The sequence below is a fragment of the Quercus robur genome, chromosome 1 (genome assembly GCF_932294415.1).
Source record: "Quercus robur chromosome 1, dhQueRobu3.1, whole genome shotgun sequence".
NCBI classification, from domain to species: Eukaryota; Viridiplantae; Streptophyta; class Magnoliopsida; order Fagales; family Fagaceae; genus Quercus; species Quercus robur.
This window is the reverse complement of record NC_065534.1, coordinates 4,844,509-5,088,500: the sequence shown is the minus strand read 5'-3', so window position 1 is coordinate 5,088,500 and position 243,992 is coordinate 4,844,509. Positions and strand designations below refer to the sequence as shown.

General features: G+C 33.2%; 17 protein-coding genes, 1 long non-coding RNA gene and 2 pseudogenes across 22 annotated transcripts in view; 6 read left to right on the top strand and 14 right to left on the bottom strand.

Moving 5' to 3' along the window:
* The first annotated feature begins 1,660 nt into the window (after positions 1 to 1,660).
* On the top strand, positions 1,661 to 5,862 carry LOC126717282 (uncharacterized). 2 transcript variants are annotated; one of them, XM_050418805.1, is made up of 5 exons: positions 1,661 to 2,573; positions 3,600 to 3,896; positions 4,414 to 4,590; positions 4,877 to 5,095; positions 5,320 to 5,862. In XM_050418805.1, exons 1-5 carry the CDS (start codon positions 2,082 to 2,084, stop codon positions 5,731 to 5,733), a joined length of 1,599 nt encoding a protein of 532 aa, XP_050274762.1. In that variant the 5' UTR covers positions 1,661 to 2,081; the 3' UTR covers positions 5,734 to 5,862. The 2 variants fall into 2 exon arrangements, with proteins under 2 accessions (XP_050274762.1, XP_050274769.1); XM_050418812.1 differs by having other exon boundaries at positions 1,662 to 2,573; positions 4,423 to 4,590.
* A 2,776-nt stretch (positions 5,863 to 8,638) lies between these two features.
* On the top strand, positions 8,639 to 13,090 carry LOC126717272 (pentatricopeptide repeat-containing protein At5g11310, mitochondrial). Its single transcript, XM_050418798.1, has 3 exons — positions 8,639 to 8,789; positions 10,067 to 10,705; positions 11,815 to 13,090. Exons 2-3 carry the CDS (start codon positions 10,069 to 10,071, stop codon positions 13,041 to 13,043), a joined length of 1,866 nt encoding a protein of 621 aa, XP_050274755.1. The 5' UTR covers positions 8,639 to 8,789; positions 10,067 to 10,068; the 3' UTR covers positions 13,044 to 13,090.
* A 3,135-nt stretch (positions 13,091 to 16,225) lies between these two features.
* Positions 16,226 to 19,166, top strand: LOC126717263 (uncharacterized). Its single transcript, XM_050418785.1, has 3 exons — positions 16,226 to 16,366; positions 18,619 to 18,728; positions 18,816 to 19,166. The coding sequence occupies exons 2-3, from the start codon at positions 18,626 to 18,628 to the stop codon at positions 18,959 to 18,961; spliced, it is 249 nt and encodes an 82-aa protein (XP_050274742.1). The 5' UTR covers positions 16,226 to 16,366; positions 18,619 to 18,625; the 3' UTR covers positions 18,962 to 19,166.
* A 2,321-nt stretch (positions 19,167 to 21,487) lies between these two features.
* LOC126724266 (uncharacterized) lies at positions 21,488 to 23,547 on the bottom strand. Its single transcript, XM_050429036.1, has 3 exons — positions 23,034 to 23,547; positions 22,272 to 22,555; positions 21,488 to 22,135 (listed from the first exon to the last, which is right to left on the bottom strand). Exons 1-3 carry the CDS (start codon positions 23,545 to 23,547, stop codon positions 21,488 to 21,490), a joined length of 1,446 nt encoding a protein of 481 aa, XP_050284993.1.
* A 15,899-nt stretch (positions 23,548 to 39,446) lies between these two features.
* LOC126723801 (NAC transcription factor 25-like) lies at positions 39,447 to 42,021 on the bottom strand. The gene is made up of 3 exons (XM_050428020.1): positions 41,613 to 42,021; positions 40,370 to 40,650; positions 39,447 to 40,235 (listed from the first exon to the last, which is right to left on the bottom strand). The coding sequence occupies exons 1-3, from the start codon at positions 42,019 to 42,021 to the stop codon at positions 39,447 to 39,449; spliced, it is 1,479 nt and encodes a 492-aa protein (XP_050283977.1).
* A 4,209-nt stretch (positions 42,022 to 46,230) lies between these two features.
* Positions 46,231 to 52,089, bottom strand: LOC126717246 (uncharacterized). The gene is made up of 5 exons (XM_050418766.1): positions 51,700 to 52,089; positions 49,574 to 49,857; positions 49,091 to 49,451; positions 47,856 to 48,136; positions 46,231 to 47,698 (listed from the first exon to the last, which is right to left on the bottom strand). Exons 1-5 carry the CDS (start codon positions 52,085 to 52,087, stop codon positions 47,024 to 47,026), a joined length of 1,989 nt encoding a protein of 662 aa, XP_050274723.1. The 5' UTR covers positions 52,088 to 52,089; the 3' UTR covers positions 46,231 to 47,023.
* Positions 52,090 to 52,403: 314 nt separating this feature from the next.
* Positions 52,404 to 53,012, bottom strand: LOC126717253 (GTP-binding protein At2g22870-like; annotated as a pseudogene).
* A 4,500-nt stretch (positions 53,013 to 57,512) lies between these two features.
* Positions 57,513 to 133,354, bottom strand: LOC126717221 (phenylacetaldehyde reductase-like). Of its 3 annotated transcripts, none has more exons than XM_050418698.1 (7): positions 133,113 to 133,354; positions 131,420 to 131,589; positions 129,824 to 130,015; positions 128,063 to 128,225; positions 127,471 to 127,657; positions 126,171 to 126,207; positions 57,513 to 57,977 (listed from the first exon to the last, which is right to left on the bottom strand). In XM_050418698.1, exons 1-7 carry the CDS (start codon positions 133,231 to 133,233, stop codon positions 57,870 to 57,872), a joined length of 978 nt encoding a protein of 325 aa, XP_050274655.1. In that variant the 5' UTR covers positions 133,234 to 133,354; the 3' UTR covers positions 57,513 to 57,869. The 3 variants fall into 3 exon arrangements, with proteins under 3 accessions (XP_050274655.1, XP_050274646.1, XP_050274664.1); XM_050418689.1 differs by lacking the exon at positions 57,513 to 57,977 and adding an exon at positions 98,928 to 99,392 and having other exon boundaries at positions 133,113 to 133,353; XM_050418707.1 differs by lacking the exons at positions 57,513 to 57,977; positions 126,171 to 126,207; positions 127,471 to 127,657; ... (2 more) ...; positions 131,420 to 131,589; positions 133,113 to 133,354 and adding exons at positions 98,928 to 99,429; positions 100,705 to 100,891; positions 101,853 to 102,015; ... (1 more) ...; positions 105,149 to 105,318; positions 107,971 to 108,168.
* LOC126717235 (phenylacetaldehyde reductase-like) lies at positions 59,477 to 66,594 on the bottom strand. Its single transcript, XM_050418722.1, has 5 exons — positions 66,391 to 66,594; positions 63,792 to 63,961; positions 62,170 to 62,361; positions 60,477 to 60,639; positions 59,477 to 60,193 (listed from the first exon to the last, which is right to left on the bottom strand). The coding sequence occupies exons 1-5, from the start codon at positions 66,509 to 66,511 to the stop codon at positions 60,183 to 60,185; spliced, it is 657 nt and encodes a 218-aa protein (XP_050274679.1). The 5' UTR covers positions 66,512 to 66,594; the 3' UTR covers positions 59,477 to 60,182.
* On the bottom strand, positions 74,595 to 94,638 carry LOC126717243 (uncharacterized). The gene is made up of 3 exons (XR_007652478.1): positions 94,449 to 94,638; positions 92,604 to 93,183; positions 74,595 to 74,886 (listed from the first exon to the last, which is right to left on the bottom strand). It is a non-coding gene; the product is annotated as an uncharacterized LOC126717243 (long non-coding RNA).
* Positions 87,421 to 88,278, bottom strand: LOC126717240 (uncharacterized). Its single transcript, XM_050418751.1, has 3 exons — positions 88,127 to 88,278; positions 87,974 to 88,045; positions 87,421 to 87,883 (listed from the first exon to the last, which is right to left on the bottom strand). The coding sequence occupies exons 1-3, from the start codon at positions 88,211 to 88,213 to the stop codon at positions 87,641 to 87,643; spliced, it is 402 nt and encodes a 133-aa protein (XP_050274708.1). The 5' UTR covers positions 88,214 to 88,278; the 3' UTR covers positions 87,421 to 87,640.
* On the top strand, positions 88,290 to 89,167 carry LOC126717239 (uncharacterized). Its single transcript, XM_050418736.1, has 3 exons — positions 88,290 to 88,461; positions 88,543 to 88,614; positions 88,705 to 89,167. The coding sequence occupies exons 1-3, from the start codon at positions 88,375 to 88,377 to the stop codon at positions 88,945 to 88,947; spliced, it is 402 nt and encodes a 133-aa protein (XP_050274693.1). The 5' UTR covers positions 88,290 to 88,374; the 3' UTR covers positions 88,948 to 89,167.
* A 24,280-nt stretch (positions 133,355 to 157,634) lies between the features above and the next one.
* Positions 157,635 to 159,712, top strand: LOC126717217 (phospholipase A1-Igamma3, chloroplastic). The gene is made up of 2 exons (XM_050418679.1): positions 157,635 to 158,250; positions 158,374 to 159,712. Exons 1-2 carry the CDS (start codon positions 157,901 to 157,903, stop codon positions 159,572 to 159,574), a joined length of 1,551 nt encoding a protein of 516 aa, XP_050274636.1. The 5' UTR covers positions 157,635 to 157,900; the 3' UTR covers positions 159,575 to 159,712.
* A 29,354-nt stretch (positions 159,713 to 189,066) lies between these two features.
* LOC126717212 (protein RETICULATA-RELATED 4, chloroplastic) lies at positions 189,067 to 196,856 on the top strand. Its single transcript, XM_050418663.1, has 8 exons — positions 189,067 to 189,831; positions 191,613 to 191,681; positions 193,142 to 193,273; positions 193,394 to 193,447; positions 193,559 to 193,603; positions 195,034 to 195,173; positions 196,221 to 196,346; positions 196,439 to 196,856. The coding sequence occupies exons 1-8, from the start codon at positions 189,262 to 189,264 to the stop codon at positions 196,473 to 196,475; spliced, it is 1,173 nt and encodes a 390-aa protein (XP_050274620.1). The 5' UTR covers positions 189,067 to 189,261; the 3' UTR covers positions 196,476 to 196,856.
* A 3,120-nt stretch (positions 196,857 to 199,976) lies between these two features.
* On the bottom strand, positions 199,977 to 203,929 carry LOC126717200 (uncharacterized). The gene is made up of 3 exons (XM_050418640.1): positions 203,063 to 203,929; positions 200,828 to 201,367; positions 199,977 to 200,400 (listed from the first exon to the last, which is right to left on the bottom strand). The coding sequence occupies exons 1-3, from the start codon at positions 203,885 to 203,887 to the stop codon at positions 200,302 to 200,304; spliced, it is 1,464 nt and encodes a 487-aa protein (XP_050274597.1). The 5' UTR covers positions 203,888 to 203,929; the 3' UTR covers positions 199,977 to 200,301.
* Positions 203,930 to 208,570: 4,641 nt separating this feature from the next.
* On the bottom strand, positions 208,571 to 211,929 carry LOC126717189 (uncharacterized). Its single transcript, XM_050418629.1, has 3 exons — positions 210,967 to 211,929; positions 209,295 to 209,834; positions 208,571 to 208,808 (listed from the first exon to the last, which is right to left on the bottom strand). Exons 1-3 carry the CDS (start codon positions 211,789 to 211,791, stop codon positions 208,710 to 208,712), a joined length of 1,464 nt encoding a protein of 487 aa, XP_050274586.1. The 5' UTR covers positions 211,792 to 211,929; the 3' UTR covers positions 208,571 to 208,709.
* A 3,754-nt stretch (positions 211,930 to 215,683) lies between these two features.
* LOC126717205 (uncharacterized) lies at positions 215,684 to 218,287 on the bottom strand. The gene is made up of 3 exons (XM_050418655.1): positions 217,306 to 218,287; positions 216,605 to 217,144; positions 215,684 to 216,041 (listed from the first exon to the last, which is right to left on the bottom strand). Exons 1-3 carry the CDS (start codon positions 218,125 to 218,127, stop codon positions 215,943 to 215,945), a joined length of 1,461 nt encoding a protein of 486 aa, XP_050274612.1. The 5' UTR covers positions 218,128 to 218,287; the 3' UTR covers positions 215,684 to 215,942.
* A 4,509-nt stretch (positions 218,288 to 222,796) lies between these two features.
* On the bottom strand, positions 222,797 to 225,868 carry LOC126723173 (uncharacterized; annotated as a pseudogene).
* Positions 225,869 to 229,936: 4,068 nt separating this feature from the next.
* Positions 229,937 to 233,166, bottom strand: LOC126722399 (uncharacterized). The gene is made up of 3 exons (XM_050425814.1): positions 232,336 to 233,166; positions 230,440 to 230,976; positions 229,937 to 230,035 (listed from the first exon to the last, which is right to left on the bottom strand). Exons 1-3 carry the CDS (start codon positions 233,164 to 233,166, stop codon positions 229,937 to 229,939), a joined length of 1,467 nt encoding a protein of 488 aa, XP_050281771.1.
* A 2,000-nt stretch (positions 233,167 to 235,166) lies between these two features.
* LOC126717186 (NAD(H) kinase 1) overlaps positions 235,167 to 243,992 on the bottom strand; it is an 11,169-nt gene continuing 2,343 nt past the window's right edge. Inside the window, exons 3-13 of one of the 2 annotated variants that reach the window (XR_007652454.1) lie at positions 243,617 to 243,764; positions 243,385 to 243,504; positions 242,797 to 242,963; positions 241,856 to 241,969; positions 241,579 to 241,673; positions 239,962 to 240,068; positions 239,176 to 239,249; positions 238,371 to 238,449; positions 237,893 to 238,200; positions 236,022 to 236,108; positions 235,685 to 235,833 (exon numbers count right to left, since the gene is read on the bottom strand). Coding sequence is in view for 1 of the 2 variants with exons in the window: in XM_050418611.1 (XP_050274568.1) it covers positions 235,525 to 235,833; positions 237,893 to 238,200; positions 238,371 to 238,449; positions 239,176 to 239,249; positions 239,962 to 240,068; positions 241,579 to 241,673; positions 241,856 to 241,969; positions 242,797 to 242,963; positions 243,385 to 243,504; positions 243,617 to 243,764 (1,521 nt within the window). In the remaining variant the exon portion in view is untranslated. Of the gene's footprint in view, positions 235,834 to 236,021; positions 236,109 to 237,892; positions 238,201 to 238,370; positions 238,450 to 239,175; positions 239,250 to 239,961; positions 240,069 to 241,578; positions 241,674 to 241,855; positions 241,970 to 242,796; positions 242,964 to 243,384; positions 243,505 to 243,616; positions 243,765 to 243,992 lie in introns of both variants that reach the window. The other variant, XM_050418611.1, reaches the window with a different exon arrangement.

Sequence of the window (243,992 nt, the reverse complement as noted above, 5' to 3'; positions counted from 1 at the left end):
CTGCATTGAAGGTGTACATACACACAATATTTAAGTAATTTGCCTTTCGCTCCTTATCTCTTGTTAGTCAAATATTTCATCTCCTTCTTTCCCTCAAATCTTATTTCTCTTGGCTCCAACATCAAGCTTCAATTTGATTGTAGGTAGGGTTTGACTAAAGTTTTGAATTTCATGTTTCAGCTTCAAACTCTAACTTGATTGAAGCTTTGATTCAATCGCGTGTGGGTTTTGGTCAACTATAATTTGATTGAAGCTTCAATTCGATAGCATGTGGGTTTGGGTCAATCACATATCATTTCTCTTTTGGATATATGATCTTTGATGTGGTTGGGTTTTTGGTTACATGGCTAGATATGCTTCTCTTATGACTTTGGTAGTCAGCATTCGCATACTACCCCGACCGAAACCACAATTGATGTAATTGCAATTTTGATCCTTGGTGCCATCATGGTTCAAGTTTTAAGAGCACCGAAGAGGTCGGTGTGGTCGAAAAACCTCCCTAAAGCTAGACCAACGACTTGAACCTAATAGTGCACTTCCCAACAATGACTCCAATAAATTGAAACAAGCTTGAATTAAAAAAGTGGTACTAAGGTTATATCATATGGGTAAAGGTTGAGTGCATTGCTCAAGTGCACTGTCCATATCACATAGCATAATGATTTGATGATAGCCAAACTAGTGGTAAATGAAATGGAATTAATAAGAGTACTAGCATCAAATGTTCTAAATACTAAATGTTTAGTATTTAGCACACCAAACACCAAAATTTAACCTTCATGAGATGTGCTAAATTAAAAAAAAAATAAAAAAATATAGTACACAACTATAATCTATGGGCTAAATTTTTTTAATAATTTATCTCTCCTCTATACTAGCTCTCTCTCTCTCTCTAGTTTTACTTTTTTGTTTTTTAATAGATGATGGATGTTATTTTAATGTGTGATGTGTTAAAATAAAATATTTGATATAGGATATATTGTAAATACTATATTAAAATAGATAGAGTAAATTTTTGATATGTTGAATAGAATTTTTTAGAACCATTAATGCTAATACTCTAACTTTGATTATAAATATTTTATAGGGTTATGTTAACGGGTATTGTTAAAACAATTATTAATAATCTAAACAAGAAATGCTAACGGATACCCTTAAAGCAATGATTAACAATCCATTTAAAGAAAGTTTTTATAGGAAAATTAAAAAAAAAAAAAGCAATTAATATTTTGACAATTTTTTTCATTTCCTATAAAAGTAGTGTCAAAATTTTTTTTAAATAGATTATTAACTATTATCCTAATGGTACTCATTGCCTAAAAAAAAAGGTACTTATTAGTATGACCCTAAACTAAATTAGAAAATTTTTAATAATACTTTTATGGAAAATTAAAAGGCTTGATTTATCATTTCCTTATAAAATATTTTTAAAAATAAGTTCTAAACCAAAATTCTTAGAGTATTTATTAACTTTTTCCTTATAAATATATATATATATATATATATATATATATATTTAATACCATAAAACAAAACGATCCAAACAGAACTGTGGATTTAAAGATGAAGAATAAGGGCAAAATGGTCATGAGGGGAGAACAGACATTAACTGCAACTACTTACTGGTACAAATCTTTTTCATTTTCCCATAAACAAACAAGGTCCAAGGTTAGTAGTAAATTAGTAAGCGAAAAGAAGAACACGCAGCTTTCATTTGAAATCCCTGTTCTTTCACTTCACGAGGTTGCACGCCTATTCTCTTTACTCCTCCACCTCCTCTCTCTCTCTCTCTCTCTCTCTCTCTCTCTCTCTCTCTGTGAGCTTCTCCAACGTTATAAAAAGACTTATTATTATGAACCTTTCTCTTTCAAACCCAAAAAAGATCAAAGTTTGAAACTTTGGAGTGCTATACTATAAGCCTAGCTATAACCCCTTTAAGTCCAAACTCTCACTTTCATTACTGTTTCACTCTCTCATCAAACTAACCTACTATACATTGCAAAAACACAAAGCTTAATAAGTTTTTCTCTTTTTTCAAACCAACCCAAAAGCTAAACAAAATTTGGTGGCGTATAGAGAGAATGTCAACAACAACTACAGCATTAAGGAGAGCGAAATGGCAGTACCCACCACCGGCGCCAACGCCAAGAATCCTCCACTTGCCACGCCGACCTCGGCGGAGACAGCACCGCAACTCCAAGACCGTGGCTTCAAAACCCACCTGTGTGGAAGCCAGGCGTGACCGTATTCAAGGCAAGCTAGAGACACTGTTTGATCAAGAGCGTGCCTTTTCAAGAACTGGGATTCCAGTAGTTTTTTTGGACTATAATGGTGGTAATGTTAGTGGCGGTGAGAGTGAGAGGAGGAGAGCGAGAGTCGAGGAGTGCAGTAGCGAGAGTAGTGGCCGTTGTAGTGGTATGATGGAGGAGGAGAAGTGGAGGTTCCAAGCGGAGATGTTAAGGGCTGAGTGCAATTTGCTGAGAATGGAGAGAGACATTGCTGTCAAGAAGTTGGAGAGGAACAGGGTGAAGATGGAGAAGACTCTGAGATCCTCTGTTCAGACTCTTCTTTCTGTTAGTCTCTCTCTCTCTCTCTAGCTGTTTTGTTTTTGTTTTTGTTTTTTTCAGAATACTTAATTATATGGATTTTGTTTGGTTACTGGGAAAATGTAGGAAAAGCATAAGAAAATGTAAGGACAATAAAAATTTTAAATTATCATGTTTGAACCTTAGAGCAATCACGTTTCGAGTAAGACGGCCTACTAATCACCTTTTCTAGTGTTAGCAGAAGTAGGAGTCTTGTGCTTATTATCACTTTTCAGTAAAGAACTAGGTGCTTTGGATATATTTACATTTATTTATTTATTTTTGTTCAGTCAGTGTCACGGGTGGAATTAGGATAGTGTTTTACAACTCTTGAGCCTGAAAAAAAATCCTTGTTTGAGTTAATGTCACTGTTGTTTTGCCAAGAAATTTTTGAAAATGAAAGAAACAGTATTGGCTTTTTGAAAGGAGCATAATTTTAGAAGGCATTGGATTTGAAGTATTTTTATTTCCCTTTATTTTTCTTTTCTCTCAGCAACCAAACAAAGTGCAAACAGTTCTCTCGATCTGAGTAATATTGTTGATGGGAACTTGGGATATGACTAGGTTTTGAAAATTTTGGCTTAACCTTTTTTGGTTGAAAAGAATATTTTACTTGGTTCCTGCTTTTGTAACTGTTGGTATCAGTTTCTTGCTTGTCCTATTACAATAAGCAGATGGGTCATTTTGTCACCATTTGCATTTTCTTGATAAAATATATTTAGGGAAAGACAGTGCAGTTTGAATATTGAATCATCAGCTATCTAGTAATAGTCTGGTCATTTTGATTCTTTATTTATTTATTATTATTATTATTATTTTAAATTGTTCCACTTTGCCTAATTTAGCAAATAAGCTCAAGGCCTGGTCTCTTCTTTTGTTTTTCCTATAATGTTCTGCAATTAAACATAGATTATAGTAATTTGGCATCTTTTAATTGCTTAAATTGCATGCCAAATTTGATTAACATGAATTTAAACTGGTATCTTGGTTTGGTGATTTGTTTCTGCCTTGTAGGGAAGAAAGAAGATTTGTGAAGGAGAGGATGTGAGTGTGGTATTGGAGAAAGAGATCCTTGACTTGGCAGAGAAACTAGAGAAGTTACAAAGGAGCTTAGGACTAAAGGATTTTGAAGTTAGGAACTGTAGTAATTTTGATAAACAAGCAACTCTTCTTCAGAGACGGCTAGAGAAGTTTGGAGTAACATCGGATGAGATATGTGTGAAGGAGATACAGGAGATGGCAGAAGCAAGCTTGTCAATTAAAACAAGTTGTAGAGTTGATGATAGCTTTGTTTCAAGTGGCAAATGCAATGTAAGAATGATCTGCCTTTCACTAATTGGTGTCATCAATCCATATTTTGATACCCAATGATGCTATTCAATTATTATAACTCTTATCTTTGACTTCTCAAAAAAGAAGCTGCTCATAGTTTTGAATAAAATTTATAATGTTGTTGTGCTTTCTGAAAGTGAAAGTTATCCTTAATTGAGCACTATAATTTTTATTAGACAAATTTCAGTGGAGTTTTTTGTGTTCTCGAGGCCATCATGTGATGGAATATTTAAGGTCAATTCACTGAGTTATTCTCTTTTTGTACATTTTTTAAGCAACCAATAACCATGCATAGCATTTTCATTTTCAATTCGCATAATCCTCCTTCTGTTTAATATAATTAAGCAAAAGCATATAAAACAGAACTTTAAGCTCAATTAAGGGAAAGTGTGATTCTCAAACCCAAGTCTACTTTATTCTCATCATCATTATTATTTTTCTGAACTATTTTGAACATTGAATCCCATTTATTAATTGGTAATATTAATTTTCCAAGACTGTGCAGGTGGATATTCTAAGAAGGAAAATGGAGGGGTTGTCAAAGGGGATTTTGTTAAACAGAATGGAAGAGGAGTATAGATCAATGCTCTCTTCGGCAAACAGTTCCGCATCCTCTTCCAAGCGTATTGAAATTCATAATTCATCTTCTTCCTCAATAAGACAACCTGATCAGGCACATCCTTCTTCTACAATTACTACTTTCCTAGGCATTGCAGCCTCAACTAATGCAACATGATATGATCACTCTCTTTCCAAAATTTTATGTAAATACCTGATAAATAAGCATTAATGAAGCCAATTAGGTTCTTTAAAACTAAAGGGAATTATTTTGTACAATAGGTGGTTTTCTTTTAATTGCATCAGACCTGTGAATGCTCCATGCATATCTTTAATTTATTTTTCATGACAAACAAATAGGAAAGGAATTCCTGCTTAAAGTTGGAAATATTCTTCTACAGGATACAATGTCCCATGAAGACAACAAGTGCTCAGGACGTTGTAAGGCTATAGTGCGAAGAATTGTAGAGCAAGTTCGAGTTGAGACAGAGCAATGGTCTCAGATGCAAGGGATGCTAGGGCAAGTGAGGGTGGAGATGGAAGAATTGCAGGCTTCTCGAGACTTTTGGGAGGATCGAGCCCTCAACTCTGATCATCAAATTCAATCCCTACACTCTGTTGTAAGATTTCGTACAACAAACTTGAGCCAATTTGTCTTATGTTTTGTTTCATTTTCTATCCCAATATTCTTTATGCAAAAGGATCTTTTCTTTGCTTATGCCGTTCTGCTGTCCAATAATGTATTTCATTGGGAAAAATAACTTAAGATATCACTGCAGATAGCAAGTCATTCCTTATCACCAGATTAAAATAGTTTTTAAGATATCATGTTTCTTATCACCAGGTCCAAGAATGGAGACAGAAGGCTCAATCATCTGAAAGCAAAGCAAATGAGCTACAAGCACAAATGTCTGTGCTCCATGGAGAACTTGAAAGGATGAGGAAGGAACAAAACACAGTAGTTACAAGGACCAAAAGTTCACCAGGAATTACCCAGGATGCACAAAATGAGATGGAGAAAAGAGTACTAGTTTGTCGCTTGAAGGAAAATCATTTAGCCGATGATAATGCCGGTAAGGAGGTCTCAAGGGATAGAAGAAGAAAAGTACACACATCAAGTGGTGGATTCATGGCTCCAAAACGATTACCTTTTCGTGATATTGGCAACTCATCATTGTTGATGAGGCAAAATAGCAAAGCCATTTTCCCTCTGCATTCCCCCCTTGCTTCCAGTACAGAGAACTTTTTGAGAGAGTGATTCTCAGTAACTAGGATTCAGCTAGGAGCTTCTCTTCTTGTCTAACTATATTAACAGTCGCAATTTACATTAAAATAGTTAGCTTATAAGATTTTACTAGTAAACCCGAGATGATATCGTTTGCAGGTAGTTTCTTCTTTGTTTGAATTTTTTTTTTTTTTTTTTTGCTTGTTGCCTTCTGATGATACCTACTGGCAATAGTAACCTTTCAATGAGCCAAGACCAGCAAGCAAAGCTATTTTAACAAAATCCGTTAAATGTGTTTCACAAATGCTTAAAATTTTGAAAATTTTCTATCTCAAAACTGCATACGAATGCAATTAGTGAAGACAGCTGAAAGAAGAAAAACTATTACTAGTTTGGGTTCATATTCAAGATGTCAACTTTAAGCGAAAATGTACATGTATCCTTCCAAGTAGAGGTGTAATAAATTGTTGCAACAGAAGCATTTATTTACATCAGGCTATTACATGTAAACGATGCATGTGACCATCTTCACAATCTGCAAAAGTTGAACAAAGGACTATCGATTCATTGGCTAAATCTATGTTCTTCTATACTGAAACAAGTGATGATGATAATAACTTGGTACCCGTTAACTGGACCCTTAAGGAAATTTGGGAATTTGGCCTCCATCCGTTGATCCTTTGATGCCACTTTAACAATTTAGTCCCTCAAACTATTAACTATTTTAAATTTATTCCTCAACTTCCATAATCAAGTCAATTTCATCATTAGATTTAATCTTCATTTAAATTTTAATAAAATTGACGGATGTTGCAAATGAATCCTGTGTTATGTGAAAAGTGTGAAAATTTTAAAATTAAATCAATTAAACTATTTTCAGCAAAAAAATTAAAAAAATAAAAAAATCAATTCAACTATTTTTTTATTTTTATAAATTGAATGGAGAGAAAACCCAAGGATGATATTGACTTAATTTTAAAAGTTGGGAGACTAAACTGACAAAATTAATAGTGAAGGACCAAATTAAACTGTTATCCAATAATTTGGGGACTAAATTAGCAATTTAACCTAAATTTTTTTAGTGTACCTAACATTACTAGAAAAAAAAAAAAAAACCACTGCAACATTTAAAATCTACCTTCTTTCACAATCAGGTTGCATGATATGGTTGATACATGATAAAAGTGATACTAGTGACGAGCCAGTTCAAGACAAACTCTTCGGGAAATATTCAAATGATGGAGAGTACAAGGTCAAATCTGCATATGAGATTTTGGTAAAGGACTGCTCTACTACACAGAGGCAAACTCAGCCACAAGAAGGGGTGTGGAAATTGATTTGGGGTGTTAAAGTACCTCTGAAAATTAATACCTTTGTGTGGAAACTCATGCATGACAGATTGCCCACCCTTCTTAGCCTAAATAATAGAGGAATCACAACCTAAAGCTTGTGTCCTTTCTGCAATGCAGAGGATGAGTCTACCACACATCTATTTCTGTTATGCCCTTTCACAAGAGCTTGCTGGCATGGTTCAGCTTTAGCCCTTCACTCATCTGATTTCAACAACACAACAATCCAACAATGGCTGGCTTCTCTTCTCAATAGATATATAAAAATAAAAATAAAAAAAAAGAGAGAGAAGCAAACTCTATGGAATACTTGCAGGCTATTTTTACAACTTTGTGGACAATATGGAACCATGGTGGTCCATGAAGGAATAAATCCTAATCCTATGGATGTGATTCTAGCAGCACAATCTCTGTTACAAAGAATCCTTCAATGATCAGTCAACCTATAACAACAGTCCTGTCAGTCCAGGAAGACCAAAGGCAGAACAGCAACCAGCAGCAGGTCAATGGCAGTTAATCATAAAGATGGCAGGAGCAAGATGCAAAAAGCCAAAAAGATGTTTTTTTGCCTATGATGCAGTTAATATGCAGGAAGTCAGTATTTTCTTTGGAGTAGCTGGTAGTGCAGCCACAGGTTAACATGTGGGGCAATGTTTGAAGCTATGGTGGAAGCTGACATCAGAGCAAGAAACCATGGGTTCCAACAAGTTTTGTTTTTAGGTGATAGCAGAAGACTAGTCCAAGCCTTTAGGAAGAAAAAAGCACCAGATTGGCTAGATAATACTAGATTGGCTGATCTAAATTTTCTAACTCAAACAGGACTTATCTGCAATATGTTTTTAGTGCCCCATCTCATTGTTAAACTTGTATGGTCTGTAGCTAAAATGGCAACTTGAGTGCCTATAAACCTTTGCTGGTACAACCCAACCTTTTTTGTAGCTTTTGGTTCTATCTCCCTTTGTATGGTATTAAAAAAAAAAAAAAAAAAAGTAACAATCATAAGTTCATAACTTATCATCTCAATAACTACTAAAAAAAAAAATTGTGTACTGAGAATTAATATTACTAGCTAATTACAAATGCCACCCCAACCAATAGGGGTATTTGTAGTGCATACCCAAAATTCAAAATTTTTTAATCAGCATTCTAATTTAATGTTAATTTGTATTAATATTCACCCAACATCTATATTACTATAGAAATTAACAGTTCGTCAAGCAAACATCCACCCTAAACTATAAGAAAGAACAAAAGAAAGTGCACCATAAATATAAACAATTTAAATATTATGGGTTATGGATGGCAAAAAATTCTGTCTTAAGTTGGTTCTCTCTCTCTCTCTCTTAATTTTTTAATTTTTTTTAATCTTAATTTTTTTTTTTTTATACAAGATGATAGGGATGGGGACGGACGGGGTCACGATTATTGGATTATAAAATATTTTTAAAAACCTTTTATTGAAAAAAAAAAAAAAAAAAAAAAAAACCTGATGTTAATAGTGTTTTTTATATATATATTTTTAATGAAAATAGTATTAAAACTTAAAAAAAAAAAAAAAAAAAAAAAAAAAAAAAAAAAAAAAAAAAAAATCCATTAACAAGAGTGTTAGGTGGACCCTTATTTTTATACATATCCCAGTCTTCATTTCTGGCTTCGAACACTCCCCCACTTTATAATTTCCACCTTTGCCTGCATCTCCGATCACACCCAGCCGTGATATCACAGGAAATTCCATCCCGGGTAAGTTAATTTCCATAGATGTTTGTTTTTCCGGGCATTCCGCGTGGATTGGTGTTGCGTGAGTTTGTTGCTGGTGTATAAGATATAGGGGGGAAATCTTGTTTTTAAATTATGCCTTGAGCCTGTTTGTGAAAATGCCTGTGTGAAGCAGTTCAGCAAAAAAGCTTATGATATGCTTGTGTATGCGTGTATAACACAGACACTAAGTAAGTTTCATAGTTAGATATACAATACCATGGTATATGGATATAAGCTTTATAAGGATAGCTAAGTAGCTAGCTTTAGAGGCTGCCAAATGGGCTGTGCCTTTACTCTTCTCTCAACTGAGGAACATCTTATTCTGGAAGCAAGACTCACATTTAGCATCTATAAACAATCAATCATTCACCAATAATAAGGTAGTTTAGCGTTTGAGAGAGAAAGAAATGCAACAAGCAGTAAAAGCTATAACCTTTGATTTCCCTATTAGACTGTCAATATTGACCCTTTAAGTATTGGGATTGGCTCAACTTTGTTTGCAATTACACACACACAGATAATACTGACCTGGGCTCTTTGGCAATTTTTTGACTACTAGGACAAGATAGCTCTCAACTTATAACTAGGCACACCATGGGATTATGTTCAAGACTTTTGAGCCCTAAATTTTTGTTTCCATTTAACAGCAGACCAAGAAAATGCTGCTCTCAGCCGATCTCATGGCCTTTTTTAGTTTGATAAGCATTATATAAAATCAGTCATTTGTATAGGACTCGGTTGCAAAAGACCATTAAAAAAAAGGCTAAATGAGTTCATTTGATTGTAATCGCAAATGAATTAACCTTAGTTTTTATTGTCAATGTCTTAACTCAGAATCAACCATATCTGTTTCTAGAACCTTTGCAAACTATTTCATTTGAGGTTCTCTCTCTCTCTCTCTCTCTCTCTCTCTTGTGGGTGGGTTGGGCCACCATGGGGGCAGGGGGGAGTGTGTTTCTTAGGTCTGGAGTTTTAGCACCTCTTTTTCCCTTTTTAGAATCCTTTCCCCCCTTTTTTTTTGGGGGTGGGGGGGGGGGGGGGGGGTGGGGGTGGCATTTTTTATTTAACATTCAAAATGGCCCAAATTGATTTATAACATGGTTTTATGTGATTGAGATGTTTAATCTATGGCTAGCTAATGAATTAAGAGCTAGTTGTGTATGTAAATGAATTTGGGGCTCATCAATGGCAGCCCCTAATTAAACTAACATTGGGATATCGGTTCTTCTAATAATTACTTTTGCTTATAAAATTGACAGGTATGCCTCCAAAACTGAAAACATCATCTCTTCACTCACAGTTGACAGTGGCTCTCTCACTAATGCCCTCACACAGATCTCGTCATTTTCTCTCTCCGTATTCTATTTTATTCAAGCCAAACGTTACCACCTACCTTCAAACCATTATTCACCGTTTCTTTTCTGACCAATCATGGCTCTCTGTTCCTGGAAACCCCCTCATCAAGTGGCCCTCACAGTCCCACCACCCACACTGCCCTCCATCCTGCCCAATCCCCAATCCTATTTCTATCCATAACCCTGACCCCAAATTTTCACAAAATGACTTCTCCACCATTTCTAACCTCTTTACTGACCCCAATGTCTCTCCTGGTCCAGCCTTTGAGGCTGCCTTGGACCAGACCGAGGTTGAACCAGACCCAATTCTGTTACAGGCATTGTTTGACCGTTTTGATTCGTCTCCCAAGTTACTGTACACACTCTTTTTTTGGGCTGAGAAGCAGCCTGGGTTTCAATCTTCTGCAACTCTCTTCAACTCAATGATCAATATGCTTGCAAAATCCAAGAAGTTTGATTCCGCATGGTCACTGGTTCTTGATCGGGCTGCTTTGGTTTCAGGTGACACATTTGCTATCATCATCAGACGATATGCTCGTGCAGGTATATATATCTACTTTACTGCAAATGTTAAAAGATCGAACTTGCTATTGATTTGGCCTGGTTGATTTATTTGAATTGGTCATGTAATTTTCGCTAAGCACTGCATTTTATAGAATTAACCCTTTTGTACTGTATCTGGTCAATTGTGGATATGTAAATATTCATGTTCTTTAACCTATTTTTGTTATGATGGTACATATGCTTGATCTATTTATGAAATGTTATGTAACCTTGTATAGGTATGCCTCAATCTAAGAAGCATGGATACTCCAAACCCTCTTGAACATGCCGAGGACACTCTTGCATGCACGTCCCTAGTGTGTTGGGGGAAAAAAAAAAATTCCTATGATTTTTAAAAATCTTTTTAAATATTCTGATAGTTGTTATTGTTTTAAGCTTAAAATAAAGAAAAAAATTATGCCTAAAAATAAATAAAATATACCCAAACATATGTATTAACTAACTAATTAATTATCTCATCCTCATTGTGCCGTGTCCTAATTTTTCAAGAATTGCATTGATGCTGTGTCTTGTGTTGTGTTGTGCCCACATTTATGCTTTTTTTAGGTCTCAATTTTCTATTTGCACATGACTTCACAAGTAATATAAATAAGGACACCAAATTGCATGCACATTCCTAGTGAGTTGGGAAAAAAAAAAAAAATTTCCTATGATTTTTAAAAATCTTTTTAAATATTCTGATAGTTGTTATTTTTTTAAGCTTAAAATAAAGATAAAAATTATGCCTAAAAATAAATAAAATATACCCAAACATATGTATTAACTAACTAATTAATTATCTTATCCTCATTGTGCCATGTCCTAATTTTTCAAGAATTGCATTGATGCTGTGTCTTGTGCTGTGTTGTGCCCACATTTATGCTTTTTTTAGGTCTCAATTTGCTATTTGCACATGACTTCACAAGTAATATAAATAAGGACACCAAATTTTGCATTAAATTTGAGTTGAGATTTTTGAATTTTTGTGTTATTTTAGTGGGGAGATTGATTCTGCATTTAAGAAAGGCTTTTATTGGTGACATTTGGTATATGAATTGAAATTGTAGCTGTTAGATTTGTGATCCTAATGTTATGGTAAACTTTTGTAGGTATGACCCAACCTGCAATACGGACATTTGAATTTGCATGTAATTTAGATCCAATTCGTGAATCACATTCAGAGATGAGCTTGTTTGAGATTTTGTTGGATTCCCTTTGTAAGGAAGGACATGTAAAGGCAGCTTCAGAATATTTAGATCAGAAAAGGAAGTTGGAACCAAGTTGGGTTCCATCAGTAAGGGTTTATAATATATTGTTGAACGGATGGTTTCGATCGAAGAAGCTTAAACATGCAGAGAAGCTTTGGGAGGAGATGAAAATGGATGATGTGAAACCAAGTGTTGTGACATATGGTACTCTTGTAGAAGGGTACTGTCGGATGCGATATGCTGAAAGGGCAATTAAATTGGTGCATGAGATGAGGAAAGAAGGAATTGAGCCAAATGCAATTGTGTATAATCCAATAATTGATGCATTAGGGGAAGCTCAAAGGTTTAAGGAGGCAATGCGGATGTTGGAGCGGTTTTTGGTTCTAGAATCAGGCCCCACTATCTCGACATACAATTCTCTGGTAAAGGGTTTTTGCAAGGCAGGAGATCTTGCAGGGGCTAGTAAGATCCTTAAGATGATGATAGGTAGGGGCTTTGTCCCGACTCCTACAACCTATAACTATTTCTTTAAGTACTTTTCTAAACATGCGAAGATTGAGGAAGGGATGAACCTTTATACCAAGATGATTGAAGCTGGGTACACACCAGACCGACTTACTTACCATCTTTTGATGAAAATGTTATGTGAGGAGGAGAGACTGGACTTGGCAGTTCAGGTTAGCAAGGAAATGAGAGCTAGGGGATGTGATATGGACTTGGCTACAAGTACTATGTTGGTTCATTTGCTTTGTAAAATGCGTAGTTTTGAAGAGGCTTTTACAGAATTTGAGGACATGATTCGGAGAGGCATAGTTCCTCAGTATCTTACCTTTCAGAGAATGAATGATGCATTAAAGAAAGAAGGAATGATTGAAATGGCACAGAAACTACGGGGCATGATGTCTTCTGTCCCTCATTCAATGAAGTTGCCGAATACATATAGCAGAGATGGAGATGCATCACGTGCAAGGAGAACATCTATAATGCGAAAAGCTGAGGCAATGTCTGATTTGTTAAAGACTTGTAAAGATCCAAGGGAACTTGTCAATTGTCGTAATTCATCTGAAAATGTTGTATCAAGTGCAAACCTGTTGATAGAGGATATTAAGAAAAAGGCCGACAAGACATGAATCTACTACTACTTAAAAATAAAAGCTAGCCTGAGTTAACTCGTGAATACACATGCAGTGAGATGAGTTTATATTTTTAATTGTTATAACTAGTTGGAGATCTTTTGTGGATAAATGAGATAGTGAAATTGGGATGCCCAAAAAGAGAAGAGGAAGGTCTCCCAACATGCTTTTTTGTCACCAAAAAAAGAAAAAAGAAAAAACCTATTCTGTGGCATTTGGAGCTTGAATTTCAAGAATACAAATTTCTTTCAAAATAAAAATAATAATAATAATACAAGAAGAAATTTATTTCCCGTTTCTATAAGTTGTCCAAACTTAAGATTTATGTTTCTTCAAATGGACCAAACCCACTACTTTATGTGACCCCTCTTTTTTGTAACTTGGGTAGCACTTGGTTCTCAAGGCCATTGGGGATAACTCCTAGTTCTATGTCTAAACTTTGGGTCCTTAAGGATGGACTTACCATAGCTCAACAACTTGGATATTCATCCACTGTTGTGCAGCTAGATGTTGAACTAACAATACATTTGCTCAAAAGCATTTCTATTAACAATTCTATGATGGAACCTTCTTCTCACTGATTGTAAGAGTCTCCGGAGGCTCTGAGGACTTATCTCAATTCAGCTATTAAGCATATCTTTCGTGAAACTAATCAATATATGGACTCTTTAGCTAAATTCGGTGCTACACAATTTGCTAACTATATTGTATTTGATAACTCATCGTCTTTGGTGGAATCTCTATTGGCTTTTAATTCAATAGAGCTTTTTTATTTTGTTTTTTTAAAACAATAGAGCTAGTATTTTGTAATAGAATGATTTAACATATCTCTTTTGGTACCCCAAATAAAAAAAAAAACTATTGTTGAATTTAAAATGTTGATTTAACCTCAAATTCCGATAACAATTATCACTTCCGAATACACAATTAAAGAGAATTGTGGTGGGCCTTTTTTGGTTAAAGTGGACTGGGCTGCCTCTTGCGGTATTGGGCCCAAGTGCTCTGGGTATGGGAGTTGAGGCCGGTCCAATTGCAACTTAACTTGGTCCGGCTTGTGCACAAACTATACCTCGTCTGTTGAGAACACGCTTATAGCGGACAAAACTGTTTCAAGTGAGTTGCGGCAGGCAAATATGATAATAATAATAATATCAAAGACTTTGAGATCTTTATTAAGGTGAACAAATAAACCTTACTTAAGAAAAAATATAATCACAGTTTTAACAACAATTATTTTATAAGAAAAGTAAAGGGGAACAAGTGGGTAGCATGTGAGTTGATTGAGAAAGTAAATAAATTAGATCAAGTCTAACCTGCAGGACCAAACCAGAGTGGGAAGAACACCTCTTCTCAAAGTGAATAATCTCTCAAGGAGATCCTGCCGTGGAAATTAATCACTTTGAGGGAAGTGGACCTAAATGGTTGGTACACAGGAGCACCTTTCGTTTCCGGCAAAGGGCAAGATTTTGAAGGGAGAGAAGGAATCAACCTATTGGTACATTCTTGCCGTTCTAACCTTCTATCTTTTTCTTTCCTTTTTCTAATATTCCCCTTTTTCTTATCTTTTTTCTTTCTTAATCCTTGTTTCTATTTCCTGACTTTCAAGTTTTCAATACTGTGGTGCTTACTGTTATTTTTGTTCTTGTACACGGCAAGGGCCTCTTTATAATACCTGCTGTGACCGGATTTTACTATTTTAGTCCTTAACCACATTTGTCTAATCTGGGTGTACCTGTCGACCATCACTGGTCCGACTATGAGCCACTCCCCATTGCCAGACAAAAGAAAGCTATTTTGTTTTTTTTTTTTCCTGCTGTGACACCTTTTCCTACTACGATGTGGGTGCCTTCTCTCTCCCTATCTCTTATGGCATGCACCTAATGGTTCCAGCTCAGTTTTGCCCGTTTGGGTGGTATGTCATCCCAACAGAACACTTCCCCCAAAAGAGCCATAGCAGGAACCTCAAAATAGGTTTTCCCCTCTCCCCACCACCAAACCATGCCCTTTTACCTTTGACCCATGACCTCACTGTTTCCTGTATTGGCTGGGTACAGGCTGGTAAGGTCTGGGCCTTACGCGTGCCTCTCTTTCATATATGTCCAAAATCTGCTTGCTGCTTATACGTCTTCCGTGGTTGGTCTGCACAGTCTGTCATCCATTCTTGACCATTTTCTGGTTTCCTTTTCCTTTATGACTTGCCCTATTCGAGGCTGGGCCTTACTTGATGGTGGGCTTTGCTTTTTCCTCAGCCTACCCTTCTTCTTGCTACTATCTCCTGTCATACCACTCTATCATTCCTACTGTGAAGTTGTTTTGTTTCAATCTGGCTGGGTCCCTTTGGGCCTGCCGTTTATTCTTCCCCTAACGGCCCAACAAGCCATTGGTTCTTGTGTTACATTACTAGCGAGCTCCTATGTCCCATTTGTTTTCCCTTGGGTATCCCGGGCCCGTTTGCTTTCCTTGGGCTTCCTCGGTCCTTTTTCTAACTTCGCATTACCATGGGATTTTGCTAAATTCTTTGGGCTTCCCCGGCCCAATTACATTATTTCTCATCCTTGGGGTTAATGGGCTTGCCATTAACTCCTTACTTTCTTTACTTTCATTAATTTGAGCCTACTGTGGCCCATTCTTACTTTTCCACATCATATATTACCCATGATTTGCTTTTTCTCTCTTTCCGAGTTCCTTTAAGATCATTTACCTCTTCAAAACTCATCTGTTTATTTCATGGGCCTGTGATCCATTATTCCTCCCGCTTAGGCTTAATGGGTTTTCTATCCGTTTGCCAACTCCTTTATGTCCGTATTGCTGGCCTTCTCCCTTCCACTTGGGTTTCCGAAATGGCCATCAACAATAACAATTAATTATCACTTTTGAATACACAATTAAGGAGTTATTTGTTAGAGACTTTTTTAAATTTATTAAGAGGTGTTCGAAAAAAAATATATATATATATATATTTGAATGAAAATTGAGGAGTTTATTGTTCAGTTTTAGAATTTAGAAAATTATATTATAAATCGACTAAAATTATTAAGGTTATTATTATTAATATTAATATTATTTTTTGTAATTTATCCAAACGAATACTCTCTTTTTTTTTCTTTTTTCTTTTTTTTTTAGAATTACCCAAAAAGAAAAAACACATTTATTACTTATTAGGAAGGACTGTACCCAACGATTCGCCACGTGGTCGAATCTGATTGGCCAACTTAGTTCAGCATTGACAGCTTATAAAAAGGGTCGTGAATAGCTGAGCAACCCAGACTCAGCCCACAAACGTTGAAGCGCAACAGGTTTCAGATCGAAAACCAGTCACGGTGAGTTCATTTTCATCCTGGGATTTCGATTCTCAAACTCTGTCTTTCATTTTCTCTCTCTGGGTTTTCTTTTTTGGCTCTGTCTAAATATAAGCTGCCTTTTTTTTTTTTTTTTTTTTTTTTGGGGTTTGATTAGACACTGGATTTATTTAATTTTATGGGTTGCCATCAATTTTTTTTTTTGATTGCTTATATGCATTCAAGTGGTTATGGTGTGAGTTGAAATGGGTTTTATTTGAATTTATTGTATTGTGCTTTATTCGGGTAAATAATTATCTGTTTGGTTGCTAAGAAAATGTGAGCAAAGAGAGGAAATTGGGTTTGGGTTTTTACTAGAAAATTTCCAGATGGGTTAGATTCATTTTGTCATATTTTGCTTTCTAGTATTTTATTGGTTATAAATGGAGGGCACTTGTTTTTGTATAATTTGTCTGGAGTTCTGATTAAAAAGCAATAGTATTTTGTTGTCTGTGACAAATATATTGTTTACCACAATAAGTTGAAAGCATTAATCTAATAATCTCTGGTTATTCTTCCTCTGTTCTTGGGGGTTTTGTTGAAATGTTAGTCATGCTATGTTGATTGATGCTATTAGTATTGGAGTATCTAATTTTAGACATGGGGATAGATAAGACATGGTATTCTTGGAGATAGAAGGTGAACTCTTATGAAGCTGGAGAAGGAACCTAGGTAGAGATGAATTTAGTAAAGAGAGAATAAAAATTAGGGGGTGGGAAGTTTGTGAAGACAGGTTAAAATATTTCAATATTGTGAACTTCTGGATCATTGCTTTTTCGAGAAAAGTGCTTATATGTTCTACAGAAACCAATTTAAAAAGATGTATGTGTGAAGCTGGAAATTCAACATGAAACAATGACTTTGTGACATAAACACCTTTACCAACTCCAGGTCAACTGTTTGCTGCAAAATCATATCCTCTGTGATTTCCTTGACTCCTTGTGTATGTTATTAGACGTGCCTCATTTTAAAACCATTTTCTATTTAACTGTACTGCATGTACTTGCTTCTGTCCTTGACATGCTGTGCGTGTATGTGTTTTTTTTTTTTAATTTTTTTTTTTAATTATGAACTTTGCGCCTTTTCCTTTTGTGTAAAAGGGAAAGAAGAAATCTTTTACTTATTAGATTCAAAATGAGCCAAAAATTGATTTATAACGTGGTCTATGTGATTGAGATGTTGAATATGGCTTCATGATTCATAACTTAGCGATTTGTATATGATTGAGCTGAAGGGCTATCAAGTTGGATTAGTTGGCTCTTCATTGAACCAATTTACACTCTTCAAGTTCATATATATAGAACATGTGTTTGAACTATTGATCACATTTTCAAAATTCGAGGGATTTTTCTTTTTTCTTTTTTAAAGCCAAACTAAAAACTTGTGTATAAGCAGCTTTGATCAAAACTAATTTACATGTACAAGCCATTGTGTTAACTTAATTTACATGTACAAGCCATTGTGTTAACTTTCTGGTGTCTTGGTTATTCACATCTCATTTTGCTCTTTCATCTTTTTATAGAACATTCTTGTATGCTAAAGGCACAACAGCTTTTGCCAAAACCTTGAATTATGTTTCTTTTATCTGACTTTCTCATCTAGATATTAGAACCAATGTACTCCAATCTTATGTGGTGATTTCTGGCTGTTCAACATTTTTCTTTCTTTAATTGTATAGTAAAATTATTTCTGGAGCTTGTTTGATCATTACTTTTAGTTTTAGATGTTTTAAGTCCAAGCTACATATATTAAGTATGAGCAAAACTTAGGTACAGTACTTAGGAGTTATTCCTTAGGTTCCCTTTTTAATATTCTGCCATGTGGATTTTTTCTCATGAGATAGAAGTGTATTTTTTAGTTAAGTAGTCACATGGCTGAATCTTAATAGAAGAACCTAAGGAACGACACCTAAGGTACTGTAACCAAGTTTTGTCCATTAAGTATAATTAATATAATACACCTGTTCTCTCTTGAAAATGGGTTATTAACTATCATTTAAAAAAGAGATTGGATGAAGGATAGATGGCACCAATTTGCATTAGCATCTTTCTCCTTTTATGCATTATTTTCTGTGTGTGTTCGACCTTTTTATTATGTTCAGTCATTCTTAAAATTTTAATCTTGTATATCAGCACTCACTTTTATGCTTGACTGAATGGGACTGCTGGGATTCTGTCTTTGGGAATTATCTTCTTTTAGCATTATATGACTTGTTTGATTCTTAACTGGTGCAGTCAAAACATGGCAGCAAACATGGCAGCAAAGATAACAGGAGCTATTGCTGGAGCCTTCGCAATTTCATATGCTTGCGACTACCTTGTGGCTGACAAGAAGATATTTGGAGGTCAGTTTGGGTGATGATAATTTCTTGATAAATTAGTTCACAATCTATCTTCATTCAGTTTGATCAAATCATTAATTTGATAACCAGGTACTACCCCCTCAACTGTTTCAAACAAGAAATGGAATGAAGAAACTGATAAGAAGCTCCAGGCTTGGCCTCGTGTTGCAGGGCCTCCTGTTGTGATGAATCCCATCCGTCGCCAGAATTTCATTGTCAAGGCCCAACCTGAATAGTGAAGCACATCGTTTGTTCATTTTGTTTCCCTTGTTAGGCCTTGCAAAGCCATGCTTATAAATTCTTCTGTATTCCATTAGATTGTGCACTCTTATATCTGATAATTTGGACTGTGTTTCAAATATTTTCTGATCATAATAACCACTGCCAGGGTATTTCTTTGGCAGAATGATCTTCTTGTTAATGTTATTGGGTCTTTGATAATTGATTTTGTAAGCCAAATTGCTTCAAATTTCAGGATGTCTATTACATAGGTTGTGTTTTGACCATCAGAAAGTATTATTTTCCTTTAGGATGTGATTTTGTATTACCTTTTAGCTTCAAATTTCAGGATATACTAACTCCAACTTGAGCACTATTATTTACAAAGCTGGATAGGGAAATTAGGGATTCCATTCTTCTATTGAGTGGAAGCATAGAACTTTATGAATTGAAAGTAATTAATTTCATCCATCCAGAACTTTACCACATTACATGTACCCCATTTTTCCTCTTCAATATGTTATCTTTTAGCCTTGCATGTGCTCTTTGTTTAGGACATTCCTCTATCCAAGCAGTAAAATCATCTAGTCTAATAAGAGCCTCATTAGCTAGTGCACGGCTAGCTTTGTTGCTATTATTTTGTGGGTACCTTAAAACACAAACTTCTCGCTAGCACGTGCTCTTATTCTATTTAGTCTGAGTTTATGAGTGCCTGAATAGAATAACAAGTTGTGTGGAATGAATAAGCTCCCAACTGCATATCATGGAAATATGATACCTACGAGCAAACACTCAAACGGGATGTCCCAATTCCTATTACCTATGCTCTTCTTTTGTTCAAATTATTCATATTTAGTTACACCTGATCCCGCTCTCCCATTCGTTGTTTCGGGCCAAACTTGGAGTTACACCATCCAAGGCAGTAATGAAGTCATTGCATTTTGCATGCGACAGTGATACAGTGTTAAATGGCTTAGAAGTCTCTTAAGGGTGAAGCAGGTATTCAATTTCTTTCACCCTTTGAACCCATAAATGAAAACACCTGTCTGTTTATATAAAATTTTAATGTGTTTGGGGTCAATAAGCATGTTTTCCATACATTATGTGAGAGATATTGCATCATAATTATGGACTTGCGTAGTACAATAAATGTTAGCATGCAAGAATCAATTCTCTCCTCTTTTTCCTCCCCTTTTCCATTCATCCAATTTTCACCCCCAACCAAACACAGTGTACAAGTCTCCAGACCCAACGATTTGTTGAGGTGCTACAGCATATACATGCCAACATCATGTATTGGTACGCATTAATTTTAAGGAATTTTCCATTGGAACACAACCTCAAGAAAAGAAATAGAGTAAATTCCAGAAAGATGAGATAGAAGAGGGAGACTAGGACCCACAAGAACAAGTGATAGAAACCTGTGGTGTGGAGACTTTGCCGATGCTAAAAAGTTTGTGATTAGGAGCTGTATCAATTTGTTTGAACGCATGGCATTATGTTATTGAGTGGAGGGACCATTAGACATTACTGACATGGTTCTCTTGGTGTACAAAATATTTTCTCCAATCCATGATTGTGCATATTTGTAAATCTGAATATTTATTTATTTTAATTTGTAATGTGTATACCTCTGCATCCATAAATGTTCTATTCAATCTTCTAAAGAATTTTCTCATTAGGTATAAATTTCAAGTTAGTCTAATACCTAATAACCTGTTATTGAGTTGGACATATGAATTAATTTTCTCTAACTTTCTCTTTAATCATTGAATGTGCATTTGTAATGAGTTATTTATATAGTTGGAGGTGCCTTGGATCCTCTGAATTTACTAGTAGTGGAATGTAATAGTAGAATGCGTGTAATATACAATTCAATCTTCTGTTGAATATCTCTGTTATAAGTATAAACTTTTAACTAGTCTAATTTTTAAGTAATAAATTTGGTCATTTCAATTTTAGTGAAACTCACTAAACCTTCAATTAACATATGTTTGTGCCCATTAGTGATTTGGCATCAACAAGCTAATACTCTCTCTCTCTCTCTCTCCCCCTAGACACCGACAGAGAAAAGAAGACAGAGACTACTACTAAGGCAAAGAAATACATTTGCATAGTATTGTGTTCCGGGGTAAATAAAACATATATTTCAAAACGCGTCTCTACATCTAAATTTACAGCACCATAATCCATAAATCTAAAACAAAAGAATAATATATATATCTAGAAGAAATAAAAAAAAATTATACAAGCAAAACGAAATTCAACATAGCGTAAATATTAAGTACCATTTCAGCTTCCTAATTTAATTGTACCAACCAGTTTTTTAAAAACATCATTTAGCTAGTAGATCATGCGAAATATTCAAACAAACAAGTAGCTAGAATTAATAAAAAGAAAATGAAACCAAATAAATGTTCAAATAAACCATTCCGAAATTCCTAAGACTCTCACCAACTAATCTCTAAGAATGTTTTAGTTAGCTAGCTAGTATCATACTAAACATTCAAAGAGACACTAATTAAGTTGCTAAATAATCATTTTCATGGATGATGATCATCTGTATTCTTCATACGCTTATTTGGGACACTATCATCCATGTGATAATCGTCGAATAAATCCATTAGGTTTGAAGTCTCTTGATATCCCCTCAGTTCATTTGGAGGAAAGTCTGAAGGCATCAAATCTGAAGGCATCAAATGCATGTATCCGCTCAATTCATTTGTAGAAAAGTTCGACTGCCCAGAAAAAGGCATATTGGGAAAGTGATCAACCATATTTGAAAGCGGCTCATCATATAGAGGGTACAATGGTTCTCCCATCTGAGGAAGAGTTCCATAATTGGTAGCCATTGGTTGAAGCTGAGTAGGGAAGCTAGGAGCTTGAGGAGGATTTCCATGATTGCCAGCCAATGCTTGAATTTCATTAGAGAACCTGCTTGGCATATGAGCACGATGAGGAGGACCATAATTATTGCAACCCATTGGTTGAAACTGATTAGCCAATCTGCTGGTCATATGATCAAGATTAGGTACATTTTGGTGGGACTGGTTTATCATTGCCTCATTTCTAGCTTTTCTATCTCCATCTTGAGAAGATGTGGAATAAATCTCATCTTGAGATTGTTGAGGTTTGCTGGATTTGTTGCTTTCACTTTTCCAATAAATCTTACACAGAACCCATTTATCCAACTGGATGACACAAAATTCAATAGTAGTTAGATCAATAATGGAGATGAAAACAATGATAATTGGAAAAATAAAATACATAAGCTTAAAGAATACATAATTATATAAATGCTAAAACAAAAAGATAAGTTCTGCTCACCCTCATGTCATCTGGATTCCTTTTAGTTAGAGGAGGATGATTAATCCTATACTCATGCATAATCCAATTGGTCTTCTCACCCTTTGGAGGTTTTCCTCTGTAGAAAACAAGTGCTTTCCTAAACCCAATTAGGATTCCTGTCTTGGAATTGATTTTCTTGTCAGCTCCAGTGGCCTTCCAAAATCCATCACCAGCTGCTCGATTTGGACGAATTCCATTTTTATACTTTCGCTCCCTTGGAGTAAAAAAATACCATTCATGTTTTCCATATTGTGGATATTGTTCTGTTAATCGTCCAAAATATGTTATACTTGTTCTTTTAAATATGGTGTCAAAAATTAAAAGCAAGCTAAAAATTGTTCATGTAAAACATTAAAAAAAGAAGAAGAGAATTTCTTATATGAATATAACTTTTTTATAGTACCAAACATAGAGTACCATCTCTTTACAATATCAAAACGCACATCAATTATTGTGATGCAAAAAAAAAAAAGGAGTACAAAAACAATGGGAATTCAAGGAAACAAATCTGTACCAAAAGGTGGATGCATGCAAAAAAGAGAGTAAAAACAAATATCAAAGCCATGAAAATCATGCAAATCATGCACCATTACTAATTAGTTCTGACCAGTAAGACACATGTTAATCAAATATGGCAGTTTAGGATGATAACAATTAGCTAAAGAAACTTAAACATCATGTAATGCAACATTCAATTCAAAACTTCTAAAAAAAAAAAAAAAAAAAAAAAAAAAAAAGAACCTGTAAGCCACTCAGGGCTGTGGTTATATAGTTCAACATCCATAATCTTATTCCAAGGAAGGCGTTCTCCCAAGATCTTCCTCTTTAAGTAAAATATTATGAGCTCGAACTCACTTGGGTCGAACTTATACCCAGGTGGAGGATCAAGATCATCAAAACTGCAGTAATTTAGGTTTGGATTGTCATCAAGTTGAATCAAATCCTGAATGCTACTACTGTTTACAGCAACTTCCTCTTCCTCGTCTTGTAGTTCTTCCTCTTGCTCTTTATCATCGTCAGCATCAACCACCGAGTCACTTGCATTGCTCCTTGGTGATTCTGCTGCATGGTTTATATTGTGTATTACATTGCGCCTTGGTGATTCATGGTTTATATTGTGTATTGCATTGCGCCTTGGTAATTCTGTTGCATGGTTTATATTGTGTATCACTTGGTTTGTTACACCAGAAACCATCGAAAGCGGCTCATTTTGCTCATGATCAAGCTCCCTAACGCTCTCTGGAGAAGAAGACATTGCTACCAAAACGTAACTATGAAACACTCTCTCTTTCTCCTTTTTATATCACTAAAATAGGGTTGAGAGTCTCCTACCTAGAAAAGAACTTTGGAATGATAGTATTTCTGATGATAAAGTGATAATCCCACATTTAATTCAATCTCCGTATTCTTTAGAAAATTTCGGACTTATTTATCTGATAAGTTCAAGTTTAATAAAATTTGGATAATATTTTAAAAATCAATATTTCTCATCTATCTATCTATATATATATATTACTAAAAGCTGAAGAGTAGTGTTTAATGCTGCTGCTTTCACGTTGCGCCACATTAGCTGCCACGTCATTTTAAATATATATATATATATATATATATATATAATTTGTCCAACAATTTTAAAATAGTTTTTGTACTTTTCAGCTCTATAAATGCAGTTCAGTACTTATTTATTTACTTTCACTATCATCCTATAATAAATTTGTATAATTAATTCAACCTACATGTTAATTATTTAGTTCCACTATCAAGCCCAACCCGAAACCTTTTTGTTCAGTTTTAGGGTTTTGTGTGAGCCTTTTCAGCTTAAAGGAAGAAAAAAAAAACAAAAAACAAAAAAAAAAAAAAAAACAAAAACAAACAAACAAACAACGTGGAAGCCTTTCAAGCTTTAGGGGTTTTTTTTTTTCCTTTCCAATTTTCCTATAATTGTTTTAACATTTTTTTTTTTAATATTTACACTTCTACAATCTTTCTCTCTCCCTTATCATTTCATCTCCCCACTACTTCTACAATCTTTCTCCCTCCCTTACCTTTTCATCTCCCCACTAATCTCTACATTAATATCATTCTTCCTCTTTCTCTTCATCTTCCTTTATTTTTGTCTCTTCTTATTCACACCCTTTTATTATAAATTTGTCACTATCTCATCTATTCTATGCATAGTTTTCCCTAAAAAAAAAAATGGTTCTTTCTCTCTCTCTCTCTCTCTAAATTTTTTGGTGGATTTTTATTTTTATTTTTATTTTTCTCCCATCTCTACTTTAGGTTGATAATTTTTTATATTCTTTAAAACTCTATTTTGGGTTAATGCGATTTAGTTTTGTTTTTTTAAATTGTTGTTGTTGTTGTTGTTGTTTTTTTTTTTTTTTTTTTTTAATTATTCTCTTTGATTGTTAATGTTATGCTATTGCATTCTAAAGAATTAAATATAGTATATAAAAATATAATATTATTTTATTACATAGCATGATTTGGATAATTTGGTATTTGTTCTATTACATATCATATTTTTTAAAGTGCTCAATTTAGATGTTAGACTATGAGACTTTACTAATTTTTGTTTATTTTCTAATCCTTTGTGGTGGACAAAGTACTCTTAATAGTTATATTAGAAGTATTCTATAATGTTATTCATTTAAAGAAAAACAAAGGTTAGCCAAACGAAAATAATCAGATAGGTGAGAAATTTTTAACTTTTGCAATTTTATTTTTATTATTATTATTTTATAACAATGCATGTATATAAATTTAATTCTTAGATTTTGCTAATAACTATTTATTTGATAATATGTTTTGGGTGGCCAAAATTATAATTTCTACAAAGAAAATAACCTTAATAGATTATCAAAAACAAAATTTTATCCTAATATTGGTTCAATTAATCATTGTTAAGTTTTTTTTTTTTTAGTTTACGTTTTTTTTGGTGTTTTGGGTTGTTCCTATATTACATTTATGATTGTTCCTATAATAAATAAAAATATAATTACGAAATACATTACTCATTATTAGATTAGTTTAAATTGTAAAAAAAAAAAAATTAATAAAACCACCATAAAAATAATAACCATGTGCAACGAGCGGGTTCGCGGCTAGTATATATAAAAATAGGTAAAGTAGAGAGAAAATCCAATTAAATTTCAAATTGGAATTCAATTAGAGTCTAATTTTGCACCATGTATCTCATCTAATTTAAATTTTAAAATTTTGTGCCAAGTGAGTTAATTTAGTGTAAAAATTGAATTTCAATTGAAGTTTAATTTTACACCATGTGTCCCATCTAATCTAAATTTTTAAATTTTTGTGTCAAATTAGTTAATTTAGTGTAAAAAACAAGGAGTCCATTATAATAAACCATAAAAAAAAATCATATATATTAATAGGTAAAACTTAAAGAAAATTGAATTAAAATTTGAAATTATAATCCAATTTTGCGCTATGAGTCTAAATTTATGTGAAAACTACACCATAAATATTCACTTAAGCTTGTGCCATGTGTCTACTTAAATTTTTTAATTTTTGTGTCAAATGAGTTAATAAGTGCAAAATACTAAGAAGTAAGAATCTAATATTAATGAACTAAAAAAAAAAACACATATACTCAATAAAAATCACCACATGTTTCTCAAAAAATAAATAAAATAAAAATCACCACATAACAAAAATCACCACACATTCTATCTTATTAAAAATTAGAAAAAAAATAATCATAAGTAGTATTAAATTTAGGTAAGAATTTTAATATGTGAATAATTACGTTTACTTTAAAAAAATAATTTGACTAATTATCTATATTTTATGATAAAAATTTTGTTTAATTTTAAATGTATCTATATGTATGCATGAATGCAAGTGTTACATGCTTTAAAAAAATTAATTTGACTAATTATTTATATTTTTATAATAAAAATTTTTATTTAATTTTAAATGCATCTATGCGTTTGCATGCAATTGTATGCTAGTATATATAAAAACAAAGACCTCATGCAAGAGTGTATGAGGTCCTGTTATGTGGCACTCTAAGGGGCTTGCTTTTAAATTTTAAGTAGAGATTAGATTTTCAAGTGATAGTTGAATCTCAAAAACCCCAAAAAAAGAAGAAGAAGTGATAGTTGAGGACAAAGAATGAGGCTTTTTGTGATTGTTGATACAGTCGTTTGTAAACCGATGGATTGCATAGGTGAAAAAAACTAATCTATGGATAAAAGAAAAAAAAAATACAATATATATCTATGAAAAGACTCTAAAAGATTGAACTTTGAAGTCATCAGTTGTATTTGGAGATTTAAATCATTTTTTTATGCTCTAGGGTTTAATGATTAAGTTAAAAGTTTATTTTGAATTTCTATGAGACATGTTGTTTTAAGACTTTTGGACAATATAACTTGGTCATTGGATGATTTATATGAATGATGTGTTTATTTATTTATATATTTTCTAACTTTATGTTATATATATATGATGCGATTTTTTTTATTGTTATAATTTATTAATTTACCTAAATGGAGTATTTTTATTTTTATTTAGTCACTTTTTATAATTATAAAATATATTATTTAATTAATTTTTTTGACATGTATTTTTTAATTAATTAAAAACCAGCCATTCAACTAATGAACCACTGGTTGAACTAAAGAACTAGTGAACAAATTCTTCAGCTAGGTCAATTTTCGGTACAATTTTGATAATTATGGTTTGTATTGAATAACAAGTTGTAGGTATGTCACGTGTTAAATTTTTTTCCTTTTTAAACTTTGAGCTTTTTTTTGATAAAAAATAAATAAATAAATAAAAAACATATGACAAATTGTGATTAATGGAGTATAAAATAGAAGAAAAAAATGGGACAATAATCAGAATTTCCAAACCGTGGCTTGGTTTCCAATTCATGCAATCCAGATTCTAGGATAAATGAAAAGAAATATGAAGATAATGAAACCAAATGAAAGTTCAAATTAACCAATCCGGATTCATAAAAAGTTCTTAATTAGCTAGTATCATACTAAACATTCAAAGAGACCCTAAGTAGCTAGTAATAATCATTTACATGGATTATGATAATCTGAAGACATTTGATGCTTATTTGGGATTTCATCATCCATTTGATAATTGTTGTTGCCCCTAGGATTTGAAGTGTCGTCTTTTTGATGTCCACTCAATGCATTTGGTATAGATTGCAGGTATCCATTCGTATCATTTGAAGGACAGATTAAAATAACATCCGAGTCTTGATCACTCCTTTCATTTGTACAAAAGGCTGAAGTCGAAGACATGTACCCAGTTGATTCAGTTGTAGAAAAGTTTGAATGCCGCATATAGGAACTGAGCTCATCACCTTTCTGTATAGAATTTTCAGATTTGACAAAAATTGCACTTGATTGTGAAGAATGCATTGGAGGATTCCTAGAGTAGAATGGTTCAAAGACCTGAGGAGTTTCATGATTGCCAGCCATTGGTTGAAAATGATTATGGAAGTTACTAGCTCCATGATTGAAAGCCATTGCTTGAGGCTGATTAGAGAACCTACTAGCCATATGAGCAGGTGGAGGAGTTCCATGATTGCTAGTCATTGCTTGAGGCTGTTTAGGGAACCTACTAGCCATATGAGCAGGTGGAGGAGTTCCATGATTGCTAGTCATTGCTCGAGGCTGATTGGGGAACCCACTAGCCATATGAGCAGGTGGAGGAGTTCCATGATTGCTTGTCATTACTCGAGATTGACTAGGGAACATATTAGCCATAGGAGAAAGAGGAGCAATTCCATGATTGATAGCCATTACTTGAGACTGATTTGAGAACCTTCCAGTCATTGCTTGAGATTGATCAGGTAACATACTACCCATATGAGCAGGAGGAGTTCCATAATTGCCAGCCAATATTGCTCGAGACTGATCAAAAGGGAACCTAATAGCCCCCATATGAGCAGGATGAAGAGTTCCATTATTGCTAGCCATTGCTTGAATCTGATTAGCAAGAGCATGAACATGTGCATTTTGGTGGAAGGACTGATTTATATGACGCTTCATTGGTGTTGGATCAACATTTGTCATTGGCTCATCCCTATCATTAGCACGTGAAGATTTGGAGCAAGCCTTTCGAGTATTAGCCTTGCTTGATGATTTGCTCCCATTTTTCTCATAAATTTTACACAAAACCCATTTATCCAACTGGAAGACACAACAATGAAGATTGGATAAAAAATAAAAAGAGAAAAAGAAATCAGAAATTCAAATAACATTCAAATAATATAAAAGCTAAAACAAAATGATAAAATCTACTTACCCTCATGTCATTTTCACTACTTCTAGTTAGAGGAGGATGCTTAATTTTATATTCGTACATGATCCAATTGGTCTTGTCACCACTTGGAGCTTTTCCTCTATAGAAAACAAGTGTCTTCTTATACCCAACTGTAATTCCCTTATTGGATTCAATTTCTTTGTCAGCTCCAGTGGCCTTCCAATATCCATCACCTGCAGCTCTATCTGGACGTTTTCCATTTGGATACTTTCGATACCTTGGAGTAAAAAAGTACAATTCCTCTTGTTCATCATATTTCTTGTACTCTTCTGTTAATCATCCAAAATGTTACATTTATACTGGCTCTTTTATATCTTTTATATATGTTAACTAAAATTAAAAAACATGAAATAAAAAGAGCAATTCTCATATGAATAGAACATTATTTTTGCTTATTTTTCTACCCCAAACAGACGTACCATATATCTATTTAAATCAGGAAAACTGGAAAGAAACCCAGTAAGACATACATATATGTATACTACATAATACGGCATAGCAATGATAATTTCTTTCTGATTAGTAAACTTTACACGTTCTATTCAAAGAAAAAAAAAACGTATATAAACTAGTAACTACCAATGATTCTTTCTTTCAGATTATAGCAATTACCATGCAATATACATCATCAAAAAGAACTAAAGAAAGAATAGGTTCCATTCAAGTCAAAAGAATTAAAGAAAACTTGAAAGAAACATGTTTCAAGAAGATACCTGCAAGCCACTCAGGGCTGTGGTTATAGAGTTCAACATCCACCATCGAATTCCAAGGCAGGGGTATATTCAAGCACTTCTTGACCAAATAAGAAATGATGAGATCAAAGTCACTGGGGCTGAACTTATAGCCAGGTGGGGGATCTACATTATCAAAGTTGTGGTACTGTTTCTCTGGTTCTTCATCAAACTCAAGAAGCAATTTATAGAGTATTCTCGCTAAACCCACCTCATCCACCTCTTCAGATTGTTGGTTAGGTTCTTCCGCTTGCTCTTCTTCATCGTCAAGATCAGGTTCAGGAGGATCAATAACCACACTTGGTGGTGATGAATATGTACTTATTGTGCTGCTTCTTGGTACGTTCAGGGCTTGTAGTAATTGTGTTGCAGGGTTTATATTGGAAATCATGACTTGGTTTGTGATACCAGGAGCCATGAGACTCGGCTTGTTGTTTTGCTGATTATGATTAGCCATCATAATCGGCTTGTTTTGCTGATGATTGTGATTAGACTCCATACTCTACTCTGGCTTTCTCTCTCTCTCCTTTTATACTTTGTAAAGAAGTCCACTCCGTTTCAGACTCTATTTTCAAGAATCTTTGTGAGCGTAGAACACCACCTCCGGAGTTATTGGGTAAACACTAAACTCATTATCCTTAGATATATCTAATATAATTAAATCATATCTTCCGAAATAAGAGGACTACGTAAGTTGATAAGTCCGAATATTTTGCACCATATCATAAAATATCACGTTAGTGAAGTAGAGAGAAAAGAAAAAGGAAAAAAAAGAGACCGACTTCAATTTCTCTAAGCTCACGTGGAACATTGATCTTCCCTTCTATCATACAATAGTGATATCATTTTTATGTAAGTTTTTGTTTTTACATATATGATAGTAAAGATTTTGTGCTACGGAAATCGTTTGAAGGTAAAACAAGTATGTAAAATGATTTCCGGGTCAACAAGTTTAAATTTTGGTCAAACAGAAATGATTTTCCGGAAAATTTATTTTCCATCACTGCCAAACGCGTGAGTTTTACAGAAAATCATTTCCGGAAATGATTTTCAGTCGATTCAAACACAGCCTTAATATTTTAAACTTGACAAGCCATGACCACAACTCAAAGAAATAGAATCCTACACAATTCATCTCATGAAACAGGGAGAAACAGACAACTGCTCGGTACATATTGATTCAGTAATAGACTTGAGGACTTAAATTGTTCAACCTTAAATAAATAATCAAATACATATCCCATTACCATTTCAAACTTTCAATTGCTAAAATTTTTATGTTCAAAATACTTCTTGAGATGAATCAAAAACCAGGATTTACAATTAGCACAAAACTTTAGCAAAGAACAATTACTGTTCATTAAGTTCAAAATCACAATTTCTGCGGCACTTGATGGCCTGTAGAGAGGACCAATCACCAATTTTTTTTTTTTTTTTTTTTTCATGTGGATAAATCGTTATACTTTTATTGATGAGAAACCAAAATTACACAACAGGACGATTCAGACCAAACACATGAACAAGAAGTAAAGAATCCCAAACTAAACAACATAGCTAATTATCCCTGACATACCAAACCAAGCCTACTAATTGAAAAAAAAAATAAATAAATAAAATAAAAACAAATGCCAATGACAAAGGCCATCACATCACTACAGAGTACCCATTCACATTCTCTTTTGCAAACTACCAAACAGTATCTTTCAGCCAATGTAATTAGATATGGTGAAACAGTTAGAAGCAATGCTTCACAAACTGATGGCTGTGTCAATCATTAAAACTATAAAACTTTGGTTAGCTAGTATCATGCTAAACATTCAAAGAGCCACGAAGTTGCTAATAATCATTCACAAGGCCTTTTTGTCATCTGAAAGCTTCCAACGCTTATTTGGGACAATATCAACTTCTCTCATTTCTCTGATAAAGCCTACACAAAACCCATTTATCCAACTGGGAGACACAAAATTCAATAATAGTTAGATTTACAATAAAGACAACAATGACTTTTGAAATATATAAAAAAAAAAAAAAAAAATTAATTAAATAATATAAAAGCTAAAACAAAAGGATAAATCTACTAACCCTCATGTCATTTTCAGTTATAGGATGATCAATTCTATATTCATGCATGATCCAATTTGTCTTGTGACCACTTGGAGGTTCTCCTTCATAGAAAACAAGTTTCCTCTTATGCCCAATTACAATTTCCTTAGATTCGATTGCCTTGTCAGCTCCCATAGCCTTCCAATATCCACTACTAGCTACTCGATTTGGACATTTTCCATTTTGATACTTTTGTTTCCTTGGAGTAAAAAAGTACCACGCTTTTTCTTCACGGTTGCCGTATTGTTCTGTTAAATCATCCAAAATGTTATACTTTTACTTGGTTTTTTTATTATTATATATGTTAACAAAAGTAAAAAAGCGAGCTTAAAAAATTGCTCATGACAACTTGCCTGAAAAATCTTTTCTTATACATGTTTTCCTACACCAAGCATAAAGTACTCTCTTTACAAATATCAAAACACAGATCAATTGTTGTGAATCCATGATGCATCCATGCACAATAGTTTCTACTTGAGTGATTCATCACATTAGTTTGAAGTTTATAAACTGTTGAGTAATTTTGAAAGAGAGTTGCAAAAGAATTAAATAATAAAGAACACGATTTACTTAAAAGACAAGGCTGTAATGTGGAAGAGATTATATTTTAAAAAAAGAGATGGTATACAATGAAAATTAAAGGATGTGCCCTGACAATGATTCTTTCTTTTAGATTAATTACAATTAGCAAAAAAACTTTAAAATTAAACTGACTGATCCATACAGCTCAAAACAATTAAAGAAAAATAAAAAGAAACGCAGTAAAGCATACATGTATGTAACCACATAATATGGCTTCGCAATGATTCTTTCTTTCAGAATAATTACAATTAGAAAAAGAAACATTAACATCATGCAAAATTATCAAACTGACTGATAAATTCAACTAAAAACAATCAAAGAAAATAAAAAAGAAACCCAGTAAACCATACATGCACGTAACCTATAGTGACTACATAATATGGCTTGTCAATGATTATTTCTTTCGAATTATTAAGATTTGGCAAAAGAAACTTAAACATCATGCAAAATTATCAAACTGGCTGATCCATTCAACTCAAAACAATCAAAGAAAATTGAAAAGAAACCCAGCAAAGCATACATTTATGGCATGCCATTTCTCTCATATTGACTGATGCATTGTAAAAAGAATTAAAGAAAACTAAAAAGAAATATGTTTCAAGAAGAACCTGCAATCAACCCAGGGTTGTGGTTATAGAGTTCTTCAGCATCCTCAACACAATCACAAGGCAGGGGATAATTCAAGACCTTGTTGATCAAATAATGCACGATGAGGATGTAGTCACTGGGGCAAAACCTACACCCGGGTATGAGGTCTAATTTGGGGTACTCCATCTGTGGCTCCTCACCTAGCTGATGCAGTTTATCATCGAGGAATGTTTTTAAAACCGACACATCCACCTCTTCTAAACATTGGTTTTCCTCTTCCTCGTCTGGTTCTTCCTCTTCCTCATCTGATTCTTCGCCCTCATCATCATCGAAGTAAAACGTGCCCGATGGCGATGGAGATGAAGAAAAACTTGTATCGCTGATTGATGAGTACAGAGGTGAAGTTGGTGATTCTGATTCATAATTATTAGTGTGATCAGAGTCATGATCAGACTCACTACTATTTTCTAGAAGAATACACATTGCCACAAAATGAAAGTAACTTTGAAAAAAACTCACTCTGTTTAGTTAAAATCTGGAAAGAAAATTTCTAATCTTTACTACACAATAAGAAGATGATTTACTCTGTTCCTTTTTATATACAAAAACAGAGTAATGGAACATAAAAGAGGCGGGAAACTCTCAACCGCTCTTAACTAATTTTATAACCGATGATCCACACGGTTATTTTGGATAAGTATGAAACGGCATCGTTCTGTTGTTGAGCATTAACATGTGTTTTGTGTGTGTGTGTGTCTCTCTAAGATACGACACCGGATGATTGAAGTTTGTGTGACGTCGTTTTGGGTCTTGCACGTCATCGTTTTGATCCCTTTGTTCTTGACCTTTACTGCTATGAACTTCTTTTGGGTTTACCAAGAATCAATACAGGAATGCTGATAATTATATATTATAGAGGTACATGACAAAAGAAAAACCCATTAATTTTTCTATGTGTATTTGCATATTTTGAGCCACTTGACACTAGCATAATTCATGGATTTTGGTAAATTATACTCAAACATAAAATTGTGAAATATAATCAAAATAATAAGTAAAACTAGCTTTATCACATGCACTTTGCACGTTCGATGAGGCTTTTTATTTATTTTGAGTTTAATGTAATTTTTCAATTTGAATTTATCTATTGCTAGTAAGGTTATACATGAATGATTTTTTAAGAAACTAAAATTTAGGATTTAAAATTGAGTAAACTGGGTTTAGTGTGTGCTAGATTTTAGGAAACAAATTGATCAAATATGCGTGAAATATTTTTAAATAGAGAGTTTATTAATTTTTAGTAAAAAAGTTTCTTTGGCAGGTTTTTTTTTTTTTTTTTTTTTTTTTTTTTTTTTTTTTTTTTTTTTTAAGAACAAGGATTATCTAATTAGATTAATTGTATTTTTGACATTTTTGAAATCATAACTATCTTTTTGAATCCTCTTAATATATAGAGAAGAGATAAACATTAAATTTTATTTTAAATAACTTGAAACTTTTCTTGATAAATTTGAAGTAGAAATATAAATTTCTTGAACCTTGGGTAAATTTATGTGTATCTTTATTTTTTTGGATGAATCAACAAGATATCTATTAAAAAAAAAAAAACATCAGAACAAAGCCATATAGCAAAATAGACAGGCCACAAAACTACAGAACAGGATTGACGGAGCCCAAAGTGATCAATTAAACTATACATGCCCTTAACACAACTTTAAGAAACAGAATCCTACACAATTCAACTAATGAAACAGAGAGAAAAAGAGCACTGCTTGGTTAACATCTTGATTCAGTAATGGACTTAAGGATATGAACTGTTCAACCTCAAATGAGTTATCAAATACGGATCTTATTACCATTTTAAACTTTCAATTTCTAAAAATTTGATGTTTAAAATACTTATCGGGTTAATCAAAAACCAGATCTAAAATCAGTACAAAACTTTCGCGAAGAACAAACACTGTCCATTAAGTTCAAAAGAGGACCAATCACCATTATATTTTAAATGAATCAGTATAGTTTCATTGATGACAAACAAGAATTACACAACAGGACAATACAGACCAAACACAGGAACAATAGCTATAGAATCCCAAACTAAACAACAGCGCTATTAGCCCTGACACAGCAAAACAATTCCTGTACTGTACAGCCAAACCTACTAATAGAAACAAAAAAGAAAAAAAAAATGCCAATGACAGAGACCATTACATCACTATAGTCTATAGAGCACCTACAGTAAACTAGAGCATTAGATGAGAGAGTGTTCTGGTCGTCAATTACAGCAAGCCATTGCATTCTACACTCTACTGTGAGGGCCATTCTCCTTCTCTTTTGCAAACTTCCAAATGGTATCTTCAGCCAATGTAAGTAGAAATGTTGAAACAATATAGGCTATGCTTCACAAGGTGATGAATATGTCAATGGGTAATCATCAGAACTATAAAACTTTAGTTAGCTAGCATGTATCATGCTAAATATTCAAAGACCCACTAAGTTGCTAGTAATCATTTACATGGATTATCGTCATCTGAAAGCTTCCGACGCTTATTTGAGAGAATATCATCCACATTCATCCATGGTCCAAGGTCATCGATGTCATAGAGATCAAATTGCAATTCAGGATTTGTATGGTCGCAATCTTCTTCGTGTCCACTCAATTCGTTTGGGGGAAAATTTGAATGCACATATCCACTAGATTCGTTTGTAAAAGAAGGCACAGCAGGAATTGGTTCAATCTGAGGAGGAGTTCCATGATTGCCACCTGCTTGACAGTTATTAGCATATCTACTTGATTCATTTGGAAAATAAGTCATACTATGAGTTGGTTCAACCATCTGAGGAGGATTTCCATAATTGCCAACTACTTGAGAGTAATCAGCATGTCCACTTGATTCACTTGGAAAATAAGGCATGCCAGGAATTGGTTCAACCATCTGAGGAGGATTTCCATAATTTCCAACTGCTTGAGAGTCATTAGCATGTCCACTTAGTTCATTTGGAAGAGAAAGCATACTAGGAGTTGGTTCAACCATCTGAGGAGGACCTCCATAATAGCCAACTGCTTGAGAGTTAGCATGTCCACTTAGTTCATTTGGAAGAGAAAGCATACTAGGAGTTGGTTCAACCATCTGAGGAGGACCTCCATAATAGCCAACTGCTTGAGAGTCATTAGCATGTCCACTAAGTTCATTTGGAAGAGAAAGCATACTAGGAGTTGGTTCAACAATCTGAGGAGGACCTCCATAATAGCCAACTTCTTTAATGGCAGAAAGCATTCTAGGAATTGGTTCAAACATCTGTGGAGGACTTCGATAAGAGCGAACTTTTTGAATGGCATTAGCATATCTACTTGATTTAGGAAAAGAAGGCGTAGCAGGAATTGGTTCAACCATCTGAGTTCTGTTTTTGGCACGATCTGCTTGCAAATATTTTTCAAAAAGTAGAAGATGTTTTGCCACATATATTGGATCAAAGTGAAGCTCAGGAAGCTCAGGAATCACAGGATTAATACGTATTCTACTCAAATTTTCATCACTTTTCTTATAAATCCTAGGAGTTGGTTCAACCATCTGAGGAGGACCTCCATAATAGCCAACTGCTTGAGTGGCATTAGCATCTCTACTTGATTTATTTGGAAAAGGCATAGCAGGAGTTGGTTCAACCATCTGAGTTCTGTCATTGGCACGCTTTGCTTGCAACTTATTAGCATATTCTTCAGTAGGGCGATGCATTCCTTGCACATCGTAAGGTGGAAACTTTGGTCGAACCACAGGATTATTACATATTCTCCTCAAATTTTCATCACTTTTCTTATAAATCCTACATAAAACATACTCATCCCACTGGATGATACAAAATTCAAAGATAGTTAATTACAATAGATGGCAACAAGATGCCTGAAGAAAATCACAAAAGCTTATATAAAGTTTAAATAGCATTTTAATAGTATAAGAGCTAAAACAGAGGATAAGATCTATATACCGTCATCCCATTTTCACTCCTTTTAGCTTGAGGAAGACCTTCAAGTCTATATTCATCCATAACCCAGTTGGTAGGGACACCTTTTGGAGGTTCTCCTTTATAAAAATGTAGTTCCTTCTTAAACCCAACTACAATTCCATTCTCTTTTATTTGCAGCTCACCACCAAAGGCCTTCCAAAATCCATCATTCGTAGATTGGTTTTGACAGATTCCCTTACTCTTCTTTAGATTCTTTCCCTCCACTGAAGTAAAAAAGTACCATTCATTTTCACTTGATTGTGGGTGTTGTCCTGTTAAGAGTTAATCACCCAATGAACAAAAACAGAGTAAAAACAAATATCAAAGCCATGTAAATTATGCACCTTTACTAGGTCTTTTGACATTAAAAGATTGTGTAGCATATTAGTTCTAACTAAAACATACATGAATATATATTACACAATATGGCATATCCCATGATATTTTCTTTCTTTTAGCAAAATAAACTTTCAGCATTGGAAAAGAACAAGTTTCTTCCTTCATCCAACTCAAAACAATTAAAGAAAAGTAAAAAGAAACCATTTGGGTATATAATTTTTCAAGAAAAAACAAAACCTGTAAGCCATTCGGGGCTGTGATCATAAAGTTCAACTTCGACAATCTTGTTCGAAGGAAGTTGCTGATTGAGGACCTTCCTCTTCAAGTACAAAGTGAGAAGCTCAAGATCACTGGGGCAGAACCCAGGTGGGGGATCTTGATTTTCAAAACTGATGCTGCAGTTGTCTTCCTCGCCATCAGGATCAAGATCAATCACAACAGGTGAAGGTGAACTTATAACATTGCTGGTTGGTGCATTCAGGGGTTGTGGCAATTGTGTTGTAGTGCTTATATTGGAAACCACTTGGGCAGTGGTAGCAGGAACCTGGTAACTCGGCTTGCTTTGCTCATCTTTAAACTCCATACTTGGAACTCTCTCAAGAAGAAGAAGAAGAAGACTTTGTCACAAACTTAACTCATGAAACTCTCTGTTTCTTGGAGTGATGGTACTTTGGAAAATATAATTACACATTTGATTCAATCTTTATTTATAATCTTTTGGGGGGAAAAAAAGGACTAACCGACTAACTAATGTGATATAAGAAAGTTTAATAAAATCTTGATAAAAAATAAAAATAAAAAACTGATTAAAAAAATTCAATATTTTTTTCCTAAGTAATATATCTATCATCTATTCTAGATTATGTTACTACAATTTAAAATTGAGTTCGTAATTTTTAACCTAAATGCCACGTATGTGATTAAGTATAGAGTGGAAACTGAAAACACAAAGAAGAAAAAAAAGGAAAAAGAAAAGACAAAGCAATTGATATATTCATTTCTATTTTCTATGATGTTAGTAAATAAATAAACACATGTATATATAGTATATTATTAATTTATAATACTTATTGTGCCATATAAAATTTTCTTTTTTTGAAGGATTGCCGTATAAACATTTCTCGCCTCACATATTTACACCTCCTTATTTTATATATATATATATATATATATATATATATATATATATGTGTGTGTATATATATATATATATGTATATTTAAATCCTTTCTGATTAGAATCCCACTAAATCACATTTTCTTTAATTTTTCTGTAAAAAAACACTTGTACAAGAAAGAGAGAAATATGTTCTAACACATAAGGGAAAAAAAATAAAGCAAATACCACGAGGGAAAAGAAAAGAGAGAGATAAGACAATGGCGGAGCTACACATTTTCACTTGGGGGCTAAACTATGGTAATCATAAATGGGCCAAACTATAAACATAAAAATTTTATAATTTTATTGTCATCAAGAAGGGGGCAACCACTACGCCACACTAGCAGGTGGTTCATAAGTATGTCATTCTTTTTTATTTTGAAATATTATAATACAAAATAAACATATATAGTCATTCTTAGTCCCTAATTTTTCATTCAAAATTGTAATATACAATTACTTAGGTCTATTTACGTGTATTTCATTTTCATTTTTTATGAAGTATTTTTACAATACATTTAAAAAAAATTGAAATGCATACGTTTTCTATACTGTATATACTCCATCACGTATAGTATACTATGTCATGTTGATTTCTTATATCAGGTTGTTGGATACTAAATCAAACCACAATGTAAAATGGGTCATCGATTCAAGATCTGTGAAAGTTTGGTATAAAAGAAAGTAATTAAGTGTATTTGAAAAAAATAAAATAAAGAATTCTTGTTGGACGCAATTTAATTTCAAACTTATAGTTGATTTTGGTTAAATTTGGTTTGATCATATAAGAAGAAACAATGAACAAATCCAAATTCAAGTAAACCTGATAGAAACTTAGGAAGCTTCTGATTAAATAAATGCAAGATTTTTTCAGTATCATTATCTAAAATTTAGGGTTTGGGGTTATATAAAAGATATAAATTTTTAAAATGATGTCCTCTTAATAAAAGGAAAGTAAAATAACTCAACTCACAATAAATCATAATTTGGCAATTAACTCAAATTTCTTGCTAAATCACAATTGGGATTGACCTGTGCAACACAATTTGCAATTTGATTTCCTGTTCTGTAGGTATATTGAATAAGAACTTACACAACTGTAGGTAAAAAATTTATACGTTTCATTTCTAAAACATTTTTTCTAAAGATTTAAAGAGACCCTAAGCTTTGACAAACTAATCTATAAGAACTTCTTTATTAGCTAGTATCATCATACTAAACATTCAAAGCGACCCTACACTGCATGTAAGAATCATTTATAAGGATTATGATCATGATCAGAAAGCTTTTGACACTTATAATCTGGGACATTATTATCTATTTGATAATTGTTGGAAAGTTATGGATCTGATGCTAAGCTGTAATCCCCATGTTTTGAAGTGTCCTTGTTTTCTTGATATCCACTTGATTCAACCGAATGGCTGGTATCATTTGGAGAAAAGGTTGAAGTCAAATGCATGTGTTTACTCCATTCATTTGTGGCAAAGACCGAAGTTGAAGACAAGTATCCACTCGATTCATTTGTCGAAAAGCTCGAATGCCCTAAAGTAGGCATATAGGAAATGGGTTCGCCTTTCTTGATAGAAGTCTCATAATTGCCAACCGTTGCATTCAATTCTGTAGAATGCAATAAAGGTTGCCTAGAGTAAAATGGTTCAACCATTTGAGGAGCAGTTTCATGATTGCTAGCCACACCTTGAAACTGATTATGGAAATTACTAACCGTAAGAGCATGAGGAGTTCCATAGTTGCTAGCCAAAGTTTGAAAAAGATTAGGAAAGCTACTAGTTATATTATCATGAGGAAGAGTTCCATAGTTGCTAGCCTCAGTTTGAAACAGATTAGGAAAGCTACTAGTTATATTATCATGAGGAAGAGTTCCATATTTGCCAGCCATTGCTCGAAACCCATTAGGGAACCTACTCACATGCATATGAGCAAAAGCAGGTACATTTTGGTAGGACTGACTTATAAAATCCAAAACTTCAACTATTTTCATATCAACATTTTTCATTGGCTCATTTCTATCATTAGCATGTGAAGATGTGGGATAAGCCTTTTGAGTATGAGTCTTGCTTGATTTGCTCTCATTTTTCTGATAAATCATACACAAAACCCATTTATCCAACTGCAAGACACAAAATTCAATAATAGTTAGATCTAAAATAAATGATAACAATGATGTTTGAAAAATAAATCTGTCATTGAAATAATATTTTAGTAATATAGAAAGGCTAAAACAAAAGAATAAAATCTACTTACCCTCATGTCAGTTTCACTTGTTTTAGTTACAGGAGCATGATTGATTCTATATTCATTCATTATCCAATCGGTCTTGTCACCCTTTGGAGCTTTTCCTCTATAGAAAACAAGTTTCTTCTTATACCCAACTACAAGTTCCTTGAATTTGATTGCAGTGTCAGTTCCGGTGGCCTTCCAATATCCATCACCTGCGGCTCGATTTGGGTGCTTTCCATTTCGATACTTTCGTTCCCTTGGAGTAAAAAAGTACCATTTGTTTTGTCCATATTGCTTGTACTCTTCTGTTAGTCATTCAAAATGTTACATTTAAAAAATTTCTCATGAAAAACATGCATGAAATAAAATAAAGCAATTTGCATATGAATAGAACTTCCTTATACAAGTTTTTCTATACCAAACAGATAGTACTATTTATTTACAAATATCAAAACACAAATCAAATATTGTGATGTACTGGTGCACCATGGTTTCCAATTGAGCAATTTTATAAACTGTTGAGTAATTTTGAAAGAGAGTTTCAAAATAATTAAGATTGTATTTTACTGTGGGAAGGGATTATATTTAAATAAACAAAATTTTAAAATAGATGTTATAAATGGATCCAAGAGGGGAATCTTAATAATGGGATTAAATAATACTCTGAGGAGACTAAAAATTCTATAGTGGATCATATGTAAATAATGGTGCAAATATGTATTTACAGTACTTGAGGTTTTTCAGTGTAACAAACCTCCCTAAGATTATTTTTTTAATAAGAAAATATAAGAGATTTTGTGTCAACAGTTTACACCTAAAGTAGTACTATAGGTTTTTTTTAAAGTATTATACTCAAAACTTAATGGGGTTTTATCTATCTTTTAGGGGAAAACCAAAGGGGTTTGTCTATTTTTCCAATATTTGTCTATATCCATTATTCACTCTTTCAGATTAATAAAAATTAACAAAAGAAACTTTAAGATCATGCAAAATTATCAAACTGACTGATCTATCCAACTCAAAACATCAAAGAAAACTGAAACTTAAACACCATGGAATATATATATATGTGTGTGTGTGTGAAACTGTTACTACATAATATACCAATGATTCTTTCGTTTTGATTAATAACAATTAACAAAAGAAACTTAAACGCAATGCAATATAAATCATCAAATTGACTGATGCATTGGAGTAGAAAAGAACAAGTTCAAGTTTCAACTCAAAACAATCAAAGAAAAGTTATAAAGTATGTTTGGAGAAGAACCTGCAAGCCACTCGGGGCTGTGGTCATAGAGTTGAACATCCACAATCCGATTCCAAGGCAAGGGATGATTCAAGACCTTCCTGATCAAGTAATGCATGACTAGATCAAAGTCGGTGGGGCTGAACCTAAACCCAGGTGGGGGTTCCACATGTTCAAAGCTGTGGTACTCCTTCTCTGCTCCTCCATCAAAATCATTGAGGAGTCTGTGTAAAGCCAACTCATCCGCCTCTTCTAATTGAAACTTTTTCTCCTCTAGTTTTTCCTCATCTGGATGATCAACCACACTAGGAGATGAATGTGTTGTATGGTTTATATCGGGAACCACTTGGGTTGTTATGTCAGAAACCATCAAAGTCTGCTTTTTTTGCTCATGATTAAACTCCATACTGCTCTCTGGAGAAAAAGACATTGCCACAAACGTAACTTTGAAACACACCCTCTCTTTTATCAACCTTGAAAGGATAGGATTTCTGATAATTCCGAATTTAATCCAATCGATTATCTTTAGAAAAAAATGGTAATAAATAATTGATAAGTCCAAGTTTAATAAAATCAAAACTGATCATCAATGACAATTACAATTTATACAAGGTTCACTGGACCCATCACAAAACGAGTAAATAGCGTAGGAATGGCAACTTCTTGTAGTTCAAACATCTCTAATTCGTGTACATATTTATGATATGTACCAAACATAAAAGATAAAGATGGGATTGTTACACTCTTTTTCAAATGTAAATCTTCTTAAAAGATATCTCTGAGCTCAAGTAAAACACTGAACACAAGTTATCTTTCTATCATGCAATACAGCAATAGTTATATCATATATAAGTTTTTACCTCCTTCGATTTTTCTTAGGAAAATTGTTAGTTTACATTGCATTATCACTGTAAGATTTACATTGCAGACTAAACAAATGTGTATAACATTGTACACTTTTATGCAAATGTGTACAATATTATCACTTTTGCAAATGTATACAATGTTGTACACATTTGTTTAATCTTACATTGATATTACAATGTAAGCCAATAATTGTTCTTTTACATATATAATTGGAATAATTTTGTGATTCAACATTTTATATATGAGGGGGAAAAGGAGAAACATTATTTTATTATTCCTAACGCAGCAAATAAAGAAATAGTAATTTCCAAAAATGAAAATTTAGTCGTATATTTTTTGGATGAATCAATGAGAGATTTATTAAAAAGAAACCATCAAGTCCATATAGCAAAACAGACCAGTCAAAACAGGGGCAAAATACAGAACAGGATAGAAGGAACCCAAAGTGATCAATCAAACTTTACAAGCCCAGACCACAACTCAAAGAAACAGAATCCCACACAATTCAACTCATGAAACAGAGAGAAACAGAGCACTGCTTGGTTAACATCCTGATTCAGTAATAGACTTGACGACTTGGAACTGTCCAACAGGCCAATACAGGCCAAACACAGTAACAACTGGTATAGAATCCTAAACTAAACAACAAAGCTAATTAGCCCTGACACAGCAAAACAACTCCTGTACACCCAAGCCTACTAATTGAAACCAAAAAGAAAAAGAAATGCCAATGACAGAGACCATTACATCACTATAGAGCACCTACTGTAGATTAGATTATTTGATGAGAGAGTCTTCTAGTCATCAATTACAGCAAACCATAGCATTCTACACTCCATTGTGAGGACCATTCACCTTCTCATTTGCAAACTTCCAAATAGAATCTTCAGCCAATGTAATTAGAAATGGTGAAACCATTGGAAGCTATGCTAAACATTAGAACTGTAGAACTTTTGTTAGCTAGTATCATGCTAAACATTCATAGAACCACTAAATTGCTAGTAATCATTCACAAGCCTTCTTGTCATCCCTTTTGTCATCTAAAGGCTTCTGACGCTTATTCTGGACACTATCAACTTCTACTGTTTTCAGGTCAACCTTTGCCTTTTGCTCATTTCCATCATTAGCATGTGAAGATGTAGAACAATCCTTTTGAGTTTGTGTCTCGCTTGATTTCCCCTTATGATAAATCCTACAAAAGTCCATTTATCCATCTGGAAGACACATAATTCAGTAAGGGTTAGCTCTTCAATAGATGACAACAATGATGTTTGAAAAACAAAAACCGAAATTCAAATAATTCTTATAATGTAAAAGTTAAAAAAAAAAAAAAAAAAAAAAAAAAAAAAAAAGAAAAAAGAAAAAAGAGGATAAAATCTACTTACATGAGAATCACTAAACTCTATATTCATGCATGATCCAATTGGTCTTCTTACCCGGTTGACGACCTTCTCTTTCATACTCATAGAAAACAAGTTGCTTCTTATACCCAGCTGCAATTTTTGTCTTGGGTTTCTTGATTTTCTTTTCAAATCCACTGACCTCCCAATATCCATCAAGAGCTTCTCGATTTGTATATTTTCACTTTGTATACTTTCGTTTCATTGGAGTAAAAAAGTACCATTTATTTTGATTTTCTCTGTTATGCTCATGGTTTTCTGTTAAATCATCCAAAATGTTACATTTATACTCGGTTTTATTTTTTAATATCTGTTAACAAAAGTTAAAAGCGAGCTTAAAAAATTGCTCATGAATAATCTCTTTTATACATGTTTTTCTACGCCAAACATACAGTACTATTTCTTTACAAATATCATATCACAAATCAATTATTAATTTGAATATGTGATGCACCCATGATATGCATAATAGTTTCCACTTGAGTGATTCATCACATTAGTTTGAAGTTTATAAACGGTTGAGTAATGTTGAGTAATTTTGAAAGACAGTTGCAAAACTTTTAAAGAACACTATTTACTTAGAAGAAAAGGTTGCATTGTGGGAAAGGATTATATTTAAGAAAAGGTTGCATTGTGGGAAAGGATTATATTTAAGTCAAGAGAATTTTAGAAAAAGAGATGGTATACACAGAAAATTAAAGAAAAAAAAGAAAAACATCATGCAAAATTATTAGACTGACTGGTCCAAACAATCAAAGAAAATTAAAAAGAAACCCAGTATGGCTTGGAAATGATTCTTTCTTTTGGGTTATTACAAAGAAACTTTTACAATGTGCAAAATTATCAAACTGACTGATCCATTGAACTCAAAACAATTTAAGAAAATTGAAAAGAAACCCAATAAAGCATACATAATATGGCAAAAGAAACCGACACCAAGCAATGTATAAAATCAAATTCGAATAAAAAAGAAATATGTTTCAAGAAGAACCTGTAAGTGACTTGGGGCTATGTACAGAGAGTTCAACATCCGTGATCAGATTCGGAGCTGGCAGGTCACGATTCAAGATCTTCTAGATCAAATAATGCACAATGAGATCGTAGTCAGAGGGGTCGAACCTATACCTAGGTGGGTTTCAACCCTTATGTGGTTTCCAATCTAAATCTTTAAGCAACTTGATGAGAGAATTCGACTCATCATCCACCTCTTCCTCGACTGCAGGTTCTTCCTCTTGCTCTTCCTTGTGAGGTTGTTCTTCCTCCTCAGCAATGTCAACATCATTAACCTGAACCTTACTCAATGGTGATGAAGATGAACTTTTGTTGCTGTTTTTGATGTGTTCAGCTGAAGATGAACACATGATACGTGGCTTGTTTTGATGATGATTAGACTCACCACTATCTTCTGAAGAAGAAGAAGATATTGCAATAGATGTAACTTTTGAAACTCTCACTCTATTCTTGAAAAAGAAAGCTTAAGGCAGAGCATTATTGGCGTGAAGAAGAAGGAAACTTACAGAGGCTCTATTTATAAGCTGATGAAGAAAATAACTGTCTTTTGGCGGGGGAAAGCTCCTAACGGCAAATTCTGTTATAATACGTGTACTAATACAGATCTAACACGTGTTTAAAGCCTCAAGAAACCAACAAACCGCTACCATGAGATCCATCAACACATTACTGTGTGATTAGTGCCTGTACAAGCACACTAGGCAACTTAGGCTTAAGGCCAAGGCACTCAATTTTTTATGCTGGAATAATGACATTTGATTTCTAAATTTTAGTTTGTTTAGTATTAATTAATAAAGTTTTTAGATTAATTTATCAAATTGACCACCGCGTATCCTTGTAGTTGGTATGATGGTCACTCCACAAGTAAATACTTGTGGGGTGTGGGGATAAGAACCGGAGTTTAAGTTTCTATGAAAGAGTTTCAGTGTTTCACACATATATACATTTAAATTACTGTAAAGTATAATTCTATCTTAGAAAAAAAAAAATCAAATTGACTTCAGTTTCTCTAAGTATTAAATAAGTCATTTAATTCATATTTAAATACCACAAACCACCATTCCCATTTCTAAGATCAAACACAAGAAACAAGTAAAAGAACTTCTATACATAAAAGACTACAAAGTATAATAAGCTACACCACACTAGTTCCAGTGAAGAAACTTATCATACAATGTATCTCAAGCAAACACAAACGCACCCAATACCATAATAATTCTAACAATATCCGCCTCTATTGCAAACTTCTGGGCTATCTTCAGCCATGTCTTTTTGATAGCAATAGCATTAATTAATCTAAAACAGTATGGTATTAAACAACATAGTATTACATGAAACATTATCACAAGGTTATACCTATGTTACTAACAAGACTGATTTTTATTAAGTTGAAGGCAAATCTGCCTGATACATTTCAAAACAAAGGGACGGAACATCCTCCGTCCAAACAAAAAAACCTGTGACATGTCGTGCATGCCTAGCAAGGTTATGAACTACACTATTTCCTTCTCTACCAACATGCTGAAATTTTACATGATTAAGCCGATTAGCCAAGTCATATGCCTCCTTTATGAGAAAGCTGAATGGAGCAAAGTTTGGCACCTGATCCGTTAGGCCTCTGATGACTATGCTGGAGTCGCCTTCAAAAATAATCCTATCAAGACCAATTTCTGCAGCAAGTTCTACTGCCCGTGTGGCTGCCAGTGCTTCCATCTCCACCACTGAGCTGGCCAACTGAACATTCTAAGCTAAAGCAGCCATTGCAAGACCTTGGCTGTCACGGATTATCACCCGGAGACTTGCTCTGCCAACATCTTCGAAAATTGCCGCATCAAAGTTAGCTTTAAACCAGTCCGGAGGAGGTGGAGACCATCTTGCACGTTGTCTGGCTGTAGTTGCTGCCATAGTATGCCTTGGTTGTACAGTCTGATATTCTAATAATGCCTCATACGCTCGCTGCACTATCAGATTTAGGGGGAATCCCGGTGGAGCTGTTCTGACTTTGTTTCTTCGGTACCAAATTGTCCAAATCTTATACCTATGTTACTTGGTAACCATTAAAACAGTATAGTATCATGCTAAACATTCAAAAGCCACAAAGTTTCAAGTAATCTGAAAAAAATTAAAAAAATTTAAAAAGTTGCCAGTAAACATTCACAAGGATGTATGGTCATCTGAAAGCTTCTGGTGCTTATTTGGGATAGTATCATCCGTTTGCAACAATGGAGGAGGAGGATTGTTGTAGAAATCCAATTGCAATGCAGGATTTGAAGCGTTGTTGTTTCGGTATCCACTCAGTTCAGCTGGAGAAAATGGTGAATTCATCCAATGAGGAGTTCCATTATTACCAACCAATTCACATGCCTCAGGTGGACTAAAGTAAATTGGTTGGTCAATCTTCTGAGGAAGACTTCCATGATTGCCAACCATTACACTTTCAAAAAATGATGTCTCTCTAGGATAAGAAGACTGGAAGTAAATTGGTTGTCCAACAAACTGATTAGGGACTCTGGCCACATTATAAGCTCCATAATTGCCATCTATTGCTTGAAAATGATTAGGGAAGCTGGCCATATTATAAGTTCCATAATTTCCATCCATGGCTTGAAACTGATAAGGGAAGCTAGCCATATTATTTGCAAGAGGTGCTGGTACATTATTGTTGGACAAATTTTCATAATCCTGTCCAACACCATTAAAATTCTCCATCAGCTCTCTTCTATCATCTTCAGGTAAAGAAATGGAACTAGCATCCTTTGAATGATCCTCATCTTCATTACGAATTCTATCTTTCTTGTTGTAAATCCTACACAAAACACAATCATCCAGCTGGATGATACAAAATTCAACAATAGTGTCATATTACAATAGAATGAATTAATAGATGCCAACAATGATGTATGAGAAAAAATATGGAAGCTTAAACAAAATTCATATAACAATTTAAGAATATAAAAGCTAAAAGAAAAGGATAACATGAACATACCCTCATATCATTTTCACTCCTTTTAGTTGGAGCAAGAACATTAATTTTATATTCATGCATAATCCATCCAGTCTTCTCACCCTTTGGGGGCTTTCCTCTCATGAAATTAAGGGTCTTCTTCAATCCAATTATAACCCCCTTCTCTTTTATTTGGACGTCAGCTCCATTGGCCTTCCAATATCCATCACCAGCAGCTCGATTTGGTCGGCTTCCATTTTGATACTTTCGATTCCTTGGAGTGAAAAAATACCATACTTTTTCACCATAATCTATGTTTTGTTCTGTCAATCAAAAAACATTACGTTTAAGGTTCAAACTTAAGTACAATTCTTTAAGTATTATATTGACCAATAAATAATAAACAATGTAATATTTTCCAATAGCAATTAAATTCAATGCAATTGTATTTTTGAATATAATTAGAGAACCTAATGTACTTAAGAATTACTCTACCCACATATGTATAAATTTCAAAGAAAATGTTAACAAATATCCTAAGGATATTGATTTAAGAACTATTCTTAGAAATATTTTATGGGAAAATTATAAAGCAATTAAATTTTTTGTTAGCTTTTTATATTTCCCATAAAAATGGTGTTAAAACTTTCCTAATATGGTTTATTATTATCTTTGCACTCTCTATAATTTTAATTGTTAGTAGTCAAATTCTACAAAATTTTGGTTGATGAGCTTGTAGTATTGACTTTTGGTGCTCAATAAATTTAAATAAATACCATTATTAGCAAAGCATCAATTCCACCAATACAACTACAAATATTACATCTACATGGCCGCTTGCATGGCATGAGAAACCGACTTTAACAATCAATTTGATAACAAAATAGGAGTACTGGCAAAGTGAATATTGCAAACATGTAGACCAACTAAACGTGTATGTAATACAAGTAAACTAATCCTATGATTAATCTAAGGTTCTCTAGTAATCCTAAGAAATTCTTAGGCAGTTTATTTTTATATTTTCTCTCTTTCAATTATCAAACTCTCCACAAATTGTGTAGGGTAACATATGATATAACAAGTTTAATCCAATAGTTACTACATAATATGTCATACCCTTTAACTCTTTCATTCGGATTCAAACCAATTTATATATATATATATATATACACATATATTTATATCAAACTAATGCATTGAAAATAATAAGTTTCCATTCAATTCAAAATAATCAACAAATACTAAAAAGAAAAAGGGTATTTTTTAAGAATAAGAACCTGCAAGAGTGTTGGGATTTTGGGTATATAGGTCAACCTCCATGAACGAGAGCTCAGGTAGAGGCTTATTTAGCACCCTCGGCTTCAAATAATACTTGACAAGCTCTCTGTCAGTGGGGTCGAAACGAAACCCTGGTGGGTTTTGCTCCTTTAGTTGCTCCTTCTCAAGCTTGCAAAGGTCATTCATAATAGCCTCTCTTCCCTGGAGGCTTAAACCCGGTGAAATAATTTCTGTGTTTAGGACTTGCGGCAATTGTGTTGTAGAATTTATATCAGAAACCACTTCTGGATGATCCTCATCTTGTTCACTTGATTTTCTATTATTTGTACTATAAATCTTACACAAAACACAATCATCCAGCTGGGTGACACAAAATAGTGTTAGATCAACAATGTTGTTTGGAAAAATCACAAAAACTTAAAGGTATTCAAACAACATTTTAACAATATAAAAACTAAAAGTAAAGGGTGACATCTACATACCTTCATGTCATTTGCACTCCTTGTAGTTGGAATTGGAGCATCTACTAGTCTATATTCATGCATAATCCATTTAGTCTTATCACCATGTTGAGGCTCTCCTTTGTAGAAGACAAGTGTCTTCTTAAGTCCTTTTAAGATGCCATTTTCTCGTATCTCCTTGTCAACTCCTGTGGCCTTCCAATATCCATTATTGGTAGTTCGTTTTGGACGGCTTCCATTTGGATACTTTCGTTCCCTTGAAGTAAAAAAGTACCATTCATTGTTTCCATATTGCGGGAATTGTTCTGTTAATTAATCACCCAAAATATCACATTTATACTTTGCTCTTTTAAATACGTTAAGCTAGAAACAGTTGATTAACAAAAACTCATGAAAAACATGAACTAACAAAAGTTTTTCATTTATGAATTTTATTTTATAAGCACCTAATTCTAATTAGTTGCTATCTTATGAATTATCTTGACACTTTTCACAACTTCGTTAGCTGATAAATTGTACAAAATTAAACATGTAAAAGTAACCTAGATTAAAATAAGATGTCATATTCGAGTTGACACAACTGACATTCGTGGGTTCTTGTCTAATCCATGGAACTTGTTTGCATTTAATTAAATGACATTTACCAATATACTCTCAAAACTCTAAGTATATAAACTTATTAGTTGTTATGGTTTATTTTCTTTGATATATTGTGATTAAGTGTTTGTGATATTGAGATATGTTTTAGTTTTGAATAATTATTTGTGATATGGTTACTCATTAATAATGAATTTTATATTAAAAAAACTTATTTGTTTGGTTTTTCATAATTTAGATCAATTTGGTTAATACTAAAACTCTTTTTTTTTGCTTTGATAAAATCTAATAAATGGATCGACACGACATGAACCCAACATACAAACACGAATTTCTACCCCTTATATTAAAAGTAACTTTCAACATATTTAATATCATGCAAAATATTAAATATTTTAGAGAGTAAAACATGCATGGATGGCAGGGTGGAAACAAATTAAAGGTTTTTTTTTTAAGAAATAATTACAATATACTACTAATTCCACAGCCAATAATCAACATAATTTGGGATATAAAACGAAAAATTTATGTAGAACTTTTAATATGTAAATATTAATTAAACAAAATTATTTAATTGATGATTACTTACACATTTGCAACATTTTTTTTCAACATTTTAGGATTTCAATTGGGTTAGGTTTCTATTGGTCTCGTACTTTGGGAGTATTGATAGAAATAAAAAGGAAAAATGCGCTAAAAACACTACAAAATGTTCATAATATGACGTGACAATGACTCTAATTGATAAACTTCATCAATCTAATTAATGAATGTTTAAATTACTATTTTTATGATCATTAACATGTCAATTTGTAAGCTTATAATAAAATTTGTGATATCCTTAGCATTACTAATAAATAATTAAAAAAGTGCACAATCATTAAAAAATATATATAATTTTATAAAATTTTGAGCCTTTGATAATGTGGAGGGGGCCTTTTTCCCTAAGGGTTTTTTTTTTTTTTTTTTTTTTTTTTGGTGGGGTCTTAGGCCTAGGACTTGGGCTAGCCCTACTTGTAGCTCAAATTCTTTCTTCCTAAACCTCCCAAGCACTTTATGCATGGGGAGATATCAATTTAGTTACAAGGCTCTTGACAAAAAAATTTAGTCTTGAGTTCAATTTTTAAGTCTTTTTTTTTTTTTCTTTTTTTGGTTTAGCAGACTTGTACTTTGCAAGACTTATTTATTTTTTAAGTAAACCAAGCAAAAAAAAAAGTTATACCAGAACAGAAATTATAGTTTTGAAAATTTTAAATAGAATTTTGAATTTATTTTAATTGTTTCAATAACTAGGGAAGGAGAAAAATACGGATAAATATTATAGTATCAAAGAAAAATAAATACGAATCTATTGAGAGACCAAAGAATTCCATTGAATTTCGTAAAATCACAAGAAGAGAAAAAAATACGGATAAATATTGTAGTATCAAAGTAAACCTACATTAAAAGCAACTTTTAACATATTTAAAAGTTATGCAATACACCCTATCAAACTAATGCATAAACAGTAAAGAAAAAAAAGAACGTATATGTGTTTCAAGAACAAGAACCTGCAAGAAACTCGGGATTGTGGTTGTATAGCTCAACTTCTGTGATCCGATTCCACCATGGCACACGATTATCTTTGATCTTAAAGTACAAGTAAAACTGGATGAGTTCTAGGTCAGTGGGACGAAACCTGATCCCTGGCGGGAATTTCCTATCTGCATCCCGCTTCGCTTGAAGCTGAACCAAATTGTTTATAGCCTGTTCTCTTCTTTGCGGACAAAATAATGATGATAAATTTGTGTAGCGTTCTCTCTTTCGCAATAAATTTGTGTTGTTGGTTGGTAATGAACTTGTGTTGTTGGTCGGTAATGAACTACTTGATAAACTTGTATTGTAGGTTAATAAACTTGTATTGTTGGTTGGTTTGTTTTGCTGATTATTAGACTCCATAATATTCAATCACCTTGTTTTTCTAAAGATAGATATATCATCACCTGCTGGATCACTCTCATTTTATATATATCACGTAAGAGTGTTTTAGTCGGATTAAAAGAACGTACACTACTTCTAATAGAACTTTAATAAAACCTTATCCTATCATCCTATTAATATCCTATCCTATATGGAATGGGACTATATACGTACATACAATTTTGTTTCCCGCACCTCATTTTTATTTTTATTTTTTAATTTGCTATTCCGTCAATTATTTATTTTAATTAGAAATCAAATTTATAGCCAGGCAAATCCACAATATACGCTGAGTCTTTCCTGCCCAATTTCAAAGTTTTAAACCCAAATAAGCAACACCCAGAAACCCAAAAAGCCCAAGAAAACCATAAAAAGTTGGGAAAATTCAAAACCTGGCTTCTTAGAAGTAAGAGCAACTTCCTTCTTGCGAACCAGAGCATTGATAAGCCGACATTAGACCGACCCAGAATCGCAAACTCGGGCCTGTGATCTTTGGTACATTCCTTGGCTTTCCCACTGCTCTTCACGAACTCCACCTCCTTGATCCGAGACTCGCCCGCGTAGGGTCCGATAACGATGTTGGAGCCCGGCAGGACCATGTCCTCTGTCACCTCGTCCGGGTCGACCCCGGGCGGAACGAACAGGACGTTCCGGACGAACCGGACGGCGTCGGAGATTTGTCGGGTCTGGGTAGTCTCAGAGGCTGAAGCTGAGACATGGCGGTGGGTCGGGTTGCGGAGGGTCCAGTGGGAGAGATTTCGGGCTGGGAAAGAGAGTGTGGGTTTAGGGAATGGTAGTAAAGAAGAAGAAGGGTTTATGAGAGAAGCGAGTTGCAGACTCTGGATTCTATTTCTCACTAACATTTTTTTTTTTTTTTTGGGGTTCAATGTGTTAATTGTTGAACTGAGCTAACTAGCACCAGAAACTGGTCCGTTGGTTTCTGATATTCGTGGAACGACGTCGCTCAGGATTTTTATTGAGATTATAAGATTTTTATTCTAACATAATCAAATCCCTCAAACTATTTTATTAGTTAGTCAAAGTTTTGAAACTATTTTAGTATTTAACAAACTGAGTGCAAAGAACTCAATTTTGTTCTGTGAAATTGCACTTGGAAATCGAGTGTCTCACATTCAAGTTCCATACTTGAGTGTCTCAACTAATTTTGTAATTAAACTTGAAAGAAATACATAAGAACAAACCTCCTCGGACTTTGTCGATAACGATTTTCTTCATTTATAAACCTACTTAGTCACATCTTCTTCTCCTTTAAACCTATTTTTTAGTCAGTCTAATTCATTAGAGCCCAATTTTCCAACCCATTTATGTACAAATTTATTATTTTGGGCTTCTTGGGCCTAGGTCCTTTCATAGCTTGGGCTAGGATCACAAATCAAGTCCATACACTATCAATTATTTATTTTAATCTAATAATACTAGGTTAGGAATAAAATTAAGAAAAAATATATTAAACTAATTTAGTAATTTTTATTTTAAAATATTTTTTTATTGAAGTAGAAAAAGTTAATTTTTTTATTTTTGAGAAACGAAAAAGTTAAAAATTTTTTTTTTTTGAGAGAGAGTTTCAACCTATGGTATCCGCTCCTGATAATAACTCTTTATTATCAGACCAAGACACCAATCAGTTTTGGTGTAGGCGGGGATTGAACCCCAGATCTCTTATACAACCATCAGAGACTTTACCAGTTGAGCTAACTGGAGCCCACGAAAAAGTTAAATTAATAGTACATGATAATATGATATGATATTATATTATATACTATATAATAAAAGTTGGATGTTTAAGTGGATACCCGAATTGATTGCCACGCATGTTATTAATTTACAACTTTAAATTGTGGGTTCTAATTAGGTTAACTGGTAAAGTCTCTGATAGTTGTATAAAAGATTTGGAGTTCAACCCCCGCCTACACCAAAAACTGATTAGTGTCTTGGTCTGATAATAAATAGCTATATCATCAGGAGTGGACACCATAGGTTGAAACTCTCTCAAAAAAAATTTACAACTTCAAATTTAGCTCAAATATCTTTTAACGTATATTGAATTATTTCCTAACGACTATCTAATTTTTAGTATTTTCTTAAAAATGTTTTTATCAAATCTAGATAATTATTAATAATTTTGTATTTTGTCTTTAATACACGGCTCTTTTTTATTTTATTTTATAGAAATAACGAAGGAAATCGTTTAATTTAATTATGTTGACAACATGAAGGAAAATTGTTTCCATTTTTGTGTTGAATATAAAATAAAATGAAATAACCAAATATTAAAAAAAATAAATTTTGGAGAAAGAATCAAATATTAATTTGGCTTAAAGTCTAATAAAAAAAAATATGAACTCCATTGATTCTAGAACTCGAAAATAGAAAATGCAGCATCACTTGAAAATTTATAAACATTGAGTCAAAATTGGTCATAGTATTGCAGTTTAAACTTTAAAGTGCTTTATTAATGTGTACATGTTATAATGGTGTCCTTTTTTTCTTTTTCTTTTTTAAATTGAATTAAAAATTGCGTTTCATTTATTTTTCTCATCCCATGGAATCAAATTCATAGGAGATAATACCAGAAGCCTTATCATTTAGTAGCCCAATTTTTCTAATAGGGAGAAGTTCCAAAATAATTCTTTTTCTTTCTTTTTGTTTTTCCACCCAAGTGAATGAATGCTTTATTTTTTATAATTAAAATGGTCACTTGAAGAATGATTTTTTTTTTTTCGTTTTTTTCTAGAAGAATTTTTTTATACTATAAAAGGAATAAGACACTTAATCAAGCTGTTTTTGTGATGAGGCTCATAACATAATAAGATACCTCAATTATGAAATTAGTTAAATTACCTTAGATGACACTCTATTAAAGTTTGAAATAGCAACCTAAATATTAAGATAGTTTTGATGATATTTATAAAATATTTTCTAACTTTAACATATGATTTTTAATAAATCAATGAGTAAACTAAAAGCATATAGACACGTTAGGTAATTAGGGAGAGGAATCCTTTATCCCAAAACTAGTTAGAGATTTCAAACTCACTATCTCATAGATCTCATGATGTTTAGGGGGGAAAAAAATACAATAAACTCTTAACAAAGTACAAGCCAACCCTTTTGGCATTACGAGTTGTCTTTAAAACTAATTTTTATTCAATTATATTTAAAATTTTGTTTTATTATTATTATGAAAAGTTGTTACTCGTTGTGTTATGCACATGACCGCTTTCCATTAGTCATAAATGACAAGGGATGCTCATTTTGATGTGAATTGGAGAATGATTATGTAGCACTTTTATGTTTGGTTTTAGAGACTACATACTACTTAATAATGATTAGTTGATGGTAATTAATCTCCTTGTCAATGTTGCCATTGGCATTATTATAATTGTGAATTAATGCCTCAACTTTCGTTCAAGACATTGTCAACTTTTCTATTGGAAATTGATCCATTCATAATTTAAATTAAATTAAATAATTATAAATTTTTGGGTACATATTATATCATGTCATTTGAAATTTAAACAATAGTATACTTTGGACATAGTTTGATCTGAAAAATAAAATTTTAAATGTTAAATGGACTTTTCCTTTATAGTAGAGCGGAGAGAATCTTGTTACCAATGTTTCTACTTAATTTATCATTCTCTTCCTATTGTTCCATCAATAATTCAATATCAATTCCCTACTAATTAATTCTATCATTTGGCATCGTTGACAGCCATTGCCATCATTTTCTACCACCATAATCTTTTACATAATCTGAGCTATGCTTTTGGGATAGTAAACTAATATTTCTTCTCTCTCTCTCTCTGTTGTGAGGACTCTTTCATTTTACAAAATTCATTTTTATCATATCCACAACCTTTTAGGATCCAACTCTAGCTTATTGTTATTATTATTAGGGTATATTACATATTTGGTCCCTATCCTTTACATTATATTTCAATTTAGTCTCTAACCTTTCAATTGTGTCAATTTAGTCTCTATCATTTCAATGGCATGTTCATTTTGTCCCTGCCATTATCTCCTTGTACCCAAAAAATCTATACAACTAAAAGGGAACGTTAAAGGTAAACGAAAAGGAAAACAAAAATATAAATTTGCCTAAAACTACACCAAAAGTCAATACCAGCTCAAACTGAACGTTCGCTTTTTGGTCCATTCCAAACAAACAAGAGATAAAAACCTACGAGGAAGACAATACCGAAAGAGAGAGATATTACCAGCAGATCGACGACTCCATCGACCCTCAGATTGGCGAATTTGTCAATCCTCAAATCCAGTCGTTGCCATCAGTCATCACCTTTGGTATAATTTCTAGCCACGTAGTGCTTCACCTTTCTCTCTAAAGGACCAAATGTGAAGCAATCGTGACTGTGAGTTAGGGATTTTTGTTGTTTATTCAGGAAAGGGATTTTTTGTTATTGATAGACGCAAGTTAGGGATTCACTTATTATTTTTCTTTTTTCTTTTTTTTTTAATTTAAAATTATGCTGATAATTCATAAAATAAAATTACAAATGCTGACATGTTAGTCCAAGTGGCAATTGATGTGGCAACAATTTTTTTTTTTTTTTTTATTTAAGCTGTTTGACATATCAGACTTTTCCATCTAATAAACAATGGCAGGGATTAAATTAACATAACATTAAAAGGTTATGGACTAACTTGACACAATTATAAGGTTAAGGACTAAATTGAAATATGGTATAAAGGATAGAGACCATTTATGTAATTTACCCTTATTATTATTATTATTTATACTTAATAATAAATAATATATGTTCTAATAATATAAAACTATCTTCTTCGTCACATTTTCTACAAGGCACCTCATTATTTAAGAACCAAATTCAACCAACCATAAATTGAAGGAACTAAAATTGAACCAAGTTCCATTTCTTAAATTTCATTGATCAAATCCGAACTGTTTAATTTACGGGACCAAAATCAAATCTATATCAAATTCCAGTGACCAAGAGTGTTCGTTGACCTTTACTTACAATTCAATCTTATAATGAATTTTTAACTTAATTATAAAGTTTAAGGTGTCTAGCTAATTTCTAATAAGTTTAACCATTCCAGTGGAAATGAAACTAACCTTCAATTAAAATACTGTCCCGGCTTATGCCTTTTTTGTATGCAAAGTACAAGCACATATATATACACTAACAATTAAAATTTTATTTTTCGGATCTAACTATGACCAAAGTATAATATTGTTTAAATTTCAAATGACGTGACAGTTTATGTACCCAAAAAATTTATAATTATTTAATTTGAACCACGAATAGGTCTATTTCAAATAGAAAGGTTGGCAATGTCTTGAATGAAAGTTGAGACACTAATTCACAGTCATGATAATGCCAGTGGCAACATTGACAAGGAGATTAATTACCATCATGGCATCAACGATCATTATTAAGTAGTACATAGTCTTCCCCATAATCATTCTCCAATTCACATCAAAGTAAGCATCACACAGCACTTATAATTTTGAAAGTGGTAAATACTTCATGTCTTCATCTAAACAGAAAAGAAATGCATAGCATTTCCTCTTATTGGATGGGAAAAAGTCTGGGACTGAAGTTACTAACCTACATAGTGCATGCATAGATATAAAGAGAAATACACCATCAAGCTGAAGACTCCTAAAACCAAAACACCAACCAAAGAATGGTTCTAGGCAACATGCCTCACCATTGTTTATTACTTGGCAGGAACTTCAGGGTGCTACCAATACTCAAAAACTGATAAACTTCTTTTCCTTCAAGCTTTCAACAGTTTCCTTGAGGCTCACCTCAAAAGGAATGTATTCAATACCCAAGCTTCTTGTCCTTTCTTTGGACACCTGAAATGTTGGCACAAATGGCTTATCATCTGCACACCTGTTAAAAGTTATTTGGAAAAGAAAAAGAAAATGTTAATGTTTATGTAGATAAACAACTAAAAATAATAAACAACAAACTGTAAAGAGTAGAGTAGTTGGAATTTGGAAACAAGCCCAAATTTTGGTTTTATGAGTTATCTTCAAGGAGTTTGAATTCTTGAAACCTATTGTCCAAATGCATACTAAAACTTGGTTAGTATTAAAATACATGTTTGGTTGGGTAAAGGAAGGGACTAAGATGGGTCTCTAGATAAATTCTCATAATTTTTGGTCAGATGGAAAGTAGTTTCACTGGACAATTTTTTTTGTGAAACGTCATATAGTTTCTATCCCCATCTAGTGCAGTCTTCAATTAGTAATTTTAAACAAATCGAATTCTCTCTCTCTATTTCTTTTTTACTTTCCTGGGGCAGGATATAGTAGTAACTTTTAATTGTAATGCTCCCATATATTTAGTACCGACATAGTTATGAATTCATGAAACCTATTGTCCAAATGCATACTAACTTGGCTAGTATTAAAATACACCAACAATCTTCATAAATATCATGCTCCATCCTGCAACCCCCCTTTCCCCTCTTGTTTTACTATCAAATATGATTGTGTTCTTATTTTTGCAGTTGACGGAGTGAATGAAGAATGAAGATTGAGAATGTTCAAATAACAGAATAACTTATAAAAAGTCAAACAAGTAACAATGTTCAATTAATTAATCTTGAGATGGGATGATTAAATTAGGGTTGGTGATACAGAGTCAGATCATAGGTGCCCCCGTCTCTGCCCCTTCCTTTCTTCAAAATGTGGAAAACAAGCAAAAAAAAATTTTATATAAAAAGGGGAGGTGGGGGGGGGGGGGGGGGAGGGAGAATTTTGGTTGGGTCGACGCAGGAGGGAAACATTTTTTTGCTAGTGGCAACACTGATGAGTGAGAGAGAAGGAGGAGGGGCAGCAATGAGAGTACTAAGAGAGAGAGGAGTGTTTTGGGTATGGTAATAGGATATGTGCGTGCGCGTGTGTGTATCTGCAGGGTAGATGGGGCAAGGACATTTTGCCATCCCTAGATATAATTTAACTTTTTTTTTTGGTCCAACAAGACAAACAAAAAATACAACTAAGCAAGATGTGGAATCACTGAAAGACAATACATAACGAGTCAATGGGTAAAATCATTGAACCACATCATTCGAACAGATATGCACAGTTGGAGCAATTACTGCTAATGGTGAGTATTACTAAAATATTATATCTTGACAATAAAGGGAAATAAAGACTTACTTCTCTGGAAGTTGTAAAGAGGGATAAAATTCACGTAAAACCCTCAAAACTTCAGAATGGTGTAAAACTCTCAACCAAACAATATCTTCCACTAGCTGTGGGAATTTCATGAATATGTGCATTGGCAACATCTTTGACATTAACCCATCCAAATGTTACATTGGGAAATGTCTGAGCTCCTGCATCAAATAAAGATATTTTTTTCTGATGAATAATAAAGTTTTATTAGGGGGAAGGAAAAGAAAAAAAGGGAGCTTCTCAATACACAAGGTATCCTAGGTGTGTACTAAGATAGCAACAACATAAGGAAAATGAATAACTATCATTGAAATCCAACAAAGTAGAGCAGGAATGGCTTTTGTACAAAAGATAAACGGGACAAAATTAGCTAGCATCAACTGCTTACTTAACATATATCAAGCACGGGTGCAGGACTCAGTAATTTTTGAAAAAGTAGGGTGCAGGTGTGGCGATTAAAAAAATATTATTTATATTTTCTATATATTTTTACTATTAAAATATTCTTAAAAAATACATTATATGTCCTTGGTTCACAAAACAAAGAAAGAAGAAGGCAAGAAACACACAACAAAACACAAAACAAAAAAGAAAACACAAAAAAAGTAACAAATATTCAAAATAAAATAGAGGAAGGACAGATTTAAGATGTTTGGGCCTCATTCAAAGCCGATTTCGGCTGTTCCAGCATGTTTCAAGGCTGATTTTGGCATATTTCGGCCGTTTCGGTCAGTTTCGGCTGCCAGCCAATACGATCCAATTCGGCCGATACGACTCAATTCTGGCTGAATTGGCCTGGTTCGGCGGGAATCAGTGCAAATCGAAGCCGAGTCGGCACGAATCGGAGCCGAGTCAGCACGAATTGGAGCCGAGTCAATGCGAATCTGTAAAAAAATAATAATAATAATAATTTAAAAAAAAAAAAAAAAAACCTCAGACGCAGCACCGACGCACGAGCAGTGGTGTCGCTGCGTCCGTGCATCATAGCTTAACATCCTCTTTCAGTAGAAGAGAGATTTGTTCACAATCTTAAATGAGTTATCAAATACAGTTTGGGTCAACATTTTAAACCATCTTCCCAAAAAGTTGTTGGTCAAAATACTTATTGAGATAAATCAGAAACCAGGATTAGTACAAAACTTAGAGGAAAAAAAAAGCACACAATACCATTTATTAAGTTCAAAACCGTAGCAGCACTTGTGTTAAGCATTGGCTGTAAGAGAGGACCAATCACCATTGCTGGGTTAATTGTAACTATGTCAATACCCTTCTCTTTTGCAAACTTCCAGGCATTTTCTTCAGCCAATGTCTTTGAAAGCGTATACCATTGCTGGAAAACCATTCAACAGGATACCCAAAAACATTAATAGCCATTAGTAGCATGGTTCCCAGACTTATAAGTTATCATAAATCTCTCGTTAAGAGAACAAATTAACCACATGTTTGATGAGCTAAATCTGCATAACAATGATGGATGCAGGATCACTTAAATTACATGGCGCTGGTCAAAATCACTTGGATGGACAAGGAAATCTTAAGTGTGATATTGCAATAAAACATTGAATGGGCCAACTTACCCAAGTAATTATGTGGGAGCAGGAGCAATAGAGCATATCCCAAGTTTCAGATTAATTCTAGAGAGTGAGCTCATGCAAGTTTTAGAAAAATAAATACTTTCACACCTAATTGTAAAAGAATCTCTATATTATTAATTTTATAAACCAGTGTTCCATGTTTTCTTACAACATATTCAAAAAGATCAGCTATCAAAATAATGAGGTCATGAACAGAAGCAAGACTCAATATTTATAGATCTAGTTGCTATGTATAACTTTTCATGTAAAACCATTCGGCTTCAATCATAAAGTATCTCTTAATTCACTAAAAGGCTGTTATATAAATACTCTCTGTTCCAAATTTATTTATCCATTATTCCATTTTGGGATATCCCAAAACATTGTCCATTTTAAAAAAGCCAATGGACACAATTTTAAAATATTTCCTTGTTTGACCTTAACTTGAAAACTCAACACCCATTTTAAATTGATTTTTTTTTTAGTTTAAAGTTTTAAAAAAGGAGACTAGTTACTAATTACTTTTTATTTCAACAAAAATGTCATAAATAATTACCCCTTAAATTTTGGATTTCTTACAGTAGACAAACATTTTGGGACACAGGATTATTGCTTTTGATGCTCCAAATCCTTTTGCAAAAATTGCTACAATCATAAGAAATGGTAGGATTCATGATGGACCATGGAATACTCCACTCCAACTTTCAAGCACCATATTCCATTTTATGAACATCCAAAAAAAAGAAAATGCCCCGAACCCCACCCCCCCTCTCTTTTCTGTAAAAAAGAAATAACATATGTAAGTCATGTAAAAGAAATGATATGAAGATTAATCTATGGCAAGCACTAATAGCCTAACAAGCCCTCATTACTTTATGGTTCTAACTTAATAGAAGACAAGCTCCCATTACTTTATAATATTTTAAGTTTTTAACAGTAGGATTGCTAAAACTAAAAGTTCAAATTATCAGTCTCAATGTTCTCAACAATTAGGGATTAGAAATAGTTGCACTCATCAAAGTAACATGCACAGTCCCAGAGATATTGATGCTTACTGGATGCATAAATCATCTCAATTAGTACATAGTTTGTACATAATACATGGTAAATAAAATAACAAGGCAAATCACCATTGTTTTTAATCTATGAAAATTCCAAAAAGGGAATCTGAAAAGTAATCTAGTAACCTAGTTTGCACTGGAATCACTGCAATATAATGGGCCATGATTTATATGTATCACCATCTTTATTTTCAAAAATGCGTGAAGAGTAAAGCCCCTACATACCTTTGCTTCCTTACAAACGTCTGGATCAGAAAACCAAGTCTCATCAACAACTACATCAGGAGTTTGAGCTTTTTTATTGTGTAAAACTGCAGCCATAGAGGATGTCACGACTACCCACTTAACAGATGGAAATTTCACACACGAATTAAGAACATTAAGTGTACCCTTCACTGCAGGTTCAAGTAATTCTGCCTGAATGATGAGAGCAAAGTTAAGTCATATTCTTATTCTTTTTGTTGGGTGGGGGGAGAGCACCACTAACATTAGCTAAGGCAACAAAATCATATGACCATTCACTGTTCATAAAAAAATTTAGAATACTGTTATAATATTTTATTTTATTTTTGATAAGTAATTTAGAATACTGTTATAATATAATATTCAAAGACTAACTAAAATACTACCATCATGTTTTTTAAGTAGGACACCAACCTACAATTCCAGGCAGCGTTTTGATAGTGCTTATAGGAACAAGAAAACAATATTCAGGTAGCAATAGCAACACAGTTAACATTATTAAAATTAAAAATTGTGAAACAGGCAGTTACAAGCTGTGCTTCACAAGGTTATGACTTTGTCAATTGGAAATTATTGGGATTACTGTTTTGTTTAAAAGATTCTGGTCCATTCTGGATAGATATTGTATAAAAAACTTCTCAATTATAATCTGTGGCCAGGCATCACCACAGATCAGGACTAGAAGGGCTTAAGGCATCAGATTCTTTTCTTTCAAAACCAATCCTATTCTAAAGAATATTGCCTTACAATCTCCAAAGCAATAACCACCATAATTATGGTTTCCAGAGGACCCACATCTATGATTTATCCAAAGAGACTCTTTTGTAATACTAACGCCATTTCATGAATTATGCCTCCACTTCTCAAAAGTTGAGTTTGGGATAGATTCACACTTCACCAGGTTTTCTTAGCAGGTCCTGCCTAAATCACTATTGACAATATAGTTGGCGGTAAAGAAGGAAGAAAATGATAAGTCTAATAAAAAATAAAATATATATATTTATAAAATTGTGGTGTCTTTATGTAGGGGAATACATCACTTTTCAGAAGTGTGCTATATATTTTCTACTCACCATCCTTATTGAGGCACCTTTGAAAGTGCACATAGAGGCTCAAATAAAATATATTACAATTAAAGCTTGGGGGGTACATTACAACCACACCATAGTTATTGGGGGCAAAGTGCAATTAACCCTAACTTTTTTTCATCAGTAAGCCACATAACAACAGGTGGGTTTGAACCCGAGACCTCACCCTAAAGTTGAATTTAAAAAGAAAAAGGCAATAGGCTGCAATTTTAACTTTCAAGTCCAAAAAAGTCTGCTTAAGTAATTAACTTGGTTAGTTTAGTGTTGGCAATGGTACAAGAAGCCACACTCAGAACAAAGAATAGTGCAGGTACATCAACTCTGAGATTCCTATTACGTGCTTCTCATCTCTTGATAAATAGAGAAAAAGACCCATTGTGGAATTTTCTAAAAAGCTTGTTGAATTTTTCAGAAAAAAAGTGTACGGATAAATTCTTTAATCAATTCCATCAATAAATCATAATTTAAACATTTACAATTATTAAACATTTAAAAAAATAGTAAAATGGGATGAACCTCTGCGTCCTTGACGTTATTATAGAAGGGAGATGCAGTGTGGAAAACCCCATCACAGCCCTCAACAGCAGAATCAAAAGAACCTTCTTCCAGTAGATTTGCTTTGAATAGGTGAAGTCTCTCCTTGGCCCCATCAAGTACTTGTAAGTGGTCTGTTTTCTTTGGATCATCTGCAGGAGGTAGAAGTGAACTTGATTAGTATATCCATCCGAATCTTAACTATACAGTTGACCACCGGAAAAAGGTAACAATCCCAATGACTCATTTACAGAAAATCAGAATGAAACGGAAGAGTCATCCGGTAACAATAAAAACTCATGCAAAACAAAGGACAGAATAGCATTTTCATTTCCCTAATGTATGAGAGTGCAGTATGAAATTTAAGGGCAGTTTTTAGACAATCTAACATATAATCCAAATTTGTATACTTCTCTTTTATGAGCACATTGACAAAAACAATATTACATATACATATTGTGCATTATCTCATATATATTTGCATTTTTATTCCCAAGACTGTTAACAGCAACAAAAAAGTCCAGTGTACTTGGTTGGTCTTTTTAATAAAATTTCTTACATATAAAAAAACAGCAACAAAAAAGAAAAATTACAGCTAAAATCTTACATAATTACAACATCTATTTAGAGTCCGTCTAGGTACTGCTTATTTTGCTGAAAACTGAAAACAATAAAAAATAAAAATAAAAAAGTTACTGTCCATTGGCTGGTTACTGTTCATTGGCCTAAATGCACTGTTCATAGGATGAACAGTGCAAGAGGTGCTGGATTAAAAAAAAAAAAAAAAAAAAAAAAACGCTGAAATGCCATACGCATGAGTTTTCAGCCGGATCCAAATGCCACCTTAGTGTGCAAAGACTACAATAGAGCACTATCATACACCAGAGGACATGTTATTCCAAATCCCAAATTATCTTATGATTTGTTCAGAACTTTGGTTATGAAAAATAATATAGGAAACGACAATGATTCAATTTTAATCATCCCTTCAAGGTCCAAATACAGCTCTGAAGTAATTTACAGAGAGTGAAATTACTCAGTCACTGTAGTCTTCATCAGATTTATTTGAAATGTTTATTTGATTTGTTTACAAAAAAATTTCCACTCATTTAGATGGACAAAAATTCCTCTATTTGGGTTTCCATATAATATTTAGTACCCGTTTGGTTCAACTTATTTTTCAGCTTTTTGAAATTTGGGATGTTTGAAAAAGTTGTCCTAAGAAAAGACTGTAGTTTAAAAAAACTGTACTAGGTAAATTGCAGTTTGAAACCACATTACCTAACAGGCACTAATTCCAATTTCTTCTCCTTCATTTTCTTTATTATATATTACTTTGCCAATTTTCAAGATGAAGAAACATACTATATGACATCGAAATCAAGCATGCATAATCAAGTATTAATAATTAATTCCAGAGTTCTAACCATCCATTTCCACTTCAGACATTGATCAAAATGCATATTAACTGAAATGGGCATGTACAATCAACAAATAATCTAATCACTTAAATTTAGAACAACCATCTCCATGAGTTTATGCCCTTTCAATCCATTAATCTAGCTATTAATATTGACGTTTCAATCACCTCCCAACACCCCTTCCCCAAAAAAAAAAAAAAATTTTAAACAAAATATCTGATAACAATCAAAGACTTTATGAAAAAAATGAAACTGTATGATTATTATCCACAAACTGGAACTGGGTATTGCTTATAATTTTGATCCAAAGCAATAATGTTAATCACAAATAGGGGTGGCAAAGTAAGCCCAAGCCCACCTACTCTAATTGAACCCAAACTCACTCAATTATTAATTAGGTTAAATGAGCATCAACCCAATTAAATTCATTTCCTTATTTTTCTAAATTTTCTCGGCAACCTAACAGTGGACATTCCTCTATTTTCCTGTCGCTGTGCTGTCACTGTGTTTATAGGCATTTTGGTAATTTTGAAAATTGGGTGGATTGGGATTTACCCCTTATAACTAGGTTGAGTTATATTTGAGTTAGAAGCAATTAGTTAAATAAATTTTAATAGGTAAATGGTTTTATACTCAACCTAATTATATCCGTCCAATCCCACCCATTTGACACCTGTATTCACAAAGTATCCAAATTCTCACCATTAACCCATACTAACAAACAAAAGAGCCCCAAAAAATAAATAATCAGAACCCATAAAAAACAAAACTTTAAAACAAGGATTCCACTTTTATAAACAATATCCTTGAGCACAACCAGGAACTGGGTATTTCTTATAAACAAGAATCAAATTGGGGAAAAAAAATCCAAACCCAGATCAGAAAACCCTCAATCTGTATCGCAAACAGCCCTGATAGCCATCAAAGAGTTTATGAAATACCAAAATATACGATCATAAGCCAAAACCTGGAACTGGGTATTGCTTATAATTTTACACCATGCAAGAGCATTAAACACAGAGAATCCAAAACCCCTCTCCGACTCCAAAGAATCTGAGCCATAAAAAAACATAACTTTAAAACAAAGACTCCAATTTTATATTATAAACAAAGAGAGTGAGTGTGATAGTGATAGTGATAGTGACAGTGAGAGTACAAACTGGGGTCACGAACAGAGGCCTTGACTGTGTAACCACGGTTGAGAAGAAGCTTGACAAGCCATGAAGCTATGTAACCAGAGGCACCAGTCACACACACAATCTTCCCAGCTCCACCGCTCATCTTTCTCTTTCTTCTTTCTTTCTTTCAGATTTTTATGCTAATTGCGTTTTGGTTTTGGCTATTGAATTAATTGGCTTTGCGTATTATAGGAAAAACTTTATGTGTCATCCTCCCATGGCGGCGCCACCTGACCTGAAAAAAAAAAATTATATAATAACTTAAAATTTTATATTTATTTACCTTTAAAAAGAAATTAAGATCGCTTTGAATTTTTTTTTATACCAATAAAATTAATTTTTGATCCATAATTTGAGCAATTTAACAATATTTTGAGGTCTTTCAAACAAAAATGAAAAACTCAAAAAAAAATTGAACTAAAATCTAAAAAAAAAAATTATAATAAAACTATTGCAAGTTGGCAGTGAATTGATTCCTTCAACTAAGCATACTGTCCAATATAACACAATTTTCAATTTTTTATTATTTTTCCTCATTAGACATATATTACTTACTTCTCATTTTTAATTATTTTTTCTTATTTATTCTTAATCTCACACATCTTCTGTCTCCTCAATTTTTACAGTTCAAATTTTAAAATTTTGTCATATCTTCATCTACATTTTTATATCTATGTTTTGTCTTCTTCGTTATTTTTCTTCTATCGGTACCGGTGCAACAGTGCCTCTTTTCAAGTTTTGAATCTCAAATTTCTCAATACAATTTTTTTTACCTATACAGGTCCCTTTATTCATTTCTTTTCTTTTCAATTTTTTTCCTTTTTAGGTTTTTTGGTTTACATAATGCAAATTTGTTTTGGTTTTAAGAATTTTTTTTTTTAAGCACAAACTTCATGCCGGCTGAATCTTGAATTTCGGCTAGTATTTACCGAAACACCTAAAATAAACCGAAATTACCTAAAATTTTTTCCAAAATGGAATAAGGTGGGATATTGTTCAAGTTTATTTACCAACATGGTATTTTCAGGTCAAAAAAATGAAATTAATAATATTAAATCAAACCTAATTATCTAAAAACTAAAAAAAATAAATTTATGTAATTTATGCTTTATAAAAAACACCTCAACAAAATTCTTGTCCTCCATTTCCTCTGAATTGGTCAAATACAGTGACGCCTAATAAATTCATGATATCTGGTCCCACGTACGTGTCGCCATCAACAACCACAAAGTACAAACAAACTAAAAAAAAACTTTTTTTTTTAAAATCCTTTAACAATTTAGTCTCACTGCCACCTGAACAAAATTCTTGTCCTCCATTTCCTCTGAATTGGTCAAATACAGTGACGCCTGATAAATTCATGATATCTGGTCCCACGTACGTGTCGCCATCAACAACCACAAAGTACAAACAAACTAAAAAAAAAAAAAACTTTTTTTTTTAAATCCTTTAACAATTTAGTCTCACTGCCATCTGAGCAGCACTTATTAACACATTTTATTTAGGCAATTTTATTTTAAGAAAAATTTGTATTAATACTTGACTGCTAATAAGAGAGATAAATGTGAAAAAAAAAAAAAAAAAGGTTTAGTGATGAAAAAAATGACACATTTGTAGCAATATATATATATATATATATATATATATATATATTTTTTTTTTTTTTTTCAAAAAGAAGAAATTATATTAGTATTTGACAACTAATGTAAAAGAGAAATATGAAGGTGGAAGAGAAAACTGTTTATTACTAATTTTACATGTTAATTTTATGATTTAAGCCTTAAAAATAGATGAATTTTAAGATATTTTGAGTATCAAAATTGAGGATCTCAAATAGAGAAAGCCCCTTAAAAATAGTGTTGGTTTCTATGATTAAGTCATTGGTATTTGTAATGCGAGCCTAAATGAAGAATAAACTTTGAGATTCCATAATTATATACAACACATGGAACAAGAGGTTGAATTTATCTTTACAAAGTTTTGAACAATAATGTATTAAGCAGTTTTGCATAACTACTCTACAATCGTTGTAGTTTGTATTGCCAATGTCATATTCATTCTGAAAAGTGAGAAACTAGGAAAATTAAAGAGAAAACTCACATGGTTGACAATGATTATATATTCCTTGATTAATTCCTCTTGGTTGAACGTGTACACTCACTAGAAAAAAAATATCTTGATCTCAATGTTGAGGGCAGTAAACTAGAATTTTCTATCATATGTTACTTTTTAAAGATCTTATCAACTGTATAGATAGTACTTTTGGTTTATGAGACAAGATCAACAAAACGGTGGTTTTATATGATTATATTTAGATGACTTTACAGTGCCATGACAGATGAGTTGGTCTTATTTTACCATATAATGCAAGTAATCATGTAATTTATGAATTTAAAGGGCAATATATTATGGGATTTTTTCATATGTTGTAATTTAAAACACAATTTCAAATAACACATATTGACTTTCTAAAAATATACATTCTATATTATATTAATTCAATAATATTCCAATAAAATGTAATTATATCAAATTTTCCCGTGCATTGTGCGGGTCTGCGACTAGTATATACTTAGAAAAAAAAAATCAAATTGACTTCAGTTTCTCTAAGTATTAAATAAGTCATTTAATTCATATTTAAATATAAACAGTCTCACTAAAATTTATCCTCTTAGCCTCTAACTATATTGAGTTAACCCTGTGTGCAATCCTCCTTGTAAACTCATGGTTTTCAAAACCGGACCATTTAATAAACCGTTCAAGGGAGAGGTTCAAGCTTTTGAAGGTCGGACCGAAGTCGAACCGTAATGATGTCATAATTAATTTAATAATTATTTAAAATATAAATTAATATATTAAATTAATACAAATAAAAAATAAAATAAAATAATCAAATTAAATATATTTTTCATAAAAATTCCATAATTTATTTAACATGCCATTTTATTAACAAAAACAAAACAATAGATGCAGTGATGCACTTAGATATCATATCATATTATATATAATAAAAGTTGGGCTTAGACGTCGTGGTTATGCCACGTGGCTTCACCAAATTGCAGAAATTTTATAAAATTTTTAGATTTTTAAAAAACTAAAAATGAATAGTATACTACTAGGACTCTAAATTTATTTTTATCATTAAGTAGTTTATCTCTTTAAAAAAAATAAAGAAATAAAAATTTGCTTTTTGGCCATTGCTTAGAGAATTAGACACACGCTAAAATTGGTGGTGTTGTTGCTAACATACTCAAAAGCTCAAGAAAGATCATCCAGCATGGCTCCAACCATATCATTAAATTGTCAGAGTTATTTGAAACCAATTAGAACTGTTGTTACCATATATAAAATAAAATAAAACCTCACGCTACACCTATTTTTTGGTTATTTATTTATTTATTTTAATAGGTTCAACGTAAGAGTTATTTTTTTCTAATCTTTTACTTCAAACAAAAACAAAAATGTAGGAGTTCTTCTTTGTTCAACTTGGAGACCTTTTTTAATTTGGTTTATTATTTGGTTTTTTTTTTAATAGGTTTAACGTAGGAGTTCTTTTTTCTAATCTTTTGCTAACAAAAAAATGTAGGAGTTCTTTTGGTGGACTATTTGAACCAATAGGAATATTATGCATCGATGATAAAGAAGAATAGAGAAAGAGGTAGAGGATTGAGAATACTTCATACTATTTTAAAACTTATTGGAATACTTCATACTATTTTAAACTTTTATTAACTATCAGGTGCATCGCATGGGTTAGCGACTATCACGTCTGCTTCATGTAAGATTGTAGGTATAGATTAATATTAGATTAATCAAAAAAATATTATATAGTAAGTGTAAAATAAAAACTACTTCATGTAAGATTGTAGGTAAATTAATATTAGATTAATCAGAACTCTAATTCATTCTTATCTCTAATTCATTGTTATCATAAAGTAAGTGTATCTCTAAAAAAAAATGAAATAAAAAACTGCAGATTAATATTAGTTAATCAGGACTCTAATTCATTCATATCTCAAATTCAAAAAATCAGGACTTTAATTCATTGTTATCTCTAATTCATTGTTATCATAAAGTAAGTGTATCTCTAAAAAAAAAAAACATACTACTTCCTGTAATTTTTTTTTTTTTTTTTTTTGGGTATTAACTTTAACGTAAACAGAAAAAAAAAGAAAAAGAAAAAAAGAAATAAAATATCTAATAACAATCTAGCTAATAATGTTAACTATTTTTTGGGATAAAGTATTTTAAAAAAAAAAAACTAATATGTAATTAACATAAACTTCTTGATTAGGTAACTTCAAGGAGTTTAGAGTATTTGATTTTTACTTGGACTCCTTTTCTAGGTGGAGTATGTATATATATACACCGTTAGTTGGTGTAGTTTTTCATTCTCCAACTTATTGTACAGTTTTTTTATTTAGGCTTCCATTTTTCTACCTACAATCATGTAGGTATGTATTTTTAACTCTAATTTTTTATTATAATCAATTAAATACATTTTATGTATTTGTTGCCTTTTGTTTAAGCTAATTTTCTTATGTTTTTCTTTTTTTGAGGGAATAATTTCCTTATGTTTGATCTAATTCATATGTTAATGGTTTGATCCAATTTAATTATTTTGTTGTCCAATATATATGTAAGTTGTCGTAGCAAATTCCAATCATAGACTATTAAATTTACATACAATTTTGCAATCTATATGGTACTTTGTTTTTTTAACTCTGTTTAATTTTCTTCTTTATTTATTTATTTTTTTTTAAGGTTTGTCAAAAAAGATTTCAAGCATCCTAAGAAAGGTTTGTAATCTAGATGTAGAACTTTGCAATTTTTTTTTTTTTAATTAGAACAAAGGTTCTATTCCTCGAATAGTTCTATCTTTAAAAAGTGGCCAATTTTATGTTACTATGTCTAAAGATTTTAATCATTAATATTATTGTTAACAATACTGCAAATCACTTATATTGTAGATTCATTAGATATAAAATTCATATGCCAAAGTTTGATACATGTAACTATAAATGACATTATAGCACAATTGGTATGTTAAAAGATAATTGTTATACCAATTCAATTTATTCCTTTCGTTATAATAATTACCTATTTGGTTATAATAATTATATATATTTTACAAGTTTTAACATAAAACTGTGCAACGCACAGGCCTTCAACTAGTTTTGAACAAAAATTAAAGTATAATAATAATAATAATAATAATAAAATAATATAAAAAGCTCTTTGTTCAATTCCATGTTGACAAGTCTTGGTTATAGCACAAAATTTTGAATCAAAGTAGCATTGTCCAATCAAAGCACGTGGGTGGCTGGGTGGCTCTACAACATCCGAGTATTGAAATGATACTTTTACAACATTTTTAACAATATTTTCACAACAAAATTTATATGAAAAGTTGTTATTAGTTCTAATTTGAACTTACCATTGAAATTATTTTTTTACTCATCAATATTAACTAATAAGAATCTATTACTTAAAATTTATTGTGAAATATTGCAGTAACATTTTATTGTGATTTTTTATTCTTTTTCCTTTCTTTACTTGCATTCATACGGACTATAGGTTTTTTTTTTTCTTTTTTCTCTTTTTTTTTTCTTCTCCCATCCCCATCCCCGCTCCTCTCATCTAGTTTTTATTTTTCTAGAACTCTTCCTCCACACAACGTGTCCTCTAACTCCTCTCTGCTTTTCTTTTTCTTTTTTCATATCTAGCTCTCTCTTTCTCATTCTCTTTCTCTCATACTCTCACCCTATCACACACACATTATCGGCGGAGAACAAAGCCAGAATTTAAAGCTTGCTTCACCCAAGAGAAGAGTTTCTGAAGAGAGGGAGCTGCGTGATGTACTTTAACGGGAGCAGAATTTAAAGCTTTTTTTTCTCTGTGTGTGTGTGTGTGTGTTTTTTTTTTTTTTTTTTTTTTTTTTTAAGGTTCAAATTCAAAGGAAAGTGGGGAAATGTGAGAAGCGGTCTGATCACGGTTCTCAGAACCGTGAGGTCCGACTGCGGTTCGCATGGGTCTCAGCTTTTTTCCCATAGAGCGGTTCTTAAGGCTAAAAGAATTGCAAAAATGAGCGATTCGAGGTTTTCACGATTGGACCATACGGTCCGGTCTGGGTTTCAAAACCATGCACCCACAAACCACCATTCCCATTTCTAAGGTCAAACACAAGAGACAAGTAGAAAAACTTCTATACATAAAAGACTACAATGTATAAGCTACACCTCACTAGTTCCAGTGAAGAAATTTATCATACAATGTATCCTAAGCAAACACAAACGCACCCAATATCATAATAATTCTAACAATATCAGCCTATATTACAAACTTCCTGGCTATCTTCAGCAATGTCTTTTTGATAGCAATAGCATTAATCTAAAACAGTATAGTATTAAACACTGTAATATTACATTAAACATAGTCACAAGGTTATACCTATGTTAATTGGTAACCATTAAAACAGTATAGTATCATGTTAAACATTCAAAAGCCACAAAGTTTCAAGTAATCTGGAAAAAAAAAAAAGGGTTGCTAGTAATCATTCACAAGGATGTATGGTCATCTAAAAGCTTCTGGTGCTTATTTGGGATAGTATTATCCGTTTGCATCGATGGAGGAGGATGATTGTTATAGAAATCCAATTGCAATGCAGGATTTGAAGTGTTGTCGTTTCGGTATCCACTCAGTTCAGTTGGAGAAAATGGCAAATTCATCCAACGAGGAGTTCCATTATTGCCACCCAATTCACATGCCTCAGGTGGACTAAAGCAAATTGGTTGGTCAATCTACTGAGGAAGACTTCCATGATTGCCAACCATTGCACTTTCAAAAAAGGATGTCTCTCTAGGATAAGAAAACTGGAATTACATTGGTTGTCCAACAAATTGAGGAAAGGTTCCATAATTGCCATCCATTGCTTGAAACTGATTAGGGAAGCTAACCATATTATTTGCAAGAGATGGTAAATTATTGCCGAACAAATCTTTATAATCCTGGCCATATATTCTTGAATCAAACAATGCACCATTATTTGCAAAAGGAGCTACATTATTGCTGGACAAATCTTCATAATCCTGGCCAGCACCATTAAAATTCTCCATCAGCTCTCTTCTATCATCTTCAAGTAAAGAAATGGAACTAGCATCCTTTGAATGATCCTCATCTTCATTAGGGGTGTGCATGGGTCGGGTTGAGGGGATTTTTTGACCCAACCCATCATGGTGGGTCAAAAAAATTCAACCCAAACCAACCCAACCCACATGGGTCGGGTTAGGTCAAGTTGAACCCATGGATTTGACAAATTTATTATTATTATTATTATTAAATTGAGTAAAAAAAATATAAATATTAATATATTAAAAAAAACCTAAAGATTAATATATATTATTATCAATGTAACTCCTTAAAGGCAAACAACATTAATGACTAAACAACAATAGTAATTTATTAGGATTTGTGTGAATTAATTGGTTTTCATATAGGATAGGAAGAACTGGTTATTTTAAAAAATTTATTAATTATATAATATTATATATATATATATATATATATTAAATTAGTATTAGTAGGAGAAACTGAGGAAGCGCTGCTCTACAGCTAGTTTTTTTTTTTTTTTAAATTATATATATAAGTGCCCTACAGCTGATTTAAAAAATATATATTAAATATATAATATATATTAAATATGGGTGGGTCAGGTCGGGTTTGGCGGGTTTGTAATTTTATGACCCAAACCTAACCCGACCCGCTATAAAAAAAATTTTGTAACCCAACCCAACCCACCAAGTCTTAAAAACTAACCCAACCCGGCGGGTCGAGTCGGGTCGGGTTTGGTGGGTCAGTGGGTTTTCTGCACACTCCTAATCTTCATTACAAATTCTATCTTTCTTGCTGTAAATCCTACACAAAACACATCCAACTAGATGACACAAAATTCAACAATAGTGTCATATTACAATAGAATGAATTAATATATGCCAACAATGATGTTTGAGAAAAAATATGGAAGCTTAAACAAAATTCATATAACTGTTGTAAAATAGCAGAAGCTCAAATTACCAAGATTGATTGTGAAAATATTTTAGGCTTGTGAAAGATCTCCAAACTAACAATAGGAATGAAGAAAATTAATCCAAAAGCAAATAGACACAAAACACCAAGAATTTACGTGGTTCGGCAATAGCCTACATCCACGGGTGACAACGAACAAATTTCACTATGACAAATTTGAGATGATACAAATTGGTGTAGAGATACTCTCATAAACCCAAATCCCAAATACACCCAAATAACTCTTTCTCACAAATACAAAACCAAAGAACCAAATATGAATCAAAGACCCAAAGGTTCACAAATACCAAATACGAATACAGAATGTCAAATACCAATTGCGCACAAACCAAAAAGAGAGCCACAAATCAAATCCAAAAGTTGCAATGCACCAAGAGAGAGCAAATCACCAAACTGCAAAACTAAAACCAAGCGTCAACAAAACCTCTCTCACAATTTCAAATTGCAACCCATAAATATCAAATAACCAAACCAAGAGAAAGCCTTTTTCTCACACACACTCTCTTCTCTCTCTCTCTCTCTCTCTCTCTCTCTCTCTCTCTCTCTCTCTCTCTCTCTCTCTCTCTCTCTCTCTCTCTCTCTCTCTCTCTCTCTCTCTAATTTTCTGTAGTAGCACTATGCTTATATAGGAGACTTGAGTCAGCTAGTATATCCAAAACCATGAAGGACTAGACTTCTTTTCCACACACAAAAGGAGAATCACTCATATTCCAAAAGGAATTCCAAATCAAGTAATAGACAAGACTTCTAATAGAGCTTGATAACTTCAAACAACAGTAACCTAAAAGGAATAAAATTATTTTCTTATCCAAATCTGAGAAATTATACAATCCTCTGGTGGACCACATCACTTGTCCACCATTCCACTAAAAAACTTCCACTTGTTTAAAATTACTGAGTTAGTAAATAGTTTCTGTTTTAAAAAAATTTATAAATTAGCAATTTTAAATAGGTGGAAGTCTTTTAGTGGAATGGTGGATCACATCACTTATCCACCATGAGGACCTTATAATTTCTCTCCAAATCCAACAAGGAGTCGAACTCCTAATTCAAGCCATATTCTACAATAACAACTTAAGAATATAAAAGCTAAAAGAAAATGATGACATGAACATACCCTCATATCATTTTCATTCCTTTTAGTTGGAGCAGGAGCATTAATTTTATATTCATGCATAATCCATCCAATCTTCTCACCCTATGGGGGCTTTCCTCTCATGAAATTAAGGGTCTTTTTGAATCCAATTATAACTCCCTTCTCTTTTATTTGGACGTCAACTCCATTGGCCTTCCAATATCCATCACTGGCTGCTCAATTTGGTCGGCTTCCATTTTGATACTTTCGATTTCTTGGAGTGAAAAAATACCATACTTTTTCAACATAATCTATGTTTTGTTCTTTCAATCAAAAAACATTACGTTTAAGGTTCAAACTTAAGTACAATTCTTTAAGTATTGTATTGACCAATAAATAATAAACAATGTAATATTTTAGAGTAAATACATTTTTGGTCCCTACATTTTGGGCCATTTCTCGATTTGATCCCTAAACTGATTTTGCTCCTAGGTCAGTCCCTGACTTTTTAAAATTGTTTTTAAAATGGTCCCCACTGTCAACCCAATTACAGAAAAAGCTGAGGTGGCAAACAGCGTGTCCTACTTGCTGACATGGATATTAAAATATTACTAAAAAAAACTTATTTAGCATTTTTGAAATACCACATCAGATTTAAATTAATAAAAAATTAAAACAAAAATCCAGGTCAGAAGTTTTTAAATAAATAAATAAATAAACATTAATTTAATTAAATTAAGGAAAAACAAAGAAGCTTTTTCAGTTTAAAAAATTGAGTTCCTATCCCCCAAAAAAAAAAAAATTAATCTATTTTTTTTTAAAATCTTAAATCTTTTTTTTTTTTTTTTTTTCAGAAGAACATGTTTTTTGTGTTCTTCCTCAAGTATGATTCATATTCTTAGCAAATTAATATTTAGTTTCTTATCATTTTCTATATCTTTCTTGTACTTTTTTTAATTCCTTTCATTATTTTTTCTAAACATGTTCTTGTTCTTTGTGTTCTTCCCCATAATCAATCTCTAGAGCAAAGAACCAAACCCCAAACCCATATCTCCAACAATCAAATCCATAAACCCAAGCAACCAGCAAAGCACCACCACCAAATCAAATCTTCCTAAATCTTCCAAAATTTCCCAACAACCAACAAAGCCTCACGGGAGGGGTTGGCATCACGGCCCGTCCAGGTGCTACAACGTATGTACCACAAGAGGGTGATCGACCACTACGACAGGCCCTGCAACGTTGGATTTTTGGACAAGAACATTCTGATGGTGGGCACGGGCCTCATCGGTGCACCCGCCTGTGGCGATGTCATGAAGCTCCAAATTAAGGTCGATGAGGTGACTTGGAAGATCTTCGATGCTCGCTTCAAGACCTTCGGTTGTGGCTCTGCTATCGCTTCCTCGTCTGTAGGTTCATGCGCTGATTTTTGTTTGGTTGCTCAGAAAATTTGATTGAATTTTTTTTTTTGGGTTTTTGGGTTTTTGTGCTTTATATGTTTATTACTTGAATTTGATTTTTGAGTAAGTTGAGGAAAATTGTTAATCAAAATTAGAAACTCAAGGTTTCAAATTTTATGTTTATTGTTTAAAGTTTTGAAATTTATTGGGAAATAATTGATTTCATCTTGTTTTATAATCTATGAATTAATGTGTTATAATTAAATTAATGTTTATTTATTTATTTATTTAAAATTTCTGACCTGGATTTATGTTTTATTTTTTTTTAATTTAAATCTGACGTGGCATTTCAAAAATGCTAAATAAGTTTTTTTAATAATATTTTAATATCCATGTCAGCAAGTAGGACACGCTGTTTGCCACCTCAACTTTTTTCGTAACTGGGTTAACTATAGGGACCATTTTAAAAACGATTTAAAAAGTCAAGGACTGACCTAGAAGCAAAATCAGTTTAGGGACCAAATCGAGAAATGGCCCAAAATGTAGGGACCAAAAGTGTATTTACGCCTAATATTTTCCAATAGCAATTAAATTCAATGCAATTGTATTTTTTAATATAATTAGAGAATCCAATGTACTTAAGAATTACTCTAGCCCTGTATGTATAAATTTCAAGGGAAATGTTAACAAATATCCTAAGGATGTTGATTTAAGAACTATTTTTAGAAACATTTTATGGGAAAATTATAAAGCAATTAAATTTTCTGTTAACTTTTTATATTTCTCATAAAAGTGGTGTTAAAACTTTCTTAATATGGTTTATCAATATCTTTGCACTCTCTATAATTTTAATTGTTAGTGGACAAATTCTACAAAATTTTGGTTGATGAGCTTGTACAGTTGACTTTTGGTGCCCAATAAATTTAAATAAATACCATTATTAGCAAAACATCAATTCCGCCAATACTACAAATATTACATCTACATGAGAAACTGATTTTAACAATCAATTTGATAACAAAATAGGAGTACTGGCAAAGTGGATATTGCAAGCATGTAGACCAACTGAACCTGTATGTAATACAAGTTGATGATGCCAAAAAATCAACAGTAAGCTACACGGTCCTCACGTACTCGAAACCACACCTGTACAACACAAAAAGAGAAGATCTCGTAGAGAGCACCAGTGTGGTGCCGGCCAAATACCCTCCGAATGTCAAGTTAGAATTTCTCACAATTCTAGAGTACTAGAGTGGGTAAATTATGCGTACCTTAGCTAATGAGGGTATTGGGGCTTTTATAGTAGAGAAAGGTTGACCTCTCTTTCCTTGGCTTAGAAGTCTTTTCCATATAGGAATCCTTATGAGCGTATTTTTCGGAATCCTTTCCTTATAGGAGTCTTTTTGATCATCACTGGGAGTAAGGCACAAGAAAATTTCCCATACGTATACATGGAGAACAAGTTAGGGTTACGTCAGAACCGTTAGCCTAGTTCCTCCCTTCATTACGACGGTGTCAGCTTTCAACCCCCGTCAAAAGATAATCTCGTCAACTTTATAGACCTCTGGTTCATCAGGTGTTGATAGACACAAGGCCGACGGGTTTATTCAAGGTGTCACTCTACGCCTTGCCATGGGTAAGTCCCAATATTACAAAATTACCTTTATCAGCTGCCCCTTACTCCATAACCTCGACAGCTAAAGTTGACGGGTTGTGGAGTTTAGTTTTTTATTTTTATTTATTTAATTGTATTTATTCAGGGATAAGAAAGAGGCATTTATGGATGTTCCCTCGAGCACCGTGCATTAATTTCTTGAACACGTGTCACATTCCAACTTGATCCGCTTCTAGACGAAGGTGTCACTTCATCTTCCATGCACCCTTTAATTCTATATATATCTCAGTTTTTTTTTTTTTTTTTCATTCTCCCCATTTTATTGCCGATCCAGAGAGAGAGAGCTTACTGTTCGAAGAACTTTGTTCTTGTCTTCTTTCTTCTTCCGTTTGTTGAGTCCATCACTTTTTCCAGAGACCGTTTACTTGGTAAGTCTTCTCTTATCTATCATTTTATTATTGCACTCTATTTGGTAGTGTAGCTTTTTAGTGAGGTCGTCAACTTAGGTGCATAGAATAACTCCGCCGCTTATAGGTAAAAAATGTCTAGGGAAGCGATTAGTGAGCAGTCGTCAATCCGTGAAGGAGCGAGTTACGACGAAGTCTTCCAAACAAGACAAGAGCCCGAGGAGGGCCATTCTTGGTCGTCAGAAAGAGAGACGTCGGCCCGTTCTCCTGACGAGGACGGGGATTATATAGGAAAGGAAGATGAGGAAGAGATAGACGAGGGAGAAGTTGATGGTGAGGAAAAGATCAAAGATGACGGGGTAATGAAGGGTGATGGGGACGAAGATGACGCGGATGGTTGGACCCCAAAGGTTGGAAGTTCTGTAAACCCGCACGTTCGTCCATTCATACTTCCTCAAATGTGGACTGTCAATGATTTCCTTTCGAAGATGACGTCCAAGATTTTCAAGCATTTAAGGGACTGTTTCCAAATCCTAGATCACATACCAATCCATCTTCCTGGGAAGTTCGAGAAGTGCTATTCTAGGGAGACGGAGGATACTAGTATATATGACGCCACGCTGGCAGTGGGGTTGAGGTTACCACTGACAGCATTACACCGTTAGCTAGCTAACTTTCTCGGTCTATTCGTCAGCCATATCTCTCCCCTAATGCTTGGAGGATTTTCATAGGATCGGAGATCTTGTGGGGTCGTCTAAGTAAAAGGAACCGTCAACTTATGCTAGAGGAGTTTTTCTGGTGCTACCGTCCCCAACATATCGCCTCTTCTCAAGGGATTTACCACTTTGCTGCTCAGAAAAAAGTACTAAGACTTGTATCAGACATGCCCAATTCTAACAAAAACTGGAAGGGTAGATACTTTTTTGTTAAAGGGACGAATTGGGTATGCCATCCAGAAGAGTGGGGCACAATGCCCTACGGCTTTGATAACACTTGGGGCATAGTTAAGGAGTCAGGTTTTATACCGTCATCTTTTCTTGCAAAATTTTCAATTTTCTTGCAAGTGTTCTAATGTCGTCGTCTTTTCTTGTTTTAGCTAGTGTCCGCCCAACCATTACCGGTGAGCAAGAGGCCTTCATCCAACGGGTTCTTAAAATCCCTTTTGAAAAGCGCAAGTGCAGGGATTTGATTACCCTTGATACACTACACGCGTATTATGGTGGTCCAGTGCCAACCTTGGCAGCTCGTAAACTTAACTTTTATTCTCGTCGTCATGAGTATCTCTTATTTACCCCCGTCACTTCATTCCTTTTACTTTTTAGGCATCTCCTAATTTATATCCGTCACTTAATGTATGTAGAAATGGAGGTTGCTAGGTTGAGGGCACAGGTGCGCGCATCCGCTACCTAGCAGAAGAAAAAAGAAGAGAATAAGGTGAAGGGGGATGGAGCATCTTCGTTAGCTCCAAAAGTCGTCGGGAAGGGTGTGCTCAAGAGAAAACCCGACGAAAAGGATGATCGTCCACCTAAGAAGCCTACTGTTATCGTTGGGGACAAATCCTCAAAAAAGCTAACGTCCCCCAAGACTGGCCATGGAGTGGGTAAGGGTCTGATGACATCGTTGGGCCCTGTTGCTCAAGGACCAAACCGTCGTCTTCTTATGCACAAAGACTATGCCATCGAGATGGTGGGATCCATCATTAGAGATAAGGATATAGATCTTTGTGTTGAGGAGGGGACTGATGAGTTAGGGGCATCAGGTCTCTTTGATCTTACTCGGGTACATTTTCCTTTGTGTTTATCTTTCTTACACACTTGTCTAGTAGCTGATAGCTATTGTGCCTTGTAGGCGTTGGTGCGTATAAAAGCTTTGCAAGATAGGGGCGTCGCTAAAGAAGAAGTGATTGCACGCTTGCATAAGCGCATAGAGCTCCTGACGGACGAGGAGGAATAATACAAGGGTGTCATTCGCCCTCTTAACGAGGAGGTAAAAAATTTGAAGGGCAAGCTACAGGAGGAGGGTCGTCAGAGAAAGAGTGAGCAAGAAGCAAAGGAGAAAGCAGAGAAAGAGTTAATGACCCTCCTTGAACAAGTGGAGACAGCTGAGCTGATGCTATAAATGAATACAAGGCCTCGCAGCCATTCATAGATTTCTGTGGTGAACACTATGGTGAAGGGTTTGAGGACTGCCTTAAGCAGGTTAAGTCCCTCTACCCTCATCTGGATTTTTCGAAGGTTACTATGGATGAGCCTTTGCCGTCTACTCCTGATGACGACACTGTCCACGAGGAAACTGATGATTCCATTGAGTCTAACCCAAAGGATGGTAATGTTGTTCTCGCCCAGCCAGTCACAGATGCCCTCGTCTCCTCTTTAATCAAAAAACATTACGTTTAAGGTTCAAACTTAATTACAATTCTTTAAGTATTATACTAACCGCTAAATAATAAACAATGTAATATTTTCCAATAGCAATTGAATTCAATGCAATTGTATTTTTGATTATAATTAGAGAACCTAATATACTTAAGAATTACTCTACCCTCATATGTATAAATTTCAAGGAAAATGTTAACAAATATCTTAAGGATATTGATTTAAAAACTATTTTTAGAAACATTTTATGGGAAAATTATAAAGCAATTAAATTTTTTGTTAGCTTTTTATATTTCCCATAAAGTGATGTTAAAACTTTCCTAATATAGTTTATTAATATCTTTACACTCTCTATAATTTTAATTGTTAGTAGACAAATTCTACAAAATTTTGGTTGATGAGCTTGTAGTATTGACTTTTGGTGCTCAATAAATTTAAATAAATACCATTATTAGCAAAGCATCAATTCCGCCAATACAACTACAAATATTACATCTACATGGCCGTTTGCATGGCATGAGAAACCGACTTTAACAATCAATTTCATAACAAAATAGGAGTACTAGCAAAGTGGATATTACAAGCATGTAAACCAACTGAACATGTATGTAATACAAGTAAACTAATCTAATCCTATGATTAATCTAAGGTTCTCTAGTAATCCTAAGAAATTCTTAGGCAGATTACTTTATATTTTCTCTCTTTCAATTATCAAACTCTCAACAACTTTAACAACAATAAAGGATTGTGTAGAGTAACATATTCTTTTCACTTAAAAAAAATCTCTTGCTTTTAATTTAATTTATTATATTTAGTTTTTAACTTGGTTGATATACGTGTATTACAATACCACTATACTACTACTGCCACAGTAGGTTGTAACTTTAAGAGCTTTAGGCTTCATCAAGTCTCTTTTTTAATGTTTTAATGTTTTAATAATATTTTATATTAGATTTAAATTTGAAAACAGTGGTTTTCTATTTAGTTACTTTTTTTGAATTATCTATATATTTTTTTTTTAGTTTTTTCAGTAATGATCTTAGTAAATTAACTAATTTTTATAATAAGTAAATCAACCATGATATTGTTATTCCAAAAAAAAAAAAAAACTACCATAATATTGCTATATACTTATATATTTGTTTATTTATTATATTTGCTTAAAATTTAATATTTTCTTATTTATTTTATGAAAACTATAATATGAAAATTTCGGTTTCGGTTGGCTAGATAAAAAAAAACCGACCGAACCGAACCGATTACAGCCCTAGTTCTTAAAAAGACAAAAACAAAAACAATTGTATATAGGAACTTGATTTGGACTCATTATTATACTCAGCACTTTTCATAATTTCAATTAAGTACAAATATATATTTCATATCGAAACAAAAATAATCAATTCATAGTTACAAACAATTAAAGTAAGAGATTAATATAATTACATAAAGTTTAGATATCTAATTTGATTCTTTAAAATTTAGATATCTAAAGTTGCATACATGTCTATTGCTTTTGATTGCTTTTAAATAATATGTACAATTCAAATTTTTTGTTCTCTATTTTTCAAAGTATTTAAATTTGGGTTCGTAGTAGAAACCTAGACTAGAGTTTAAAATTGAAATGTCTAAGAGATGGAGGAGAAAGAAGATAGGTGGAGGTTTAGGGTTTGAGACTATAGTACCAATGTACAAAGACATTAGTTAGTTTTTTTTTTTTTTTTAAATATATATTATTTCGTATAAAATATTAAGATATAAGACCCACCATCAATTGAAAATTTATGAAATAAAAAAGAAAAGAAAGTTAGGATAAGCTTTCCATGAATAGTAGTGACACGCTTAAATCTGAGACTTGATAAAAGTTTCTTTTTAAAACCATAATGATGTAGCAATGAGTCAATGATGTGTAACCTTTTTACCTTTTCTTTTTCAGAGCTATTTTAGGGACTGCATTTGGTTTTTTTTTCTTTTTACTAGAGTGGGCAAACAGGTTAAGCATATTTAATAGAGTTTTGTTTACCTCTGCAGGAAACTTTTTTTGGGTGGAGTCAGGAGGAGTCCAATCCGTTAGTGTGCAACATAGGCCCAGTCTGAGATTTACTTAAGTAGGAATACTTAGACCCAACGGAAACCCAGCACACTTAAGCCTTTTTCCCTCGAGCTACTGCAGCCCAAACTCTATCAAACCCACACACAAAGCCCAACTGGCATTAAAAGCCCCATTTAATTAAAAACCTTAAACCCACTCCACTCAGATTCCCTCTAACACCACTCGGCCCATCAGTTTTTCCAAAACCTTCAAATAAAATAAAACCAGCTCACATGAATCCCAATTCAACCCCAAAATTTACCAACAATCCAAAGGCTAAAAAAACCCCCAAGTCATTCTCTCTCAATTACTCAGAAGTTTTCACAGCCCAAGCAAACCCACTAGGCAGTATCATACATACACCCATTTGTCCACCGCCTCCCTCCTAATATATAACAACACAAACACAAGCACAAACAAGCAATACGCTCTCTGCTCTCTCTTTTTCATAGTCGTCCGTTTGTTTGGCTTGCGTCGCTCCGTTTCTATCGGATCCACTCTTCGCAAAGCAAATTGCAAGTAAGCTCTCTCTCTCTCTCTCGATTCGATTTTCTGTAATTTAGGGGTATTGATTTTGCTTTGATTAGTTTAGATTGAATTCCATGTTACATTTGTTAATTTCGTATATATGGAATTCTGTGATTCTTTGCCTTTTAAGGCTCTGATTATTTGGCGGTTGTTAGTTTATGCCATGGTTAGGGTTACGGGTTACGGTTCTGACTTATATTCTGAGAGATTTTTTTTTTTTTTTTTTTTTTTTTTTTATGTGTGGTTCGCTCTCTTTTTCTCTGGTTTATTCATTCGTATGGCTTCCTTGTAATTGATTTGGCTATTGCTATGGCTATGGCTATGTAGAGCGCGAGTTGGTTGCCTATGGTTTTTCTTCTTGTTTGGCTTGTTTGCCTATGTGTGGTTTGCTCTCTTTTTCTCTGGTTTATTCATTCGTATGGCTTCCTTGTAATTGATTTGGCTATTGCTATGGCTATGGCTATGTAGAGCGCGAGTTGGTTGCCTATGGTTTTTCTTCTTGTTTGGCTTGTTTGGTTTGTGGATCCTTTGTGTGCTTGGTATTTTGATTTGGGTTTTGTGGTTTCAAGTTAATGATGGTATATTTCAAGTATCGAACACCCATAGTAATTAGTTGAACTAATTAATTTTTTTCATTTGGGATATTAATTAACCAATTATTAATTGAAAAAAGCAACTAATAAACAATAATTAATAATTTAATTAACCAATATATTATAAAAGACAAACAAATTAAATTATGTTAGGCTAAACAACAATTAATAATTTTATAATTAATGAAATAACAGTATAACAAATTATAGTTTATAAAAGACAAACAAATTAATGAATTAACTAAACAACAATACATTTGGGAAAAATTCCTGGAGCCGTCACTAGAAAAAATTATACTTGCTAAGGAGAAAAATCCCTGGAGCCGCCACTCTCTTGAGAGCTCTTCATTCATGGCCTTCTTAGATTCAACCAAGGCCTTGACTTTCTTTGAAACAGCCTTGTGAGATTCTGTCAATGCCTTACCTTCTCTAAAACTTCATTCACCATTTTCAAGATTTCTTGCTGTCATATTCACCAATCTCAATCAATGGCTCTAATACCAAATGTTAGAAATTCGGTGGTTCCTAATGAAGATGGATAGGAATTGTAGGGAAATTGACTTAAATCGAGGTAGAGAAATATTGAGAGAGGGAGAGAGAGATGCACTAAGAAATTGGTTTATTCTTCAATTGATATCTAATGTTGAATTACAATCATGTATTTGTAGGAAACTAGCTCTAATGTCATTGGCCCACATGTCTCAAGATAATTGGCTAGTTAATTCAACATGTGCTTTATGAATTAAGTTATTTGTTAAATGAGCTACATGTGCTCAAATCCTAACTAACTCACTATAATCTCAACCAACTAGCTAACTACTTTACTAAAGTGATTACATCAATTATTTCATATTCCTAAAAAAAAGGAGTCGATGGCTCTAGCTACAGTGGTGTTGGTTTATTCAACTTTTGTCATTTGTAGTAAACCAAAATGGTGAGTTTGGGTGAGAATTTTTTTTTTTAATATTAAAAAAATTATTGATTATTATTGGTGGAGAAAAAATAATTTTAGTGGTGGGTTTAAATTAGAATCATTAATAACTTACCCTTGAAGATTTGTTGTAAAAGTATTGTAAAAATATTATAGGCTAAACACACAAAAAGTGGCAAATATTATATTTGCAAAAAAAATGGTAAATATTGTGTGTCTATAATATAAATTTACATCATAATTACAATGTAAATATAGAGATATTGTGAAAATGTTGTGTCACATTTGTCAATTCCTTATGGGTCAAACTAAAATAAAATAAAATAATAAAATATCAGATCAAGATATAGCACAACTAAAAAATAAAGGTATTGTATTGTGAAAATGTCGTGATATTTTGTTGTTATCACAGTATTTTCACGACTATTGAGGTGTAAGCTCCTTATAGGTCAAAATAAGATAATAAAATATTAGATTGAGATCCACTACAGTTGAGAATAGAGGTATTGTAAAAATGTGGTGATATTTTGTTATGTTCCTAGACTTTTTTTTTGTTTTGTTTAGTCAAATTTGATAAGCCAAAATTTACTTTTTCAAGCACAGTTTTCTTTGGCTGATTTTGTTTGTTTGTTTTTATTTCTTTACACACTGTTTAAAATTTAAAGTTAAAAAAAAAAAATGACAATTTCACACCAAAAGTAAGAAATAAAATTGAGTCCTTTAAGTTTGGGGTAATTTCATTCCTCCCTAAACTTTAAAAACGAAGAAGTACCCTAACTTTTCCTCTCTTAGTTAAACTATTTTGAAATCTTATGATTCTTAAAATGTTCCATTGTAAAATATCTAAAATACCCGTACTAAATTTAATATCCCAAAAAAAATTTCCGTGTATTTTGAGTTTTATGTGGTAGTCATACTTGGAACATTGATTTTCCTAGGTTAAATATTCTAGACTTAAAATTTTATCTAATGGAAACTTCAATGACACATGCCATTTGTTATCCTTTTATATATATATATATATATATATATATATATATATATATATATATATATATCTTCTTACTTAAAAGGATGTTCATTAAAAATTAAGTAAGCTGATATCGTGGCTAGACTCATAAAATGTAAGATAATAAAAAATGAAGTACGAATAACAAAATCTTTATTGTGGATAATTGCACGTATTTGATGAAAACCTTCAATTGTAGTATATGATATCATTCATTGTACAAATTGAAATATTGTGACAATGTCTTAGCAAAGATGATATTCATTTTCACTCTTAGAAGCTTTTAGTGAGTTAATGTTGCCTTTAGCAAATAAGTTCCAAACTATCATGACAAATAAATACTCATATATTAAAATAGTTAATCTAAGTTTAAATACATGGTTTCTTTCTTCTTCAAATAGTAGTTCTATCATAATTTTCTCACGTGCCGCCCAAACTAGTAAATAGTAAAAAAGTTAAAATGGTGTAATTTGTTAGTGTTATCATTGATTTATTCATGATATTAACATAATTTTCTATATGACTATAATATATTGAATTATTGTATTTATCTCCCAAAAATATATATATATATATATGGCAAAGAATCTGAATTACCATATATGACAATAATATGTTAAATCATTGTATTTATCTCCAAATATATATATGGAAAAGAATCCGAATTATATCGTTCGTATACTTATGGTATGATATGTGTACTGTAATTAACGAACTATAAGTGTTACCATGCTTGACCAAACAAGTTTTGTGGTACTGTTGTTATGGTATTTAGGATCCAAGTATGATAATGCTAGCATGATCTCTTTTGTTCAGAAAATAATCTTATGCTAGATCTTCAACTGTCCGCAAAACCATGTTTGCTCTTGCCAATCCTTTAATTCGTTTATTTTACAGTAGTTGTGTGTATGAAATGGAGAGGATTGCATTCACTATCAATCTACAATCATAAAATTAACAATATTGGTTGCAAGTCATTCAAAGTTCAAACCAGCCAAAAAACTATTACATGTACAGATAAAACAAGCAAATTATTATAGCCACAACAGTCGATTAAGATCCAACAATCTAAATCCCACACCACCCAACCATTACGCAAACTAAACTTTCCCTAACAATTCTTGGTTATATCGTCCACACGCCGGGTCCAGGAAGCACATACCGTTGAGAATTGGGGCCTAATAGTTTACAAGACATGGGCCACAAACTACTATTAGGATGGACAAAATCCTTGAACATGGAACCTTCAAAGGTTTTCAGAGTGTACTCAGTACTGTTGGGCTTGGCCTCGAATTGAATAAAATACTTTATTCCACTACTGGGAATCAACTGGATCTTCACAAGTCTCACAAATTCAAAATTTGTACCCTACACCAATTGTTCATAATCAAAGAATTAATAAAGAGTCATAAAGCATATATAGATGGACATTAAGAAGAAGAAGAAGAAGAAATAAACCTTAATTTTGTTGTAGCGCTCTAACAACGACTGTCCATTGAGAGAAAATTCATTTCGTTCCTGTTCACGAAGCTGAGAAACAAGCAGATTTAATTGAAAACCTTCTCATAAAAAAGAAAAGAGACTCACTCACTCACACAATGTAGCACATACCTGTGTCTCGGGGATCCATTTCCAACATGGGTAAAATGCAAGGGGGCAGACAGGGGCAAGGGTGGACGGGGGGACAAGGGTGGACATAGGGGGTTGAGGGCAATAGTCACGGTTTGTTGTGTCACAGTTTGAGAACGCTTTTGTTTTTTTGATGGATAAAGGCAAATCTGATCCCAATATCCATCAAAAAAACAAAAGCGTTCTCAAACTGTGACACAACAAACCGTGACTATTGCCCTCAACCCCCTATGTCCACCCTTGTCCCCCCGTCCACCCTTGCCCCTGTCTGCCCCCTTGCATTTTACCCATGTTGGAAATGGATCCCCGAGACACAGGTATGTGCTACATTGTGTGAGTGAGTGAGTCTCTTTTCTTTTTTATGAGAAGGTTTTCAATTAAATCTGCTTGTTTCTCAGCTTCGTGAACAGGAACGAAATGAATTTTCTCTCAATGGACAGTCGTTGTTAGAGCGCTACAACAAAATTAAGGTTTATTTCTTCTTCTTCTTCTTCTTAATGTCCATCTATATATGCTTTATGACTCTTTATTAATTCTTTGATTATGAACAATTGGTGTAGGGTACAAATTTTGAATTTGTGAGACTTGTGAAGATCCAGTTGATTCCCAGTAGTGGAATAAAGTATTTTATTCAATTCGAGGCCAAGCCCAACAGTACTGAGTACACTCTGAAAACCTTTGAAGGTTCCATGTTCAAGGATTTTGTCCATCCTAATAGTAGTTTGTGGCCCATGTCTTGTAAACTATTAGGCCCCAATTCTCAACGGTATGTGCTTCCTGGACCCGGCGTGTGGACGATATAACCAAGAATTGTTAGGGAAAGTTTAGTTTGCGTAATGGTTGGGTGGTGTGGGATTTAGATTGTTGGATCTTAATCGACTGTTGTGGCTATAATAATTTGCTTGTTTTATCTGTACATGTAATAGTTTTTTGGCTGGTTTGAACTTTGAATGACTTGCAACCAATATTGTTAATTTTATGATTGTAGATTGATAGTGAATGCAATCCTCTCCATTTCATACACACAACTACTGTAAAATAAACGAATTAAAGGATTGGCAAGAGCAAACATGGTTTTGCGGACAGTTGAAGATCTAGCATAAGATTATTTTCTGAACAAAAGAGATCATGCTAGCATTATCATACTTGGATCCTAAATACCATAACAACAGTACCACAAAACTTGTTTGGTCAAGCATGGTAACACTTATAGTTCGTTAATTACAGTACACATATCATACCATAAGTATACGAACGATATAATTCGGATTCTTTTCCATATATATATTTGGAGATAAATACAATGATTTAACATATTATTGTCATATATGGTAATTCAGATTCTTTGCCATATATATATATATATATTTTTGGGAGATAAATACAATAATTCAATATATTATAGTCATATAGAAAATTATGTTAATATCATGAATAAATCAATGATAACACTAACAAATTACACCATTTTAACTTTTTTACTATTTACTAGTTTGGGCGGCACGTGAGAAAATTATGATAGAACTACTATTTGAAGAAGAAAGAAACCATGTATTTAAACTTAGATTAACTATTTTAATATATGAGTATTTATTTGTCATGATAGTTTGGAACTTATTTGCTAAAGGCAACATTAACTCACTAAAAGCTTCTAAGAGTGAAAATGAATATCATCTTTGCTAAGACATTGTCACAATATTTCAATTTGTACAATGAATGATATCATATACTACAATTGAAGGTTTTCATCAAATACGTGCAATTATCCACAATAAAGATTTTGTTATTCGTACTTCATTTTTTATTATCTTACATTTTATGAGTCTAGCCACGATATCAGCTTACTTAATTTTTAATGAACATCCTTTTAAGTAAGAAGATATATATATATATATATATATATATATATATATATATATATAAAAGGATAACAAATGGCATGTGTCATTGAAGTTTCCATTAGATAAAATTTTAAGTCTAGAATATTTAACCTAGGAAAATCAATGTTCCAAGTATGACTACCACATAAAACTCAAAATACACGGAAATTTTTTTTGGGATATTAAATTTAGTACGGGTATTTTAGATATTTTACAATGGAACATTTTAAGAATCATAAGATTTCAAAATAGTTTAACTAAGAGAGGAAAAGTTAGGGTACTTCTTCGTTTTTAAAGTTTAGGGAGGAATGAAATTACCCCAAACTTAAAGGACTCAATTTTATTTCTTACTTTTGGTGTGAAATTGTCATTTTTTTTTTTTAACTTTAAATTTTAAACAGTGTGTAAAGAAATAAAAACAAACAAACAAAATCAGCCAAAGAAAACTGTGCTTGAAAAAGTAAATTTTGGCTTATCAAATTTGACTAAACAAAACAAAAAAAAAGTCTAGGAACATAACAAAATATCACCACATTTTTACAATACCTCTATTCTCAACTGTAGTGGATCTCAATCTAATATTTTATTATCTTATTTTGACCTATAAGGAGCTTACACCTCAATAGTCGTGAAAATACTGTGATAACAACAAAATATCACGACATTTTCACAATACAATACCTTTATTTTTTAGTTGTGCTATATCTTGATCTGATATTTTATTATTTTATTTTATTTTAGTTTGACCCATAAGGAATTGACAAATGTGACACAACATTTTCACAATATCTCTATATTTACATTGTAATTATGATGTAAATTTATATTATAGACACACAATATTTACCATTTTTTTTGCAAATATAATATTTGCCACTTTTTGTGTGTTTAGCCTATAATATTTTTACAATACTTTTACAACAAATCTTCAAGGGTAAGTTATTAATGATTCTAATTTAAACCCACCACTAAAATTATTTTTTCTCCACCAATAATAATCAATAATTTTTTTAATATTAAAAAAAAAAATTCTCACCCAAACTCACCATTTTGGTTTACTACAAATGACAAAAGTTGAATAAACCAACACCACTGTAGCTAGAGCCATCGACTCCTTTTTTTTAGGAATATGAAATAATTGATGTAATCACTTTAGTAAAGTAGTTAGCTAGTTGGTTGAGATTATAGTGAGTTAGTTAGGATTTGAGCACATGTAGCTCATTTAACAAATAACTTAATTCATAAAGCACATGTTGAATTAACTAGCCAATTATCTTGAGACATGTGGGCCAATGACATTAGAGCTAGTTTCCTACAAATACATGATTGTAATTCAACATTAGATATCAATTGAAGAATAAACCAATTTCTTAGTGCATCTCTCTCTCCCTCTCTCAATATTTCTCTACCTCGATTTAAGTCAATTTCCCTACAATTCCTATCCATCTTCATTAGGAACCACCGAATTTCTAACATTTGGTATTAGAGCCATTGATTGAGATTGGTGAATATGACAGCAAGAAATCTTGAAAATGGTGAATGAAGTTTTAGAGAAGGTAAGGCATTGACAGAATCTCACAAGGCTGTTTCAAAGAAAGTCAAGGCCTTGGTTGAATCTAAGAAGGCCATGAATGAAGAGCTCTCAAGAGAGTGGCGGCTCCAGGGATTTTTCTCCTTAGCAAGTATAATTTTTTCTAGTGACGGCTCCAGGAATTTTTCCCAAATGTATTGTTGTTTAGTTAATTCATTAATTTGTTTGTCTTTTATAAACTATAATTTGTTATACTGTTATTTCATTAATTATAAAATTATTAATTGTTGTTTAGCCTAACATAATTTAATTTGTTTGTCTTTTATAATATATTGGTTAATTAAATTATTAATTATTGTTTATTAGTTGCTTTTTTCAATTAATAATTGGTTAATTAATATCCCAAATGAAAAAAATTAATTAGTTCAACTAATTACTATGGGTGTTCGATACTTGAAATATACCATCATTAACTTGAAACCACAAAACCCAAATCAAAATACCAAGCACACAAAGGATCCACAAACCAAACAAGCCAAACAAGAAGAAAAACCATAGGCAACCAACTCGCGCTCTACATAGCCATAGCCATAGCAATAGCCAAATCAATTACAAGGAAGCCATACGAATGAATAAACCAGAGAAAAAGAGAGCAAACCACACATAGGCAAACAAGCCAAACAAGAAGAAAAACCATAGGCAACCAACTCGCGCTCTACATAGCCATAGCCATAGCAATAGCCAAATCAATTACAAGGAAGCCATACGAATGAATAAACCAGAGAAAAAGAGAGCGAACCACACATAAAAAAAAAAAAAAAAAAAAAAAAATCTCTCAGAATATAAGTCAGAACCGTAACCCGTAACCCTAACCATGGCATAAACTAACAACCGCCAAATAATCAGAGCCTTAAAAGGCAAAGAATCACAGAATTCCATATATACGAAATTAACAAATGTAACATGGAATTCAATCTAAACTAATCAAAGCAAAATCAATACCCCTAAATTACAGAAAATCGAATCGAGAGAGAGAGAGAGAGCTTACTTGCAATTTGCTTTGCGAAGAGTGGATCCGATAGAAACGGAGCGACGCAAGCCAAACAAACGGACGACTATGAAAAAGAGAGAGCAGAGAGCGTATTGCTTGTTTGTGCTTGTGTTTGTGTTGTTATATATTAGGAGGGAGGCGGTGGACAAATGGGTGTATGTATGATACTGCCTAGTGGGTTTGCTTGGGCTGTGAAAACTTCTGAGTAATTGAGAGAGAATGACTTGGGGGTTTTTTTAGCCTTTGGATTGTTGGTAAATTTTGGGGTTGAATTGGGATTCATGTGAGCTGGTTTTATTTTATTTGAAGGTTTTGGAAAAACTGATGGGCCGAGTGGTGTTAGAGGGAATCTGAGTGGAGTGGGTTTAAGGTTTTTAATTAAATGGGGCTTTTAATGCCAGTTGGGCTTTGTGTGTGGGTTTGATAGAGTTTGGGCTGCAGTAGCTCGAGGGAAAAAGGCTTAAGTGTGCTGGGTTTCCGTTGGGTCTAAGTATTCCTACTTAAGTAAATCTCAGACTGGGCCTATGTTGCACACTAACGGATTGGACTCCTCCTGACTCCACCCAAAAAAAGTTTCCTGCAGAGGTAAACAAAACTCTATTAAATATGCTTAACCTGTTTGCCCACTCTAGTAAAAAGAAAAAAAAACCAAATGCAGTCCCTAAAATAGCTCTGAAAAAGAAAAGGTAAAAAGGTTACACATCATTGACTCATTGCTACATCATTATGGTTTTAAAAAGAAACTTTTATCAAGTCTCAGATTTAAGCGTGTCACTACTATTCATGGAAAGCTTATCCTAACTTTCTTTTCTTTTTTATTTCATAAATTTTCAATTGATGGTGGGTCTTATATCTTAATATTTTATACGAAATAATATATATTTAAAAAAAAAAAAAAACTAACTAATGTCTTTGTACATTGGTACTATAGTCTCAAACCCTAAACCTCCACCTATCTTCTTTCTCCTCCATCTCTTAGACATTTCAATTTTAAACTCTAGTCTAGGTTTCTACTACGAACCCAAATTTAAATACTTTGAAAAATAGAGAACAAAAAATTTGAATTGTACATATTATTTAAAAGCAATCAAAAGCAATAGACATGTATGCAACTTTAGATATCTAAATTTTAAAGAATCAAATTAGATATCTAAACTTTATGTAATTATATTAATCTCTTACTTTAATTGTTTGTAACTATGAATTGATTATTTTTGTTTCGATATGAAATATATATTTGTACTTAATTGAAATTATGAAAAGTGCTGAGTATAATAATGAGTCCAAATCAAGTTCCTATATACAATTGTTTTTGTTTTTGTCTTTTTAAGAACTAGGGCTGTAATCGGTTTGGTTCGGTCGGTTTTTTTTTATCTAGCCAACCGAAACTGAAATTTTCGGTTTTTAGAAGTCTCATCCGAAACCGACCGAAATAGTTGAAAAACTGTCGGTTTCGGTTTGTTTCAGTTTCGGTTGGTTTTTCGGTCGGTTTCGGTTCCTTAACATTTATTTTCTAAGAAACCAAACAAAGAAAAAAAACAGACCCAGAAAATAAAAAAGAGAGAATAAATTGAAAAAATAAACAACCAACCACATGGGTTTTTTCAAAACCTTAACTTTCTTTGCACATAAAAATTGAAAAAATAGCATTGATTCAATATTAAACAAACCCAGAATGGCAGATTATAAAAAAGAGAGAAGAAATTGAAAAAATAAACAACCAAGCACATGGGTTTTTTCAAAACCCTAACTTTCTTTGCACAGAAAAATTGAAAAAATAGCATTGATTCAATATTAAACAAACCCAAAATGGCAGAATATAAAAAAGAGAGAGGGGGTCACCGTGAATATGAAAAGATTAGCCGGCGTTGGGAGCCCGGCGTGTGGAGACTAGCGTGTGGAGGCCGTGGAGGCTGGTGCAGGAAGGCCGATGTGTGGAGGCGGCATGTGGAGGCATGGAGCGATGAGAGAAGAGGAGGGGCTGAGGGCTGAACTCTTTGAAAGACAAAAAAATTTTGAGAGAAAGAGTTGAGGAAGGTGGCGGCTGAACTGAAGAAAAGAAAAGAAAAGAATAAAAGAGGGGAGGGGTATTTCCGTCTTTATCTCATGCCCTAGGGTTTTAAAAAATTAAATAGCAAAAAAACACAAGCTCCCACGCGAAGGCTCGAACCTGGGATCACTAGCAAATCTACAACGTAGCATACCACTAAGCCACTAATCAGATACGTAATAGAGTTACATAAATATATATATATTCGGTCAATTCGGTTCGGTTTCGAATGAAAAAATCCAACACCGAAACCAAAACCGAAAATTTCGGTTTTCAAAAAATGAAACCGAAACCAAACCGAAAATTTGGCAACGGTTCGGTCGGTTTCGGTCAGTTTGTTCGGTTCGTCGGTTTTTTGCACACCCCTATTAAGAACAGTCTTTAAATCTTGCCCCCCTTAAATTGAAATTCTGGCTCAGCCACTGGGTTCAAATAACATTTTTTTTTCTTTTTGGAAAAGTAAGTAGAATTTTTATTTACTCTATAAATTACTCAAAGTTGAATTCTTGACTTTATTTTAGTGGTTAATTATTTAATTCAAATATTATTATGCATATAAAGTTTTTCATTTATGAATTTTATTTTATAAGCACCTAATTCTAATTAGTTGCTATCTTATGAATTATCTTGACACTTTTCACAACTTCATTAGTTGATAAATTGTACAAAATTAAACATGCAAAAGTAACCTAGATTAAAATAAGATGTCATATTCAGGTTGACACAACTAACATATGTGGGTTCTTGTCTAATCCATGGAACTCGTTTGCATTTAATTAAATGACATTTACCAATATACTCTTAAAACTCTAAGTATATAACTTATTAGTTGTTGTGGTTTATTTTCTTTGATATATTGTGATTAAGTGTTTGTGATATTGAGATATATTTTAGTTTTGAATAATTATTTGCGATGTAGTTACTCATTAATAATGAATTTTATATTAAAAAAACTTATTTGTTTGGTTTTTCATAATTTAGATCAATTTGGTTAATACGAAAACTCCTTTTTTTTGCTTTGATAAAATCTAATAAATGGATCAACACGACATGAACCCAACATATAAACACGAATTTCTACCCCTTATATTAAAAGCAACTTTCAACATATTTAACATCATGCAAAATATTAAATATTTTAGAGAGTAAAACATGCATGAGTAAACCTACATTAAAAGCAACTTTTAACATATTTAAAAGTTATGCAAAAGTCAAAAATAGAAAATGTAGCATCACTTGAAAATTTATAAACATTGAGTCAAAATTGGTCATAGTATTGCAGTTTAAACTTTAAAATTCTTTATTAATGTGTACATGTTATAATGGTGTCCTTTTTTTCTTTTTCTTTTTTTTTTTAATTGAATTAAAAATTGCGTTTCATTTATTTTTCTCATCCCATGGAATCAAATTCATAGGAGATAATACCAAAAGCCTTATCATTTAGTAGCCCAATTTTTCTAATAGGGAGAAGTTCCAAAATAATTCTTTTTCTTTCTTTTTGTTTTTCCATCCAAGTGAATGAATGCTTTATTTTTTATAATTAAAATGGTTACTTGAAGAATGATTTTTTTTTTTTTCGTTTTTTTCTAGAAGAATTTTTTTTTATACTATAAAAGGAATAAAACACTTAATCAAGCCGTTTTTGTGATGGGGCTCGTAACATAATAAGATACCTCAATTATGAAATTAGTTCAATTACCTTAGATGACACTCTATTAAAGTTTGAAATAGCAACCTAACTATTAAAATAGTTTTGATGATATTTATAAAATATTTTCTAACTTTAACATATGATTTTTAATAAATCAATGAGTAAACTACAAGGATATACACATGTTAGGTAATTAGGGAGAGGAATCCTTTATTCCAAAACTAGTTAGAGATTTCAAACTCACTATCTTATAGAGATCTCATGATGTTTAGGGAAAAAAATACAATAAACTCTTAACAAAGTACAAGCCAACCCTTTTGGCATTACGAGTTGTCTTTAAAACTAATTTTTATTCAATTATATTTAAATTTTGTTTTATTATTATTACGGAAAAAGTTCTTACTCGTTGTGTTATGCACATGACCGCTTTCCATTAGTCATAAATGACAAGGGATGCTCATTTTGATGTGAATTGGAGAATGATTATGTAGCACTTTTATGTTTGGTTTTTAGAAAGACTACATGCTACTTAATAATGATTAATTGATGGTAATTAATTAATCTCCTTGTCAATGTTGCCGTTGGCATTATTAAAATTGTGAATTAAGGCCTCAACTTTCGTTCAAGACATTGTCAACCTTTCTATTTGAAATTGATCCATTCATGATTTAAATTAAATAATTATAAATTTTTGGGTACATATTATATCATGTCATTTGAAATTTAAACAATATTATACTTTGGACATAGTTTGATCTGAAAAATAAAATTTTAAATGTAAAATGGAATTTTCCTTTATAGTAGAGCGGAGAGAATCTTGTTACCAATGTTCCTTCTTAATTTGTCATTCTCTTCCTATTGTTCCATCAATAATTCAATATCAATTCCCTAGTAATTAATTCTATCATTTTGCATCGTTCACAGCCATTGCCATCATTTTTTACCACCATAATCTTTTACATAATATGAGCTATGCTTTTGGGATAGTAAACTAATATCTCTCTCTCTCTCTCTCTCTCTCTCTCTCTCTCTCTCTCTCTGTTGTGAGGACTCTTTCATTTGACAAAATTCATTTTTATCATATCCACAACCTTTTAGGATCCAACTCTAGCTTGTTATTATTATTAGGGTAAATTACATATTTGGTCTCTATCCTTTAAATTATATTTCAATTTAGTCTCTAACTTTTCAATGGCGTATTCATTTTGTCCCTGTCGTTATCTCCTTGTATCCAAAAATTTGTACAACTAAAAGGGAACGTTAAAGGTGAACAAAAAGGAAAACAAAAACATAAATTTGCCTAAAACTTCAATACCAGCTAAAGTTGAACCTTCACTTTCTGGTCCGTTCCAAACAAACAAGAGATAAAAACGTACAAGGAAGATAATACCGAAAGAGAGAGATATTACTAGTAGATTGGCGACTCCATCGACCCTCAAATCGGCAAATCTGTCAACCCTCAGATCCAGTCATTACCATCAGTCATCACCTTCGGTATAATTTCTGGCCACCGTAGTGCTTCACCTTTCTCTCTAGAGGACCAAATGTGAAGCAATCGTGACTATGAGTTAGGGATTTTTGTTGTTTATTGAGGAAATGGATTTTTTGTTATTGATAGACATGAGTTAGGGATTCACTTATTGTTTTTCTTTATTATTTTTTCTAATTTAAAATTATGCTGACAATTTATAAAATAAAATTACAAATGTTGACATGTTAGTCCAGGTGGTAATTGATGTGGCAACAAATTTTTTTTATTTTATTTTTTATTTAATCCGTTTGACACGTCAGACTTTTCCATCTAATAGATAATGGCAGAGATTAAATTAACTTGACATTAAAAGGTTATGGACCAACTTGACACAATTAAAAGGTTAGGGACTAAATTGAAATCTGGTGTAAAGAATAGGGACCATTTATGTAGTTTACTCTTATTATTATTATTATAAATAACATATGAGAAACAAAAAAAAAAAATAATAATAATAATAATATATGTTCTAATAATATAAAACTATCTTCTTCGTCACATTTCTACAAGGCACCTCATTATTTATGAACCAAATTCAACCAACCATAAATTGAAGGAACTAAATTGAACCAAGTTCCATTTCTTAAATTTCATTGATCATATCCGAACTGTTTAATTTACGGGACCAAAATCAAATCTATATCAAATTCCGGTGACCGAAAGTGTAAGTTGCCCTACACTTACAATACAATCTTCTAATGAATTTTAAACTTAATTATAAGGTTTAAGGTGTCTAGCTAATTTCTAATAAGTTTAACCATTCCAGTGGAAATGAAACTAACCTTCAATTAAAATACTGTCCCGGCTTATGCCTTTTTTGTATGCAAAGTACAAGCATATATATATATATATATATATATATATATACACTGTCACAATTAAAATTTTATTTTTCGGATCTAACTATGACCAAAGTATAATATTGTTTAAATTTCAAATGACATGACAGCTTATGTACCCAAAAAATTTATAATTATTTAATTTGAACCAAGAATAGGTCTATTTCAAATAGAAAGGTTGGCAATGTCTTGAATGAAAGTTGAGACACTAATTCACAATCATAATAATGCCAGTGGCAACATTGACAAGGAGATTAATTACCATCATGGCATAGACGATCATTATTAAGTAGTACATAGTCTTTCTCATAATCATTCTCCAATTCACATCAAAATGAGCATCACACAGCTCTTATAATTTTGAAAGTGGTAAATACTTCATGTCTTCATCTAAACAGAAAAGAAATGCATAGCATTTCTTTTTATTGGATAGGAAAAAGTCTGGGACTGAAGTTACTAACCGACATAGTGCATACATAGATATATAGAGAAATACACCATCAAGCTGAAGACTCCTAAAACCAAAACACCAACCAAAGAATGGTTCTAGGCAACATGCCTCACCATTGTTTATTACTTGGCAGGAACTTCAGGGTGCTACCAATACTTAAAAACTGATAAACTTCTTTTCCTTCAAGCTTTCAACAGTTTCCTTGAGGCTCACCTCAAAAGGAATGTATTCAATACCCAAGCTTCTTGTCCTTTCTTTGGACACCTGAAATGTTGGCACAAATGGCTTATCATCTGCACACCTGTTAAAAGTTATTTGGAAAAGAAAAAAGAAAATGTTAATGTTTATGTAGATAAACAACTAAAAATAATAAACAACAAACTGTAAAGAGTAGACTAGTTGGAATTTGGAAACAGGCCCAAATTTTGGTTTTATGAGTTATCTCCAAAGAGTTTGAATTCATGAAACCTATTGTCCAAATGCATACTAAAACTTGGTTAGTATTAAAATACATGTTTGGTTGGGTAAAGGAAGGGACTAAGATGGGTCTCTAGATAAATTCTCATCATTTTTGATCAGATGGAAATTAGTTTCACTGGACAATTTTTTTGTGAAATGTCATATAGTTTCTATCCCCATCTAGTGCAGTCTTCAATTAGTAATTTTAAACAAATCGAATTCTCTCTCTCTATTTCTTTTTTACTTTCCTGGATCAGGATATACTAGTAACTTTTAATTGTAATGCTCCTATATATTTAGTACTGATATAGTTATGAATTCATGAAACCTATTGTCCAAATGCATACTAAAACTTGGCTAGGATTAAAATACACCAACAATCTTCATAAATATCATGCTCCATCCTGCAACCACCCTTTCCCCTCTTGTTTTACTATCAAATATGATTGTGTTCTTATTTTTGCAGTTGACAGAGTGAATGTAGAATGAAGATTGAGAATGTTCAAATAACAGAATAACTTATAAAAAGTCAAACAAGTAACAACGTTCAATTAATCAATCTTGAGATGAGATGATATAATTAGGGTTGGTGATACAGAGTCAGATCATAAGTGCCCCCGTCTCCGCCCCTTCCTTTCTTCAAAATGGGGAAAACAAGAAAAAAAAATTTATATAAAAGGGGGGGGAGGGGGAGAGGGAGAATTTTGGTTTGGTCGACGCAGGAGGGAGACATTTTTTTGCTAGTGGCAACACTGATGAGTGAGAGAGAAGGGGGAGGGGCAGCAATGAGAGTACTAAGAGAGAGAGAGGAGTGTTTTGGGTATGGTAATAGGATATGTGCGTGCATGTGTGTGTATCTGCAGGGTAGATGGGGCAAGGACATTTTGCCATCCCTAGATATAATTTAACCTTTTTTTTTTTTTTTGGTCCAACAAGACAATCAAAAAACACAACTAAGCAATGTGTGGAATCACTGAAAGACAATACATAATGAGTCAATGTGTAAAATCATCGAACCACATCATATGAACAGATATGCGCAGTTGGAGCTATTACTGCAAATGGTGAGTATTACTAAAATATTATATCTTGACGATAAAGGGAAATAAAGACTTACTTCTCTGGAAGTTGTAAAGTGGGATAAAGTTCACGTAAAACCCTCACAACTTCAGAATGGTGTATAACTCTCTCAACCAAACAATATCTTCCACTAGCTGTAGGAATTTCATATGCTTGAATATGTGCATTGGCAACATCTTTGACATTAACCCATCCAAATGTTACATTGGGAAATGTTTGAGCTCCTGCATCAAATAGAGAAATCTTTTTCTGATGAATAATAAAGTTTTATTAGGGGGAAGGAAAAGAAAAAAAAGGAGCTTCTCAATACACTAGGTACCCTAGGTGTGTACTAAGCTAGCAACAACATAGGGAAAATGAATAACTATCATTGAAATCCAACAAAGTAGAACAGGAATGGCTTTTGTACAAAAGATGAATGGGACAAAATTGGCTAGCATCAACTGCTTACTTAACATCTATGAAGCACGGGTGTGTTTCCGGATTCGGGTGCAAGTGCGGGTGCGGGACTCGACAATTTTTGAAAAAGTAGGGTGCGGAGTGCAGCAATTAAAAAATTATTATTTATATTTTCTATATATTTTTACTATTAAAATATTCTTAAAAAACACATTATATGTCCTTGGTTCACAAAGCAAAGAAAGAAGAAGGCAAGAAACACAAGACAAAAAAGAAAACACAAAAGAAGTAACAAATATTCAAAATAAAATAGAGGAAGGACAGATTTAGGATGTTTGGGCCTCATTCAAAGCCGATTTCGGCTGTTCCGGCATGATTCAAGGCTGATTTTGGCCTGTTTTGGCCAGTTTCAGCCACCGGCCGATATGATTCAATTCTGGCCGAATTGGCCCGGTTCGGCGGGAATCGGCGCGAATCGAAGCCAAGTCGGCGCGAATCCGTAAAAAAAATAAATAAATAAATAATAAACCTCAGCCACGGCACTGACGCGCGGGCAGTGGCGTCGCTCACATGTCACCGCATCCGCACATCATAGCTTAACATCCCCTTTTAGTAGAAGAGAGATCTGTTCACAATCTTAAATGAGTTATCAAATACAGTTTGGATTAACATTTTAAACCATCTTCCCAAAAAATTGTTGGTCAAAATACTTATTGAGATAAATCAGAAACCAGGATCAGTACAAAACTTAAGAGGAAAAAAAACACACACACACACACTCAATACCATTTATTAAGTTCAAAATCGTAGCAGCACTTGTGTTAAGCGTTGGCTGTAAGAGAGGACCAATCACCATTGCTGGGTTAATTGTAACTATGTCAATACCCTTCTCTTTTGCAAACTTCCAGGCATTTTCTTCAGCCAACGTCTTTGAAAGCGAATACCATTGCTGGAAAACCATTCAACAGGATACCCAAAAACATTAATAGCCATTAGTAGCATGGTTCCCAGACTTATAAGTTATCATAAATATCTCATTAAGAGAACAAATTAACCACATGTTTGATGAGCTAAATCTGCATAACAATGATGGATGCAGGATCACTTAAATTACATGGCGCTGGTCAAAATCACTTGGATGGACAAGGAAATCTTAAGTGTGATATTGCAATAAAACATTGAATGGGCCAAATTACCCGAGTAATTATGTGGGAGCAGTAGCAATAGAGCATATCCCAAGTTTCAGATTAATTCTAGAGAGTGAGCTCATGCAAGTTTTAGAAAAATAAATACTTTCACACCTAATTGTAAAAGAATCTATATATTATTAATTTTATAAACCAGTGTTCCATGTTTTCTTACAACATATTCAAAAAGATCAGCTATCAAAATAATGAGGTCAGAAGCAAGACTCGATATTTATAGATCTAGTTGCTATGTATAACTTTTAATGTAAAATCATTCGGCTTCAATCATAAAGTATCTCTTAATTCACTAAAAAGCTGTTATATAAATACTCTCTGTTCCAAATTTGTTTATCCATTATTCCATTTTGGGATGTCCCAAAACATTGTCCATTTTTAAAAAGCCAACGGACACAATTTTAAAATATTTCCTTCTTTGACCTTATCTTGAAAACTCAACACCCATTTTAAATTGATTTTTTTTTAGTTTAAAGTTTTGAAAAAGGAGGCTAATTACTAATTACTTTTTATTTCAAAGAAAATGTCATAAATAATTACCCCTTAAATTTTGGATTTCTTACAGTAGACAAACATTTTGGGACACAGGATTATTGCTTTTGATGCTCCAAATCCTTTTGCAAAAATTGCTACAATCATAAGAAATGGTAGGATTCATGATGGACCATACTCCACTCCAACTTTCAAGCACCATATTCCATTTTATGAACGTCCAAAAAAAAGAAAATGCCCCAAACCCCACCCCCCCTCTTTTCTGTAAAAAAGAAATAACATATGTAAGTCACGTAAAAGAAATGATATGAAGATTAATCTATGGCAAGCACTAATAGCCTGACAAGCCCTCATTACTTTATGGTTCTAACTTAATAGAAGACAAGCTCCCATTACTTTATAATATTTTAAGTTTTTAACAGTAGGATTGCTAAAACTAAAAGTTCAAATTATCAGTCTCAATGTTCTCAACAATTAGGGATTAGAAATAGTGGCACTCATCAAAGTAACATGCACAGTCCCAGAGATATTGATGCTTACTGGATGCATAAACCATCTCAATCAGTACATAGTACATAGTAAATAAAATAACAAGGCAAATCACCATTGTTTTTAATCTATGAAAATTCCAAAAAGGGAATCTGAAAAGTAGTTCTAGTAACCTAGTTTGCACTGGAATCACTGCAATATTATGGGCCATGATTTATATGTATCACCATCTTTATTTTCAAAAATGCGTGAAGAGTAAAGCCCCTACATACCTTTGCTTCCTTACAAACGTCTGGATCAGAAAACCAAGTCTCATCAACAACTACATCAGGAGTTCGAGCTTTTTTACTGTGTAAAACTGCAGCCATAGAGGATGTCACGACTACCCGCTTAACAGATGGAAATTTTGCACACGAATTAAGAACATTAAGTGTACCCTTCACTGCAGGTTCAAGTAATTCTGCCTGAATGATGAGAGCAAAGTTAAGTCATATTCTTATTCTTTTTGTTGGGCGGGGGGAGAGCACCACTAACATTAGCTAAGGCAACAAAATCATATGACCATTCACTGTTCATAAAAAAACTTAGAATACTGTTATAATATTTTATTTTATTTTTGATAAGTAATTTAGAATCCTGTTATAATATAATATTCAAAGACTAACTAAAATACTACCATCAGGTTTTTTAAGTAGGACACCAACCTACAATTCCAGGCAGCGTTTTGATAGTGCTTATAGGAACAAGAAAACAATATTCAGGTAGCAATAGCAACACAGTTAACATTATTAAAATTAAAAATTGTGAAACAGGCAGTTACAAGCTGTGCTTCACAAGGTTATGACTTTGTCAATTGGAAATTATTGGGATTACTGTTTTGTTTAAAAGATTCTGGTCCATTCTGGATAGATATTGTATAAAAAACTTCTCTCAATTATAATCTGTGGCCAGGCATCACCACAGATCAGGACTAGAAGGGCTTAAGGCATCAGATTCTTTTCTTTCAAAACCAATCCTATTCTAAAGAATATTGCCTTACGATCTCCAAAGCAATAACCACCATAATTATGGTTTCCAGAGGACCCACATCTATGATTTATCCAAAGAGACTCTTTTGTAATACTAATGCCATTTCATGAATTATGCCTCCACTTCTCAAAAGTTGAGTTTGGGGTAGATTCACACTTCACCAGGTTTTCTTAGCAGGTCCTGCCTAAATCACTACTGACAATATAGTTGGTGGTAAAGAAGGAAGAAAATGATAAGTCTAATAAAAAAATAAAAATAAAATATATTTATAAAATTGTAGTGTCTTTATGAAGGGGGATACATCACTTTTCAGAAGTGTGCTTTATATTTTCTACTCACCATCCTTATCCAGGCACCTTTGAAAGTGCACATAGAGGCTCAAGTAAAATATATTACAATTAAAGCTTGGGGGTACATTACAAACACACCATAGTTATTGGGGGCAAAGTGCAATTAACCCTAACTTTTTTTCATCGGTAAGCCACATAACGACAGGTGGGTTTTGAACCCGAGACCTCACCCTAAAGTTGAATTTAAAAAGAAAAAGGCAATAGGCTGCAATTTTAACTTTCAAGTCCAAAAAAGTCTGCTTAAGTAATTAACTTGGTTAGTTTAGTGTTGGCAATGGTACAAGAAGCCAGACTCAGAACAAAGAATAGTGCGGGTAAATCAACTCTGAGATTCCTATTACGTGCTTCTCATCTCTTGATAAATAGAGAAAAAGACCCATTGTGGAGTTTTCTAAAAAGCTTGTTGAATTTTTCAGAAGAAAAGTGTACAGATAAATTCTTTAACCAATTCCATCAATGAATCATAATTTAAACATTTACAATTATTAAACATTTAAAAAAATAGTAAAATGGGATGAACCTCTGCGTCCTTGATGTTATTATAGAAGGGAGATGCAGTGTGGAAAACCCCATCACAGCCCTCAACAGCAGAATCAAAAGAACCTTCTTCCAGTAGATTTGCTTTGAATAGGTGAAGTCTCTCCTTGGCCCCATCAAGTACTTGTAAGTGGTTTGTTTTCTTTGGATCATCTGCAGGAGGTAGAAGTGAACTTGATTAGTATATCCATCCGTATCTTAACTATAAAGTTGACCTCCGGAAAAGGGTAACAATCCCAATGACTCATTTATAGAAAATCAGAATGAAACGGAAGAGTCATCCAGTAACAATAAATAGACATGCAAAACAAAGGACAGAATAGCATTTTCATTTCCCTAATGTATGAGAGTGCAGTATGAAATTTAAGGGCAGTTTTTAGACAATCTAACATATAATCCAAATTTGTATACTTCTCTTTTATGAGCACATTGACAAAAACAATATTACATATACATATTGTGCATTATCTCATAAATATTTGCATTTTTATTCCCAAGACTGTTAACAGCAACAGAAAAGTCCAGTGTACTTGGTTGGTCTTTCTAATAAAATTTCTTACATTACTTATAAAAAAACAGCAACAAAAAAGAAAAATTACAGCTAAAATCTTACATAATTACAACATACATTTAGGGTCCGTTTGGATACCGCTTATTTTGCTGAAAACTAAAAACAATAAAAAAGTTACTGTCCATTGGCCGGTTACTGTTCATTGGCCTAAATGCACTGTTCATGGGAGGCGCTGGATTAAATTAAAAAAAAAAAAAAAAACACTGAAACGCCAGATGCATGAGTTTTCAACTGGATCCAAACGCCACCTTAGAGTGCAACGACTACAAAAGAGCACTACCATACACCAAAGGACATGTTATTCTAAATCCCAAATTATCTGATGATTTGTTCAGAGCTTTGGTTATGAAAAATCATATAGGAAACGACGATGATTCAATTTTAATCATCCCTTCAAGGTCCAAATACAGCTCTGAAGTAATTTACAGAGAGTGTAATTACTCAGTCACTGTAGTCTTCATCAGATTTATTTGAAATGTTTATTTGATTTGTTTACAAAAAAATTTCCAATCATTTAGATGGACAAAAATTCCTCTATTTGGGTTTCCATATAATACTTAGTACCCGTTTGGTTCAACTTACTTTTCAACTTTTTCAAATTTGGGATGTTTGAAAAAGTTGTCCTAAGAAAAAACTGTAGTTTAAAAAAACTATACTAGGTAAATTGCGGTTTGAAACCACATTACCAAACAGGCACTAATTCCAATTTCTTCTCCTTCATTTTCTTTATTATGGTGCGGTTTGGATCCGACTTTTTGTGCGTCTGCGTTTTAAAATCATGTTTCGTTCTGTTTTTTTTTTTTTCTTTACACCGCAACATTTGACTTTTCTCCCGTGAATAGTGCACCCGTGCACTGTTCACAGATCTCACAAACTTCACTTTTTAACCACTTTTTCATTAAAAATAGGTCCCACAACACTATTTACACATTTAAAAATTATTTTGCTACAGTGTTTTCAGTTGTCAGTTTTCAGTTTCAGCAAAATAAGTTCTATCTAAACGAACCCTATATATTACTTTGCCAATTTTCAAGATGAAGAAACATACTATATGACATTGAAATCAAGCATGTATAATCAAGTATTAATAATTAATTCCAGAGTTCTAACTATCCATTTCCACTTCAGACATTGATCAAAATGCATATTAACTGAAATGGGCATGTACAATCAACAAATAATCTAATCACTTAAATTTAGAACAACCATCTCCATGAGTTTATGCCCTTTCAATCCATTAATCTAGCTATTAATATTGACGTTTCAATCAACTCCCAACACCCCTTCCCCAAAAAAAAAAAAAATTTAAACAAAATATCTGATAACAATCAAAGACTTTATGAAAAAAACGAAAATGTATGATTGTTATCCACAAACTGGAACTGGGTATTACTTATAATTTTGATCCAAAGCAATAATGTTAATCACAAATAGGGGTGGCAAAGTAAGCCCAAATCCATCTACTCTAATTGAACCCAAACCCACTCAATTATTAGTTAGGTTAAATGGGCATCAACCCAATTAAATTAATTTCCTTATTTTTCTAAATTTTCTCGGCAACCAAACAGTGGACATTCCTCTATTTTCCTGTCGCTGTGCTGTCACTGTGTTTATGGGCATTTTGATAATTTTGATAATTGGGTGGGTTGGGTTGGATTTGGGTTAGAAGCAATTAGTTAAATAAATTTTAATGAGTAATGAGTTTTATATTCCCAACCCAATTATGTCCGCCTAAATCCACCCATTTGACAGCCCTCCCCAAAGTATCCAAAACCTCAGCATTAACCCATACTAACATACAAAAGGGTCCCAAAAAATAAAGAATCAGAACCCATAAAAAACAAAACTTTAAAACAAGGATTCCAATTTTATAAACAATATCCTTGAGCACAACCAGAACTGTGTATTTCTTATAAACAAGAATCAAATTGGGGAAAAAAAATCCAAACCCCTATTCCGACCCTCAATCTGTATCTCAAACAGCCCTGATAGCCATCAAAGAGTTTATGAAATACCAAAATATACATCATAAGCCAAAACCTGGAACTGGGTATTGCTTATAATTTTACACCATGCAAGAGCATTAAACACAGAGAATCCAAAACCCCTCTCCAACTCCAAAGTATCAGAGCCATAAAAAAACATAACTTTCAAAACAAAGACTCCAATTTTATATTATAAACAAAGAGAGTGAGTGTGATAGTGATAGTGATAGTGACAGTGAGAGTACTAACTGGGGTCACGAACAGAGGCCTTGACTGTGTAACCACGGTTGAGAAGAAGCTTGACAAGCCATGAAGCTATGTAACCAGAGGCACCAGTTACACACACAATCTTCCCAGCTCCACCGCTCATCTTTCTCTTTCTTCTTTCAGATTTTTATGCTTATTGCGTTTTGGTTTTGGCTATTGAATTAATTGGCTTTGCGTATTATAGGAAAAACATTATGTGTCATCCTCCCATGGCGGCGCCACCTTATGGCCAGGTGGTCCCAGCTTCCCAGGACCACCTGACCTGAAAAAAAAATATATATATACATATATATATATATAATAACTTAAAATTTTATATTTATTTACCTTTAAAAAAACATTTTTGGATCACTTTAATTTTTTTTAGTCAGTAAAATTAAATTTTGATTCATAATTTAAACAATTTAACAATATATTAAAGTTTTTCAAACAAAAAAAAACACTTAAAAAAAAATTATAATAAAATTACTACAGGTTGGACAGTGGCTTAATTCCTTACTAAGTACACTGCCCAATACAATACAATTTTCAACATTTTATTATTTTTTATTAGAGTATTATTTTTCCTCACCGGACATATATTACTTACTTTTTATTTTTAATTATTTTTTATTGTTTATTCTTAATTACACATATCTTCTGTCTCTTTGATTTTTATGGTTCATATTTTTAAATTTTGTCACAACTTCATCTACACTTTTACATCTATGTTTTGCCATCCGCATTGTTTTATCACATCTTTATCTACACTTTTACATCTAAGTTTTGCCTTCCTCATTATTCATAACCTCTATGTCTTCTACCAGTACCAGTGCAATAGTTCCTCTTTTCAAGTTTTGAGTCTCAAATTTCTCAATACAATTATCTTTTTAACTATACAAGTACCTTTGTTCATTTCTTTCCTTTTCAAATTTTTTTCCTTTTGGGGTTTTTTGGTTTACAAAATATAAATTTGTTTTGGTTTTAAGAACAAAATTTTTTTTTTTTAAGCACAAACTTCATATCGGCCGAATCTTGAATTTGAGCCGGCCGGTATTTACTGAAACACCTCGAAACACCTGAAATAAACTGGAATGACCCGAAATTTTTTCTGAAGTGGAATAAGGTGGGTTATTGTTCAAGTTTATTTACTGACATAGTATTTTCTGGCCGGAATGAAATGAAATTAATAATATCAAATCGATCCTAATTATCTAAAGGCTAAAAAAAAAAAAAAAAAATTATGTAATTTATGCTTTACCGAACAAAATTCTTTTAGCGGCTGCCGCGAGCCTGCATCCTCCATTTCCTCTGAATTGGTCAAATACAGTGACGCCTAATAAATTCATAATATCTGGTCCCACGTACGTGTCGCCATCAACAACCACAAAGTACAAACAAACTTTAAAAAAAAAACTTTTTTTTTTTTTTAATCCTTTAACAATTTAGTCTCACAGCCCTCTGAGCAGCATGCGCTCTTCTATTTTCCGAATTTACTTATTAACACATTTTATTTATGGCAATTTTATTTTATTTTTTATTTGAAGAAAAAATTGTATTAATACTTGACTGCTAATACGAGAGATAAATATGAAAATGAAGAAAAAATAAAAACAGTTTAGTGATGAAAAAAAAGACACATTTGTAGAAAAAAAAAAACCATTTTTTTTTTCAAAAAGAAGAAATTATATTAGTATTTGACAACTAATATAAAAGAGAAATGTGAAGGTGGGAGAGAAAACTGTTTATTACTAATTTTACATTTTAATCTTATAATTTAAGCCTTAAAAATAGATTAATTTGAAGGTATTTTTAATATCAAAATTGAGGATCTCAAATAGAGAAACCCCTTAAAAATAGTGTTGGTTTCTATGATTAAGTCATTGGTATTTGTAATGCAAGCCTAAGTGGAGAATAAACTTTGAGATTTCATAATTATATACAACACATGGAACAAGAGGTTGAATTTATCTTTACAAAGTTTTGAACAATAACGAATTAAGCAGTTTTGCATAACTACTCTACAATCGTTGTAGTTTGTATTGCCATGTCATCTTCATTATGAAAAGTGAGAAACCACGAAAATTAAAGAGAAAACTCACATGGTTGACAGTGATTATATATTCCTTGATTAATTCCTCTTGGTTGAACATGTACACTCTCTAGAAAAAAAAATATCTTGATCTCATTGTTGAGAGCAGTAAACTAGAATCTCTGTAATATGTTACTTTTTAAGGATCTTATTAGCTATATAGATGATACTTTTGGTTTATGAGACAAGATCAACAAAACGGTGGTTTTATATGATTATATTTAGATGACTTTACAATGCCATGATGGATGAGTTGGTCTTATTTTAACATATGATGTAAGTAATCATGTAATTTATGAATTTAAAGGGCAATATATTGTGGGATTTTTTCATATGTTGTAATTTAAAACACAATTTCAAATAACACATATTGACTTTCTAAAAATATACATTCTATATTGTAAGCACAAGATTTGCGTGGAACCGCAGTTGGATTGGGCTCGCACGTAAATAGGCCCGTACAATATCATTTGTAGAGAGTGGGATCGAAAGGCTAAGTCATGTTTACCCAGCTGTAGATTTCTTAAGATATTTACGCATGATTTCAGTATACTTGCCTCTGAAACCCTTCCTCCTTTCTTCTGGGACTGGCCGACCCCCCACTTTAGGTTGCAAGTTTTCCTTTTATATTAGCATGCATTCAATTTCCTTCGTCCACGTGTAGGGTCGAACTTTCCTTGCCTGACACTTGTCCCATCAGTTTAAGACCTTAGCTGTTTAGGAGTGGTTGAGTAGGCTAAAGAGACACAACTCTGTGAGAGACAAAGCTCCGTTTAGGGCAGGTAGTTTGGGCAGCCTGTTCTAGATATTTTACCTTTCTTACAAGATTATCCCTATGCCGCTTTTGCCCCTTTCCTTAGTGTAGCTCTGGGCTAGCCGAGGGCTGTACCTTCCTCGGCGGTTTCTATGGCCCATTGGGGCTTTGTGTTGATTGGGCTGGGACTACTATCCTCCTCGGCCTGGGCCTTAAGTATTCCTGTGAATGGGTGGATCTGGCCCATCTGTTGTCGGGCCCCACAATAGCCCCTCAAAACCCTGCTATCCAACTCCTCGATTGGAAAGGTGGGTTTTGATAATACCGAGACTTTATTGCGGTTCATTAAGTTCGGCCCTTAATCAACGTCGGCGACTTTTTACCTCCCCGAGGAATGCGCCGGTCTACGAGATATTTCCCTTGACTTACGCGCATTGCGTTTATTCCGCTTGGTTAGCCGTTGTGCGCTTTTAATGTCTTCCTTTTACGAGGCCTCTTAACTTTATGCGGTTACGGATAGCTTGGAGAAACGAAACGGTTTTGCATTTACTAGCAGATTTCTTAGAGGATCGGAGCGTGTCACGTACCCTCGTCTTTTTCCCCCTATATAAAGAGAGAAGACAAGAAGGTGATTCTCTCATATGCAAATCCCTTAGACTTTTCTCAGAATCCGCCTCTTCCCTCTGGTTATTCTTCATTCGATAACACGTCCCCCATAGTGATCAACCATGAATGAATCTTTCCTTTCCCAGAAATACCATACCTTAATGAAACTTGAGATGGCTCGGTCGGGGCAAGGGTGGTGGAGACTCAAGGTTTGTCTCCCCATTCTTTTAGCCAAAATCCGAAGCAGGGGCTCGTCACATCCTATTTCCGGTGTGACTGAGTCAAAAACCTCCCTTGTCATCTCCATCTGCTCTCTCATGAGCATACCTAATAAGGCTCCCCTTTTCCCTCTTTTGCTCCTTTTACTTTCTTTTCATTGCTTCCCTCTTCTTCTCCTCCTTCCCGCTCATGTCCTCCATCTTCTTTTTCCCTTGCTTTCTTCAGCAACAAGAGCTTGTTGAAGTGCTTCCATGTCTTCCAATTCTTCTTCCTTCTCCTTCATTATTTTTGTATAAGGATCTTCTCCTGACGTGAACAGTACTGAGGCATAGATTTCAGAGACTTGGAAGGCGTGTTCAGATGACACCTGATGGTTTATCTATTTGTATTACGAATGTTGTTACTGTTTTAGCAGTTCATTTTTTGTATAGGCTTGTGTAAGCCCTTCCTTGTACGTTGTAATAATAATTTTTCATATCAATAAAAGTTACTATTGCTCTATTTCGTATGTCTTATTTATATATTCTAACAAATGCGAAAGCGCTGCTCGGCATAATAGTATAGCATTTGAATCAATAATAACTAAGGCCAAAGTAATTGTCGATAAAAAGATGCCACGATAACTTTAACGAAATTATTATTCAATATAACGGTCCGACTAGTAAGGAATGAGACTTATCTTAAAATTAGCAGTGATGGGTGTCAAATGCCCGATTAGGTGTGAGAAGCATTTATCCGAGGACGTGTTACCCACCGGATGAATAACCTCTTTAGGTTGACGATCATCACGTTGTTCTGCCATCTCCATGACACGCGAGCCTTAACCTTTTCCAGTATTTGAGCCGAGGAGTTTCTTCATTCGGGCAGTTGATTTCCCAAGCAACCTGGGTCCGAGGACCATGCAGTTGATTTCCCAAGCAACCTGAGTCCGAGGACTTTGCAAAACCTGGGTTCTGTTCAGGACTTATGCGTTTTATCCTATGTACTTGATTTTTCCTTTTAGTTTGAGTCCGAGGACCATGCAAGCCTTGGGTTCTGTCCGAGACCAATGTTTGCATTAGTACGTGGTTTTCCCTTTTAGCTTGAGTCCGGGGACCATGCAAGCTTTAGGTTCTGTCCAAGACTAATGTCTGCACTGGTACTTGGTTTCCCCTATCTTTGAGCATTTCCCGAGGTGCCCAACAGTGATTGTCCTCGGCCATGGCCGCTGCTCGGCGTCGGCCAAAGTGCCTGGGCCCTTAAACAAAGCGGCCCCGGGGCCACGATTCCACCTAGCCCATGAATTAAGAGATATTTCTTCAACTTCTGGCCACGTGGTATCCTTTGATGTCACGATGACCGAAGTGCGCCTTTATGAGGTTCTTTAATCCTGTGGTTGCAGTTGACGTTGGAAGTTGAGCCAAGACTGTTTTGTCTATAGCGTTTCTCGGGACGCCACATGAGTTGACTGCCATCACCTTGTCTTTTCCAATAAATGGGAAGCAGAGAAAGTTGCTTTATATACGCACAAATCCTTCAGATTTCCTCCCACATCAGAGCTTCCCTATCCGGAGTTCTCCCTTCTTGGCATAACATGTTGAAAGTGAGGGTTGGGAAGAAAGAAACGTTTCTGCCACAGAAGCACCGTGTTTTCATGAGGCTTATAGTAGTAAGGTATGGGCACAGGAAGCACAAGTTCAGGAGAGTTTCCCATCTCCACCGAGGGAGAACGACGTCTCTCCCTCTTTTAGCCAAAATCCGAAGCAGGCTCTGCTCATGCCAACACTTTGGTATAGCAGAAGAAGGGTTTTCCTCCATCAGCGCCTCTGCTTTGCGGCAGGTGTATATTTAGAGAAAGCCCCATCACCTTCAACTCCCTGCACCTTTTCTTCAACGGTGTCAGGTTCAAGTTGGGTCTCTTTGGCTGCCTGAGTTATGGGCACGTAAGGGTGCGGGGGAAGAATAAGGTCTCAGAGCTGTAGCCAACCTTTCCTCCGACATACCTCCTCGGCTTTCTCCAGCTTTCTTGTATTTTCTTTTCTTGCTTATGTAGTAAGCTTTGACGTGGGCTGATTCTAACTTTTTATTTGTACACTGTATTGTTTCTTCATCGTAATAAAAATGGGAATTGATCTACATGTTTTAAGCGTTGATCTAATGGGCAACATGACTTTGTGAACGAATGTGCCCTATGTACGTGTTGCTTTGAGAATATTTGTGATAAAGCTACTTTGAAGCATAATTTAATCGAATCTTATCTGTCAGTACTATCAAGCATCATACCGATAACTTGTAATGAATCAAACTTAAGAGACTTACTGGGATATCAGTTGGACATTCTGTGATAGGCGCGTGAATGTCGTCCAAGGCTGATGATTTATAAATAATCCATCCAAGCATTTGACTAGAAGTTAGGGAGCTCCAATGGCACTTTTGTGTAGTTGGTTTCCCCAGAGGCTTGGGTCCGAGGACCATGCAAGGCCTTGGTTCTGTCCAAAACTTGAATGTTTCTTTTAAGTAGTTGGTTTCCCCAGAGGCTTGGGTCCGAGGACCACGCAAGGCCTTGGTTCTGTCCAAAACTTGTATGTTTCTTTTAAGTAGTTGGTTTCCCCAGAGGCTTGGGTCCGAGGACCATGCAAGGCCTTGGTTCTGTCCAAAACTTGTATGTTTCTTTTAAGTAGTTGGTTTCCCCAGAGGCTTGGGTCCGAGGACCACGCAAGGCCTTGGTTCTGTCCAAAACTTGTATGTTTCTTTTAAGTAGTTGGTTTCCCCAGAGGCTTGGGTCCGAGGACCACGCAAGGCCTTGGTTCTGTCCAAAACTTGTATGTTTCTTTTAAGTAGTTGGTTTCCCCAGAGGCTTGGGTCCGAGGACCATGCAAGGCCTTGGTTCTGTCCAAAACTTGTATGTTTCTTTTAAGTAGTTGGTTTCCCCAGAGGCTTGGGTCCGAGGACCATGCAAGGCCTTGGTTCTGTCCAAAACTTGTATGTTTCTTTTAAGTAGTTGGTTTCCCCAGAGGCTTGGGTCCGAGGACCACGCAAGGCCTTGGTTCTGTCCAAAACTTCTATGTTTCTTTTAAGTAGTTGGTTTCCCCAGAGGCTTGGGTCCGAGGACCATGCAAGGCCTTGGTTCTGTCCAAAACTTGTATGTTTCTTTTAAGTAGTTGGTTTCCCCAGAGGCTTGGGTCCGAGGACCACGCAAGGCCTTGGTTCTGTCCAAAACTTCTATGTTTCTTTTAAGTAGTTGGTTTCCCCAGAGGCTTGGGTCCGAGGACCATGCAAGGCCTTGGTTCTGTCCAAAACTTGTATGTTTCTTTTAAGTAGTTGGTTTCCCCAGAGGCTTGGGTCCGAGGACCATGCAAGGCCTTGGTTCTGTCCAAAACTTGTATGTTTCTTTTAAGTAGTTGGTTTCCCCAGAGGCTTGGGTCCGAGGACCATGCAAGGCCTTGGTTCTGTCCAAAACTTGTATGTTTCTTTTAAGTAGTTGGTTTCCCCAGAGGCTTGGGTCCGAGGACCACGCAAGGCCTTGGTTCTGTCCAAAACTTCTATGTTTCTTTTAAGTAGTTGGTTTCCCCAGAGGCTTGGGTCCGAGGACCATGCAAGGCCTTGGTTCTGTCCAAAACTTGTATGTTTCTTTTAAGTAGTTGGTTTCCCCAGAGGCTTGGGTCCGAGGACCATGCAAGGCCTTGGTTCTGTCCAAAACTTGTATGTTTCTTTTAAGTAGTTGGTTTCCCCAGAGGCTTGGGTCCGAGGACCATGCAAGGCCTTGGTTCTGTCCAAAACTTGTATGTTTCTTTTAAGTAGTTGGTTTCCCCAGAGGTTTGGGTCCGAGGACCATGCAAGGCCTTGGTTCTGTCCAAAACTTGTATGTTTCTTTTAAGTAGTTGGTTTCCCCAGAGGCTTGGGTCCGAGGACCATGCAAGGCCTTGGTTCTGTCCAAAACTTGTATGTTTCTTTTAAGTAGTTGGTTTCCCCAGAGGCTTGGGTCCGAGGACCATGCAAGGCCTTGGTTCTGTCCAAAACTTCTATGTTTCTTTTAAGTAGTTGGTTTCCCCAGAGGCTTGGGTCCGAGGACCATGCAAGGCCTTGGTTCTGTCCAAAACTTGTATGTTTCTTTTATTTGGCTGCCCATGTCGATGACACCGTGGAACGTAGCCCCTAGTGGGAGCCTGTGTGGGCATAGCAACAATGTGTCGCCGGTGATACAGGCACCCTCGTAGCCCCTTGTTCGTCAGAAGCTCAACCTCGCCACCGCTTGAGCTAACATGCAAGCCTTCCCACAGACGGCGCCAATTGTAAGCACAAGATTTGCGTGGAACCGCAGTTGGATTGGGCTCGCACGTAAATAGGCCCGTACAATATCATTTGTAGAGAATGGGATCGAAAGGCTAAGTCATGTTTACCCAGCTGTAGATTTCTTAAGATATTTACGCATGATTTCAGTATACTTGCCTCTGAAACCCTTCCTCCTTTCTTCTGGGACTGGCCGACCCCTCACTTTAGGTTGCAAGTTTTCCTTTTATATTAGCATGCATTCAATTTCCTTCGTCCACGTGTAGGGTCGAACTTTCCTTGCCTGACACTTGTCCCATCAGTTTAAGACCTTAGCTGTTTAGGAGTGGTTGAGTAGGCTAAAGAGACACAACTCTGTGAGAGACAAAGCTCCGTTTAGGGCAGGTAGTTTGGGCAGCCTGTTCTAGATATTTTACCTTTCTTACAAGATTATCCCTATGCCGCTTTTGCCCCTTTCCTTAGTGTAGCTCTGGGCTAGCCGAGGGCTGTACATTCCTCGGCGGTTTCTATGGCCCATTGGGGCTTTGTGTTGATTGGGCTGGGACTACTATCCTCCTCGGCCTGGGCCTTAAGTATTCCTGTGAATGGGTGGATCTGGCCCATCTGTTGTCGGGCCCCACATATATTATATTAATTCAATAATATTCCAATAAAAAGTAATTATATCAAATTTTCCCGATGCGGGTCTGCGACTAGTATATACTTAGAACCAAAAAAAAAATCAAATTGACTTCAATTTCTCTAAGAATTAAATAAGTCATTTAATTCATATTTAAATATAAACAGTCTCACTAAAATTTATCCTCTTAGCCTCTAACTATATCGAGTTAGCCCTGTGTGCAATTCTCCTTGTAAACTCATGGTTTTCAAAACTAGACCGCTCAATGAACCGTTAAAAATATGTTGTAATTTAAAACACAATTTCAAATAACACATATTGACTTTCTAAAAATATACATTCTATATTATATTAATTCAATAATATTCCAATAAAAAGTAATTATATCAAATTTTCCCGCGCATTATGCGGGTCTGCGACTAGTATATACTTAGAACCAAAAAAAAAAATCAAATTGACTTCAATTTCTCTAAGTATTAAATAAGTCATTTAATTCATATTTAAATATAAACAGTCTTACTAAAATTTATCCTCTTAGCCTCTAACTATATCGAGTTAGCCCTGTGTGCAATTCTCCTTGTAAACTCATGGTTTTCAAAACTGAACCGTTCAATGAACCATTAAAAGGAGAGGTTCAAGGTTTTGAAGGTTGAATCGTGATCGAACTGTGTAACGTCATAATTAATTTAATAATTATTTAAAATATAAATAAATATATTAAATTAATACAAATAGAAAAATAAAATAAAATAATTAAATAAAATATATTTTTCATAAAAATTCCATAATTTATTTAACATGCCATTTTATTAACAAAAACAAAACAATAGATGGAGTTATGCACTTAGATATTTTGAACAAAAATTGAAGTATAATAATAATAATAATAACAATATAAAAAGCTCTTTGTTCCATTCCACGTTGACAAGTCTGGGTTGTAGTACAAAATTTTGAATTAAAGTAGCATTGTCCAATCAAAGCATGTGGGTGGCTGAGTGGCTCTACAACATCAGAGTATTGAAATGATATTTCTACAATATTTTTAACAATACTTTCACAACAAAATTTATGTGAAAAATTGTTACTAATTCTAATTTGAACTCACTATTGAAATTATTTTTTTACTCACCAATATTAACCAATAACAATCAATTACTTAAAATTTATTGTGAAAATATTGTGGTAACATTTGATTGTAATTTTTTATTCTTTTTCCTTTCTTTCCATGCATCCATACGGGCCATACGTTTTGTTTTCTTTTTTTCTTTTATTTTTTCTCCTCCACACACGTATTCCCATCCCCATCCCCACTCCCCTCAGCTAGTTTTTATTTTTCTAAAACTCTTCCTCCACACAACGTGTCCTTTGACTCCTCTCTGCTTTTATTTTTCTTCTTCATCTCTAGCTCTCTCTTTCTCACTCTTTCTCTCATACTCTCACCTTGTCACACACACATTACCGACAAAGAACAAAGCCAGAATTTAAAGCTATGATGTTGGAGATGACAATAGTAGAATTTAAAGTTTGCTTCGCCCAAGAGAAGAGTTTCTGAAGAGAGGGAGCTGCGTGATGTACTTTGAAGGGAGCAGAATTTAAAGCTTGTTTTTCTGTGTTTTTTTTTTTTAGGTTTAAATTCAAAGGGAAGTAGGGAACTGTGAGAAGTGGTCTGATCACGGTCTGGGTTCGCACAAGTTCTTGCTTTTTTCCCATAGAGCGGTTCTTATGGCTAAAAGAACGGCAAAAATGAGCGGTTCGAGGTTTTCTCGGGTTTCAAAACCATGCACCCACAAACCACCATTCCCATTTCTAGGATTAAACACAAGAGATAAGCAAAAGAACTTCTATACATAAAAGACTACAATGTATAAGCTACACCTCACTAGTTCCAGTGAAGAAATTTATCATACAATGTATCTCAAGCAAACTCAAACGCACCCAATATCATAATAATTCTAACAATATTAGCCTATATTGCAAACTTCCTAGCTATCTTCAGCCATGTCTTTTTGATAGCAATAGCAATAATCTAAAATAGTATAGTATTAAACACTGTAATATTACATTAAACATAATCACAAGGTTATACTTATGTTAATTGGTAACCATTAAAACAGTATAGTATCATGCTAAACATTCAAAAGCCAAAAAGTTTCAAGTAATCTAAAGGAAAAAAAAAAAAGTTGCTAGTAATCATTCACAAGGATGTATGGTCATCTGAAAGCTTCTGGTGCTTATTTGGGATAGTATCATCTGTTTGCAACAATGGAGCAGGATGATTGTTGTAGAAATCCAATTGCAATTCAGGATTTGAAGTGTTGTTGTTTTGGTATCCACTCAGTTCAGCTGGAGAAAATGGTGAATTCATCCAATGAGGAGTTCCATTATTGTCAACCAATTCACATGTCTCAGGTGGACTAAAGTAAATTGGTTGGTCAATCTTCTGAGGAAGACTTTCATGATTGCCAACCATTGCACTTTCAAAAAAGGATGTCTCTCTAGGATAAGAAGACTGGAAGTACATTGGTTGTCCAACAAACTGAGGAGAAGTTCCATAATTGCCAACCATTGCTTGAAACTGATTAAGGATACTGGTAACATTATAAGCTCCATAGTTGCCATCCATTGCTTGAAACTGATTAGGGAAGCTGACCATATTATTTGCAAGAGATGGTAAATTATTGCTGGACAAATCTTTATAATCTTGGCCATATATTCTTGAATCAAACAATACACCATTATTTGCAAGAGGAGCTACATTATTGTTGGACAAATCTTCATAATCCTGGCCAGCACCATTAAAATTCTCCATCAGCTCTCTTCTATCATCTTCAAGTAAAGAAATGGAACTAGCATCCTTTGAATGATCCTTATCTTCATTACGAATTCTATCTTTCTTACTGTAATTCCTACACAAAACACATCCAACTCGATGACACAAAATTCAACAATAGTGTCATATTACAATAGAATGAATTAATAGATGCCAACAATGATGTTTGAGAAAAAATATGGAAGCTTAAACAAAATTCATATAACAACTTAAGAATATAAAAGCTAAAAGAAAAGGATGACATGAACATACCCTCATATCATTTTCACTCCTTTTAGTTGGAGCAGGAGCATTAATTTTATATTCATGCATAATCCATCCAGTCTTCTCACCCTTTGGGGGCTTTCCTCTCATGAAATTAAGGGTCTTTTTGAATCCAATCATAACCCCCTTCTCTTTTATTTGGACGTCAACTCCATTGGCCTTCCAATATCCCTCACCGGCAACTCAATTTGGTCGGCTTCTATTTTGATACTTTCGATTTCTTGGAGTGAAAAAATACCATACTTTTTCACCATAATCTATGTTTTGTTCTGTCAATCGAAAAACATTACGTTTAAGGTTCAAACTTAAATACAATTCTTTAAGTATTGTATTGACCAATAAATAATAAACAATGTAATATTTTCCAATAGCAATTAAATTCAATGCAATTGTATTTTTGAATATAATTAGAGAACCTAATGTACTTAAGAATTACTCTACCCTCGTATGTATAAATTTCAAGGGAAATGTTAACAAATATCCTAAGGATATTGATTTAAGAACTATTTTTTGAAACATTTTATGGGAAAACTATAAAGTAATTAAATTTTTTGTTAGCTTTTTATATTTCCTATAAAAATGATGTTAAAATTTTCCTAATACAGTTTATTAATATCTTTCAACTCTCTATAATTTTAATTGTTAGTAGACAAATTCTACAAAATTTTGGTTGATGAGCTTGTAGTATTGACTTTTGGTGCTCAATAAATTTAAATAAATACCATTATTAGCAAAGCATCAATTCCGCCAATATTTTAACATCGTGCAAAATATTAACATCATGCAAAATATTTCAACATATTTAACATCATGCAAAATATTAAATATTTTAGAGAGTAAAACACACATGAGTAAACCCTACATTAAAAGCAACTTTTAACATATTTAAAAGTCATGCAATATACCCTATCAAACTGATGCATAAATACTAAAGAAAAAAAAAACATATATGTGTTTCAAGAACAAGAACCTGCAAGAAACTCAGGACTGTGGTTGTATAGTTCGACTTATGTGATCCGATTCCACCATGGCACATGATTATCTCTGATCTTAAAGAACAAGTAAAACTGGATCAGTTCTAGGTCAGTGGGACGGAACCTGATCCCTAGTAGGAATTTCCTATTTGCATCCCGCTTCGCTTGAAGCTGAACCAAATTGTTTATGGCATGTTCCCTCATTTGCGAACAAAATAATGATGATATATTTATGTAGCGTTCTCTCATTCGCAAACAAAATAATATGATGAATTTGTGTTGTTGGTTGGTAATGAACTTGTGTTAATTGAACTTGATAAACAATTTGTGTTGTTGGTTGGTAATGAATTTGTGTTGATTGAACTCGATAAACTTGTATCGTAGGTTGGTGTATTCAGAATTGTATTGTAAGTCGGTGTGTTTAGGGCTTGTGCGATTGTGTAGTTGTAGAAAAACCATCGTAGAACCCAATTCGCGGGTTTTTTTTTTTTTTTTTTTTTTTTTTTTTTTTTTCTTTCTGAACGTTGTAGGTTGGTTTGTTTTGTTGATTATCAGACTCCATACTATTCCATCGCCTTTTTTTTTCTAGAAGATAGATATATCATCACCTGCTCGATCTCTTTCATTTTATATATATCACGTAAAAGTGTTTTAGTTGGATTAAAAGAACGTACACTACTTCTAATAGAACTTTAATAAAACCCTATCCTATCATCGTATTATTATCCTATCCTATATGGAATATTGGGACTACGTACATACAATTTTGTTTCCCACACTATATTTTTATTTTTTTGAATTTGCTATTCTATCAATTATTTATTCTAATCTAATGAGATTAGGATTAGGAATAAAATTAAGAAAAAATATATTAAAACTAATTTAGTAATTTCAGTTCAATTTTTTATTTTAAAATATTTTTTTATATTAAAGTAAAAAAAGTTAAATTAGTAGTGATGAGGCTTATCACATAATAAGATACCTCAATTAATCGACTATAATGAAGCTGAACCAAATTGTTTATGGCATGTTCTCTCCTTTGTGAACAAAATAATGATGATATATTTGTGTAGCGTTCTCTTCTTCGCGAATAAAATAATGATGATGAATTTGTATTGTTGGTTGGTAATGAACTTGTGTTGATTGAACTTGATAAACAATTTGTGTTGTTGGTTGGTGATGAATTTGTGTTGATTGAACTTGATAAACTTGTATCATAGGTTGGTGTATTCAGGATTGTATTGTAGGTTGGTGTCTTCAAGGCTTGTGGCAATTGTGTAGTTGTAGAAAGACCATCGTACAACCCAATTCTCGGCTTTTTTTTTTTTTTTTTTTTTCTGAACGTTGTAGGTTGGTTTGTTTTGCTGATTATCAAACTCCATACTATTCGATCATCTAGTTTTTCTAAAGATAGATATATCATCACCAGCTTGATCTCTCTCATTTTATATGTATCACGTAAAAGTATTTTAGTTGGATTAAAAGAACGTGCACTACTTCTAATAGAACTTTAATAAAACCTTATCCCATCATCGTATTATTATCCTATCCTATATGGAATATTAGGACTATGTACATACAATTTTGTTTCCCGCACTACATTTTTATTTTTGTTAATTTTCTATTCTATCAATTATTTATTCTAACCTAATGAGATTAGGATTAGGAATAAAATTAAGAAAAAATATATTAAAACTAATTTAGTAATTTATGTTCAATTTTTATTTTAAAATATATTTTTTATATTGAAGTAAAAAAAGTTAAATTAATAGTGATGAGGCTCATCACATAATAAGATACCATAATTAATAGACTGTAATGAAGTTGAACCAAATTGTTTATGGGTTGTTCTCTCCTTTGCGAACAAAATAATGATAATATATTTGTGTAGCATTCTCTCCTTCGTGAACAAAATAATAATGATGAATTGGTGTTGTTGGTTGGTAATGAACTTGTGTTGATTGAACTTGATAAACAATTTATGTTGTTGGTTGGTGATGAATTTGTGTTGATTGAACTTAATAAACTTGTACCGTAGGTTGGTGTATTCAAGATTATATTGTAGGTTGGTGTGTTTAGGGCTTGTAGCGATTGTGTAGTTTTAGAAAGACCATCGTACAACCTAATTCTCGGCTTCTTTTTCTGAACGTTGTAGGTTGGTTTGTTTTCTTGATTATCAAACTCCATACTATTCCATCGCCTTGTTTTTTCTGAAGATAGATATATCATCACCTGCTCGATATCTCTCATTTTATATATATATCACATAAGAGTGTTTTAGTTGGATTAAAAGAATGTACACTACTTCTAATAGAACTTTAATAAAACCTGATCCAATTATCGTATTTTTATTCTATCCTATATGGAATATTGGGATTACATATATACAATTTTGTTTCCTGCACTACATTTTTATTTATTTTTTAATTTGCTATTCTATCAATTATTTATTCTAATCTAATGAGATTAGAATTAGGAATAAAATTAAGAAAAAATATATTAAAATTAATTTAGTAATTTATGTTCAATTTTTTAAAATTTTATTTTTTACATTGAAGTAAAAGAAGTTAAATTAATAGTGATGAGGCTCATCAAATAATAAGATACCTCAATTAATAGACTGTAATAGGCGCTGTAATGTAACAGTTATTCCTATGGTTTAACTATTCTTTAGTTTTGCTATGTTTTTATCATAAAGAGTAGTCATTCCTTATGAATAGCTATTCTTCAAAATGAGGAATAACTATTCTTCTTTAAAATGTCATATTAGCTATTCCTTAGTAAGTGCAATAATTTCAAAACTTAATATATTTCCAAATAAACAAATTTTCCATATACATCTAACAATTATAAAAATAAAAAATCATAAAAAATAACACATATCTCTCTTGAATTTAAAAATAACAATTTTAAAAGAGATATAATTATATGAGTAAGATATTTTCTAAGATAAATATTAAGTTTCATTCTAATGTTATAACTCACAACCAAATTAATGAATATGTTTAGTTATTACATTACAACATATTTTATTTCTAGTAATAAAGATTCCAGTTCCTGTCATAATCCTCATTCAGTGTACCAAACGTACCCTTAATCAAGCTGTTTTTGTGATGAGGCTCATCACATAATAAGATACCTCAATTATGAAATTAGTTAAATTGCCTTAGATGACACTCTTTTAAAGTTTGAAATAGCAACCTAACTATTAAGATAGTTTTGATGATATTTATAAAATATTTTTTAAGATATGATTTTTAATAAATCAATGAGTAAACTACAAGCATATACACACATTAGGTCATTAGGGAGAGGAATCCCTTATCCCAAAACTAGTTAGAGATTTGAAACTCACTATCTCATATATCTCATGATGTTTAGGGGAAAAAAAAAAAATACAATAAACTCCTAACAAAGTACAAGCCAACCTTTTTGGCATTACGAGTTGTCTTTAAAACTAATTTTAATTCAATTATATTTAAAATTTTGTTTTATTATTATTACGGAAAAGTTGTTACTCGTTGTGTGTTATGCACATGACCGCTTTCCATTAGTCATAAATGACAAGAGATGCTCATTTTGATGCGAATTGGAGAATGATTATGTAGCACTTTTATGTTTAGTTTTTAGAAAGACTACATACTACTTAATAATGATTATTGATTAGTTGATGGTAATTATTCTCCTTGTCAATGTTGTCTTTGGCATTATTATGATTGTGAATTAATGCCTCAACTTTCGTTCAAGACATTGTCAACCTTTCTTTTTCATGGTTTAAATTAAATAATTATAATTTTCTTGGTACATATTATATCATATCATTTGAAATTTAAACAATATTATACTTTGGACATAGTTTGGTCTGAAAAATAAAATTTTAAATGTAAAATAGACTTTTCCTTTACAGTAGAGCGGAAAGAATCTTGTTACCAATGTTTCTTCTTAATTTATCATTCTCTTGCTATTGTTCCATCAATATCGATTCCCTAGTAATTAGTTCTATCATTGACAGCCATTGCCATAATTTTTTACCACCATAATCTTTTACATAATATGAGCTATGCTTTTGGGATAGTAAACTAATATTTCTTCTCTCTCTCTCCCCCCCCCCCTCTCCCTCTCTCTCTCTCTCTCTCTCTCTCTCTCTCTCTCTCTCTCTCTCTCTCTCTGTTGTGAGGACTCTTTCATTTTACCCAACTCATTTTTATCATATCCACAACCTTTTAGGATCCAACTCTAGCTTCTTCTTCTTCTTATTATTGTTATATTTTTATATTTTATATATATAATTTTTATTTTGAAAATTTAATTTATAAGTGAATAAATCATTTTGAAAATTAATAGGAGAGTAGTCCTATTTTTTAGGCAATGTTTTAGTGGGAGTTAGAGTTACATTTTTACCGGATTGTCCTCTAATTTTGTCTCTACTTAAACATAAGGGTGTAAGGACATTTTTGAACTAAAAAAATGAGGAATCCAAACAGAGGAAACCCCTTAAATAATAGTATAGATAATAGATGTTCTAATAATATAAAACTATCTTCTTCGTCACATTTTCTACAAAGGCACCTCATTATTTAAGAACCAAATTCAACCAACCAAAAATTGAACCAAGTTCCATTTTTTAAATTTCATTGATCAAATCCGAACTGTTTTATTTGCGGGACCAAAATCAAATCTATATCAAATTCCAGCGACCGAAAGTGTAAGTTGCCCTTTACTTACAATTCAATCTTCAAATGAATTTTAAACTGAATTATAAAGTTTAACGTGTCTAGCTAATTTCTAATAAGTTTAACCATTCCAGTGGAAATGAAACTAACTGTCAATTAAAAGGCTGTCCCGGCTGATGCCATTTTTGTATGCGAAGTACAAGTGTGTGTGTGTGTGTCTCTCTCTCTCTCTCTCTCTCTATATATATATATATATATATACACACACACTGTCGCAATATCAAATGACATGACAGTTCTATGTACCCAAAAAATTTATAATTATTTAATTTAATTTGAACCTTGAATACATCTATTTCAAATAGAAATTAAGGTTGGCAATATCTTGAATGAAAGTTGAGGCCCTAATTCACAATCATAATAATGCCAGTGGCAACATTGACAAGGAGATTAACTACCATCATGGCATCAGCGATCATTATTAAGTAGTACATAGTCTTTCTCATAATCATTCTCCAATTCACATCAAAATGAGCATCACACAGCTCTTATAATTTCGAAAGTGGTAAATACTTAATCTAAACAGAAAAGAAATGCATAGCATTTCGTTTTATTGGATAGGAAAAAGTCTGGGACTGAAGTTACTAACCGACATAGTGCATACATAGATATATAGAGAAATACACCATCAAGCTGAAGACTCCTAAAACCAAAACACCAACCAAAAAATGGTCGTAGGCAACACGCCTCACCATTGTTTATTACTTGGCAGGAACTTCAGGGTGCTACCAATACTTAAAAACTGACAAACTTCTTTTCCTTCAAGCTTTCAACAGTTTCCTTGAGGCTCACCTCAAAAGGAATGTATTCAATACCCAAGCTTCTTGTCCTTTCTTTGGAAACCTGATATGTTGGCGCAAATGGCTTATCATCTGCACACCTGTTAAAAGTTATTTGGAAAAGGAAAAAGAAAATGTTAATGTTTATGTAGATAAACGACTGCAAATAATAAACAACAAACTATAAAGAGCCGAATAGTTGGAATTTGGAAACAAGCCCAATTTTTGGTTTTATGAGTTATCTTCAAAGAGTTTGAATTCATGAAACCTATTGTCCAAATGCATACTAAAACTTGGTTAGTATTAAAATGCATGTTTGGTTGGGTAAAGGAAGGGACTAAGATGGGTCTTTAGATAAATTCTCATCATTTTTGGTCAGATGGAAAGTAGTTTCACTGGACAATTACTTTGTGAAATGTCATATAGTTTTTATCCCCATCTAGTGCAGTCTTCAATTAGTAATTTCAAACAAATCGAATTCTCTCTCTCTATTTCTTTTATACTTACCTGGAGCAGGATATACTAGTGACTTTTGATTGTAAGGCTCCTATATATTTAGTACTGGTATATTTATGAATTCCTGAAACCTATTGTCCAAATGCATACTAAAACTTGGCTAGTATTAAAATACACCAACAATCTTCTTATATATCCTGCTCCATCCTGCAACGCCTTACCCCTCTTTGTTTTACTATCAAATATGATTGTGTTCTTACTTTTGCAGTTGACAGAGTGAATGTAGAATGCAGATTGAGAATGTTCAAATAACAGAATAACTTATAAAAAGTCAAACAAGTAACAATGTTAAATTAATCAAATCTTGAGATGGGATGATATAATTAGGGTAGGTGATACAGAGTCAGATCATAGGTGCCCCTGTCTCCACCCCTTCCTTTCCTCAAAGTGGGGAAAACAAGCACATTTTTTTTTTAAGAGAGGAGGGAGGGGGGTAGGGAGAATTTTGGTTGGGTCGATGCAGGAGGGAGACTTTTTTTGGCTAGTGGCTACACTGATGAGTGAGAGAGAAGGGGGAGGAGCAGCAATGAGAGTACTAAGAGAGAGAGAAGTGTTTTGGGTATGGTAATAGGATATGTGCGTGCGTGTGTGTATCTGCAGGGTAGATGGGGCAAGGACATTTTGCCATCCCTAGATATAATTTAACATTTTTTTGGTCCAACAAGACAAAAAAAAAAAACACAACTAAGCAATATGTGGAATCACTGAAAGACAATACATAATGAGTAAATGTGTAAAATCATTGAACCACATCATACGAACAGATAAGCGCAGTTGGAGCAATTACTGCTAATGGTGAGTATTACTAAAATATTATATCATGGCAATAAAGGGAAATAAAGACTTACTTCTCTGGAAGTTGCAAAGAGGGATAAAGTTTACGTAAAACCCTCACAACTTCAGAATGGTGTATAACTGTCTCAACCAAACAATATCTTCCACTAGCTGTAGGAATTTCATATGCTTGAATATGTGCATTGGCAACATCTTTGACATTAACCCATCCAAATGATACATTGGGAAATGTCTGAGCTCCTGCATCAAATAAAGAAATCTTTTTCTGATGAATAATAAAGTTTTATTAGGGGGAAGAAACAAGAAAAAAAAAGGAGCTTCTCAATACACTAGGTGTCCTAGGTGTGTACTAAGATAGCAACAACATAAGGAAAATGAATAATTATCATTGAAATCCAACAAAGTAGAGTAGGAATGGCTTTTGTACAAAAGATGAATGGGACAAAAATGGCTAGCATCAACTGCTTACTTAACATCCTTTTTCAGTGGAAGAGAGATCTGTTCACAATCTTAAATGAGTTATCAAATATTTGGATTAACATTTTAAACCATCTTCCCAAAAAGTTGTTGGTCAAAATACTTATTGAGATAAATCAGAAACCAGGATCAGTACAAAACTTAGAGGGGAAAAAAAAAACGCAATACCATTTATTAAGTTCAAAATCGCAGCAGCACTTGTGTTAAGCGTTGGCTGTAAGAGAGGACCAATCACCATTGCAGGGTTAATTGTAACTATGTCAATACCCTTCTCTTTTGCAAACTTCCAGACATTTTCTTCAGCCAATGTCTTTGAAAGCAGATACCATTGCTGGAAAACCATTCAACAGGATACCCAAAAACATTAATAGCCCTTAGTAGTAGGGTTCCCAGACTTATAAGTTATCATAAATCTCTGATTAAGAGAACAAATTAACCACATGTTTGTTGAGCTAAATCTGCATAACAATGATGGATGCAGGATCACTTAAATTACATGGCGCTGGTCAAAATCACTCAGATGGACGAGGAAATCTTAAGTCTGATATTGCAATAAAACATTGAATGGGCCAAATTACCCAAGTAATTATGTGGGAGCAGGAGCAATAGAGCATATCCTAGGTGTCAGATTAAGTCTAGAGAGTGAGCTCATGCATGTTTTAGAAAAATAAATACTTTCACACCTAATTGCAAAAGAATCTCTATATTATTAATTTTGTAAGCCAGTGTTCCATGTTTTCTTACAACATATTCAAAAAGATCAGCTCTCAAAATAGTGAGGTCATGAACAGAAGCAAGACTCAATATTTATAGATCTATATATAACTTTTAATGTAAAACCATTCGGCTTCAATCATAAAGTATCTCTTAACTCACTAAAAGGCTGTTATATAAATACTCTCTATTCCAAATTTGTTTATCCATTATTCCATTTTGGGATGTCCCAAAACATTTTCCATTTTAAAAAAGCCAATGGACACAATTTAAAAAAAATTCCTAGTTTGACCTTAACTTGAAAACTCAACACCCATTTTAAATTGAATTTTTTTTAGTTTAAAATTTTAAAAAGGAAGCTAATTACTAATTACTTTTTATTTCAAAGAAAATGTCATAAATAATTACCCCTTAAATTTTGGATTTCTTACAGTAGACAAACATTTTGGGACACAGGATTATTGCTTTTGATGCTCCAAACCCTTTTGCAAAAATTGCTACAACCATAAGAAATGGTAGGATTCATGATGGACCGTGGGCTGGAATTATGGTCGCTAATTATACTGACCTCTCCCCATTCAAAATAAAATCCCCCTAACCACAATGGAATACTCCACTCCAACTTTCAAGCACCATATTCCATTTTATGACCATCCAAAAAAAAAAAAAAAAAAAAAAATGCCCCAAACCCCACCCCCCCCTCATTCTTTTCTGTAAAAAAGAAATAACATATGTAAGTCATGTAAAAGAAATGATATGAAGATTAATCTATGGCAAGAACTAATAGCCTGACAAGCTCTCATTACTTTATGGTTCTAACTTAATAGAAGACAAGCTGCCAACTTTATAATATTTTAAGTTTTAAACAGTAGGAACCTTGCTAAAACTAAAAGTTCAAATTATCAGTCTCAATGTTCTCAACAATTATGGATTAGAAATAGTTGCACTCATCAATGTAACATGCACAGTCCCAGAGATGGTGATGCTTACTGGATGCATAAATCATCTCAATTAGTACATAGTTTGTACATAGTACATAAAATAACAAGGCAAATCACCATTGTTTTTAATCTATGAAAATTCCAAAAAAGGAATCTGAAAAGTAGCTCTAGTAACCTAGTCTGCACAGGAATCACTGCAATATTACGGGCCATGATTTATATTTATCACCATCTTTATTTTCAAAAACGCATGAAGAGTAATGCCCCTACATACCTTTGTTTCCTTACACATGTCTGGATCAGAAAACCAAGTCTCATCAACAACTACATCAGGAGTTTTAGCCTTTTTATTGTAATGAACTGCAGCCATAGAGGATGTCACAACTACCCGTTTAACAGATGGAAATTTTGCACACGAATTAAGAACATTAAGTGTTCCCTTCACTGCAGGTTCAAGTAATTCTGCCTGAATGATGAGAGCAAAGTTAAGTCATATTCTTTTTTCTTTTTTGGGGGGAGGGGAGCACCACTAACATTAGCTAAGGCAACAAAATCATATGAACATTCACTGTTCACAAAAAACTTAGAATACTGTTATAATATTTTATTTTATTTTTGATAAGTAATTTAGTATACTGTTATAATATAATATTCAAAGACTAACTAAGATACTATCATCATGTTTTTTAAGTAGGACACCAGCCTACAATTCCAGGCAGTGTTTTGATAGTGCTTATAGGAACAAGAAAACAATATTCAGGTAGCAATAGCAACACAGATAACATTAGTAAAATTAAAAATTGTGAAACAGGCAGTTACAAGCTGTGCTTCACAAGGTTATGACTTTGTCAATTGGAAATTATTGGGATTACTGTTTTGTTTAAAATATTCTGGTCCATTCTGGATAGATATTATATAACAAGCTTCTCTCAATTATAATCTGTGGCCAGGCATCAACACAGATCAGGACTAGAAGGGCTTAAGGCATCAGATTCTTTTCTTTCAAAACCAATCCTATTCTAAAGAATATTGCCTTACAATCTCCAAAGCAATAACCACCATAATTATGGTTTCCAGAGGACCCACATCTATGATTTATCCAAAGAGACTCTTTTGTAATACTATGAATTATGCCTCCACTTCTCAAAAGTTGAGTTTGGGGTAGATTCACACTTCACCAGGTTTTCTAGCAGGTCCTGCCTAAATCACTACTGAGAACATAGTTGGTGGTAAAGATGGAAGAAAATGATAAGTCTAATAAAAAATATTTATAAAATTTATTGTCTTTATGAAGGGGGATACATCACTTTTCAGAAGTGTACTATATATTTTCTACTCACCATCCTTATCCAGGCACCTTTGAAAGTGCACATAGAGGCTCAAGTAAAATATATTACAATTAAAGCTTAGGGGGTACATTACAACCATACCATAGTTATTGGGGGCAAAGTGCAATTAACCCTAACTTTTTTTCATTGGTAAGCCACATAACACCAGGTGGGTTTTGAACCTGTGACCTCACCCTACAGTTGAATTTAAAGAGAAAAAGGCAATAGCTTGCAATTTTAACTTTCAAGTCCACTAAAGTCTGCTTAAGTAATTAACTTGGTTAGTTTAGTGTTTGCAACGGTACAAGAAGCCACACTCAGAAAAAAGAATAGTGCGGTAAATCAACTCTGAGATTCCTATTACGTGCTTCTCATCTCTTGATAAATAGAGAAAAAGACCTATTGTGGAATTTTCTAAAAAGCTTGTTGAATTTTTCAGAAGAAAAGTGTATGGATAAATTCTTTAACCAATTCCATCAATAAACCATAATTTAAACATTTACTATTATTAAGCATTTAAAGAATAGTAAAATGGGATGAACCTCTGGGTCTGTGACATTATGATAGAAGGGAGATGCAGTGTGGAAAACCCCATCACAGCCCTCAACAGCAGAATCAAAAGAACCTTCTTCCAGTAGATTTGCTTTGAATAGGTGAAGTCTCTCCTTGGCCCCATCAAGTACTTGTAAGTGGTTTGTTTTCTTTGGATCATCTGCAGGAGGTAGAAGTGAACTTGATTAGTATATCCATCCGTATCTTAACTATAAAGTTGACCTCCGGAAAAGGGTAACAACATCCATTTAGAGTGCAAAGACAACAAAAGAGCACTACTATACACCGGAGGACATGTTATTCTAAATCCGAAATTATCTGATGATTTGTTCAGAACTTTGGGGATGAAAAATCATATAGGAAAGGACGATGATTCAATTTTAATCATCCCTTCAAGGTCCAAATACAGCTCTGAAGTAATTTGCAGAGAGTGTAATTACTCAGTCACTGTAGTCTTCATCAGATTTATTTGAAATGGTGTTTATTTGATTTGTTTACAAAAACTTTTCCAATCATTTAGATGGACAAATATTCCTCTATATGAGTTTCCATATAATACTTAGTACCTGTTTGGTTCAACTTATTTTTCAACTTTTTGAAATTTGGATGTTTGAAAAAGTTGTCCTAAGAAAAAACTGTAGTTTAAAAAAACTGTACTAGGTAAAGTGCGGTTTGAAACCACATTACCAAACAGGCACTAATTCCAATTTCTTCTCCTCATTTTCTTTATTATATATTACATTGCCAATTTTCAAGATGAGGAAACATACTATATGAAATCGAAATCATGCATGTATAATCAAGTATTAATTAATTCCAGAGTTCTAACCATCCATTTCCACTTCAGACACTGATCAAAATACATATTAACTGAAATGGGCATGTACAATCAACAAATAATCTAATCACTTCAATTTAGAACAATCAACTCCACGAGTTTATGCCCTTTTCAATCCATTAATCTAGTTATTAATATTGAAGTTTCAATCACCTCCCAACACCCCACCCCCAAATTTTTTTTTTTTTTTTTTTAAAACAAAACATCTGAACCCAGTTCCCAAAAACCCTCAATCAGTGTCAAAGAGATCTGATAACAATCAAAGGCTTTATGAAAAAAACGAAAATGTATGATTATTATCCACAAACTGGAACTGGGTATTGTTTGAAATTTTGATCCAAAGCAACAATGTTAATCACAAAGAATCCAAAACCTCACCATTAACCCATACTAACAAACAAAAGAGTCACAAAAAATAAAGAATCAGAACCCATAAAAAACAAAACTATAAAACAAAGATTCCAGTTTTATAAACAATATCCTTGAGCACAACCAGGAACTGGGTATTTCTTATAAACAAGAATCAAATTGGGAAAAAAAAAAATCCAAATCCAAACCCAGTTCCCAAAACCCTCAATCTGTATCTCAAACAGCCCTGATAGCCACCAAAGAGTTTATGAAATACCAAAATATACGATCATAAGACAAAACCTGGAACTGGGTATTGCTTATAAATTTACACCATGCAAGAACGTTAAACACAGAGAATCCAAAACCCCTCACCAACTCCAAAGAATCAGAGCCATAAAAAAACCATAACTTTAAAACAAAGACTCCAATTTTATATTATAAACAAAGAGAGTGAGTGTGACAGGGATAGTGTCAGTGAGAGTGAGAGTACTAACTGGGGTCACGAACAGAGGCCTTGACTGTGTAGCCACGGTTGAGAAGAAGCTTGACAAGCCATGAAGCTATGTAACCAGAGGCACCAGTCACACACACAATCTTCCCAGCTCCACCGCTCATCTTTCTCTTTCTCCTTTCTTTCAGATTTTTCTGCTTATTGCGTTTTGTTTTTGGCTATTAATAAAATTGGCTTCGCGTAAAATATAGGAAAAATATAAGTGTCGCCATCCTCCATTTCCTCTGAACCCTTTTTTTTTTGGTAAATCTATTTCCTCTGAATCGGTCAAGTATAGTAACCCCAAATAATTCTTAGTATCTGGTCCCACATACGTGTCGCGATAAACAACCACAAAGTACAAACAAACTAAAAGAAATATATATATATATATATATATATATATATTTTTACGACAATTTTATTTTATTTTTTATTTTAAGTAGAAGCTGAATTAGTGCTTCACTATTAATATGAGAGAAAAATGTGGAGATGAGAAAAAAAATAGTTTAGTGATGAAAAAATTGTAAGTTTGTAGTAAAAAAAAGCTTTTTTATTTTTTATTTTTTTCAAAAAGAAGAAATTATATTAGTTACTTGACAACTAATGTGAGAGAGAAATGTAGAGGTGGAAGAAAAAAATGTTTATTACAAATGAATTAAGCCGTAAATTGAGGATTCTGAATAGAGAAAACACCTTAAATAGTAGTATAAATTAGACCATTCACATTATTTAATGCAAAAATTCATGTCTATTTTAGCATAAGAATCTATTTTTTCTATTTTATATACTAACTTTTCAAACCGCTTCACATCAAATTATTTATTTTACATTACATTTTATTAAAATATCAATTTTTCTTAATTTTTTTAAAAATTATTTCTCTTCCTTCACACACAACATCTAGCATTCACACTTTTCTTTCATCTTTAAGATACGTAAAACAAGAATAAATAATTAAATACAAATAAATAGTGTTAGTGTAAATTTATATGATTACTATAGTAAATTTGTAAATTTATAACAACTATACGCAAACTAATATGCATCAATCTTAAGCAAAATTATGTAAATTATGCACATTTTTCTATTATACGGGACTGACTAATGTGAAGTGAATTTTTCTTCTCAAAAAAATATTAGGTCCATTTTTAATTTTTTTTTTATAATCCTAGATTACGTACATTGTTTTTTCTTTACATAGATTAGGTACATTTTTTAAACTTCTTTTAACAAAAGATTAGGTTCAAATTCGTCTATTCCCAGAAGAACGTAATAATAATTTGTGTTTTGACTAAATAGTGAAAAGCAATCATGATGTAGCAAGTATGGAGTAAAAAAAAAAAAAAAGGAAAAGAAAAAGTACTTGAATGATTTTTTTTTTTTTTTTTGTCATGGCCTCTATTTAAATTAAAAAAAAATATTGCCTACAATCTAACCCCAGGTTTCTGCAACTAATATTTAGTATTTGTTACTTTCTTACAGTTTTTTTTTTTTAATATTTTAATTTTGATTATATAATTTTAATTTTGTCTGACTTGTTTTTTTAAGCAAAATAAACCAATGAAAAATAGTTTATCAAATGAAAACTTATGTAATATATATATATATATATATATTTTTTAATTTGGTGGCGGTGTTCAAACCTTGCACTAGGCATCATAGTGGGTGTTGGCATCAGAATCTCAGGTGCTTTTGCTGTGGAGATTTGTCACACAATATAGTATATACATGATCATGGTGAACCCTTTAAATAAAAGATCTTTTAAAAAAATTGTTATGTGTAAAATTTTATCATGAAATAGTTGAAAAGATTATCGTGAAACCATTTTTATGTAGTCTTTGGTTTGAAAATTTAATATATCTCCGGTATATAAAGTTAGAGGAATATAACTTTTGGGAATATGAAATTATGAATATCTAAGAATACAATTATATATGTTTGTGTTTAGTTTAATTAGAAATATAGTAAATCTTTTAACTTTTGTGTGTGTGTTTTTTTTTGGGGAAATACGATGCTCGAAAAATTGTTCTTGATGATAACTATTATCAGATCAAGACACCAATTAATTTTTGATGTAGTTGAAATTGAACCATAAATCTCTTATTCAATCATCAGAGATTTTATCAGTTAAATTAATTAAAACCCATTAAATAGGTCTATATAAATTATCTATATCTTCTATATATATATATATATAAACAAGATGATTTATCTCTTTCAATTGGATTTTTATGTAATTCAAAAATGCTCTTATTAATAAAGAGTAACTTTATTTAGAAATATAATAAAGTTTATTTTTTTTATTTGTTTAAAAAATTAAAAAAAGTTTCTAAATTATAATAGAAATAAATTATTAATTTAAAAATAAAATAAAAGAACTTCCGTGCACACACGCCTCAAATGCTAGTTATTAAAATATTTTTTACTTTTTCTGACAAATATTTTTTATTTTTTCTGCCCTTAACCAGCACCGCTTGGTGCTGGTTAACATTCTCCTATTAATAATAATTTCTTTTGTCTAGTAGAATTTTACTTTCTGACAAAGATAGTTTTGCGTCCAATCCAATGTACCAAGTACCAACCATGCTAGTCGGTAGTTGGATTGGACCCAATACTACCTATGTCAATCTTATCTGATCTAAGAAAAGTTTGACTGTGCACCATGCAGATCTCACAAAAAACAATTTCGCCTTCTATCTCACAAAATTGACTGTGCTGTCAGGCGAAAGTTTGACTGTGCTCAATTTCTTTCTTTGGGGTAGCTTTTTACTCAACCTCACGCCATCCCTTATGTCATTGGGTCTTTCTTTCTTTGGGGCAGTTTTTTACTTGACGCCGTCCCTTATGTCATTGGGAAAGCTTACGGCACTGCGGGACACGTAAAAATGTACGATTTTTTTTATTCAATATATTTATATATATATATATATATATATATAATGTTTGTGTTTAGAACATACATTAAACTTTCTATTTTTTGAAATATTTTATCGAAAATTGAAAAAACTATCATTACCTTTTCAATTCTCAAGAATTTGTTTTCCAAAAATAGAAATTAATATGTGCCCTTAAGGCACACATTAGTAAAATCCATACATATATATATATATATATACACACGATTTTATACACAATTTGTCACCTGAGTTGTAAGCGGTGGGAGTGTCTCTATATGACCTATTATCAAATATCTAAATCACAATTCGTCATATGGTAAGTTGTACATTTTTATGTGTCCATAGCCTTACCCTGTTGATAGTGATAGATTAATAGTGTCTTAATAAATAAAATTTAGATATACACCCAACTTCAACTTCACAATGTTGTAGGAAAAGCTTTCCTAAAAACAAAATTTCCTAATTTACTTATTTTAAAAGTTTAAAAAGGTAACAAAGTGTTTTTATATAAACGGTTGATGTAGGTAGTGATTATTAGTAAATAAAAATTGATTTTGATGATAGATCCAGATAAGAGAATTAGTAAAAATTTGTTATATTAATAATTTGTAAAAATGTTGTAAAATAGTTTGTGACTATAATATTACTTTTTCATTTATAATATTAAGCTTTTATACTATTATTATGTATATATATATATATATATATATATATATATAAATATGATAAGATTTAACCTACAGATTTCACTCTATGATGATTGTTGTTTATCATTAGGTCAAGATACTAATTTTTTTTTTTTAAATCAATTGTTTTTTTTTTATTGTAAGCTCAGTTATAACTAAGTCTTAAATATTGGTTTTGTACTTCTGTTATAAATCAAACATTATGATTGTGTGCAGTATATATTATTAGTATTATAGATTTAGGCGCATTTTGTACAAATGGTTATATTATTTGATGGAACACAAATCCGTCAGTAAGAGTGAGCAGATGGAATCTCTTGTGGAAAGTGAAGGTTTGCTCGATGAGGGACACCGGTGTGGTGCCTGCCACAAAGTCTCCGATGCCAAAGTTAGGATCACAATTAAACACAGTAAAGAAGTAAAATATAATTTCAGAGTATTTTTGCATATGTATCACCTTCCGTTGATTGTATGGAAGCTTTATACCTGGGACCTTAGGGGCTAGCCGTTGAGGCTGTTAATGCTCTCAGAAGTAACGTCCATGGTCCAGTAATGACACTTTTAAGAAGCTCCCAACGGTCTGCTTGGTTGATTTAGTAACTGCTCAGGTCATTGATTGGTTGCATTGAATGACCTCCTGTCTTCGTCAGTGATGATGGTTTTCTTCGTTATTTCTGATGACCTCGTCATGGATGGTTCCTTCGTCACTACTGTTATCTTCGTCAGTGGAAGGTAGAATCGTCATTCCCGTCAGTTGCCCCCCAAGTTCTGGGGTCGTCGATGACACGTCATGACGATCACAGAAGATGAAAAGTTTTTCTTGTGACTCTTGGGGTTCTGTTCCGCTTTTAATGCTTAGTGGCGGCGCTACACGCAGTCATGGCCACGTGACGCGTGATGATCTGTGGAATTAATGGCATGACCCTTGGGTTTCCTGCTGGTTTTTCAATCGTTTTTTGGCCCACATTTAAAACTTCTCCTTTTTAATTTTTCGTCTACTTCTCAGAGAGCAAAAACAAACCAATTTTTCAGTGATACTCTGAGCATTTTGAGACTTCCTTTCTTCTTCGATTTGCCTTGCGCTGAGCTTCTGCCGTTCCGCCATTGGAGGTACGTTTTTCTTTCCTTTTTCTTTCTTCTTTTTCTTCTTTTACTGTAGCATAATTTCTGATTTGCTATTCCCTTTCGCTTCTATTCTGTTGTTGGTTCTTGTTTTTCCTTTTGGGGTTTCAGTTTCGTACCTTATTTTTCTGCCCTTCGATTTCTGTATTTTCCATGGTTGATAGCTTGGAGGTTAGGATAGCTTGCCCGTCGATCTCCTTCCTTTTTGCGCGTCTAGGGGGGTCTTTGGGTACTTACCCTTTTTTAGAAAATTTTGTGTACGAAGGCAATAGTCTGAGCGTCGTTTTGAGCGAATTGTTGCCCTTGCTCCGTCAATCGCTTAATTGGTTCGAGGGTTTAGGAGGGAGAGGATTAATGTCTGAGGTTAGGTCTAGTGACCTCGAGACTGGGCTATCATCCAGTGGTGGCCCGGCTGAAGGAGATACAGCCGTCTCTGGCCCTCGAGAGGTTAGGGCTTTTTATGCCCTTAATGAGGTTTGTGGTCTGGATGACGAGACCGTGAATAGATTCAAGGATAGGTTTCAATTTCCGTCTAGGGTTTGTGTTCGTCTACCCAGGGAAGAAGATAGGGCCTGTCACTTCTTTCCAGGCGAAATCTGCTTTTACGAGTCAACCTTCACCTGTGGGCTTAGGCTTCCCGTCCACCCGTTCCTGATGGAACTTTTAGATCACTCTGGTATAGCTCCTGGGCAGCTCATGCCTAACTCGTGGAGGATCGTCATTAACTGTATGCAAATATGGTTGGCTTCCAACGGGGATATGATCAGGATAGGCGAGCTCACCTACCTGTATCGTTTGAAAGAGTCTAAGGAGTGGGGGTATTATGAATTGGTCCCTTGGGAGAGAAAGACTAGGGTCGTCAAGGGATTGCCCTCGTCATTCAGGTATTGGAAGTCGCGATTTTTCTTTGTGTCTGGGGACGACTTCGAGACTCAATCCAGCAGTGATTGGGGTGATATCCCGAGGTTGCTCCGTCGGTGGGGAACCCCGACCTTAGGTGCGTCAGTATTTCTCCCCGTTGTTTCAATTTTGCCAATTTTGAGACTCTGGTCTTGCTAACCTCTTTACTTCTTTGCTTGGTATAGTTAAGAGACGGCCCGGCATGAAGAAACGGTATAAGGAACGCATAGAGACTGCGATCGGGTACGCTGAGACGATTAAGAGCTGGGACGAACTGGTTGACCCCCGGTCTCTTGCATTTTACAACCTTGGTCCTGACCCGTCTCCCTTCGTTCTTCGTCAGCTTGGCATTGAAGGAAAAAAGAGTAAGTTTTAACTTCGTCATTACTGATTCTTCTTATGTATACTTAAGCAATTTTTGACACACTTCCTTCTTGCAGAGATGACGACAAAATTCAACAAGGATATGTACGCGAAGATGAGATCAAAGAAGGATGAACCCCTGTCCAATCTGGGGAAAAAGACTGTACGAGTCACCGGGAAGGGTCCTGCATCCATCCCGCTCAGCATCGTTCCTTCCATCGCTTCTGAAACGACGAGGACTGCCTCCCCGACCGTTTCAATAGAAGAGATTCCTACTCCCGGCTCCAAAAGGCCGCGTGTGGCTGGCAAAGGGAAGGAGAAGACTGATACTCGTTCATCCACAATATGGGATGACGAGTCATTGGCCGTAGAAAGAGCTCACGAGGTTGTCACTTCAGCGGACTTGAAGGCTCTTTCTGACTTGTCCTTAAACGATGTGGCCTCTCGTCATGTCCACAAACTCGTCCAGGTGTGGGGGTCGTCCCTCTTCATTTTTTTTTTTTTTTTTTTTTTTTTTTTTACGACTTCATAATTCCCTCCAAGTGTTGGGAGAGAGTCTCCATATCTCTGTTGAGTACCTCACTCAAGGGGCCAAGGTGGCGTCTCTGGCAACCCGGATGGAGGCCTTGGAGAAGGAGAACTCTGACTTGAGGACGAACCTGATCACTTCTATGGACGAGGCCACGACATTGAAGGAGAAGGTCAAGGTGCTGGAGGACGACCTCAGAGTTGAGCGCGGGTTGACTCACGAGAAGGACGAGCAGCTTCTTGCAGCCAAGGAGAAAATCGCGACCATCGCTGCTCGATCCGTGGAGGCTTTCCAGACCACTGACGAGTACAATACCGTGCTCTTCAGTTGGTATTTCAAAGGTTTTGAGCTTCTCCGGAGGTACATGATCAAGCATCCTTCTGGAGTCAACCTGGAGAGTCTGGATTTGGAGGAAGTTGACAAGGAAATGGCTCTGGAGGAGGCGGCTTCATCTTCTGCCCCTGGCGATGATGCACCTGAGCCTGTTGCTGACGTACCGGCCAGTGAAGGCACTGCTGATGCTTAATTTTAATACTTAGAAAATTTTTTTTGTTTTACGGTGGGTGCCCGTCTTGTTTTGGGCCTTTTTCTTTTTGTAATTCTAATTTCAAAACAGTTAATTTTATTTTGGAAACAATGATAGTGGCCCAGTGGTTATGGGTTGGAATGAAGCGTACTTACTTTTCCTCTAGATATCTTGGCTGATTTGCATCTGTCTACAATTTTTGTGCTTTGTTAATTAGTTGTGGCATCCTGTTTTGATTTGATGTACTGCGCTCTTTTCTCTGTCAACTGACTTCTGCCACTTGTGACTTTAGGGGGTGCTGCCTGGGCGACTTCTGTCCGTCCGGGCGAACTCTTGTCACTTAGTCTTTTAACCATACTTTCATGGTCGTCAGTAACTTACATCCGTCAAGGCGGAATCTTGTTACTTAGTCTTTTAACCATACTTTTATGGTCGTCAGTAACTTACATCCGTCAAGGTGGAATCTTGTTACTTAGTGATTAACAGGCCTCATGGTCGACCAGCACTACCTGCGCAAAAACATCAGAGGAATAATACTTTTATTAACTTCAATAACGAATGCATTTGTGTATTACATTTACTCATGGTATTTCTTTAAATGCTCAATGTTCCAAGGACGAGGAAACTTTTGTCCATCCATAGTTTCCAGATGGTAACTTCCTTGTCTAGAGTAGTGAATGACGCGATAAGGCCCTTCCCATGTAGGGCCCAGCTTCCCTTGAGTAGGGTCTTTAGTCGCTATAGTAACTTTGCGAAGGACGAGGTCCCCTATGTCCAGACGCCTGAGTTTGACTCTCTTGTTGTAGTACTCGGCCATCTTTTTTTGATACTTTGTCATTCTACCGGACGCGTTGTCTCTTACTTCATCCAGGCAATCCAGGTTGAACCGCAGTTCCTCGTCATTGAGTCCATCTCTGAAAGTTCCTCGTCTGATACTTGTTACTCCAACTTCTACTGGGATTACTGCCTCCGTGCCATAGGTAAGCCTGAAGGGCGTCTCTCCTGTTGGGGTTCTGGCTGTAGTCCTGTATGCCCACAGGACACTAGGTAGTTCTTCTGGTCAGGCACCTTTTGCTTCGTCCAGCTTGATTTTGATTATCTTGAGCAGCGTCCTGTTCGTTACTTCCGTCTGTCCGTTTGCCTGAGGATGTCCCGGGGATGAGAACTGATTCTTGATCCCGAGGTCCGAGCAGAAGTCTCTGAAGCCTTGGCTGTCGAACTGCCTCCCATTATCAGATATGATCGTCAAGGGAATCCCGAACCTGCAGATTATGTTTTTCCACACGAAGCTCCGGATCCGAGCTTCGGTGATGGTTGCTAGGGCCTCTGCTTCAACCCATTTTGTGAAATAGTCAATAGCAACTAGAAGAAATTTTACCTGACCTTTACCTTGGGGCAGAGGACCGACGATATCGATTCCCCATTGTGCGAACAGCCATGGGGAGGATATGGTCGTCATTTTCTCTGCTGGAAGCCGTTGCACATTCCCGTACTGCTGGCATCTGTCGCACCTTTTGACGATGTCAGCAGCATCCCCCTGCATGGTTGGCCAAAAATACCCCGCTCTTATCACCTTGTTAACTAGGGATCTGGAGCTGGCATGGTCGCCACAGATTCCTCCATGTACTTCTTCCAGGATGTATTTGGCCTCGTCCTCGTCGACGCACTTTAGATAAGGCATGGAGAAGCCTCTCTTGTACAAGACGTCATTCAGGATCGTAAACCTGGCTGCTCTCTTCTTGACCTTTCTGGCTTCGTCAGTATTCTGAGGTAGATGCCCGTCCTGGAGGAAGGATATTATGGGCATCATCTAGGTGCTTGTGCTCTAGATGGAAAATACCGCCACCTCTTCAATACTCGAGTGTTTCTGGATCTCTATTGCCATGTCTGTGCTCGTCTTCCCTTCTTCTGATGACGCTAGTTTTGATACTTCGTCGGCCCCAATATTCTGGCTCCTTGGTATCTGGACGAATTCCACTGTGTCGAACTCTTGAGTTAGTTGCCTTGTCAGTTTAAGGTATTTCTGCATCCTTTCTTCCTTTGCCTCGTACTCTCCACTGATCTGTCCGATTACCAGCTTTGAATTACTCTGGATCAGCAAGTTTTTGGCACCAAGAGCTTTCCCAAGCCTCAAGCCCGTCAATATTCCTTCATACTCGGCTTCGTTATTAGTGGCTGGGAACTTCAGTTGAACCCCATATCTCATCACTTCTCCGTCGGGGGTGGTTATGACGACCCCTACTTCCCCCCTCTTTTAGGCTGACGAACCATCTGTCTGTATTGTCCATTTATCAACTTCGTCTGTAACTCCATGTTCATCTGGAAGAGTGAATTCAGCGATGAAGTCAGTCAGGGCTTAGGCCTTGATGGCTGCTCTTGGATGGTACTCGATGTCAAATTGGCTGAGCTTGCGTGAGGCTACTATAAGTGCAAACGCAATCTTTTCGATCCTTGGATACCTGAACTCAGCTCCTTGTAAGGCTTGACTGACGTAGTACACCGGGAGTTGCTTCTTGCCTTCTTCTCTAATCAAGGCTGCGCTTACTGCCGAGGCTGACACTGCCAGGTACAAGTATAGGTTCTCCCCTCCTTTGGACGGGCTCAGGAGAGGTGGACTGCTCAGGTATTGCTTCAGCTCTTGGAACACTGCCTCGCATTCGTCGGTCCAAGCAAAAGCCTGCTTGAGGGTTTTGAAGAAGGGCAGGCATTTGTCTGTGGCCTTAGAGACGAACCTATTTAGAGCTGCTATCCTTCCTGTAAGCTTTTGTACATCCTTGACGGTCCTGGGTGAGGCCATGTCAATGATAGCTCGTACTTTCTCTGGATTTGCTTCTATTCCCCTCTGGGACACCATGAATCCCAAGAACTTTCCCGAGGCTACCCCAAAAACACATTTTCTTGGATTCAACTTCATCTGGTGTCTTTTCAGGGTTGCAAAAGTCTCCTTCAGGTCGTCCAGATGAGCGAACTCCTCCTTGCTCTTGACGAGCATATCGTCCACGTATATTTCCATGTTCCTGCCAATCTGTTGGCTGAACATTTTGTTCACCAATCTTTGGTACGTAGCTCCAGCATTTTTCAACCCAAAAGGCATCACCTTGTAACAGTAGAGTCCTTGGCTTGTGATGAAGGCAGTCTTCTCCTGGTCCTCTTCAGCCATCTTTATCTGGTTGTACCCTGAGAAGGCGTCCATGAACGTTAGTAGCTTGTGCCCGGCGGTGGAGTCCACGAGCTGGTCTATCCTTGGTAGAGGGAAGCTGTCCTTTGGGCATGCTTTGTTCAGGTCGGTGAAGTCTACACACATTCTCCACTTTCCGTTGGCTTTCTTTACCAGGACGACGTTGGCGAGCCACTCTGGATAATATACTTCCCGGATGAATCCAGCTGTTAAGAGTTTGGTTACTTCTTCTTCTACTACCTGATCTCGTTTCGGAGCGAAGGTTCTTCGTCGTTGCTGAACGGGCTTCCTGCTGGGGTCCACATTCAGCCTATGCTGGATGACTTCTGGAGATATGCCCGGCATGTCCTCGTGACCCCATGCAAAGACATCTAGATTCCCCTTAAGGAATTTTATGAGTCTCGTTCTCATCTCGGGGCTTAGCATCGTCCCTATCCTGGTCGTCTTGTCCGCATTTCCTTCTACCAACTCCACTACTTCCAGGGTCTCCATCCCGTCCTCCTCTTTTTCTTCAATCGTCCACGTGTGGTTCTCTTTTCTTGCCAGGACGGCCTGATAGCATTCCCTTGCCAGGACTTGGTCACCCTTCACTTCACCCACACCGTTGTCTGTTGGGAATTTCACCTTTAAACAGTAGGTCGACGTCGCCGCCTTCCACTTGTTTAGGGTGGGCCTCCCTATGATGACATTGTAGGACGAGGGGCAATCTACCACCAAGAAGTCTACTTGTTTGGTCAACTGCAACGGGTAGGTCCCTGCCGTCACCGTCAGAGTCACTATTCCCCTGGGGTAGACCCTGTCTCCACTGAAGCTGACGAGCGGAGAGTCAAAAGGTTGGAGCCTTTTTGGATCTCATCTCAACTGCTGGAAGGCTGGGAGGTAGATGATATCTGCTGAGCTCCCGTTATCAATAAGGATCCTTCTGGTGTTGAACCCTTCTATATTCAGCACTATGATCAGGGGATCGTTGTGAGGCTGCTTTACTCCCCTGGCGTCTCCTTCATTAAAGGACATGTCTTGGTATGTTCGTCGGTGCTTGGACGGAGGCACGGTGTGGACGCTGTTCACCTGTCTGTGGTATGCTTTTTTGAGTGATCTAAACGATCCTCCTGAGGATGGTCCTCCCGTGATCGTGTTTATCTCCCCGATTACTTTGCGTGGAGGTTGGGACGGATGGTCGTCATCCCGAGTGAAGGATTCATGTTGGGTCCTGTTGTCGTATCTGAAATTGCTATATTCTCATTTCTTTACATATTTCTGTAACTTTCCTTTCCGTATTAACTCCTCTATTTGTTCCTTCAGGTCTCTGCAATCTTCTGTGTTGTGGCTGTGGTCTCTGTGGAACCGGCAATACTTGTTCTTGTCACGTACGTTGGGGGACGAGTGTAATGGCCTGGGCCATTTGAGATAATGCTCGTCCTTGATCTGCGTGAAAATCTTGTCAACAGGCATAACCAAAGGAGTAAATTTTACCTGACGAGGATTTTTGTCATCTCTCCTTCTATTCCCGTCATTGTTCCGACGTTCTGGTCTGTCTCTCTTTTGCCCTCTGCGGTCGTCTTCCCTCTTGGACTTGTCTCCTAGCCTCTCGGTATCTTTTATGGCAGCTAGAGCATCTTCCGCGTTCATGTATTTTTGTGCCTTCAAGAGCATCTCAGCCATTGTCTTCGGGGGGTTTTTGGCAAGAGAGGCCACAAGGTCTCTGGATTTCAACCCTGCCTTGAAGGTTGTCAGTTGCACCTTGTCATCAGCTTCGTCCACCTCCAGAGTTTACCGGGTGAATCGCTTGACATATGACCTCAGAGTCTCCTTCTCTCCCTGTCTTATGGTGAGTAAGTAATCTACTGGTCTCCTTGGGCGTTGTCCCTCTATGAAGTGGCGCAAGAAAGCACTACTTAGCTGATCGAAGTTGTCTATGGACGAGTTTGGCAACTTAGTAAACCACTCTCTTGCAGCTCCTTTGAGAGTCGTAGGGAAGGAACGACACAATATCTCGTCAGGTGGTTGCTGAAGACCCAGAGTCGTCTTAAAGGTATTAAGATGATCCTGAGGGTCCTTGAGTCCGTCGAATGGTTCTAATTGAGGCAGGCGAAACTTTGACGGCACAGGGCAATCAAGTACCGCTGCAGTGAAGGGCGAATCTGTAGCCCTTACCATCTTGTCTACACTCCGGTCTGTCTTTTCCTTGATAGCGCTCCTTAGTTCGTCCATCTCTTTCCTCATTTCCCGAAGAAGATCTGAGTTCTGTTCGTCCGGAGTAGTTGGTCTCCGGGGGGTTTCCCTCTGTTGGCTATCCCCCCCTCCCTCCGTGTTACCCTTGGACCGGTTTTCTTCTTGTTGAGCTTGTTGAACCTGCTGGAGCTGCAGCTTCATTTCCTGGTTCTGCCTGGTGAGTTCCTCAATGGTGGCTGCCAGGGCTTGAACTTGCTGGGCCAAGGTCGTTGAATCTGGGTTGGATTCCATCTGGATATGGTGAATTGATGGAAACTACGTTTTCGAATGTAAATCTGAAAACTCGTTTCCCACAGACGACGCCAAACTAATGGAACACAAATCCGTCAGTAAGAGATGGAATCTCTTGTGGAAAGTGAAGGTTTGCTCGATGAGGGACACCGGTGTGGTGCCTGCCACAAAGTCTCCGATGCCAAAGTTAGGATCACAATTAAACACAGTAAAGAAGTAAAATATAATTTCAGAGTATTTTTGCATATATATCACCTTCCGTTGATTGTATGGAAGCTTTATACCTGGGACCTTAGGGGCTAGCCGTTGAGGCTGTTAATGCTCTCAGAAGTAACGCCCATGGTCCAGTAATAAGACTTTTAAGAAGCTCCCAACGGTCTGCTTGGTTGATTTAGTAACTGCTCAGGTCATTGATTGGCTGCATTGAATGACCTCCTGTCTTCGTCAGTGATGATGGTTTTCTTCGTTATTTCTGATGACCTCGTCATGGATGGTTCCTTCGTCACTACTGTTATCTTCGTCAGTGGAAGGTAGAATCGTCATTCCCGTCATTATTATATCATAACCAGCATGCTCAAACTTGGAGCGAATCATAACTTTTATAGTATAAGTTGCGAAAACAATTGGCGATTTTATTTTATTTTTTTTGATTAAGAGAAAAATGAAATAGTAGATGAGACTTATAATTTTTAAAAAAAATTAAATTGATGTAATTGTTTTTAATAAAATGTAGTTGATATAATATATTAGATTTACTAAATTAAACTATCTATATTTTTTTCCTATAAAAAAAACTATTAATATTTGTTATTTGAAAGTGTTTTAAATTTTGTAATTCTTTTTTTTAAGGAAACAATGCATTTTTTACATTCAATTATTATATAAGATGAGATATTTTGTAAATAATGTAATGTGTGGTTGAGATTTGTTTCTAGTACTCCTTATAAATGATTTATCATTTACACATCTTAAATGGCCTAAAAAAGAATCAAATATATATAAATCCATCATTTATATATAAGATATTAACAACATAAATGAAATGTAATTTTATCAATAACCTACCAACATTACTCTAAGAATTTGACAGAATTGTCAATGAATCAGCTCCCTTTTCTACACAAACCTCTCCTTAGTCCACACAATGCATCACCAAAGTGGACCAAATAGACTAAAGTGGACCAAATGGACCAATTTGACTAAATTAAGAACCTACCAACATTACACTAAGGTGGCTACATAATTGTCAATGAAGTAACTCATTTTTCTACGCAAATATCTCCTCATAATGCATCACCGAATGGGCTAAAGTGGACCAAATTGGGCATAAATGGAACGAATGGACCAAATTGGACTGTAGTGGACTGAACTAGACTTAATAGACCGAATTAGACTAAAATAAAGCAAATGGACAAAATAGACCGCAGTGGACCGAATTGGAACAAAATAGAATAGATGGACTGAAATGGACTTAAATAGACCGAAATGGACTGCAGTAGACCAAATAGAGCAAAGTGGACCGAAAAGAACAAATGGACTAATTAGACCAAAGTGGACCAAACTAGACCTAAATGGACCGTGGATAAAATGCTAAGCTGATATGGTTCCAAAAGAGTATAACAACAATAAATTCTAAAGTTTTAGATTTTAGATATTATGTGTTCGTTTGGATAGCACTTAAAGTGTTGCGTCTGCGTTTCCCCTCTTTTTTTTTTTTTTCCTTTTCAGCCGCAACTGTTGATCTAGTCTTCTGTGAACAGTACACTTGTGCACTGTTTACGGGTCCCACAAACTCCACTTTTTATCAACTTTTTCATTAAAAATGGATCCCACAGCACTATTCACACATTTAAAAATTATTTTGCTATAGTATTTTCAATTTTCAGTAAAATAAGTTCTGTCCAAACAGACCCTATATAGATAAAGAGGTTTTAAGGTTTCAAAATGCTAATGGATAGATGAACAAGAATTCTCTCCAGTTTCTCAATGAGTAGCATCAACTCCAAAATTTGGAATGTCACTAACCAAAGAAATCCTCATACTTAAACCATCTAAAAGCATGTAATTTCTTCCTCCCATTTAAATCTTTGAAAAGGACTTCTTTAGAAAAAGAAATCATTGAATCTGATTTCAGCTAGTCCAGTGATTACAATTAATCATAGCTTCTGAATTTGGCTCGGAGAACCCTGTAAGATCATTCAATTATGACAGACCTTAACATTGAATTTAAGTGATACATTTGCCAGATACTATCTGCTAGACTTGAAGACATGTTTCACAAGGCAACATTGGAAATCAACCTTCTCTTTCACAAATTCATCTCAGATTATGAGAAATGAAATACATACTGTGAATTCTACAGTACTTTGTAATCAGTATTGGTAGTAACCATACACATGGAATGTCCAAGTTGCTATTGTAAAGAGAGCCCCAAATAGCCAGCTAGTAGCAAAAGCTAACTACCATACAAAGCGCCATTGTTGTCTGGAAAGAATGGTGATAAGCTACTCCCACTAATTTCTACTGAAAAATTGTCATTTCCCAGCACTGAATCAGAAAAGCCTACCGTGCCAGAAATTTGGTACATCTGAAAACAACTGTTGATAGAAACTACAAGCAGTGCTGGAGCCCAAGAGAAGTTTATAAAAGCCCAATGTCTGATGCCTGATGGTGCTTCCATTTATTACTTTCAGCATTAAAACAAACCTTCTGTCAGAAAAGATAATCTCTTGACTTTAATACCTAAGAAATCAGTTTGCTGTTGAATTTTTATGTTTCTCTCACGTTAGACATGAACAAACCTTGTTCATCATTTTCTACTGACCAACTTGAGGCAAGTATTCTCTTTTCTTTCTAGTATCATGATAGTTAAGCTATTTAAGAAAGGAAAATTATTAATTTACATTGTACTATCAATGTAAGATTTACATTGTAGACTAAATAAATGTGTACAATATTGTACACGGTTATGCAAATGTGTTCTGTATTGGACACTATGTAAAGTAATAAAATAATAATCAACAACTTTCTGGTAGTATGACTTTATGGGGCTTAATTTTTTAAAGTAATGAAGTGGCTTCAAACATTATTCATGGAGCTGGAAGAATCCGAGCCTCAACAGATGCGAGCCTGTTGTCTACACTAGCACTGATACCAAACTCCTTTTCATAGAGATCTTTCTCATGGTAATTTTGATGAACTGTTTGCAGAGACATTGGAGAAATGTCAGATCTTTTGCTGAATTTTCATTATTATTTGCAATGAACAGTGATTTGTCTTTTGCTGACAGAAATCAAGGGATAATTTAAGGTAAAAATAAAAGTTAGTTAAAATAGAACTGTAAGACTTATAAATTCATAAAAAAAGTATAATAAAATTCATAAATAATAGCAAAAATAATCTAAATATTGAAATAATTTTCATTTTTCATCCTAATCCAAATGCACCCTACCGATTGATCCTAAGAGCAGAAAAGATAAGTAGACACTTGAACACAGTAACCAACCACCTTCAAATTCAATCTTGGCTGTGGTAGAGAAAGTGAATGCCTACAGCTACAAGTACTAAGGCTAAAAGAATCCTTCATCAAACTCACTCATTTTTTGATGACATTAAAAAGCAATGAGTAGTAAAGAGAGAGCTTCAACAGGAGGTAAGACTATATGATGAAGATTTTAGGATCAGGACACTCTAGAGTTCTTAGGATAACTCTATCATGGAGTTACTTAAATTTTATCCATCCATTTTGGATTAGATTTTTCCATGTTATCAACATTTAAACAAATACTAATTACCACAATTTTGGTGTCTATTGAAATTATTGATCACAGCAAAATCCATTGTCATGGTGGAGGTACCTATAAACTTACTAATTCAAGATTTAAACCATTGTCATATGCTACAAGATCTTTTATTGATCAAGTAGAATCCAACTCATTCATTCTTTAATGTTCATGAAAGCAATGAATGAAGAATGGGATTTAAAGATAATTGGTAAGGAGGAAAGTTCAAAACAGAGTTCGGAAGATGCATGAAAAATAAATTTTTTGGAACGTGACACAATTAAAAAGTAAAAATTAATTAACTTAGTCAATAATCATATAATTTAATAGTACCTGAAAATTAATGATTTTATGGATTGGAAAATATGGCTTTAAAGGTTTAGGGCTATATCTCTTAGGTCAATCGCCAATGGGTAAGCTCAAATAGACCTTACTCACTCCAAACCACACTTTTTCAATATTTTATATTGAAAAATTATATGGCTTGGCCTTGGGCCATGCAAAAATTGAGGAAATAATGTGTCCAAAGTTTTTTTTTAGTGAGTTTCACAACTTATAGATGTCCAAAGTATTTTTTGAGATTTCCTTTGTATGGCATTTTGGAAAAATGGACATTAACACGTAGTTTTAATTTTTTGAATAGTATAAAATAAGCCAAGTACCAAATCTATTAGTGATCTTTTTGGAAATAATATTTTTTTACTCAAAAGTTAGTTTTTTTTAATAAAACCAAAAAAAGGTTAATTACATTGTTAATCAAATTTTGGGTTCTGTTCAATTTTGTCCATCTACATTTTTACATTACCCTTTTTTTTTTAGGAGAAAATTTCAACCTGTATTTGTATTTGTCTATGATGATAACTTTTTGTCATCAAACTAAATCATCAATAGTTATCTTATCCCATACGTATTTCTTGTTTCTATTTTTAGGTTCCTTAAAACAATAAAACATGTGGTTGATGCCTTCAAAAAAAAAAAAAAAACATGTGGTTGACCAAAAATATCAATTAAACACACAAAAAATAGCAAACCTTCAGGTTGGCTTATTGTGGAACATTTGTGGCTGATTGGATAGCTTGAGCTTGACCCTTCATCTAAGTTCTGACTCGAATAATGAGGCCCGCCTGTGCGTGTCTGATCGGCGTGCAAGGGTGGACGGTGGACCCAGTAGGCTCAGAAAGAATCCCAATTTGTACAAGGTGAAAACTGAAAAGTAATGCAATGCAAGAAGAAAGAAATAAAGGAAAAACAGAGAAGAACGAGAGAGAGAGAGAGAGATTTGATGGAAGAAAATTCTGTTCTTATTCATTACTGAATCTCGATCAATTGCTCCAAACTCTGACACGTGTATATAAACAGTAGCAGACTACTCCCTTCCTCGATAATACCATGCTACCTGTAGTTTACCTCCTATTTTATCTATACTATAGGCCTTTTACCAGCAGTCTTATCACCAACTTTGTTAGCAACTTTACCATCAGCAGCATGTGCCTGATGTGCCGTCACACAAGGAAGCCTCTAGAGTCCAGAATACATATAAGGAGCTAGGGACTAAGGACCAAACCTCGAGGACGAGCAGTGCCAACTAGTTTACGGTACAAGGAAACTTTTCAAACTTTTTATTTTTTATTTTTTTTTATTAAATTAAATATAAATTTTAACAAAATCTCTGTAAGATGGTATTTCCTTACTATATTTTTCATGTTCATAAAATTTTAAGAAAATAAAAAAATTAATAACTATATTATCAATTAAATATTTAACTTTAAAATTTTTTGTAGTTTTAAATTATGCATAAAAATTAAATTTATGGATCGAATAATAAATAATATTCGATTTTAACAAAATTTGACATGTGTGTTAAAAATATAAAAAAATGTAATTTAATGGTTAGATTTTCAAAAAATATAACAATGTTAAATTTTTAGTGTGAATTTGAAGAATTTCTCTCTAAACTAATTTTTAATCTCTCTTACGTTAGCATTTATTGTGTTAGCATTTATTGTGTGCCACCAACGTTTATTTACATTTAATAATATTAGCATGGTTCCATTTGCCTACAATTTGGGACCTACCACTACGAGTGTGTATCAAACCTAACAACCAGACAAAGCAAACTCAACCCAACCGGCCAACCCTATGCTTCGGGTTGGTTTTTATGGATTAGAATTTTATTTTGAACCTTAGTTCGGGTTTGGTTTCATTTGGATTGATAGTATTTTTAACTCATTTAATCCAACTTGACCTGCTATGTATATAAGTTTATTCTATCATCCTTATTTTAATTTTTTAGTTTGATTGGTTATGGTATTTTGATAACTAGTTAGATGAATTTGAAAATTTGAAATATAATTTTAGCATATCTATTATATGAATTGTAATAATTTATTGAAAAAAAAATTGTTTAAATAATTTATGAAAGCCCAATTTTTCACAAAGCATAACATTTGTATGCATAACCCACTGATTCAAGTCAACCCATGTCAGTTGGAAATCTCTCCAAAAGGACTAGACCTTCCCTGCCATTATATATAAATTGACCCTCAATCATCATGAATTTAACTGGACCATGACTAGCTGCTTCTCTCAAATTATTGTGGCTCTCTGCTATTCGTTGGTCTATATCCATAATGTCGATGTGGTCCAACTCCATTAGGTCTGTGTAAAAGTAAATTGCATGTTAAAAAAAAAGAAAAAGTGTAAAGCATATTTGAAAATTCAAAAACGTGTACAAAACACCTTTGAACGTTTAGACTCTCAAATTACAACTTAACCAATTCAAGCAATATGTCAAACAACTAGTGTGCGGAAACTTAACACATGCTATAATATGAAAATGGTTAAAAACTATCTAAGCCATAACAAAATAAAATCCACAGCAGATAATAAAAAGGCAAAGATAGAGAGGAAGGAAGATGCAAACACAAAGACAACACGCGATGTGTTATCGAAGAGGAAACCGAAGACCTCGGCGAAAAACCTCTCCGCCGCCCTCCAAGCGGTAATCAATCCACTAGAAAATACAGTTGGGATACAAGGACAGCAATAGACCCTCCAAGCCTAATCTACCCAGTGCACCTAAGCCCTCCAAGCTTCTTGCTCCAACGAGGTTGCGCCGAACCTTTTTCTTTTCTAACTTCCCGGATTCCGCTACTAGACCGTAGCATCAACCAATGAAGATTGGCTCCTTCCTAACTGCTTCCCATAACTCCAAACAACTGTCTCACAGAGATGATAATGGTGAGAACCAGGTTTGGTATAATGCCTCTCAAGGATTTGACAATGGAGAGGAAGAGAGTTGAGGAATTTGAAGAGACTCTAAGGTAGAGATTGTGGGTGAAACAATCTGGTTTTTCTTTAGGGTTTCTCTCTCAAAATTCACTCTGGAAGCTCTCTTTCAATCGTGGGTTAAAGGGGTATTTATACTGGAGTGGGAGAGGAATGTGAAACGTCAGGTTTTACAAAACAGGGGTGGCTCGCAGCTTGACCTCGCGGCTTGACCAAGTCGCGAGATCCAGTCGCGAGTTAACCGTATGGCCAGTTGTCCTGTTTTGTCCTGTAGTGCTCCAGCTAGCATGACTGTTCATCTTCCAGCATGCTTGGCACGTGTGCAGCTTCTGGCGGCTTGCAGCCGCGAGTCCACCCGCGAGTCCCAGCCGCGAGTCTCTGTTTTCTTGCACACTCTTGAGCAAACTTCACTCTATCTCACTCACTACCCTTACAACAAACCCACCTAAATACAGAGTTACTAAATGCTGAATTACAAGCAAATTTGGCACGGAATAAAACCAATTAGATGGTTGAATAAATTCAACCTTACAATATTGTTTCTTGAATGCTGCCAATTTTATTGGAGAGATTTCCAAATGAATCCTTGATATCGGTCGGTGAAAATTATCGTGTGTGATAATTTATTTAGACCTGGAAATTAGAATTGATGCCTCCTTAAAGAGTGGCTAGTTTTGTTGACCATATGGCCTCTTTCACAAAGAAATTTCAGTAAATAATAAGAATCTGCTAGGTAAGTCAATAGTCATCCCACTATTGCAATAATAAATACAAAAATTGAGCTCACAAAGTTAGGGATCATCAAAAGTTTCAAAACATAGACCCATCAAATATATTTATATATAAAGACGGTCGGTAGAATCGTAGATTTAGAAACGGATTGTTGATTATAAGATTTTAAGTATTTTATAACTTAGAGCAAAAAACATATTGATTGTAATTTTGTATGTTGAATAATCACCTAAATTATGTATTTATCCATATAAAAAAATTGCATCAATATAATGTAATTTGTATACCATATATCACTATGTATATACTAATGAAACAAATATGCTTAAGTTTCAACATAATCTATTTAAAAAGCTAAAAAAATGTTTAATTAACATCCAAATACCTAAATAACCATCAAGACTCTATAATGCCATAATGTAAGCAAATAATTAGAATACTAAACCTAATCAGATACATCAATTAATGAACGATCTACACCAATTCAAATTGATTCTATGGGGTAGGATCCTTTAGAGTAGGATTGTTGGAGCTTACATTCCATCATCCAAGATTGTAAGGATCCTATCCCATAAAAGATTCTCTAGATTAATTTGGATCATTTTTATGGGGTAAGATCGTAGGATCTTAAGATTCTAAGATGTAGGATTGAAATTTTGATAACCATATTATAGACTAATAATACGATATATATATATATATATATATATATATATTTATATCTTTCATTCTTTTAAAGGCAGCATATTTTAGATCCTTATGATCTAAAATATTATTAGCATGTTTTAAATGAATCTCAATTTGTATATTATTAGCAAAAATGTGCTTATCTTTAAGAGAATATGACTTTGCCAGCCTGACTGCCTGAGAGAACAAAAAGAAGGATTATACAAGAAGAAGAAGCTTCCATCCTGGTATGTCCTATATTGGAACTAGGTAGTTTTTCTTTGTTTTTTATAATATTAGATATAAGAACACCACTTAATTCAAGCCTATTGATTTGGATTTAATTATATTATATTAATCACTCATTTTTTTCCTTTATCATTTTATATAGGACTCCACATACATGTAATTACCGAACAATAAACTTATTTTTTGTTGATGTGCCTAAAATCATGTGGCGTCTATTTTTATGTTGGCTTCATTAACATTATAATGGCCCGAACGGTTAACAATAAATTTATTTGTTTCTTGAGAAACAAACACAAGGGAGAAAACATCACCATCTACTTTATAGCTTAGTCAAAACTGACAAATTTTAATGAGCAACCCACACTTTTGAGCTTGCTAGGGTGCTGCACTTTCTTAAACTCCACCTTTTTTGCTATCTAACGATCCTGACCCACATTTAACCAAGGTTTTCAGACCCGAATCGTTTATTAAACCATAAAATAGAGAGATTCAAGATTTTTTAGGTCGAACCAAAGTCAAACCGTGATGACGTCATAATTAATTAAAGTTTAAATATAGATATTAAATTTATAAAACTAGCAAAATTGACAATATATCAATAAATGTGAAGGAAATTTAATGATTTTTAAGCATATATTTAATAATTAAATAAGAAAGTTAATAAAATAAAATAATAACCATGAAAACATTAAAATTTATGATTAATTTTTGAAATAAAGTTGAATATCTTTGAAGGATTTTAATTATAATTTTTTTTATTCATTGTAAGAGATGGATAATTTAATTAAGTAGAATAAAATTGTGTTAAGTTGTTGTTGTTGTTGTTGTTTTTTTTTTTTTAAATGCTAAGGGGTTGGACCGCACAGTTCTCACTGGTTCGTGCGGTCCAACCCCGGTTTTAGGAGTTCACAGAATTAACAAAAATTTCGATTCTTTAGGCTTAACAAACCGGTTTTCATCCCGGTTCCCAATTTTCACGGTCCGACCTTTCGGTTCGGTTTGGTTCTGAAAACCTTGCATTTAACTTCCATTTATTTTTATTATTATTTTTTTCCTCTTTGAGTAATTATGTATAGTCTCGAGAAAGAGAAGAATATATATTTATCATAAAGTATAGTCTAGAGAAGGTTAAAATATAAGAAACTATATATATACATGAAAGTCACTGTCAATGAGAATATTCATTACACCTATTCAGTATAAGATAGTTTAGATGAAAATTGATTTTGGTGGGATAAAATTTTATTTTTTGTTATATGATTATGACCTGAAAATAATTTTCTATGTTTGGTTACATAAAAAATTTCCACAAACCGATTTACACTATACAACCTTTTATTAAGGCTGCATTTGGCAATATGTAAAATGTTTTCTGAGTGTAAAATATTTTCAGTTGAAAATATTTTACGGAAAGGAAATCATTTTTTTCTGTTTGGTTGTGTCTTGTAAAATACACCTAAAAAAGTATTTCCAGTGTTTGGTTTTGCATGTAAAACATTTTCTAGATAATGCTCAAAAACCTTGCCTAATATAAGCAAATCCAGCAAAAACAAATCAATTGCAACCAAGAACAAATTATTGTTACTACCTCAACCAAATCATGTAAACAAAATAAAAACACACTATATGAACCCCATAAAATCCCAGATCTTGAGGGAAAAGAAAGGAGGTGGGTCTTGAGGGAAAAGAATGGAGGCAGATGGGTCGACAGAGGTGGGTTGGTGAGGACGAGGACAAGGGATGGGTCGGTGAGTATGAGGGATGGGTCGGCGGAGTGGGATGGGTCGGCGGAGTACCCTCTCCTTGCTCGGCTTGGACTTCGCATGAGTGATGAGAGGTCTTCTTTCTCTCTTTCTCTGGGTGTGAGTTTGGAAAATGTGATTTGAAGGTAAATCAAACCCGTAATCCATTTTACGAGTTGAGGGGCAAATTTTACGGTCAAAATTCAAAATTTCCAATTTGACTTTATTTTACATGTGCATCCAAACACACACAAGGGTGTAAAATATTTTCCTAATTCCATTTACACCCGAAACAAATGCAGCCTAAGTTTTAACCCTTTTTCTCCATTTTGATAATATATAATTTTTCATTGATCATTTGAAAATATTTTCTATTGACTAACAATTTCAGTTATACCAAAAACTGAAATATGGAAAAAAATTTATGCAAAACCAAAATTTCACAACTTCAAGACCTCTATTGCCATGAAAATATGGGTATTGATTTATACTCTTCAACAACCCCTATATATATCAACACCACGTACCCTGCTGGTTACCCCACTCATAGAGTACTTGAGAGGTTATTTGGTTCATCAATTTTCATAACTCATATTTTTGTTTCCATAACTCATAACTCAAAAATGGTGGGACCTATAGCTAGAAGTCTGTTTGGCACCACCATAACTCTGTTTCCATCACTAAATTCTCTGATTTTTGAGTTATGGAAACTGAAAACACATTTTAGCTGTTTTTAGTTTCCGTAACTCATAACTCAATGGTATTTCTGAAAATAAACACACATGGAGGGACCCACAGCCACACCTTTTGACCTTTTTTTTTTTTTTTTTTTTTTTCGTGGGTTTGGTCTTCAGTTCTTCCTTATTTTTATTTTTTGTTCTTCTTCTTCTTTCATTGGTTCAGTCTTTAGTTTTTTTTTTCCCCTTCTTCTTTCACTGGTTCGGTCTTCAGTTCTTCCTTTTTTTTTTTTTCCTTCTTCTTTCACTGGGTTCAGTCTTCAGTTCTTGCTTCTTTTTTTTTTTCTTTTTTTTTTTTTTTTTCACTGGGTTTGATGAGTTTGGGTACTAAAAAAAAAAAAAAAAACTGCACAAAGTGATAGGTATGGGGCCTATAAACAGTGTGAAAAATATTGAATAATGACAAATGAGTGATGACGCCAAACGACTATAGTATTTTAAGTGATGAGTGATAAGTGATGAGTTATGAGTAATGGAAATTGAGTGATACGAGCTAATGATGAGTGATGAGTGACGAAAATTGAGTGAAAAAAAAAAAAAAAAAAAAAAAAAAAAAAAAAAAAAAAAAACGCATCCAAACAGCCTCTGAATTTCTCTCGCATTGATCTTTTCTCTCTCACACCCATATTGGCCTATAACAATAGCCACTCTTCAGCAACCAATTACTTCCATCAGTTATTGCTCATCACTTTCTTGTCCAGATCTTACAAGTATTTTCCACCCATTCTCTCTCCCTTTCGCCCTTGCATACACACAGAAGTGACAGGACAGGACCCCATAAGCCACAAAATCCTCATATCAAGCACTGTGTTTCTTCTATATTCCTCACACATTTGACATCATTGCAAATACAACCCACTTAATTTTCTCTCTCTCTCTAAAAAAGAAAAAAAAGCCTTCCTAGGCCAAGAGGAGAGAAAAACCTTTCATGGATTCTTTGCTACTATCACTCAACATTAATCCCAAGTCATCAAACCCCCCACCTCTTTCTCAATGCCTCCTACCAAGATACAACCTCAACAAATCCAAAAATCTCCTCTTTTTAAACAAACCCTTTTCACCGAAGCCAAGAACATCTATAAAATGCTCTTCAGTCTCAAGCTTAACCCCACAGTTGGATAAATCACCAGCTCAAACTCTAGTTTTCGAGGAAGAAAAGGAGGAGGAGAAGGAGGAGGAGGAGCCTCTTTGTGAAATTTGGAAGGAAATTCAAGGCTGCAATGACTGGGAAGGACTTCTAGACCCCATGAATTCCCACCTCCGAAATGAAATAATCAGGTTCTCCAAATTCTTCTTAAAGCTTAGAACTCAAGACCATCTATTCTGATATTTATTGATTGTCCAAAAATTTTAAACTTTGAAAAAATTATAAATTTAATCACTCAACCGTTATTCTAATAGGTATGGAGAATTTGCACAAGCTTGCTATGATTCCTTCGATTTTGACCCTCACTCCAAGTATTGTGGCACATGCAAATACCAAGGAGCCCATTTCTTCGAAAAGCTTGACATGGCTAACTGTGGATACGAAATCAGCCGCTACTTATACGCAACTTCAAACATCAACCTGCCCAATTTCTTTCAAAAAGCCAAGATGAGCAGCGTTTGGAGCACCCATGCAAACTGGATGGGCTATGTAGCAGTCACCACCGATGAAGAAGAGGTCAAAAGGCTAGGGCGTCGTGATATTGTTATTGCATGGAGAGGCACAGTCACCTACCTTGAATGGATATCTGATCTCAAGGATATTCTCCACCCTGCTAACTTTGGTGATGACCCAACAATCAAGATTGAAACAGGGTTCTATGATTTGTACACAAAAAAAGAAGATGCTTGCAAGTATTGCTCATACTCAGCTCGTGAACAAGTTCTAGCTGAGATCAAGAGGCTTACTGATTACTATAGAGGTGAAGAAATTAGTATCACAGTCACTGGGCATAGTCTTGGTGCTGCTTTGGCTATATTAAGTTCTTATGATATAGCTGAGATGAGGCTAAATATTGTGCGTGATGATGAGTGTGTGACAAATAAAATTCCCATCACAGTGTACTCCTTTGCAGGTCCTAGAGTGGGTAACCTTAAATTTAAGGAACGGTGTGATGAGCTTGGAGTTAAGGTACTACGAGTGATTAATGTGCAAGATAAAGTACCAAATGTGCCTGGTATTATAGCAAATGAGAAATTTCAATTTCAAAAGTATGTGGAGGATGCTATGTCATTTCCTTGGAGTTATGCTCATGTTGGAGTGGAACTTGCGTTGGATCACACTCATAGTCCATTTCTAAAGCCCACTAATGATATGGGTTGTGCACACAATTTGGAGGCTCATTTACACTTGGTGGATGGGTACCATGGCAAGGGGAGGAGGTTTTGCTTGGTGAATAAGAGAGATATTGCACTTGTCAACAAGTGTTGTGATTTCTTGAAGAGTGAGTACGGTGTGCCACCATGTTGGAGGCAAGATGAGAACAAAGGGATGGTGAGGAATGGTGATGGGAGATGGGTTTTGCCAGAGAGACCCAGATTGGAGGCACACCCTCCTGATACTGCTCACCACCTTGAGCAAGTGCTCAAGATTGCTCGTTCTAATAATGATGGTTGAGTAATAATAAAGCACATTAATTGATCGTTTTATTTTTGTTCTATGGTTTCTTAAAGTTGTGGCATTGTACAAGCTGCAAGATGTAACTCACCATTCACCTCAATAAAAGTTCACTAGAAAAGACTTGTGTTTGGATTCTTTGAAATGATATTTAAACCTTGCTTCTTTCTTTGTAAGCTTATTTTTAATCGAATGTTTGTTAATTAGACCCATAAGTCAGTAAGTGGAAGTATATATTTCTTCGTTCCGTTAAAATAATTATTAAATGACTAAATTCACTTTCTTTCTTTTTTTTAGTATCATCAATTTTTAAAATAACCAATAATTTACTATACATTCCTATAATTTCCAAATTTGCTTTACTCTAGAGAGATATTTATTATCAGTATCTAAAACCATTATTGATTACTAACTAGAAAACTAGGGGCTCTCTTATGAAACCCTCCAATTAATCAAAACAAATGAATTTGTTTCTACTTTCTTGTCCTAGCTAGGTAGATTCGTTTTAAACTTTTCAATGGCAGAAAAAGGTGGGAGGCCATCAAATTGTTGGAGCTAGCGGAGGACCTTTATTATTTATCCTGTCTATCTTCATTGCCATATTAGTGCTAGAAAATAAGTTATCATGTCAATTTTATTTTGACTCATAATGATGGTTTTAGAGTGATGGGATAAACTACAGAACGATGCCCGACTGCCCGGTCAAGTGTCAACATTCATGGGGTTTTACTTTTACCCATTTTTGTATACATTCATGAAGTTACTAATTTGTAGATCAAAACAATTCAAAATAAATATACCTTTCAAGTTAGGAAAGTTACCTTTCACTTGAAATTACTTTTACCCTTATTTTTTTTCTTTTTTTGGAATACCTTTTGTGGGGGCTATGATCCAAAGTAACGAGTTGGGCCTTGGGCTTGTTCGAGGACACTAGCGAGTCCAAGGAGACAACATGACTTAGATAATCTACATTACAAGCCTTATCATGGGAGACAAAGAAAGAAGATCTGAGGAGGACCTTCTCCTCGGACACCGAAAATCCGGAGCAAACGTATGTTCAAACTGTTGAGGCACACTCCCTAAGCACGTGAAAATGAAGAAAACTCAAAATATCTAAGGAAAGGCTTTCACCACCACATTAAATATAATACAGTTGCTTTTCTGGCCGCATTAATGTGGAAAAGACCCCTGAACAGTACTACCTTGGCTGTCGCAACTCACAAAGGACTGCAAGGGGTGTCTGATGGGATAGATGCTCAGGTATGAGTCCAAGTGACCAACAAGTGTAAGGTCCAGATGATCAAAGATAGCCTATATAATGTAAGAAAGCTCCCACAAGAGGGGGGCAGAGAAGAAAGGAAGAAAAAGGGAGAGAGAAATCGAGAGCATGTAAAAGAACTCTAATATGGTGATTTATGATCCTAAAAATTCCAATCTCCTCGGACAAATGGTCTTTTGATCGTGACAGATCTTATTTCGTGTTCATTTACCCTTAAATCCCATGCAAGCCGTAATTCAACTCATTTTAACCTAATTCTTCAACCCATACTCTACATAAATTCATTGTATTGAGTTCTTTGGGCCAAGACTCTAGAAAATCCGGAGTTGGGCTCCAAATCCAGTCCCTACACCTTTCAAGTTAGTAAAGTTTGTATCTTTTTTTAATTATTTTAAAATTTGAACTAATTTGAATGGTGTATAACACTAGTTTTTTTTTTTTTGAGAAACGTGTATAACACTAGCTAGCTTTAATATGTTACAAGTTTGAGCAATATTAGAGATGAAAATGGATGAAGCCCCTATTAAGTCCCTTTATTTTAGGTTAATTATATTAAAATACTATATCACTAATTCATTGAAGGAAGAAATTATAATATGATGAACCAGTCAAAGTTGATGGGGGCATACCTTTATTTGTATATAGAATTTAGAATACACTATAAATTCAAATCCTAAGGAGAGAGGCTTAAGCACCAACAAATAATAATATTCAGCAAAAAAAAAATAAAAACCTACAAATAATATAAAGGGTAAATTATAAATTACACTTCCTAAAATTTTGGAGTGTTTGAATTTTACACCTTAAAGTTTTAGAACTTGGATTTTAACCCCTGAAGTTTGAGATTAATGTTTGAATTTTACTCCCTAAATTTTAGAGGTATTTGGATTTTACTCCTCAAAATTTTAGGATGTTAAGATTTTACACCTTGAAGTTTTAGAATTTGAGTTGTAAAATCAAAACACTCCCAAACTTTTGGAGGTAAAATCCAAAATGTGAAATATCAAGGTATAAAATCCAAACACCCCAAATTTAGAGAGGTAAAATCCAGATTTTGAAATTTTAGGATGTAAAATCCAAAATACCTCCAAACTTTAGGGGTGTAATTTGCAATTTACCTTAATATAAATATTATACATAAAAAAGTGGTGTGACCTTTGATGGGGTGTAGCCCTATCATAGTTTCTTGTTCTACAAAATTCATGGAAATAACTATTTTTAAGGGTTTTTTATTTATTTATTAAGAGAACTACCTTTTAATAATAAGTCTTCATCTATAGAAATTAATAAAACGTAATTAAGTAAGTTTATTCCAAAAATATTCAGTTTTCAAAATTTCCAACACACTTAAAAGTTCACATCATTACTCATTTCCAAACGATGTAAAATTAGCATATAGAGATCAAAGGTTTTTTTTTTTTTTTTTGGTTATAAGATATTTTTTTGTACTAATTAATCAAGGTTTTGTCTTGCATTGTAAGTAGAAGCATTTTCCTGTCTCAATAGACCTTTGGAGGCATAATATTTATTTCATATGAAAATAGGTCTCATGAGAAATTTTCTAAGGGGAAGAAGTTTTGATTCGTTTTATGTTGTGATTTCAAATAAAAATGTGTTTTTCTAAAGTCTAAGGGTGAGGTGGGTAATGGAGAGCAAACGGAATGAAGCACAAGTGAGCAAAGTGTTAAGTTTTAAACCACGGGTAGGCAAAATGCAAATTGACCAAACCACAAATGAATTTATTGTAATTATCCATTTTTTTTTAGAAGAAATTTTTTTGTACTAATTAATCAAGTAAATTTTCTCAAAAAATAAAAATAAATTACATAACCTCCCAGAATAAGGCAAACATAGTTGGGACAATTAAAATCAGATGACCTTAGGTCTATACAATGCACATCCATTCATCTCATTTTCACCAATATTGATTATATAGCTATACAATCGTACAATCTATTATTAATAGTACTAGTATATAATTTGTGCATATATACAGTATAATTAAAAAAAAAAATTATAATTACACACACATATCAATTCAAATTATACTCTTTTTTTAAAAAAAAAAAATTCTTTTGGATATACACATGAGATTACTATTCTTTTTTTTATTCTTTTTTTGTTTATTGGGTTTTTGATGATTTATTTATATTAGACTTTTCGTCTTTTGCAACTCATTAACTTACATAGAACAAAAATTTAAAAAAAAAAATTTAAATAGGACATGTGACGCAAAATTAGATAACAATTGAAATCCAATTTAAAACCTAATTAGATTTTCTTTCATCAGCTTTACCTATTAATATATATATACACACACACACATACACTTCAATCTATGACATTCACTCTATGATGATCATTAATTATCATTTAGTGTATAACACATACATATATATGGTACAATTAAAACTTAACTTGGAAATGATATATAAATTAACCTTCCTTCTTTCTTTTTAAGCTTATTTTTAATCGAATGTTTGTTAGACTCATAAATCAGTAAGTGGAAGTATATATTTCTTCCTTCCGTTAAAATAATGACTAAATAACTAAATTCACTTCTTCTTTTTTTAATTTAAACTTTTAAAATAATCAATAATTTACTATACATTCCTATAATTTCCAAATTAGCTTTACTTGAGAGAGATATTTATTATCAGTATCTAAAACCATTATTGATTACTAACTTGAAAAATAGGGGCTCTCTTATGAAACCCTCCAATTAATCAAAACAAATGAATTTGTTTCTACTTTCTTGTCGTAGCTAGGTAGATTCGTTTTAAACTTTTCAATGGCAGAAAAAGGTCGGAGGCCATCAAATTGTTGGAACTAGCGGAGGACCTTTATTATTTATGCTGTCTATCTTCATTGCCATATTAGTGCTAGAAAATAAGTTATCATGTCAATTTTATTTTGAGTCATAATGATGGTTTTAGAGTGATGGGATAAACTACAGAACGGTGCCCGACTGCCCGGTCAAGTGTCAACATTCATGGGGTTTTACTTTTACCCATTTTTGTATACATTCATGAAGTTATTAATTTGTAGATCAAAACAATTCAAAATAAATATACCTATCAAGCTAGGGAAGTTAACTTTCACTTGAAGTTTTACCCCCCCCCCCCCCCCCGGGTTAGTAAAGTTTGTATCTTTTTGGATAAATTACATATTTTGTCCTTATCCTTTACACTATATTTTAATATGGTCTCTAACCTTTCAATTGTGTCAATTTGGTCTCTAACCTTTCAGTGCAGTGTCAATTTAGTCCCTACAGTTATATCTTGAATAAAAATTGCTGACATAACAAACGGTCAAAATAAAATTTTAATTTATTGTCACATCAACGGAAGCTAATTTTTTATTTTGGCCATTAGACATATCATCAATTTTCATCCAAAAGATAGTAGTAAGGACTAAATTGACAGGGTACTGAAAAGTTAGGGACGAAGTTGATACAAATGAAAGGTTAGGGATCAGATTGAAATATGGTGTATAGGATAGGGACTAAAAACGTAATTTACCCTATCTTTTTTTAATTATTTTAAAATTTGAACTAATTTGAATGGTGTATAACACTAGCTAGCGTTAATATGTTACAAGTTTGAGCAATATTATAGATAAAAATGGATGAAGCCCCTATTAAGTCCCTTCATTTTAGGTTAATTATATTAAAATACTATATCACTAATTCATTGAAGGAAGAAATTATAATATGATGAACCAGTCAAAGTTGACGGGACATACCTTTATTTGTATATTGAATTTAGAATACGCTATAAAATCTTTTTTTTTTTTTTTGGTCAGTAATGGAACTTTCATTAAACTTAATAATTAATAAGTCTATTACATCGTAGACTAGCTTTGTCAGAAGCTATTATACTTTCCACCACAGACGGCGGATACAAAAAGATAACAAAAGAGTCTACACTGCTAGCACCAAGCTTGGCCAACGCATCAGCACATTGGTTGGCCTCCCTATATATGTGAACTATCTGCTTGTTGGGGATCTCGCTCAGCAAGTTCCTGCAATCAGTTAGTAATGGTTCCATTAACAAGTTGGCAGTATTATTATTCATCAACAAAACAACACTCAATGCATCCATCTCAATAATTAGATTATTAAGACCCATCTCCTTGGCTAATAGAAGCCCATCTCTTAGAGCCCACAATTCTGCCATACAACTATTGGAGCACCCAAGAGGCCTTGCAAATCCTTTCAACCATTGCCCATCATGATCTCTGATGATACCACCACCACCAGCACGTCCAGTGCTCCCAATAGCAGACCCATCTGTGTTTAGCTTTGCCCATCCCATTGGAGGCTTCTCCCAACCCACTTCAATAACAATTTTAGCTTTAGGCAGCTTGGCATTCCTTCCAACAGAGAAAAATTCAGCACTATCTTTAATGCTCTTCTTGTAATATGACCGCTCCAACTTGCCTGTCCTGAAAACGTAATTATTTCTATGCAGCCATAAATTCCACACTCCTATGGGAAACAAAATTTTCCAAGGGATCCCCATCCACCTAGATATAATATCTGATTTGCAATTTACTTCGAGCCATTCACCAATGGATAAGTTGAAAGTCTCCCTCAAGCAGATCGGGAAATGAAGTTGCAGTCAATAGTCCTTAGCAAACTCGCAACCCCTTAGTAAGTGATCAACTGATTCATTGCTTCGGTGACACAAACTGCAAGTAGTATCAAGATTCAGGCCCCTCAACCCCAAAACTTCTCCGGTAGGCACACTGTTATGTAAGCAAAGCCAAAAAAAAAAAATTGAATCTTAGGAAGAGCTTCAACCTTCCACACCCACTCCACCGAAACTGCATCAAGCTTCAAAGGATTAAGCCCCTTAGCCAACAAATACGCAGACTTCAAAGAGAAAAATCCATTCTTGGAGTAGGCCCATTGGAGCGAGTCCACTGCCTCATTATTACAAGACAGTGGAGTTGCTTTAATGGCATTGAGGATATTGTCGGGTAAATCAAAGGATAAGCAATCATCTTGCCATTCATGATTATGATCAACACATTGCTTTACAGTGATGAGCTCTTCCTTGCGAAACAATGGCCCTTCGATGAGAGATCTCAGCGTGCCCATTGGGAGCCAAAAGTCAGTCCAAACCTTCACTGTTTCACCATTCTTTACTGACCACTTCAGCCCCTTAACATATATTGGACCACCCCTCTTATAAGCCGCCCAACAACTAGAGCATGGGAGCTTACTTCCTTCATCAGTCAATCTGCTTGTTAAAAGATACTTGGCCACAAGCATTTTTGCCCATGGAGCCTCCTTTTCACAAGCTAATCTCCAACAAAGCTTTGCAAGAATGGCATTATTTCTTTCCTTCATTTTATACAACCCCAACCCGCCAAGCTCTTTAGAGTTTAGGGAGAGTTACCTTATCCCAGCAAACCAAGTGCATCCTCCTTTTTCTTCTGTTGATCCCCACAAAAAGTCCCTTATAAGCTTATCTACTTGATCACAAACCTTAACAGGTAAGGCTTGGCATTGCATGTAGTACTCTGCCACAGGAGCTGTTGCTGACTTAACAAGCACCATTCTACCAGCCCTTGACAATAAATTTGCCCTCCATCCAGCCAGTTTGCTTTGTATTTTATTAACCACAAAATTGTATGCACTACCAATTCTACCTTGATGAATAATGGGAAAACCAAGGTATTTTAGGGAGAGAGGTTTAAGCACCAACAAATAATAATATTCAGGAAAAAAAAAAAAAAAACCTACAAATAATATAAAGGGTAAATTTTAAATTACACCTCCTAAAATTTGAGGATGTTTAGATTTTATACCTTAAAATTTTAGAACTTGGATTTTACTTCCTGAAGTTTGAGATTTTTTGGATTTTATACTCTAACATTTCAGAATTTTAATTTTACTCCCTAAATTTTAGAGGTGTTTGGATTTTGCTTCCAAAAATTTTGGAATGTTTGGATTTTACACCCTGAAATTTCAGAATTTAAGGTAAAATCCAAACACTCCCAAACTTTAGAAGGCAAAATCCAAATTTTGAAATATCAGGGTGTAAAATCTAAACACCCCAAATATCAGGAAGTAAGATCTAAATTTTGAAATTTCAGGGTGTAAAATCCAAACATCTCCAAACTTTAGGGCTATAATTTGCAATTTACCATAATATAAATATTATAGATAAAAAAGTGGTGTGACCTTTGATGGGGTGTAGCCCTATCATAGTTTCTTCTTCTACAAATTCATGGAAATAAGTATTTTTAAGGGTTTTTTTTATTTATTTATTAAGAGAACTACCTTTTAATGATAAGTCTTCATCTATAGAAATTAATAAAACGTAATTAAGTAAGTTTATTCCAAAAATATTCAGTTTTCAAATATTCCAACACACTTAAAAGTTCACATCATTACTCATTTCCAAACGATGTAAAATAAGCATATAGAGATCAAAGGTTTTTTTTTCGTTAGAAGAATTTTTTTTTTTTACTAATTAATCAAGGTTTTGTCTTGCATTGTAAGTAGAAGCATCTTCCTGTCTCAATAGACCTTTGGGGGCATAATATTTATTTCATATGAAAATAGGTCTCGTGAGAAATTTCCTGAGGGGAAGAAGTTTGATTCGTTTTATGTTGTGATTTTAAATAAAAAGGTATTTTTCTAACATCTAAGGATGAGGTGGGTAACGGGGAGCAAGCAGAATGAAGCACAGGTGAGTAAAGTGTTAAGTTTTAAACCACAGGTAGGTAAAGTGCAAATGAAGTAAATCATAGGTGAGTTTATTGTAATTATCCATTTTTTTAAAGAATTTTTTCTGTACTAATTAATCAAGTAAATTTTCTCAAAAATTAAATTAAATTACATAACCTCCCAGAATAAGGCAAACATAGTTGAGACAGTTAAAATTAGATGTCCTTAGGTCTATACAATGCACATCCATTCATCTCATTTTCACCAGTATTGATTACATAGCTATACAATCGTATAGTTTATTCTTAATAGTACTAGTGTATAACCCGTGTAAATTATACTCTCATGTGTATATCTAAAAGAAATTTTTTCAAAAAGAAAAAAAAAAAATTACATAACCTCCCAGAATAAGGTAAACATGGTTGAGACAATTAAAATTAGATGACCTTAGGTCTATACAATGCACATCCATTCATCTCATTTTTGCCAATTATACTAGTACTATTGTAATTGTCTAAAAATTACAATTACACAGATATATATATGGATTCAAATTATTCTCTCTCTTTTATTTTTTTTTATTTTAATTTCTTTTGGATATACACGTGAGTTTACTATTTCTTTTAATTATTATTTTTTTGTTTATTGGGTTTTTGATAATTTATTTATATTAGAATTTTCGTCTTTTGCACTTCATTAACTCACCTAGAACAAAAAAAAATTAAAAAAAAAAAACTTAAATAGGACACGTGGCGCAAAATTCGACAACAATTGAAATTCAATTTAGAACCTAATTAGATTTTCTCTCATTAGCTTTACCTATATATATATATTTCAATCTATGACATTCACTGTATGATGATCACTATTTATCACTAGTGTATAACCTGTACATATGCACAGTATAATTAAAAAAATAAAAAATACAATTACACACATATATGCATTCAAATTATACTCTCTCTCTTTTATTTTTTAATTTTTTAATTTTAAGTTCTTTTAGATATACACACGAGTTTACTATTTCTTTTTTTTTTTTTTTTTTTATTGAATTTTTGATGATTTATTTATATTAGACTTTTCATTTTTTGCACTTCATTAACTCAACTAGGATAAATTTAAAAAAAAAAACTTAAACAGGATACGTGACACAAAATTAGACAACACTTGGAATCTAATTTAGAACCTAATTGAATTTTCTCTCACCTTTATCTATTAACTAGTATCATACCCGTGCTATGAATGACTTAATAAAAAAAATTATATATAAATTTTAAAAAATATATTTTTGATAATATAATCAAATCTAATAAAAAAATAAAATAGTAAAAATATTTTTAAAATTAAGTTACGTGGAAAATGAATATTATGTAAGATATTATAAAATATTTTAAAAAATTATGGCAAATTTTATATTTCTAAAGCTCTTAGTAGTAAAATTGTAATATGTGTGTGTGTGTGGGGCACTTAAAAATCTTTCAACTATACTTGCTAACATGTATGGTAGCAGAAATTCTAATCATATATAAATTTCATGTATATATGACCAAAAACAAATTCCATAAATTACAAAAATGTAAGTATTTAGACTGCAATGTAAATGTTTATCTATAAATTATCAGTTATAGCCATTTTTATGTTGCCATAAGTGAGGAAATAATCTCCATAATCAATTAAGAACACCAGATCAAAAAATAATATTAATAATCAAGTTGAATTGCATTATCTAATTTTTTTTAAAATCATATATATAATTTAAGCAATAATTGAACTACGTTAATAGAAAAATAGATACTCAAATACACACACACACACACACATATATAGCTCTTCTTACATCAATCTCCTAATTTCATATGATAGATAAGTTCCATCCCAAATATATTCAGTGAAAAGATTTTGTCTGAAATAAAAATTCCATAAATTAAAAAATTATATATATATATATATATATATAAAATAATAATAATAAAAGTATCTAAACCTTCCAGGGACCACAATCAAAATAATTTCAAAAATAGACAAATAAGAGTACATGAAGAGAACAAAAATCGTATTGCAATGTAAATATTAAAATATACATATAAATTACCTGTGTGTATCTAAATCTTCTAGGGCACCACAATAAAAATAATTTCAAAAATAGATAAATAAAAGTACATAAAGAGAAAACAAAAATTGTATTGCAATGTAAACATAAAATTTTACATATAAATTACCTTTGTTTAGCCATTTTGATATTGCTATAAGTGAGGAAATAATCTGCATAATTAATTAAGAACACCAAATCAAAAAATACATAAATAATTAAGATGAACTGCATTGTGTAAAATATTTTTTAAAAATCATAGAACATAAGTAATAATTGAACTACGTTAATAGAAAAATAGAAAGAAGATAGTTATTCTCACTTAAAAGGCCAAATCCTTTGTTCTGCAGTTCTTCACTTAATTTTGGTTTTTTATTGATTGATTTTAACATTCTTAAATAATAGAGTAGAGTAGACTTAGTCTAGTTTTAGTTCAACTCAATTTCTCTTGGATTGAAACTTAATTTGTAGAGGTGTGAAAAATAGTCATGTTAACTTAATCAAATATCATGTTGCTGTTTGTTTGTTTGGTTTTTTTATTTTATTTTTTATGTGTTGTAATTTGGTTTTTTTGTTGATTGATTTTAGTGTTCTTAAATGGTTTTAGCTCAACTCAATTTCTCTTGGATTCAAACTTAATTTGTGGAGATGTGAAAAATAATCACATTAACTCAATCAAATATCATGTTGTTGTCTTTTTTTTTTTTTTTTTTTTTTTACATGCAGTAATTTGGTTTTTTTATTGATTGATTTTAGCATTCTTAAATAATAGAGTAAAGTAGACTTAGTAGAGTTTTAGTTCAACTCAATTTCTCTTGGATTCAAACTTAATTTGTAGAGGTGTGAAAAATAGTCACGTTAATTAACTTAATCAAATATCACGTTGCTGTTTGTTTGTTTGGGTTTTTTTTTTTTTTTTTTTTATTATTTATTTTTAACGTGTTGTAATTTGGTTTTTTTGTTGATTGATTTTAGTATTCTTAAATGGTTTTAGCTCAACTCAATTTCTATTGGATTCAAACTTAATTTGTGGAGGTGTGAAAAATAATCACATTAACTCAATCAAATATCATGTTGTTGTCTTTTTTAGATGAAGATGAAAATTAAGAAGAAATAGATGAAGAAAAGAATTTGGGTTGTAATTAAATTAAGATTTTTATTAACTAAGAAATTTTAGGAGAAGAAGATAAGAAAAAAAATTATATTTATTTAAAAAAAAATTCTATAAATATTGTTGCAATTTAAGATGCATTAGACCTTTTTTTATTTTTTTTTTATTTTTTTTAATGTAGTATACGGTTGCAGCAATTCAATACGCATTAGACATTTTTTTTTAGTGGAGTAATTAAAAAAAAATATAAGAAGAATGAGATTATACTATGTCTACATTGCTGTAATTTAAGATGCATTAGTCTTTTTTTTTTAAGTAAATGTTTTCTTTTTAAAATCTAAAAATCTAAAAAAAAATCTTCAATTTGGTGCGGTCACTTGGCACAACTACAGCGTCAAAATCCAATTTTTATTATATAATATATGATATATAAAAATTATCCTCGTGTCAAGAAGAAATTAATTGAAGAAGTTCATGCTTTAGCAACTTTGTTGTTATTTGATTATTTTTTGTTTCCAAAAGACGGGATGTATATATATATATATATATATATATATATGTGCTTCTCAAATCTCAATATTCTATCCAGCAGGTATTCTATGTCCTAACAATGACTTCTAAAGTTCATTGTTTTCTGCAACATCATTGATGTTTACGCTTAACAACTTTGAATTTATATGAGAAACACCAATTCACAAAGAGTAAATTCAATCACAATGGTATAAGGATGTCCTAAACTCACTTTATAATCTAAGCATAAAGAAATTTTCTACAAAAACGTTAACACATTAATTTGTGGGCTTTTGAGTTGTGATGATGAGTGTTGTCACTTATCACAAAAAAGTAAGATTTAACACATGCAATTGAGAGGCAGTTGCAAAGACAGGTTTGGATTAATTTATTGGACAAAAAAAGAGATTAGAATAGTACTGAAACCAAATTCAAAGAATATTCTCTAAAATCTAAATTACTCATATCCACGAAAGCAAACTTAAGTTAGTTTTGAAGGGTTTTTTTTTTTTTTTTTTTTTTTTTTTATAAATTAAAGACATTTGTAAATGATCATCTCATAAGACAAATTTAGATATCAGAAATTATTATATATGAGGGTGTAAAACAAGAAGTACTTTTGCCTATAGTAATTTCTTATTATAAATTTTACAAATGTAACAAGAAATTAGTAATCGGTAAAACTTTTCGGACCATGATAATTAATTAACCTTACTTTTCAGTTTTCCCATGGTTTGTTTTGGCACTTAATTTGGACCACAATTTGTGATGCATAATTGAGCTTTTTGTCGCACCCAGTGTCAAATCCAACTCCAAGCAATATTAGAAAGTCCCACCATGTGGTTTGATTTCAATTCTCTACTGTTTTCATATTTACTACTTGATAAAGGGAGAAAAAAGACAAGAAAATTAATTAATCTCCAAGCTTTGACATTTCACCAGCATTAAGAAAAATTCGAATAAAAGACAGTCGAGAGGTACAGATAAATAATGTGACTAATTTTTGGAATGACAATTCAATGCTGGTGGTTGCAAGGTCCCAGTACACTCATGAATTCATGATACACAAACATGAACCAAGCTAGAATCCGGTGCAAAATTTTTGTCAATCTAGTGCAGAGAGGATAGGCGTAAGAAATATATGAATACTCCAAAATCCCCTATTCCTGCATATATGTTCTCAATGGGTTGGAAGGAAAAAAAAAACTTTTAGTTTATAAAAACGTTTGGTTTTAGATATATTTTTAAAGAATTATGCTAATTAATTGTCATATTCCGGACTTGTTTTAATTTTTCAAGAATTGTCGTGTCTTTATCTCCCATGTCTATATCATATCTATGTCCATGCTTTTTAAGAATAGTGATAATCCATGATCTTTAATGCCAAAACATGATTTCAGTTCACTAACTCATTAATAGGAATTCAAATACCTCATCATGAACTCTTTAGTGCTGATTATCAAGTTGCACAAAGTTTGTGGTGAAGTATGCTGCTTATAATATTTGCTTCTTACCCTAAGAGGGCTTGAACTTTAGAAAATAACTAACCTCACCATAAGGCCTTTTCGCCCACTATTGTAAGGGTTGCACCATGAAATTCTAGTTATTATGGCTTAAAGTATACCTTAATTATATACTTTTGCTGTCTCTAGACTCCAATTGTTGCCACTTAGCTTGTTAGGTAACTTATAGGCATATGCTTGGCTTCCTCTTACATATAATAGATTAAGCCCAAGGTTTATTATGTATGGCAGATTTAATCCGATCAAGAAAATAATGATAGATTTTTTAGAATTCAAACGTGAATTTGAAGGGAGTGTTCCTCACTAGAACAATAATATAGTTGTGATCATACTGCAATGCTATTTGTAGATGCTCCTTAGGGTGTATCCGAGTCCGGAAATTGAAAAGGATGTTAATGGAATTTGCTTCAAAATCCAAACATAAATATCAGAAAGAAGTTAGTGGAACTCTCATTATAACACAATCAAAGTCATCTTCCACAATATTGTTTTAAGTATTTTGTTAACATCTCAGCACAATATGGTGCGGTTTGGATCTGACTTGGCGTATGCGTTTTTCAAGCACGTGTTTTTTTTTTTTTTTTTCAGCCACAATTGTTGCCTAAGTCTTCCGTAAACAGTACACCCATGTACTGTTCACAGACCCACAAACTTCATTTTTTTACAATTTTTTCATTAAAAATGGGTCATACAGCACTATTCACACATTTAAAAACTATTTTGCTACAATGTTTTCAGTTTTCAGTTTCAGCAAAATAAGTTCTATCCAAACGGACCGTAATATATATATATATATATATATTTTTTTTTTTTTGTTAACAATTGCTTTAAGATTATTGATTTAGGAAATATTTTTAGAAATTTTTTATGGAAAAAAATAATTTTTTGACTGCTTTTTATATTTCTTATAAAAATAGTATCAAACTTTTCCTAAATGTTCTAAGAACATCTATTAATCAGACCATTGTTTAAATATTGAGAAAATACTGAACTTTTTTCTCTCCTGTCTAGAATTTGATGGTCTCTACTCCCTAGATTATTGGCGATAATCATTTCATATTTATTTTTTGTTACTAAGTACTAAAATTTTAGGACAAAATTTTAATTAATAACTATTAAAATTTAAGTACAGTATTTTAGATGCAATACACTAGGTATCTCCATAAAATTTAAACATGTGATTTGATTGTATGACCAATTAAACATAAATGATGCTATCTTTTCTTAAGACAAATATATTCAATTCAACTAGGTATTTTTTTTTCCTCAAAAAAGAAAAAATTAATTGGAGAATCTAATGTATTGTATCTAAATTCCATACTGGTTGTTTCAAAAAAAAAATGTTACACACCTGTTAATATATATGTCCACTTTGTCTCGTGTAGCATAGAAATGTGGATTCCACACTAATTAGCATATTTATATGCAATAAATCTAATGACATGGAATTTTTTTTTTAACAATTATTGACTTTTTGACATGATTCATTGTAATTTTTTTTAGGAAAAAACTTATTATAATTAATGTATAGTAAAAATGTTATCCAAAATCAATCACAACTTATCATCTTAAAAAATTATTATTCGAGTTTAAGACGTGAGAACTTAGAGTTGCAATCAGCAAAGAATTAAAAAACAGTTTTTGTGACGAGGAGTCCACACTAATTTAAAAGGAAAAGATAAAGGAGTCTTTTCCAGAGTTAGATGTTCATGGTTCTTGGCGTTCTTAAAGTGATGGAGATTTTTTTTTTTTTTTTTTTTTGGCCTTATATGATTATCTCAAATAAATATACAATTTTCTTTTCATTATGCCTTTTGCTTTTATATATATATATATATATATATATATATATGGCCCCCCTTACTGTACTCATTAAAATCTTGATTATAAATTCTCATCATATAGGCTATTAATATAATGCCATTTTAATACTTAATAATAAAACTTATTTATAAAGCAACACTACAACATTTTTCAAAAAGTAGAAAGCATTATCAATTTCTTTAGTTGTTGTAGCAATAAATGGAAAAACGAGGGGAGGGGGATGAACCAAACACATACTTCATCATTGCATAATATGTTGTGTCAACTGTTAACACGTTTTCCTTAAGCACGCATGACACACCAATACACTCCACAAATAAATATAATAAATCTCATAAGACTCGAAAAGTGTTTTTGTTTTCTTTGCTAAGAAAGACCTTTCATGCCTACATGGACATGGTAGGAAAAGAAAGAAAATGATATACTCAATACTCATATAACTTTATAGGGGAAATATATAAAGGCTTAGATAAGTCAATCATTCCAAAATTTACTAAGATATAGTTTGACTAAGAAGTGATCTCAGAATTAAAGTGGATATGAAAAGACAACGAACACGTGCTTCTTATTGTGCTTTTGCAACATGTTTTGAGAACTTTGTGAAACACACCTAACCCACAATATGTGGGTGCATGACAAAGTTAAGCTTGTTGATAAATCATGTATCACCACCGTCCATTTTTGACACGATGGTTGCTTTATAAGTATAAGTGTTTGTGGGGTGTAGGGGACAAAGGTCGAGTTTAAGTCTCTAGGAGGGAGCTTCACACACATGACACATATACACTTAGATTATAGAGTATAATTTCTATCTTGTATTAAAAAAGATTTAAAAAAAAAAAAAAAAAAAACAACAACAACAACCATGTTTCCCAAATTAACATTATTTTTCCCTAATGAAAATAACATATTGAATTCCTTTTTATCTAAACAATAGAAATGAGGTTGCATCTCATGGTGAGTATAAAAGGTACATCAAATAGATTGAGATTTCTTTCTCCAGATTTCATAATTTACATAGTATCAATGCCTAATACATCAAAAATATCATAATTTTTTTGCGAATGACATCTTTAGGATTACCAACTTTACTACTATATGCATTTTCTTGCTTGTTTGACTAAGAGTTGTGCTTGCATGTTACATCTTTCATAATCTCCAACTTTACTACTATCTACGTTTTCTTGTTTGTTTGATTAATGGTCTGTTTGGATATTGCTTATTGCTGAAAACTAAAAATTGAAATCACTGTAACGAAATAATTTTTAAATGTGTGAATAGTGCCGTGGGACCCAATTTTAAAGGTTTTTGCTGAATTCCATACTTGCGGATCCCGTGAACAATATATGAGTGTTTGGAGTGGAATAGATGGATTTGGGTTTCTCTAGTTGATTTGAGGACAACTGGTCCTCCAATGGAAAAGAGAAAAATGATAGAGAAAGGAAACATAGAAGGAAACAGAAAAAATAGAAGCAAATTTGGAAACAATCATCTTATTCCATATTTTCTGTATAGACTTCCTTTTATACCCTTGACTAATGCTTTGCACTATACGCCCGTGTCTGGTACTACTCTAACTAGCTTTTACTCCAACCAACCCAATATTAACTTGTAACTAACTGACCTGCATACACAATTGCAGCATCAGCACTACACAATACCCCTAAATATCCAACACTACACGTGCACAATGGCCTTACAGTCATACCCCCAAATATCCCATTACAATCATACCACAAAATATCCCACAAATATCCCTAAAAACTGGACCCACCGTTTTGCTAGAAACGTCCATTCAACGTGCAGTCCAAATGCACACTAAGAAATTGTGACCTAACACCTGAAAGTTAAAAGAGAAGACATTTTTCTTTTGTGAACTTGTGAGTCATGACACATACACACACAATCAACATTTCGTGCCCGCAAACAAGTTCAAGCTTATTTCTAATCTTACTAAAGTCATTAATGGGTTCCAATTTTCACGTTTTAATGTTGTACGTAACTAATGACTAATTACACCACTAAATATTTTCCATTGTCTTTTTATCTTTTTGACCACTTTTTATATATATATATATATTTTTGGTGTGATCTCATTCAATTGTTTTCCTCAAAATTTCAAAAGCCTTCATGAGTTAATTCAATATTATGCTCAATGAACTTTGAATTTTTATTTTAAATAGAAATTCATATGTTAAAAAGTTGTTAGTGAATAAGCACACATAAAAGAGATAAAAGAGAAAAATATAAACAAGAATTTAAGGCGATTAGGCCTCACGTTAATTTACAATAGACAATTACGTCTTGTCTATTTTAAATTTGGTTAACAATGAAACTTATATAGGGTTTTTATATTAAAAAATCTTAGAGAACTCTATACAGCTATAATAACCTATGATTAATGTGCTTGTTTTACTAGTACATGAGCTTCCATCCACAACAAAAGTCCTTTGATGATTAAATCTTGGCTATTTTGAATTGTGATTACAATGAAACAAATGTAAGATTCATATAGAGAATGATGGTAATACTAATAGAAGTGTCAATAATAACTAATAAGTTTGGGACATCAAATATCAATTTTACACAGAAATTTTTTTGAAATATATAATAAAATATTTATTACAAATAATAGACATGGTGTACTAGTTCATAGTATCACATTCACATAGAAAGACATTTGAATGAAAATTAAAGTGCAACTGGAAATATACTTGCTCAAAAGCAATTCAAATTTAAAGACACTTGTATCAAATCAAAGTCTAGTTAGAATGATATTTGGTATAAAATTTTGAATGCAATTAAAATTTAAAGTTAGATCCCTGATTAATTATTTTATATAAATAGGGTTTTAAAAGAAAATGAAAAACTAACCCCTCTTGTATTATTTATAAGCACAATAGACTCCAATGAATCCAAAAAGCAATTATGGGTTTGAAAAACGGGCTAAATCCCAGCCCAAATCCAGTCTCTTGTTCATTCTAAAGTCAAATTTAATCGAATAGACCATGGGGATGGCCCATAAAAAATTCCTTTAGTGTTACAATTTTTATTTTTATTTTATGAACTTTAGTGTTACAATTACTGCCAAGTGCCAACGTACATAGACCTCATTCCACATTGCCCCTCTTTTTATTCTTCTCAACTCCCATGTCAACACAACCTGTGACCCATTAACCAAACTCTTGTCATCTTAAACTGATATGCCGTGTTCATAATGATATATATATATATATATATATGTACATTAATTCATTTTTTTGTCCAGTATTCATGTCTTCGCCTTGCTAAACTGATACAATAAGTTTTCTTCTCTCTCTCTCAACAATCATCATCATTTTTTTCTTTCTTATATGGGTGTTTCTTTCAGGTTTGTTTTTCCTGTTTCTAGCCTTTAAAAGTGAATTTTGTCAAAAAAATATTTACCATTATTTATGAATTTGCTTTATTTATTAAGATTTTGTTGTTTAATATTCATCATCAAAACTTCCATTTGAAGCTTCAATTGCATCATTATGAGCTTGATGTGAAAGAAAAAAAAATCCAAATTTTCAAAATATGGGTACAACTATACAATTTCTAAGCTATGTAGAGGATTAGCAATTTCAGAAAAGTCTGAAATTTATAGATTGATTTGTCTTGTGTTGACTCTTTTATTTTCTATAGCAACTATATAGGCCAAAATGGGCATTTGCCCCTTTTGCCCAAAACAAGTAGCAAAATGCCATTGTTCTAAAACTATCTAGTAAAATGCCCCTGTTTTGAAACTTGATTTTCATTAAATCAAGTTACTTGCAAAATGTTACATGGAACTCGAGTTCCATGTAATTTAAAAAAAAAAAAAAAGTTTTTTTGCCTATAACTCAACTTTCTAAAAATCAAGTTTTTCATTGAAACTCGATTTTCTAAAAATCGAGTTTAAAATAGGGGCATATGGCTAAATAGTTTCTGAACAGGGGCATTTTGCTACTTGTTTTGGACAAAATGGGCAAATTCCCATTTTGGCCCAACTATATAACAAGAATTTTCAATTATGAAACTGGTAAAAAAAAGACTTGGCAATAGAATGAAAGATTAGTTTTTGATTGATAATATGATAGTTTATATAGAAAAAGGAAATTGCTGGGAATTTCACTTTGAAGATGATAATGGATCAATTTTATTCCATGAAATATCGTCATCGACAATAAATTTGATATGAAATGTACTTTTTTATTTATTTATGTTTTTGTATATGTCTATAGTAAGTTTTTGTATGTTTATTAGTGTTTAAGAATATAATTATATATATATATATATATACACACTTATATATCAAATATTCAATAGGCTTATGAATTATATTTAGGCGAAAACATCATTTTTGTTCCTACATTTTGGTTTCACAGTCAATTTGGTCTCTACATTTTGGGAGCGGTCAATTTGGTCTTTACTATTTTCAAGTTACAGTCAATTTAGTCTCTACCGTTAAATGATTAATGGAATTTGTTGAGGTGGCAAACGAAATGCAACGTGGCATAAATTAAATTAAAATATAAATAGTCATTCCATGTTAGCACTTCCACATCAACTTTCATGTGACTCTCACATGACTCGCTTATCATCAACACTTTCACTCAGTGTCAAACACGATTGAATTCAAAATACCCAGATTAAATTTCCAAATCTCTAACCCACGATGAACATGAACTACTTTTTCTTCACAGCCAAATCTCTTCTCATTGAAGTTAACTAATTATCGTGACCAACTACTTTGTTGACCTGTTTCTCAAAAAAAAAAAAAAAAAAAAAAAAAAAAAACCTTTGTTGACCTATATATTCCCTTTGCACATATGGAATAAAAAGACCAATAAAAATGTCTGTCTTCCACTTAGCTCAAACTGTGTTTGATTATGGCTTCCCTATCTTGTTTCCCCACTTCACAAAATAAGGGGGCAAAGAGCAAAGTTTAATAACAAATGGTTCTTCCAACCCATCTGCCCCTTCGAACAATGAAAAAGGCTTCTTTCTAGTACATCTAAGCAACAAAAATCATAGCACCTTCATATAAAAATATCTTGATGTAAGCAACCTGACAATTTTGCTAACATGGTCAAAGTTTAACACTGGCAAGCAACTTCAACAGTCTAACTAAACAAGACATGGGATGACATAGATGAGGTTGGTCGGCAATATGTGTCCTCTACGAAACCAAAGGGACCAGGAGTAATCCCAAACACACTTTGAAAATACCCAAATTAAAATTCAGAAGAGATTTGGCTGTGAAGAAAGAGTTCATGTTCATCGTGGGTTAGGGATTTGGAATTTTAATTTGATTATTTTGAATTCAATAGTGTTTGATAGTGAGTGAGAGTGTTGGTAATAAGTGAGTCATGTGAGAGTCACATGGAAATTGACGTGGAAGTGCTAACGTGGAATGACTATTTATATTTTAATTTAATTTATGCCATGTATGCATTCCGTCTGCCACCTCAACAAATTCTGTTAGTCATCTAACGGTAATGATTAAATTAATTGTGATTTGAAAATAGTAAGAACCAAATTGATTGCTCCAAAAATGTAGGGACCAAATTGACTGTGATACCAAAATGTAAAGACCAAAATGGTATTTCCACCTTATATTTATTATGTCAATACTATAAATTGGCCCTCCAAATAAAAAATTTCTAGCTACACTCCCTCATTACAATAGAAATGTTAAGCTCATATAATGGAATTCACGTCATTAATCATCTACAATCACTGACAATGTAATTGTAAACATGATTAGGAGGAGGTGGTTTATTAAGCAAGTAAGCAACACAAGAATAAGGTTAGCATCGAGCTCCACAAGAAGTTGCTCAACACCCAAAAAAAACAACCAACATTTCATTCTTGGAGAATTAAACAATACATTCTTTTCTTTTTTTCCTGTATATATCATTTATATTTTATCTTAACTGCTAATACAAAATATCGCTTTATTTCATGTCTTTTTTAAGAGAGTTTCAACCTACAGTATCCGCTCTTAATGATAGCTTTTTATCATCATGCCAAGACATTAGTCAGTTTTTTTTTTTTTTTTTTTTTTTTTTTTTTTTTTTTTTTTGTAGACAGGGATTGAACTCCAAATTTCTTATTCAATTATTAGAAACTTTACCAGTTAAGCTAACTGGAACTCACTTAACAGAAGATATTTTAGTTGTGCTTTTTTAGTAGTTCATGTATACTAAATAAAAATTCCTTAAAAAAATGGATATGACTCCTGTATTTGTGCATTAGACATGATATAAGGCGGACACGTATTCAAAATTGGACACAAGTCCACATTATATTGTGCTTATTGCACAAATGCATGATACAAAAGCTTCAGTCTATTTTTTTTTTAATATAAAAAGTTTGCTAAGTTGCTAGAGGGAATTACACTTTACCTTCTTGAGCTATACTTATTTTACCCTTACCCCCTAAACTATGTGAATACACACTTAACCCTCCTAAACTATTACTCATATAACATCTTAAACTATGACAATGCATACTTACCCTCCTAAACTATTATCCATGTAACACTTTGTACTCCATCCCATGGGTAATTGTTTGTCATTTCCATATCTTACTTTTAGTTTTCCAATGCATTTTCTAATGGCTTTTTGCCTTTTTATGTAAATGTATATTGCTAAATTTTGTTTTTATTTAATTCTAGCAAGGAAATTCATTTGGGTCTTTGTAATTTTGGATGAATTTGAGAGTTGAGATTTTTTTCCCCCCTGTTGTATCATTGTATTTGGAGATTGTTTTAATATGTGTTTATATATTGGGCTGCATCTGATATATGTGTAATTGGAGAGTGCTTTGGCTTTGTTGAAGATTTTAGATCTGAGCAATGTTAGTGAAAATAAATAAATAACACAAAGATTTATGTGGTTCAACAATGTGCCTACATCCATGGGAGCTAGCAGTTGAGAATTCAATTGCATGAAAAAGAAGGGTTTACAATGAATTTACAAGAAACCCTAACCCAATACATTGAATTTGCCAATATATGTTAAGCATACCAGTGTTACATTCTCATTCAAATTATGAGCCACTATCTAATAGGCTCAGTAAGAGAGGATTTTAAGGTTTTGAGTATGATTTGGTAAATTCAATAATGGGCATTTCTCACTTTTGCTTGTATAGTTGTAGTTAATGTCAGCTGGAATTAGTTTAGTTTAATTTATTTGGGTATGCAAGGCCTGAATTTGGAACAATAACATATTGCATTGTTGTCAAATTCTCACAATGTTTCTTAACTATTTAGGTCTTGCACTTGTTGGGTTAGATTTGGCTGACCCTAATTAGTTTGTTGAGGAACCAATGTTGGCCCCGAAATTTAGGAACTAAGTTTTTTGTAATTGTAGTTCTGTTGTGCTTGTTGGGTTAGATTTGTACTGAGTTGCTTATGAACCTTTGTCTTCGCAATGACTCTTCTATGGGTGTTGCACACGATAGCCTCGAAACTATTACCACATCTCTTGTTAGATACAACTTTACCACTAGTAGAAAAAGTTGCTTCCACTCATGAATTGATAATATTTCACGAGCCCTAATAGAAAGTACTGGATACTTACTTTGATTTGTTTTCCACCAACCCAATAAATCAAACGATCCTTCTTTCTTGATTTCAAGTAAAGGTTGATTCAAATAACGTTGTAACTCATATAAGCCACTTGATGTTACTAAAGATGCCTGTTCTCTTCTTCTTTTAACCATGTGATAAGCATTTTGTTCTTCTTGGTCACCTAGAAAACTAGTGATGGACAAAGAGCTTTTTGTGTTGTGTGTTTAGGCACCTCTTTCAGAATTTTTATAAGCATTCCTATAATAATTGTGTCATTGAGTTTGAAATGATCGTATGGTCTCTTGAATTTTTTCAACATCATTATAAATTATTTCTAAAAAAAGTAAACTCTTTAATTGTAAACCTAGGATCAAGAGTAATAGCTATTCCAAAAATCAAAGGCATATATCCGCAATTTTTTGTCATATGATTAATAATTTAAATAATTACTTAAGTGCTGATAATCAACATTTATATATATTTTAATGACATGACAAAATACAATCTATTCATAGTAGAAGATAGGAATATGATTTTAAAATTTTAATTCTAAAGGTAGATAAGAACTTTTAAATATTTCAATATGTTGTAAAACAAATTTAATTATAAATAATATGTAATTGCAAAACGAAGGTGCACAAATTCAATAGTTTTTTTTTTCTTACATGAAAATTTGGAAATATTATGAAATTCGTAATGGTATCACCAAAATATTGGGAAATAATAGAGTTGGAGAAGCAAACTCATTAAAAAAGAAGAAGAAGAAAAGATTAAAAAAAAAAAAAAAAAAAGACAAATTGCAGTCTGGATTAAATTATCAGAATTAATGACATTGTATGGACCACTGTCCCCTAAAGCGGCAACTGTTTCGCGTCGGTCCAAGCCCAATTGGTTGGAAAAGTCTCAAAACAAAGAGAGAAGCAATGAGCCAATAAAAGTGGCTGGGTTTAAAACTTTAAAAAGTTTGAATACGACTTCCCAAGTCTTAGGAAATCGTATCAACAACTATCAAATTGAATCTAACACCAACCACTAGATTCTAAGATTCCAGCTCATTATTAAAGAATATAGCTTTCTATATATTTAAGAAATTTATCATTTAGTACTAGTAATATCTTTTTTTTTTACCCCTTTTTCAGCTTTAGTATTTTCTTTCCTATGGACTTTATATCAGGTTATAATGCACTACTTTTTATTTTCTTTTTTGTTATGAGAACTCCTTTGTTTTTTGTTCCATTTTGTTTGTCCGCTTAAAAAAAAAACAATTTAAAGAAATATTATTTAGCACATTTCTAAAATTAGTTTTCTTAATTTTTTTTGTTTATTATATTGATGATAATTAGGGGGTGGGAGGATCAGAATCTTAGATGTTTTCGTTGAAAGTATCAAAAAATGCCAACAAATTAAGCTATAAGACTCATTGAATCTCTTTTTATTTAAATTTAAACAAAATACAATAGAAAATAATATTAACTTTTTAAATAAAATAAAATAAAATAATATATTACACTCCAGCAGTTATGAAATTTGTGTTTATTGACTTTTAAGGAATATTTTTCCATATAAAAAAGTGAATAAGTATCTTGGTAAGTTGAATTTCTTGATTGAAAAGGTTGGTTTTTATTTTTCTTTAACAAGAGATAAAATAACTAGTCAATAGTCTTGAACTCAGTTTTGGGTTCAAAAATCATTCCTCCAGCTATTGAATTTAAAAAAAAAAAAAAACAAAAACAAATTATATAATACAGAGTATTTAGATTTTAGATCCATGATGTCCATTTTTAATTTTAAGTTATAACACTTGATCCCTTCCATCTTTTTGTATATATAATTAGTAAAAATTACAATAACAAATTAAATTGAATTGTCTACTCAACAAATATGGTATATAGGTAAATTACATGTTTAGGAATCAAAAAGGGCTGTTATTAAAAAAAAAAATTAAAAGAAAAAAAACAAACAAGCAAACAAAAAGGGCATGGTATAGTTTTTTTTTATAGAATAATTTATACTAGAATAATATTTACACTACATTGCCTCCTTTTTCTTTTCTTTTTTTGAGTAGAACATACACGAAAATAATAATATTAATGTTTTAAACTGAGTTTATAATACATGTGTAAGATCTCATTTTGGGGCCCAAGCCCAACAAATATGGGGTCTTGGTTCAAGGGGCCCAGAAACAATGAATTTATAGAGAGTGGGCTACAGAACTGGGCCTTAGCGAAGTGGACAGTGGGTGGGAGGATCAGAACCTTAGATGTTTTCGTTGAAAGTATCAAAAAATGCCAACAAATTAAGCTACAAGACTCATTGAATCTCTTTTTATTTAAATTCAAACAAAATACAATAGAAAATAATATTAACTTTTTAAATAAAATAAAATAAAATAATATATTACACTCCAGCAGTTATGAAATTTGTGTTTATTGACTTTTAAGGAATATTTTTCCATATAAAAAAGTGAATAAGTATCTTGGTAAGTTGAATTTCTTGATTGAAAAGGTTGGTTTTTATTTTTCTTTAACAAGAGATAAAATAACTAGTCAATAGTCTTGAACTCAGTTTTGGGTTCAAAAATTATTCCTCCAGCTATTGAATTTTAAAAAAATAAAACAAAAACAAATTATATAATACAGAGTATTTAGATTTTAGATCCATGATGTCCATTTTTAATTTAAGTTATAACACTTGATCCCTTCCATCTTTTTGTATATATAATTAGTAAAAATTACAATAAAAAATTAAATTGAATTGTCTACTCAACAAATATGGTATATAGGTAAATTACATGTTTAGGAATCAAAAAGGGCTGTTATAAAAAAAATAAATAAATAAAAGAAAAAAAACAAACAAGCAAACAAAAAGGGCATGGTATAGTTTTTTTTATAGAATAATTTATACTAGAATAATATTTACATTGCATTGCCTCCTTTTTCTTTTCTTTTTTTGAGTAGAACACACACGAAAATAATAATATTAATATTTTAAACTGAGTTTATAATATATGTTTAGGGTCTCGTTTTGGGGCCCAAGCCCAACAAGTATGGGGTTTTGGTCCAAGGGGCCCAGAAACAATGAATTTGTAGAGAGTGGGCTACAGAACTGGGCCTTAGCGAAGTGGACAGTGGCTAAGGTTGGGCTACACAACAATTGGACACAAGACAATCCTGTTAATGTCTATATATTCTCAGTCCGAGGAGATGAGATAGCTATTTGCTGGCTCTTGCTCTAAATCTCCAGTTATTTTTCTGTTCCTCTTCTTTTTTCCGTCCCCTTCCTCATGAGGACTCCCTTCCTTATATAGTCTTTTTGAAACCATCATGGCCCTACACTTGTTGATTATCTAGACCCTCACTTGAGTGCTTATCCTATCGGACACCTCCTCCATCTTTCTGTGAGTTGTGATAGTCAAGGCAGCACTGTTCACAGGTATTCTCCACATTAATACGGCCAGAAAAGTAGCTGCAACACATTTAATGTGGCAGCTGTAGCCTCTCCTTGGACATCTTACGTGTCCTTCCTTGCCACGGGTTTGTGGGACTTATCCTTGTTACTAATGTTCGTTGGGGTGGGTCCTTTTAGTAGGCAGAGTGCATGTTTGAGCCATACTCGTCACGTCTGAGAAGACATTTCTCCTCGAACTTCCCTTTAAGTGTCTTCATGCCCACGAGAACTGGGCTGGGAGCCCTTTTGGCACCTACGTCTTCTCCTCGGACGTGGTTGATCTTCCAGTATGGGGCCTAAGGCCCATTGTATGATTTTGGGCCTTTGCTCCTACAACATACTTCCTTTTGATTAAGCTAACTCTTTATCAGCATCACCTTTAACTTTAAGCTAACTTTCTTTTCTTTTCTTTTTTTTTTTTTTTTTTTTTTTTTTTTTTTTTTTTTTTTTTTTCGGAAAACTTTAAGCTAACTAATATGCCCATTTTTAATGTATAATCAATTCACTGGATCTAGAACCACAACAAAAGTAATATTCCTCTATAATTTGTTTTCTCAAAGAAAAAGGGCTCATTTAGAACCTCTCCAATTGAGAAGAAACCACAAATATTTTATTAAGGACAAAACTTAGGTACAATACTTTAGATACTGTTCCTTAAATTTCCCATTTAAGTTTGAGTCATGTGGTTATTTAACAAAAAAATACACTTCCATCATATGAGGAAAAATCCACATGACAGAATCTTAAGTACCTAAGTCTTGCCATTTTATTAAATAATGTTTCTATATATTTTATATGTTTACAACAAAATAAATTAAAATGTAGACAGATATCAAGAAAAATACACAAGCATAATAATTCATGTATGCAAACCTATGAATTATTGATCCATTGTGGGATATGACTTAGTGGTAAAAGCTATCATATCGTTTCAAATGATACGTTCAAATGATACTTGGTAAGAGTTGAGTTATTCGAATAGTGACGCTTCAATGAATGTGTTATACTCATAATGATAGCCTCATCAAGGTCCTGACAGTACATGTAGTATTACTTATTGCCATCATATGGCGTGAGGTTAATGAGTCCACACCAAAGACTTTTTTTTTTTAACCAATGAATTATTGACGAGTACTTTATATTTCTTTTTTTTATATAATGTATCATACACCTCATAATTAAGGACTCATTTGGTAATATTGTTCCGGTAATGCTGTTTATATTTTTTGGAAATATGAGTAAATAAAAAAAATATATAAAAATATGTGTAATGTTATTTAAATAATGAAAACTGTTGTTTAAACCACGGTAATAAGGAGGCCTTAATTTTTTTTTTTTTTTTTTCTTAACTAGAACTCATAAGACATTGTTGACAAAATAAACTTGGGATTAGCACCAGGGCTTATATGAAGACAATTTTAGAATTTAGAGCGGAGAACTAAAATTAACGTAGTATTCAAGGTGGTAATTGGCAACAACCAGCAAGACCTAAACCGAGCCCACGCTCCCGCTGTCACAACTAATGTGTACATAGTCTATTCCTACCAACCCACAACCAAGATCTCGAAATCGTATCACGCGTCTTTACTGATTGTGTCCCACACGCCCCAACTGACAATTTGGACGGTCCTCTCAACAAGTTTCTTATATTTTTGGTTTCTCCCAAAATAATTAGGTAATGCATACATTTTGCTCAAAAAAGAAAAGAAAAAGTAATGCATATATTGCATACATTTGTGAAGAACATTTTTGGAAATTGGTTATCAACGAAAATCAATAGAAAGCTATAAAAAAAATGAAAAAAAAAAAAAATCAATGGAAAGATTTATTTGTGTTTTACCATCACAGACTCTAAATTTATAAATTAAAGGAATATATTTAATTTTGCCTTTTCTAACTTTAGGGATAATTATATTCCGTATTCAGTAGTACAGACATTGTATTCATAGAGTCTATTTAGAAATAGCTTATTTATCTGAAATTGAAAACTTTTTGCTGAAAATACTGTAGATAAAACTAAAAAGTAGCTGAAATAATACAGTAAGACCTATAAATAATACCAAAAAGTGTAATAGGACCCTAAAAAAAGCTAGTTTTTTAAGTAACTGCCAAACACAACCATATTGTGCAGTATGAACTACTATTTAATCAATTTATTTTGCACTTAACTAGTATTCTAAAGTAGTATTTAGCTATTTATTTGCCCTTTCAGACGACAAAAAGTAGTAGACATTTAACCACTTTCAACAATAACAACAACAACAATAATATAATAAAGATGTTGGATTCGAATAAAGAAAATCTAAAACAAAAACAAATGGGTGTGACTTTTTTTTGTTGAGAAAAATAGAGTGACTTGTGTTAGTATTTTTCTTTTTCTTCCTGTCATTTTCTTAATATCTATTTTTGTATAAACATTATATTAAGCCAAGAGATTTGTAATTCAACTAATTGACACCTATTGTTATTTTCAATAAAAATATACAAAATTCAAATTCTCACATTCCCATTATAAATATCAAAATACTAAAAAAAGTAGAATATATTACAAATTATGTCAAGAACCTTTATATATAATACAATTACCATTTACTTATTCTCAAAATGACAATAGATTCTTGGTAACATATATGGTAACAATGGATTCTTGCTAGCATATAGGAGAAGAGATTGTGTAAATGCTGTGAACCTCTCACAACATGTGAGTCCCACTTGTAGAAACCTTACTAATCATAGCATAAAGTTCCTAAAATTCCATCTATTAATTAATATCATAATCTATCTATACTATATATAAGATGATTCATTTTTTTGAACTGAACTTTTACGTGGTTCAAAAATATTCTCATTAATAAATGGTAATTTCTCTTAGAAAGGGAGTCATAAATGTAAAATAACAAATTTCATTTTGAATTCAAAAAATGAACTCTTAAAATTTAGGATTTTTTCCCTTCGCGTTCATCTCTAAAATTTAGCATTTTTTTTATTCTTTTTTCATCCAAATAAAAGTAAAACACCCCTAATTTAAAAAATATAAAACTCCTAAAATTTAGCCTTCTTTTTTTTTTTATCACTTTCATCTTATTTTTCCTAACAAAAACTTTTCTATATCATTACACTACTTTCGAATGCACATTCAAAAAAAAAAAAAAATACAGTTACTATTTATAAAAATAGTTTATCATTTTTATTTATTTGAAAAATAAAAAAATATATTTCCAAATTATTATACTAGTAAATAATAGTACTATAAAACATTTGCATCATCAATAATCCCCATTTTTTTTAAATTTAGTAAAATACATTTCCAAAATGCACCAATGATTATGCATAGATAGTGGTAGTTAGGAGCGTGACTTCAGGCGCTGCAAAAAAAGAGTAGTGATTGGTGGGGGGAATCGTTGAAAAACAAAAACCCCCTAAATACTAAAAACCCTTCTTTCCTTAGAAACATCGCCCCCCACAACTCCAAAAAGTGGGAGCGAAACACAACACAACACAACACAGAAAAGTCTTACATTAAACACAACAAAGTAGAACCAGAAAAAAACACACACACACAGAGCAAAAAAGAGTTCAGAGAGAGAGAGAGAGAGTTTCAGAGAGTTAGAGAGAGAGAGAGAGAGAGAGAGAAGAAACAAAAATGTCGATCGCATTTTGCTTCATCACTCCCTCATCATCTAACGCTTCTCTCTCCAAACCCAATCCTCACCGTCCGTTCCTCTCTTCCTCATCACCGCCGCCCACTTCCCTCCACCTCCGTCTCTCTCTCTCTCCCGCTTCCCTCTCTCTCCACTACAACAACAACCCCCACCGCCACCTACTCACCGCTTTCTCCACCGCAAACGACGCCGTATCATTCCCCGGCGGAGACGACGACAACAACAACAACAACAACGGAAACAGCGGAGGCGGAGGTGGCGGAGGAGGAGGAGGCGATGAGGGGTCGTCGGCGGAGGACAAGAACAGAGAGGAGGTTCTGATGGTGCTGGCGGAGGCTGGGAGGTCGTTGAAGAATTTGCCCAAGGACTTGGCGGCGGCGATCGAGGCCGGGAGAATCCCCGGCGCGGTGGTGTCGAGGTTTTTGGAGCTGGAGAAGTCGCCGGTGTTGCGGTGGTTGATGCAGTTCGGTGCGTTCAAGGAGAGGCTGTTGGCTGACGATCTCTTCCTCGCTAAGGTCTTCATGGAATGCGGCGTTGGCATGTTCACCAAGGTCTCTCTCTCTCCCTCTCTCACACTGTTTTACAATGAGTGTGTTCGTGTCGTTTTCAACTTCTTCTTTCACAATATTGTATATATATGCACACCATAATTTATAATCAGAGTTCGTTTATTTATGTTTAGAATGGATGGTGGAGATTTCAAAGCAGAACACTTTAAAATGTGATCAGGGTTGTTTATTTGAAAGTGTCAAACGAATGGTGGAGATTTTTACACAGTTGAAATGCATTTTTATGATCATAATAATCATTGTAGATACCACTACGGTCAGAATTCTTTACTTAAAAAGTGTTTTAATTTTGTTTTTTTTTTGTTTTTTTTGTTGTCAAATATTCATGAAGAAATTGTGGAGATTAAAACACTTGAAGAAATTATGATCAATATTGTTTATTTGAATTGTTTTAATCTTAGTCTTTTATTTATATTCACGAAGGAATGGTTGAGATTAAAACACCTGAAAAATACATGGATGGATGGCGATAATCATAGTGGGTATTTACTGTGGAATTTTCTATGGTTGGTAAATTTGGTATTTTTCCGATGCTGTTATTTGTTGGGTCTCCTTTCTTTTGGTTGTCTTTGGATTTTTATTTTTGGTGGCGGGGGAATTCTTTGTACTTTTGGAGCTTCAGTTTATATATAGCTGTTATACTTGGTTCAAACCCTTTGTGTATTTGACAATGCGTGTGCCATTCTCAATTTTTGTGAAGTTTTGGTAGGAATGAGCTTTGGCACAAATGGCACTTCCTTCCCCCAAGTTGCAGGGTGAGATTGTGGATTTTAAAACCCATTGGGTGTTTGTGTAACTCAATAAATTTTTTTTTTTATTTAAAATTTTGATAAGAAAACACATTTTGTTATTTAAAGTTTGGTTTTTGTTAATTGTTTACTTGGCTTGTGGTTTATAAATGTGTTATCTTTGGGATGTTGTTATTTGAAAATGGGAGTTTTTTGGGTCAATGTTCCAATGGAGTTTGCTTTTTGGTTAGTGAAAGTGTTGTTTGTTTTTAAATTTTTTTTATGGGTTTTGTGCATTCTGATGATGAGATAAAATTGTGTATGGGTTATGAGGGTGATTCTTTGTCTTTTTTCTTTTTTTTTTTAATGTTAAATTAATTATTTTGCTGATTGTTTATAGTTTAGAAAGTTGTGCTGGCTTTGATGGAATGCGATGGGATATGTTTGAGACCATGTGAAGTTCGGGGGGAGGGGGGAATGATGAACAAGGATTAAGTAATGAAAATAGGGTCTTGGTGAAATTGTTTGGTTTTTATGGGTGTTATATGTGCAAGCAGATTTTTTACTAGAAAATTTGCTGAATGCAACTTCACTTCAAGTTTCAGGGAAATGAGGAAAGATTTGCATTTTCTTTTTATGACATTGAAAGAATCTGTGATAGACATACAATGTACTTTTTGGTATCAGAAACTATCAAGTTGATAAATGGACAACATGGAAAATTATGTGTATACCTCTGGCTGACGAATCTATAAGAAGCCTCAGCAAACCATAAAGCTCATCTTATTGTTATGGCAAACAAGAAAAGTTTTGTTTTACTGGATGCCTAATTATGGCATGCTAAATGAAGAAATTTTTATATTTTGTAGAATGCATGCCTGTTTTCCCATTAAGTTTGTAAATGGATTGCTTTTCCCTCTCTCTCTGCACATGGGGTTCTATCCCCATACTCAGTTCTTAGTAATAAACCTTTAATTCTCCTTTATTTGATTTATGTAGATAATCCTTCTTATTTTTTTATGTTTTATTTTCTAGACTGCTGCAGAGTATGAACGCCGGAGAGAGAACTTTTTCAATGAGCTGGAGATTGTCTTTGCTGATGTGGTATGGATATATCAATCATCATCATCATCATACATACATACATATATTGATATATAATTTGAAATCACTGTAAGCTTGGCTTACATCACTGCTTGGTATTGGGCATGATCTGGAAGAACAACCTTGGTGTATGATAATTGTTAACATTATAGTATATTTAAAACAAAGTTCAGTTTTTGAACCCATTTATAAAGAACTAGAGGTTTTTTTATTTATTTATAAAGGTTAAATTTATTAGAATCTGACGGTTATAGGTAACCAAAGCTGAGAACATATGGAGTTTAACTTTAGGCTTATTTATACTAGGAATGAGCAATTGGGCATAGATACCTTCAATTGATGATTTTTTTTTCCTTTTTTGTTTTCCCAAAAATTGATCAATAATTTGCTGAGATGGGGGAGAATCCAGTGTAATTTGTTCATGTAACCATGCGTAGTGAATTGTGGATTTAAATTAAACTTTTACTTCCTATGTTAAATTTTAATGGAAATAGTTTTATAGTGCTTGTCAATGCTATGTGAACTTTGATGTGGGTATGTCCAGGTATTAAGATTTGGATGTTTTCTGAAGGTTTTCCATTTTGTCGAGGTTTTGAGTTGGCACACTGAATGACATTCATGACTTGTTTTCTCAACTTGGCTACTCCATTGGAAAATGAAGAGTACAAGCGTTTCAGGTGTCATCCAACTTGTTTGGTCCTAAGTCTATGAATAGCAATGCAGAAGCACAAGCTTATAAGCAATCCACTTTCTTTAAAGTGCTTATCAGTTGTATGACTTACCAGGGAACATTTTCTTTAACTTAGGTGAATTCATTTATATCCTCCAAAGAAAATGTTTTCTTTTAACTATATGTTAAGGAGGCAGTATATGATGTGCCAACACCTAAATTGATAGGGTCTCATAACATTTTACTTGAACTGGTGGATTCTTGATATGATTAGGACCTTTGAATATGTTAAAACATTCTTAGTGAGTGATAAGAAAGAAATATTATGAATTAATTGAATTACAAAAAAAAATCATGCATTTATTTAGGAGCAGTAACATGTTATCTTCTGGTAGATTTGATTATAAATGTGCTTAGTTTCATTTGAATGTTTAGTCAACTATATATTTGCACCCATTGGTGTATAACTCAAAAAGGCCCTGATGAGGTGTCTCCTCTTCACAGATTGTCTAACGTGAAAAAATTTTGGCCTTCATTCCATAATTTTCTGAAATGGCTGCATCCCTATGGTGTCAGATGGTTTGATTTTTCAAGAATTACACACTCTTTTAAGTTTTTAGTGAAATTGATGAAAATACTTGGTGCTATAGATTTTCCAAGGGAGTTGAAAGAAATATTGCATCCTATGCATTATGGGATATCATTTTATTAAAGAGGGTAAACCTTTTTTTGCATTATATTTTAAACATTTACTTCCCGTCATCTATGTTTCTGTCATTACCTTTCTTAGGTAATGGCCATTCTTGCAGATTTTATGCTTGTTTTTCTTCCTGCCCCAACTGTTTCCCTCCGACCACCACTTGCAACTAGCGCAGGAACAATTGCCAAGTTCTTCCATAACTGCCCTGACAATGCATTCCAGGTTACAATTTTTTTTTTTTTTGGCCTAGAGACTAGTGCAACTACCTGAACAATCTGCCCAGATAATTTGAATTAAGAGATACTCACATTTACTTATATGGTCCTCAAAATATGATTGCAGGTTGCACTTGCTGGAACATCATATTCATTTTTACAGAGACTTGGAGCAGTGGTGGTAAGCAGAATTTTAGTGAAAAGAATATTTTGCTACTAATGAATCCTCCTTAAAAGTTTCAAGAAAAGAATGAATATACATACTTTACAGTTTCTGGTTTGGTTTGTGTAGCGTAATGGAACAAAGCTTTTTGCAGTTGGCACAGCTTCATCACTGGTTAGTTATCATACTTCTCCTGGGACGTCCAATTTAGATAGAATTTTGTGGCTGATCATGATTCTGTCTTTCCTTGACATCCTCTTTAATTGTTGCGTCTCCATTATTTGTCGTTGATCATAAATAGTTCTTGTTTTTTCTTGCCTTACTAGTTACAAAATCCATGTTATTTTTTTCAAGTAGTGTTTGTGCTGACTTTAATTCTCATGAAAATTTGGTCTTCTGTTGGCTGAGAGATGCTCTTTAAAGTGCTTTATCTCGTGAGTTGCATATGCTTTAATTAAAATCCAGAAATTACTATTGTTTCTTTTTGTGAGAAGTAGTAGAATGAAGCCCCTGTAAGGATCCATTCTGCTGCATATTGGTGCACTTTCAAGAAGAGAAAATAATGGAAGGGGAAATGTATGTTGTCTTCCTGTCTTTGGTTATTTAGAGAAAAATGAAGGAAACTAAAAATAAAAATAAAAATTTTAATTAAAAACAAGAAAATGTAGGGAAACTTATGGTCCTATTCCTTGAAGAAAACTTTCCATGCTAGTCTTATTGATCTTGGAGTGTTTTTGGTGGGTTCAAGTGTAGATTCTAAGATATGAATGAACCTAATCTCTAAAGCAATTTAACAGTTTCCTGCTCTTGACCTCACCCTTTTGAAGATGAACTTTATGAAGCTGTCAGGGGAAAGTTAGATAATCTTCATACATTTCTGTTCTTTTCTCCACAGGTAGAATAAACACAGGTTAACTAATTTGTAGGATAATAAAATTGCTGTTTGTAGAAATTTTGGATCTGAGTTTCAGATAACTAATAAAGAACTTGGGCTCTTACGTAAATTGTTGTTTGCTTGTGTATAGTAGATTTTTTTATACTTGATTTTTCATCTGATTGATATGTTATGTTGGGTGTAATTAATATGTTATGTATGTATGTATGCATATTATGAACTTAAGTATGTGTGCATATACATTTATAAAAGGGGAAAAACTCAAGTAAATTGGAGGCGCCCAAGAGCTGTTGTAATCAATATTCTTGGAATTGATATGTTATGTTGAGGATAATGCAGTTTGCACTGGTTATCTTCCTAATTTACATTATGCACCAGATCACATTTTCCTGTATTCATTACGTTGTCTATGAATGCTTTAATGAATTGGTTTTGCCCATAAAAGATATGACCAAAAGTGTCACTGCATTCCCAACAAAAAATACCACAGAGACACGCTAATAGGATGTATATGAAAGGCTACTTTTACATGTTCTAAATGCACAAAAGGTTGAAAATAGTGAGGAACAATCTGTTGACTAATATTAACCATTCCTTTTCTAACTATTTGTTGCAAAGGTTTCTTAGTATATTTTCTTAGACAAAGTCATGCAAGCCAATGCACCAGAATCGAGAAATGTTGGATTATGATACATTTAATTTAATGTAGGTTGGCACAGCAGTGACAAATGCCTTGATCAATGCAAGGAAGGCTGTTAATAAGGATTCTGCAGCTGAAGTGGAAAACGTGCCTATAATATCCACCAGTGCTGCCTATGGTGTCTATATGGCAGTTTCTAGCAATCTCCGGTATGTAGTTTTAAATTATCAGTTTCTTGAGTGGCTCTAACTTAGCTGCTACTTCATGCAACCTCTGTTTCTAATTTTTTAAATCATCTACAGGCTCATGTATTTTAGAATGTTTACAAGTCAATATAATATGGGCTTCCTTGGGTAGACAATCACAAATAAAGTTATCACTCATGATTTAGATCCAATTAGAACCTCCTATAATTACACTTTTCAAACACTTGTATCAATACTTATAAAGTATATTTTGAGAGGGGAAAAATGACCCTATGATTAAAAAGTGTAAACCACACTTACTGTAGAGGAAATTAAAATAAATACCCGAATTCTCTTACTCTGCATCCTTAAATGTCATTTTCAAAATTTGGAAAATTGACGGTTAAATATGGCTGAACATCATTCCATTCATGTTTATGATCTGTATTTTCAGGCATCATTTTCTTTGGGGTGATGCCTATGGTCTTTGGGTCAAATGGCACTTTGAACCCTAATAAGTACGGGGTAGTTGGGTTTTTTTTCTTTCTTTCTTTTTCTTTTTAAAATTTGGTATGGTTGGTGAGGTTTCAAATTGAAGTTCCATGGAGTATCTGAGTTACGTACCAATTAAAAAATAATTATAATTTTCTGTACTGTAATAATTTATTGAATGAAATATTTTTTTCTTCTTTCATTACTTTGTTGACCCAAGTCCATAATTTAAATTAGACTCATCAAAAAAAAAAGGATTGGACATGGTCAAAATATGATTTTGCATCAAGGATTTATGCTATTTTCTTTTTCTAATAAAATTCATATGGCTAGATAGCATGTTTCTGGATTGTAAATAGATGTTATCAAATTTTCCTCAAATTTTATAAAATGCAATAATTTCAAATGCTGTGTAAGATACAATGGAATGACTGGTTTTCACGAGACAAATGCTTTCTTAATGTGGATCTATGAACTACCAATACCTTGAGACATTTTAGCACGTCGCTACATGACAGAATGGAGTTGATAGTTTGTCAGACCTGGAATATGTATCAATGATGTAATTGTGTATTACAGGTACCAAATACTAGCTGGTGTTATTGAACAGCGGATTTTGGAACCCATGCTACACCAGCACAAACTTTGGCTGAGTGCCTTCAGTTTTGCTGTTCGGACAGGCAACACATTCTTGGGTTCATTATTGTGAGTGGTTGATTTATAACTCCTTTGTAATCTCCATTTTGAAAAATTATTTCTCCTCCCCCAATAACTCACCTTTCTCAACTTCTTGGCAGGTGGGTCGATTATGCTCGTTGGATAGGAGTACAATAACTTCAGGAGTAAAAGAACGGCTGCATTTTCTTGTTTGATTGTGAATTTTGGATTGGTTTGGCCCATTATAAGGTGATGATTCATAAATTAGTTAAAACTGATATCGATTCAGTTCACAAAAAGTTTGTCTCTTAGATACATAGGTCTTTCGGATATTCATACAACTGTTCAAGGCTGAGCTGACAGTTTGTGTTTGATACACCTTTTTCCAATTATTCCAATTTATTTTTTTCCCCTTAAGTTTTCTTTCAATTACTATTGTAAGGATTCTGACACTGATAAATTTAGACCAGGGCTTTTGCTGTTCAAGGAGAATTAAATACGGTTTATGTAGTTTTTTTAGTCAATGAAATAATTCTACCAGCCTCAAGGCTTTGAAAAGACACTGTACTTTAAGGAATTTGTTTACTCTGGATTTTTTTCTTTTTCTTTCTACCCTGGAATATGAAACTAGGACTGCGGTGTAGGTAATATGGAACAGTTTATAACCATTTTTAACTTGCATGAAATTTACTTCCAAACAGTTTGGAGGAAAATTTCTTCAATCTCATATATGGCGATTTATAAAATAATCTATATGTATTTATAATTTTATGACATATTTAATGGGTCATTTACTAGATATATAGTGCATCTAGAAAGTTCTATGGATTATTTCATACTGGGTAAATTTGTTTTTTTGTCCTTAGAATGTCCAAGAGAGAGAATGAGCTCGTTTTAGGTTACCACTAGGTCCACTACATTGTACAAACTATCCCCCAATAATCCCATCAAATCAATTACTAAGACAGGCTCTAACATTCACTCTATGAAATAGTGTTGTTTGTTAACATTCACTCTATGAAATAGTGTTGCCTGTTATAACACGAAACAGAGTCAATAGTGTTCTGTTATAACACGAGTGTCTTCTTTTTGACTGATCAAAGTTTTTTATTTTAATTCACTAATAGTAATTAGCATGTGAGTTGTTAATTTGGTTGAGGATAAAGTTTAGTTACAAAGTTAGTTGTAGTTTAAAGGTGTAATTTTACTCAATAAAATAAATATTACTACATATTTTGAAATTCTAACCGTTGAATTGCATGTTCTTTACGCTCTTAATATATATGTCAAATTTTATGTCAATCGGATATTATTTACAATATGACTTATAAATTTATATTTTATGCATTATTTTAAATTACAAAAACTTGCAATTTAAACAATTTATTGATGACATAAGTATTGATTTTTTAATTTTTAGAAATTTTGCAAGCATGGAGGATATAAGAAGAATATGTAATCTAATGATGGATTTGTTAAAACTCACATTCAATAAAAAGATATGATGTTGAGAAAAGTTGTAGCCTAAGGTTACAATTAATTTTGTAGTTAAAATTTATCATTTGGTTAATAAAATGCATGGATCTTTAAGGGATGTTTTTATTTAATTTCCTCCAATCTCACAATAAATAAATAAATAAATATATAAAGTGATGTTATGAGATAACAAAATAATGTTTCTTTATATTCTTTCTATATGTAATGGTAACTCACAAATTTTTTTACCTTTTTCTATATGATTTATTGTAAAATCAATTAACGCAAACTTACATGATAAATGATACTACTATAGCGTGATAGAAGGGAAGATATTACATGATTTTAACCTTCATGAGTGTGGAGACAATTTCATAGTTAATCAGAAAATATAGGCTCAATTACAAATTGCACCTTTAATTTATATTTTTACTTTTAACATTTTCATCCCTCAAATTTTGATTTTTCTCAATTTTGTGCCTTAATTTTTATTTTGTATTGAATGTGGTCAAAGTGACGTAATTTTGATTTATTCTCATTGTATATGTCCTTATCTCTTTTTATTTTCAATTTTTCTTTCTCTTTTCTTTCACCCCTCCTCTACCCTTCACCACCATCATCCTCAAAATTAGGTTTTAGGTTAAGAGTGATATTTATTTCACACTTTAAGTTATGATTTTAGTGAGTTGTGACTTAAAATGTGTGCATACATTTATGTGTAATAAGATGTGTATACTAGTATTTACCCTTTAGGTGAAAACTACCGTTCTCCAATCTAGCCAAATCACCAACTCCCACGACAATGGTAACCAAAACAACCGGTGCAAACCCGTTTTCCCAACTAATGTCAACATCACCCACAATTGAAACCCACAAACACACCAAAAGTTCCTCAAAACTGAGCATCCTAAAACAACTACTTCATACCCTTAGAAAAACCTCAATTCAAACCAGCCAAGCTTTCCCTAAACTCATAAACCAATGCATCTACTCCTATAAAGGAAAAGGTGCTAAAACACAGTGATTTTTATAGTTGCTATCATCAATACTACAATTGGAGTACATTAAGAAACCCATACAGCCAGTTTTGATTAAAAACCTTCAGATTGAACACGTTACAAGGAACTCATTGGGCTTGACTGAGTTAATTGGGTCAGATACTTAAATTTTTTTTTTTTTTAGAGACAATTGAGTCATATCCTTGAATTGTCTCATTGAAGTGCAAATGTGCAATGCATGTGACCCAAAAAAACGAAAAAGAAAAGTAGAATAGAAGAAAGCATCTTTTTTTTGCTGAATATAGAAGAAAGCATCTAGTATTAATAAACCCTACCCATTATTAGACTTATTAATTTAGCCATATATAGGATAATTCTAAAAGGAAGACTTCTATAGGATTGCAAAAAGAATAAATTTGAAGAACTCTCTCTCATAAGAAAATCTATTGGCATCTTTAAATCTGAAGATTATAAAGGGAGTTTCACATACATATACACTTAAATTAGTTTAGAGTAGAATTTTTACCTTATATCGGAAAAAAAAAATTATTGTTTAACTTATGAAGTTTATTTACTTTGAATAACGGTGAATTTTATTATTATTTATTTCTATGTGCTTGATCCAGCTCGTTAAGGTTGGTGGTTACTTACTGAGAAGTTGAGCTCCCCATTTTCTTTCTTTTTAGTTTTTACAAATAGAAAGCTTATTGTACTAATGTTTAGGTGGTGTCCGATAATTACGTTCGTAGGTATTGACATTGAGCACATCCGAGGGATGCTCATAATAAAAGATTCTATTTCGTTGACATTTTCTTAATTAGTTTTGAGATTGAGAGATGCTACGTCTACAACATTTTTACAACATTTTTACAACAAATCATGGGTGGTTAGTTGTTATTGGTTCAAATTTAAAACTAACTCTAAGATTACTTTTTTGCCCCAACAAAAACAACCAGTAACAACTTGCCACTTAAGATTTGTTGTAAAAATGTTGTAGAAATGTTGTAGACATAGCATTTCTCTTTGAGATTGCATGTTCTTGTATGAAGAGAAACGTGTCATAGTAAGATAATGAAGGAAATTGATGTCTTTATTTAGTTTCCACCAATCTCCCACACATATATATATATATATTATATCTATATATATATATATATATATATTTTTTATGTAAGAAAAATATTACATATAAATTCGGTTATACTATGATTCACATGACTTATTAATGCATCTATATTATTTATTAAGGTGGTGTTTATTATACACACCCTCTCTAAAAACTTGTTTGTAACAAGATGTGTGTAGTTGTGTTTACCCTATTTATTAAATAAAGTGTAGAAGTCTATTTGATGTTACAGTCAGGCAATTACTTAAAATAATAATTTCTTGATTGTAACATCAAATGGGAAAATGATTGTGTACTCCCGGGGTACTATAAGTAGGACCCACTATTCATGTGAGAGAAGGGGTATGTATTTATAGTACTTCGGGAGTATCTAATAATTTTCCCATCAAATGGACTTCTACAATCAGGCAATTACTTCATACTTCATGCAAGCTCGATACTTGACTTCCGCAACATTTGCTCCATCCATATATTCAATGTCACAGCAGTCTCTTCCTCTACCCTTCAAAGTAATAAACATACAATAAACAATATTAGAATTCAGATAGTGTAATCTTTGACGAAGTATCCAATGATCAAAAGGAATTAAAGTATATAGAAGATCTATATCTATTAAACCAATCAAAAAGGAAATAATGTTAGTTCATCATTCTCATAATAATAATAAAAGTTCATCATTGTTACTGTAAATTTATCTGTTATATAGTTGATGTGACACTAATTGCAATTATTGTCACAGGAATTTGTAAGTATTGTATAGTAAAACTAGTTATAATTGTAGCATTTTCTCAATATAATTAGTTACCTAAGTTAATTTTTTGATAAGATGGTAGTAAACTTTATAGTAACATAAACATTACTCATAATTAATATAAGCTTGGTGGTGATGCAAAACGAATATTGAAGACTTAAAATGAAAGCACACTCACCTCCAAGCGTGTTGATGCTGGTGAAAACACTTTAATTTTAGTTATGGGATCAGCAGAATGATATCCAGCAAATGAACAAGTTGGTAAACCACGAGGCCATGCTCTAACATACGTTGAAACAATTTGGTCTCCTTCTATATGCTCTATAGAATCAAAGAAAAACAAGTGAGGAGCTTCACAAGGATTGTCAGAAGGCCACCTAGTGTTGAACATATAGAGTGGTGGTGTCCAATCTGCCACCCATGGCCTAAATGTCTCAAGGGTTCTCCATAAAATGCTCAGAGGGATTATATTTTCATAAATATAAGTTGAGTAGCCCCATGAGATAGAGAGAGACCAATTGTTTTGTCTGTGGTAGCATATGGATTGTTGAAGAAGGCGGGATTGGTCTATTTTCGCAGCCTTCATGAGGTGGTTTATGGATTCAGAACGATCCATGGAGGGGAAGATTGGGTCTATGGTGTCAATGTGGTGGAGAGAGAGGAAAGGAGTCTGAGGGTGAGTTGATAGAAGACCTGAGATGTCATTATGTAGATCAATCTGCAGTCAACAAATATTTAGAGGGCTTAGTTTGTGATTAAATAGTCCACAAGGCAATATCTTCTGTAATTGCATATGACTTTTCTATGTTAATGTAATAGTTTACAGCATTTTTCAAATAGAGGCATTTTTAGTAGAGTTCTACAATTTACCTTAGAGAGCAACAGGGAAAATTATAGAACTGGTTAACAGAATGTGCTTGGGCCTTGGTGCATGCCTTGTCAAAGAAATAGCAAAAAGAATTTCACGTGGTGCATAGGAAGAAAATGAAACAATTTTAATGTCTAATTTCAAAAATATATGAAAAAAAATTATACTAAATGTAACTTAGTCTTGATTTAGGTTCTATTATATGTGTTCCAATCCTTGGAATAAAAGCATATTCTCAACCAAAAACAAAACAAAACTCTTGAAAGCAAAATTGCCATGATTTTGCTTCCCACAAAAAAGTACTTTTGCAATACTACCATAAAAGAGCTTTAAGTTTTAGCCAAAAAAAAAAAAAAAAAAAAATTCCAGTTGGAAAAAAAACAAAAACAGAAAAAAAGAAAAAAAAAAAAGATGCCCAATAGAAAATTGATAATAGCTTTTAAGCATATAAAATTCTTTTGCAATCTATTAGAAAAAGTTGATGTGGTGGTATGACCCAGGATGATGTAGAGATCATTGGGCTTGGAATCCCAATTAATTTGTGTAATGTTTTGGGTATAGTCCACAATGGAAGGTCCCAAGGAGAGTTTGGTTGATAAAATGGTGGTTGATAATGGTTGTGAGGTGATTTTGAACGTTACTCTAGCTGTCCGAGGATGATCTTAGACGACGGAGGCAATCCTTAAATATCCCGAGCTAAATCACTTCCCAAGTATTAGTTGACAATTTTTCTCTTTTTCTCTCATGTTTCTCTTCCCTGAATATGTTCCAACCCCGCTCTTCTTCCTTGCATCTTTTCTTTTATACTCTCTCATTAATGGGTTCGTAATGATGAGAGAATATTTTACTAGTATGTGGGCCCCACCATCAGTAGTATTTGGGTGGACCTTTAGGTCTAAGTTACTGATCCAACATGTCCAATCTCATGTCAGGGGTGGGCCTAATGACTTTGCCATTGCAATGATTCCCTAGTAACTTGAACATGTTATCAAGTGCTGTGGTTGGACAGCGGGCTCCCCCAAGGCACTATTTTCCTTCCTTGGCTAGTAACAGAGATTGAGAAGGGTCCCAACGTGGTCACTTGGCTACTTATGTGACAATTTAGCTTGGCCCCCATGCTTGTGGGTTGGGTTATGGGTCTATAGGTTTATGGGTCTCGGATTAGTTCCAATTTGGGCCGAACTTTATCCCTCCACAGTTAAAATATAAAATTTTTTAAGAAAGTTTTGAATATACTATCCATACATTTAAAAATCCAAAATTTCAAAACACTATTCATTATAATTTGTCAAAAGTTAAAACTTTTTTTAGTTTAAAGCATTTTGTCTCAAAAAACTCTACAAGACTACCAAAAAAAAAAAAAAAATATATATATATATATATATATACACGGTTAAAGCTCTATCCTGTTCCTTCCTACAGCAATACCACGGTGGTGAAACCCTTTGTTCTGAGTTAGAGCAAACTTAAACTAAAGAAGTTGCAATTACCAAATGGACACACGTATATATAGTAGCCAACTTAAACTAAAGAAGTTGCAATTACCTGGTGAAACCCTTTGTTCTGAGTTAGAGCAGCTCCTAAATCAGCCATACATGAGTGTAACAAAAAATCACTGACATACATGTCTGGATATCTCTCTATACAATCGTCTAACTTTGTTGCCAATGCTTCTGCTAGGGGGTAACTCAAAGCATACCCAGCTCCCCCGCATGCCATATTAAATGAGAAATCAAAGTTGGACTTGACACAGTCTGAATTGGACCCAATATAGTAGTATTTAGTATGGTCATACTTTGCTAGTACCTCAACCAAATTATCAACCATAAGCACTGTATCATCATCTCCCATTACATACCATCTCACATCTTTGTCTCCTTGTCTAAATGTTTCCATTATTGTACGTACAATTCGGACTTGAATCGGCCTTGATATTTTTGGGAACACTTTCAATTTGGTGATATCTTCGTTGATACGAAAAGGAGGTGAAGTTGAAGGCCAAGGTTGGAACTCCTCTGTGGGAGGTTTATCTAGAAAAAGATATCCCCTTGTCACATTCGGTCTCCACCATGCTTCAATGTATGATTTTTTGTTACTCCATGTGTTCATTGAACCAACTATGCCAAAAACAATGTGACTAATATTGGTTTTGGTAGAATTAGTACTAATAATGGGGCTTGAGGTTGGCCATTTTTGATTTATGGTTGATAAGAGGTCAGAAGGTTGGTAATTAGGAGGGTTAAACAAGAAAGTGTAGAACAAAAACAAGATTAGGCCTGAAATAGCTAGAGACTTGCATAGAGTTCCAAGAGATAAAGGGGTGGGATTTTGTTGAATGGTGCTCAAGTTGGAAGAAATTGTAGAAGACATTGTGAATGTGAAGGATGGAATGTCGTAAACGGGAGAATTCAAATGAAGAATGTTTTAAGGGAAGCAAATCTAGGAATGTTTTGGAATTAAAGAGTTTTATAAGTCTTGTAACTTTTTGAGGCCATGATTCTTGTTTAAGGATTACGGCATACGTTCAATGCATGGTCCAGGCAGGATTTTAAGGAGAAGTCCTCGCATTTTTCATGCTAGTTGTTAAGCCAGCGGTTACATATATGGTAGTACTAAAAAAGTAAAAATCCTAGCTTTCTAGCCTAGCTTTATATGCGAAACGAGGTTATCCTAATGGCGATTTCATTTTACAAAAATATGTTATTTATATTAATATGAACAAACCTCAATCATTTTATTTTTAACTTGAGGTGGTTTAGTATCTAGCTAGTATTATTCTCGTACGATGCACAACTTGATGAAGATTCAAATGTAAACTTTTAAAAAAAATTATTAAATAAATAGTATGAATAAATTATAAATTAAGTAAATAATTTTAATCAAAACGATTGCTTTAAGTTCTAATTGTTTAGAGTTTGGACTTTAATTTGAGGAAATATATCATAATAAATAATATAAAATTAATTTACTAATTAGTTGTTCTTAAAATATTGATAATAGATTTTTAGTTGAAGTAGAAGTCAAAAGGTTTTTTTTTGAAAAAGAAAACATGGGTTGTTGTATGAGATTTAAGTTTAGAATTTTTTATAATAGACTTTTAGTTTGAATATAATTTTAATTTGTTGAAGTTTAAATCTATAAGATTAGTTTACTAATTAGTTGTTTTTAAAATATTGATAATAGACTTTTAATTAAAGTAGAAGTCAAATCGTGGGTTTATTTATTTTTTAAAGAAAGAAAACATGAGTTATTGTCTGGGATTGAAGTTTAGAATTTCTAAACTCAACTTTTATTATATCGTATATGATTTTAATAAAATAAAATAAATTGCTTCAAGTTATATGATAAATGTTCATGACTTTATCAATATTTTTCTATTTTTTTAATTAATTAATTAATTAATTAATATTTATTTTTTGTGTTTTGTGTTAATTTCTTAATATGAGATATGAAATTAGTTTGACCATTCCTTATTTGGGTTATATTTAATCTTTGTCCTAGCCAACACAAACATTAATAAACAAAATGGTTCATCAATACTAACTTTTCCCTAAAGTTAGTCTAATTAAAAAAATCAACACACTCACAAATTAAATACAATAAACAAAACCCAAAATCAAAAAATACACAAAAGATTTCAATTTTTTTTTTTTTTTTTTTTTTAGTTTTTAAAAACTTACATAAGAGAACCAAGAACTTAAATGGGTGTCCATTGTTTTGCTTCTTTATAGTAAACTTCATTTGGCATAATATCTTACACACACATTCAAAATCAAAGAACAATAAGTAAGATGATTTTATTAGATTAAAACATAAGCATAAGTTGCATATGGGAAAAAAAAAGTGAAAAAAAAAAACGTGGGATGTATTGTGTGAGATTTAATTATAAAGACAACTTATTGATTAAGGAGGATTGGATTAAAAAGTCATCACTGAATATATATATATATATATATATATATATGTAAGGACTGTATTTGGATTAAACCTAGTACAGGATTGGGTTTAAGCCCAACAAGCCCAAACAATGAATTTATAGAGCGTGGGTGAAAGAGATGGTTCTATTCTAAAAGATGGACCATAAAAGTTGCTGAATTAAGATTGTTAAGCACAAGTAAAGTAAGAAAATCTGTCCTCGGTACAGTCTGAGAAACTTATCTTATAATATCTTGTTGATGAACATAGTTACCAAAATTCACAATGTTATTGCCTAGATTTTATGATTTTTCTCCCGATCTCCTTTTTTAGGTCACATTTCCGTGCTATATATTACAATCTTGGTGTTATCCCTACCATACACGTGTAGGTTGGATTCTAGGAGCTCCTCCTTGTCCCATCCAACACCTCCTAGAACCATCAAATAGTAACTGTAAGGCTACTTGGTCACTGTTTAGGTATCACATCCACATTAATGCGGCCAGAGAGTTAGTTGGGAGGCATTTAATGTGGAGGTAGCAACTTTTGAAGATATTTGTTACCTCCCTTTACTTGCCCCTTGTCCAACGTCCAACTCCTAGTTGTGATGTAATTTTGAAGAAGGTCTAAGGTGATATGACATTTTTACTGACCTTGGATTCTTGTTTCCGAGATTTCTTTTCTCTTCAGACGTGTGTAGGACTTATCTCGTACTATCTTCATTTTTCTCTTTATACCATTCTCATTATAATCTCATTTGGCCATTCTCGGATTAGTTAATGTCCTCGGATTGGGCTATAGGCCCAATTCGTACAGCCTTAATAGTACCTCCTAACTAACTGACCCCCACAAAATATATATATATATATATATATTCTAAAATTTTTGATAATAAACTATAAACTTTTAGTTGGGGTATAATTTAAATTTCTAAAACTTAGATAATAAAGTTTTATTTAAATTAAATTATTTTTAAATCTTATCCCTTAGTCAAGAGTTTTGTAGCTTAATATCCTAATAAAATACTAATTTATTAATAATTAATAAAATGTAAGATGCAACTTGAGGAAAATGAAACGTGGATTGTGTGTGCAAAATTTTGATAATAGATTTTTAGTTGGAGTAGAATTTAAATTTCTAAAACTTAGATGATAAAGTTTTATCTAAATTAAATTATTGTTAAATCTTATCCCTTAGTTAATAACCTTGTAGCTTAATATACTAATAAAATATTAATTTAATAATAATTAATAGAATGTAAAATGCAACTTAAGTAAAAAGACAAAAACAAAAACCTGGTTTGTGTGGGATTTAAGTTTAAAATTTTTTTATAATACTTTTTAAATTAGACGGTTGTTAAATATTATCCCTTAATTTGAGGAAATATATCCTAACAAATATATATATATATATATATATATATATATAATTTACTAATTAGTGACAGTAGCCACTTAGCACAACCACGACATTTACGCCTAACTTTTATTATATAGTATATAATTTTGAAAAATCAAAAAGTAAATTGTGAAATGGGTAACCATATGTTTTGTAATTCCACTTAATTTTTGTTGAAGTAGGCAGGGCCCCCGCCCCCCCCCCCCAAATTTTAATTTTCTTCTATTATTATGGTAATTTTAGAATATAGGTTTGGTCCAACAAGGAAGTAATAGGCAATGGGCCCCCTCAAAAATATGACAGGCCTCCCCAATTATTCCTAAGATCTCAACATACTCCAATAAATATATGACTCAAAGTTCACAAATCCTCAAATAATATACTAGCTAGCCCCCCAGTTGTCCAAATGGTTCGTTGCGTACCCAATGGATAATAACAACTGTTTCAAAAGAGCATCATTTAGTCACTTCTTCAAACAAAAACTTACATTTTTTCCATTTTTCTCAATCTCAAGAAGCTACCTTTAGTACTTCTCCCTATTGCTGCCAGCCTACACTGTTCTCTCTCAAGTCAATACGTTAACTCACTTCTCAACACAAACAAATAAACTCAAGCATATGGGCATTTAGATTTAAGTTTTGTTATATATATGATAATGGTCATATGGTTTTGTTTTTTTGTTTTATTATGATATGAATCTGACCATATGCGTTTTTGCTTTTCTAATTAGTTTAATGAATATGTTTTGTTTATCAAGATTTTGTTCTTCAATTATTTTTGTATAGCTATATTATAATATATTTTATCTCTCTATGTCATCATTTTTTTAAGTTGATTTTTTTTGGTTTGAAATTAGGTGCTAAATAATTCATTAAAAAATTTAAATTATAAGATATTTTCAATATTACAATTAATGATGGGTTGATAGTTTTTAAAATAATAGTGAAAATTTTTGTATATATCTATAGTGAACTAAATAATTGTTGAGAATGATGATATATCAAAGTTGATAATTCTGTATTCAATAAATTTTTGAATTATGATTATTGTATTAATACAACAATTTTTGTTGTGGAGATTCTAAAAAAAATTATAACAGACCGCCCCCAAGTATAAATTTCTAGCTACGCACTTGGAAGTAGGACTTTGATATATGACTTTATCGGTTATAAATACATCTACTTTGGTAGTGTAAACGCCGACCTAGCAGCAACTATGTATAGCATGAAAATTAAGTACAAACTATAGAATAACCTCTTTTCACATGCTATAGTTGTTAGGCCGGCGGCTCACTATAAAGGTAGGCTACAAAATTTTTATGGTTCATTAATGATCAAAAGTGAGACCAATTAGAGGTGAGATTACTGGAAAAGTTACAAAGAGCCTCGTAGGCTCATAGCTCAATTAATTGCTAGCTCTTAGTGTGTTTATGATATTTAAGGTTTAAATTTCCTCTCTTAGAATATTCGTATTCTAAGGGCAGAAACAAAGCTACCTCAAAACCCAATTTATCTCACTCTCAACCAAACCTTTCAGCAATCTCTCTCTCTCTCTCTCTCTCTCTCTCTCTCTCTCTCTCTCTCTCACACACACACACACACACACATATATATATATATATATATGAAATTTAGTTTCCACCAATCTCTCTCATATATATATATATATATATGAAATTTTGTTTATGTATGAAAAAAATTACATATAAATTCAAGTCTGCTATGGTACACGACTTATTAATATATATTTATATTTATTTATTAGGGTGGTGTTTATTATACACAACCTGTTTGAAAACTTGTGTATAACAAGATGCGTGTAGTAGTACTTACCCTAGTAATTTATAAAATAAAGTGTAGAAGTCCATTTGATGTTACATTCAAGCAATTACTTCATATTTCATGCAAGCCCTATATTTGACTTCCGTAACATTTGCTCCATCCATATATTCAATGTCACAGCAGTCTCTTTCACCGGCCTGCGAAGTAATAAACATACAATAAACAATATTAGAATTCAGATAGTGTAATCTTGACGAGGTATCCAATAATCAAAAGGAATTAAAGTATATAGAAGATGTACATCTATTAAACCAATCAAAAGGAATTAATGCTTAGTTCATCATTTTCATTTTTTTTTTAAAGTCATCATTGCTACTGTAAATTTATTTGTTATATAGTTGATGTGACACTAATCACAATTATTGTCACATGAATTTGTAAGTATTTAATAGTAAAATTGGCTATAGTTTTAGCATTTTCTCAACATAATTAGTTACCTAAGTCAATGTTTTGATAAGATGGTAGTAAAGTTTATAATAACATAAACATTTCTTCCCCCTCAAAAAAAAAAAAACATAAACATTTCTCATAATGATTCTAAAAATAAAATAAAAACATTTCTCATAATAAGCTTGGTAGTGATGAAAACGAATATTAACAGCTTAAAATGAAAGCATACTCACCTCCAAGCGTGTTGATGCTGGTGAAAACACTTTAATTTTAGTTATGGGATCAGCAGAATGATTACCAGCAAATGAACAAGTTGGTAAACCACGAGGCCATGCTCTAACATACGTTGTAACAATTTGGTCTCCTTCTATATGCTCTATAGAATCAAAGAAAAGCAAGTGAGGAGCTTCACAAGGATTTTTGGAAGGCCACCTAGTGTTGAACATGTAGAGTGGTGGCCTTGAATTTCTCTTCCATGGCCTAAATGTCTCAAGGGGTCTCCATAATATGCTCCGAGGGATTATATTTTCATAAATATAAGCTGAGTATCCCCATGAGATAGAGAGAGACCAGTTGCTTTGCCTATGATAGCATATGGTTTGTTGAAGAAGGCGGGATTGGTCTATTTTTGCGGCCTTCATGAGGCGGTTTATGGATTCAGAACGGTCCATGGAGGGGAAGATTGGGTCTATGGTGTCAATGTGGTGGAGAGAGAGGAAAGGAGTCTGAGGGTGAGCTGATAGAAGACCTGAGATGTCATTGTGTAGATCAATCTGCAGTTAACAAATATTTAGAGGGCTTATTTTGTGATTAAATAATCCATGAGACAATATCTTTTGTAATTTCCTATGTCTTTTCATGCTATGTAATCGTCTACAGCATTTTTCAGGTACAACAGAGTTCTACAATTTGCCTTAAGAGTGCAACAAGGAAATTAGTAGAACTGGTTAACAGAATGTGCTTGGTGCATCAACTGCATGCCTTATCAAAGAAAGAGCAAAAAGAATTTCACATGGTGCATAGGAAGAAAATGAAGCAATTTTAATGTCTCATTTTAATTATATATATGAAAAAATTTTAATCCAATAAAAAGTTATTAAATGGTATACTCTTGACAAATAATTATACTATAAATCTAACTTTAGTCTTGATATGGGTTCTATTATATGTGTTCCAATTCTTGTAATAAAAGTATATTCTAAAAAAAAAAAAAATCTTGAAAGCAAAACTGTCATGATTTTATTTTTTGTGTGAATGAACTGCCATGATTTTTGCTTCCCAAAAAAAGTACTTTTGCAATACTACCATAAAAGAGCTTTAAGCTTTAGCAATAAAATAAAAGAGCTTCCAGCCCTATGAAGTTTTTTTTTTTTGGTGAAAAAAAAGGATGCCTATTAGAAAATAGAAAAGAGCTTTTAAGCACATAAAATTCTTAGTGGTTCCTAAGGTCTTATGATATCCATGAGATCTTAGGTTTGAAATTTCTAGCCAGCATCTTGAGGTTACCTCCATGAGATTCTTCCTTGTAATGACTTGGTATGTGTAGGATATGTGGATTGCATACACTTGAGAGAATAATCAGATACTCAAAGATATTTGAACTTTGAATATCCTCTTTTTTTTTATAATTAAAAAAAAAAAAAAATTGAAATATAGAACTTTATTAGAAAGCTCAAAATTTATTATTCATACATTTAAAAATCCAAAATTTCAAACCACTATTCATTATCATTTTCAAACGTTAAAACTCTTTTTCATTGAAGCACATTATTGCAAAAACTCTACAAGACTACAAAAAATGCTCTACGGTTAAAGCTATCCTATTTCTTCCTAGAGCAATAGCTGCAATACCACCAAATAGACACATATATAGTAACCAACTTAAACTAAAGAAGTTGCAATTACCTGGTGAAACCCTTTGTCGTGAGTTAGAGCAACTCCTAAATCAGCCAAACATGAGTGTAACAAAAAATCACTAACAAACATGTATGGATATCTCTCTATACATCCGTCTAACTTTGTTGACAATGCTTCTGCTAGAGGGTAACTCAAAGCATACCCGGCTCCCCCAAATGCCATATCAAATGAGAAGTCAAAGTTGGACTTGACACTCTCTGAATTGGACCCAACATAGTAGGATTTAGTATGGTCATACTTTGCTAGTACCTCAACTAAATTATCAACCATAAGTACTGTATCATCATCTGCCATTACATACCATCTCACATCTTTGTCTCCTTGTCTAAATGTTTCCATTATTGTACGTACAATTCGGATTTGAACCGGCCTTGATATTTTTGGGAACACTTTCAATTTGGCGATATCTTCGTTGATACGAAAAGGAGGTGAAGTTGATGGCCAAGGTTGGAACTCCTCCGTGGGACGTCTATCTAGAAAAAGATATCCCCTTGTCACATTTGGTCTCCACCATGCTTCAATGTATGATTTTTTGTACTTCCATGTGTTCATTGAACCAACTATGCCAAAAACAATGTGACTAATATTGGTTTTAGTAGAATTGGTACTAATAATGGGGCTTGAAGTTGGCCATTTTTGCTTTATGATTGATAAAAGGTCAGAAGTTTGATAATTAGGTGGGTAAAACAAAAAAGTGTAGAACAAAAACAAGACTAGGCCTGAAATAGCTAGAGACTTGCATAGAGTTCCAAGAGATAAAGGGGTGGGATTTTGTTGAATGGTGCTCAAGTTGGAAGAAATTGTAGAAGACATTATCAATGTGAAGGGTGGAATGTTGAAACATTGGAGAATTCAAATGAAGAATGTTTAAAAAGGGAAACAAATCTAGGAGCATACCTTTCTATTGACGTTTTGGAATTAAAGAGTTTTAAAAGTTTTGTAACTTTTTGAGGCCATGATTCTTGTTTAAGCTTGCTAGCTAATACATGTGATGTTGCTCTTTTTTAATGCTTAATCTTTATAAGTGGAAATGAGTTTCGTGTGAAACTATGTATGTGATAGGAGGTTATACATTACGTGAAAAGTGAGATATCAAGTGCCGTAGGGCATACTTTCTATGCAGTGCAGGCAGGATTTTAAGGAGAAGTCCTGGCATTTTTCATGCTATAGTTATTAGGCCAGTGGTTACCTGGTAGTACAAAAAAATTCTAATTTTCTAGCCTACCTTTATATGTGAAAGGAGGTTATCCTAATGGCAATTTCATTTTACAAAACATCGAAATTAATATGAACGAACCTCAATCATTTTGAGGTAGTTAGTATTTAATTTCGAAAAATCATGAAGTAAATTGTGACATGGTAACCATATGACTATAAGAGAATATTTTGTAATTCCACTTAATTTCTTAATTTTTTTGAAGTAGGATTTTGATATATGACTTTATCGGTTACTAAGCATCCACAATTGTGGTGCTATTTTTTAGCTATTAAGCACTACAAAAAGTTATTTTATCTACTTACTTTACAAAATATCCAGTAGCAGTGGATTTATTTTAGCTTTCAACAAAATAAAATAATATAAATATCATAATAAAATAATATATCTACTACAACAAAATAATATATCCACTATAATAAACAACAATCATAACCATGGCAACCACTACCGTTGCCACTACCACTGCCGCTGCCACCGACTTTTCCACCGTTGCCACCATCACCGCCCCCACTACCACCGTCACATGATAGCAAATAATTATTTAGTGTTAGCAAGTGATATTTTTAACCCCAAATTATACTTATACATTTTTTTTTTTTACTAAAACAATTTCTCAATTATCATGATAGCAAATAATCATCTAGTGTAACAATAATATTTTGTTTTAATCCCAAATTATATATATACAAATTTATATTTTGACTAAAAAAAATTTCTCAATCATCGTGATAACCTTAGTTTCATGTTAAAACATTATAGAAACCAACAAAGTAAAGGGGACCAACTTAAAAGTCACCTATCTAAAAAACGTAGCCTATAAAGAAGAAGACCTGAATTAAGTAAAGTGGTGGAAAAATGAGAATCATTATTTGTGAAATTGAAAAATTATACTGTTTTCTTTTATTTCCTAAGCAACCCAACAAACAGAAAGCACTTATATTTAAAAAATTTAACAAATAACAAAGCAGCAATGAGCATTATAAATCACATCAGTTGTGGATTCGCAAAATTAGAATTTGAGGAAGCTGAAATTATAGTAGGCTTAGTTGTCACTTCATCATCAACCGAAGAAGTGAAACTCTTATCCAAGTATAGATTTATCTTTTCTCAGGTACTAAACAGAGAAGTACAGATGAAGATATAAATCATCATACAGATTTACTATTGCATCCACAGACTGTAAGTGTTGAATGTGATTGTGTTTTTTACCTGCTCTCTGATTGTGTTTTTGCGTTGGATTCTATTTCTATTGCATTTGAATTCAGTTCTTTTTCTTTGTAGTGATTTTGAGCGGCTTCAATCCTTCAAGATATTTAATGAACATGGGGAGGGAGAGTACTGATCTGTCACAGGGGAGGGAGTGGGAGGACCACCGGTCTGGGGAGAGTGAGAGAGAAACCGGTTGGATAAAAAGAAAAGAAAAAAAAAAAAATCAACAAACAAATAATATTTTAATTGGGTGGAGAATAAAATTTTTATTTTTTATTTTAGCTTTCAGATACAGTGTATGGTCATATATAGTTGTGCACTGCAGCACTCTTATATTAATATATAACGGTGCTAAAAATAGCTTTTTAGGTTTTTAATACCACTATTGCTAGTGCTCTAATACATTTACTTTGGCAGTGTAACTGCCGGCCAAGCAACAATATATAGCATGAAAACTAAGTACAAACTACAGCATAACCTCTTTTCACGTGCTATAGTTGTTAGGCCGGCAGTTCACTAATAAAGGTGGGCCAGAAATTTTTTACGGTTCATTTATGATCAAAAGAGAGGCCAAAAAAAATCTTGAAAAGTTTTTGTAATTTTTTTCCTTATTCCTTTCTCCCCATTATTTCTTGATACTGTATAGAAGGTACTTACAATTCTGGACATTCAAATTTAAAAAATATTACTTTAGTACAACATCTTAGACTATCCATGATTGTAGTCTAGGGAGAAACCTATACATCTAACATAGTTGGATCCTAACAAATTATATAAGTGTGAAATTTTCTCACTTAATCATATCAAAATGTTATTTTATTGTTCTATAAAGTAGTAGAAAGTTTAGCTTATTTGGATAATCCTGCAAATGTCACATGATTTGGCTTTTTTACTTCACGCAAAATACGCAAAGATGTATTGTATTGCGAATTTGGGGTGTATGTATTACGTGTAGCAATTTGCGCTGCATGGCATAAAAATAATAATTAAAAAGAGGGGAAGAAATAGAATGCACATGGTAACAAGGTTTGACACTGCGAAATGCTTGGGCCAAGAAAGAAAAAATATTCTTGGTGATGTTTGACAATTAGCCTCTAAACATAAAAATTAGTGCACATTAGTTATAAATTAAACTTTGACCAAAAGTATAAAGATAGGGAGCTATGGCCTATGAGCTTGATCAACATATAGTGTGAGTCACCCTAGCCCAAGTCTCTCTCTCTCTCTCTCTCTCTAATCGAAAACCTTAGAGAAAAGTAAAAAACACAGTTAAGACTTTTCAATGCTTCTGGCAATAATTAATCCTGAATTTGAGGATATGCAATCTGCATAGAATAAGCAATAATCGTGATTTTGAAGACAATTAAGCAGAGATGCATAAAAAAGGATACCCTTTGTGGTGTCTATGTCTTCACTCTTCACACACCCAAATGACTTTCCAAGGGATTTACTTTCTGCACTAGTTGATGATGACTTGATTTAGCAATTTTGATTTGTGGATCTGGCCTAATTAAAAATAATTTAACTTCCATATTATTTATTAAGTGAAGTGCCAAACTATCAACTACCAGTATAGTAATAATAATTGAATACTTTTTTTTGTTGGTGATAATTTGATAGTTGATAGAGGATTTGAATCATGATGTATCAATTAGAAACTACAAAACGAACCAATTAGTTTTTGCCTTTTTGTTTGGTTTTTTTAAGAATCAAGATTGAAATTTTATTACCAAAGGCTTTGTAGCTGAATTAGCACCTCCCCATGCACAAAGTGCTTGGGGGTCTAGGGGGTAAAAGGTTTGAGCTGCGAGGTTAGCAGCATGTTGTAATTATTTTTAAAAAAAAAAAAGATTGAAATCTTATTAAAATAAAGAGCAGACATAATACAATTGATATTTATAGGAACAACCTCCATCCAAATAATAAAATCACTAGCCTCTAAGGCTTTTCAGGCTAAAACATGTGCGACACCATTGCTTTCACAATAAGTATGTGTTGGAAATACATGTGAAAATGTCTAGAGTGAAGAGCTTATATAACATAGTTGAGTTTAAACACGTGGGTTTAAAGCCTTTAGGGTCAAGTGATGTATTTATATATTATATTAATTATTCTCTAAGATTCTGTCTCCCCCAACAAAGGAGTATTGCTAATGGTGTGTTAAGTCTCACATTGAATAAGAATGACAAGGAGTAGTTTTTTTTTTTTTTTTAGGAACACAAGAAGAAGTAGTTAATATAACATAATTGGATCCAAACTCATGGGCTTTAAGCCTTTTGGGTTAAGTTGTGTCTTTTATTAACTACTCAATGAGTTTTCTTCCCCCAACAATATACTCTCTTTTCTCTCCCCCAATGGTTGATATGCTTGACTACTAGCTCTTTTAGGAATGTACCAAATAGTTGAGTTACAAGTCACGAGACTTTAACAATTAATTGAATATAAAAGGTCTATTCTTATTTCTAATTGAATACAAAAAATCTATTTCTACTTTTTTTTTAATGAAATAATACAAGAAGCCCATTTGATGTTACAATCATGCTATTACTTCATACTTCATGCAAGCCCTATATGTGACTTCCGTTACATTTGCTCCAACCCTATATACAATGTCACAACAGTCTCTTCCTCCTGCCTGGAAAGTAGTAAATATACAATAACCAATGTCAGAATAGTGTAATCCTTTTCTTATTTATTATTTATTTATTTATTTTTAATAAAATATAAATTCTACTCTAGTTTAATCTAAGTGTATATGTGTGTGAAACTCTTTCTTAGAGACTTGCACTCTGACCCTTTCCCCCCACATCCCACAAACACTTATACTTGTAGAGTGACTATCGCGCTAAGGGTGCGCGGTGGTAGAATAGTGTAATCCTTGACAAAGTATCTAATAATTAATAGGAATTAAAGTGGATGGGAGATCTACATCTATAAAATAATACCAATCAAAAGGAATTAATGTTAAATATTATATAGTCAATGTGACACCAATCACAATTATTACCATATTAATTTATAAGTCTTCTATAGTAAAGTTGGTTGTAGTAGTAGCATTATCTCAACATAATTACCAATTTAAACTTTTGATAAGATGGTAATTAATTTAATATCATGTTAACGGATGCTTATATGAACATAAACATTTCTCAAATTAATAAGCTAGTATAGTAAAATTTAAAATGAAAGCACACTCACCTCCATGCGTGTTGATGCTGGTGAAAACACTTTAATTTTAGTTATGGGATCAGCAGAATGATTACCAGCAAATGAACAAGTTGGTAAACCACGAGGCCATGCTCTAACATACGTTGTAACAATTTGGTCTCCTTCTATATGCTCTATAGAATCAAAGAAAAGCAAGTGAGGAGCTTCACAAGGATTGTTGGAAGGCCACCTAGTGTTGAACATGTAGAGTGGTGGCCTTGAATTTCTCTTCCATGGGCTAAATGTCTCAAGGGGTCTCCATAAAATGCTCCGAGGGATTATATTTTCATAAATATAAGCTGAGTAGCCCCATGAGATAGAGACAGACCAGTTGCTTTGCCTGTGATAGCATATGGTTTGTTGAAGGAGGCGGGATTGGTCTATTTTCGCGGCCATCATGAGGCGGTTTATGGATTCAGAACGGTCCATGGAGGGGAAGATTGGATCTATGGTGTCAATGTGGTGTAGAGAGAGGAAAGGAGTCTGAGGGTGAGCCGATAGAAGACCTGAGATATCATTGTGTAGATCAATCTGCAGTCAACAAATATGTAGAGAGCTTAGTTTGTGATTAAATAATCTACGAGACAATATATTCTGTAATTTCCTATGTCTTTTCATGCTGTTAATAGCTGCAACACCACCAAATGGTCACATATATAGTAACCATCTTAAACTAAAGAAGTTGCAATTACCTGGTGAAACCCTTTGTCGTGAGTTAGAGCAACTCCTAAATCAGCTAAACATGAGTGTAACCAAAAATCCTCGCTATTAATGTATGAATATCTCTCTATACAGTCGTCTAACTTTGTTGCCAATGCTTCTGCTAGAGGGTAACTTAAAGCATACCCTCCTCCACCAAATGCCATATCAAATGAGAAATCAAAGTTTGACTTGACACCCTCTGAATTGGACCCAATATAGTAGGGTTTAGTATGGTCATATTTTGCTAGTACCTCAACTAAATTATCTACCATAACTACAGTATCATCATCACCCTTTACATACCATCTCAAATCTTTGTCTCCTTGTCTAAGTGCTTCCATGATTGTACGTAAAAGTCTGACTTGAATCGGCCACAATATTTTTGGAAACACTTTCAATTTTGTGAGATCTTCGCTAACGCGAAAAGGAGGCGAAGTTGAAGGCCAAGGTTGGAACTCTTCAGTAGGAGGTCTATCTAGGAAAAGATATCCCCTAGTCACATTTGGTCTCCACCATGCTTCAATGTATGATTTTCTGTGCTTCCATGCTTTCATTGAACCACATATGCCAAAAAGAATGTGACTAATATTGGTTTTAATAGAATTAGTAGTACTAATAATGGGGCTTGAGGTTGGCCATTTTTTATTTATGGTTGATAAGAGGTCTGAAGGTGGGTAATTAGGAGGGTTAAACGAGTAAGTGCAGAACAAAAGCAAGACTAGGACTAAAATAGCTAGAGACTTGCATAGAGTTCTAAGAGATAAAGGGGTGAGATTTTGTTGAATGGTGCTCCTCAAGTAGGAAGAAGACATTGTGAATGTGAAGGGTGGACTGTTGAAACATAGGAGAATTTAAATGAAGAATGTTTAAAGGGAAACAAATCTCGGAGCATACCTTCCTATTGATGTTTTGGAATTAAAGAGTTCTAAAAGTTTTGCAACTTTTTGAGGCCATGATTCTTGTTTAAACTTGCTAATACATGTGATGTTGCTCTTTTTTAATACTTAATCTGGAGTTTTGTGTAAAACTATATATGTATGTAAAAGGAGGTTATACATTACGTGAAAAGTGAGATATCAAGTACTGTAAGGCATATACTTTCTATGCAGTGCAGGCAGGATTTTAAGGAGAAGTCCTGGCATTTTTCATGCTATAGTTATTAGGCCAGCGGTTACCTGGTAGTACAAAAAAATTCTAATTTTCTAGCCTACCTTTATTTGTGAAAGGAGGTTATCCTAATGGAGATTTCATTTTACAAAAATATCGAAATTAATATGAATGAACCTCAATCATTTTGAGGTGGTTTAGTATTTAATTTCGAAAAATCATGAAGTAAATTGTGACATGGTAACCATTGGATTGAGATCTTCTAGAGTTCTTAGGGTACTCTACCATGTTGAGTTCTTTTAATCTTAACCTTTCATTTATAATAAAAGGTCTAGATTTTGCCATATCATTAATCCACTAACAAATCTACCAAAATAATGATTTTAAAAAATAACAGCTCATAAGTGATAGTTATTACCTTAAATGCGAATAGTGGCTATGATATTGCAGCATTAAATGCAAAAGAAATTTGCTTATTTAGAAACTTGATTATTATGCACATAGGCCAAGAAGCATATATATGTATATATATATACATGATGTATGAATGGCAGAGACACCTGGGTTTTCATTCCAATTTTTTTAGTCTTCTATAAGTTTTATTAAAATTAAGCATTTACATGTTTTTTATTTCTTTCTTTTCGAGTACATGATTGGCACTTAGGATCATAAAATACGAATTTTCTATGTCCCATTTCAGTCAAGCCTATGCTTTGAAATTAACAACCAAAACGATTTGTGGAACAAATTGAAAAATGAAGAGGGGAAGGGGAAGATGACTTCACGTTTTCTTAGAAACCTGATTTAGGTAAAAGAGGTAAGACAATAATTATCATTTATGAGTAGTTATTTTTTAAACCATTATTTTAGGAGATTTGTTAGTGGATTAATGATTTGGAAAAATATGGATATTTTATTATAAATGAATGGTTAAGATTAATAGAACTCTACATGGTAGAGTACCCTAGAAACTCTAGAGGATCTCAATCTATAAGAGAGTATTTTGTAATTCCACTTAATTTCTTAGTTTTTTTGAAGTAGGATTTTGATATATGACTTTATCGGTTACTAATACATTTACTTTGGCAGTGTAACTGCCGGCCAAGCAATAATATATAGCATGAAAACTAAGTACAAACTATAGCATAACCTCTTTTCACATGCTATACTTGTTAGGCCGGCGGGTCACTAATAAAGGTGGGCTAGAAAATTTTTATGGTTCATTTATGATCAAAAGAGAGACCAATTAAGGCTGAAATTACTTGAAAAGTTGTCAAGAGCTTTGTAGCTCAAATAGTTACTAGCTCTTGATGTGTTTATGATATTCAGAATTCAAATTCTCTATTTGTACTATTAGATTATCAACAAAAAAAATCTTGAAAAGTTTTTGTAATTTTTTTCCTTATTCCTTTCTCCCCACTATTTCTAGATACCGAATAGAAGGTACTTACAATTTGGACATTCAAATTTAAAAATAGTACTTCAGTATAACATCTTAGACTGTCCATGATTGTAGTTGTAGGGATAAGGGCCCAAAATAGTATATTGGGCCTTGGGCCTTGTCCGAGGACATTGATAGGTCCAAGGATGAGCAAGTAGTTGTTAAACGTTCCCAATGAAAGTCTCAAAGATGGGGAACAAGTGAGAGGTTGTCTGAGGAGGAATTCCTCCTCAGATATGATGAATGTAGTTCATAATATGTACTCCATCTGTTAGCGTAATCCTTCAAGAAACTCCAATGATAGAGACATGCTTCATGAACATATGAGAAGGAAGGAAACCTAAAAATATCTAAGGGAAAGTTGCCACCACCGCATTAAATGCACTGCAGCTACTTTTCTGGCCGCATTTATGTGAAGAAAACCTCTGAACAGTACTATCTTGGCTACCACAACTCATAGAAAACCAGAGGAGGTATTTGATGGGACAGGTACTTAAGCAAGGGCTCAGATGATCAACAGTTGTAGGGTGAAGATGGTCCAAAGGAGGATATATAAGGTGAAAGACTCTTCATGAAGAATGGATCAGAAAAATAGAGAGAGAACATTGTAACAATCTAAATTTTCTCTGTATTCAACTGTGATTAATACATATAATTGTGGCCTCCTCGGACTGAAAGTCTATTGACATCAATACCTCTTATTTGTGCTTGATTGTCACTTAATTCCATATTAGCCGTTGTTCAACTCAATAGGGCTTAGTTCTTTGATTCACTCTCTACAAATTTATTGTATTGGGCTCATTGGACCGAGATCCCATATACTTTGGGTTTGGGCCACAAATCGGGACTCTACAGTAGTCTATGGAGAAAACTATACATCTAACATAGTTGGATCCAAACAAATTATATAAGTGTGAAAATTTTCTCACCTAATCATATCAAAATGTTATTTTATTGTTCTATAAAGTAGTAGAAAGTTTAGCTTTGGCTTTTTACTTCACACAAAATACGCAAAGATGTATTGCGAATTTGGGGTGTATGTATTACGTGTAGCAATTTGCGTTGCATGGCATAAAAATAATAATTAAAAAGAGGAGAAGAAAAAGAATGCACATGATAACAAGGTTTGACACTGCGAAATGCTTGGGCCAAGAAAGAAAAAATATTCTTGGTGATGTTTGACAATTGGCCTCTAAACATAAAGATTAGTGCACATTAATTATAAATTAAATTTTGACCAAAAGTCTAATGGGAGGGAGCTATGGCCTATGAGCATGATCAACATATAGTGTGAGTCACCCTAGCCCAAGTCTCTCTCTCTCTCTTTCTCTCTAATCGAAAACTTCACAGAAAAGTACAAATTGAGACTTTTCAATGCTTCTGGCAATAATTAATCCTGAAATTGAGGATAAGCAATCTGCATAGAATAAGCAATAATCGTGATTTTGAATATAACTAAGCAGAGATGCATAAAAAAGGATACCCTTTGTGGTGTCTATCTCTTCACTCTTCACACCCCCAAATGACTTTCCAAGGGATTTACTTTCTGCACTAGTTGATGATGACTAGATTTAGCAATTTTGATTTGTGGATCTGGCCTAATCAAAATTAGTTTAACTTTCATATTATTTATTAAGTGAAATGTCAAACTGTCAATTAACAGTATAATAATAATAATTGAATACCCTTTTGTTTTGTTTTTTTGTTTTTTTTTGATAATTTGATAGTTGATAGAGGATTTGAATCATGATGTATCTATTAGAAACTACAAAAGGAACCAATTAGTTTTTGCCTTTTTGTTTTGGTTTTTTAAGAATCAAGATTGAAATCTTATTAAAATAAATAGTAGACATAATACAATTGATATTTATAGGAACAACCTCCATCCAAACAATAAAATCACTAGCCTCTAAGGCTTTTCGGGCTAAAACATGCGACACCATTGCTTTCACAATAAGTATGTGTTGGAAATACATGTGAATAAGGCCCACATTGAATAAAAATAACTAGAGTGAAGAGTTTATATAACATAGTTGAGTTTAAACACATGGGTTTAAAGCCTTTAGGGTCAAGTGATGTCTTTATATGTTATATTAACTACTCTCTAAGATTCTCTCTCCCCCAACAAAGGAATATTGCCAATGGTGTGTTAAGTCTCACATTGAATAAAAAGACAACGAGTAGTTTTTTTTTTTTTTGGGAACACAAGAAAAAGTAGTTAATATAACATAATTGGATCCAAATTCATGGGCTTTAAGCCTTTTGGGTTAAGTTGTGTCTTTTATTAACTACTCAATGAGTTTTCTTAAGCATTCATATTGGGTATTGTATATGCCATATGTTAGCAATATTTAGCATTAGTGCCTCAAAACCCACCACTACCCAGTCTTGCAAAGTCTTGCAATTGCAAAAAAATTTGCAATTGTACTACAGTGCCATCCTATTTTTATGATGGCATTGTAGCAATTTGTATACATTTTTATATTGTTTTTTTCCCTAGCGATGGTGGGTGGGTATTTTTAATTATTTTTTTATGAAGAGGAAGAGAGAGAAAGAGTTGGTGAAATTAATATTTTTTAATTAATAGATAAGATAAATAAGAAATGAGATGTTGGGTGTATTGTAAAATTGTATGGTATAATTGAAGAATTAGTTTTTGAGATGATAAAATAGAATAGTTCGAAGATTCTAGATGTGAATGCTCTTTTATGGTGCTCTCCCCCAACAATATACTCTCTTTTCTCTCCCCAATGGTTGATATGCTTGACTACTAGCTCTTTTAGAAATGTACCAAACAGTTGAGCTACAAGTCACGAGACTTTTGACAATTAATTGAATATAAAAAGTCTATTCTAATTTCTAATTGAATACAAAAAACCTATTTCTATTTTTTTTTTAATGAAATAATACAAGAAGTCCATTTGATGTTACAGTCAAGCTATTACTTCATACTTCATGCAAGCCCTATATACAATGTCACAGCAGTCTCTTCCTCCTGCCTGGAAAGTAGTAAATATACAATAACCAACGTAAGAATAGTGTAATCCTTTTTTATTTATTATTATTTTATATATATATATATATATATATATATATATAGAAGATAGAAATTCTACTCTGATTTAATCTAAGTGTATATGTGTGTGAAACTTCTTCTTGGAAACTTGAACCTGACATTTGCCCTCCACATCCCACAAGTACTTATACTTATGGAATAACTATTGTGCCAAGGGTGTGCGATGGTAGAATAGTGTAATCTTTGACAAAGTATCCAATAATTAATAGGGAAGATCTACATCTATAAAATGATACCAATCAAAAGGAATTAATGTTAATTATTATATAGTCAATGTGACACCAATCACAATTATTACCACATTAATTTATAAGTCTTCTATAGTAAAGTTGGTTGTAGTAGTAGCATTATCTCAACATAATTACCAATTTAAATTTTTATAAGATGGTAATTAATTTAATGTCATGTTAATAAGCGGGTACAGTAAAATTTAAAATGAAAGCACACTCACCTCCATGCGTGTTGATGCTGCTGAAAACACTTTAATTTTAGTTATGGGATCAACAAAATGATTACCAGCAAATGAACAAGTTGGTAAACCACGAGGCCATGCTCTAACATACGTTGTAACAATTTGGTCTCCTTCTATATGCTCTATAGAATCAAAGAAAACAAGTGAGGAGCTTCACAAGGATTGTTGGAAGGACACCTAGTGTTGAACATGTAGAGTGGTGGCCTTGAATTTCTTTTCCATGGCCTAAATGTCTCAAGGGGTCTCCATTAAATGCTCCGAGGGATTATATTTTCATAAATATAAGCTGAGTAGCCCCATGAGATAGAGAGAGACCAATTGCTTTGCCTGTGATAGCATATGGTTTGTTGAAGAAGGCAGAATTGGTCTATTTTCGCAGCCTTCAGGAGGCGGTTTATGGATTCAGAACGGTCCATGGAGGGGAAGATTGGATCTATGGTGTCAATGTGGTGTAGAGAGAGGAAAGGAGTCTGAGGGTGAGCTGATAGAAGACCTGAGATGTCATTGTGTAGATCAATCTGTAGTCAACAAATATTTAGAGGGCTTAGTTTGTGATTAAATAACCTAAGAGACAATATCTTCTGTAATTTCCTATGTCTTTTCATGCTATGTAATCGTCTACAGCATTTTTCAACTAGAGTCATTTTAAGCAGAGTTCTACAATTTGCCTTAGAGTGCAACAAGGAAATTAGTAGAACTGGTTAACAGAATGTGCTTGGTGCATGCCTTATCAAAGAAAGAGCAAAAAGAATTTCACATGGTGCATAGGAAGAAAATGAAGCAATTTAATGTCTCATTTTAATTATATATATGAAAAAATTTTAACCCAATAAAAAGTTATTAAATGGTATAATCTTAACAAATAACTATACTAGATCTAATTTTAGTCTTCATATGGGTTCTATTATATGTGTTCCAATTCTTGTAATAAAAGTATAGTCTCAAAAAAAAAAAAAAACAAAAAAAAATTCTTGAAAGCAAAACTGCCATGATTTTATTTTTTTGGTGAATGAACTGCCATGATTTTTGCTTCCAAAAAAAAAGTACTTTTGCAATACTACCATACAAGAGCTATAGCAATAAAATAAAAGAGCTTCCAGCCCCATGAAGATTTTTTTGGGGGAAAAAAAAAGATGCTTTTTAGAAAATAGAAAAGAGCTTTTAAGCATATAAAATTTTTAGTGGTTCCTAAAGTCTCATGATATCCATGAGATCTTGAATTTGAAATCTCTAGTTAAAATCTTGGGGTCACTCCCATGAGATTCCTCCTTGTAATAACTTGGTGTATGTGAGACGAAAGGACTACATACACCCAAGAAAATAGTCAGATACTCGAAGAGGTCTGGACTTTGGACACCCTCATTTTTTTTAAAATAAAAAATAAAAAAGAAGAAATATAGAACTTTATTAGAAAGCTCAAAATTTATTATTCATACATTTAAAAATCTAAAGTTTCAAATCACTATTCATTATAATTTTTATAATTTTCAAACGTTAAAACTCTTTTTAGTTGAAGCACTTTATTGTAAAACTCTACAAGACTACAAAAAAGCTCTACGGTTGAAGCTATCCTATTTCTTCCTAGAGCAATAGCTGCAACACCACCAAATGGACACATATATAGTAACCAACTTAAGCTAAAGAAGTTGCAATTACCTGGTGAAACCCTTTGTCGTGAGTTAGAGCAATTCCTAAATCAGCCAAACATGAGTGTAACAAAAAATCACTAACAGACATGTATGGATATCTCTCTATACATCCGTCTAACTTTGTTGACAATGCTTCTGCTAGAGGGTAACTCAAATCATACCCGGCTCCCCTAAATGCCATATCAAATGAGAAATCAAAGTTGGACTTGACACTCTCTGAATTGGACCCAACATAGTAGGATTTAGTATGGTCATACTTTGCTAGTACCTCAACTAAATTATCAACCATAAGTACTGTATCATCATCTGCCATTACATACCATCTCACATCTTTGTCTCCTTGTCTAAATGTTTCCATTATTGTACGTACAATTCGGATTCGAACCGGTCTTGATATTTTTGGGAACACTTTCAATTTGGCGATATCTTCGTTGATACGAAAAGGAGGTGAAGTTGAAGGCCAAGGTTGGAACTCCTCCGTGGGAGGTCTATCTAGAAAGAGATATCCCCTTGTCACATTTGGTCTCCACCATGCTTCAATGTATGATTTTTTGTACTACCATGTGTTCATTGAACCAACTATGCCAAAAACAATGTGACTAATATTGGTTTTAGTAGAATTGGTACTAATAATGGGGCTTGAGGTTGGCCATTTTTGATTTATGGTTGTTAAGAGGTCAGTAGGTTGGTAACTAGGAGGGTAAGACAAAAAAGTGTTAAACAAAAACAATACTAGGCCTGAAATAGCTAGAGACTTGCGTAGAGTTCCAAGATATAAAAGGGTGAGATTTTGTTGAATGGTGCTCATGTTGGAAGAAATTGTAGAAGAAATTGTGAATGAGAAGGGTGGAATGTTGAAACATGGGAGAATTCAATTGAAAAATGTTTAAAGGGAAACAAATCTAGGAGCATGTCTTTCTATGAGGTTTTGGAATTAAAGAGTTTTTAAAAGTTTTTTAACTTTTTGAGGCCATGATTCTTGTTTAAGCTTGCTAATACATGTGGGATTCAGATTTTCTAGGATACTCTACTAATAGATTTTCTTAAATTCTACTCACTATTTTATAATTTAAGGGTCTAGATTCTGCCATGTTAACATTCAATTAACAATACTTTTATAATAATAAAATAAGAGTAATGCTACAACCACAAACTATTTTACAATATTTTTACAAAATGTTGATATGACTAATCTCTTATTGGTTTTCATCTAAGTCCACCATTAATATCACTTTTTCATTTACCAATAATTACTCACCACATCAGTAGTTTGTAAAATAATTTGTATCTCTAGTATTATTTATAAAATAATGTTGCAAACAAAACAATTAAGAGTATTGTTAGTGGAATGCTGGCATGACAGAATCTAAACCCTTAAATCATAAAAGTGTGGTTAGGATTTAAATAAATCTATTAGCAAAGTACCCTAGAAAATCTAGAGGATCTGAATCCTGATGTTGCTCTTTTTTAATACTTAGGATCCGTTTGGTTGGAAGGGTGGAAAAGTGGGAGGATAGAAAAGTAAGAGAATAGAAAAGATTTTAATTTTCCTCATTTTTATTTGGTTGAGAGTGAAAAAGTGAAGGGATGGAAAAAATGAATTTGTATAAATTTACTTATATATCCTATAAGGACACGTTTTGATCCACAACCTAAGAGATCTGGTCAATGGCCCAATAAGTCTAAAACAATAGATTTGTAAAGAGTGGGTTTGTTACTGAACGTTCAATGAGTTAAAATGTAGATCACAATAGGCTGGTTGGTATTGGAAGGGCTATGACAAACAAGTTGAAAAGAAAAATACTCCTCGGTCATGTCCGATGATGGTATGTTCTTATATATATTTCTCTTAGACTTATACAAATATTTAAGTTCTTGGTTACAGAATAGTTTTCTTTATTCTTTTTCCTAATCCCTTCTGTAATGAAATCCTTCCCCTTTTATACTCTCTTCTCTTCTTTCATCTTAGCATTCCATGTGTAGATTAGATTGCTAATCTCCTTGATACTTGTCCCATCAGCACTTTCCTGAAGTCTTTGTGGGTAGTTGTAAGGCTAGAAGTCACTGTTCATGTATCATTTCCACATTAATGCGACCAGTTGGTTATGTGCAGAGCATTTAATGCGGTGGTAGCAGCTTCCCAGATATTTCTCAATTCTCTATTAATTCACTTCTCTCTGAAGCTTATCCTCCCAAGCATGGTTGCCCATTGCCAGTGCTTGATAAGTGGTCGAACTTTAGGCTTCTACTCTGTTGACCGAGGAAGTGTGGCTCCTCGAACAATGTCACCTGTTTATTATGACCATACCTCTTCCTCGGCTCAATAATCTACTTGCCTTCACTAATACTTGTCTGTCCTCGAGCTCTTCGACGTCCTCGGTTGTGGCCCACGACTCAATATCCTTATTCGGGCCTTTCATCCCTACATACCTGTGGGTACACGGAGTAGCCTCACACCACAAGAGATTTGTCCGCTTTGGGGAGCCAGTCCCTCACGGTTTTGTCCTCGTCCCCGAGTGTGGTTGGGGGATTTTTGCCATGAAGTGATTGACACCTAGGCTCACCTTTGTCCCACATCGGTTAGAGAACCCTCCCACTCAAGGTTTATAAGCTTCTGGAGCAACCAAGAGTGTACCACTACTACACTTTTAATGTGGGTACACGGAGTAGCCTCACACCGCAAGAGATTTGTCCGCTTTGGGGAGCCAGTCCCTCACGGTTTTGTCCTCGTCCCCGAGTGTGGTTGGGGGATTTTTGCCATGAAGTGATTGACACCTAGGCTCACCTTTGTCCCACATCGGTTAGAGAACCCTCCCACTCAAGGTTTATAAGCTTCTGGAGCAACCAAGAGTGTACCACTACTACACATGTGTAGTAGTGGTACACTCTTGGTTGCTCCAGAAGCTTATAAACCTTGAGTGGGAGGGTTCTCTAACCGATGTGGGACAAAGGTGAGCCTAGGTGTCAATCACTTCATGGCAAAAATCCCCCAACCACACTCGGGGACGAGGACAAAACCGTGAGGGACTGGCTCCCCAAAGCGGACAAATCTCTTGCGGTGTGAGGCTACTCCGTGTACCCACAATACCCTTATTTAAAAATGATCTCCAATTGAAACAAAAAAGTGACAAACAACCAAAAAAATATAAACATCCAAATTTATTTTTAAAAAATCATGTCCAGAAAAAAAAATCACGTCTAAAAAAAAAAAACTGGAATGAGAACAAAAGAACAAGGTTGTCAAAATCGAGATCCTACATAGGATTGTGGGAGTTAAGTGAGATCGTAAAATCGAACAATCGAATTGTGGATCGTAAGATCCCACATTATTTGAGACAAAAACAAAAAATACATATTGGTATGTTAAATAATCACATAAATTAAACATTCATTTATAAAAAAAAAAACCAAAAATTTGCATTAATTTGATGTAATTACCATATATCACTATATCAATTTGTAAGCATCATTTAAAGAGGCCAAAAGCCTTAAAATGTAACACTCTGAGATATTATTTTTTACTTGGGTTGAACTGACACTCTATCTCTCTATATTAGAATAACAAAACTTGGCTTATTGGAATGTTATTTTTCATTTGGGTCCAACTGAGTTTTCTGTTACGTTAAAAAAGATTACAAGAAACCAGGATTGTTTGGGATTGTTAGAAAAGTACAAAACCTAACAGAAAACCTCACAGAAAAGTACAAAACACAGTTAAGACTTTCCAATGCTTTTGGCAATAATTAATCTTGAATTTGAGGATATGCAATCTGCATAGAGTAACCAATAATCGTAATTTTGAAGATAATTAAGTAGAGATGCATAAAAGAGGATACGCTTTGTGGTGTCTATGTCTTCACTCTTCACACCCTCAAATGACTTTCCAAGGGATTTACTTTCTACAGTAGTTGATGATGACTTGATTTAGAAATTTTGATTTGTGGATCTGGCCTAATTAAAATTAGTTTAACTTTCATATTATTTATTAAGTGAAGTGTCAAACTATCAATTACCAATATGGTAATAATAATCGAATACCTTTTTTTTTGTTGATAATTTGATAGTTGACAGAGGATTTGAATCATGATGTATCTATTAGAAACAATAAAAGGAACCAATTACTTTTTGCCTTTTTTTTTTTAAGAATCAAGTTTGAAATCTTATTAAAATAAATAGCAGACATAATACAATTGATATCTAGAGGAACAACTTCCATCCAAACAATAAAATCACTAGCCTCTAAGGCTTTTTGGGCTAAAACATATGCAACACCATTGCTTTCATAATAAGTATGTGTTGGAAATACATGTAAATAAGTCCCACATTGAATAAAAATGACTAGAATGAAAAGTTAATAAACATAGTTGCACTTAAACTCATGGGTTTAAAGCCTTTTGGGTCAAGTAATGATTTTATATGTTATATTAACTACTCTCTAAGGTTTTCTCTCCCCCAACAAAGGAGTATTGCCAATGGTGTGCTAAGTCTCACATTGAATAAGAATGACAAAGAGTAGTTTTTTTTAGAAACACAAGAAGTAGTTAATATAATATAGCTGGACTTGGATCCAAACTTATGGGCTTTAAGCCATTTGGGTTAAGTTGTGTCCTCTAGCTATTAACTACTCAATGAGTTTTCTCAAGGTGTTCTCTCCCCCAACAATATACCCTTTTAAATTCTCTCCCCCAATGGTTGATATGCTTGACTACTGACTCTTTTAGGAGGGTACCAACCAGTTGAGCTACAAGTCACGAGACTTTTGACAATTAATTGAATATAAAAAGTCTATTCTTATTTCTAATTGAATACAAAAAAATCTATTTCTATTCTTATTTTTTTTTATGAAATAATACAAGAAGTCCATTTGATGTTACATTCAAGCAATTACTTCATACTTCATGCAAGCCCTATATGTGACTTCTGTTACATTTGCTCCAGCCCTATATACAATGTCACAACAGTCTCTTCCTCCTGCCTGGAAAGTAGTAAATATACAATAACCAACATCAGAATAGTGTAATCCTTGACAAAGTATCCAATAATTAATAGAAATTAAAGTGGATGGAAGATCTACATCTATAAAATAATACCAATCAAAAGGAATTAGTGTTAATTATTATATAATAATTGTGACACCAATCACAATTATTACCACATTAATTTATATGATTTCTATAGTAAAGTTTTTTTTTTTTTTTGAGAATAATTCTATAGTAAAGTTGATTGCAGTAGTAGCATTATCTCAACATAATTACCAATTTAAACTTTTGAAAAGATGGTAATTAATTTAATGTCCTGTTAACGGATGCTTATATGAACATAAACATTTCTCAAATTAATAAGCTGGTATAGTAAAATTTAAAATGATAGCACACTCACCTCCAAGCGAGTTGATGCTGGTGAAAACACTTTAATTCTAGTTATGGGATCAGCAGAATGATTACCAGTTGATGAACAAGCTGGTAAACCACGAGGAGATGTTCTAACATATGTCGTAACAATTTGGTCTCCTTCTATATGCTCTATAGAGTCAAAGAAAAACAAGTGAGGAGCTTCACAAGGATTATTGGAAGGCCACCTAGTGTTGAACATGTAGAATGGTCGCCTTGAATTATGCCATGGCCTAAAAGTCTCAAGGGGTCTCCATAAAATGCTCCGAGGGATTATATTTTCATAAATATAAGCTGAGTAGCCCCATGAGATAGAGAGAGACCAGTTGCTTTGCCTGTGGTAGCATATTGTTTGTTGAAGAAGGCGGGATTGGTCTACTTTTGCGGCTTTCATGAGGCGGTTTATGGATTCAGAACGGTTCATGGAAGGGAAGATTGGGTCTATGCTATCAATGTGGTGGAGGGAGACAAAAGGAGTCTGAGGGTGAGCTGATAGAAGGCCCGAAATGTCATTGTGTAGATCGATCTGTAGTTAAAACAAATATTTAGAGAGTTTAGTTTGTGATAAAAATTAATCCACAAGAAAATATCTTTGTAATTGCCAATTATTTCATGTAAAATTCTACAATATTTTTCAAGTAGAGGCATTTTTAGCAGATCTAGTTCTACAATTTGCATTAGAGTGCATCAAAGAAAATTGTAGAATTGTTTTAACTGTGTACTTGGTGCATGCATCGTCAAAGAAAGAGCAAAAAGAATAGGGAGAAAAGGAAGCATATTTTAATGTCTCATTTAACTTATTAATATATATTTTTTAATCAAAATTATTAATATTTTATACATAAATATGTGAGTGTGTGTACTATATGTGCATTAAGAAACATGCACCAGGGAAATCGTGACTTCAAAACCATGACTCAAAGTCATAATTTCCCATATTTTTGGAAACTGCATGTATTGTGTGCAAGTGTGTAATAGACACTCTCTTTGATTCTAAAAAATAAAAAAGACACTCTCTTAGGATAAAACTATTTTTTGCATTCTTTTAGAAAAAAATTGAAATTTAGAACTTATATATATATATATATATATAATTTTTTTTTAAAAAATCAGTAATTTATTATTCATACATTATAAAACAAAAACTTCAAAATACCATTCACCGGAATTTGCTACAAGCTAAAACTTTTTTTAGTTAAAGCATTTTATCGCAAAAGCTCTACAAGACTACAACGAAAAGCTCTATGGTTTAAGCTATGCTTCCTGTCAGAACGTTAAGAGAAAGAGAGACCAAGCAAGCTGCTACTGAGAAGAACAGCAAGTCTCAAGTGAATTGCAAGTTAAAGACTAAAGAAAGGAGAACAGTGTTAAAGCTACAGTAGTTTCATCAACTAGGCCTATACATAGGAAGACTTATAAAGCATGTGATCTACACGTGCCTAGTTAATTGGTTAGTTTGTTTTCCTTGCATCATTAGCATCAACTCGTGCAAATATTTATCTATTTTAATATAAAAACTTTCATTTTCTATTTTATAACCCCATTTTTCCAAAACATCATATTATCTATTAATATTTACACTACATTCATTAAAATATCTTTTTTTTTTCTTAATTTTTTTAATTGTTTTTCTTTATTTACACATAACAACTATCATTCACTTTTTTACTTCATTTCTGGAATATGAAAAGAAAGAATAAAATTTGGGCTTAGTTGGCTAAATTGTGGTCTTTTTTCTATTATATAAGCACTGATGTGAGTGCTCTATTTTACCGCTTTTATTATATGTATATATAAATAGGGGGCACATTCAATGAAATCTGAGTTTTTTTTAATTCTTCCTACAACAATACCACCAAATGGACACAAAAGAAGTTGCAATTACCTGGTGAAACCCTTTGTCGTGAGTTAGAGCAACTCCTAAATCAGCTAAACATGAGTGTAGCCAAAAATCCTCGCTACTAATGTATGAATATCTCTCTATACAATCGTCTAACTTTGTTGCCAATGCTTCTGCTAGAGGGTAACTCAAAGCATACCCTCCTCCACCAAATGCCATATCAAATGAGAAATCAAAGTTTGACTTGACACCCTCTGAATTGGACCCAATATAGTAGGGTTTAGTATGGTCATATTTTGCTAGTACCTCCACTAAATTATCTACCATAACTACAGTATCATCATCACCCTTTACATACCATCTCAAATCTTTGTCTCCTTGTCTAAGTGCTTCCATGATTGCACGTAAAAGTCTGAATTGAATCGGCCACAATATTTTTGGAAACACTTTCAATTTTGTGAGATCTTCGCTGACGTGAAAAGGAGGCGAAGTTGAAGGCCATGGTTGGAACTCTTCAGTAGGAGGTCTATCTAGGAAAAGATATCCCCTTGTCACATTTGGTCTCCACCATGCTTCAATGTATGATTTTCTGTGCTTCCATGTTTTCATTGAACCACATATGCCAAAAAGAATGTGACTAATATTGGTTTTAGTAGAATTATTAGTACTAATAATGGGGATTGAGGTTGGCCATTTTTGATTTATGGTTGATAAGAGGTCTGAAGGTTGGTAATTAGGAGGGTTAAACAAGTAAGTGCAGAACAAAAACAAGACTAGGACTAAAATAGCTTGAGACTTGCATAGAGTTCTAAGAGATAAAGGGGTGAGATTTTGTTGACTGGTGCTTCTCAAGTTGGAAGAAATTGAAGAAGACATTGTGAATGTGTGATGGGTGGAATGTTTGTTGAACCAACATGGGAGAGATTTAAATGAAGAATTTTTTTAAAGGAAATCAATCTGGACTAGAAGCATATCCTTTGTATTAAAACTTTGTAATTAATTAACACGTTTTAAATGTTCTATTAAATTTTTCAAGGCCGTGATTTTTGTTGCTAATACATGTCATGTTGCTCTTTTATTTTTCATTAAAGTGGTTTACCTTCTTAATAATAATAATAATAATAGTTGTAATTTATTATCATTAATGACTTTTTTTTTTGAGAAAATTATAAAGAACAATGCTAGAGAACAATTATAAATGACTTTTTATCAATAATAAATGACTCTTTTAATTTTCTTTTAATATACAATAATAATCTTCTTCTCTTTTAAAAGATACACAATAATTATCTTAAAGTTCAATAAATTTTTTTTGAGAAAGAAAATCCAATAAATTAGATAGAATGAATCTCTATTAATATGATTTTATTAAAAATTATTCTTTTCCTTTTGTAATTATTATACTCATCAATAGTAACTACTTTCTTTTCCCTCTTACTTCTTTTTTTTTTTTTTTTTTTTTTTTTTTTTTCTAAATTTTAACGGATGGTTTTGAAATTTTACCGAACACCTTTAAAATTTCACCTCGCTTTAGAAATGTCATCGTGAATCGGTGAATGTTTGAAACAGAGTAATTTTGTGGGAAACTACATATGTGAAAGAGGGTTATGCATTACTTGAAAAATAAAAAATGTCATGGATTACATGAAAAGTGAGATATCAAGTACTTTAATTAAGGCATGCGCATATGATGCATGTTCGGTTTTGAAGGGACTTATGCAGTGCAGGTAGGAAATTAGGATCCTATAAGAAGTCTTTGCATTTTTCATGCTATAGTTGCTAAGGCAGCCGTTACATTGTTAATGTTTTTTTTAATAGCCAAGAGTCTTATAACTCAATTGGTTGACATTATTTAGTGTGTTCATAATATTTAAGGTTCAAATTCTCTCCCCCCATTATAATTACCGAATAATTATCACAACAAAACCCACAACTTTTGTCACAACTTGTCAATGTAGCAAGTTGTGAGGAAACCTATACATCCAGCATAGTTGGACCCAACTTATTATATAAGTATGAAATGTGCTTACTTTGATCATATCAAAATGTTATTTTATTAATCTACAAAGTAGTATAAAGTTTAACTTATTTGGAAAATCTTGCAAATGTCACATAACCTCTCTCTCTCTCTCTCTCTCTCATATGCACATGATAACAAGGTTTGACACAAAAAAATGCTTGGGGCAAGAAAATATATATATATATATATATATATATATATTTCTTTTTTTTTTGATGGGGCAAGAAAATATATTCTTTGTGGATGCATGTGAATAAGTTAATGTTTGACAATTAGCCTCTAAATAAAAATTTGTGCACATTATAAATTAAACTTTGACCTAAAGAGAGGGACCTTGGCCAATGAACGTAATCAATATATCATGTGCGGCACAAACTCTTTCCCTCACCCAATCTCTCTTATTCAAAAACCTCACAGAAGAGAACAAAACACAGTTAAGACTTTCCAATGTTTATGGTAATAATCCTGAATTTGAGGATATGAGAATATGAGATGCATAAAATAAGTAATAATCGTGAATTGCAAAGATGCATAAATTAGTACTAATTAAACTCGGGCATGTTACCACTAAGGATGAGTGGTTTGGTTCTTTCAAGGATCCCCACATTATGGACCATATTGGCTATTGCATGCTACTATTATTCTCTCCCTTTACCCTTTTTATTCAACATTAAATAAAAATAAAATCAGACATGCACAAAACAAAAGGTAAACATATTGTATTAAATTTACATTATTTCACTTTTTAAATATTTCATATAATTTGGAAAGGGGGAGAGAGAAGAAAGAGAGATTTAAAATTTAAATAACAAAAAGGAAAGCTAAACTCTGAATAGCATGTTTTGAGAGCTAGACAGCAAGTATAAACACTTAACAATTTTATTTTCTTGTATGTATTCATTTCATACATAATTATAGTTTCACAAATTTCTTTGAAAATTAAAATATTGATCTTATAAGAAACATTCTAAGGCCTATTCTTCGTCATCATCATTATCGGTAAACGTTCATCTCTCATTCCATAATATACATCAGGGAGCCCTATTCATATTGAAGTAAAAACAATTAAGGGGGAGATAAGAAAAAGAACTACATTAGCTTCCCCCACTAGGCCCCTCCTAAGGTTACTCTTAAGCAGTGATTTTCTGAAAATAAATAGATATACCAACTATAATAGCTTCTTTTATCTGTAAAAATTATTAAGAAAAAGAAATTTATGATTCTCTAGGACCATCAAAAGACTGAGTCTTTCTTAGATTCCAGTGGAGGCCCTCATGAATGCTTCGCAAGAAGTCACCAGTGGAATCAACCTGACATGCTGTAGGCACAGGCCAAGGGGCCATGCTGCATACAAGAGCATCTCCTGCTGCTAGTTGCTTCCTGTCCTTGCCATCAAATGAAGCCCATGCATGACCTCTACTATTGAAAGGTACTTGTACGCGCAATGTCACATGCTCAGGCAATATAAGAGGCCGAAAGGACAAGGAATGTGGACAAATTGGTGTAAATAGGATACCAGGGACCTGCAATTACAAAGATTGAACTAAGAATAAAATATGTATTGAAACTTAAAATTTAAAATATTTCATTGACTATGAGTGCCTACTATAATTTAATTTAAGGGTCCTCTTTCAGAATTTCTCCCCAAAAATTGATAAAATATAAGAAGCAAAATTAATGAGTAACTTCTAAACTGAAGAATCCACTCAACTGAATAATTCCTCTGCCGCATTTGAGGTTAGAATATGGTTCCCCTTCACCCTTCCATGCCAGATTCTACTCATACTTTTTCTCTTACCTTTGTTTGCAATGTGTCCGAAATGAAATGATTTGCTTAGAATTGACCATGATAGCATCAACATTTACCGTTTTCTTGTTAATTACTGGATCAGCATTTTCTTTCTTTTTTTATAGGTAAAAAGTGGGAAACTGGATCAACATTTACTTGAATACACAGGTTTTATCACAGAGTATGAGAACTTCTTAAGCAAATCTCTCCATCTGCTTTTATGTGGCACAGTTTCAATTTTATGGGTTCTCTATTTCTAATATTCAAACACACACCCATGCCAGGTATTACAGCCATGTTGTACATCTTATCAAAGTTGTCACAGGCAAAAACATATATATTAGCTGGCTAAAACATCTGAACTTTCAATGATTGAATTTTAGGCCTGACTCTTGCCAAATTCTAAAGTTTGCACTTGCTTCAGACTCCACACCTAATGATTCGAAGTTCTTAGAAACTTTTTTTCTTTTTCAATTAGTGATAAATTTTGTTAAAATGGGCACAATTCCAGTACACAGGATGTACATAAGAGAAACGCCCAAAAGAAAATCTGTCATTTAAATTTCAAAAGATCATAGAACTCCAAAAAATTCAAGAGAGAGTATGAAGCAGTAGCCTGTCCTGTGCAAGCCAAAACCCAACAGTTTTGCAGAAGATTTTAGTCAACCTAGTAATGAGGAATCATGTCAATCCCTTTTTAATTCAGCACTTCTGTGTCAAATCAATCACTTACACCTTCATTTTATACATATATAAAAGAAATAATTTTGGAATGTAAAAGAAGGGAGTTATACAACGATGTAGGATAAAAGTTAATTGTGCAAGTTATATACTGCTTCAGCAAACATGTACGTGAGCAACCTTAAATATTTTTTAATTGCTCTCTCTCCCCCAATATGTACAACAGGAAGTCCAATAAAGAGAGAAAGAAAAACCATTAAATGAGGACATCTGTCCTCTCTATAGCAATTAACATTATGTAACAACAGCCATAATCCAGATATTAACTTCGGCAATATAATGTAATAATGGACTTAAACAAAAGTGAATAAAGAGTAAAAACTTTAAGCAGTTTGGCAATATAGGCAGGTCAAACACAAATTTTTTTGTTTGATTGTGTTTCTATATGTCCCAAATACATCGCAACCCCCTAACAGTCAGGAAATAAAAAAGAAATATCTCCTACAATTCCAGGTGAAACTAATGTACACAAAGTAATTTGCATAATTTGCCAGTTTTTATTGTTCATTAGGGGAGACAGCTGTAATAACACTACATAAGTTGCAGTAGACATTACAAGAAGGAAATCGGGATAGTGAACAAAACTCCAATTTAACATGCACCATAGACTTTAAATTAACCATAACATATCTAGAGCACAAATAAATAAATAAATCTGTCACACTCAGTGTTGATGTTGACCAAGATACAGACTAAATGAGGTCCACATGGATGTTATGTTGAAAACATAAATGCCATAATAACTATATGCAATAATATGTGCATTACTATCAGCCAACTGTCAACATGTATATTAACTAGTTAAGTGCTTAAGCAAGAGGCAATCACAGTCCATGGTCACCAAAGGTGTTCTATTTGCAAGACATGAACAAGGAAATCTAGCCTGAGTTCACTTAGAGAAATTATGCTTAGAATATCATTTTGAGGATAATCAACACACTATTTACACGCACAGCATGAATTCCATCATTAAAAAGATCAACCAACTTTTCTTGAAATATTATCTAATGCAATCTTGATATTTTGTACTGAGGGATGGTGCTAGAACATACCTGTGGATGGACCATTGATCCCCCAGCTGCCAACGAATATGCAGTACTCCCAGATGTTGTTGATAAAATTAACCCATCCCCTTGCACACTAGTGACAAAGGAGTTGTCACAATAGCATTCTAAATTTGTGAGGTAGGATGATATTCCTCGATCAATTGTAACCTCGTTCAGAACAAGTATTGGTTCTTCAGTTTCATACTCATTTTTAGCTGCATCCCTAATAACATGGCACTGCAAACGGTGTCGTAATGTGATACTAATGGGACCCTTTAAGACTTGGTTGAGGCATTCTCTGTAATTTTCAGTGTCTGAAGAATGTTAAGGAGCACCTTTGAGTCAGTCGGGGGAGGCAACCAATATGTCAAAAAAGGAGGAAAAAATCACAGGGTTGATATCAATTTTTTTTTTTCTTGTTGCTAATTTATCAAAATATCATATTGTTAGAGAAACAAACGCCTTTAAACCACATGGAGGATACGAAAAGGGGTCATAAAGCCAAGAGACCCTAAAGAAAATGGGACAACAGGAGGAACCGGTCCTTTGAACATGGATGCTGCCTGAAAATGAGTAAGTAATAATCAATAAATTTAGGTTTGAAAGCAAACGAATCTGAAAAATAAAAATAAATTTTTTTAAAAATCTTAAGTAACTGACATAAATTCAGTTGATGCATATTCCATGGGCTTTAGATTTCATGCCCATGAATAAAACACACTTTCACACTGAATTACACATAGCATTAGTACTTACCTTGAGAGATAAACACATAATGCAATAATAATCAGATTTGAAAAGTTTTACTTCTAATAATAATTGCAGGGCAAACCAAGAAGGGGTAAGAAAATGAGGAAAATCAAGAATGCAATCTCATAGTCCAACTTGTTGACAAATAAGCACTTAAATGAATATCAAGGGGCACCGTAGAATAGAAACACGTGATTGTAGAAAATTGGACAGGAGATCTTGTGTTTCCCTAATTTCAATAAAAAAATGAATGATAGAATCCATAAATTCTTACCCATCACTATCTAGACCATCGTTAACATTACACACACACACACACACAAAGAGGAACATGTTATAAACTAAATCTAACCCAAACAACTTGCACCAGGTATCACACTGAAGAGAGTAGAAAAAACAGACTTAAATCTGATTTAGCTTGTTCTAGGATGAAACAAGATAAAGTGCAACTGTAATGTAAGTACTCTAAAATAATATTTTAATGTTATAATACATTCTGATTTAAAAATAATTGCTAAAATCAAAGTAAATGCACATACCCAAAGGACCGTTCCATCCCCACCAAGAGTTACTACAAGGTCAACTTTTGTATGCAGGAGCAAAACTTCCTTGTCTGCAATAAGAGAATAAAATATATTAACTTTAAATCCATAGGTAATATTGAAAAGAATAACCATAAGACATGAAAATTTAGTAATTAATGTAGAAGTAACACTTAACACTCTACTGTTGCATGAGTTGAATGAGTATGAAAACAGATATTAACTATAAATCCATGCAAAATATTTCCACTTAACCATTGCCTGGAACAGAAGGCACTAGCATGCAATAATTCAGGCACTCAATTTGGCAACAAAAACTATTATCACGTCAACCCTTTATTGCAACATAAGCTGACAAAGTTTGCTGCAAATCTAAACAAGCACATACATACATGCATTTATTAATACACACAGACACACACACAAATAAATAGCCCTTAAACTTGGAACGCAAGATTAACAGATGCAAACAACCATGACAATAATTAAAATAACATTGTGAGCAAGAACATAAGTCTCATATGCAAGGTTTTAACAAATAGCATCAAAGAAGAAACTTTTCTTTTTACTTATAAAAAAAGCATCAAAGAAGAAACCAAAGTTACAGAGTTTATAACATCTGGTCCAAATTGAAGAAACCAAAGTTCCAGAGTTTAAAACATATGATCCAAATTGAAGTTTAATCACCATATGAAAGAACAAATAAAGAAGCAACAGTACAGATGCTATTGAGTCAGTAGTAGTTGTTTAACATCTTCCAATTACAAAAATTTCACTGCTCACCGTCTTTCCAAGTTTGTACGAAGTTGAAGTAAGATGACTCTGTTAGAAGTTCCACTCGCACGCGTGGCTCAACATATATGTCCATATTTTTCTGCTCTCTCAACCATCTGGGAAAAGAAGGGAAAGCGAAGCAGGTAATATTATTTGACCCAAGATTTTGCTTTGAATGGCACAAGTGTAAATTTAAAAGCCAACATCACTTTACAAGGTCAACCAATTTCAGCTACTCTGTGTATGCGTGTGTGTGTGTGTGTTTTTGTGAGAGAGGGAGAGAGAGAGTAATAGCATTAGAAAGATAAATGACATAACTCATTGGCCAGCATGTATCCAATATCTAAGTATTGTCAATTGGTGCTTGATAATGGATTCTTGGTTTACTTCCCAACAGCTAAAACATTTCTGACTATGGTTCTGAATTGACATCAGAGTTAGTTTGACTAAGAAATCTTCAATTTGAATCTTGAAAACCCCCATTAGGAGATTTCATCTGTTCTGCATGTCTGGTACTGGATGCTTGATATATTTTACCAGCCCACTTTTTTATATCTTAAGCTCTTGGGATAATGGTTTCTAAAAAAGAAATATGCTAGTATATATGCCTCCTTATGGTTAAAAAATTCAACTTTAACAGCCTATATCCTTCATGGTTGCATGAAGAAAGCATTGATGACCCAACTTTAGAGTATTACATCAATCATTAGGCAGAACTAAAATTAAAAATAAGAGTAAGAACAAAAAGAAACTGTAATACAAATAATCTTCACTTATTTTAACAGTTAGTAAATATAACAAAATGAGGATACAGGTATGGCTAAAAAACATTGGGATCAATAGAGTCACAAATACTGTGCATGCTGGTTTTTGAATTTTACAAGCTTGCATTTGCACCACTCCTCTATCAGGCAAAAACAGTGATAAAAAAATAAGCTTCATCAACAATTAAGAGACAAATAGGGTCCGGTTAATGGGTGCCCTTAGAGCATTTGTTAATGGACAATTTTTGGAAAGCTTTAATATCACTTTCATGGGAAATATAAAAAATTGTGAAAAAAATCAGTTTTTTTTTTTCTTTTCCCTTAAAAAGTTTCTAAAAATATTTCCTAAACCAATGCGGCAATGCCCTTAGGCCATCCATTAACTTTTCCCCTTTTTTTTTTGAAATCTTAAAGATATATAGAAAGCCATGACTTCCACATCACCCACAAAACTGATAAAATCATACTGCTCTCTAATTTTCTACAGTCCAAGCCATTTCAGTGCTCATAGAGAACATAGACTCTTACCCAGTCTTTTCCCTTGTTTTTGTCAATAAGTGAATTAGTACCCTCAGTTCTCCTTAAAGTTTCAGAAGTTGTTATTACACCCACTGGCTAGTAATGTGTTACCTTTGTAGCTCTATTTTAATGACTAAAGAGCAGGAAGCATATGGTATCAATTACAAAAGTGACCTTGCAGCAATTGTGGGGTAAAGTCATTCAATTTATTTAAAAGTCAATCCTTGACTGCTGTAATGTCTGAAGAAATTTTATGGAGCTCATTCGAGCACAGTATTGAAAGAAACAAGCAGGAAAATTGCTCTTAGAACAGCAGAATGTGAGAGTAGTTTTATATTCACACCTGACCATTTCTGCACACAGAATTTGAACAGAGATCGAATTTGGTTTGGTCATAACAAGCACAGTCTGCGGGCGTGATTCCCACTTCAAAGAGATCTGAAAGGAAAATGAGTTTCAATCAGACAATAAATGGGAGAATTGGGATAGCAATTTAGGCCAATTAAGAGGGGGATCCACTCTACCTACATTAGGTGAGGGAACAGATATATCAATAGCAAACATCACTAATTTGACACACTCAAAACAACAGCCTATTGCATAGAGAATAAAAGCAACACCTGCTTACTGCTGCGCTCTGCAGTGGTGATATTCCCTCTTTCAAAAGACACAATGTCATGTTTGTGCTGATCACTTTGCTCACCTTTGCAGCGCCATGAAAGTTTAAATGAAGCCTGTCTCAGAAACAAATTTCTATCATTGTTAAAATCTGGACAATATATGGCACTAGTTATGTTGCAACATGCTTAAGCTATTGTCCGAATGCTACTACGTGATTTGTGCATACACACACACACACACATTGATATGGACTACCCAAAAAAATTTAGACTAAAGTACACTTTTGGCTTTAAGGTGTAGGGTTGTTTTCATTTAGCTCTTTATGTTTCAAAATTTTTATTTTGGCTCTTCTTGTGTGATTTCATTTTCATATTGGTCTTCCTGTCCATTTTTGTTAATAATCTGACCATCTATAATATGTTTTTGCCTACAACAATGAAATTCCTGCATTCCACATCATTTTAGAGCTAGTATTTTATGAAATAATTAAACATGAAGGGCACTTAATGTTCAAGTTACTAATGGAACTGGACGGCATGGCCAATATGAAAACATAATCAAACATGAAGGGTCAAAATAAAACTTTTGAAATGTTAAGGGCCAAATTGAAAACAACACAAACTTCAAGGGTCAAAATTTTACTTTAGTAAAAAATTAATATTAATTGCAAATACACAAACAACAAGAAAAGGCACAATAATTATAACCATCCAAAGAAATCCTTTAAATACGTAGTAGATTAGGTCAAACGCCTTCTGTGGAGTCTTTACAACTCAATGAACATTAAGAAAATGGTAATGAATTTTACCTGGACTAACAGGGTTTCCATAGAAATGTTTTGATGCTTTGAACAACATTCAGAATATATTCATGCAATTAAAAAAATGATGTTCATCATAACAAGTCAGGGCTCATAAACTGGGGGTATACTAAAAACTACCTTCCTAACCATCTTGGAATCGGAACCAGGTTCCCCATCTCGAAGAACCTCATGGGAGCAAATTCCATTCCTCCCACAACAAGTCAAGAATTTCCCATTAGCTTTATTATTTTGGTTAATCAAGTTTTCTATTATTGCCTCATCACCATGCTGCCCAGGTAACTGCTCTGTAATACAAGCCAGAAAATTCCTTTAGTAAGAAGAAAAATATAAAATTTCCTGAAATATAATAGCAGATTAGGCTGTAAAATCAGTGTCTATAAAATCATCAAGTAAGCTAGAAAAGAAACTCTATACGTGCACACACACACATAGAGGCTGAATAACCTTTAGGTAACCCAAACATGAACAAATTACAGCAGATTAGGTGTACCAACATATCAGTTTGGGTTTCTATAATATTTTCTGTAACACTCTTACGCAGGGAACACCAGATCAATCTTTGACCTCCTCTTTAATATTGTATAAGAGAAGCAACTTTGGGAGGTCAAAAGAAGCCAAGATCAATAATCTTTCCTTGACTGCAGATATCAAGAGCTAAAACAAGAATATATAAATGCATATTGCTCATGTTCAACATTATAACACCTTTAGGCTCCAGCTGCAGATTCCGTGCTCTCTCTAGTTCATATTTACGCCTCCATTCAGCTGCCTCAGCTTGAGCAGAAGCCTTTCCTTCAGCAGCTCGTCTCAAAGCCTTTGCAACAGCTAGAGTTGAGATGAAAAATACATAAGCAACATGGTTTAGGATCAGATTCATGTGCAGAGCAGATAATTCAATTGAAGATGTTAGTAACTTAGAGATAAAACATGCACATACTTCTCATAGCTTCTGAGAACTCTATAAGGTGCTCATCAGTCCCCTGAACTGGAGGTTGAAGAAGTTCATCAACTGCCTTCTCTGAGAAGAGAGAGAATGAATTGATAAAACCATTCTCTTGCTGTGAACACGATATACTTGCCTCTCCCTGCCCACCAAATAAGAAAAGGTATGAGGTATGTCAGCAAGCTGATGTACTCCCCATCAAGAGGATGTAGCATACTAAGATACACAATGTACTAAGCCAATGTAGTTAAGAGCCTTAAAAAAATAAATAATAAGCATTGAAAGAAAACCAAAATTATTTGATTTGACAAAAGTAGCATCTCATTCAATTTCTTCCTTGAAATTTATATTACTGGAAATATCCTACTTC

Excerpts from the sequence above, each read along its gene's own strand:
- LOC126717239 (XM_050418736.1), top strand. The coding sequence starts at position 88,375 with ATGTCCACCCTTGTCCCCCCGTCCACCCTTGCCCCTGTCTGCCCCCTT. Across the intron at positions 88,462-88,542 it reads AATGGATCCCCGAGACACAG|CTTCGTGAACAGGAACGAAA; the intron begins GTATGTGCTACA and ends CTTGTTTCTCAG. Across the intron at positions 88,615-88,704 it reads AGCGCTACAACAAAATTAAG|GGTACAAATTTTGAATTTGT; the intron begins GTTTATTTCTTC and ends CAATTGGTGTAG.
- LOC126717189 (XM_050418629.1), bottom strand. The coding sequence starts at position 211,791 with ATGTCTTCTACAATTTCTTCCAACTTGAGCACCATTCAACAAAATCCC. Across the intron at positions 209,835-210,966 it reads ACGACAAAGGGTTTCACCAG|ATTGATCTACACAATGACAT; the intron begins GTAATTGCAACT and ends TGTTAACTGCAG. Across the intron at positions 208,809-209,294 it reads CAGCATCAACACGCTTGGAG|GCCGGTGAAAGAGACTGCTG; the intron begins GTGAGTATGCTT and ends ATTACTTCGCAG.
- LOC126723801 (XM_050428020.1), bottom strand. The coding sequence starts at position 42,021 with ATGTCTTTTTCTCCAGAGAGCAGTATGGAGTTTAATCATGAGCAAAAA. Across the intron at positions 40,651-41,612 it reads CAGCCCCGAGTGGCTTGCAG|AAGAGTACAAGCAATATGGA; the intron begins GTTCTTCTCCAA and ends AATGACTAACAG. Across the intron at positions 40,236-40,369 it reads CAAGTGAAACTGACATGAGG|TTGGATAAATGGGTTTTGTG; the intron begins GTAAGTAGATTT and ends TGTGTCTTGCAG.
- LOC126717217 (XM_050418679.1), top strand. The coding sequence starts at position 157,901 with ATGGATTCTTTGCTACTATCACTCAACATTAATCCCAAGTCATCAAAC. Across the intron at positions 158,251-158,373 it reads CTCCGAAATGAAATAATCAG|GTATGGAGAATTTGCACAAG; the intron begins GTTCTCCAAATT and ends TTATTCTAATAG.
- LOC126717240 (XM_050418751.1), bottom strand. The coding sequence starts at position 88,213 with ATGTCCACCCTTGTCCCCCCGTCCACCCTTGCCCCTGTCTGCCCCCTT. Across the intron at positions 88,046-88,126 it reads AATGGATCCCCGAGACACAG|CTTCGTGAACAGGAACGAAA; the intron begins GTATGTGCTACA and ends CTTGTTTCTCAG. Across the intron at positions 87,884-87,973 it reads AGCGCTACAACAAAATTAAG|GGTACAAATTTTGAATTTGT; the intron begins GTTTATTTCTTC and ends CAATTGGTGTAG.
- LOC126717205 (XM_050418655.1), bottom strand. The coding sequence starts at position 218,127 with ATGTCTTCTTCCTACTTGAGGAGCACCATTCAACAAAATCTCACCCCT. Across the intron at positions 217,145-217,305 it reads ACGACAAAGGGTTTCACCAG|ATTGATCTACACAATGATAT; the intron begins GTAATTGCAACT and ends TGTTGACTGCAG. Across the intron at positions 216,042-216,604 it reads CAGCATCAACACGCATGGAG|GCAGGAGGAAGAGACTGTTG; the intron begins GTGAGTGTGCTT and ends ACTACTTTCCAG.
- LOC126717263 (XM_050418785.1), top strand. The coding sequence starts at position 18,626 with ATGGCAGCAAACATGGCAGCAAAGATAACAGGAGCTATTGCTGGAGCC. Across the intron at positions 18,729-18,815 it reads TGACAAGAAGATATTTGGAG|GTACTACCCCCTCAACTGTT; the intron begins GTCAGTTTGGGT and ends TTTGATAACCAG.
- LOC126717246 (XM_050418766.1), bottom strand. The coding sequence starts at position 52,087 with ATGGAGTCTAATAATCAGCAAAACAAACCAACCAACAATACAAGTTTA. Across the intron at positions 49,858-51,699 it reads CAATCCCGAGTTTCTTGCAG|AACAATTCCCGCAATATGGA; the intron begins GTTCTTGTTCTT and ends ATTAATTAACAG. Across the intron at positions 48,137-49,090 it reads AAATCCCAACACTCTTGCAG|AACAAAACATAGATTATGGT; the intron begins GTTCTTATTCTT and ends TTTGATTGACAG.
- LOC126717212 (XM_050418663.1), top strand. The coding sequence starts at position 189,262 with ATGTCGATCGCATTTTGCTTCATCACTCCCTCATCATCTAACGCTTCT. Across the intron at positions 193,448-193,558 it reads AGAGACTTGGAGCAGTGGTG|CGTAATGGAACAAAGCTTTT; the intron begins GTAAGCAGAATT and ends TGGTTTGTGTAG. Across the intron at positions 195,174-196,220 it reads GCAGTTTCTAGCAATCTCCG|GTACCAAATACTAGCTGGTG; the intron begins GTATGTAGTTTT and ends TGTGTATTACAG.
- LOC126717282 (XM_050418805.1), top strand. The coding sequence starts at position 2,082 with ATGTCAACAACAACTACAGCATTAAGGAGAGCGAAATGGCAGTACCCA. Across the intron at positions 2,574-3,599 it reads CTGTTCAGACTCTTCTTTCT|GGAAGAAAGAAGATTTGTGA; the intron begins GTTAGTCTCTCT and ends TCTGCCTTGTAG. Across the intron at positions 5,096-5,319 it reads TTCAATCCCTACACTCTGTT|GTCCAAGAATGGAGACAGAA; the intron begins GTAAGATTTCGT and ends TCTTATCACCAG.
- LOC126717200 (XM_050418640.1), bottom strand. The coding sequence starts at position 203,887 with ATGTCTTCTACAATTTCTTCCAACTTGAGCACCATTCAACAAAATCCC. Across the intron at positions 201,368-203,062 it reads AGAACAAAGGGTTTCACCAG|ATTGATCTACATAATGACAT; the intron begins GTAATTGCAACT and ends TGTTGACTGCAG. Across the intron at positions 200,401-200,827 it reads CAGCATCAACACGCTTGGAG|GGTAGAGGAAGAGACTGCTG; the intron begins GTGAGTGTGCTT and ends ATTACTTTGAAG.
- LOC126717221 (XM_050418698.1), bottom strand. The coding sequence starts at position 133,233 with ATGAGCGGTGGAGCTGGGAAGATTGTGTGTGTGACTGGTGCCTCTGGT. Across the intron at positions 131,590-133,112 it reads GGCCTCTGTTCGTGACCCCA|ATGATCCAAAGAAAACAAAC; the intron begins GTTAGTACTCTC and ends TACCTCCTGCAG. Across the intron at positions 128,226-129,823 it reads ACATGTGTAAGGAAACAAAG|CAATGGTATCTGCTTTCAAA; the intron begins GTATGTAGGGGC and ends ATGGTTTTCCAG.
- LOC126722399 (XM_050425814.1), bottom strand. The coding sequence starts at position 233,166 with ATGTCTTCTTCAATTTCTTCCAACTTGAGAAGCACCAGTCAACAAAAT. Across the intron at positions 230,977-232,335 it reads ACGACAAAGGGTTTCACCAG|ATCGATCTACACAATGACAT; the intron begins GTAATTGCAACT and ends TTTTAACTACAG. Across the intron at positions 230,036-230,439 it reads CAGCATCAACTCGCTTGGAG|GCAGGAGGAAGAGACTGTTG; the intron begins GTGAGTGTGCTA and ends ACTACTTTCCAG.
- LOC126717272 (XM_050418798.1), top strand. The coding sequence starts at position 10,069 with ATGCCTCCAAAACTGAAAACATCATCTCTTCACTCACAGTTGACAGTG. Across the intron at positions 10,706-11,814 it reads CAGACGATATGCTCGTGCAG|GTATGACCCAACCTGCAATA; the intron begins GTATATATATCT and ends AAACTTTTGTAG.
- LOC126724266 (XM_050429036.1), bottom strand. The coding sequence starts at position 23,547 with ATGTCTTCTTCTCCAGAGAGCGTTAGGGAGCTTGATCATGAGCAAAAT. Across the intron at positions 22,556-23,033 it reads CAGCCCTGAGTGGCTTACAG|AACAATATCCACAATATGGA; the intron begins GTTCTTTTTTTT and ends GACGATTAACAG. Across the intron at positions 22,136-22,271 it reads GGAATCCAGATGACATGAGG|TTGGATAAATGGGTTCTGTG; the intron begins GTGAGCAGAACT and ends TGTGTCATCCAG.
- LOC126717235 (XM_050418722.1), bottom strand. The coding sequence starts at position 66,511 with ATGAGCGGTGGAGCTGGGAAGATTGTGTGTGTGACTGGTGCCTCTGGT. Across the intron at positions 63,962-66,390 it reads GGCCTCTGTTCGTGACCCCA|ATGATCCAAAGAAAACAGAC; the intron begins GTTTGTACTCTC and ends TACCTCCTGCAG. Across the intron at positions 60,640-62,169 it reads ACGTTTGTAAGGAAGCAAAG|CAATGGTATACGCTTTCAAA; the intron begins GTATGTAGGGGC and ends ATGGTTTTCCAG.